Source organism: Leptodactylus fuscus, chromosome 4, assembly GCF_031893055.1.
Source record: "Leptodactylus fuscus isolate aLepFus1 chromosome 4, aLepFus1.hap2, whole genome shotgun sequence".
NCBI classification, from domain to species: domain Eukaryota; kingdom Metazoa; phylum Chordata; class Amphibia; order Anura; family Leptodactylidae; genus Leptodactylus; species Leptodactylus fuscus.
In genome coordinates this window covers 187336634-187624991 of record NC_134268.1, presented here as the reverse complement: position 1 = coordinate 187624991, position 288358 = coordinate 187336634, and the positions used below count along the sequence as shown (strand labels likewise).

Genomic DNA, 288358 nt, shown 5'->3' with positions numbered 1-288358 from the left:
TGGGGCACATATATGTGCGCGCATATATAGGTGCGCGCATATACAGGGTGGGGCACATATATATGTGCGCGCATATATAGCTGCGCGCATATATAGGTGCGCGCATATACAGGGTGGGGCGCATATATATGTGCACGCATGTACAGGGTGGGGCGCATATATAAGTGCGCGCATATATATGTGCGCGCATATATATGTGCGTGCATATACAGGGTGGGGCGCATATATATGTGTGCGCATATACAGGGTGGGGCGCATATATATGTGCGCGCATATACAAGGTGGGGCGCATATACAGGGTGGGGCGCATATACAGGGTGGGACGCATATATAGGTGCGTGCATATATAGGTGCGCACATATACAGGGTGGGGCACATATATATGTGCGCGCATATATATGTGCGCGCATATACAGGGTGGGGCACATATATGTGCGCGCATATATATGTGCGCATATATAAGTGCGCGAATATACAGGGTGGGGCACATATATATGTGCGCGCATATATAGGTGCGCGCATATACAGGGTGGGGCACATATATATGTGCGCACATATATAGGTGCACGCATATATAGGTGCGCGCATATATAGGTGCGTGCATATACTGGGTGGGGCACATATAGGTGCGCGCATATATAGGTGCGCGAATATACAGAGTGGGGCACATATATATGTGCGCGCATATATAGGTGTGCGCATATACAGGGTGGGGAACATATATATGAGCGTGCATATATATGTGCGCGCGTATATATGTGCGCGCATATACAGGGTGGGGCACATATATATGTGCGCTCATATATAGTTGCGCGCATATACAGGGTGGGGCACATATATATGTGCGCGTATATATAGGTGCGCGAATATATAGGTGCGCGCATATATGGGTGCGCACATATACAGGGTGGGGCACATATATATGTGCGCACATATATATGTGCGCGCCTATATAGGTGCGCGCATATATAGGTGCGCGCATATACAGGGTGGGGCACATATATATGTGCGCGCATATATAGGTGCGCACATATATAGGTGCGCACATATACAGGGTGGGGAACATATATATGTGCGCACATATATATGTGCGCGCATATATAGGTGCGTGCATATACAGGGTGGGGCACATATATATGTGCGCGCATATATAAGTGCGCGCATATACAGGGTGGGGCACATATATATGTGCGTGCATACATATGTGCGCGCATATATAGGTGCGCGCATATATAAGTGCGCACATATACAGGGTGGGTCACATATATAGGTGCGCGCATATATAGGTGCGCGCATATACAGGGTGGGGCACATATATATGTGCGCGCATATATATGTGCACGTATATACAGGGTGGGGCACATATATAGGTGCGCGCATATATAGGTGCGCGCATATATAGGTGCGCGCATATATAGGTGCGCACATATACAGGGTGGGTCACATATATATGTGCTCGCGTATATATGTGCGCGCATATATATGTGCGCGCATATACAGGGTGGGGCACATATATATGTGCGCGCATACATATGTGCACACATATATAGGTGCTCGCATATACAGGGTGCGGCACATATATATGTGCACGCATATATATGTGCGCGCATATACAGGGTGGGGCACATATATATGTGCGCGTATATATAGGTGCGCGCATATATAGGTGCGCGCATATACAGGGTGGGGCACTTATATATGTGCGCGCATATATATGTGTGCGCATTTATAGGTGCGCGCATATACAGGGTGGGGCACATATATATGTGCGCGCAAATATATGTGTGCGCATATATAGGTGCGCGCATATACAGGGTGGGCACATATATAGGTGCGCTCATATATAGGTGCGCGCATATATAGGTGCGCGCATATACAGTGTGGGGCACAAATATATGTGCGCGCATATATATGTGCGCGCATATATATGTGCGCGCATATACAGGGTGGGGCACATATATAGGTGCGCACATATACAGGGTGGGGCACATATATATGTGCGCGCATATATATGTGCGTGCATATACGGGGTGGGGCACATATATAGGTGCGCGCATATACAGGGTGGGGCACATATATATGTGCGCGCATATACAGGGTGGGGCACATATATAGGTGCACACATATACAGGGTGGGGCACATATATTTGTGCGCGCATATATATGTGCGTGCATATACAGGGTGGGGCACATATATAGGTGCGCGCATATACAGGGTGGGGCACATATATATGTGCGCGCATATATATGTGCGCGCATATATAGGTGCGCACATATATAGGTGCGCGCATATACTGGGTGGGGCACATATAGGTGCACGCATATATAGGTGCGCGCATATATAGGTGCGCGCATATACAGGGTGGGGCACATATATATGTGCGCGCATATATATGTGCGCGCATATATATGTGCGCGCATATACAGGGTGGGGCACATATATATGTGCGCGCATATATAGGTGCGCGCATATATAGGTGCGCGCATATATAGGTGCGCTCATATACAGGGTGGGGCACATATATATGTGCGCGCATATATAGGTGCGCGCATATATAGGGTGGGGCACATATATAGGGTGGGGCACATATAAATGTGCACGCATATATCGGTATGCGCATATATAGGTGCCCGCATATATAGGTGCGCGCATATACAGGGTGGGGCACATATATATGTGTGCGCATATATAGGTGCGCGCATATATAGGTGCGCGCATATATAGGTGCGCACATATACAGGGTGGGGAACATATATATGTGCGCACATATATATATGTGCGCGCATATATAGGTGCGCGCATATACAGGGTGGGGCACATATATATGTGCGCGCATATATAAGTGCGCGCATATACAGGGTGGGGCACATATATATGTGCGTGCATACATATGTGCGCGCATATATAGGTGCGCGCATATATAGGTACGCACATATACAGGGTGGGTCACATGTATAGGTGCGCGCATATATAGGTGCGCGCATATACAGGGTGGGGCACATATATATGTGCGCGCATACATATGTGCGCGCATATATAGGTGCGCGCATATACAGGGTGGGGCACATATATTTGTGCGCGCATATATATGTGCGTGCATATACAGGGTGGGGCACATATATATGTGCGCGCATATATAGGTGCACGCATATACAGGGTGGGGCACATATATATGTGCGCGCATATATAGGTGCGTGAATATACAGGGTGGGGCACATATATATGTGAGCGCATATATAGGTGCGCGCATATATTGGTGCGCGCATATATAGGTGTGCGCATATACAGGGTGGGGCACATATATATGTGCGTGCATATATAGGTGCGCGAATATACAGGATGGGGCACATATATAGGTGCGCGCATATATAGGTGCACGCATATATAGGTGCGCGCATATACAGGGTGGGGCACATATATATGTGCGCGCATATATATATGCGCGCATATATGGGTGCGCGCATATATAGGTGCTCGCATATACAGGGTGGGGCACATATATAGGTGTTCGCATATATAGGTGCGCTCATATATAGGTGCGCGCATATATAGGTGCGCGCATATACAGGGTGGGGCATAAATATATGTGCGCGCATATATATGTGCGCGCATATATATGTGCGCGCATATACAGGGTGGGGCACATATAAAGGTGCGCACATATATATATGCGCGTATATATAGGTGCTCGCATATACAGGGTGGGGCACATATATTGGTGCGCGCATATATAGGTGCGCTCATATATAGGTGCGCGCATATACAGGGTGGGGCATAAATATATGTGCGCGCATATATATGTGCGCGCATATATATGTGCGCGCATATACAGGGTGGGGCCACATATATAGGTGCGCACATATATAGGTGCGCGCATATATAGGTGCGTGCATATACAGGGTGGGGCACATATATTTGTGCGCGCATATTTATGTGCGTGCATATACAGGGTGGGGCACATATATAGGTGCGCGCATATACAGGGTGGGGCACATATATATGTGCGCGCATATATATGTGCGCGCATATACAGGGTGGGGCACATATATAGGTGCGCGCATATATAGATGCGCGCATATACAAGGTGGGGAGCATATATATGTGCACGCATATAAAGGGTGGGGCGCATATATATGTGCGCGCATATATATGTGCGTGCATATACAGGGTGGGGCGCATATATATGTGCGCGCATATACAGGGTGGGGCGCATATATAGGTGCGCGCATATATAGGTGCGCGCATATATAGGTGCGCGCATATACAGGGTGGGGCACATATATATGTGCGCGCAAATATATGTGCGCGCATATATAGGTGCGCGCATATACAGGGTGGGGCACATATATAGGTGCGCGCAAATATAGGTGCGTGCATATATAGGTGCGCGCGTATATAGGTGCGCGCATATACAGGGTGGGGCACATATATATGTGCGCGCATATACAGGGTGGGGCGCATATATAGGTGCGCACATATATAGGTGCGTGCATATATAGGTACGCGCATATATATGTGCGTGCATATACAGGGTGGGGCACATATATATGTGCGCGCATATATATGTGCGCGCATATACAGGGTGGGGCGCATATATATGTGCGCGCATATACAGGGTGGGGCGCATATATATGTGCGCGCATATACAGGGTGGGGCGCATATATATGTGCGCGCATATACAGGGTGGGGCGCATATACAGGGTGGGGCGCATATATAGGTGCGCGCATAAATAGGTGCGCGCATATACAGGGTGGGGCACATATATATGTGCGCGCATATACATGTGCGTGCATATATATGTACGCGCATATACAGGGTGGGGCACATATATGTGCGCGCATACATATGTGCGCGCATATACAGGGTGGGGCACATATATATGTGCGCGCATATATATGTGTGCGCATATATAGGTGCGCGCATATACAGGGTGGGGCACATATATGTGCGCGCATATATAGGTGCGCGCATATACAGGGTGGGGCACATATATATGTGCGCGCATATATAGCTGCGCGCATATATAGGTGCGCGCATATACAGGGTGGGGCGCATATATATGTGCACGCATGTACAGGGTGGGGCGCATATATAAGTGCGCGCATATATATGTGCGCGCATATATATGTGCGTGCATATACAGGGTGGGGCACATATATATGTGCGCGCATATACAGGGTGGGGCGCATATATATGTGCGCGCATATACAAGGTGGGGCGCATATACAGGGTGGGGCGCATATACAGGGTGGGACGCATATATAGGTGCGTGCATATATAGGTGCGCACATATACAGGGTGGGGCACATATATATGTGCGCGCATATACAGGGTGGGGCACATATATGTGCGCGCATATATATGTGCGCATATATAGGTGCGCGAATATACAGGGTGGGGCACATATATATGTGCGCGCATATATAGGTGCGCGCATATACAGGGTGGGGCACATATATATGTGCGCACATATATAGGTGCACGCATATATAGGTGCGCGCATATATAGGTGCGTGCATATACTGGGTGGGGCACATATAGGTGCGCGCATATATAGGTGCGCACATATATAGGTGCGCGAATATACAGGGTGGGGCACATATATATGTGTGCGCATATATAGGTGTGCGCATATACAGGGTGGGGAACATATATATGAGCGTGCATATATATGTGCGCGCGTATATATGTGCGCGCATATACAGGGTGGGGCACATATATATGTGCGCTCATATATAGTTGCGCGCATATACAGGGTGGGGCACATATATATGTGCGCGCATATATAGGTGCGCGCATATATAGGTGCGCGCATATATGGGTGCGCGCATATACAGGGTGGGGCACATATATATGTGCGCGCATATATATGTGCGCGCCTATATAGGTGCGCGCATATATAGGTGCGCGCATATACAGGGTGGGGCACATATATATGTGCGCGCATATATAGGTGCGCACATATATAGGTGCGCACATATACAGGGTGGGGAACATATATATGTGCGCACATATATATGTGCGCGCATATATAGGTGCGTGCATATACAGGGTGGGGCACATATATATGTGCGCGCATATATAAGTGCGCGCATATACAGGGTGGGGCACATATATATGTGCGTGCATACATATGTGCGCGCATATATAGGTGCGCGCATATATAAGTGCGCACATATACAGGGTGGGTCACATATATAGGTGCGCGCATATATAGGTGCGCGCATATACAGGGTGGGGCACATATATATGTGCGCGCATATATATGTGCACGTATATACAGGGTGGGGCACATATATAGGTGCGCGCATATATAGGTGCGCGCATATATAGGTGCGCGCATATATAGGTGCGCACATATACAGGGTGGGTCACATATATATGTGCTCGCGTATATATGTGCACGCATATATATATGCGCGCATATACAGGGTGGGGCACATATATATGTGCGCGCATACATATGTGCACACATATATAGGTGCTCGCATATACAGGGTGCGGCACATATATATGTGCACGCATATATATGTGCGCGCATATACAGGGTGGGGCACATATATATGTGCGCGCATATATAGGTGCGCGCATATACAGGGTGGGGCACTTATATATGTGCGCGCATATATATGTGTGCGCATTTATAGGTGCGCGCATATACAGGGTGGGGCACATATATATGTGCGCGCAAATATATATGTGCGCATATATAGGTGCGCGCATATACAGGGTGGGGCACATATATATGTGCGCGCATATACAGGGTGGGGCACATATATAGGTGCGCACATATACAGGGTGGGGCACATATATTTGTGCGCGCATATATATGTGCGTGCATATACAGGGTGGGGCACATATATAGGTGCGCGCATATACAGGGTGGGGCACATATATATGTGCGCGCATATATATGTGCGCGCATATATAGGTGCGCACATATATAGGTGAGCGCATATACTGGGTGGGGCACATATATGTGCGCGCATATATAGGTGCGCGCATATATAGGTGCGCGCATATACAGGGTGGGGCACATATAAAGGTGCGCACATATATATATGCGCGCATATATAGGTGCGCGTATATATAGGTGCTCGCATATACAGGGTGGGGCACATATATTGGTGCGCGCATATATAGGTGCGCTCATATATAGGTGCGCGCATATACAGGGTGGGGCATAAATATATGTGCGCGCATATATATGTGCGCGCATATATATGTGCGCGCATATACAGGGTGGGGCCACATATATAGGTGCGCGCATATATAGGTGCGCGCATATATAGGTGCGTGCATATACAGGGTGGGGCACATATATTTGTGCGCGCATATATATGTGCGTGCATATACAGGGTGGGGCACATATATAGGTGCGCGCATATACAGGGTGGGGCACATATATATGTGCGCGCATATATATGTGCGCGCATATACAGGGTGGGGCACATATATGTGCGCGCATATATATGTGCGCATATATAGGTGCGCGAATACACAGGGTGGGGCACATATATATGTGCACGCATATACAGGGTGGGGCACATTTATATGTGCGCGCATATATAGGTGCGCGCATATATAGGTGCGCGCATATACTGGGTGGGGCACATATAGGTGCGCGCATATATAGGTGCGCGCATATATAAATGTGCGCATATACAGGGTGGGGCACATATATATGTGCGCGCATATATAGGTGCGCGCATATATGGGTGCGCGCATATACAGGGTGGGGCACATATATATGTGCGCGCATATATCGGTGCGCGCATATATCGGTGCGCGCATATATAGGTGCGCGCATATACAGGGTGGGGCACATATATATGTGCGCGCATATATAGGTGCGCGCATATATAGGTGCGTGCATATATAGGTGCGCGCATATACAGGGTGGGGCACATATATATGTGCGCGCATATATAGGTGCGCGCATATATAGCTGCGCGCATATACAGGGTGGGGCACATATATATGTGCGCGCATACATATGTGCGCGCATATATAGGTGCGCGCATATACAGGGTGGGGCACATATAATTGTGCGCGCATATATATGTGCGTGCATATACAGGGTGGGGCACATATATATGTGCGCGCATATATAGGTGCGCGCATATACAGGGTGGGGCACATATATATGTGTGCACAAATATATGTGCGCGCATATATTGGTGCGCGCATATACAGGGTGGGGCACATATATAGCTGCGCGCATATATAGGTGCGTGAATATACAGGGTGGGGCACATATATATGTGAGCGCATATATAGGTGCGCGCATATATAGGTGTGCGCATATACAGGGTGGGGCACATATATATGTGCGCACATATATAGGTGCGCGAATATACAGGGTGGGGCACATATATAGGTGCGCACATATATAGGTGCGCTCATATATATGTGCGCGCATATATATGTGCGCGCATATACAGGGTGGGGCACATATATAGGTGCGCACATATATAGGTGCGCGCATATATAGGTGCGCGCATATACAGGGTGGGGCACATATATTTGTGAGCGCATATATATGTGCGTGCATATACAGGGTGGGGCACATATATAGGTGCACGCATATACAGGGTGGGGCACATATATGTGCGCGCATATATATGTGCGCATATATAGGTGCGCGAATATACAGGGTGGGGCACATATATATGTGCGCGCATATATAGGTGCGCACATATACAGGGTGGGGCACATATATATGTGCGTGCATATATAGGTGCGCACATATATAGGTGCGCACATATATAGGTGCGTGCATATACTGGGTGGGGCACATATAGGTGCGCGCATATATAGGTGCGCGCATATATAAATGTGCGCATATACAGGGTGGGGCACATATATATGTGTGCGCATATATATGTGCGCGCATATATATGTGCGCGCATATACAGGGTGGGGCACATATATATGTGCGCGCATATATAGGTGCGCGCATATATAGGTGCGCGCATATATAGGGACGCGCATATACAGGGTGGGGCACATATATATGTGCGCGCATATATAGTTGCGCGCATATATAGGTGCGCGCATATATGGGTGCACGCATATACAGGGTGGGGCACATATATATGTGCGCGCATATATAGGTGCGCGCATATATAGGTGCGCGCATATACAGGGTGGGGCACATATATATGTGCGCGCATATATAGGTGCGCGCATATATAGGTGCGCACATATACAGTGTGGGGAACATATATATGTGCGCACATATATATGTGTGCGCATATATTGGTGCGCGCATATACAGGGTGGGGCACATATATATGTGCGCGCATATATAAGTGCGCGCATATACAGGGTGGGGCACATATATATGTGCGTGTATACATATGTGCGCGCATATATAGGTGCGCACATATATAGGTGTGCGCATATACGGGGTGGGGCACATATATATGTGCGCGCATATATAGGTGCGCGCATATATAGGGGCGCGCATATATAGGGGCGCGCATATACAGGGTGGGACACATATATATGTGCGCGCATATATAGGTGCGCGCATATATGGTTGCGCGCATATACAGGGTGGGGCACATATATATGTGCGCGCATATATAGGTGCGCGCATATATAGGTGCGCGCATATATCGGTGCGCGCATATATCGGTGCGCGCATATATAGGTGCGCGCATATACAGGGTGGGGCACATATATATGTGCGCGCATATATAGGTGCGCGCATATATAGGTGCGCGCATATATAGGTGCGCGCATATACAGGGTGGGGCACATATATATGTGCGCGCATATATAGGTGCGCGCATATATAGGTGCGCGCATATACAGGGTGGGGCACATATATATGTGCGCGCATACATATGTGCACACATATATAGGTTCTCGCATATACAGGGTGCGGCACATATATATGTGCACGCATATATATGTGCGCGCATATACAGGGTGGGGCACATATATATGTGCGCGCATATATAGGTGCGCGCATATATAGGTGCGCGCATATACAGGGTGGGGCACTTATATATGTGCGCGCATTTATATCTGCGCGCATATATAGGTGCGCGCATATACAGGGTGGGGCACATATATATGTGCGCGCAAATATATGTGTGCGCATATATAGGTGCGCGCATATACAGGGTGGGGCACATATATAGGTGCGCACATATATAGGTGCGCTCATATATAGGTGTGCGCATATATAGGTGCTCGCATATACAGGGTGGGGCACATATATAGGTGTTCGCATATATAGGTGTGCTCATATATAGGTGCGCGCATATATAGGTGCGTGCATATACAGGGTGGGGCATAAATATATGTGCGCGCATATATATGTGCGCGCATATATATGTGCGCGCATATACAGGGTGGGGCACATATAAAGGTGCGCACATATATATATGCGCGCATATATAGGTGCGCGTATATATAGGTGCTCGCATATACAGGGTGGGGCACATATATTGGTGCGCGCATATATAGGTGCGCTCATATATATGTGCGCGCATATACAGGGTGGGGCCACATATATAGGTGCGCACATATATAGGTGCGCGCATATATAGGTGCGTGCATATACAGGGTGGGGCACATATATTTGTGCGCGCATATATATGTGCGTGCATATACAGGGTGGGGCACATATATAGGTGCGCGCATATACAGGGTGGGGCACATATATATGTGCGCGCATATATATGTGCGCGCATATACAGGGTGGGGCACATATATGTGCGCGCATATATATGTGCGCATATATAGGTGCGCGAATACACAGGGTGGGGCACATATATATGTGCGCGCATATACAGGGTGGGGCACATTTATATGTGCGCGCATATATAGGTGCGCGCATATATAGGTGCGCGCATATACTGGGTGGGGCATATATAGGTGCGCGCATATATAGGTGCGCGCATATATAAATGTGCGCATATACAGGGTGGGGCACATATATATGTGCGCGCATATATAGGTGCGCGCATATATGGGTGCGCGCATATACAGGGTGGGGCACATATATATGTGCGCGCATATATCGGTGCGCGCATATATCGGTGCGCGCATATATAGGTGCGCGCATATACAGGGTGGGGCACATATATATGTGCGCGCATATATAGGTGCGCGCATATATAGGTGCGTGCATATATAGGTGCGCGCATATACAGGGTGGGGCACATATATATGTGCGCGCATATATAGGTGCGCGCATATATAGCTGCGCGCATATACAGGGTGGGGCACATATATATGTGCGCGCATACATATGTGCGCGCATATATAGGTGCGCGCATATACAGGGTGGGGCACATATATTTGTGCGCGCATATATATGTGCGTGCATATACAGGGTGGGGCACATATATATGTGCGCGCATATATAGGTGCGCGCATATACAGGGTGGGGCACATATATATGTGCGCGCATATATAGGTGCGCGCATATACAGGGTGGGGCACATATATATGTGCGCACAAATATATGTGCGCGCATATATTGGTGCGCGCATATACAGGGTGGGGCACATATATAGCTGCGCGCATATATAGGTGCGTGAATATACAGGGTGGGGCACATATATATGTGAGCGCATATATAGGTGCGCGCATATATAGGTGCGCGCATATATAGGTGTGCGCATATACAGGGTGGGGCACATATATATGTGCGCGCATATATAGGTGCGCGAATATACAGGGTGGGGCACATATATAGGTGCGCACATATATAGGTGCGCTCATATATATGTGCGCGCATATATATGTGCGCGCATATACAGGGTGGGGCACATATATAGGTGCGCACATATATAGGTGCGCGCATATATAGGTGCGCGCATATACAGGGTGGGGCACATATATTTGTGCGCGCATATATATGTGCGTGCATATACAGGGTGGGGCACATATATAGGTGCACGCATATACAGGGTGGGGCACATATATGTGCGCGCATATATATGTGCGCATATATAGGTGCGGGAATATACAGGGTGGGGCACATATATATGTGCGCGCATGTCACGGAACAAAGGTATACGTCTTCCTCCGGAGGATATCTTGAATCAACAGGGACGCAAGAGGTCGGGAGACAACAGCAATTTATTGTAATCCACAAAGTTAGTAGCCGGTGGCGGTCACATCAACCGTAATAACAATAAGTCCACAGAAGTCACAATCCAATGATAACTTTGGCTCCTTGGTCCTGTAACTAAATCTTGGCTCCCTACAGAGCTGTGCACAGGCCGGCTAACTCATACTAACTCCAGCTACATCTATATACTAAACTGTTACTTCCTATACCTGGGGGTGGGAAGGGCTGAGTCACAGATCCTTCCCCCCTCACCTATACCAAGGAGAGCAGACTCCCTGTCTACTATGAACAATGCACAGTCCAACATCTTCTTGGAGACACTGATCAGATTATCTCCACCCATTGTCCTCACTGGTCCTCACTAGTTAGAGGTATTTGCATACAATGTGCTAACACACTAGACCCTAATCAGCCAACTACACATTGATGTATATAACAGGTTAGAGAATACATTCCACACCAAATATATATTACACATTGCCTATAGTATAGACTCTAACCATCCCGTGACAACCCCTCCCCCTCTCAAAACATGTGCATGACACAATTGGCCTACACAGGTAAATTGGGGAATGCACATCAGTCTCTATAGCTCATATTTCCTCCTGCCGGGATAACCCATCTGCGTTCTGCTGTTGGTTCCCTCGGCGGTACTGAATGGTAAAGTTGTAGGGTTGAAGGGCTGGCATCTGGCAGAAAATCCGGTGGATCCATGTTGGCGTCTCTCTGAGCTTGGCTTCGGGTCACTGCTCCCACAAAGTGGCACTGTAGATTTCCAACATCGTTGCCTAACAGAACATCGGCCGGCAGCCCGCTCATCACACCAATTGTGCATCGTTTTGGTCCATAACCATAGTCGAGTTCCACGGTAGCTTTAGGAATACGTCTTTGAGTACCCCCTGCCAACTTGATAGAAATGCCAGGGCCCTCCTCTAGGGCCTCGGGTCGCACAACTCGGGGGTCCGCTACCGTTAGGAAAGCTCCCGAGTCCCGGAATCCAACAACTGTTCGGCCATCCAGTAGGACCTCCTGCAAGTGCTTCCTCTGAAGGTTTGCGGGATGTGTGGCGGAAGGCTGAATCCCATAGACCCCTGGAGGTGGAACAGATGTGTCATTCATGGAGTCATCTGGAAATGGGGCCAAACTTTCTGTCCTAGGGGTGGTTCCCAGGTAGTGAATAGGCCGGGATGCCACGGTGGCCCGTGCCCCCATGTTAGCAGGGCAACTAGCTTGCAAATGTCCAGGCCGCCCGCACCCAAAACATCTGCGCTCTAGCATTCTTCCAGTGGGTCGTTGTCTAGGGACAGGGTTGTTCATAGCTGGAGGCCGATGGGCTGGGGCAGGGGTAGAGGGGGAATTGTAATCCTGAGGCCGGACACGAAAGGTGGGTGGCTGGCCGAAGGGTGTCTGGCGGACTGTGGTAGTTTTCCGCTCCTCTGCAAACAACCTCTTCCACTGCGGCTTGATGGTCAGGCCCTCATCTGCAAGAGAAGCAGCTTGCTCAACTGTGGCTGGGTTCCGTTCCAGCACCCACTCACGGATCTCAGCGGGGCACTGGGAAAAGAACTGTTCCTTAAGTATGACTTGGAGGATCTTATCGACTGTGACAGCCTCCTCTCCTTCTAGCCAGCGCTTGCATGCTTGCTTCAACTTGTGGGCGAACATGTGGAAGGAGCTTCCCCCATTGTAAGACAAAGAGCGGAACTGAACTCGGTAGGTCTCTGGAGTGACTGCATAATACTTCTGCACCGCTCTTTTAATGGCCTCATAGTCCCGCTGATCACTAGGGTCCATGGCTCTGAGAGCTTCTGCAGCCCCATCTCGTAGGTGTCCCACCAGATACCGGACCCAATCCTTCTCTGGGACTTCCATCAGGCGGCACTGGTGTTCGAAGTCCTGAAAATATCCATCAACATCCCCAGCCGCTTCCTCAAAGGTCTTGAAGTGTTTATGGGAGACATATGGTGGTTCTCTCACTGTTGGGCTGGGGGTCGACGTTTGATTATAATTCCGCGTAGTTATCTCAGCCATTCGCCTTTCATGCGCCATTCTTTCCTTTTCATGCGCCATTCTCTGTTCCTCCTTCTCCGTTTCCTGAGCCCTCTGTAATGCTCTACTCCTTTGCTCTGCAGTTGCTCCTAGCCCCAGCACTGCCAATTCCTCCTCATACAAAACAACCCATCTGCTCTTTTGGGTCTGTACCTGCCACTCCCGTATCTCTACTGTCTCCTGGGGGCAGCCCTCCTCATGGTCGCTTTGCAGGGTCATCTCCTCCAGTGCCTCGATCAGTTGCTCTTTCGTTCTTCCCTGATAACTCAGGTTTAGTTCCCGGGCCCTTACTTGTAGACTTGCCATAGTCCAGTTCCTGTATTCTGAGGTTGTGGCTCCATTAATCGCTGAGCTGCTGTAGTCCATCTCGCTGTCCGCTGTTGATCCCACCGCTGCCACCAGTTGTCACGGAACAAAGGTATACGTCTTCCTCCGGAGGATATCTTGAATCAACAGGGACGCAAGAGGTCGGGAGACAACAGCAATTTATTGTAATCCACAAAGTTAGTAGCCGGTGGCGGTCACATCAACCGTAATAACAATAAGTCCACAGAAGTCACAATCCAATGATAACTTTGGCTCCTTGGTCCTGTAACTAAATCTTGGCTCCCTACAGAGCTGTGCACAGGCCGGCTAACTCATACTAACTGCTAGCTATATGCATATACTAAAACTGTTACATCCTATATCTGTGGGTGGGAAGGGCTGAGTCACAGATCCTTCCCCCCTCACCTATACCAAGGAGAGCAGACTCCCTGTCTACTATGAACAATGCACAGTCCAACATCTTCTTGGAGACACTGATCAGATTATCTCCACCCATTGTCCTCACTGGTCCTCACTAGTTAGAGGTATTTGCATACAATGTGCTAACACACTAGACCCTAATCAGCCAACTACACATTGATGTATATAACAGGTTAGAGAATACATTCCACACCAAATATATATTACACATTGCCTATAGTATAGACTCTAACCATCCCGTGACAGCGCATATATAGGTGCGCACATATACAGGGTGGGGCACATATATATGTGCGTGCATATATAGGTGCGCGCATATATAGGTGTGCGCATATATAGGTTCGTGCATATACTGGGTGGGGCACATATAGGTGCGCGCATATATAGGTGCGCGCATATATAAATGTGCGCATATACAGGGTGGGGCACATATATATGTGTGCGCATATATATGTGCGCGCATATATATGTGCGCGCATATACAGGGTGGGGCACATATATATGTGCGCATATATAGGTGCACGCATATATAGGTGCGCGCATATATAGGGACGCGCATATACAGGGTGGGGCACATATATATGTGCGCGCATATATAGTTGCGCGCATATATAGGTGCGCGCATATATGGGTGCACGCATATACAATGTAGGGCACATATATATGTGCGCGCATATATCGGTGCACGCATATATAGTTGCGCGCATATATAGGTGCGCGCATATACAGGGTGGGGCACATATATATGTGCGCGCATATATAGGTGCGCGCATATATAGGTGCGCGCATATATAGGTGCGCGCATATACAGGGTGGGGCACATATATATGTGCGCGCATATATAGGTGCACGCATATATAGGTGCGCGCATATACAGGGTGGGGCACATATATATGTGCGCGCATATATAGGTGCGCGCATATATAGGTGCGCACATATACAGTGTGGGGAACATATATATGTGCGCACATATATATGTGCGCGCATATATTGGTGCGCGCATATACAGGGTGGGGCACATATATATGTGCGCGCATATATAAGTGCGAGCATATACAGGGTGGGGCACATATATATGTGCGTGTATACATATGTGCGCGCATATATAGGTGCGCACATATATAGGTGTGCGCATATACGGGGTGGGGCACATATATATGTGCGCGCATATATAGGTGCGCGCATATATAGGGGCGCACATATATAGGGGCGCGCATATACAGGGTGGGACACATATATATGTGCGCGCATATATAGGTGCGCGCATATATGGTTGCGCGCATATACAGGGTGGGGCACATATATATGTGCGCGCATATATAGGTGCGCGCATATATAGGTGCGCGCATATATCGGTGCGCGCATATATCGGTGCGCGCATATATAGGTGCGCGCATATACAGGGTGGGGCACATATATATGTGCGCGCATATATAGGTGCGCGCATATATAGGTGCGCGCATATATAGGTGCGCGCATATACAGGGTGGGGCACATATATATGTGCGCGCATATATAGGTGCGCGCATATATAGGTGTGCGCATATACAGGGTGGGGCACATATATATGTGCGCGCATACATATGTGCACACATATATAGGTTCTCGCATATACAGGGTGCGGCACATATATATGTGCACGCATATATATGTGCGCGCATATACAGGGTGGGGCACATATATATGTGCGCGCATATATAGGTGCGCGCATATATAGGTGTGCGCATATACAGGGTGGGGCACTTATATATGTGCGCGCATTTATATCTGCGCGCATATATAGGTGCGCGCATATACAGGGTGGGGCACATATATATGTGCGCGCAAATATATGTGTGCGCATATATAGGTGCGCGCATATACAGGGTGGGGCACATATATAGGTGCGCACATATATAGGTGCGCTCATATATAGGTGCGCGTATATATAGGTGCGCGCATATACAGGGTGGGGCACAAATATATGTGCGCGCATATATATGTGCGCGCATATATATGTGCGCGCATATACAGGGTGGGGCACATATATTTGTGCGCGCATATATATGTGCGTGCATATACAGGGTGGGGCACATATATAGGTGCACGCATATACAGGGTGGGGCACATATATGTGCGCGCATATATATGTGCGCATATATAGGTGCGCGAATATACAGGGTGGGGCACATATATATGTGCGCGCATATATAGGTGCGTGCATATACAGGGTGGGGCACATATATATGTGCGTGCATATATAGGTGCGCGCATATACAGGGTGGGGCACATATATTTGTGCGCGCATATATATGTGCGTGCATATACAGGGTGGGGCACATATATATGTGCGCGCATATATAGGTGCGCGCATATACAGGGTGGGGCACATATATATGTGCGCGCATATATAGGTGCGCGCATATACAGGGTGGGGCACATATATATGTGCGCACAAATATATGTGCGCGCATATATTGGTGCGCGCATATACAGGGTGGGGCACATATATAGCTGCGCGCATATATAGGTGCGTGAATATACAGGGTGGGGCACATATATATGTGAGCGCATATATAGGTGCGCGCATATATAGGTGTGCGCATATATAGGTGTGCGCATATACAGGGTGGGGCACATATATATGTGCGCGCATATATAGGTGCGCGAATATACAGGGTGGGGCACATATATAGGTGCGCACATATATAGGTGCGCTCATATATATGTGCGCGCATATATATGTGCGCGCATATACAGGGTGGGGCACATATATAGGTGCGCACATATATAGGTGCGCGCATATATAGGTGCGCGCATATACAGGGTGGGGCACATATATTTGTGCGCGCATATATATGTGCGTGCATATACAGGGTGGGGCACATATATAGGTGCACGCATATACAGGGTGGGGCACATATATGTGCGCGCATATATATGTGCGCATATATAGGTGCGGGAATATACAGGGTGGGGCACATATATATGTGTGCGCATATATAGGTGCGCACATATACAGGGTGGGGCACATATATATGTGCGTGCATATATAGGTGCGCGCATATATAGGTGTGCGCATATATAGGTTCGTGCATATACTGGGTGGGGCACATATAGGTGCGCGCATATATAGGTGCGCGCATATATAAATGTGCGCATATACAGGGTGGGGCACATATATATGTGTGCGCATATATATGTGCGCGCATATATATGTGCGCGCATATACAGGGTGGGGCACATATATATGTGCGCATATATAGGTGCGCGCATATATAGGTGCGCGCATATATAGGGACGCGCATATACAGGGTGGGGCACATATATATGTGCGCGCATATATAGTTGCGCGCATATATAGGTGCGCGCATATATGGGTGCACGCATATACAATGTAGGGCACATATATATGTGCGCGCATATATCGGTGCACGCATATATAGTTGCGCGCATATATAGGTGCGCGCATATACAGGGTGGGGCACATATATATGTGCGCGCATATATAGGTGCGCGCATATATAGGTGCGCGCATATATAGGTGCGCGCATATACAGGGTGGGGCACATATATATGTGCGCGCATATATAGGTGCACGCATATATAGGTGCGCGCATATACAGGGTGGGGCACATATATATGTGCGCGCATATATAGGTGCGCGCATATATAGGTGCGCACATATACAGTGTGGGGAACATATATATGTGCGCACATATATATGTGCGCGCATATATTGGTGCGCGCATATACAGGGTGGGGCACATATATATGTGCGCGCATATATAAGTGCGAGCATATACAGGGTGGGGCACATATATATGTGCGTGTATACATATGTGCGCGCATATATAGGTGCGCACATATATAGGTGTGCGCATATACGGGGTGGGGCACATATATATGTGCGCGCATATATAGGTGCGCGCATATATAGGGGCGCACATATATAGGGGCGCGCATATACAGGGTGGGACACATATATATGTGCGCGCATATATAGGTGCGCGCATATATGGTTGCGCGCATATACAGGGTGGGGCACATATATATGTGCGCGCATATATAGGTGCGCGCATATATAGGTGCGCGCATATATCGGTGCGCGCATATATCGGTGCGCGCATATATAGGTGCGCGCATATACAGGGTGGGGCACATATATATGTGCGCGCATATATAGGTGCGCGCATATATAGGTGCGCGCATATATAGGTGCGCGCATATACAGGGTGGGGCACATATATATGTGCGCGCATATATAGGTGCGCGCATATATAGGTGTGCGCATATACAGGGTGGGGCACATATATATGTGCGCGCATACATATGTGCACACATATATAGGTTCTCGCATATACAGGGTGCGGCACATATATATGTGCACGCATATATATGTGCGCGCATATACAGGGTGGGGCACATATATATGTGCGCGCATATATAGGTGCGCGCATATATAGGTGTGCGCATATACAGGGTGGGGCACTTATATATGTGCGCGCATTTATATCTGCGCGCATATATAGGTGCGCGCATATACAGGGTGGGGCACATATATATGTGCGCGCAAATATATGTGTGCGCATATATAGGTGCGCGCATATACAGGGTGGGGCACATATATAGGTGCGCACATATATAGGTGCGCTCATATATAGGTGCGCGTATATATAGGTGCGCGCATATACAGGGTGGGGCACAAATATATGTGCGCGCATATATATGTGCGCGCATATATATGTGCGCGCATATACAGGGTGGGGCACATATATTTGTGCGCGCATATATATGTGCGTGCATATACAGGGTGGGGCACATATATAGGTGCACGCATATACAGGGTGGGGCACATATATGTGCGCGCATATATATGTGCGCATATATAGGTGCGCGAATATACAGGGTGGGGCACATATATATGTGCGCGCATATATAGGTGCGTGCATATACAGGGTGGGGCACATATATATGTGCGTGCATATATAGGTGCGCGCATATATAGGTGCGCGCATATATAGGTGCGTGCATATACTGGGTGGGGCACATATAGGTGCGCGCATATATAGGTGCGCGCATATATAGGTGCGCGCATATATAAATGTGCGCATATACAGGGTGGGGCACATATATATGTGCGCGCATATATATGTGCGCGCATATATATGTGCGCGCATATACAGGGTGGGGCACATATATATGTGCACGCATATATAGGTGCGCGCATATATAGGTGCGCGCATATATAGGGGCGCGCATATACAGGGTGGGGCACATATATATGTGCGCGCATATATAGTTGCGCGCATATATAGGTGCGCGCATATATGGGTGCACGCATATACAGGGTGGGTCACATATATATGTGCGCGCAAATATCGGTGCGCGCATATATAGGTGCGCGCATATATAGGTGCGCGCATATACAGGGTGGGGCACATATATATGTTCGCGCATATATAGGTGCGCGCATATATAGGTGCGCGCATATATAGGTGCGCGCATATACAGGGTGGGGCACATATATATGTGCGCGCATATGTAGGTGCGCGCATATATAGGTGTGCGCATATACAGGGTGGGGCACATATATATGTGTGCGCATATATAGGTGCGCGCATATATAGGTGCGCACATATACAGTGTGGGGAACATATATATGTGCGCACATATATATGTGCGCGCATATATTGGTGCGCGCATATACAGGGTGGGGCACATATATATGTGCGCGCATATATAGGTGCGCGCATATACAGGGTGGGGCACATATATATGTGCGTGCATACATATGTGCGCGCATATATCGGTGCACACATATATAGGTGTGCGCATATACGGGGTGGGGCACATATATATGTGCGCGCATATATAGGTGCGCACATATATAGGGGCGCGCATATACAGGGTGGGACACATATATATGCGCGCGCATATATAGGTGCGCGCATATATAGGTGCGCGCATATACAGGGTGGGGCACATATATATGTGCGCGCATATATAGGTGCGCGCATATATCGGTGCGCACATATATCGGTGCGCGCATATATAGGTGCGCGCATATACAGGGTGGGGCACATATATATGTGCGCGCATATATAGGTGCGCGCATATACAGGGTGGGGCACATATATATGTGCGCGCATATATAGGTGCGCGCATATATAGGTGCGCGCAAATACAGGGTGGGGCACATATATATGTGCGCGCATATATAGGTGCGCGCATACATAGGTGCGCACATATACAGGGTGGGGAACATATATATGTGCGCACATATATATGTGCGCGCATATACAGGGTGGGGCACATATATATGTGCGCGCATATACAAGTGCGCGCATATACAGGGTGGGGCACATATATATGTGCGTGCATGCATATGTGCGCGCATATATAGGTGTGCACATATATAGGTGCGCACATATACAGGGTGGGTCACATATATAGGTGCGCGCATATATATACAGGGTGGGGCACATATATATGTGCTCGCATATATATGTGCACGTATATACAGGGTGGGGCACATATATAGGTGCGCGCATATATAGGTGCGCGCATATATAGGTGCGCACATATATAGGTGCGCGCATATACAGGTTGGGGCACATATATATGTGCACGCGTATATATGTGCGCGCATATATATGTGCGCGCATATACAGGGTGGGGCACATATATATGTGCGCGCATAAATATGTGCGCGCATATATTGGTGCGCGCATATACAGAGTGCGGCACATATATATGTGTGCGCATATTTATGTGCGCGCATATACAGGGTGGGGCACATATATATGTGCGCGCATATATAGGTGCGCGCATATATAGGTGCGCGCATATACAGGGTGGGGCACATATATATGTGCGCGCATATATATGTGCGCGCATATATAGGTGCGCGCATATACAGGGTGGGGCACATATATATGTGCGCGCAAATATATGTGCGCGCATATATAGGTGCGCGCATATACAGGGTGGGGCACATATATAGGTGCGCGCATATATAGGTGCGCTCATATATAGGTGTGCTCATATATAGGTGCGCGCATATACAGGGTGGGGCACATATATATGTGCGCGCATATATATGTGCGCGCATATACAGGGTGGGGCACATATATATGTGCGCGCATATATAGGTGCGCGCATATACAGGGTGGGGCACATATATATGTGCACGCATATATATGTGCGCGCATATACAGGGTGGGGCGCATATATTTGTGCGCGCATATATATGTGCGCGCATATATATGTGCGTGCACATATATATGTGCACGCATATACAGGGTGGGGCGCATATATATGTGCGCGCATATACAGGGTGGGGCGCATATATAGGTGCGCGCATATACAGGGTGGGGCGCATATATATGTGCGCGCATATACAGGGTGGGGCGCATATATATGTGCGCGCATATATATGTGCACACACACATATATGCACATATATGTGCGCGCATATACAGGGTGGGGCGCATATATATGTGCGCGCATATACAGGGTAGGGCGCATATATAGGTGCGCGCATATACAGGTTGGGGCGCATATATATGTGCTCGCATATACAGGGTGGGGCGCATATATAGGTGCGCGCATATACAGGGTGGGGCGCATATATAGGTGCGTGCATATATATGTGCGTGCATATATATGTGCACACACATATATGCACATATATGTGCGCGCATATACAGGGTGGGGCGCATATATATGTGCGCGCATATATATGTGCGCGCATATATATGTACGCGCATGTACAGGGTGGGGCGCATATAAATGTGCGCGCATATACAGGGTGGGGCGCATATATATGTGCACGCATATATATGTGCGCGCATATAGAGGGTGGGGCGCATATATATGTGCGCACATATACAGGGTGGGGCGCATATATACGTACACGCATATATATGTGCACGCATATACAGGGTGGGGCGCATATATATGCGCGCATATATATGTGCGCGCATATATATGTGCGCGCATATACAGGTTGGGGCGCATATATATGTGCACGCATATACAGGGTGGGGCGCATATATATGTGCGCGCATATATATGTGCGCGCATATACAGGGTGGGGCACATATATATGTGCACGCACATATATATGTGCATATATATATGTGCGCGCATATATATGTGCGCACACACACGCATATATATATGCACACACATATATATATATGCGCGCACATAAGTCTTAAAAAGTATTTGCCCCCTTCCCGAATCATTATTTATGAGTGTAAATGGATATACTTTCCTCCTGTATTTGTAGTGCAGAAGTCTCGCCCCTGGCCATTGGGGGTAGCTGGTTCCATAGATCCAAAAAGTCTTCAGTATGGCACCTGTGAACCGAGTAGGGTCCAGTATGTAGACAGTGGGGCTGAGCCACAGAACTACCATTGTAACAGCGGCAGCAGTTTTGCGAGTGAAGCCGCTGTTTTCTGATAAAACCCAAAACCAAAAGAAAACCAAAAACCAAAAGCAAACAAAACCAAAAACCAGAAAGAAACTAAAACCAAAACCAAACCAAAACAAACCAAACAAAACCAAAACAAAACCAAAACCAAAAAGAAACCAAAACCAAACCAAAACAAACCAAAACCCAAACCAAAAACCAAATACCAAAGCAAAAACAAAACCAAAAAGAAACCAAAAACAAAACCAAAACAAAACCAAAAACCAAAATCAAAGCAAAACCAAAAAGAAACCAAAAACAAAAACCAAAACAAAACCAAAAAGAAACCAAAACCAGAACAAAAGCAAAAACCAAAAGCAAAAACCAAATCCAAAAACCAAAACCAAACCAAAACCAAAACGAAACCAAAAACCAAAAAGAAACCAAAAAAACAAACCAAAACCAAAACCAAAAAGAAACCAAAAGCAAAAACCAAAACCAAACAAAAACAAAACAAAAACGACAAGCCCCATAAAAGAAGACAGATGGGGCACCTCCACACTACCATGTGTTATTCTCAGGTCCCCAGTAGGTGCAATTGTGTCTGTTAATCCAACCATTTAATTTGAATGTGGCCTCACAATCTTTGTGGGAAAGTGTGCATCTTCGTTACATCGTTCCAAGTACCACTCGCAATACTGTACTCTTTGGTCTGGATCATCGTCATTAAGAGCATGGACTAATCTTGGAATGTAACTTCTCCACTGACAACGTTTCATGATGCGATGAACTGATGATTTGAAATCCCTACCTCAGGACTAGCTTGCCGCAAAGACTTTCTTGGACTTCGTTGAAACGTTTCCAGTAATCTTTCTTCTTTTATGGGGCTTGTCGAGGTACGTGGTCTTCCGGAACGCTTCTTATGGACGTCCTGAACAGTTCCATCAGCTTCAAACTTATCTCTAATTCGAGTGATGGTAGTAGCATTTTAGAATAAATTTCCTTTCCTCAAAGTTCCAAAACACCGCTGTCCATGCTCGGCGACCATCAAACTTAACTGAACTTGAATTGTTTTGTAAAGAGGAATGGTCCAAAATCCCTTCATCCAGGATCCAGGAACTGATTAAAAGCTACAGGAAGCGACTAGAGGCTGTTATCTTTGCAAAAGGAGGATCTACTAAACATTAATGTCACTTTTCTGTTGAGGTGCCCATACTTTTGCACCCGGCAAATTTTGGTTTAATGCATATTGCACATTTTTGTTAGTACAATAAACCTCATTTCAATCCTGAAATATCACTGTGTCCATCAGTTATTAGATAGATCAGACTGAAATGGCTGCTGCAAACATCAAAATATTTAGAACAAAAAATGATTAAGATTAATAGGGGTGCCCAAACTTTTTCATAAGGATCTCCATAGTGGAGTTACTTAATTATTGCCTCCATGCACCTCACATACTGAACCGCTCCCATTGATTTCAATTGGAGCTGTCTTTTTGGTCAGTATTTTGAGGCGGATACGGCCTCAAAATCCTGTCCAGAAAAACCCGTATGAACTTACCCTAAATCCACCAAGCATCAACCATAGCTTGGCATCCCCTAAAGGAACACAGATCTAATTCCCCCCCCCCAATTTACCAAGCACCCCACATCTCTCCCCCACAGTTCACCATGCACCCCACATCTCTCCCCCACAGTACACCGTGCACCCCATATCTCTCCCCCACAGTACACCATGCACCCCACCTCTCCCCCACAGTCAATCGTGTACCCCACATCCAACCCCCACAGTTCACCATGCACCCGACATCTCCCCCCCCCACAGTACACCATGCACCCAACATCTCACCCCACAGTACACCATGCACCCCACCTCTCCCCCACAGTCAATCGTGTACCCCACATCCAACCCCCACAGTACACCATGCACCCCACATCTCTCCCCAGTTCAACATGCACCCCATATCTCTCCCCCACAGTACACCATGCACCCCACATCTCTCCTCCACAGTTCACCATGCACCCCACATCTCTCCCCCACAGTTCACCATGCACCCCACATCTCTCCCCCACAGTTTACCATACACCCCACATTTCTCCCCCACAGTTCACCATGCACCCCACATCTCTCCCCCACAGCACACCATGCACCCCACATCTCTCCTCCACAGTACACCATGCACCCCACATCTCTCCCCCACAGTTCATCATGCACCCCACATCCAACCTCCACAGTTCACCATGCACCCCAATTCTCTCCCCCCAAACTACACCCTGCGCCCACACCTCTCCCCCAAATCTTACATCTCTCTCCCTCTACACTACTTCCTGCAGTCCACCTACTGTATTTTCCCCCTCACTACACCCTGCACCTCGCAGGTCTCCATGTTGCTCCACTACACAGGATACAGTGGTAGGTCCTGCTTACAATTAAAGACCCGCCTATCCAGTCATGTGACCTTGTGACGTCAGAAGGTCCTTTCGGCGTCTAGTGTTTAGCCTTTACCTATATAGTACAGGGTGGCCATAAAATAACCTCAGGTGTTTGGAGTCGTGTGCAGGCTGACTCAATGGACGGAATTGCCTGAAAATTTGTATGTGTGCTAATCAAGGCATGGGGAAACGGACAGCATGAAAAATTTTTTATACCAAAACTCCCCACCAGGGGATAATGTGGCGCTGTACCATGAACGCGCAGCGCAAAACCCGTCTGTTGATACTTGGGGATGCCCCATTTGGACCACCAACTAGCATGACTGTTCATTGTAGCCGCCATCATGCATGGTGAGCATGGTATGTCGCCCTTGCACCGCATAGGGAAAAGGGCTAGGACTGCTGGGCCAGGTCTGGCTGCACGGTTGCCAGGTAAAGTTGTTTTTTCAAACCTAAGCCCGCCCCTGTTACTAAGAAATGTATCAAAATTAGTAGTTTATATATTTAGGGGCACGTGGCCAGGGCCCCATACCTTTAGTCTAGGATTAGGCTGAAAGTACTCCCGCCCACCCTGCCCCTACGGTTTTTCTATGTTGTTGGTTTTTTGTGTGCGTCTTTTCTTTTTCTGTTGTTTGTCTTCTTTTTTGCAGTTGTCACAGCAAGCGGGTGTATGATCCATGTCCCCGGAAGGAACACAAGTGGTTTACATGTCAGCTGTGGTCAACAGTTGCCACAACGGTGAAGATCAGAGTCAACAGGGACATGGAGGAAATGCATTATTGTTTGTTTGGTCAAATTCGGTTAAATATTTACTGTAAGTTGTGTTAAGATTAATTTAAAGGGGTTGTCCCATCACAAGGATCCTATCTATACTGCTTGTTAATGTGAATGTAAGACTTTTCCTAAATACACTGCTTCAGCAAAACTGCTTTGTTCGTCCACTATCTTACTTTATTCAATTCATTGTTGACACAGCCCTTGACTTAGCTGCTCATGAGTCAAGTGATGTATCTGCTGCTCTCAGGGGGGAGGGAGGAGGGGCTAAGTGCAGGGAGCGAGCCTGTGTATCTAGCTATTCCTGTGTCTACACCAGTGACCTAGCTTCCTGTTAGCAGATAGAGGAGAGGAGCTGCTTTCATTTCTTCTGTTCTCCCAGTTATCAGGCTAGCTAATTCAATTGTGTTCATTATGGCAGAGACAGGCAGTCTCTGTATGTAACACAGAATGGAGTTGCTGCTGCCTGTACTTCATAGTCCAATATGGGTGGGCGGAGCTACACACGAATTTGGGGGCAGAGCTAAACGGCAGGTTACATGTGAAACCCCGCCCACCAAATGATGCAAGAAACCAGGAAGAAAGAAGATTTTACAGCAGTAAAGACTGATGAGTATGTGACGTGGGAATACCCCTTTAAATAAAGCTGTGGCCAATCCCACTAACCAAAATATAACGGTGTCCGTGTTATTTGGGGTTTAGGGGGTGGCCTTACTTATTCATGGCTTTAGGTGTGTTATAGGTCCCAGCAGTCCATCCTATGCAGAACGTGCTCGATGCTTGCGTGTAACATCTCTGGTGAGATGCTGCGCACTTCCAACGTGATGTGGTCTTTGAGGTCAGGCAGGGTTTCGACATTCCCCCGATTAACACGCTCCTTCAAGTGTCCCCACAACCAGAAATCACAAGGAGTGAGATCTGGAGAGCACGGTGGCCACGCTGTAGGGAATGAGCGGCTCAAAATCCTGTCATTGGGAAAATGTGCACGAAGAGCGTTCTTCACAGGATTTGTGATGTGAGGAGGGGCTCCATCCTGCATGAAGGTGATCGTCTGAAGACACTGCCGCTGTTGGAGTTGGGGAACGACCACTGTTTCCAGCATTGTCCGGTACCTCACTGCTGTGACGGAACAGGTGGCAACCCCAGTTGGGCCCAAATCTTCGAAAAAGAACGGTCCGATCATGAACGATGAGGTGAACCCACACCAAATGGTCACCTTGGGCGAATGCAGCGGAACCAGTGGCGTAACTACCGCCATAGCAGCGGAGGCAGCTGCCACAGGGCCCGGGACATTAGGGGCCCGGTGACAGCCGCTACCACTGCTATCATTATACTCGGGGGTCTTTGCAGACCCCCGAGTATAATGATCGGCGGACCGCGAGAGGTAAAAAACATAAAAAACATGTTACTTACCTCTCCGAGATCCTGCCTGACGTCTTTTCTGACGTATCTGACGTCACATGAACCCGGGTCATGTGATGTCAGACGTCATTAAACAAGGACAGCAGAGGAGAAGGCAGCGGAGAAGACCACGTAGGAGCCGGAGACAGGTAAGTAACAGTGTTTTTTTATGTTTTTCTCCCCCTGGGTCTCCGATTATTATACTCTGTTTATGGGTGTCCATAGTGGGACATAATACTGTGTGCAGGGGCCTCTATGGGGGATAATACTGTGTGAAGGGGCCCCTATGGGGGATAATACTGTGTGCAGGGGCCACTATGGGGGATAATACTGTGTGAAGGGTCCCTATGGGGGATAATACTGTGTACTAGGGCCACTATGGGGGATAATACTGTGTGCAGGGGCCACTAAGGGACATAATACTGTGTGCAGGGGCCACTGTGGGGGATAATACTGTGTGCAGGGGCTACTATGGGGCATAATACTGTGTACTGGGGGAACTATGAGGGATAATACTGTGTGCAGGGGCCACTAAGGGACATAATACTGTGTGCAGGGGCCACTGTGGGGGATAATACTGTGTGCAGGAGCCACTATTGGGGATAATAGTGTGTGCAGGGGCCACTATGGGGGATAATACTGTGTGCAGGGACCACTATGGGGGATAATGCTGTGTGCAGGGGCCACTATGGGGGATAATACTGTGTGCAGGGGCCACTATGGGGGATAATACTGTGTGCAGGGGCCACTATGGGAGATAATACTGTGTTAAGGGGCCACTATGGGGCAAAATAGAACGCGCAGAAATGCGTAGGAGGGGGTCGGTCGGGGGGGGGGGGGCCATGTCAAAAGTTCGCCACGGGGCCCCGCCATTCCTAGTTACGCCACTGAGCGGAACCCCCTTGAGCGCACGCGGGTTTTTGGTGGCCCATATGCGACTGTGTGTTGACCGTTCTATTCAGGTAAAAATGCGCTTCGTCTCTCTACAGGATATTCCATGGCCAATTGGTATCCACTTCCACTCTGGCCAGAAACATTAATGCAAATGTCATGCGGGTGTCATTGTCATGAGGAAGCAGTTGGTGATGAAGGCTAATTTTGTATGGGTATGCCCGCAAGACTTTTCGCAGAACTTTCCACAAGGTACTGTATGGGAGACCCAATTGCCTGGAAACACTGCGTGCACTGCAGTTACCGCTATGACTACTGGTGCTCTGTTCCTCAACAGCTGCAGCAATATCCTCCATGACCTTGGTGCGTACAGGTCGTCGGCCGCGGCCTGGTTGCACACTCAGTAACCCAGTTGCCTCAAAATGTTTCATCATTTGTCTCAGTGACGTTACAGACATTGGTCCGGCACTTGTATGCAGGTCTTTCAAACGACAAAAAGCTCTCAAGACAGCTGTGGCGTTCCCAGCATTCTCATAAAACAACCTCACTAGACGCACATGATCTGGCAAAGAGAAAGGCATCGTGACCACTGAGTGAGACTGAGTAGAGAATAAGGGACATTTACTGTACAGCGCCACATTATCCCCTGGTGGGGAGTTTTGGTATTAAAATTTTTTTCATGCCGTCCGTTTCCCCATGCCTTGATTAGCACACATACAAATTTTCAGGCAATTCCGTCCATTGGGTCAGCCTGCACACGACTCCAAACACCTGAGGTTATTTTATGGTCACCCTGTACTTGCTTTTGTACAAAATCTGGACTGATTCTTATATTCTCGCTTAGAATTTGCTGATGCTGAACTTGAGAAGGGCCCTTCTCTACCCAATATGATACATTTTGCGATAAATTTGTCCACAAGCCAACATCTGTTACAGTAAACATATTATATTTGACATCACTATCTAAATTTGCAACATCTTGAATATGGTCTTTCTCATTAGTTGTCTGGAAAAATTTCTGAATATTCGTATTATTTTCTTGTGGCTCGTTTGTATATTCGTGTTCAGTAAGTTGCTCTTGAATTAGTTCCATATTTTCACTTTGAGTTGGTGCAACAGCCGTGTCCTCACATACAACGTGCTGCATTGCTTCCAATTGAGCAGTACTAGTTGGCACATACATGTAAGCAGTAATCGGCGTTAGTTTCTTTGCCTCATACTCTTGTAGCTTCTTTTTCTTGCGTTTGCAAGCGCCACTTTCAAATCTTTTACTCATTCTTAAATTAGCCGAACAAATACTTTATTGACGAGAGCGCGATCCTTCGTTGCTGCTCACTGCATCGAATACAAAGTAGAAGTGAGAGTGACTTACGTCAGCTTCCTGCTTTTGTATGTCGCGGGCAAGTTGTTGCTGCCCTCTGGTGGTAGCTCCGCCACAATCTTAACCAATACATTTACGTCATACTCGATCGAGTAGTTATTCGATCGAATACTACGGTATTCGAAATACTCATACTCGATCGAGTACCACTCGCTGTTCGAATGTAAAAGTTCGATGCAGAACCAGCATTGATTGGCCGAATGCTATACAGTCGGCCAATCAATGCTGGTTCTTCTCCTACCTTTAGAAGTCTTCTCTGTGCAGCTTCCCCGCGGCGTCTTCCGGCTCTTCATTCACTCTGCTAGGCATCGGGCCTGGGCAGAGCCGACTGCGCATGTCCGCTTGTAGTGCAGACATGCGCAGTCGGCTCTGTCCAGGCCCGATGCCTGGCAGAGTGAATTCAGAGCCGGAAGATGCCGCAGGGACGCTGCAAGGAGAAGACTTCTCGGAGGATCCAGCCCGACCCTCACTCTTGGACTTGGTAAGTATAATTTGATCGAACGTTGCCTACCCCTGAAACGAGCATTTTCCCCCCATAGACTATAATAGGGTTCGATATTCGATTCGAGTAGTAGAATATTGAGGGGCTACTCGAAACGAATATCGAACCTCGAACATTTTACTGTTCGCTCATCTCTATTTATTAGTCATATGCGTAGAATTTCTCCTTATTTTCGGCTGTGTTTTAGTGTTTTTAGAATAGTGTAATTTATATTTTGCTAACAATTTGAATGTAGGCCACTCTTGATCTTGAGGCCCTAGGCTGAAGCCTAGTTAGCCTATTGGTAAATCCGGCAATATATATATATATATATATATATATATATATTTATATTTATATATATATATATATATAGATACTGTAAATACCTCCCAACATTTGAAGAGCCAAGAGAGGGACAAAACTTAGCTCCGCCCACTTTTATGTTTTCTCTGCCCATTCTCGTTCATTTTTCATGTGCCCCCACACAGTATAATCTTCCTAGTCACCTGTAAATTGTATTCCCCCCTTCATCTCTCCCAGTTTCATGACCCCTTTATCTGCTCCCAGTTTCATGTCCCCCCTCCATCTCTGCCCCCAATTTCATGTCCCCCATCTCTACCCCCAGTCTCATGTCCCCCCCATCTCTGCTCCCAGATTCATGTCTCCCCCCTTCATCTGCCCCAGTGTCATGCCATTCTCCCCCCTTTCATCTGCCCCAGTGCCATTCTCCCCCCTTCATCTGCCCCAGTGTCATGCCATTCTCCCCCCCTCATATGCCCCAAGTTTCATAGGCCCCCCACATTACGTTCCCCTCAATGTTTAACACAAATACTTATACTCACCTTCCAACGCTCCCCCGCCGCTCTCTCCGCAATCTAACTCCACTCACATAGTTGTAGGCCCGATGTGATGTCATCACATCGCGCCTGCACATGCCGGAGCGCAGCGGTAAGGCAGGAGCTGAGCTGTGACAGCTCCTGCTTTACTCGCTTATATGTTCAACTCATCGGCGTCCTCATCAGCGCACTGTTGGCTTTCACGATCTGTGCACCCAGTGAAGAGCTATTGGTGCCGGTAACGTAGCTCTTCACCTTCAGAAGGGCGTTCCTGACAGTCAGTCAGGAACGCCCTTCCTCACAGCAGTGCCTATAGTGCTGTACTGTGAGAGTGGTGAGGAACGCCCGCCCCCCCCCCCCAAGAGAGGATGGGGGCGTTCTTCTGACGGTGAAGAGCTACGGTACCGGCACCGATAGCTCTTCTCCGGGGGCACAGATCGTGAAAGCCAACAGTGCGCTGAGTTCAGTGGTATATAAAACCGCATGTGACCCAAGTGATGAAATGTTCTCTTTAATCAAGCAGTTTTAACATCACTTGTATTCAAACTACCTGCTTTCTCCTAGGGCACAGGCGCACTGTATGACACACAAACAGGCAGTTTATTTACACGACAGGTGATGTCACCTTCAGTTTATTGCGCCGAAGGCGAGAACACATGATCGGCAGATGAGATGTCTTACCACAACAATTGAACTTCACACTCTTCTAGTTATGTAACCATCGAAGACAATAGGGATAAGAGCCAAAAGTAAAAATGGAGTGTTCTTAGTGTATACGGACAACACAAGCAGCCACTGCCATATGTTTTTAGTTGATGGACAACCCCTGTAATGGGATTTTTACGTGATATTTGCTGGATGTTGGATGGTTGCTGTCACGGGATGGTTAGAGTCTATACTATAGGCAATGTGTAATATATATTTCATGTGGAATGTATTCTCTAACCTGTTGTAAACATCAATGTGTAGTTGGCTGATTCGGGTCTAGTGTGTTAGCACATTGTATGCAAATACCTCTAACTAGTGAGGACCAGTGAGGACAATGGGTGGAGATAATCTGATCAGTGTCTCCAAGAAGATGTTGGACGGTGCATTGTCCACAGGAGACAGGGAGTCTGCTCTCCTTGGTATAGGTGAGGGGGGAAGGATCTGTGACTCAGCCCTTCCCACCCACAGATATAGGTGTAACAGTCTTAGTATATAGTATATAGCTAGCAGTTAGTATGTGTTAGCCGGCCTGTGCACAGCTCTGCAGAGAGCCAGAATTTAGTTACAGGACCAAGGAACCAAAGTTATCATTGGATTGTGACTTCTGTGGACTTATTGTTATTACGGTTGATGTGACCGCCGCCGGCTACTAACTTTGTGGATTACAATAAATTGCTGTTGTCTCCCGACCTCTTGCGTCCCTGTTGATTCAGGATATCCTCCGGAGGAAGACGTATACCTTTGCTCCGTGACAACTGGTTGGCAGTGGTGGGATCAACAGCGGACAGCGAGATGGACTACAGCAGCCCAGCGATTAATGGAGCCACAACCTCAGAATACAGGAACTGGACTATGGCAAGTCTACAAGTAAGGGCCCGGGAACTAAACCTGAGTTACCAGGGAAGAACGAAAGAGCAACTGATCGAGGCACTGGAGGAGATGACCCTGCAAAGTGACCATGAGGAGGGCTGCCCCCAGGAGACTGGAGAGATACGGGAGTGGCAGGTACAGACCCAAAAGAGCAGATGGGTTGTTTTGTATGAGGAGGAATTGGCAGTGCTGGGGCTAGGAGCAACTGCAGAGCAAAGGAGTAGAGCATTACAGAGGGCTCAGGAAACGGAGAAGGAGGAACAGAGAATGGCGCATGAAAAGGAAAGAATGGCGCATGAAATGCGAATGGCTGAGATAACTATGAGGAATTATAATCAAACGTCGACCCCCAGCCCAACAGTGAGAGAACCACCATATGTCTCCCATAAACACTTCAAGACCTTTGATGAAGCGGCTGGGGATGTTGATGGATATTTTCAGGACTTCGAACACCAGTGCCGCCTGATGGAAGTCCCAGAGAAGGATTGGGTCCGGTATCTGGTGGGGCACCTACGAGATGGGGCTGCGGAAGCTCTCAGAGCCATGGACCCTAGTGATCAGCGGGACTATGAGGCCATTAAAAGAGTGGTGCAGAAGTATTATGCAGTCACTCCAGAGACCTACCGAGTTCAGTTCCGCTCTTTGTCTTACAATGGGGGAAGCTCCTTCCACATGTTCGCCCACAAGTTGAAGCAAGCATGCAAGCGCTGGCTAGAAGGAGAGGAGGCTGTCACAGTCGATAAGATCCTCCAAGTCATACTTAAGGAACAGTTCTTTTCCCAGTGCCCCGCTGAGATCCGTGAGTGGGTGCTGGAACGGAACCCAGCCACAGTGGAGCAAGCTGCTTCCCTTGCAGATGAGGGCCTGACCATCAAGCCGCAGTGGAAGAGGTTGTTTGCAGAGGAGCGGAAAACTACCACAGTCCGCCAGACACCCTTCATCCAGCCACCCACCTTTCGTGCCCGGCCTCAGGATTACAATTCCCCCTCTACCCCTGCCCCAGCCCATCGGCCTCCAGCTATGAACAACCCTGTCCCTAGACAACGACCTACTGGAAGAATGCTAGAGCGCAGATGTTTTGGGTGCGGGCGGCCTGGACATTTGCAAGCTAGTTGCCCTGTTAACATGGGAGCACGGGCCACCGTGGCATCCCGGCCTATTCACTACCTGGGAACCACCCCTAGGACAGAAAGTTTGGCCCCATTTCCAGATGACTCCATGAATGACCCATCTGTTCCACCTCCAGGGGTCTATGGGATTCAGCCTTCCGCCACACATCCCGCAAACCTTCAGCGGAAGCACTTGCAGGAGGTCCTACTGGATGGCCGAACAGTTGTTGGATTCCGGGACTCGGGAGCTTTCCTAACGGTAGCGGACCCCCGAGTTGTGCGACCCGAGGCCCTAGAGGAGGGTCCTGGCATTTCTATCAAGTTGGCAGGGGGTACTCAAAGACGTATTCCTAAAGCTACCGTGGAACTCGACTATGGTTATGGACCAAAACGATGCACAATTGGTGTGATGAGCGGGCTGCCGGCCGATGTTCTGTTAGGCAACGATGTTGGAAATCTACAGTGCCACTTTGTGGGAGCAGTGACCCGAAGCCAAGCTCAGGGAGAAGCCAACATGGATCCACCGGATTTTCTGCCAGATGCCAGCCCTTCAACCCTACAACTTTACCATTCAGTACCGCCGAGGGAACCAACACCAGAACACAGATGGGTTATCCCGGCAGGAGGACATATGAGCTATAGAGACTGATGTGCATTCCCCAATTTACCTGTGTAGGCCAATTGTGTCATGCACATGTTTTGAGAGGGGGAGGGGTTGTCACGGGATGGTTAGAGTCTATACTATAGGCAATGTGTAATATATATTTCATGTGGAATGTATTCTCTAACCTGTTGTAAACATCAATGTGTAGTTGGCTGATTCGGGTCTAGTGTGTTAGCACATTGTATGCAAATACCTCTAACTAGTGAGGACCAGTGAGGACAATGGGTGGAGATAATCTGATCAGTGTCTCCAAGAAGATGTTGGACGGTGCATTGTCCACAGGAGACAGGGAGTCTGCTCTCCTTGGTATAGGTGAGGGGGGAAGGATCTGTGACTCAGCCCTTCCCACCCACAGATATAGGTGTAACAGTCTTAGTATATAGTATATAGCTAGCAGTTAGTATGTGTTAGCCGGCCTGTGCACAGCTCTGCAGAGAGCCAGAATTTAGTTACAGGACCAAGGAACCAAAGTTATCATTGGATTGTGACTTCTGTGGACTTATTGTTATTACGGTTGATGTGACCGCCGCCGGCTACTAACTTTGTGGATTACAATAAATTGCTGTTGTCTCCCGACCTCTTGCGTCCCTGTTGATTCAGGATATCCTCCGGAGGAAGACGTATACCTTTGCTCCGTGACAGTTGCCTAAACAGTGGTACTGCCTATTGAGCACTTGTGTCCGAATGGGAGGGGGCATGCCTGCTCAGCATTAAAGGAATTCCCTGAAGTTCCATAGAAGTAAATAGGAATTATGGAATAAGGATTGCTTTGTGGCATAGATAGGAGTTCCCCTTTAATATATCAGCCCATGACAGATATTTCAAAACTTAAAATAGGTTAAAGGGATTGTCAAAGGAGTTTATTTTTTCTTCCTTTCTTCAAATTGGACTGGGGGTTACAGACCGGTTCCAACCCCATGAATGAAACCAGTGCCCAGGTTGTTCCATGTCCTCTCCCATTTAGGACACTAGTTACCTGTACTATTAGCAGGGCCGCCGATAGGGCAGTACTACTGGTACTGGCGTCAGGGGCCCGGCCAAATTGAAAAATGGGGGGGGCCCGGTTTTGGCCCGCTACCGTGTGCCGGCCCCCTGGCGCCCGTAGCAGTCATTGTGTATGTCCTATTTCAACTCAGATCTGCATCCAGGGGACGCAGATCTGAGTTGAAGACATACGCGGCTGAAGCAAGGAGCTGTGTCAGCTCCTCGCTTCACCGCTGCGTGCCTCTCTCGCTGACACATATGCGGCTGAAGCGAGGAGCTGACCTGTGTCAGCTCCTCGCTTCGCTGCCGCCGCTGCTACTGGCTTGTAGACGCGATGTGATCACATCGCGTCTAAAAGCCAGTAGCCAGCGGTAGCAGCGAAGCGAGGAGCTGACACAGGTCAGCTCCTCGCTTCAGCCATCGCGTCTACAAGCCAGTAGCCGGCGGCGAAGCGAGGAGCTGACACAGGTCAGCTCCTTGCTTCGCCGCTGTGCGCCTCTCTCGCTGTCACATATGCGGCTGAAGCGAGGAGCTGACCTGTGTCAGCTCCTCGCTTCGCCGCCTCCGCTACTGGCTTGTAGACACGATGGGATGACGTCACATCGCGTCTATAACTGTGCGCCAGTGAGAGAGAGGCGCGCAGAGAGCTGCGAGGGAACGAAGGAGAAGGTAAGTCAGTCAGTGTAATGTGGAACGTGAAACTGGGGCAGAGAGAGGACGGCATGACAATGGGGGCAGAGATGGAGGGACATGAATATGGGGGCAGAGATGGAGGGGACATGAATATGGGGGCAGAGATGGAGAGGACGGCATGACAATGGGGGCAGAGATGGAGAGGACGGCATGACAATGGGGGCAGAGATGGAGGGGACATGAATATGGGGGCAGAGATGGAGAGGACGGCATGACAATGGGGGCAGAGATGGAGGGACATGAATATGGGAGCAGAGATGGAGGGGACAGGAATCTGGGGGCAGAGATGGAGGGCATGAATCTGGGGGTAGAGATGGGGGACATGAAACAGGACAGAGATGGAGGGGACATGAAACTGGGGGCAGAGATGGAGGGGGGGACATGAAACTGGTGGCAGAAATGGATGGGCGGACATGAATCTGGGGGCAGAGATTGGGTGGGAGACATGAAACTGGGGGCAGATGAAGGGTGTATATGAAGCTGGGGGAGAGATAGAGGGGGACATATAATGTACGGGTGACTGTAGGAGGATTATACTGTGTGCGGGCACATGAAAAATTAATGAGAATGGGTGGAGTCAACATAACAGTGGGTGGGGTTAAATTTGCCGCGGCGCGCAAAGCGCGCCGCACATTTTGTCCCTCTTTTGGTTCTTCAAAAGTTGGGAGGTATGGGTACAGGGGGCAGTGGAAAGATGTTAGAAGGTGGAGGGGGGGGGGATTGTTGGGACATCAGGTGTGCGGCACTGTGGAGAGGGAACGTCTGGGGCAATAATATATAATATGTAAGTTTTTAGCTGGAGAACTACAAAGCACACAATAGCTCCAAAGGTATATGTGCTTTGTATTAATAATGATGTAGGCTGTATGTTACTAGCACAGCAGCCTGTTTGGGGGTGAGACTTTCACTTTAAAGGAGTGTTCACATTGCGTTTTTGGCCTCCCTTGCTGGGATACGTTGGTAACCAGTCACAATCAGCTCCCCACTTATCCCTGCACGGAGAACTGCAGCCCCCCCTTTTTTTTAATGGCCAGTTCTTCGTGCAGGGATAAGTTGACAGCTGATTCTGACTGGTTACCAACGTATCCCGGCAAGGGAGGCCAAAAACGCAATGTGAATAAGCCCTGAGGATTTATTAAGAGGGCTCTTATATATGGTGTTGGCTCTCTATAGGCGCGGTCACACGTAGCAGATTATACCTGCAAATAGAATCTGATTAAGCCTTGTAATGCTGCTAAATAAAGGGAAATGTAATACAGAATGGGTATGTCGCAAATTAAAGTAGTTTTAAAATGGCGGGGGGGGGGGGGGGCAGACACTTAGGCTGTATGGGGCCCCAAAATTCCTGATGGCGGCCTTGACTATTAGAGATGTAAACCTTGGAGAGCCCTTCACAGGATTTTTCTCTTCGACAATTTTGGCACTTGCAGACTCTGACGCAGATGTAAACTCAGCCTTAGACTGCGCTGTACGCAGTGTGCGCTAGAGGGGGGTGTAGCTTGGAGGGACTTTCTGGACACTAAAGGTGATGACATGTCTAGTCTGACCATCGTCTACCCTGACCACCGGCGCCGACTTGATCTTTATACAGAGATGTTACGTTACAATCTGCTGCACTGAAGATAACCATTTAACATTATAACACATCTTGTTATTGAGCCCAGGAACATGAGAGGACGTAGAACTCTTTGTGTCCAAATACTTTATTGTGATTCATAGAGACCGAGCTTCCAGGCAGCCTCTGATATCAGACAGAAAAGGACGGTAAATCAGTTTCTTTGTAGAAGTTGGTCTAGATGGAAACTGACTCAGGTTATTGTATGAAGATTTCCTGTGAAAACACCGGTAACAGAAGTCAGAATCTTTTCTTATTACTTTATTCTCAGTATTTCAGAAGCCACAAGTCATGTTACACAATACGGATTATGAATGGCTTTAAATACAGTTTTTAATTCTTTAAATAGGCAAAAATTCTGCGCTGATGAATTTCTTAATATATCTTTATAACGCATGTTTAGGAGCTTCATGTATGCAGAAGACTCCCTCTAGTGGTGGCATCAGGATGCCAGCATATTATCTAGTACAGTATATATATCATTATGCAGGTGATTTGGATCCCTGTATCCAGAAACAAAGTTGTGACTGCTACAAAAGGAATGTTAAAAAATTCCAAAATTGCATAGAATTTGGACTATAAAACATTTACCCGTATATACTCGAGTATAAGCCGACCCAAATATAAGCCGAGGCCCCTAATTTTACCACAAAAAAACTGGAAAAACTTATTGACTCGAGTATAAGCCGAAGGGAAGAAATGCAGCAGCTACTGGAAAATTTCAAAAATTAAAATGGTCGGAGTTTTTGGGTGCAGTAGTTGCTGAGGAAGGGGAGGGGGTGTTTTGGTTGTCTGTCTGCCCCTTCCCTGAGCTTGAGGACTGTTTTTTCTTCCCCCACTTGTAATTCAGCCTGGATGAATATAGGGTATCTGCAGTGCTCCTATTGACCCCTTTCCGACGGAACAGGAGCACTGCAGATCCCCTATATTCAGTAGACCGGGCACTCTCAGACACAGGGATACCTAATGTGTAGGTGTTTCACAGTCATTTTCTACTTTTGCATGTATTCTAGGGAAAGGAGTGATTTACAACTTTTATTTTTTTATTTTTTTTAAAGCTTCTATTTTTCCCCCCACTATTTTATGGGAGATTCTATACATTGATATTGTGGCTGGTCATAGACCCCCCTCCTTAAAAAAAAAAATATTTTTTTTTTTTTTTTGCTGACTCGAGTATAAGCCGAGGGGGGCTTTTTCAGCACAAAAACTGTGCTGAAAAATTTGGCTTATACTCGAGTATATACGGTAACTTTAAGGGCAATGCCATGTGTATGGATCCAGTACAATGGCATAAAGCATCCTTGTAGGTTAGTATTGCAGATTTATAGTCACTCCATGCGCAGCTATACGGCATCTACTTAAAGTTTCATAATGCAGCATGTGATATAGCATGTACAACATTTCTGGGAGGATTATGCATCATGCAGCCGGGGATTGTCCCACCCACGTTGGCCATTGACAGTATCATTTTGAAGTTAATGTAAATTTATATATCTGCCTCAACCTGGCAAATATACAATAACAATTGCAGAAAGATGATGTGAGTTATACTTGAAAGGTATACCAGTTAATGACTGGAGTAGATTTCAATCCTGCTTTCACCACCTCCACCAAGTCCAGCTCTTTGCATCATATAATCGGCTTTGTTAAACTGATTCCAGCACAGATGGAATTTTGTCTCTAGCTCCCACTATTCCTGAGACATCAGTGTTGTTAGTTTTGGTGCCTGATATGCTATTTATTCTCTGTACTGTCAGGAGGTGGTGTCAGGCAGGAGCAGACAAGGTATGATTCAGAGCTCCAAACAAAGGTGGACAGTGTCAGAGCTCCTTGCATGCTCCTGTCTGACGCTGCTTACCTGACAGTACAGAGCCTAAATAGCAAATCGGACAACAAAACTAACAGCATTTATTACTCATGTGGGGGCTAGAGAAAAAATTCCAAATTTGCACAGAATCAGTGGAACTATACTTATTAGCTGGATTTGGTGGAGGAGGTGAAAGGTCTCTTAAAGGGATTCTATCATTCAGATGGCATTTTTTGTCCTTAACACGTCAGAATAGCCTTAATAGCTATAGAAAGGCTATTCGTCTCCTACCTTTAGATGTCTTCTCTGCGCCGCCGTTTTGTAGAAATCCCGGTTTTCTTCTGTATGCAAATGAGTTCTCTCGCAACACCTGGGGCGGGCCTTAGCGCTCAAACAGCACTGGGGGCATCCCCAATGCTGCAAGAGAACTCTCCAGCGCCGCCTCCATCTTCATCTGGAACATCCTCTTCATGCGTCTTCTTCTGGCGCAGGCAGTGAAACTTGTAGGCCTCGGGCAGAGCTGACTGCGCATGCCCGCGGCCACAAGAAAAATGGCCACTTACACAGTAAGTAAGTGGCCATTTTCTTGTGACCTGTGGTCATGCGCAGTCGGCTCTGCCCGAGGCCTACAAGTCTCAAGCCAACCCCTGGAAGAAGATGCATGAAGAGGATGTTCCAGATGAAGATGGAGGCGGCGCTGGAGAGTTCTCTCGTAGCATTGGGGATGCCCCCAGTGCTGTTTGAGCGGTGAGGACCGCCCCCAGTGCTGCAAGAGAACTAATTTGCATACTGACGGAAAATGGAATTTTAACCGAACGGCGGGGCGAAGAAGACATCTAAAGGTAGGAGACAAATAGCCTTTCTTAAGGCTATTTCGACGTGTTAGGTACAAAAAAATGCCATCTGAATGACAGGATCCATTTAATAATTCAAGCATAGGTATTGCCCATGCAGGAATGGATTAAAGGGGTTTTGGAGGACCTCAAAACCATGGCTGCTTACTTCTTCTCAGGAAGTGACCTCATGTCCGTTGGTCACATGGCAATGCCACAGCTCCATCCCATTAGAATGAATGGGACTGAGCTGCAGCATCGCCATGTGACCAATGGACATGATGTCACTTCCTGAGAAGAAAGCAGCCATGTTTTTGAGGTCCTTCACAACCCCTTTAAGACTGGTTACAGAGGGAAAGCCTTTATAAATTACCCCCAAAATTTCATATTTAGCCTAAGAATCATGCTGCAGCAGCCAGAATGTATGTCCACAAGCAATTTGTATGGTCTCCTGATTGACTTTAGTGGTTAATATCACTTGTAAAATCCTATTCTAGAAATAGCTATAGTATTAGGGTTGGCTCTAGGCTTATGTGGTCCCTTTGGAGAAAGAGTCACTCTTGCTCCCCTGTCTGTCCCACCCTTGAAAAAGTGTTTTGCCAGATGTCTATGTGCCAAAGTAATCCCTGTATACCATTATTTTATTATTTTACAATGATCTAAAGTTAAGGATAATAAAAACATGTCTTACTTGTTTTCTGTCCCTGCTCTCGGAGCACAGTGTTGATCCGGCTGCAGCATATGGTGAATGTCTAGGTGAGCATGCCACACGCTATCCCTACCCATTAGATAGTCCTTGTGCAGCAATTTCAGGGTTACTTCTTTCATAGGGATCTGATGATAAGCCATTACTCCTACCGGGCTCCTGACTTTCTTGATGACTTGGACGGTGTTAATATTTGGTGAAGGGACCTGGTAAGCAGTTACTACCGCCGGACTCTCAACTTTTTTGCTTATTTGGACGGTCTTAAGATTTGGTGAAGTAAAAGGAAATCCTTTTTCTCCTGTAAATGAAGCAAATGCAGCCAAAGTTCTACCTATAATTGTCAGCCACCTATGGGACACATATGGACAGTGACGTATGGGCGCACATAAGTGCCTATTAACCAGGTTTGATTTTCAGCCAGTATTTCTGACATTAATAAATCATGTGAGTATGGATGGGCTGGCTGTTGTATAATACATTTATAGGAATAAGCAACTGCAGATAACATGCAGCACCGCGGGAGACTGAATAAGGGATCCATTTACTAGCTCTCAGTCCTCAGAGGCAGTGGTGTAACGATCATGGTCGCAGGGAGTGTGACTGTGACCGGGCCCGCAGTTGTACGGGGTCTGTTGCCAGCTGGAAATGGCCGAGGGCCCGGACCACGGAGATCGGGGAAATTTCTGTTCCCTCACTATTATACGTATTGTTAATGAAAAGGGGCTGCAGGAAAAAACACGGTGGAAACAAATCATGGTTTTTCCCGTAGTGAATTTAACAGAAAGTCCACAGAGTTTTCTTTTGCAGACTTTCTGTTTCATTCAGGAGTGTAACTACCAAAGTAGCCGCAATGGCGGTGTGCACAGGGCCAGGACATTAGGGGGCCTGGCAGGTCCCCGATGTGTTTTTTTTTTTAATAGGCCCTTAAGTAAGTTAGGCTGTGGGCCCGCAAACCCCGCAAACACTGCTATCATTATACTTTGGGGTTTTCAGACCCTAGAGTATAAAGATCTGAGAGCCAGGAGAGATAAGACAACATAAAAACAATATTATTCACCTCACCTGCGCTCTGGCAGGCTTCAGGCCTGTTTGGTGAAGTCACAGACGTCACGTGGCCCAGGCCAATGTCACGACACCGGCCTGGGTCAGGTAACGTCTGGTCCAATATTGCAGAGATCTGCAGGGAATGTGCAGAGCCAGGGAGAGGTAAGTAACAGTGTTTTTTATGTTTGTATTCTCCCCTGGGTCTCCGATCATTATACTCTGGGGTCTTTCCAGACCCCAGAATAATTGTACATGGGTGGTCCAGAAAGGGCCATAATACTGTGTGCAAGGGCCACTACGGGGCATAATACTGTGTTCAGGGACTACTATGGGGCATAATACTGTGTGCAAGGTCCACTATGGGGCATAATACTGTGTGCAGGGGCCACTATGGGGCATAATACTGTGTGCAGGGGCCACTATGGGGCATAATAGTGTGTGTGTGTGTGTGTGTGTGTGTGTGTGTGTGTGTGTGTGTGTGTGTGTGTGTGTGTGTGTGTGGTCCACTATGGGGCATAATACTGTGTGCAACACATTGGTTTTGGAAATTGCAGCAATTCCACTGCAGGTATTTTTCTGCAATGTGTGGATGGGATTCGCTAGTCCACTTTGCAGAGATTATAAAATGCAGTAGTTTTTGTTTTGACATGTACACCAAGATGCTGCAGAATCATTATTTTAAGGAAAATATACATATTTACTAAACTAGACATGTCAGAAGACAGCACAGGTCCTCTTTAAGGATTTGCATTAGTTGAAGGGTTAATTAAATATCATTTACCTAGCCTCCTTGGCACACAGAGATTTCTGTACACGTGGCAAAGAATTCTGTACTTTGGAGTGAATCCAGGCTTTAGATTAAACAAATCCAAGCTGCCATGTCTAGTTAGCCTATATTATCTGTGTGCTGCTGAGTGCAATGACCAGGGAAGGAAGCTCCAGGAAAATAACACGGTTAACAATGACAAAACTGCAGGTAAATATGAAATGACACGATAACCAGGACGCTTCCTTTCCTGAGATGTAATATAGTGGCAGACATGACTGCTTGTCAGAGCTTAAAGGAAATGTGTCACCAGAAAATCACCTATTTTTTCAACTAAGTGTTATTCTTTCTGAGTTTACATATAACTTTTACATTTTTAATGACATTAGCTATACATTTAAAAAGGTATTGTATCCTGCAGTTTTCATTCTGACTACTAAGCCTAATAATAGACAGACAGTTGCCAATTCTGGATGAGTTTTCTTTGCAACATTCAACTCATTTACAACACAAACGGGAATTCAATAGACGACAGCACCTCTATAGATAACACTACTGACCCTTTATTGCATCTACTAGCTTATCTAACCAGCCCCCTTCCCCCATAACACACAGCATATCTGTAAAACTTTTTCATAAACCTTAGTAATGTGGCTCCAGGCTATTGCTGCATATGGCCGGAGGTGAATCTAGCCTATCTGCTGCCTGAAGCGAAATATAAAAATGTGCCCACCCTAAAAGGATACACAACCCAGTTATCTTTGGTTGCTTGATAGCTCCCCCCCCCCCCCCGTCCCTAATTAAAACTGTAGGGCATGCCTCCACGTTTGCAGATCAAAAAAAATCCCCTTATTTGGCCCCCATAAAATATAACACCTCCTTTTTTTAACCCCCCACAGGCTGAGGACCCACAATACAGAAATGCAGCTTTTTTGTTGCAGATTTTTGCTGCCTTTTTTTGAGCCAAAGCCAAGAGTGAATTGAGCAGGAGTGAGACGTATAAGAACTTCCTATATATTTTGCATTTCTTTTGTAGCCATTCTTGACTTTGCATCAAAAAACTACAACAAAATCTGCAACTAATAAAGCTGCGTTTCCACAACTTGGGGCCTCCACCTAAAGAATTTTCTGACTTAAAAGATAGGTCATCAATAGTAAAATCTCCAAGTCTCCGTATAAATGCACCTGCTCTGTGATAGGCTCAGGGTTCTGTTTAAAGCGCAGAGAGCATCATGAAGACCAAGGAACACATCAGGCAGGACCGAGATACTGTTGTGGAGAAGTTTAAAGCCGGATTTGGATACAAACAGATTTCCCAAGCTTTAAACATCCCAAGGGGCACTGTGCAAGCAACCATATTGAAATGGAAGGAGTATCAGACCACTGCAAATCTCCCAAGACCCGGCCATCCCTCTAAACTTTCATCTCCAGCAAGGAGAAGACTGATCAGAGATGCAGCCAAGAGGCCCATGATCACTCTGGATGACCTGCTGAGGTGGGAGAGTCTGTCCATAGGACAACAATCAGTTGTACACTGCACAAATCTGGCCTTTATGGAAGAGTGGCAAGAAGAAAGCCATTTCTCAAAGATGTCCATAGCTGAAAACTGCTGTTCACAAACACTCTCCACCCAACCTCACTGAGCTTCAGCTGTTTTGCAAGGAAGAATGGGCAAGAATTTCAGTCTCTCGATGTGAAAAACTGATAGAGACATACCCCAAGCGACTTGCAACTGTTTTCGCGGCAAAAGGTGGTGCTACAAAGTATTAACGCAAGGGGGCCGAGTAATTTTGCACCCCCACTTTTCAATTTTTTATTTGTTAAAAAAGTTTAAAACATCCAATAAATTTTGTTCCTCTTCACAATTGTGTCCCACTTGTTGATTCTTCCCCCCAAAATTAAAAATTGATATCTTTATGTTTGAAGCCTGAAATGTGGCAAAAGGTTGAAAAGTTCAAGGGGGCGAATACATTCGCAAGGCAGGCATTCAATGTATCATCTAATATATTATCATCTAATATGTATGGTGGTATCCAGACTCTTCCAAGATGGCGGATGGGTGAAAAGTAGGATCTAAAGCAGAGGTTCAAAAATGCAGGCCAAATGCACCCCTGAGGCTGTCATGTGTGGTCCATGGCCAGGGGTGGGATGTAGCTGGTCCACATTTGCAGCTGGATCGCATTGGGGAGAAATGAAGCCCTGAGCTGGTTCCGAAACTGATGGGGCAGGAAGTCCATGGCCCTTTCCACTGTACGAATTGTAGGCCACATTCTAGCATGAGTGCACTACTTACCTATCGACCCCTCACACTCCTTCCTCAGCACATGATACATGACAGGAATACCTCCCAAACAGGGGAAGAGCTTGGCCAAGTGGCCAAATGAGGTAAGTACTAATAATTATCTCTGTCTGAGGGCAGTGATGGGGCAGCCACTCTAAAGGGGACCACTAGTGAGGGCCATTTATCTAGATCTGTTCGTGGCCATTTTACTGTATGGGGCCAACATATAGTCATTTACTAAGCCGAGTTTGTAACCCCTGACAAATCATTACAACCTGGCATACACCCTATAAATGTGTGATGCTTATTGATACACTGAGCAAGGCGAAGGCTTCCCACAATCCAGTCCTTTTTTGGCATTAAATAGGGAAGATAACATGGATCTCAATACTCATGTACTCGAGCACAAACAGTAACACTCATGTCTGATCCAGATAAAGGAGATGACATGTATTTAACCCTTTGCCAAAACAAACATAGAAAAAGCCGAGCTCTGGCAGATCCTAATAGTGAAGAATGAAGTGATGCAATAAGATACTGAAGATAAGGCCAGCATTATAAGGGTCCTCCTATCTCTGGACTTGTCTAATACTCACTGGTAACAACTGAAGTTCTGTACAGTCACTCCACGCTTAATAGGCCAGGCCCAAACATTTAGTATATCATACACGGTAAGTCATGTTTTAGGTACAGTAAGGTTTTTTTTTTTGGTCCTCCATTGAGAAAATAGTGAGAAAATTTAAGCCATGAAAATCACTCAGTACTATAGGGGAATGTGAACCCTGCGTCTGACACATGTGCTATAATTTATGTGACTGGCATACATTATAGCGCATTTCGACGCTAGCTCATATCTGGTGTAGATTTGATTTTCTGCCACACAGACCTCCTGCTTCAATTATACCTATAGGGAAACCGCCCGTGTTTCCATAGGTATAATGGACATGCTGCGATTTCCAAAACCACAACTTTTTTCTGCAACGCTGGGATTTGCTAGGGACTGCGGATTTTGCCACGTGGGACCCCGGCCTAAATGTTAGTTTCATTCTCCCTTGTTGCTCACACAAATAAGGTTGAGATAATTTGCTCTGTAAGCAGTGCCATAACCTTACATTGAGGATGAATTCTGCATATTACATTTCTGGTGTTACACCCATTCTTACCGTAGCACCTATTCTATAATATTTTCTAACATATTTACTCCTACAGATCTACAATGTATATATTACCTGAGTTAAAAGCACTACTCTGTGACTTTAACCTTTGTTTTAAAGAATAGTATTCTTTCTCCAGACAATGAATATCCTTCTTGGGTAGCTCCTTAGTGACATCAGCAGGATCCTTGCCAGCACGAGTGTCAGACATTACTGTATTTCCCATTGTCTTATGTTCTCCTAACAAGAACTGTAAACCAGTGCTGTTGCAAGCGATGTCTGTTACCCTTCAATAAAACAAAGCCATTAATTATAGATATTGAAGCATATAATAATGCAGCGTATTCTCATAAATATCCGTATGTTATGTTACACATTGCAGGTGCCTTCTCTAACAATACTCAGTGACTGTACACATTGTGCTTTGTGAGGGTAACCTCCACGCAAGAGCACAAATAAAGCAAAATTGGAGCTATAATGTGCTTACTGAATCTTTAAATAGCACACTAAGGGCTCGTTCACATCTGCGGCCCGGTCTCCGTACTTAGGTTTCCGTTTCCTGCCTAAAACACAGGCAGGATACGGAAACCTGCAGGAGACTTTCTCACCCATTCATTTGAATGGGTGAGAAAGCTGTCCGGCCGTGCGCGGCAGTGAGCGTTTTGCGCTCTCCGCCGCGAAACCGGGTTTTATAATCCGGACACAGAGTCGGACATGCAGTACTCTGTGTCTGGATAAAAAAATCCGGTTTCGCGGCGGAGAGCCTAAAACGCTCACCGCCGCGCACGGCCGGACCCGGTCTATGGTTTCCGTCTTCTGCCATGCAGAAGACGGAAACCATAGAACGGAGACCCCAAACGCAGGTGTGAACCCAGCGTAACTGCAACAGATTGTAATATACATAAGCAAAAGCACTGATGCAAATATTTAAAACATAACATTTATTTATATTGTTTAAAAAATAGGTCCCTTAAACAAGGTCCTCATATTAAGATATTTTATTAAGATATATTTTGCTCCACGCACCAGTCTTTCAAGCCTCATCCCTTTTGGTAATTTTGCTATACTAAGAAAGCTGAATGAATATTAACTATTTTTATCTCTGTGATCAATATAAAATAAAAAAGAAGCAACTTTGCAAATAGTCTTCACTAAAAATATTCTAGAATTTGTTCTTACAGGTCTTTGCTGTTCTATGTGTCTCCAGGGTGACAGACTACAAACACAGTCTGTATCCTGCAGAGTAGGAGGGGGTATTAGGGAATAATGGATAGCAGTAGGTGCCGATATTGTTGATTTTAGAGGTTGGATTATAATGGGGAAAATGACTTGCCATTGGGCCTCCTTGCACCCTCAGGTCTCAGGCAACCACACATTTCACCATTATTATAATCCGTCCCTGGTCATGCTTTGGGTACAATAGGGTCGAGTTTTTTTCTGCATTGACTTAAATGGTGAAAATTTGTAGGCCATAAGAATCGCTGAGATAACAATGTAAGGACTCATTCACACAGAGTAAAGGCCAGCTTATTCTGAATGTAAAACACGTTCAGAATCAGCGGCGCATAAAGCAGTTTCCATTCACTTCTATGGGAGCCGGAATACGAGCACTCCCCATAGAAATGAATGGGCTGCTTTTTTCACTACGAGCACTCCCATTGAAGTGAATGGGAAGTGCCGGCGTGTACGGCTCGGCATGAGCAGAGATAGCCGTACACGCCAGCACGCCCCTAGAATGAATTTTACCTATGAGCCCTAGGCACCCCAGTCCAACACTGAACCCATGAATGCAGGGTCCGACTACACATAAGTCAATATGTAGCCTGTAACAATAGAGACAGTTTACCATCAGAACAGTATACATGAAATCCTTAAATATGTATACATTATATCTTTGGCAAAGTTGCTTTATTTTTTATTTTACAAGCAGTGTAGCAATAAAACTGGTCTATAGGTGTTACTACCCACATCAGATACTACCTTATGTAATGTAGTGTGGAGTGTAGCTGTTCCTTACATTGTTAGTGTAGGAATGGATGGAATGACAAAGGATATGATGTCATAATCCCCTATCTAGAACTCTGGCTTTCAAACTTTAAAGGCTATTGATGGCTTATCATATAGGCCAACAATATTAGATCTGAGAGAGTCTGACATCTGGGACTGCAGCAGATCAGCTGTACTGAGACAGACCTAAAACAGTATTATACATGATACAGTATATGTAATGGTGTGATACATTATGGTTGACGTAAAGAAGGACTTTACCCTGTACATGCACATAGCAGTTGGCTGAATGCTCATTAACCCCTTCCCGCCACAGGCATTTTTCAATTTTCGTTTGTTTTTGACTCCCCTCTTTCCAAACCCCATAACTTTTTTATTTCTCCACTCTCAGAGCCATATGAGGTCTTAATGTTTTTCTTCATGATGCCACCATTTATTATTCTGTATAATGTACTAGGAAGCTGGAAAAAAATTCAGAATGGGGTGGATTTGAAGAAAAAGTGCATTTGTGCGACTTTAAGGGCTTCGTTTTTACGGCATTCTCTGTGCAGCCAAAATGACATGTGACCCGTATTGTATGTTTCATTGCGATTATGAGGATACCAAATTTATATGATTTGATTTACATTTTAACCCCTTTACAAAAATCCAAAAATGTGTTAAAACATTTTTTTTCTAAAAGTCGCCGTATTCTGACACCCGTAACTTTTTTATACTTCCGTGTGCAGGGGTGCATCGGGCGTCTTTTTTTTGCGGGGCCGGGTATACTTTTCATTTTGGAGAATTGCTGTTGCTTTGATCATTTTTTTATTCAAATTTTTATCAGTGGCAAAACAGTGAAAAAATGGCGGTTTGGCACTTTTGACATTTTTTCCCGCTACAATGTTTACTGTATGGGAATAATATTTTTATAAATTTGTAGACTGGGCGTTTTCAGACACATAGATACCTAAGTTTCTGTTGGGGTTTTTACATTGACAGAGGGGGCACTGAATGCATTTGTCATTTATTGTCTGCTGCTCATTGTGTGACAAATATGAGCAACGGACATTGAATATTGGTAATGTGAACCCACTCTAAGATGTTCTACTTTGTCTCAGTTTCCATAGAACATTTTCCTAGTAGATTTGTGACCATTCTAGGTGGTCTCTGGCAAACTTAAAGGGATTCTACCATTAAACTACTTTTTTTTTCTAATTACCACATCGGAATAGCCTTAAGAAAGGCTATTCGTCTCCTACCTTTAGACGTGGTCTCCGCCGCGCCGTTCCGTAGAAATACCGGTTTTAACCGGTATGCAAATGAGCTCTCCACAGCAATGAGGGCGGGCCCCAGCGCTGAAAGGTCGATGAGTGCATCCCCATTGCTGCCCGAGAGCTCTTTCCTGCGCCGCCTCCTTCTTCTGCAGCAACTCCGCCTCTTCTGGCTTCTCTTGCTCTTGTAGTTCGATACAGGAGCATAGAGAGGCCACTGCCGGCCATTTTTGGGTAGCCGCTCTTGTAGTTCAATACAGGAGCCGGCCGGCGGCCATTTTGGGGTAGCCGCTCTTGCAGTTCAATACAGGAGCTGGCCGGCGGCCATTTTGGGGTGGCCTCTCTATGCTCCTGTATAGAACTACAAGAGCAAGAGAAGCCAGAAGAGGCGGAGTTGCTGCAGAAGAAGGAGGCGGCGCAGGAAAGAGCTCTGGGCAGCAATGGGGACGCGCTCATCAGTGTTTCAGCGCTGGGGCCCGCCCTCATTGCTGCGGAGAGCTCATTTGCATACTGGTTAAAACCGGTATTTTTACCGAACGGCACGGCGGAGACCACGTCTAAAGGTAGGAGACGAATAGCCTTTCTTAAGGCTATTCCGATGTGTTCATTAGAAAAAAAAGGTAGTTTAATGGTAGAATCCCTTTAAGCAAGCCACAATTTTTTATTTGACAGTGAAGGCTTCCTTCCTACATAATACTATGTTAAGAGGGTAAAGGATAGAGCTGCAATATGCTTCGGTTTTTTTGGCACTGTATGGGATTTGGTGGCTGTATACTGTGATATATGGCTGTCGCTAGGTTCACACCTGCGTTCGGGTCTCCGTTCTGTGGTTTCCGTCTTCTGCATGCAAGAAGACGGAAACCACAGACCGGGTCCGGCCGTGAGCGGCGGTGAGCGTGTTATGCTCTCCGCTGTGAAACCGTTTTTTTTTTTTTAAACCAGACACAGAGTACTGCATGTCCGACTCTGTGTCCGGATTAAAAAAACTGGTTTCGCGACGGAGAGCATAAAACGCTCACTGCCGTTCACGGCCGGACAGCTTTCAAACCCATTCAAATGAATGGGTGAGAAAGAGTCCTGCAGGTTTCCGTCTCCTGCTCTATTTTGTGCAGGAAACGGAAACCTGCAGAACGGAGATCGGGTGCAGATGTGAATGAGCCCTGTATTGTATTGTGGCCCAGCTATATGGATCTGTAATATAGCGACCGTAGAAATATGTGTGGTCTTAGTGAAGAACATCTGCTAAATACAATGCCATATAGAGTGCCTACCGCTAGGTACTGCAGAGTCACAGGGACTCCATGTCAGCTGTACAGCCACTTTACTCTGTCATCATAAAGCCTTAGAAAATAAAAAGTTACAGTAACCTTACATCACGCAATGATGTTTTATCCATAATTTGTCAATTTAGATATAATTAACCTTCACTTATGGATTAACGCCTTGTGTCATCCTGTTGGCCATAGTGCTGTAGTCAGCTGTCACTAGCTAATATGGAAGGATTAAAAGTGCTGAAGTGCAGTTTCATAACCTTTATTATAATTAAGCAATACTTATAATTAATGACTTATCCTTGTAACATATAAGTGTCCGGGCCAAGATTCAGCCTCATTATAATTCCGCTATATAATGACTTTCATTGCATGAGTGCGAGATATAATTACTATCATTAAAGAAAACTTTTCAGTATTATAGAACGGAAAATGTTGTGTTGCTTGGTAAATACCTTGCTTTACTTATCTTGTACGGATACCAAAGAAAGCAAAGTTTCTTCTCAATTCACATCCAAAGCTGAGTTCAGAATGTTGATGTTTCACTTTTGCGCAATGTATTGTGGCAGGTCGGGCGATAAGTTACACAGGTTGGTCTGGTTCAGACAAGGCAACTTGAGGTGGTTTCCAAGCAAAAGCAAAAAGTGGAAGTGAATAAGTCTGCATTAACACAACTGTCTAGTCTATGCTGAGTCCACCTTATTAGCTGCCATAATTTCCAACAAAAAATGCACCAAAATTTTGTGTCACATTTTAAGGGGGCATTCACACGTTGTAACGCGGTGCTGATTCTAGCACGATAACTTGCGTAAGACTCAGCACTGCAAGACAGAATCCCATTGACTTCAATGGGTTCCGTACGTTAAACGGAAGTCCATGGGATTCTGTTTTGCAGCGCTGATTCTTAAGCGAGTTATCGTGCCAGAATCAGCGCCGCGTTACAACGTGTGAATGCCCCCCTAAGCCCTGGCCTTTTTCTACTAAGTCCTACCTCATTTACAGACAAGGCAAAGAAAGTGTCTAAAACGGTTAATAAATGTGATGTAAGGGGCCGTTCACGCTTGCGTCTGTGTCCGCCCACATCCTGCATGTCAGACTTTGTGTCCGATCAAAGAGGCTGCATACGGACACTGGCGGTTTGCTTTTAAAACCCAAATAAATGGTTTTTAAAACTGACCACTGGTAAGCCATCAAGTTTCTCTGGGGAATAGAATGGAGACCCGGTGGGCAGACACAGGCGCAAGTGTGAACGTCCCCTAAGTCATACACGCCACTTCTTTGGCTCTTTGGATGGCCGTTATTTCTGAAAAAGTCAGGCTTGCAGGACTTTTTTGTCTGGCGATTTTTAAAGGATCTGCACCGAAAACTTGACGCAGATGTGAACCCAGCATAAGACGCAAGTGCAAATTTAGAGCAGGCATCTCTCATGAATTGGAGCACATACGGTTTTATACACCGCTGGAAAGCCGACCGAGCGCTGAATTCAGTGCACTGTTGGCTTTCACGATCAGTGCCCCAGGTCAAGAGCTATCGATACCGGTACTGTAGCTCTTCACAGTCAGAAGGGCGTTCCTGACAGTCTGTCAGGAACGTCCTTCACAGCAGTGCCTATAGCGCTGTACTGTGAGACCGGGGAGAAACGACCCCTCCAGTACTCGTCTATGGATGAGTACTATCAGGAGGCGAGGGAGGTATTCTTCCCCGGTCTTACAGCACAGCGCTATAGGCACTGCTGTGAAGGACAGTGTATGGACCTTGAAAAAACTTCTAGTTTTTTTTCTACGCGTTTTTTGCCAACTCCATGTGGATTTTCTGCCTCCCATTGACTGCATTGGTTTTTGCAGGTGGAAACCGCCTGAAGGAAGCTTTTTTTCCACTACAGGAAAATAAAGCTAGCAGGACCCATGGAACTCTATGGGGAGGCTTTTTTCCACGTGGATTCAGCGCCAAAATCTTATCAAAAAACTCAGTGTGAATGGAGCCTTAGGAGAACTGCAATGAAGAATCATAAGAGGAATATTAAGGAGAACTGCAGTACTTACACCACATCTTCCTCATGGTTCTTGGCTTTACATCTGAAGTCTAACTTGAAGCTTCTTGGACCCTTGAAAAATCTGTAATTGTGCCCCTACCTACCCTGTGTCATTTACAATACTGATGCATTTTATGTGGCAGAGGGACCTTTGGGTAGTGACTGCTACCTCTGCACCTTCTATAGCTACACCCCTGCTTTCTATAATAGAGATGTGTCCACCGCTGTAAACTAAACATACGCAAGAAAGGTGAGTAAAATAACCATAAGATAACTGCATGACACTATGATGACGTCACCATTATATCCCTGGCAGTTTGACACCATATCCAGGTATTTAGAAGGCATATTAACACCAGCTATTTGAAAGAAAACCAAATGGAGAAATTCAGTTTTATTTTTTGGAATCAGCATCATTGTATTCTTTTATACGCTTCCTTATAGTAGAACATCACTAGTACATATTATTTGATTCCTTTTCTAGACCTATATTCACTATAAGTGACCTATTATGTGTCCTAATATGCACATTTTAGAGTTTAAACACTGAACACTCCTATTCAATTGTAAAATATGAATTACATTCCATGGAAAAAGAAACAGACAGATGATTGGTTTCCAACGTTCTGAATGCAGGACCCCCTTTTCAGAAAGACTTTGATGTGCGACCCCTCATTACTATTCTTAGTTCCATTCCAAAAATAAAAATCAGTTAATTTGGCCTCTATTCTGCTTTTTCAGATGTATACTGTCTCTTTTCTGCTTCTTGTCCCTTCACATACCCCTCTGCTGCGCACTCAGCTCCATGTTGTCTCCATGTTCTCCACACACACAGCTCTGTTACCTCCACATTTTCTCCCTTCAGACACACAACTCTACTGCCCACGTTTCCTTTCTGCACACACAGCTCTGATACCTCCATACTTCCTCCCTATACCCACAGCTCTGCTACTTTCATATTTCTCTGTACATCCTATTACCTCTATGTTCCCTCCACACACTCAGTTCTGTTGCCTTAAAGTCCCCCACACAGTTAGGCTACCTTAACCTCCCCTCCACACTCAATCCTTCTACTTTCACCTTCTCCCCACACACAGATCTGCTATCTTCACCTTCCCCCCACTCAGCTTTGCTACCTCCATTCCCCCCCACATTCAACCTTGCTACATGCACCCCCCAGGGGATCATGACCAAAGGATTGGGAAACAATGTTATAGACAAAATATTCTTGAAATTAAAGAGAACCTTTAACAGGAAAAATGCTGAAAAATGCTGCAATCTGCAGCAGCACATTATAGAGCAGGAAGAGCTGAGCAGATTTTTACATAATTTTGTTGGAAAAGATTCAGTATAACCTGTCATTTATCTGTCTCTTTCTATGCTGAGAAGTCTATGAAGCGGTTCTATCAGTGACTGATAGCCTCCCCTCTACGACTGTGCATACAGAGATAGCTGTAGCATAGAAAGAAGAGATTTTAATAGATAAATTACAAGTTATACTGAATCTTATCTCTTACATCTCTATATTATTCTGCTCAGCTCTTCTTGCTCCATAACATGCTGCCTGCATATTGAACAACATTTTCCATGTGACAGTTTCCCTTTAAAGGACACCTTTTAGGAACAAAAACATTTAACCATATGTTTGCATAGATATTATAGGGACATCATTGTATTGCTCCATTGGGTGTGTTTTTTGTTTCCCATTTAGAACATCCACCTAACGTGTCCAGTGATGGTGGTCAGTGGTCAGCACCACAGCTCTTATGTACATGAACAGTAGAATGATTCCTACTATTATAAGGGTCAATCACTAAATATAAGTGCAGTGAGAACAACTTCTTCTCTCCAGAACTGGACACATTAGGAGGATAAGCGGAGAGGGAAGCAAAAGAACACCAGAGACATTGGTCTACTTTTGCTTGATTTACCAGTGACATGTGATATTTAATCCTGGGACAATCCTTTAATATCCTATTACATTGAGATATACTCCCTAAAGCCTACAGAGAAAATTTTGAGGGGTTTTCCAGTTTCGGCAAATAAATGTTATTGTTTGTGTAATAAAACAAACGGCTCCCGGAAAAAAGAAACAACCGGCTCCCATTGATATCAGTGAGAGCCGTCTTTTGCTAAATTTCTTTTAAATAAAGGTATTTTTCAGGTAAAGGTATTGATAAACCCGGTTAAGGTTGAGGCCCCACGTTGCGGACACTCAGCTTTTTTTGTTGCAGATTTTGTTGCGGTTTTTTGAGCCAAAACCAGGAGTGGATTGAGCAGAAGGAATAAGTATAAGAACTTCCTATATATTGCTCATTCCTTTTGAAGCCATTCTAGGCTTTGGCTCAAAAAACTGCAACAAAAAAAGCTGCGTTTCCACAACGTGGGGCCTCAGCCTAAAGATGATTTCTTAGGACAGGTCATCAATATCAAATTGGTGGTAGTTCAGTATCCAGCGCCCCCACCAGTCAGCTGTTCCCAGCAGCTGCTAACTGTAGTACTACCACAGAAAACAGAGGAGTTAGCAAAGCTTGGTTCGTTGTGTAGTGGCCTGTATGCTGCGGCTTAGCTCCCACTCACTTGCCTTGGCTCGACCACTATGCAGAGAACAGAGCTGTGCTTCTGTCTTCTTTTCCAGTGGTTGCTGGGTACAGCTGATCAGTGGGGGTTCTGTGTTGGTTCCCTGTTGATTATATATTGATGACTTATCCTAAGAATAAATAATCAATCAATAACTGAAACCTGGAAAATCCCTTTAATATGCTGCTATGTAATATTATTACCATAAATACTAGTCCGATCTGAAAAGCACATAGTGACTATATGTCTTGGCAAGAGATACAATAGTTCTCAGTAGTCTCATTTATTATATAGCAAACAAAACTATAAAAATGAAAGTTCATACACAACAGAGCCATGTGTACCAATCCCATACTGAAGTGCACAAGGGTCATATGGCTCGCTAGACTGGAGCTGGATGGACTTTGTATGTCACCGTACCAGCTCCAACAGGTACCATATGTACTGAGAAATGTTCCTGAAGCAGAGGTGCCCCTAAAGGAGAAAACCTCTGTACATACAGAATCCTATGCAACATGGCAAGTTTCATCCATGTCAGATTTGTATGGAATTAATGAAATTTGAGACACTATAGCGGTACAGTACCGCCTTGCATAGAGGCTTCACCTCTATACAAGACTGGTTACCGCTTTCTACAAAACCGACTTGTAACATATGTGTATGCATGAACCATAAATTTAATTCCTAATATAAGACCAGATGTCTCACCAACATGGTTGGAGGATGAGCTACGGTAGCAGTCAATCCTTCAATCGCTTCTTATTGCTTAGATCTATAACATATTGTATAAACCTTCCCTTTTCTATAAGAAAAAGAAAGTATTGTGCTCAACAAACAATCTTACCAACATTTATAAAAATGTATCATCTAAAACAATGACTAAAAATCTGAACTAAAAAAGTATACTTCCACCATATTACAAAATACTATGGTTAAAGGTTTCCCTCCCACAAATAGTAGTATCAACATAACACTAGGATATGCTATCATTTGCTGATCAGCGGGGGTCCCATTCTTGATTCTTAAAATGATGGGGCAACAATGGATTTTTTCTGTCCAACCATTGTGCAGGGAACCTCAACAATTTACGTGAATGGTTCAGTGTAGCCCTTTTCCTTAAAGGGTGGAGCAGAAAAAAAGACATAAGGATCTTGGTCCATTCATTATTGGAAACAGCAGGGTCCCCAGAGGTCAGATCCCCACTGATCATAATGTTATAGCGTATCCTGGCTATATAAAAGAACTGCCCCTTGAAGGGGTTGTCCCTCAATCACAATGTATTACCTATGCACAGGATCTCATTGCTGACTCCCACGTCCGCCATTTTGATGTAGTCACATTGTGTATATACGCTACCATTGTGACACATTCTCTGAGACTGATAGCAAAAAAACAAGTGCACTGCTCACCTATCGTTTTCCAGCCCAGTGTACATTAAATTTTGTGTAAGGAGCCATGTGCAACTCTCAAATGGGTCCATAAGACCCCCCTTTCTAATGATTATGACATATCCTGTGGAAAGGTGATACATTGTGATTATGGGGCAACTCACTAACTTGGGCAAGATAGCAAGTGCATTTGCCCAAAGTCCTCACTGCATAACTATCTGAGACGGTTCCTTAAAATTACTATAGTCTGCAGTGCACTTATGAGCTGCTTGGTAAATCAATGTGCTCCCATTAGTTCACTTAGACCAAAAAATTTATGTACTTGGCTTTAGAGCTTAATACCATGTCACTGTTTGGTCAATGTTTTACATCTTAGTCAAAACTAAGAGCGGATTGAAAACACAGAACAGGTGCAAATCTTTCCATTACACCTTATCTCTGTGTAGCCTCCTATTGCCGTACAAACCCTTAATGCAAAACATTGACCATAACAATGACGTGTGAATAAGGCCTTAGTGACCCATGCCCTTTACACAACGTAACAGACTTATTATTCATCAGTCCAAGATCAGCTATTCACACTAGAAAAGTAAGGTGCAGGCAGATATGAAAGAGTCCCAAGGAAGGTCACATTGCGCTTGGATGGATTTCCAAACATTGACTTTAATGGGTTACATATAAACCCAGCTTTCTGGCAGCTTCGGAGATGCGAGGATTTTTCTTCTGGGGGAAAGGATAGTAGACCAGTTTCTCTGTAGGAGAAGTTGGCTTAGAGTTCAGGAATGGGTATTGACTCCATGATGAAGGAATTGGGTTCTTGAGGGAAGATTTCCTGCGGAAAATGCTGATACATTGGTGGTCTCCATTCAGTTCCTTCATCTCCATTATCTTAGTACTGGGTGCTGGGACATCTATTGGCTGACTTTGTGAATTCAGGAGCCGTTCAAACAATATTGTTTTGTTAATGTCTTTGTCATGGTCCGGTAGGTTTGCTCTAGGAGTAGGGTGACTGCTCAGCTGCACCATACGGTGAATGTTCAGATGTGCGTGCCAAGTGCCATTCCTTTCCTTCAGATAGTTCTTGTCTGACAATTCTAGCGAGACCTCTTTAACAGGGATCTGGTCCTTAAAGGCTGTACATTTCCTGACTCTCTCATTAACTTGGACAGTGTTCACATCTGGTTCTCTTAAAATCAAGTCTTTGTCACCTGTAAAACAAGAAAACTTTTAGTTGTAATAAATGTCATTATTATTTTAATTTTTTCATGAATACTGTAAATAACAACCATAAAGGAACTAAAAGGACATATCTGCGGAAATCACACCTTACCATGATATTTCTGTTGAACCTGCCATGTTGCTCAACCCTTAGTGGGCTCTTAGTGTCGGAGGGTGTAACCGGGACATAATACTGTGTGGAGGGGCCACTATGGGGCATAATACTGTGTGCAGGGGCCACTATGGGGCATAATACTAGGTGGAGGGGCCACTATGGAACATAATACTAGGTGGAGGGGCCACTATGGGGCATAATACTGTGTGCAGGGGCCACTATGGGGCATAATACTAGGTGGAGGGGCCACTATGGGGCATAATACTGTGTGCAGGGGCCACTATGGGGCATAATACTGTGTGCAGTGGCCACTATTGGACATAATACCGTGTGCAGGGGCCACTATGGGGCATAATACTGTGTGCAGGGGCCACTATGGGGCATAATACTGTGTGCAGGGGCCACTATGGGGCATAATAATGTGTGCAGGGGCCACTACTGGACATAATACTATGTGCAGGGCCACTATTGGACATAATACTGTGTGCAGGGGCCACTATGGGGCATAATACGGTGTGCAGGGGCCACTATGGGGCATAATACTGTGCAGAGGGGCCACTATGGGACATCATACTGTGTGGAGGGACCCCTATGGGGCATAATAATGTGTGCAGGGGCCACTATGGGACATAATACTGTGTGCAGGGGCCACTAATGGACATTATACTGTGTGCAGAGACCACTATGCGACATTATACTGGGTGCAGAGACCACTATGCGACATAATACTGTGTGGAAGGGCCACTATGGGACATAATATTGGGTGGAAGGGCCACTGTGAGATATTATACTGTGTGCTGGGAGGCCAGACTTTGCTAGTTACGCCCCTGGGTGTAGGGATATAACCCATTGACAAGGGGTATTATTGTAACACCTAGTCATCAGTGTATTAGTACATTTCCAAGAGGACTTCGCTGTGAAGGAGATGCCAGTGCACTGCATGACTGGTGTTTCTTTCACTTCTATGGGGCTATAGAAGACCGGAATCCTGGCAGTGCCATAGGAGTGAATGAACACGTATCCCTTATATTTATCCTATGAATAGGGAATAAGGGTCTATGGTGGGACAACCCTTTTATTGTCTTTTGTTACTTGAACATTATCTCTGAATTCTCCTTGGCACATACAGGTCTCTATGAAGTAACTTTGTACACGTGGCAATGAGCTCTGTATTTTGGAGTGAATCCAGTATCTAGATTAAACAAATGGAAGCTGCCATGTCTCGGGTACTGTATGAATGCACTGCTGTTAACAATGACCAGGGAAGGTAACAGCAAAACAATGCTTTTATAATACACCAATGCAAACTAAAATATAAAATGGCACCATTATCTCACCATAAGCATGCATCTTATATACTGTGTAATGATCAGATCCTCTATATTGTCACCATGATTTAACACAAAAACTTGTGAAGTAAAGTGATCCCCACTAGATGGTATAGTGCACGCTGCTTTGGTGTTCAGGGATAACTGCACAGAGGAGGGCAGGGTCCAGGACTCACATCAGCAGAACATCACTACAATTGTCTGGAAACATGTAAGTGAGATTCCCTGGGTGGTTTCTTATATGTATATACAATACAATACATAATGTTATTTTTAGATGTGTACTACGTGCAGTCCCTCTGCATGGCACAGAAATTGTCTTCTTTCACATCCCTCCCTGTCCGCAATTCAGTTCTCTTGTCTCAGACTCTGGGTAAATATCATAGGATGCCAATTGGCTTTACAGACCGATTCTAGAGTGTGGGAGGAAACCGACAAAGCCAATAGGGAGTAGATACAAACACAATGCAAACACTGGGACAGGTTGGAATAAAACCTACAATAACCTTTGTCCATATGGTATGAAATAAAATGATACTAGATAGGTGACAATAATACATCTAAAGATATTTATATTGCTGATCATGATCCCCATCTAGGTGAGAATTTTTTTTTTTCCAAAATACCAAGTGTACAATGGACAGGGAAGTGTCCTGGCTTTTTTCCAGACCCATCCACTCTGCTCTCAAACAGTCTCTAACTATAGAGACAACTTCGTTAAGGCCCCATGTAGCCGCAGCCAAAAAGCGCAGAATTTCTACTTCCATTATACCTATATGGAAACCGCCAGCACTTCCGTAACTAACCTTAGGTGGCTTCAGGCCTCAAAAAGTAATATTTATTTTTTATTTCTTTTTTTGGCATATTAACTAGTGAGGGGGCCCGGGCCTCCTAAGGTGTCGGGCCTGTGACAGCTGCTACCACTGCTATCGTGGTAGTCACGCTACTGACAGAAAGCAACTTTCTTTATTGTGTTCAGATTTCTCTTTTTCGGTGTCAGGGATCTTTGTAGCTGCATAATAACCTGAACTTACAGTCCAGTGTCCCTTCATCTCCTATATTATGTTCACTTTGTCTTTTCACAGCTATTTGCATATTATACATTATACATACATTAAACTTGATTGCAGATTTTAAGTATAAATGTATGTTGCAGTTTTTTTTTTTTTTACATAGATTTTCATTGGAGGCAGAAAAAACAACAATGAAATCTGCAGATAACACTATGTAAAAACCTGATATGAAATCTACAAAAACACTTAACATATGAAGAGAAAAAATTAATTGTTTGTTTAACAGTGATCACATGTTGCTGAACAGTCCTGGGACTGCTTTGGCAGATTTTTTGTTTCATAATGTGCCAAATGTTTTCTATTGGCGAAAGGTCTAGACTGCAGGCAGTTCATCACCCGGACTCTTTCTACAAAGCCATGCTGTTGTGATGGATGCGGCATGTGGTTTAGCATTGTCTTGCTGAAATATGCAAGGCCTTCCCCAAAAGAGATGTCTGGATGGGAGTGTATGTTTTTTTTCTAAAACCTCTATATACCGCTCAGCATTGATATGACCTTTCAAGATGTGCAAGCTGCCATTCCATAGGCACTAATGCAATCCCATAACATCAGAGATACAGGCTTGTGAACTGTGCATTGATACCAAACTTGATGGTTCCTCTCCTTTTGAGTCCACAGGATAGGGTGTCCGTGGTTTCCATAAAGAATTTCACATTTTTATTCACACAACCAAATAAGAGTTTCCCAGTCCATTTTAAATGAGCCTTGGCCCAGAAAAAGATGGCGGTATTTCTAGATATGTGGCTTCTTCTTTGCTTTAACATGCATTTGTGGATTGGACAGTGAACTGTGTCCACAGAATGATTTCTGGAAATATTTATGGGCCCATGCAGTGATTTGCATTACTGATTCATGCCTGTTTTTAATGCAATGCTGTCTGAAGGCCGGTAGATCACAAGCATCTAATACTGACCACCGACCTTGTCCCTTGTGGACATGAAGTCTATGAATCTTTTCTTGATATTATGTGCTGTCGATTTTGAGATATTCAAAGTCTTTGCCGTTTTTACGGTGAGGAACCACCTCTGAGCGACTGTGTCTCTCTGCCATGGTGGAAAATGAAGAGAAATTCCTCATTTTACAATGGGTTCTGGGGATCTCTTAAGTAGAGATGACCTTCTCAGGCGTATGGAGACTTACAAAAGCCTTTTTTGCTCCACTGGGGGATTATCATTATCATTTTCCGACACTGTATTTGGCTGTGGACTACTTGCTACAGGATGCTGATGGAAGGCATTAGCATTCTCTCGCAGTTTTCTGCTGCTGTTTAGGCTCAGATGAATGGCCGCAGAATTCACTGTGGGTTAGGCTTTTTATTGTTGCAGATTTTCCTTGTTGTTTCAGTTTTTTTGAGCCAAAGCCAAGAATGTGGAATGGGAAATATATAAAGAATTACTTATACTTCTCCTTTCTGCTCCATTGACTCCTGGGTTTGGCTAAAAAAAAAAAAAAAAAAAAAAAAAGCAAACCCTACAACAGAAAAAAATCTGTGTTTCCGAAACGGGGGCCTTAATGAGACCTTTAAATATGACACATTTTCTTCAGCGATCCTAAACTTCTAAAAACCACTTTAAAAGACTTCTATATACAACTTATTATATTTCTGGTTGAGGTTATTTATATAAGATAAGACGAGACACGCCTGAAAGATATGGAGCTACAGGGAAACACTGATATTATAAGAATAAAACAAAGAGTTAAACAAAGAAGGGATAAAGTAGCTCAACTGTATTAAACACTTTGCCAAAACCAACTTCCAAGCTCCGGAGTGCTGACTGTTCCTCAGATACAGCGAGATAAATGAAATAATGGACCATTATATAGAAAACAAACAAGAGGCGGCAGTAAATGCGATTTCTTGCAGGATCGGTTATGATATTACTTCATAGAGCAGTGTGACACAATGTAAACATCACATGAGTTGTAGTGGGAGCTAAAAGCCCCATTACATCATTAATGGCTTCAGGAGAGGTTACATGATACTCGGCAAACCAAATATAAGTGTTTTCCACTTACACGTCTGTTTTGCTGTACTTTCTAAGTGTACACGATTACCATAACTTTACTCGTCACACTGACTTTGAATTATATGCTAAACGCATGTTTTATGTACAACATGTAGTATCGGACTGGATTTCCTTGGGCCCATCAGAGTAACTGATTCCAAGGGCCCACCTTCCATCTATACAGGTCATGTCATGTCTTTTTAATGGTACAACACATCCTTAAGGTCTGATAGAGTATTTGTAATGAATCTATAAGAAATAGACACTATTGTCAGGTAACTGACACCATACGTTCAAATAGGGTTTCCATTGGTTGGATTTTTGGGGCTCAACTTTATGTCAGAACATGGGCCCACCAGAGGATCCTCTAATACTCTGGTGGGTCATTCCAAACCTGACCATGTATATGCTAAAACGGTGAGGAGTATTTAACTCCTGACCGCTTTTCTTTAGCATTAATGCATTACTACATCGGTTATCATCCCCGTTATGCTAGGTTCACACTAGCATTCGGGTTTCCGTTCTGTGGTTTCCGACTTCTGCATACAGAAGACGGAAACCTGACAGATCGGGTCCGGCCGTGAGCGGTGATGAGCATTTCATGCTCTCTGCCGCGAAACCAGTTTTTTAAAATCGGACACAGAGTACTACATGTCCGACTCTGTGTCTGGTTCGACTCTCACCGCCGCTCCTGGCCGGACATCTTTCACACCCATTCAAATGAATGGGTATAAAAGAGTCCTGCAGGTTTCCGTCTCCTGCCTCTGTTTTGTGCAGGAAACGGAAACCTGCAGAACGGAGACCGGGCGCAGATGTGAACGAGCCCTTACCTGTACAACTTGTGTATAACCCAGCATATCAACCCAACCCTGCAGATAGATAGGTTAGGTTTTGTCCTTGTGAATCTGTGCCTCCACTGCTGAGATATCTCTGGTTTTGTCTTGTCAACATGCAAATGAGCTCTTTAGAGCAATGAGGGTGTTGCCATTGCTCCAATGACATAAGCGGCACCCTGATTAATCCAAAGAGCTTGTTTCTGTATTAACAATAACATCAATGGTTATTGCTTTCGGCCTCATACACCGACCATGAAAATACACAGTCTGTAAGCTGTGAGAAGCTGCAGCCTTATTACAATGCAGAGGCTATGAAGACAAACCTGCCCTTCCCCTCTCCACTCACTGTGTTCCACTCTTGAGCCTGCTGGATTCTAAAGATGGAATTTCCCTAGTAACAGTGAGTGAACAGCAAATTAGCAAGAAGGGAGACACCTAGTGGTAGGAACAGTGAATAAAGGATCCATCCAGGGGATGTGAATAACTTGTTATTAAGGGAATACCTTTTTAAATTCGGTGGATTTTATGTGTAAAACATGTGAAATATCTGTGTGCTGATCCTGAATGGGAGGAGCTCATAGAGGCTCTTACTAAAGTGTAGAAGTAGGTCACCAACCTTATGATTCGCTTTCAAGTGTAATTATAAGCTTATCTTTGCCTCTCATAGTTAACCCTTGTGACATGATACTGACTTTATCCAAAAACATTTTTTATTTTTTGGCATTTACTTAATTCGACTCCTTGATTTAAATAAATGCAAATTAGCATAAAAATATAAATCATTTATTTCACTTGTTCCTAATACTCTTTACTATTTTATCTTTTCTTACACCTCATTACCATATGCTTTATTAGGTAATTTGGACATCAGAGAAGGAGGACCGCCCTCTATGAGACCGCAATCTTTGAAAAAAGGTGGCCCTTGCACTAAAAGACCTAGCCAAATCCATGTTTATAGTTGAAAGGCCAGACTATAAGGCCCAAGCCACACGTTCTAAAATAAATCCATTTTTTGTTTCAGATTTTGCTGTTTTTTTTACCTAAAGCCAGGAGTGGATTTAGCAGAACCAGTGGCGTAACTAGGAAAGGCGGGGCCCCGTGGAAAACTTTTGACATAGTGGCCCCTGCACACAGTATTATGCCCCATAGTGGCCCCTGCACACAGTATTATGCCCCATAGTGGCCCCTGCACACAGTATAATGCCCCTTAGTGGCCACTGCACACAGTATTGTGCCCTATTGTGGAATGCCCATAAACAATTATTATACTCTGGGGTCTTTCAGACCCCAGAGTATAATAATCAGAAACCCAGGGGAGAATACAAACATAAAAAAACTGTTACTGTTACTTACCTCTCCTGGGCTCTGGTGCACTCCTCGGTGATGTCAACTATTTTCAATGGACCACACGTCACGTGAGCCGTGCCTGCATCGTGACACATAAGGACGCTGGTCCTTCTGACGTCTGTGACGTCACCAAGTGGGCCCGACACCTTCCGTAGCGTAGGAGAGTCAAGTAACAGTTTTACAGTATATGTTCCCTCTCCTAGCCCTCCGATCATTATACTCGGGAGTCTGAAAAGACACCCCCCCCCCCCCCCCCCCCGAGTATAATGATAATGTTTGTGGGGTTGGCAGTTTGGCGACCTCACTTACCAATCCTGGCACCTGTTCATGGCCGCCTCCACAGACGAAGAAGTGCTGGCGGCTGTGAGCAGAAGCCAGGACCTTGCAGCACTGGAGTCCTAGTTCAAATTCCACCAGGAACAACATCTGCAAGGAGTGTGTATGTGCTCCCTGTGTTTGCGTGGATTTCCTACCCATTCTACAAAGACATAATGATAGGATAAAAAAAAATGTACATTGAGATCCCTATATGGGGCTCACAATCCACATTAAAAAAAAAAAAAAAAAAATCTGCATCTGTAGCAGCTGCTGCCGGGACCCCTGATGTCCAGGGCCCTCTGGTAGTTGCTATCCAGGTAGTTACGCCCCTGGGCAGAAGGGAGTATAAGTGATTACTTTAAATTTCCCGTTCCTTTTGAAGCTGCTCTTGGCTTAGGATCAGAAATATCACAGCAAAACCTGAGGCAGTGGTGTAACAAGGAAATATGGGGTCCCAGAGCAAGCTTTTGCACAACCCTCATAGAGTACAAGGCCCCCTTTTCTGAACCTCAAATGGTATAACACCCCTTTGTCTGGCCCCACACACCTTCTTTACTTGCCCCCACATGGTATGTTGGCCCCTTACAAAGTATGTGCCCCCTTTACATGACTCCACACAATATACTGCCCCCATACTGGCTCCTACAGAGTGACTTTAGGCCAGTACCTACTGGATTACTTCAGCAGGTGACACTCAATATTCACTTTTCCATCCCTGCTCCTGCCCACGGCCTTCAGCTCCAGCCTCATGCTGCATATTATGTCCCGATGCAATGGTGTAATGGGCAGTGTCCCCAAAGGCTGAAGGTGAAGTGAAGGAGGCGTAGAGAGGAGAGGATAAGTGAATGTCGGCCTTTATCTACTGGAGTAATCCAGTAGGTAACAGCCTTTTGAAAATAGAGAAAAGGAATAGGCAGCTGGGCCCCCTTATATTATGGGCCCATAACAGCCTCTCCAGCTGCTATAGCATTAAATCCACCTCTGGCCTTAGGCTGAGGCCACACATTGCAGAAAAGCAGCATATTTGGCTATTGTGGAAATGCAGTGAAAAAAAAAATGCTGCATCTTATAGTCTCAGCAAACTTTGCAAAAACACTGCAATAAGTGCAACATTTTAATTGTGTCTGGAAAAACACTACATTTTCCCCATAAACATACATGGAGGGGAGGCAAAATGCATAATAGAGAGGAAAAGCAGTGATAAATACAAGTTTTTTTTATCTCCTGCGTTCTTTCTTAACCTAACACCATTACTGACCAACAGCGGCGGCAACTTTCCCTGGCCATAAGAATTGTTTGGCGTTTCCAAAGCCGGACCACAGCGATCAGCTGATCATCGAGACGGCTTTACTCCGAAAAGGGGTTGTCTTTACAAGACAACACCTTTAACTCATTCTGTTATGATGGTGGATAAAATAAATAGTTTTATTACAAATTCAGCTCTGCTACATCTGTAACTCATCCTGGATACGTTCAATGTAAACATATAACTCCAAGGTCTTCACTTAGGGGCCAAGTTATAGAAGGTACATTACAAAGTGCAAGCAAATATTCTGCACAGCTGAACTAACTTCATTTATTCAAGTGTGTACATATCTATTTCACAATCCTACATGGCGCTGTGTGTAGCAGCTGGAGGTCTTCTCAGTAACACAGTCCAAAAGTGCAGTAAGACTTGTTTCTAAAAATGTTCTAACATCAGGTGCAGAGTCAAGTGCACGGTGAGCTGTAAACTTGTATAACTTAGTCCTAGCGCTTTGTACTCTTCTTCGCCTAAGCAGTTCACACCACAGTCGCGTTACGGAGTAACAATTCTGATCTTACAACCCCACGTACCTGATTTGAACACAATGATGTGCGTCTGTAACTTTTGTTTCTGCTTCATGCCGTTGTACTGCTCCTCGAGACGATGAATATCCATTTTGCTCAGCTTCCTGATTCCGTCAGCAGGATCCTTGTCTGTATGAGTCACTGATAATATCTCGCACATATATTTATACGCCTTTGCCATTTGTTCCCACAAGGAGAACTGCTCCAAGCAGCCGCAGCAGCGCGCCATCTCACTGTCTCCCTTTAATAAAGCTCAGTGAAGTTCAAAACCAGCCGCCAATTAAGTTCGCAATGTAAAACTCCCAAAGCCGTCTGCTCGCTGCCTAGAACACCAGCCCTTTTCTACTGGTGCTGGATGATAATTTGCTACACGTATTTCAGGTTGTCCTGGATGTCTTGGTTCAAAGTAAATGATAAGTACTGCACACAGAGATTATTGACTTAAGGTAGAACAGAAATTGAAGCCAAGGGAAAGTAATGGGATATACTGCAGCCAGTAGGGAAGGCACACTGTATATATAAAGGAGCAGTAAGATAAACTAAAACTTCATAAAGTGAACAGCAACTACATTACTACATATAACATTCAAGATAAAATGCAAAAATTGACATAACTTCTCATAATAGTATAAATTTTCTTTATTTTCAATATTTGATCAATATATATTGGCCAGTTAACAGGGTTATTCGAGAAGTAATAAGCTTACCGATGAATATCCTGCAATGGGGAAGCTTTATTGCAAATGTACAACACGGAGCACCATTCATTACTTTTGCAGAGGGCTGCAGGGGAGGGTGGAATTTTCATTTCTGTCTCCGCTGCAGACACTCCAACTCTTGGTTACATGCTTGACGTCATGATACTGAATGGAGCTTTGGCCCATGTCTGTTAGGAGTGACATCACAGAGTCATAGTGGCTGCTGAAGGGGAGACTGAGGAAAGAGGAATATGGTCTCCCCAGCAGCCCACCACAAAAGTAATGAACAGGGAACTAGGGTGCATAGTAGTATTTGAGAAAGGTTCCTGGGAGGACCGATACATGGTGTACTGCTTTTTCCAATAAAAGGACATTTTGCCATTCATACAAGTTGTTGGCCGACCAAATTGTTATATATATATATATATATATATATATATATATATATATATATATATATATATATATATATACACACACACACATACATACATACATACATATACACACACACTAGCAGTAGGTCCTGGCTTTGCACGGGTATATTACATTTTATGTTTGTATAGTGGCCCCATAAGAATTGTACAATTTTGCACTGGTGTATTTTGTATGTTGTTTATGTGTATGTCCATAAGTGTCATGTGATTATGTGTATCTCATTTTGGATATCAGTAAAAAAACCTGTAATCAGTTGTTATGGATACCTGGAGTAAAGCTGTATCTAATCCTTTCCCGTGTAGTACTGTGTTTAGACGCAAGTATCTAATCCTTGTTGGTGTGGTACTGTGTGCAGATGCACATATCTAACCCTCCAGCGTGTGGTACTGTGTGCAGATGTGCATATCCAATCCTCCCCCGTGTGGTATTGTGGGCATTGTGTGAAGAGGCACTTATCTAATCCTCTGGCAAGTGAAACTGTGTGCAGACGTGCGTATCTAATCTTACGGCATGTGGTACTGTGTGCAGACGCGCGTATCTAATCCTCTGGCGTGTGGTACTGTGTGCTGAGATGCGTATGTAATTCTCTGACGTGTGGTATTGTGTGCAAAGGCATGTATCTAATCCTGCCCCATGTGGTACTGTGTGCAGATGCAGGTATCTAATCCTCACATATGTGGTATTGTGTGCAGTGGTGCATATCTAATCCTCTGGCATGTGGTACTGTGTGGAGAAGCACATATCTAATCCTCCCCCGTGTGGTATTGTGTTCAGTGGCGTGTATCTAATCCTCCGGTGTGTGGTATTGTGTGAAGATGCATGTATCTAATCCTCTGGCATGTAGAACTGTATGCAGATGCGCGTTTCTAATCCTCTGGCATGTGGTGCTGTGTGCAGATGAGCGTATCTAATCCTCCCCCATGTGGTACTGTGTGCTGAGACACATCTAATTCTCTGGCGTGTGGTACTGTGTGCAGATGCACCTATCTAATCCTCCCCTGTGTGGTATTGTGTGTAGACGCGCGTATCTAATCCTACGGCATGTGGTACTGTGTGCAGACGCGTGTATCTAATCCTACGGCATGTGGTACTGTGTGCAGACGTGCATCTCTTATGCTCTGGTGTGTGGAACTGTGTGCAGATGCGTGTATCCAATCCTTTGGCATGTGGTACTGTGTGCAGACGCATGTATCCATTCCCCCGGCGTGTGGTACTGTGTGCAGATGCATGTATCTAATCCTTCGGCATGTGGAACCATGTGCAGACGCACGTATCTAATCCTTCAGTGTGTGGAACTGTGTGCAGACGTATCTAATCCTCTGGTGTGTGGGACTGTGTGCAGACGCGTGTATCTAATCCTCTGGCGTGTGATACTGTGTGCTGATCTGTGTGTCTAATCCTCTGATGCGTGTATCTCAGTTTGAATATCAGTGTTGGGTTGTGCATGTGGAGTGACCGTGTGTATTGCAGTTGGAATATGAGTGAAAGTCTTGCAGGTTTGTATTGGCTAAGGGGGAGGGGGCATTGTGTTTGGAATGCTGTATCTCAGCAACGGTACGTCTGAGCGAGTTCGAGTCTCGTCTTAAACCTTCCCAGATACCTGAAGTATCTCTGTACCAAATTTGGTGAAGATCGGTACAGTCGTTTGGTTTGCATTAGAGAACAGACAGACAGAAATTCATTTTTATAATATAGAGAGATTTATATATATGAGTAATGGTAAAAATGGACCAAACACACATAAAAGTGCTCAGATATATTTATTCATTTCCATGAGAAGCCTTTAGACAAATTTTCTTAATCCTGGAAAACCCCTTTTACGTGTAATGGGAATACACTGGGGAGAGTTATTATTCCCCGGATTACCCCTTTAAAGCACCAGTCTAGTGAACTACAACTATCTATAGCCCTGTAATACTTCATAAAAAATACAATAAATTTGGGGGTAGTAGGTAAAAAAAAACAAAAACATAGCAGAACTGCCACTGTAGGACCACCAAATAGGACCACCACCAGCAGGGACCACTGCTGCTATTACAGAAGAACCACTATTTTAGTTTATACGAGTTGAATCCTAAATTGTTCAGTCTCATTAAAAACCAAATAATTTGGAATATTTGGCTCGAATACAGTTTGTCACGAACCAATTCGCTTACCGCTAGTGTTCCTAGTGAGCTAGGCTGCCAGCTATTGAAACTGTATGACTGGCTTTATTCTATTCTTTGTTAAAACTAGATAGCGAAATCTATCGGTTCTTGATTATGGGGCTGCCATCTTGCCTGGGCTTCTCCTCTGCTCTGTTAGTAGCATTTTAGTGATACACTTTAGCACTCTCATTGCCATGGCCAGCAATAGTCTGGATTGATGTTGGGCAAACCTTGTGAGATTTGGAACTGTGATTATTATACACTGGGACTGAAACAAAAGTTCAGGGGAACTGTATAAACATAAAAGTGATACACACCTTTCTTATGCTCCGATGGGATGTCCAGTGGAGTCCCTGTCTTCTTTGGACTTATTAAGACCTCCTGAATGCCGCCCTGGGAACCCCTGAGGTTTGGGATTGAGCCTCAGCAGTAACGTGGGTCACACCAATATTACTTGCATCTAAGCGTGATGACGTCGGCGTGCCACAGTGATTGGGCCTCAGCGGTCCCCAGGGACTTGCACTAGACACCATGATTGAAAAGGTGAGTCTGACTGTATTTTATCTTACCATACCTGGTCTGGGTCTCCATGTATTATACTTTGTAAAGAGACCACAGTTGGTTGTGGATAGCGAATCCCAAAAACTCAGATTTGGCTGAATTCACAATGCACAATGCTCATTACAAGTAGGTTTAGTCATCTCTAGTATGTTTTATAGAAGGATGTTTTCAGGAAAGCTCTGGTGAAAACCCCTTTAAATTACCCAAATACCCCATTGTATTGAGAGGCAGATATTTCTTTCTTGGTTATAAGTAAATCCAGATTTTTATTAGCAGTAAATGACATGGGGTGTGCACAAGAGCCTTCCTGGAAGGTGAACTGAGGCAAAGCAGCATCCTCATGGATATGGGAATCTATATGATTCACTTAACCTGATTTTCTTACAATAGGTGAGAAACCATACACAAGGAGTTTGAGGGTTACTGATAAGCATTTAGTTTATTATTACCCTATGAACACTCTTTTTATCTCTTATGTGTATCTCTTATCTATTCTGCCAGGAGTAACTGTGTGATAGCAAACAGCTGAGAAAAGCCAAAGTGTGCATAATATAGGTGATCCAGAAACATTGAACTGCAAATATAGGGCAAATATATACAGGCACAATGCAGCTAAAAATATCCTGGACACAGGAAAGGAGAAATTAGCACAGTCAGAGAAAGCTGCTCATTGTCTGTGAATAATATCCCATCTGTAATAACACAAGCAGCCAGAAATAGATACAAGCAAATTGAAGACTGTTCTGTGAGATATGCAGAATGTTCAGTCCAGTGCACAGAGAAAGCTGTTTGCAGAAATCTGTTCCTCCCCTCTCCATTCACTGTGTGAAGAGACCTGTCACTCCTCCTTCCACTGACTTTGAACCTGTCTTGCTCTTTTAGTGAATCTATGGACAGGACTTCCCTAATAACAGAGCATGAACTGTAAATTAGCTAGAAGGGGAGGCACCTAGTGGCAAAATCTTTAGATAGGCTTTTCAGGCAGAAGGCAGCCACCAATTTACACATTAGATTTTGGTCTAGAATCACATGGTCTATGAAATGCAAATACATTGAAATAAGTTGGTGATAATTTAATAGAAATTTTAGTGCTTTAATGTTGCTTCAGTAGGGAGCAGTGGTCGTGGGTAGCCTGATAAGGGGAGAAAGAAGTATTTTTCCTTGATGAGATACATTACAAAGTGTCTTATATTTGCTTAAACTAGGTATTTATGCAAAGTTTCTTGAAAAGTTAGTGATCATATAAGCTATAATTCTCTGAAATGTTACAGAAATGACTTTGTTATTATGGTAGATTTAACTAAAGGTCATAGGAAACAAATAGGTATTAACAGTTACTGTTTTTATGCCAGGTTGGCCGGTTTCCGATGCAGAAGCTTCACTACCTATTATTTTAATTGCCATGAAATGCTTCCTGAAGGCGTATTACAAAAGCAGTCACCTGCCTGCAAGCTGTACCTTGGATGATGACATTATAACAGAAGATCCAATGCTGAAGAGCAGGATGATTAAATTCGCCATGAGGTTATTATTGTTCTACCGCTATAATTTTATGTTGTTTTTAGTCACATGAATGCACCTATCCGAAACTTAATAAAATTCTGTAAAAATAAATGAATGTTTGCAGCAATATGGCATCACACTTATAAGTACTAATATGTTCCTTGACCAACACATTTTACTGCTTCCCACAATTCCTAGTAACATGAAGTAGCACATCTATGATGGTGTTGACATTATCAACCTATGACATTACTTAGTATATTATGAAAGAACAAGAACCCATAAATGTAAAAATTTATGGACCCAAATATAAAAGTAATAGGGAACGTTCCCGTATGTCCTTGCAGTGGACCTTACACCACCTCTACCAATTCAAGCTTTTAGCATCTGTTAATAGGTGCTGCTCAATTGATTCCAGCACAGTTGGAATTTTCTCTGTATCCTCAACATTCTCAAGCAACAAGTGCAGTTAGTTTTGGTGCCTGGTGTGCTCTTAGCTCTATAATGTCAGAAGGGTGGTGTCAGGCAGCAGGTGTGAGTCAGAGCTCCAATCAGAGGCAGTCAGTGTCGGAGCTCAGAATCACACCACTTGTCTTCTCCTGCCTGACACTACAATAGCATATCAGGCACCAAAACTAATGGCATTGATTGCTCAGGAAAGGTGGGGCTAGAGAAAAATTTCAATTGTGCCAGAATCAGTGCCTATAAACAGATACTAAGAACTGGATTAGGTGGAGGTTACTGGGTTACTGTCTACATACCGTATATACTTGAGTATAAGCTGAACTTTTCAGCCCAGTTTTTGTGTTGAAAAAGCCCCCCTCGGCTTATACTCGAGTCAGCAAAAATTTTTTTTTTTTTTTTTTTTTTGGAGGAGGGGTCTATGACCAGCCACAATATCAATGTATAGAATCTCCCATAAAATATTGCAAAAAAAAGTTCTAAATCCCTCTTTTCCTTAGAATACATACAAAAGTAGAAAATGACTGTGAAACACATGCACATTAGGTATCCCTGTGTTTGAAAGTGCCCAGTCTACTAAATATAGGGTATCTGAAGTGCTCCTGTTCCATTGGGAAGGGGTTAATAGGAGCACTGCAGATCCCCTATATTCAGCCAGACTGAATTCCAAGTGGGGGAAGAAAAAACAGTCCTCAAGCTCAGGGAAGGGGCAGACAGACAACCAAAACACCCCCTCCCCTTTCCCAGCACCCAGCATCTACTGCACCCAAAAACTCTGACCATTTTAATTTTTGAAATTTTCCAGTAGCTGATGCATTCCTCCCCCCCCCCTCCAGGCTTATACTCAAGCCAATAAGTTTTCCCAGTTTTTTGTGGTAAAATTAGGGGCCTCGGCTTATACGGTATTTGTCTATGAAGATGCGAGGAGGATAAAAAAAAGACACCACAATAATTGTTTCACTCTGCTTTTCTGATTACCTTTAACACTGCTAGGCTGTAGATAAGAGGCTATGAGTGACCAGAATGAGGCAATAAATCCATTGATCAGCTGGAAGTAGAATTTTACTCCACCCCTCCTTGCTCCATAGAGCTCTATGTATGAGGTTGAATATGAGACAAATCAGTCAGACTGGAGATAAGGAAGAGGAGAACAGCTTAATAAGTAGTGAAGGAAAGAGATCTCTTTAATAAGTTATATTACAAAGTTCTTCTATTTACCTGTGCTATTCATTTTTCATTTATGAAACGTTGCTTATAACAGGGTTATGTTTTAGGTCCATAGGTGTTTCTCATAAAATGAAAAAAGAATTTCTTGACTTATCATTAGGCGTCTGTTCACATATCCTTTTGTTTTGCTAAATCTTTTTTAACGAATCTGTAAAGGAGCCTCCTTGAAAGTCACAGTATTCATAAATCTGCAAACTGTAAATTTTTTGGTTTCAAAAACTGTATGCATGCACTCATGGAAAAAAAGAGTTTTTTTCTTCCTCTCTATTCTTGTTAGTATAGGAATCTACAATCACAAAGCAAATGTTTTTCTATGCTATTTATTAGGCTAGGTTCATGTGGCGCAGATTCTGCCGAAAATCGGTGGAGAGAAATGTCCTACACAGAAGACTTTTTGGATTCTGTATAAAAATGGAGGAAAATCAACTGACACCCGGTGGATCCTATTATGGTTTATGGGGCCCACAGGTAACTGCTATTTACTGATGGGCTCTCTGTTGTTCGGACCTATCCTTACTGTCCCAGTCATCTTAATCTTCTAGATTCTTTCTTACAGACTGACCCAGCGATGGTCAAGAATGGATGAATAGTTCATTTGTATACAGTCCACATGGGGGCCACCTGAACGTTATACCGAACACATTGACCAACGGTGAGCAGTGAAAGCACACGGACCCCATAGACTATAATGGTGTCCGTGTGTTTTCCTTGTGTTGTCCACACAAACATGTGGAGATAAAAGCACTTCATGAACTACTTTTCTTTCTGCATGACTCGTGCGGACACCGCGTAGAAAACACACGGACCCCATTATACTCTACGGGGTCTGTGTGCCTTCATAAGCTCATCGCTTGTCAATGCATTTGGTATGCATGGGGACCCCCCGAACGGAATACTGAACGCAGATATGAACCAGGCCTTAGTCATCAGTTGAGTTGGTTACCTTTGTATGTATTATGTCAACATTTGTTTCTAATATCTGCACATGCCTATCTGCATATCCCATGCCGTACTTCTTAGTTTTTTTTTTTTTTTTAGTTTTACCAACTTTTTGCACACAAGTGGCTCATTTCTATTCACAAATTGGGTTTTTAAGGCAGCATAAGGCTTTAAATTGTACGTCCCCAAATGGATTTTTCATACTGATGACCTACCCACAGGATAGATCATCAGTATGTGATCTGTGGAGGTCTGGCATCTGGACCCCACACAGATCAGCTGTTCCTGCAGCTTTCAGGCACCAGTGGACAAGAAGTGCATCTAGTCACTGGGTTCTGCCGGTGACCACTATTTTAGTGCTTCGCCTCTCTGTCATTCAGGTCCCCAACAGAGATCGGTTCAGATATAAACCTAGCCTCAGTAATTATTTTCTGACTCCAGATAAAATTTGCCTTCACTCCGAATTCACATCCCCAAAATAAAATGCTTCGAAAAGCTTATTTGTATATGGAATAAAAGATGAATTTCTCAGCAGTAAGACCGTACTTTAACCCTAGATATGTTCACTATGCCAATAGCCAACCTTACAACAGCATAGAAGTAAGAAGCAGTTTTGGTGGTGGTACCTCCCTTTACATAGCTTTTACATAGAGAATGTCATTGAAGAGTATTAATCTTCCCCAGTGAGCGTGCATGTGATTGTGTACACATGTACTGTGAATATTTATGAGCGGAGATCGTATATAACAACATGGTTCCCCTCCTTTCGCCTCGATTCAGTCCTAGCCCCAGGAGTAAGCAGACCCCGGTAGTCCAGGGCAATACGAGTGTATTATGTAACACTCCAGCTTATAGCCAGCAGGAATTACACTGACATATGAGAACCAGGAAGGAAACTCTGCACAGTACAGGAAATGAGGGCACATGGCTGACAGGGGATCCTGCTGTAGTCTGTGTGTTATTACAGAATAAACCATGTGACTAATCCCCCCCTGGTTCATGTCATCCTTTAACTAAAACAAACTGGAGCAGAACTGGTTAATGATTTACTGCATTGTAGCAGATCCACAGTGCAGGACAGCGGGACGGACAGAGGAATCTGCTAGAAGTGACTGTAAGGATCTTGTGCAATGGACTCTGCTGCATATTACCTGGGGTTTGACTTCAGCACTCAGCAGGTAATAGGCATCTTCAGTGTTGTAGACTGGTAAAGCAGACAGATGTAGCAGAGCGATACTGCATAGAAATGCACTGAATCATAAATGTAACTCTGGTCTCTCTGCATAGTATGTGTGTCATACTTAATAGTTTCCATGGCTGTGCATAAAGTACAGTGTTACGCTGCATCTGAAATCCGCAGTTGGTCAATTCTGCACTCTCACTGTGATTTTCACAATTCGCAGTGCATAGGGTCAAATGTGAACGTACCCTTACCCTCGATGCATACAGTTAAAGAGAACCTTTCATGTGTCCAAGCACCATAGGAAGACGTCATAGGAAGACGTCCTGGGCTGTTGCATGGGTTCTCCAGTCTGTACTGATGAAATACATGTGGCCTATTTTGCTTCTAACAACAGCATCGGCTGCCAAATATATCTGGGCCAGGGAATAAACCAGTTCTACCAGGCAGTTGTTCTAGTTGCCTCAGTGACCTGGCAGTATAGTATATAGCAATGTTATTTGTGTACGGGATGTGACAGCAGAACTTGTGTGTACATCTTTTATAATGTAAATCAATACATTATAGATACAGCAATGTTATCTTGACTTTCTGAAGTCAGATAACTTGTTGCAGTGTGATATCTTAACATCCCAAAGTGACATTCTGTGCCACAATGTTGTTAACGTGTTAAGTGAGAAAGTTAAGGACATATTCAGACATTGGAAAATTAAGAGGATTTCTCTCCAATTTCTGGCCCTCTGGCTGAGTAGAGCTTTGACTTTCTGCCGTGGCTTTCACTTGTTGAGCAGACCCCTCAGGAAGCTTATTTTTTTCACCATCCTGATGGAAATTTGGCACAAATTCCTCCGTGTGACCATACCCTAACTCTGCTACATATATTTGTGTACTGATGGTACCGTGTGTGAGACCTTAAGGCCTGGGCCCTATATGGTGCAAAAACTATGGTGTTTTACGGTCCCTGCAAACTGGATGGGATTCTATGGAATCCCATCAACACATTGCAGAAAAATACCTGTAGTGGAAATGCTGCGGATTCCAAAACCGTTGCAGATTTGGAAATCACTGCATGTCAATTACACCTACGGAAACGCTGGTGGTTTCCACATAGGTATAATTGAAGTTTCCACCTCGGTTTTTCTTGCAGTGCTTTTTGTTTTCGGCCCGCTATGTGTGAACTTAGCTTAAAAGGGGATCCAGGAAGGGTTTAAGTACTTCCCTCAGGTTCTATTCCATTTTGGTTCCAATCCAGGGTCACGAGATTGGAGTCTGCACATATTCATGTGAACAAATTGACTAGTACCCAGCTCACGAGTGGCTCCCTCCTCTTCACTGTTCACTGTAAGGGCTCGTTCACATCTGCACCCGGTCTCCGTTCTGCAGGTTTCCGTTTCCTGCACAAAACAGGACAGGAGACGGAAACCTGCAGGCATCTTTCAAACCCACTCATTTGAATGGGTTTGAAAAGTGTCCGGCCGTGAGCGCCGGTGAGCGTTTTATGCTCTCCACGGCGAAACCGTTTTTTTTAAACTGGACACAGAGTCGGACATGCAGTACTTTGTGTCCGGTTTAAAAAAAACGGTTTTGCCGTGGAGAGATAAAAACGCTCACCGGCGCTCACGGCCGGACTCGGCAAGATAGGTTTCTGTCTTCTGCATGGAGAAGACGGAAACCTGATAACGGAGTCCAGACGCTGGTGTGAACCAAGCGTTAGTTACCTGTATTATGGGGCTTGCATTACTATTATAATGATGTATTTACCCAACCTCAAAAATACAGGTAACTAATTGTGAACACGGAGGGGAAGGAGCGACTCCTGGGCTGAGTACAAGCTTTAGGTTTTCCCAAAAATAAACCATTTGGGTTATGTCACCCACTAAACACTATTAGCGCAAGTTCACACAGAGTTTTTTGGTCAGGGTTTTGCCATTGTCAAAACCAGACCAGAAAACGCGTGAGACGTTTCCTGAGGCGTTTTTTGCCATTTGAAGTGTTTTCTGAGGCTTTTTTTTTTTTCGGAGTTTCCTGATACGTTTCCTCTTGGGATGTGGTCATGAATTATATTTTAAAAAACCTCTTGGCGTTTCCTGATTCAGGTTCCGCTCCAGGTTTCTGACCAAAAAACGTGAGCAGGAAAAACCGGCTCACATTGAAGCTGTGAAAACGCTAGCAGAAAAAACTCAGAAGCATTTTGTATACTTTGAATGGTGAGGCGTTTTTTGGTTCAGGGTTTGGAGGCGGATTTCTGCCAAAACCCTGACCAAAAAACTCTGTGTGAACTTAGCCTCATACTCTGGGGTCTGAGGAGTCTAATAAGGGGAGGCCCAGGGAAGGCGAGGAAAAAATGAGAAGCGTTTATACTCACTTGGCCTCATCTGTCTTATTCAGGCCTCTTCTGGGCTCAGGCTGACATCACGTACCCCAGGTCATTGCTGAGGCCTGTGATTGGGCCTCAGTGGTCATGTAGGCCACATCAACGTAACAAACCTTAGTATTGTGATGTTGAAACACCCCATGTGACCGTTGAGGGCCAATAACAAGCCTCAGTAGTGACCCCGGGTGCCGTGATATAAGCCTGAGGCTGAAGAGACCTGACGAGAATGCACGGAAACTGCCTGACGCCACAAGCATGCCCAAAAGAGGTCAGGCAAGGGGAGTATAACTGTTTGTATATTCTCTGGTATCTTCTTCACCTCCCCTGGACCTCCACTTATTATACTGTGTGGGATCTGAGCGAGACACCAAAATATAAAAATAACTTTTCAAGTTCTATCTTTCTGACCTTTGTTAGGTTTGCCCACCTCTATTTGGAACTAGTCCAGAATCCTTCCTGGTTCATCTCTAGTAGAATCTGGGGAAGTAGGAATCTGGGAGGACCCCTTTAACCATACATACCCCTTGACAAAATCCTGTCTGCACCCCTATCTGTTTATGCTTGATATGACCCGGCACAGACTTGACTTCAATTTTATTGATGCAAAAACACAGAATTATAAATCAGATCACAATCCCATACATTGTATCATTTGTAACCACAGCTAAGGGCTTGTTCACATCTGCGCCCGGCACTCCATTATGCAGGTTTCCGTTTCCTGCATAAAACAGACCAGGAGACAGAAACCTGCAGGAGTCTCTCACCCATTCATTTGAATGGGTGAGAAAGCTGCCTGGCCGTGAGCGGCGGTGAGCGTTTTATGCGAAACTGGGTTTTTTAATCCGGACATGCAGTACTCTGTGCCCGGATTAAAAAAATCCGGTTTCGCGGCGGAGAGCATAAAACGCTCACCACCGCTCACGGCCGGATCCGGTCTGTGGTTTCCGTCTTCTGGCATGCAGAAGACTGAAAGCACAGAACGGAGAGTAGAACACAGGTGTGAACCTAGCGTAAGTATTATCTCTTTTCATTTATTAAACACTTATTATTTATTATATTCTGATGCGATTATTGTCATTCTTTTACCATCTTTCAGTTAACCTGTTAAACCAAACCCGTTTGCCTACACCCGATACTTAATTGTTATGTTTTTTATTTGGCTATTACTTTTGGCAGTGTCAGTGAATTCATCCATTGTGGGCTCCAATTGATTTCAATGGGATGAAATATTATATTATAGTCAATCTTATTATGTTGTAATGAAGAGCAAATCTAAGGTTCACAGGGAATTAAAGCAAGAAAAAACGCTAAAATCTTAATGACTAAATGTAAAGTGACGAGAAAGTGACTGATAATTTGCTCCTAAGTGCATGTGCTATTATGTATAATTATATATATATATATATATATATATATATATATATATATATATATATATATATATATATATATATATTATATGGCAATTAATATGGTGTTTTTGTTTCTATCCTACAGTTAAAGGTTATTGCTGTCAATGAACAACTGCTTGTTGTCTATGAAGACAATGTTCACTTTGATAAAGATCTTCCTGAATTTGGGTGAGTGGAGTTTCACTTGAATGCGAGCTGAGCTGCAATAATCTGACATACAAAAAACTGACCTGAGCTTTATTCTCCATGTTACTTCTGGCACCAGTGACTACTGGAAATAACTGATCAGGGGGGATGCCAGGTGTTAGAGCCTCTCTGATCTCATATTGATATCCTAACCCTATGGGTCCATTCACACAGAGGAATTTGGAGCCGATTTTGGCACACAAACTGTGTCAGAATCAGCGCTGAAAAAAAAAACAACCTCCCATTGACTTCAATAGGTTCCTTTTTCTGCTACCAGAAAAAGGAACCCATTGAAGTCAATGGGAGGCTTTTTTCAGCGCTGAAATTCCACACCAAATTCCTCACCATTTTCCTCCATGTGAATGGACCCTAACAGACAGTGGCTCACATTGGTAGGAGAGTGTCCACAGTGGGCAATATCTAAAGGTCTGCTTTCTGGATCTAGATTATTTTTGTGACTATACAGTATAGTATTGGAGGCACTAATATTAATGCTGAAGACTCATAATATTATATGAACATTGCTATATGTGAACGGTTACATACTCCATCTTTATCAGCTGTCAAACTGAAATGTTTGTATTTCCAGGACACAGGGTGGTGTTCATGTCCGGGGTGATAAGTTGACTGTAACATCTCCAGTCTTAATGTGGCTTAAGGTAAATTATTTTTAATATCGTTGCAGTCATATTGTAAAATATTACTGTGTATTACAAATACATTTATATTGATAGCAAGTGATTGGAAGTGTGACTGTAACATCCCCGCTTGTTTGGGTCTCTGCGACACCCTACACTCGCACGTGGCGAAGCAGGAGGCGTGTTCAGTTTGATTCCTTGCTTCAAGTTTTTTGTTGCTCTGTTTGAACCCTATCCTGTTTCCTCCCTTCTGTAGCCTTGCCTGTGTGATTGACAGCCTGTCCACCAATGAAGTATGGGGCAGGTCCTGAGCTTCCTAGATACAGGTCATTGTTGTTATCCAGGACGTCACCTTTCACTGCTGAGTCTTGTATTAGATGAGTCTTTACATTGCATTGTCTCTTTTGGGTCTTTCTTGTCTTTTTTAGCAGTTGGTGACTCTTGGACACAGAATGGTTCCACAGTATCAATGTCACAGGGTGTAACGATTCTGGTTATCAGATTTGGAGTCCAAATGGTGGGGCAAATGGTACAGTACTTAAATAATAATAAATGAAGGATAAGTACCTCAGAAGTAGAAGAAACCGTGGTCAGACGTTAGCAAGGTTCGGTACACAGGAGGAGCAGATCAATCGTAGTCAGGCGTTAGCAAGGTTCGGTACACAGGAGGAGCAGATCAATCGTAGTCAGGCGTTAGCAAGGTTCGGTACACAAGAGCAGCAAGGTAGTGGTGAGGTTCAGGGCAACAGGAAGCAGACAGCCAGAATAATCAGGCACAGAATGGAGTGAGCTGTGAGTTTATATAGGATGGGCTAAACTGTGATTGGCCACAGAACAGGTGATCTTAATAAACCAATTACTCCAACAGAAGAGACCAGACAAGGTGAAGCACAGCACAAAACAGGTTTCCAAATAGTGCAATGGTTAATTCTGCAGAACATAGCCAGGAAGTCATGGGTTCAAGACCCGGTGAATTCAGTTCGTGACACAGGGTCTTTTCTGTGTCCATTCTCCCCTTTCTGTCTTTTCTTATAAGGACAAATCTTGTGGTATAAGGAGCCCCTCATGTACTGTTTTTGGTACCAACTCCAATTTGTGCAATGGTTGCAGTGGAATCAATGTCCCCTACTATGTAGGTTGGTGTCTTCCCCTTGTGTCATGACTGATGGCACAATCTAAGTTTTTGTAGTTCTACTGACCTGAGGAAGTTCCTGACCTGTGTCATGGATTTTTTGGCTAGGAAGCTTGAATTCCTCATCAGGGTTCTCCATTTTTGATAGAATTTCCTGTATCGGGTCAGAATGAAGGAGCCAATCAACATGCAGGAGTAGACGGGTGACCGGCCAGCCTCTCCTGAGCTCTTCAGAATAGAAAAGTGCTCTGGAGACAGGCTGCTCATGTTGTGCTCTCTCCAGGATTCAGACGTCTCCACTTGTGTTGTTTCCAGCCCCAAACTTCTTAGAACTTTTGCAGATGGAGTAGTAGTGTTTTCCTCTGCCCTCTGCAGATATTTTTTTGGCTGGTGGGAAGTTCCTGCGCTGACTGTCCTTGGAGGTTGGTGCCCCGACTATGTTTTTCGCGTGAAACTCAGTCCATGTGTTAGCCAGATTTACCTCCTTGAACTTCATGCTGGAAGCGGGACTTCTAGTATCCTAGTTATTTTTGAGTCCCTGCCTCCCAGAGTGAACCTCATGAGATTCATTTCGGACCAAACATGTTCAGCACCAATCGGAAGTGCTATTATTATACACTTAGTTCACCGCAGAGTATAATAAGAACCAGGAGAAGAACAAAAATAGCAAACAGTTATAATCACTAATATCTGATAGCCATTGGTCCTGAGCTTGAGAATAGGTATTGCTGATCGCCATCCAGTGGCTGCAGTGATCAGAGAGTATATTGCACATACACAGCTCTCTATCCACTTCTATGGGACATCTGAGAATAGCTGAGGCTCCCTGTTTGGCTCCTTTCAGTAGTCCCAAGTGGTGACCAGTATTGCCCAGTATTGCCCAGTTGGGAATAGCCCTTTAATTACAGTAGGTTATTTTAATGTGAAAGCATTAGTGTATCAGGTATCACAACTTATTAAACTGCAAATAACATCTAAGATCTGTCTACAGAAGTCTATGGGTGGTCTCTAGGTTATGTAGATAAATACGGGCAAATGTAACAAATATACACACTATTGCAGAGATCTCAAGTTCGACATTTACTGACTATTTAGCTTCAAAGTTAACCCAAAGTGCATGCTTCAGTGTAAAAGGAACCCGTCATAAACTTTGTGCTATCCTATGGTCGACATGAAACAGCGTCAGACTCCCTCTATATTGTGAAACCCTGCAGTATTTTAGAGGAAACCATCTGTAGTTTGTGTGTAGGACGAGACCTGTCCATAAAGCAGTCCGGAGAAACTAGAAGGGAGCCACCTAGTGGACACTTTCCTATGCACAGTTTAAACAATGTTTTCTCTGAAACATCACAAACCCCTTTCTTTATAAAGGGAGAGACTGTCTCAATGGAAAAGGAACATACAATTGATGACCGGTTCTCTTTAAGAGTAACATAAAATTAATTTATTCTGTATGAGAGATAAAGTAAAACTGAATGATTTAATCTGTTAATTCCTCTGATTTATCAGTAGTTTTTAACAGGATAAGTCACCCATATCCTCTCTGATCAAGATGTCTCTCTGTCCCTCTGCTCAGGCTCTAGATCGTATCCTGGATAGAATGAAGTCTTCTGAATTTAACTTTTCCAAAGTCAAAGCCTTGTCTGGAACAGGACAGGTAAATACATGGGCTCCAATCTCTAACTGTGGAGGTGATAGCCATCCGGACTATTAGTGGGATACAGTCAACTATGCGTGACTGTATATCACATGACCATGGACTGTATATCACATGACCATGGACTGCGTATCACATGACCATGGACTGCGTATCACATGACCATGGACTGCGTATCACATGACCATGGACTGCGTATCACATGACCATGGACTGCGTATCACATGACCATGGACTGCGTATCACATGACCATGGACTGCGTATCACATGACCATGAACTGCGTATCACATGACCATGGACTGCGTATCACATGACCATGGACTGCATATCACATGACCATGGACTGCATATCACATGACCATGGACTGCATATCACATGACCATGGACTGCATATCACATGACCATGGACTGCATATCACATGACCACGGACTGCATATCACATGACCACGGACTGTATATCACATGACCATGGACTGATTTTTATCCACTGAAGTAAACAGAATGAATAACAGCAAGCAGAGATCTAGAAAACCTTGAAGAATTGGTACAGAAATTATATAGGAAAATTCTACAAACACTTTAACTAATGTATAACTGTTGTTTCACATAAGGCTTCATGCACATGATTGTATGTAGTCTGCGGGTCAGTGAAAATGTCACATGTAACATACAGATTGGTATCTGGATTTCATCTGTAGTTTCATTGACCCATCCATTCTATTGAATGGGCCGAGGTGCAAGTATAGGAATAGTTATAGACCTGCTCCATAATTTGCAGGTTACATGCGGTTCAGGCAAACAGTTGCAAAAACTACATCTGTGTGTATGGAACCATTGAAATGTATGAGCCCACATTTGTCCGCAATTGCGGGTAAAATTGCGGTCTTGTGCATGAGGCCTAATAATAAGCTTTCTGTCTCACTATAATATTTAGCCAAGCAAATAACTACTGCTAAATATACTAGAAAACTGCGAAAAACTTACTATTAGCTGTAGCAGCATGTCTCTCTCTCACTTGCCTCATCTTTCTCCTCCTTCCTCCGTCTATAAAAATTGTATGAGTTGCAGCCTCCGCTGGGCAGAGACGGATTAATTCAGGATTACATTCATCGAACAGTTTAGGGCGGTTTCATACATTAGTTATTACCATGTGGCTGTATTTATAGTGCTAGTATTAGGACAATTCATCATGCGCATATCTCTATAGGATACGCATCATTGTCAGTATAATGTGCTAGATTATACAGTCATCCTTCACACCTCCTGTGTTTAGTCCATTCTGGGAATACAACATACACTGGTTTCTCATATACATATCTTATTGCAGCAACATGGCAGTGTGTATTGGAAAACCGGTTCCAGGGAAGTATTAAATCATCTTCCGGCTGAGCACCCTCTGCACATTGCCCTGCAGGTAAGTGTATATGGCGTTGTAAGTGTTATTATGTATTTGTCTTAGTGCAGTAATAAAGTATTCCTTCTCCTAGACTTGTTTCTCTATCAGTGACAGCCCTATCTGGATGGACTCCAGTACAAGTGCTGAGTGCCAACATCTTGAGAAATCCATTGGCGGGGCACAAGTACTGGCCGATATTACTGGATCTAGAGCGTATGAGGTTAGTATTAAATAATGCATTAATTATTTCATCTGTGTGGTGTGGGGGATAATCTGTTACCTCATAGTGGCCTGCGGACCCCTTAAAGGGATTGTCCAGTTTCACCAAGTTATTGTTTGTTTGTATAATGAAAGGTTATACCATTGTCCAGTATACTTTCTGTATCAATTTTTTGTATCAAGATCTCTACTTGATGGCATTCAGTCCATGGTCATGTGATATACAGTCCATGGTCATGTGATATACAGTCCATGGTCATATGATATACAGTCTGTAGTCATGTGATATTCAGTCCATGGTCATGTGATGGACACTGCTCGTTACAGTCATAGAATAATAAGCAGACAATTGTCTTGTAATGAGCCATGCACATGACCATGGACTGATTTTTATCCACTGGATGAATGACAACAATTGATATATAAAATATATTGGGAAGTTGTATAACTTTTCATTATACACATAGAGTAACATTTATTTGGTGAAACTGGACAACCCCTTTAAGCAGTACTTCAGTGATGAGGCTCTGTAGTGTACTATCATTTGACATAATATAGCGGATACCTTACTTCTGCAATGAAGCTCTGTCACATTACCAGTATATATTTGCCAACCTCATACAGTATATAAACCTATATAATAGCATGGTACAAGCCATAGAATACTTGTACCTCATTCATAGCTCTTACCTGTACCAATCCACAAGTGACAGTGAGTCATGGGTAGAAAGATGTAGCCTCTTACATTTCATCTAAAAATCAGTAAAAACTAATATTTTGTAAGGCAGCAGTTGGCCCCCATTCACACATTATACAGTATGTCTACCCATGTGTCAAACAACTGCCAGTATTAATAACTGATGTCTGTGATGTCTTACTATTTCCTTATGCACTCCTGTAGTGCTCCATTAATTTCACCATTCATATCTATGTATACATCATAATTAAGGTTCTGTTCACATTTGTGGCAAGATTTCAGTTTTTGACAGATTCAAACAGGTGCAAAGTGAAGCCATTTGTCACTGGTGGGGGAAGAAAGCAAAGCGGCTTTCTGTCTTAGGTCTTTGAACATGTTACTGCAAGAAAAATCTTTCCATAGTTCTTGTAGTTGCAGATAGCAGGTATTACTCTTTCTGATTAGACCTATTGTATAGGTCGCCACCTAGTGGTTGTACTGAGATAATTATTGGTTCTCAGAAAGTTGGCTTTGATATTAATATTATTAAAGGGGTTTTCCAGGGAAAAAAAATGGAGGAAGTGAGCTCAAGACAAGATGAGATAAAAGAAGCAATGTTCACCTCACTCATCCCTGCCGCGCCCGTTCTCATGGTCTGGATGGACACTGGTCCCATCTGAACATACAGTAAATGGCCTCTCAGTCAATCACTGGGTGAGACAGGTCACTGCTGCAACCAGTAACTGGCTGAGCGGGCATTTTAAAAGAGGACCAATAAGTAGAGACCAGCAGGGAAAGCCGGCTCCAGGTTTTGGTAGGAATTTGGGTCTCTGCAGGTCCTCTGTCAAATATATTAAGAGGCCCAAACGGTGAGCGCTACATCTCATAAAGGATGTCATATCTGCTGTGAGTGAACAAAGAAAGTTTTGGTCTTTTTAACATTGCAGTGAATGGTGGTCGATGCAGACGGAGGGTGCAGGGTCTGTCATTCTGTCAGAACAACTTACTGATAAGTGTGAACCTCGCCTTACTCATACAATACTGTAATGACTGGTTGGATGTATACATCAGTACTATATACAACATTAATTGTACTCTCAATGCACTTTGTAACAAACCTTGTATCCCCCCTTCCCACATATTAAGGCTTCGTTCACATCTGCATCATGAAATCTCTGCTATAAATGTAAACCACAACATAGTGTTTGCCTCGTCTCATGGCAGACTCCAGCTTTACCCAGCAGACTTTGGCCTGTTAAGTTTTAGCAATTCATTTTACACTGGACATTTGTTGTATTGATTCCTCATTACATCTCCAGATATACAGAAGCACTGACAGCTGTGTAACCAGGGTGAGGTACTACAAGTCTCAGGACGGAACAAATATACAGTGACTAGATTAATAAACATTAATAGGATTAAACCTTTCATTGCTTATCGATTACGTATTTGTGGTCACTCACATAGCAGTGTTACAGAAGCACTATACATCACTTGAAGGAGACGGCAGCTATAGAGGAAACTTTAGGACACAAGGGGTTGATGATGGACCACAGCAGGCTGTCGGATGCCCTGGTTTGCTGCCTGCTAGTACCAGCCCTGCCAGAGCGGATTGATAATGGAATCCATTGTCAGTATGAGCAAGGTGGTGATGGGGAAGGAGATGTTATCTCTATGGGCAGAATACTCAGCATTTGTAAATGTATAGAGTTTAATCCCTACTCTTGGATTCAGTCTGAAGGTGATCTCATTCATCGAGCATCTGTATTATCTGCTAGTTTAGATACATTACAGATTATACACCGCACATTACATGAGTTTACTGTAACTGCAAAGTTTACATTGAATCACTTCCTATACATGTTCCTGAGCTTTTCAAGACAACTACTGTCCAGGGCTGCCAGAAGACACTAGTGGATAGGATTGCCATCATTTGATCACCTTGGGATTCCTCACCATATGATTCTGAGCTGTGCTTTCTTCATACTTGAGATGACCCCTTGGTGTTTGTCAGCATACTTCACCATGTCTCGGTCTGTCTATGCAGACGGTGGGTACATGTCCAGATGCTGGAAATCAGTGTCTTTGGCTCTTTGCTGCCTTGATTGCTACATTCTCCTGCTGGTGCCAGTCCATGAGGACACATCTCAATGTGCATCCACTTTCTTATTCTGCAAAACTTCAGGCATTCTTATTGGCTAGGTGTTATGAACCAAATGCAGTACACGACAGATAGTTAGCCCCGGGAAACCGAACTTCCTTGCACACCGAGGTAAAACAGCGCTGAGCGTCCAAAGCCTTACTAAACGAGGCAGAACCAGGCCCCAGAGGTCTGCACTGGAGCTCCTGACAGTGGAGATGGACCTGGTAGCCTTTGTGGCCCAGAACCGCATCCACCCATTGCACTACAAGTCACAGCAGGACCCAAAAACCCGAAAACCACTCACAAGAGCAGGTGTGGAAGCAGATGGAGCAGGCAGCAGAAGAGGATGCAGTGGCAGGAGTGCTCCAGGAGATGGCAGAAGTACTGTATAATTGTCATACTAGCCAGATCGGCACCAGGAGGTCATGCAGCACCAAAGGATGAGATGTAAGCGTAGTCAGACAAGCAGGGTCCATCACTGGAGGTCACGCAGTACAGAAACACAGGTCAAGAAGAAGCGGTCTAGGAGGCAAGCAGTGTCACAACAGAAGGCAAAAAGGTGGTACGAAATCAGCATGCAGGAATCGTATCAGACAACAGGACACCAAAGACGCAGGAGAGCTAACCTACAGGAAAAATGAATAGCCAGCGGTGATCCGGAGCCAGAGTCTAACTTAAATAGACTCTGTTTGCCGCATGACCTCCTGTCCCGGAAGTCCGCGGTCCGGTACAAGAGGAGGCTGGCAACCCCTGCATGCTATTGTAAAGGTTAGGGTCCTCCGCTCAAGAAGCCGGAAGTCGCGGGCCGGAGACCAGAATAGGAGAGGGCCAGCAACCTCCTTGCACCGCCGTGGAGGTTCCTGCCCGGCTCCTAACACTAGGCCAATGGTTTACCAGCTTGATGAAAATTTAGACTAGATTAATTGTCCAAGGCTAGATAGGGCACATCTGCCATGGACAATTGAAATCTAGTGTAAAATATCTCAAATTTCTGATTTTTTGACTTCCATTGGCGCAAATGTTGTGTTCCAGTAGCGTACACCACCCTGACCACTTTCAGAAAATGGCGGCATGGAGTTGGCAGGGCCATCCCAGAGATAGCATCATTTATGTCAGTTCTGTGGCATAAATGATGACTAAAATGTACACCAGCTACAAAGTGTCATGGATTTCAGTCTAGGCGCTCAGACCGGATATAGATAATTTATGACAAGGCGCACGTCTCGCCATAAATTAAGCGTCTATTCCAGCGGCCCAGGGAATATCAAGACCCATGTACAAGGCTTCAGTCTTGATAAATCTTCCCCGTTTGTATATAGCATACTATATTTATGTATTTCATTTTATGTAAAATAATCTCAGTCTTTTTTCAGTGTTAATGCATTTTTATTTATTTTGCCAGCGCTTTACAGGAAATCAGATTGCAAAGATTTATAAACAGAACCCAAAAGAATATTCCCAATGCGAGGTGAGTTGACTGCACGTTCACACAAATATTTCGTACAAGCCTTCAACATTATTTTCTATAGCGATGCTTAAGTTACTGGTAAACTAACCAAACCCATTCCCACAAATCAGTGATAAACATATTTCTGAATAACATTGCAGAGTAACGTACAATGAGACGTGCAGCGGAATAACACTGACTGTACATTCCCCAATAGGATAAATTAACTCCATTCCAAGATCCGGTTATTGTAAAATAATGAGTAAATATAATCAGCGGAGAAGATTTACAAACAGAACATGAAGTTTATGGTCACCCATAGGAATTAGTGGGGGGCTTATGTTAGGATAACTTTCTCATGTCTGTACAGAGTTGTCTGCTGGTGGTTGTTTGTATTTGCACCCATGTTCATAAATCAGCCCCTGGAGTAAATATACATTCATGTAGTTTACCCTCCCAGAAGGTTTCAGTTCTATGTAAGTAGAAACAGGGGGGCTTTGATTGACTTGCAAGTGCAAAACAATGCTAGAAAAAACATGAAAGCAGAATCAGATAGGATGCAGTAAAATTACATTAAAAGGGTTGTTCAGTTTCTAATGTTGATAGCCTATACTTAGGATAGGTCATCAATATTAGATCTGCATGGGTCCAACACTCAGGTCTCCCACAGATCACTGGTACCAGTACCTACAGTACCTACACTTGTTGCTACGCTTTCTACGACAAGTGAGCAGCGTGATTTGGGGTATGTAAATAATACTGCCAACTATGCTGTCTCGATACAAGTGATCTGCGGGGGTCCCATGTGTTGCATCCTCACAGATCTAATATTGATGGCCATCAGTGTTAGAAACCGTATAACCCCTTTAAGAGGCCATTCACACTAGGCTGTGACAGACACTTCTTTTCTAAAGAACGCTGAAAAAAGAAATATCCTGCTTAATCTTGCCATGGACTCTGTGAATGATTCAGCCACAGAACCTGCAGCACGAGTCTCACGCTGATCAGCCCTATTGTATCTAAGACTCGTCAGCTAAGCTGTGCTTCGGATTTCTTCCTCGAGCTCCATAGGATTTTGTTGACGTGGAAGAGCACTTCAGATTATTCTGTGATCACCCCATTACGTTAGGTTCACCCCAGCATTCCCTGTATGTTGTTCTCGTCCATCTGAAGAACCAATTAGGGCAGGGGTAGAGATCGTACGGCTCTCCAGCTGTTGCAAAACTACAACTCCCAGCATGCATACTGGCTCTGCTGTTCTGGGAACTCCCATGGAAGTGAATGGAGCATGATGGGAGTTGTAGTTTCACAGCAGCTGGAGAGCCAAAGATTCCCTACCCCTGAACTAGGGGAACCACTAAAATAATGGACTACATTGGGGTCTGTTGGGTGTCCATTGTTTTAAGTCTGAAAGTGTGAGAGGAAATGGCTGTATATGCAGGACTTTTTCATCCAACGATTTTAAGCGGACATTGCGTCAAGATTTTCCTACAGAGACACATAAATGTGTATGTAACCTTAGAGGGGCGACAACAGCGACAGAATTACAAAGGCACAAGTTAGTGATTTTAAAGGTAACCTTTTTAGAGTCCTCCAAGACTCTTTTACATAGGCCATCAATATGAAATTGGTGGGGTTCTGACACCTGTCACTGTGTACAAAGTGAATGAGAGCTAAGCAGCCATAAACCAGCATGTCCACCACATTTTATAGTCTGCTTCTGGCTCTGTACACTGTGCAGATATCAGCTGGTCAGTGGGGGTCCAACTTCCAGTAGCCAACTTCCAGTAGCCAGAAGGGGAGCCAGGTGGGTGTCAGGTCCCCACTGATTTCATATTGATGACTTATCCTAAGGATAGACCAACATACAGTATGTAGTCTTGGACAACCTCTTTAATAGGATTCATTCAAATGTGTAAAAGTTATTTGATCATAACTGGTAGCCCATTATAGAAACCAGCTGGCCATGGAAACCAGCCAATCGAAGGAGGAAAATCTGCGGAGGGCCAGAGAGAGCAGCAGTGCAGTACATACAGCAGTATGAGCTAGGGTTGAGTGATCGGAAAAGATCGGATCCCGATCGGCGATCGAGCAAATTTCACAATCGGGATTGGGATCAGCTGGAAAATGATCGGAAATCGGATTTTGAAATCTCAATATAGGCTCAACCCTAAAAGTGACTTTTCCCATAGAGAAGCATTGACTAGGGTTGAGCGATCAGGATCGGGAAAGATCGGATTCAGATCGGCGATCGAGCAAATTTCACAAACGGGATCGGCTGAGAAATGATCAGAAATCGGATTTTAAAATTGATCCTGAAATCTCAAGATTGGCTCAACCCTAGTCTGAACTACTATAGTTATTATATTATTTGCCGGATAAACCCTTTTAGGGCCACTAGTTGGGCTTCAGCCCTCTGATCTGCAGATGTGCAGAAGTTATAAACCTAGGCAGGGAGCCGTCAGTGATGACAGTGAGCTAAAGCAGTCCCAATGTCCTTCCCAAACAGGTGCTTTATTATACAGACTGTTCCATTAGGCCAGTCACCAGTTGTGTAATGGCTACCATACATGGTGTACTCTTCCTCTGAATTTGATGACATATCTTTTTTCCAGAGAATTTCCTTGGTCAGCAGTTTTGCAGCTTCACTATTTATTGGGGATTATGCAGCTATAGATTACAGTGATGGTAAGTGGTGCTCACTTTATCTCTGTATATACTTGTGTATACACACAGTATTGTATTTAAGGATAACCTAATACATGATGGGGGAAATCTGGGGGAAAGTAACTTGGGATTTTGCTGAAAAAATTTGACTTTTTTAAATCTTTTACGCCACCCTTGCTGCTTTACTTTAAAGAGGCATAGTATGGGCAGCACCATCATATTTATGATAATTTATGCCAGGTTATCTCTATATAAACAGTACAGCATCTGATGGAGCAAGCCATGTTAGTTTACTGTACAGGGATGGAGCATACAAAGGTAAAGTAGAAGGTCCCAATGTACTACAATGGCAGGCCTAGGAGACTGGAATCACATGGAGAACATGTTGAATTCAATAGGATGTTCTTTTTAAAAGACTCTGCTACAAAAAAAACATCAGAATTAATTTTTTTTTTTTTTGCAGAGTACCTGCGGAAATAACTGCAGGTCTCCCACTGCTTTCCCCAATAAGATTTGGGGAAATATCATCCTATATGCTTATTCTGTACACTGAGGCGGGTTAATGCCAACTAATATGCTGCAAGTACGCCAAGTGTGACCTCAGTCTTACCATTCCTTACAAAAACTGTAGGACCTCATGGACACGACCAAGTGTGCAGGCCATGGTTCTCCCAATGGAGGAATTTGATGCTCCATTCCATTCCAATGATCATAGTGCAAGTCCTATCGGAATGAAGTCAATGGGAGATAGTAGTCACATGGATGACATCGGATGTCATCCGAGTACATTCCACTATGAAATCACTTCCCACTTGGCCATGTGCATTGTAGTCCATTTATATGTAGTCATAAGACGTGTATTTTCTGTAAAGTTCTGCATTTATTGGTTCACAGTAACAGCTATAGTAATAACAATAATAACCTTTATAGGATCTGGAATGAATTTACTAGACATTAAAGAAAAGACATGGAATGAGACGTGTCTTAATGCTTGTGCTCCTGGACTCAAAGAGAAACTGGGCTCTCCTGTTCCTTCATCTTCAATACTGGTGAGTCTGTCTATTATACACAGGCAAAAAAAAAAAAATAATATTCCTATACAAAGATGGCTGTTCCATTTGCATGGTCGATAAAGGGTTAGGCCTCAACATTATATGACTATAGGTGAGTCCATGAAACGTATGAGGAAACTGTTGTGTCATACTGTATACAGTACACTCTCCTGCTGGACCCAATATGAAGAGTAACTTTCTTAGCTGCCTTACTTACAGGAATTTCCAGAATTTTGGTTGCTGATAAAATTGTCTGCACATAAAAGACAGTGGTAAAGACGAATGCAAATAAAATAAGCTCTGAAAGTTTCATCCTTGGCTCTCATTACGTATGTTCATAAATGGACTGCGAACACTTTATAGAAAGTAAGATAACAATAAGTATATGTCTAGGAAGATAGTGAGACGCTCTTAAAGACTTTGGCCACTTTGCTTCAAGATGGACAGGTAGACATTGTATGAGGCTAATCTATATAAAATCATTCTTCTTGTAGGGGACTGTGTCTTCATACTATGTTCAGCGCTATGGATTTAGCCCTCACTGCAGTGTTGTTGCGTTCACTGGTGATAATCCAGGTAAGGAGATGTAGGTATTTTTATTCTATACTTTTATACATTAAAGGGATTCTACCACTAAAACACTTTTTTTTCTAGTTACCACGTCGGAATAGCCTTTAAAAAGGCTATTCGTCTCTTACCTGTGGAAGTGCTCTCCGCCGCGCAGTTCGTTCAAAATACCGGTTTGTACCGGTATGCTAATTAGTTCTCTCGCAGCGATGGGGGCGTCCCCATCGCAGGAGCAGCGATGGGGGCGTCCCCATTGCAGCTCGAAAACCGACCGCAGCGCCGCCTCTCTGGTCTTCGGTGTCCTCCCCTTGCCTCTTTAGCGTCTGTCGGACGCCTGCGCAGTATGCTCTCTGTTCGGCAAAGATTGCCGAACGTACTGCGCATGCGCGAAAGTGCGGTGCCCGCACTATGGCTGGGACCGCACTTTCGCGCATGCGCAGTACGTTCGGCAATCTTCGCCGAACAGATAGCATACTGCGCAGGCGTCCAACAGACGCTGAAGAGGCAAGGGGAGGACACCGAAAACCAGAGAGGCGGCGCTGCGGTCGGTTTTCGAGCTGCAATGGGGATGCCCCCATCGCTGCTCCTGCGATGGGGACGCCCCCATCGCTGCGAGAGAACTAATTAGCATACTGGTACAAACCGGTATTTTGAACGAACGGCGCGGCGGAGAGCACTTCCACAGGTAAGAGACGAATAGCCTTTTTAAAGGCTATTCCGACGTGGTAACTAGAAAAAAAAGTGTTTTAGTGGTAGAATCCCTTTAAAGAAGACCTTTGACCACTCCAGTAACTCCAGTTATTAGCACCTGTTAACAGGTGCTACTCCATTGATTCTGGCGCAGTTGGAATTTTTTCTGTAACCCCCAGAATTTCTGACTAATCAATGCTGTTAGTTTTGGTGCCTAATATTTAGTCTCTGTATTGTGAGGAGGGCGGTGCCAGGCAGCAGCAGACAGGAATGTGATTCTGAGGTCTGACTGCCTCTGATTGGAGCTCTGAATCACACCCCCTGCCTGACACCGCCCACCTGACAGAACAGAGCTTAAATAGCACATCAGGCACCAAAACTAACTGCGCTTGTTACTTGAGAATGGTGAGGGCTAGAGAGAGAGTTCAAACTGTGCTGAAATCATGCATGTGCTGTAGTAGTAGTGCAGTTATACTGTACTTATGATATTGTCATGTTATAACCAGTGTGTTCTTTACACAGCATCATTAGCAGGAATGAGACTGGAGGAAAGCGATATCGCAGTAAGTGTTCTGGGGGATATTCATGTATGCGGAAGTTTGTAATATAGAAATAGATCAAGCAAAGAACAATCCTATCCTAAATCTTGTCATACATGTGATATATCTAATGGGCGTGTTTAGTCTGTCTCTTCTCTTTCTCTGGCTTGGATTGATTGACAGGTCCGTTCCTATATGCAGACAGCCTGAGACATGTCAGTTAAGGAGAACCAGGAGGGAGAAGCTGAAGAGTAGCTGCCCAGCAGATTCTTCTCCCCATGCTCCATACCAACTCTGTTGAAAGCCAAGTGGCTGATTTACCATAACTTATGTGCCAGGAAACTGATGCCATGGAAAAATGTACAACTGCTTGCACAAATGTGAATTTTTGTGCAAAATTGTGACTTTATAAGTTTTGTGCTCCACACACTAATTACCTCAAAGGGGATGTGGTTGGATGGGGCAATCGGCTCTGTCAAATTTATTGTCATTTACCCCAAATGAAACTGGCATATATTTCTATTCAAGTGCAAGGACCGTGTAGGATACACCTAATTTATGCTGGGCACTTCATCTAATACGCCAGTCTTAATAAACCAGCCCATTTGCTTTATTCTGAAATGCTGCAACATTTCAACGTAAAATATAGCCTTCCTTTTAATTATTAGTTACTAAAATCTATCGGTAATAAAATCCCAATTTACAGGTACGTCCTCTCCTTTCTTTCCTTTCCTCTTGGCTCATGTCTGGTGCATGATGACCAGCTTCTTAAAAAAAACCCATAATTTTGCAATACTCTTTCAAGAGATGTCTACCCTATGTCTCTATATGTGGCCACCCAGTGGTCGTTTTGTGGATTGCAGCCAGTAAAATGTTATGCCAGTGCGGTATGTCATGATATTGTGTACGAGATCTTAACCATATTCTAGGGATTAATTTCAAAAGTTTTAGACATAGTTTAAAATTTTCACTTGAAACTTCCAAGAACTTATTTATTTCTTTGCCTTTTTTCCTCCTTCTGGTTTTTCTTTTTTTTTTTCAGAAGAGACAGTTGGATGTAAAAGCTCTAATTAAAATCTAATAATAAACTATGAGAATCCCTGAAAACATGCTTTCTATCTTATAATGAAGCCAGTATTTAATGGATACGGAGCATAATGGTGACCTCCGCACTTGAGCCGTCACTATGTGCCACCAGCCTCCGCACATTTTTTTCTTCATTTTGCGGACATGCTTCCTTTTCTTGGTTTAATGTATTTCTTGGTAGGAGTGTACGTTTTTATGGCCTGATGGAAATCTGATTATAGCTAGAGGTTATATGTATTGACTTTTTAATGAGATTCATTATCATGAATGTTAAAACGGTATGTGCAGAACAGAAAAACAGAAGGATACATTATCTAACTCCTCACGCTATATCTGGGGGCTGCAGAGTGTAAGAGGTTAACTCTTTCTGCGCTAGTATTTATCAGATTCATGCTATGGACATCCTTTATAAACCTAACCTTCAAAAAAAAAATTATATTCTACAACTTTTCACTTTGCATCTTATTGACAGCTACAGTTATACATGTTCCTCTCCGATCCTCTGATGTCTGTTTTAGTAAATACTTGCTTTGTCCGTAATATAACAATTGTGAAGGATCTTTTCTTGGAATTCTTCATTGTGCTAGTCTGTCTGTTCTACATCTCCTCCTGGAAATATATGAATACATTGACCAGGCATTACCATTATCTTCCCCTTTACACTGTCTTAATCTGACCACTACTTATTGACAGTTTCTTATTGTGTATAGATATGCTTTCCTTGGCTCTAGAGATGATCGAGCCTCTCAAGATGTATTTTACTTTGGGTTTACTTGGGTCTTTCATTCATTTTGGGTCGAACATGTTTGGACAGAACCAGAAGTGAAATTATGATAGACACCAGAGAATATTAGGTGAAGCTCCAGGGGAGGTGTAAAAAAATAATTAAAAAATTATACTCACCTTCCCTCTCCTTTTTAAAGGCCTTTCTCATGGAGTCTGGCTCTCTTTCTTGTTCTCTTCAGTGAACTCATTTTGTTAAAAATCAAACAATTTGGAATATTCAGGTTGAACCCAGCTCTGACCTAAAGATGGGTGAATCTCTATGGATTAGTTTCATTTACAGTTCACTGGCTCAGGTCCAGGATTAATTTTGGGTTGAATAAGTTCAGCATGAATCACACCTTAACCTATCTATAAAACATAGTGTATAACACTGTCAGGGCTCCTAGGAACCTATCTATAAAACATAGTGTATAACACTGTCAGGGCTCCCAGTAACGTATCTATAAACCATCGTGTATAACACTGTCAGGGCTCCTAGGGACCTATCTATAAAACATAGTGTATAACACTGTCAGGGCTCCTAGGAACCTATCTATAAAACATAGTGTATAACACTGTCAGGGCTCCCAGTAACGTATCTATAAACCATCGTGTATAACACTGTCAGGGCTCCTAGGGACCTATCTATAAAACATAGTGTATAACACTGTCAGGGCTCCTAGGAACCTATCTATAAAACATAGTGTATAGCACTGTCAGGGCTCCCAGTAACCTATCTATAAAACATAGTGTATAACACTGTCAGGGCTCCCAGTAACGTATCTATAAAACATAGTGTATAACACTGTCAAGGCTCCTAGGAACCTATCTATAAAACATAGTGTATAACACTGTCAAGGCTCCTAGGAACCTATCTATAAAACATAGTGTATAACACTGTCAGGGGCACTAGTAACCTATCTATAAAACATAGTGTAGAACACTGCCAGAGCTCTTAGGAACCTATCTATAAAACATAGTGTATAACACTGTCAGGGCTCCTAGGAACCTATCTATAAAACATAGTGTATAACACTGTCAGGGCTCCCAGTAACATATCTATAAACCATCGTGTATAACACTGTCAGGGCTCCTAGGGACCTATCTATAAAACATAGTGTATAACACTGTCAGGGCTCCTAGGAACCTATCTATAAAACATAGTGTATAACACTGTCAGGGCTCCTAGGAACCTATCTATAAAACATAGTGTATAACACTGTCAGGGGCACTAGTAACCTATCTATAAAACATAGTGTAGAACACTGCCAGAGCTCTTAGGAACCTATCTATAAAACATAGTGTATAACACTGTCAGGGCTCCTAGGGACCTATCTATAAAACATAGTGTATAACACCGCCAGGGCTCCTAGGAACCTATCTATAACACATAGTGTAGAACACTGTCAAGGCTCCTAGGAACCTATCTATCCAATTTCTAAGTCTAAGGCAAAAGTTGAAGTTACATGAAAGTGACAGTATTTTACTCTGTGATATATTCAGACCATAGAGTATAATAACTGGAGTTCCTTTACATCTTTTTGGCTTCCTTGTGGCATCCAAAGCCCTCTCTCCGCCTCCTTGGTGAAATCATGCACCCAGGGTCACCTTTGAGGTCTGTGATTGGGCCTTTGCAGTGACATGGGGATGCTGAGCATTATGACACTCAGTGTCCTCATGTGACTGCTGGTGGCCCAATCACAGGCCTTAGTGGTGACCACGAGTGCATAATGTCACCAGTTGAGCATTGGATGCTGCGAGGTGGCCCTAAAGTATGAATATTTTTTTTATTTTTTTTTCACCTTCCCTGGGCCTCAACCTATTATAATTTGGGGTCTGAAAAGCACCTCAGCACCCGAAGGACAAGCCCCACCGCTATCTTCCCTAGCTGTGCTCCTGCTATATACTACTTTAACTCAAAATTTTTATGTCATATGTTCTATAAGTATTAGTATAGATTGTATCAGATCTTTTGGCCTTTCCTCGTCATTCATATACTTACATTTTTTTTCAATTTTACAGGTCAGCCTTGGCACCAGTGACACTCTATTCCTTTGGATAAAAGATCCAACTCCTACTTTGGAGGGGCACATATTTATCAATCCAGTGCAATCTCAAGACTATATGGCTTTATTATGGTAAGTGGGTTATTACGCACATTAATAAAATACTGTCATTTATATTACACGTGGCTTTATAATGCATTTAGAGAGCAGAAGAGAGGGAGCCATGATTTTAAAGTGACTCTCTGAGGTGGAGTGACATAAGTTTCGGCATTCCAGGTGAATGGGGTTAATAAGCTGACGGTCTCGCACCGCCGGAATCCACAGCAAGATTGCGCAAGACATTTAATTTATTCACTCTCCTGCTTCGATCGCTGTCTTCTATTGATAACAATGGGAAACAGATTCAGGTCGGAATTTCGTGCGGATTTTGAGTCATAGCAAGAATGAAGTGGAAGAAACAAAATTAACCCCTTCCAATACAATTTGATAATCATCTTCTCCTCACTGGTATACACTTTATATTCATTCTGCTCTTGCTGTATTGGTGTTCGCTCTCCTGGAGTAGATGGGCTGGCGTAGGAAAACACTCGCTCTTATACAGAAGAATTTAGCTTTAAGTTGGCCTCAACCAGCTCTTATCACATGCAAAGTAATGCACAGAAACAGTATAAAAATAAATTAACAAGAAAAAAGAAGTCCATGGCACTCAACAAGAAAGACGTCTTTATTTCCCATGTCACGTACTGCAGGTTACAGACCGGAGCACATTGTACAGCTAGTGGCCATTTCCCATCCTCAGACGCTTATCAAGACCCTATGGGAAGTAGCAATAAATCCTAAGCCATCTGGCTACTAACTAAACATAATAGCTTTCCTAGTTATCAGGTAGCTTGGAGGCTACTGATTTTCATTAAAGCAACACAGCAGTATATCTATTTTTACTGCGTATTTTTCAGGCCGGGCACCATGGGGAAAAAGTATGTAAATGAGCTCATACCAGCCAAACCAAAAACACCCATTGGCGGTCCCTTCAGGCAGCTATCAGTGGGGGCGCTGAGACCTGGACTCCCGTCACTTTGATGTTGATAGCCTATTCTCACAATAGACCATCAGTATACTATACCCATAAAACTCTTTAAAACTTGATTTTCTAACATCTGTGAATTTTTTTGCCAATATTTTTTCAGTGTTACTTCTGAAATTCTTAATGATGGCGTCCCCTTGTGTTTAGTGTATGAATAACAATATCTTCCTCCTGAACCTTAAAAGGAACCAGTCACTAGGGTGCTCTGAGCACTTTTTATACTAATAAAAAGAACCTTCTGCTGGTTTAGAGGCCGCAAACCTGCCGACCGGTTTCCTTAATGTCTCTACTCATTTTTGTTTTTCCGCCATTTTTGTAAAGTATCATTTGGCGCATTTTATCAATCCATTATATTTTATAATGTCATCATTATACAAGAATTACTGGAAAGTATTGTAAAGTCTTGTAAGATGTCTGATCGGTGTAGGTGCCAGGGATTGGAGTCCCCCGCACATATATTTCCACTCACTGTATTCCAGTTCTGAAGGTTATCCATTCACCTTACACACTGCACACACTCATATGACCCAGATAAAAGGGTACTCCTCTTCCACATTCTGTTCCAGCTCATCTGTCGCACCAGGCTATACAAGACTGCAGTGCCCCTTATACAGTCATGCATCCACATAAAGCTACTACCACGCACCACTTATGGTCTGATGAGACACCAGTATGGAGCTTCCACGTCCTGTGTCTATCTATGTGCGATGCCCCTTATTTGTATTCTACGGGCATAAGTGTGACCACCACTCCGTTTATAAGTGTAATTTGTGATACAAGTCCTTTATGTATTCATATTTAGAATAGCATAGTATACCATTGTGCTCTACATTTAAAGGGGTTGCCCAGGATTTGAAGAATGCTCATTACTCACCACTCTTAGGACCCTCCTTACTTCGTTGCTCTGGTACCAGCGCACACCAACTATGTCAGAGTAGCACCGGCACCAGAAAAGGAGCAGGCGGTATAAAGAGTGGTGAGCACTGAGCGCCTTACTTACCACTTGCTGCCAGGCCCCATTTGTAACCAGTAAGCACATCTTAACTGGTAACGGCTAAGGCCTGGTTGGGCCCATTGGGGGGAGTCCGCATGGGGACCCCCCGAACAGATTACCGAACGCATTGGCAAGCGGTGTACAGTGAAAGCACATGGACCTCATAGACTATAATGGGGTCCATGTGCTTTCTGCAAGGTCTCCGCACGAAACATGCGGACAGAAAAGTAGTTCACGATCTTTTTTCCTGTCTACATGATTCATGTGGAGACCGTGCAGAAAGTACACGGACCCCATTATAGTCTAGGGGTCTGTGTGCTTTCACTGCACACCGCTTGCCAATGCGTTTGGTAGTCCGTTCGGGGGGGGGGTCCCATGCAGACTCCCCAAATGGATTACCGAACGCAGATGTGAACCAGGCCTCAGAAGACTCTCTCCTGATGATGATGATTCAGGAGAGCAGTGTTTGGCCAGGGTCAGCAAGGCAGTGATGTTAACACTTACACTGTTCCTTGTGTACGCCCTGAATTAAACTATTATGCTTCAGTGTTCTAATATTCTAATAACCCTGTTTTCCCCTTCCCTTCTTTTAGTAACAGGGCCAGGGGGGAAAAAGGTGCTACGTCTTGGTGAGCTTCATACCTAACTGTGTTGCTGGTTTAATATGCTTGGCCTTAGTGACACACACCCTTTAAGCTAGGAATATGGTAAAATATTCAAAAACATTATGGACCTAATAAATCCCTTGACACTCAAGTGCCTACCCTGTGGGGGTCCCTGATGGTCTTTATGTATTTTCCTGCGGTGATGACACATCTGAAGGTCCGGCTCTGTGGACAGTCTCTAGAGTCAGTGGTCATGTGAATGGTATGGCCCATCACCGCTGCAGGAAAACCAAGGTTTTTTTTAATTTTTTTTTTACATTTCCTTCTGTTAGCTTACTTTGTATGAATCCTAGACTAGGTATTGTTCTGATATCCTTAGTATATGCCACGTGTGTTATGTTGATGTCTGACCCCCTTTAAGATATCTCACTATACGAAACATAATAGGACTCAGCCTATAAATATGATTCACGGCGATTATTAAACACGCCTATAACTAGACCTCAGAATGAATCCCTAATCCTGTTATAATCATCCGTATCCAGTAGATCATCCGTCATCGGCTAATCCTTTGTGTCACCCTCGCAATCTCACACTTACATCCTCTTGGTTTATCGGTCTCTGGAGACAAAGGCAATTTTGGATATATTTTGTTTTTGGAGCCAAAGAGAGGTCACTGCTTCATTACAAGGGATGAGAATGGGATGGTGAAACCTGCTTTATGCCACCTTAATGTTTTTTTCTTTGCTTTCTAGTTTTAAAAATGGCTCCCTGATGAGAGAGAAAATCAGAGACAAGTGTTCATCGGCCTCCTGGGAAGAGTTTTCTAACGTTTTGAGATCGACTCCACCTGGAAACAATGGCCATATAGGTATAATAGAAATACTGTGCACTCGCACTGGCCGGGAAATTAGCTGGTGGAATGGAAAAATATAATAGTGTGTGTATAAAGGGATGTGCACAAGAGCAATCAAACACCAGGGGATATATGTAACCAAACCGTATACAGGGGTATACATAGGAGAGGATTCTGTGTTGTAGTTTGTGTCAAATTTCTCAAATGTTGCACAATGTTTGATACATATGGTGCGTATTCTGAGATGTTACTCGACCTTCCTATGCCACCCCTCTACCTGTAGTAACAGCGACGATTTTTGCAACTTTTTAAAAAGTTGCATTTGATAAATCTGGCTTGACAGGCTAACCGTGAGCGGCAGACAAATGGAACGATTCAAACCCAAAAAGTCACAAAAATCTATCTTGCTACTTTTTCATGCTAGAATTCTGATGTGCAGAGCTTGATAAACTTGCCCTATGATGTTTTTATATGGATGTAAGACAGTAGCAGAATGTATCAGGCTTCAGATAATCCATTGAACATGATTACAAAATATTCGCAGATTGTTTCCTTGATTTTGGAAAGTCTGTACCTATGATTCTGATCTAGACACAGGAAGGAAGGTAGATTAAACTGGAAATTCCTTATTTTTTTATAGTACCTATAGATATCAGATTGCATTGCATATCTGTGTATATACAATATTGATTCTATAAATGAATATTTGTATAAAAGTATAATATCTGGACAATGTCTTGTATTGTCTTTATGTACCACTAGCTTCTGCCCGCGACTTTGTCTGCAGGTTGTTGTCGTTGATGATCCGCCTATATTTAGCAAATTGCTGCGTCGATGGTTTGCCTGCTCTGGCATTTTGGCTGCTTGCAAGCTGTACTTGCTGCTGACCTTGTTCCTCACATCGTGCCTGTGATTGTTCCTGCATCTCAGCAGCTTGCTGGGATGCCATATAATGAGTGTGTTGTTGGTGTTGATGATCCGCATGCTCTGGCGTTTGGACATAAGTCAAGCTGGCCAGCAGCTGACCTCATTCCTTGCGCTGTACCCGTGATTGTTCTGGTATGTCAGCAGCTCGCTGGGATGCGATATAATGAGCGTGCTGATAGTGTTGATAATCCGCATGCTCCGGCGTTTTGGCAGCTCTCAAGCTGGCCTGCTGCTGAACTTGTTTCTTGCACTGTGCCTGTGATTGTTTCGGCATCTCAGCACCTTGCTGGAACGTCATATAATGAGCGTGTTGTTGGTGTTGATGATCCGCCTGCTGTGGTGTTTCGGGAGCTCATTCCCCGAGCTGTGTTTGTGAGTGTTCCAGTATCTCAGCAGCTCACTGGGACGCCATATAATGAGTGTGTTGTTGGCGTTGATGATCCCCCTCAGTTCCGCTTGAGGAGAACTCTGTGACTTCTGGCTTCCTTCATAGCTCTCATTGTTTGCAATAAATTAGATTTTCTTTCTCCAGGTATGTTGAGAATTGGCAAACTGCCAATTTGGATTAAAGGTGTTTGCCCATGTCACTTTGTCATCAGTGCCTGAAGCAGATCAGATAATATGCTAATGCATGAACACTGAGGGTTAGCGTGTGTTTACAGAGAAAGATAACAGCCCTGGCTTTCTTAGAAGCTGAGATAAGAGCAGTATAATATAGTATGTGAACATAAATTCATAACAGTTGTGAAGCCATGTCATCTACCGGGATAAAAAGTAGCCTATATTTTAATTGAGGTTACAATCTATCTATGTGCCAAATTTCATTCAAATCGGTTTTTGCGTGATTGAGGAACAAACATCCAAACACAAAAACATCCAAACTTTCACATTTATAATATTAGTAGGAATACATACATAAGGTTTGTAAGATTCATAAGGCCTCATGCACACTGAGCATTCTGGACTGGATAATCTGGTTGTAACATCAGCTGGATGAAATTGAGGCATGACATGGGAATCATTGTATTATAGTGATCTATGATGCTGGGGGTCCCTGCCTCCTCGTGGCTGTGCTAGCTGTAGAATATAGAGTACGGGACAATATAGCTGTGAGGTAGCAGCATTATAGATCACTATGATGGAAGGAGTCTCATACCCTGACTAGGTTTGGACCAGGAAATCTGGGGCCATATTGTGGTATTTTCTCAGATGCCTATGATATGCAGTACCATTCTCAGCCTCCAGATGCTGCCGTAGAGTTGCTGTAGTGAACATCAATGGCAAATAAGTCAAAATATTTGCCAAGAGTTTTTTTTTATTTTTATTCTTAGGTTACTTACACTTCTTCATGAAACTTTCACTATCTATGATATTGATGGCACTAAAATGTTCTTTTTGTGTTTTAGGCTTTTACTTTGATGTAATGGAAATCACACCACAAGCTGTCGGTATTCACAGATTCAATGGTGAAAACCAAAAGGTTTGTTATATTGAGCAAGATGCTTAGGCTGAACTTCACACTGAGGAAATGACACATGAGGGTATGTTCACACAGGGCATAACTAAAAAAAAATCCATTCCTTACATCTGAATGGGGTTGGTTCTGTAGCATTTGCATGGATTTTTGCAAGCCCCATTTAAATAAGTGGGATAGTTCCAGAAAGTTCTGCAATACATCTGCTGTGTGTGAATATACCCTGAATACTATATAAGCTCTGCATTGTAAAATCTACTAAGGCCCCGTTACCACGGGGAGCGGATTAGCGGATTTTGGTCCCGAGAGTAACGCGGGAAGCGGCATCACAATAGAGCCAAAATGCGCCTACCATGACTGTCGCAGTTTCCAACAGTCGCGACTTCCCCCTCCGGAGTAGGCTCAAATGAATGGGGCTAGTCCGGAGGGTTCTGCTGTGAGGCGGATGCCGGGGCTGAATCAGCCGCGGAGTCTGCCTGAGGAAAGGGCCACTCACGAAAAAGTAAGCTGGCGGTCTACATAGACCTCCATTGTAAGGGGGCGGATTATGGCGCTGAATCCACGTCATAATCCGCCCCCTCTGTGCCTGTATGAACGGGGCCTAATAGACAGGGAACGGCTTTACAATGAATTTCTAGTATTGTGTTAAAGGGATTTTTACAGGATAGGTGTAAGATCATGAGATTGGGGGTGTGGAGTCTCCCTGTTTAAATAAAGTTGGCTTTGGAGCAACAGCAACACCCTCATTGCTCCAAAGAGCTCATTTGCAAATTGACAAAATATTTGGCAACAGAGCCAGTGATTCACAAGGGGAAAACACCATTTGATTCAGGTAACCATAACCTATCTGTGGGGATGGGCTAATATGCTGGGTTCTGGTGACAGATTCCCTTTAAAACACACCCTCACACATGCAGTATATACAGTATACTCCTTGCAGCCACACTGTGTAAATTTCCAAAAAAATCACATCTTATATATATTTTCAGACAGCTTAAAGGGATTCATTAATCTATCGATCTTGCATTATAGGTACCAGAGTTCCCAAAAGATGTGGAAATCCGAGCACTAATTGAGGGTCAGTTCATGGCCAAGCGGATCTATGCAGAAAGACTTGGGTATAAAATACGTAAGTACAACTTTTTTTCCAATGTTCACCAATATTTCTGTCCAACAATAAGATGATCACGGAGTCTCCTGCTGGAGTTGGATCACATGTAAAGTAATATGTTAGGGAAACTGTAAGTAAGTGTTCATTTCCCCTGTAGCGCCACCCCAGGAGAAAATTTCCTATTCCAATTTTCCAGTTTCCTATTAAATCCGTGTCTTGCCCATATAATACACAGACATGACGGCTCATCCAGAGAGACATTACCCATGAACCTGATCCTTATTGAGGTTATAGGAACAGCCCACCTGTTGCACAACGTATTTGACCAGCTCTACAATGGTTAATAACATTACTTTTCCATTATACAAGACTCCAATTGAGAAATAAGAAGAAATAATAATGAAGAGGCTTCATTTAGCTCAATTCACAATTGGATTGTTAAATCGAAGTATCTGGTCACGTAAATTACAAATGAATGGATTGAACATCAGACAGAGGATAGAGATAGAAAACACCATCAGAATGTAATGAATAAGTCAATAAGTAGCGGATGTAACACAGTATGTACATACAATAGAAGGAGATTACATTTCCTATTCGTTTATATGTAAAACACTCTGCTGACAAGTTCATTTGTTACATCTTGGCTGGGTTCTTGTCTTATTTCAACCCATAGTATCTGCATGTTACTATCTAGATTCTAGAAGGTCGTCTGACCTCCATCCTGTTTGGCGACATGGCCGCTGGGAACGAAGAGAGCCACGGATACTTGCCTTGCTCCTTTTAGATCTATAGGTCTGACTGCCTGAGGAACTGTATGGCGCCCCAAACTACTACTCCTTACAAATATGGGGGTCAGGGGTATGAGCCACCACCAGGCACTTTTTATGTTGGCTTGCATTGTTTGGAATACAGGGATATTGATTTCCCACATACTCCATCCCTAAAAGGAACACAATATATCTTCCAACAAGTTCTTAAGATAAAAACAATGTTGATCATGTGGTGGTGGAATTTAGTTATGCTCAATCTATGTATCTCATCTTATTGTCTGTGAGTATCCAGTTCTTAAGTAGCCTTCTGGGAGAAATACAAGGGAAATGACTCACAGCAATTATTTTATTTATAGAAACAGGACTTACAATGTAAAACTAGGTTCCATCAAATGAGAATGATGCCTTTATGGCATCTCCTCTGATCAGAATTGCCATATCATCTGTTACATTAATAAATTAAATTATATTATATACTGTAGTGCTACTAACCTGACCCAGCAAATTACTGAGTTGGACAACAAATAGACCACATGTATAAGATGAGGGGGAGAGGAAACAGAGGAACTCTGTGTGCATAAGTACAGTGCAGACCATGTATTCATAGAAGTCAAGGTTGAGATGTGTCTATGGCTGACTTAAGGATTTTCCAGGCTAAAATTATCAGATCAGTTGTAGTCCAACATCCACATTCCCCATTGATACTTGTTCTTGCCATACAGAGAATGGCTTCTTTTGAAGTGAAAGATCTGCAGTAACCTGGTCTGGCCATTACATAGAGAATGGAGCTGTCTGCTTCCTGCTACATTCTCTGTGTATCAGCTACTGAGAACAGCTGATCAGTGGGTTGAGTCTCATACACCCAGCAACCTGATTTTGATGACATATGCTTATGATACATGATCAATTTTTTAAAGTATGAAAACCTATTTAAGACGTTTTAACCAAAACATCAGTAGTATAAATGTTGTAAGTGTAAAAGAAGGAAAGGCATTCTGAATATTGTTTTCTGTTTTGCTGTCTTACACTATATATTTGCGCAGGTGTGTTCGTTGTTCTGATCCATCAGAGGATAGAGTAGCGGACACCTAAGTTCCCAATGGTCCAAATTGACTATAATGGAATGCATTGGGTGTCCATTCTTTTAAATTGAAACTGTTGGACAGAAAAGTCAGAAATGCAGCACTTTTTTGTCGGAAGTTTTTGACAAACACTGAGACGGAATCTCCAAACAGAGACTCCGAAGCTAATGTGAACATAGCCTAAACTGAGCGTGCTCATTGTTATGTTCAGAATTAGAGACGACATCCAAAGAGAGTTGGTCACCTACAGTATCTGCACTCCATTGGAATGAATGAGAGTTTTGTACATTTTCGCTCGAGTTTCCATAGCTCTCTTTTATTTTGAAACGAATAAACTCAGGTTTCATTTCTATCACGTCAGGCTGCCCTGGAGACATCTCTCTGACTCAGGGCTGCCAGATTAGATAGGAAGTCCTGTCTCATCAAATCTGATCTCAGTTATAACCAGTAAGTTCAACGTAACTCGATTGTGGTACCTGCAATATATTGTGTATCTGCAATTGTATGTAGATCCTCATGTAAAACTGGCAGCTATAGATACAAAGATTCTTCTTCAAATCACCTTTGTCTTTAAATCACATGCATGTAAAGATATCTTGCCGGGAAAGCAAGACAAATAAGACCTCATTTCCTTTCCCAGAATTCTTAGCAGGACATGCATGGTCCAGTGTATCCCTGATGAGAGACATTACCCCTTGTGACTGACAGGAAAGCAACAGGGAACACTCACATGGTACGGAAGTTTTGGATGACCACTAGGATTCTGGCACCAACCAATAATGTATCAAAGTCTTGGCGTTGTCCAAGATTTTACTATTGACCTATCTTTAGGATACATCAGCAATATCAGATTGGGGTGGGTCAGAATCCTAACCATCTTAGGCTAGGTTCACTTCTGTGTTTGGGTTTCTGTTCAGGGGGTCCGCTTGAGGACCCCCCTGAGTGGAAACATAATCCATTTAAAACCTGCCTTCTCCTGGATCAACACTAGAGGGGATTGTAGGGTTATAGGTTGGACTTGGTGGACTGATATCCCAACAACAATCGTGGAAATGAACAATCTTTCAGTATAGAAAGTTTGTGGTCATAGCTATTGGCAACCAAAGACAAAAGACTGTCACCACTAAGATTAGAGTAAATCTTTAAATTTCTTATATTTGCAAAAATATTTAATAATATATCAATTGTCTACAATTTTTAATGTGGTTCTGTTCATTGGAAAATCTCTTTAATTAAAATATACAAGACTTGAAAGCCTTTATGATGTCAGATTAAACCGTTATTACGAGGATTCAGTCTTTTTGATGCCGTTTTATGAGCCAATGCCAGAAATGAATCACAAAAAGAAGGAAATGTATAAAGGAAAGTCTGAAAGATCTGTTCTCTTTTCTATCTACTCCTGGCTTTGCCTCTTAAAAATGCATCAAATCTGACACAAACAATTCTATGTGATTTCATCCTCATCCAGATAACATAATTAACAGAAATAAAAGGGAAATCTATTGTAATGTTTTTGGAGGAAAGTACTAAGCGCTGAGGCTGCTCTTCACCAATATCTGCTACCTAGCTGGATCAGCCGCAGGGATTAGAAGTACAGCGTCTCTTCATAAGGCTGAAAGTTATCTGCAGGTATAAGGTGTGTAGCTTGGCCCTCATGGGTGCAATAAATCAAAATTGGGTAGGGAGCTCTGGATGGAAATTTAAGATCCAGGGGAACCTGTTCTGGAAATACACAAAGTTTGTACTTGAAAGAACAGATGAAACAGAGAAAACTTCATATGTACTGAAATTATATACTGGCTTTATGGTTATGACAACTGGAAAGGTGCCTTCGAACCGTCCCAGATCAGCTGGTTTTCATTGCAGCTCTCAGGGGGCAGTAAGTGTGGCTTTCAACTTTTACATGGAATCTGCAGCTATTGATATGATCCAAAACGCATAGTGCAAGACACTTTACACTGTGGAAATAAAGAAAAGTTACAGGTGTCAGAATATGGCGACTCCAAGAAATTTGTTTTTGCAAAGTTTTTTTAAAGGTGTTAATCACTGGCTGCAGCAGTGACCTCAGTGGTGTGGACACCTCACACTATAGACAGAGCCTGGCTGCAGCAGTGACCTCAGTGGTGTGGACACCTCACACTATAGACAGAGACTGGCTGCAGCAGTGACCTCATTGGTGTGGACACCTCACACTATAGACGGTGACTGTCTGCAGCAGTGACCTCAGTGGTGTGGACACCTCACACTATAGACAGTGACTGGCTGCAGCAGTGACCTCAGTGGTGTGGACACCTCACACTATAGACAGTGACTGGCTGCAGCAGTGACCTCAGTGGTGTGGACACCTCACACTATAGACAGAGACTGGCTGCAGCAGTGACCTCATTGGTGTGGACACCTCACACTATAGACGGTGACTGGCTGCAGCAGTGACCTCAGTGGTGTGGACACCTCACACTATAGACAGTGACTGGCTGCAGCAGTGACCTCAGTGGTGTGGACACCTCACACTATAGACAGTGACTGGCTGCAGCAGTGACCTCAGTCATGTGGACATCTCACACTATAGACTGTGACTGGCTGCAGCAGTGACCTCAGTGGTGTGGACACCTCACACTATAGACTGTGACTGGCTGCAGCAGTGACCTCAGTGGTGTGGACACCTCACACTATAGTCTGTGACTGGCTGCGGCAGTGACCTCAGTGGTGTGGACACCTCACACTATAGTCTGTGACTGGCTGCGGCAGTGACCTCAGTGGTGTGGACACCTCACACTATAGTCTGTGATTGGCTGCGGCAGTGACCTCAGTGGTGTGGACACCTCACACTATAGACAGTGACTGGCTGCAGCAGTGACCTCAGCGGTGTGGACACCTCACACTATAGACTGTGACTGGCTGCAGCAGTGACCTCAGTGGTGTGGACCCCTCACACTATAGACTGTGACTGGCTGCAGCAGTGACCTCAGCGGTGTGGACACCTCACACTATAGACGGTGACTGGCTACAGCAGTGACCTCGGTGGAGTGGACACCTCACACTATAGACTGTGACTGGCTGCAGCAGTGACCTCAGCGGTGTGGACACCTCACACTATAGACGGTGACTGGCTGCAGCAGTGATCTCGGTGGAGTGGACACCTCACACTATAGACTGTGACTGCCTGCAGCAGTGACCTCAGTGGTGTGGACAGCTCATACTATAGACAGTGACTGGCTGCGGCAGTGATCTCAGTGGTGTCGACACCTCACACTATAGACAGTGACTGGCTGCAGCAGTGACCTCAGAGGTGTGGACCCCTCACACTATAGACTGTGACTGGCTGCAGCAGTGACCTCAGAGGTGTCGACACCTCACACTATAGACTGTGACTGGCTGCAGCAGTGACCTCAGTGGTGTGGACCCCTCACACTATAGACTGTGACTGGCTGCAGCAGTGACCTCAGAGGTGTCGACACCTCACACTATAGACAGTGACTGGCTGCAGCAGTGACCTCAGCGGTGTGGACAGCTCATACTATAGACAGTGACTGGCTGCGGCAGTGACCTCAGTGGTGTGGACACCTCACACTATAGACGGTGACTGGCTGCAGCAGTGACCTCAGCGGTGTGGACAGCTCATACTATAGACAGTGACTGGCTGCGGCAGTGATCTCAGTGGTGTCGACACCTCACACTATAGACAGTGACTGGCTGCAGCAGTGACCTCAGAGGTGTCGACACCTCACACTATAGACAGTGTAATTGCTTGAATCTGCAAAACGGAGACTGGCAAGGAACCAGCAAGATGTCAGCACCAACCTTGTATTGGATTTGTAAAAGCAGTGCAAGCATCATTGAGAAGTCCATTAAAACATCCGTACATGTGAAGGTTGCAAAAAATATGTAAAACTGCTTATGTATTTTAAGCTCTATATCTGAGCACATATAGGATTTGAAACGCTTAAGATTTCTCTTGTATGGATATGGGATTCCAGTGACTTTCTGAACAGAGCTTGCACTGCTTTTATCCCATTTTTTGTGTATATTTTTCTCCTGCTGTTAACACGCACTAAACCAGAGGCGAGTCCTAAGCAGAAGAGTCTCAGACATAAGCGCTGTGGTGAGCTGTTTTATTTTCCCTTGTATTCGTAGTTAAGCATGATTCCTTTTGTTATATTTTACCATTATGAGCTTATTTGTCTTGGGGTTAGAGAACTCCTTCAAACTGAAGCTCAGACTATTGACCTAACATACAAATGTAGCAGAGTTAATATGAACTTCTGTAATTGGTTAAACTGCTCCTGCGTGATATCTTATCACAGAAGACAAAGAAAACAATGAAAAATCTTTCCGATAACTTCTCATTGGTTTTTGTTGTGTTCCGAGGTAAGATATCACACAGGAACAGGTTAACCAAGTGGAGAAGTTCAGGATAACTGTGTTCCACCTGTGTATTATTACAGAATGCAAACTTTAGAATAATTGTTACAATATATGAAGTAATTAAAAATGTATCTATTTCTTTCAAGAATTGCAACTTTTATTAATGGAAATGCAAGTTTTGTTATTGTAATACTAGACAGCAGTATTTCACAGATACACATAACTTTTGCATCCTTTGTGAATCTTTGTTGCTACCATGGTGCTACTGCTAATCTGTATTGCTGGGGATTGGCTCTGGGCAGAATCAGACTAGGTTCACATCTGCGTTGGAGTGTTATATAAGACTCCACCTTAGATTCCGGTTAAAATCGTCCTGCACGAAAATCGTCTACTTTTTAAGCGAACAGGGTTTCTGTCTTTTGAGTCCCCATGTGGACCCGAAGGATGGAATCCCAAACAATAGTGTGAACCTAGCATTAGTCTCCTTCTACCTCTGGCAGCTGAAAATATAATCCTTTCTTACATCCTCTGCAGAAGTAGCTTTTTCTTCTATACTATAGTCTTGCTCCTATATACTATATAGTCTTGCTCCTTTCCTGATAAACAGGGCAGAGCTGTTCCTATTGTCTTCTCTGAAGTGAATAAAGGATATACAGAGACTTGGCTATGAAGAGAGAACAAGCATGTATGTGCATCAGCACTCAACTGCACTTCCCCTTTTGCAGAGCCGGCTGTGAGAAGGAGCAAGGATCAGTAATTAAGGCCGTGGGCCCACAAACACCACAAACACCACTATCATTAGACTCTGGGGTCTTTTTAGACCCTGGAATATAATGCTCGGAGGCCCAGGGGAGGTGACAGAATTTAAAAAAACACTGTTACTTACCTCTCCTGCGCTACGGCAGGCTTCGGGCCTGTTTGGTGGTGTCACAACATCACGTGGCCCAGGCCAGCATCATTATGCATCGCAATGCTGGCGATATCTGGTCCAACATTGCAGAGATCTGCAGAGATCTGCAGAGAGGGTGCTGGAGCCAGGGAGAGGTAAGTAACATCCTTCCCTGGGTCTCCGTTCATTATACTCTGGGGTCTGAAAAGACACCAGAGTAAAATAATTGTTCATAGGTGGTCCACAATGGGGCACAATACTATATGCAGGGGCCACTGTGCGACATAATTCTGTGTGCAGGGGCCACTGTGGGATATAATACTATGTGCATGGGCCACTATAGAGCATAATACTATGTGCAGGGGCCACTGTGCGGCATAATACTGTGTGCAGGGGCCACTGTGCGGCATAATACTATGTGCAGGGGCCACTGTGCGGCATAATACTGTGTGCAGGGGCCACTGTGCGGCATAATACTATGTGCAGGGGGCATTATGGGGCATAATACTGTGAACAGTGGCCACTATGGGGTATAATACAGTGTGCAGGGGCCACTTTGGGGTATAATAGTATGTGCAGGAACGCTGTTTGTGCATGGGGATAGGGAGTCAGGGACCTGGGGGGGCTCCATGTCAAATGCTCATCTTGGGGCCCCACCATTCCTAGTTATACCACTGGGGGACTTGATCTAGCACCTCCTCTTAGAAGGTAGCTCCCTACAGATCACTGTCTAGTTTTCCTGAATCCTAGTGACTTAATGTGGGAATAAAGCCAAGTCAGAATATTTCCTCTAAAAGGCAGGGAGACCTATCCAGAGACAGATGTATCGAGTTATGTTATTGCCTCTCATAATTCATTGCTAATGTGAATGCACAAATCTTATGCACGTTATGATAATGCAGAAACCTCATATTTTCCATGTTAATATATACACCATATAATCATACCCAACCCACTAGTATACCATGTAATGTCACCTACCCATTAATATTACTTAGTGAAAAGAAATGACATTGCACCACAGACTAAATAGCTTGTTGCATGCTACAATTCTATGGCTGAGATGGAGAAATGAAGACACGGCCATACATTTTTGACAGTATGGTACGGTATGTTTTTTTCAGGAGATTCTCAGAATCTGTGTACTGTGTAATACAGTAGTGATCCTGGTGACATCTTCTTTGCAGTCTAAGGGAAGAACACTTCAGTTTATATTGAACATATAATGACTGTGTATAGATATTAGCTTACATTCAACTGCACAGCAAATGTAGATGACAGTCTTTTGTTTCCTAATATGACATGTAATATTCTGCTATTCAACAGCAGCCAATTCTAGGCATGTGACAGTAGAGGGCGATATACTCACAGCAATATTTCCTAATACCACATGGCATGCAGGAATAGAAAACCATTCTTTATGTAACATTATCTGATCATATATATATATATATATATATATATATATATATATATATATATATATATATACAGTATATAGTACAGACCAAAAGTTTGGACACACCTTCTCATTCAAAGAGTTTTCTGTATTTTCATGACTATGAAAATTGTAGGTTCACACTGAAGGCATCAAAACTATGAATTAATACATGTGGAATTATATACTTAACAAAAAAATGTGAAATAACAGAAAATCTGTTTCTAGGTTCTTCAAAGTAGCCACCTTTTGCTTTGATTTATACTGTGCACACTCTTGGCATTCTCTTGATGAGCTTCAAGAGGTAGTCACCTGAAATGGTTTTCACTTCACAGATGTGCCCTGTCAGGATTAATAAGTGAGATTTCTTGGCTTATAAATGGGGTTGGGACCATTAGTTGTGTTGTGCAGAGGTCAGGTGGATACACAGCTGATAGTCCTACTGAATAGACTGGTAGAATTTGTATTATGGAAGAAAAAAGCAGCTAAGTAAAGAAAAACGAGTGGCCATCATTACTTTAAGGAATGAAGGTCAGTCAAAAATTGGGAAAACTTTGAAAGTGTCCCCAAGTGCAGTTACAAAAACCATAAAGTGCTACAAAGAAACTGGCTCACATGAGGACCGCCCCAGGAAAGGAAGACCAAGAGTCACCTCTGCTGCGGAGGATAAGTTCATCCGAGTCACCAGCCTCAGAAATCGCAGGTTAGCAGCAGTTCAGATTAGAGACCAGGTCAATGCCACACAGAGTTCTAGCCGCAGACACATCTCTACAACAACTGTTAGGAGGATACTTTGTGCAGCAGGCCTTCATGGTAAAATAGCTGCTAGAAAACCACTGCTAAGGACAGGCAACAAGCAGAAGAGACTTTTTTGGGCTAAAGAACACAAGGAATGGACATTAGACCAGTGGAAATCTGTGCTTTGGTCTGATGAGTCCATATTTGAGATCTTTGGTTCCAACCACCGTGTCTTTGTGCGACGCAGAAAAGGTGAACGGATGGACTCTACATGCCTGGTTCCCACAATGAAGCATGGAGGAGGAGGTGTGATGGTGTGGGGGTGCTCTGCTGGTGACACTGTTGGGGATTTATTCAAAATTGAAGGCATACTGAACCAGCATGGCTACCTCAGCATCTTGCAGCGGAATGCTATTCCATCCGGTTTGCGTTTAGTTGGACCATCATTTATTTTTCAACAGGACAATGATCCCAAACACCTCCAGGCTGTGTAAGAACCAATTGACCAAGCAGGATAGTGATGGGGTGCTACGCTAGATGACCTGGCCTCCAAAGTCACCAGACCTGAACCCAATCGAGATGGTTTGGGGTGAGCTGGACCACAGAGTGAAGGCAAAAGGGACAACAAATGCTAAGCATCTCTGGGAACTCCTTCAAGACTGTTAAAAGACCATTTCTGGTGACTACCTCTTGAAGCTCATCAAGAGAATATCAAGAGTGTGCAAAGCAGGAATCAAAGCAAAAGGTGGCTACTTTGAAGAACCTAGAATATAAGACAGATTTTCAGTTGTTTCACACTTTTTTGTTAAGTATATAATTTCACATGTGCTAATTCATAGTTTTGATGCCTTCAGTGTGAATCTACAATTTTCATAGCCATGAAAATACAGAAAACTCTTTGAATGAGAAGGTGTGTCCAAATTTTTGGTCTGTATTGTATATAGTAATATATATACTGTGTATATATATATATATATATATATATATATATATATATATATACACACATATACACAGTATATATATATATATATACAGTGTTGTGCAATAAGTTTTAGGCAGATGTACAAAGTATGCCGAAAGCTGAAAATCATTTAAATAAAAGAAGTTCAAACTGTAAAGTAAATGAACAAAAGAGAAATCTAAATGCCATCAATATTTGATGTGATCACCCTTTCAAAGGAGGAGTCCTGGAAGTGATGATATGGCCCTGATCTCATCATCATCCAGTCCAGGGGTACTCACACTTTTTGACATGTGAGCTACTTTAGAAACTGACCAAGGGATAAGATCTACTACCCACTTCTTGTGGGCGGGGGTGGGGTGGGCCAGAGGCGGGGCTGGGGCCTGTGGGCGGGGCAGAGCATGAGAGCAGGAGACAGCTCTCCGGTGTCTGTTTGTTCACAAAGCAGGCTGAGAATCATCTCCGGACACTGGCAGGCGGGGCCGCCACAGCCCTGACTGCGAACGAGTGCAAGGCCCCAGCCTGCCAGTGTCCGGAGATGATTCTCAGCCTGCACTGTCAACAAGCAGACACCGATCCTGCGATCGACCCATACGTACTCCGGTAGATCGCGGTCGACGTATTGGGCACCCCTGATCCAGTCTGTCTGGGATTACATGAAGAGACAGAAGGATTGGAGCAAGCCTACATCCACAGAATATCTGTGCACAAGATGGCAGGAACAACCTCCTTGCCGAGTTCTTTCAAAAACTGTCTGCAAGTGTACCTAGAAGAACTGATGCTATTTTGAAGGCAAAGGAAGGTCACACCAATTAATGATGTAATTTACATTTCTCTTTTGTTCAATTACTTCATTTTTATTAAATGACAAAAATAAATTAATAACACTTCTATTTTTGAAAGCATTCTTACTCTGCAGCATTTTTTCCATACGTGCCTAAAACTTTTGCATCATACTGCCAATATCTATTTATCATTTATCTATATGTAGAGTTTATATATATATAAATTTATATACTGTATGTGTGTGTGAGTCACATATAGAGATACAAGCCTCTGGTCGTGACTTCGTCTGCTTGTTGTTGGAGTGTATGATCTGCCTATATTCAGCAAATTGCTGCCATCGATAGTTTGCTTGCTCTGGCATTTTGGCAGCTCTTAAGCTGTCCTGCTGCTGAACTTGTTCCTCGCACTGTGCCTGTGATTGTTCTGGCATCTCAGCAGATCGCTGGGACGCCATATAATGAGCGTGTTGTTGACGTTGATGATCCGCATGCTCCGGCGTTTCGGCAACTCTCAGCTCTGGCCTGCCGCTGAACTCGTTCCTCGCGCTGTGCCCGTGATTGTTGCGGCATCTCACCAGCTCACTAGGACGCCATATAATGAGTGTGTTGTTGGCATCTATGATCTCCCTCAGCTCCACTTGAGGAGAAGTCTGTGAATTCTAGCTTCCTTCATAGCTCTCGTTGTTTGTGACAAATTAGATTCTCTTTTTCCAGGCATGTTTAAAATTGGCAAACTGCCAATTTGGATTAAAGATGTTTTCCCCTGTCAGTTTTTCTGCACTGCCTGTAGCAGGTCAAATAATATGCAAATGCATGTACACTGAAGGTTAGCGTGTGTTTACACAGAGAGATAACAGACCTGGGACCTGAGATAAAGCTGCTGCAGGAGCAGTGTAATATAGTATGTGAACATAAATTCATAACAGTTGTGAAGCCATGTCATTTACCTGGATAAAAAGACTATATTTTAATTGAGGTTACAATCTATCTATGTGCCAAATTTTATTCAAATCCGTTCTGCCGTTTTTGCGTGATTGAGGAACAAACATCCAAACATCCAAACTTTCACATTTATAATATTAGTAGGATCAAATAGGATAGGATATATCATCATTGGGGACACTGTAAGATTAAAAATGACATCCAGCAAGGTCTGCGAGGCAGATTAATAGTGATTACCGGTGGGCAGGATTCATGTCCAGCATTATGATTGAGGCCTGTGTGCAGTTCATATTTCGGTAACTATAGCGGCTAGTATATGGCCATCTAACAATTAGCTGAGATTTCCCCATGTCCATGCACAGCAGTCACTCACACTTTATTATTTTATAGAAGATGTAACTACAAGGTAGACAGCCCTGGTGAGATAGAGATCTGCTGCAGTAATACAGAAGTGACCTAAGGTCTTCCATGATAAGAATGTCAACCATATTTAGATCACAGGCTGCACTGATACAAGGCGCTAACCGTCAATCCAAAAAAGAGCAGCAGTGTTTTTGGCCCACACACACGCGAGTCACTTGATGATTTTTGCTTAATCATATTCTAAAAAGGAGCAAAGATATGTCATATATGCAGAATGTTTTACATGTTTTCACTGATTCACTGGAGCAGAGATGGGAAGAATGGGGCAGATTTATTGGCAAAAAGAACTCCAAATCTGCAGATAATGAATAATGAAAATGTTAATCAGATTTTTCTCTATTTTCAGATTATTATGAATAAACATCGTATTATGTTTATTCATAGTACTCCGAAAATAGAGAAGAATATGATTAATATTAAATCCACCGGACCTTCGTCAGTATCACTAATCATAAGTCAATGGAGGTACTGGGGCAGCATAAGGCAGAAAAACCGATATCAGAAAGTCTGGCACTGCTATCAGTGACACAAGAGGTAGCAGGGGCGGCATCAGAGATAGCATTGCTTATATAGTGGTCAGACAATTTTGTAATAGAGGTTACTGTCATTACACAAACATACAACTTTATGAGCCATCACCAGTAGATTCCTTTAACGTGCAGATGTTGCCTGGACATATATATATATATAGTTAGTCTCAAACACCATCATATCATGTGGGGTAATGTGGGAGAGTGAACTGAGGAGGGTTTGTTTTAGGGATTCTATTTTATGATATGGAAGGGTTTACATTAAGAATTGTGATAGGCTTGTCTGAAAAGATGTGTCTTTAGTTTGCGCTTGAAGCTGTAGAAATTGGGAGTTAATCTGATTGTCCGGGTTAGAGCATTCCAGAGAAGTGGTGCAGCTCGGGAGAAGTCTTGTATACAAGCGTGGGAGGTTCTGATAATAGAGGATGTAAGACTTAGGTCAATGTGTGAACAAGGTTGGGCGGTAGACAGAGATGAGGGAGGAAATGTAGGGAGGTGCGGCATTATGAAGAACCTTGTGGATGAGGGTGATACGTTTATATTGTATTCTGTAATGAATAGGCGGCCAATTTAATGACTGACACAGACCGGAGGCATCGCTGTAGCATCTAGACTGATAAATGAGCCTCATAGCCCACATTTGGTCCAAGAAAATCCTGGAACAAACCATGAGCCTCAATATCGTCCCTCTATGATAGAGAAGTGGGGTAGAGGGAATGATGAATTTCCCCAATGGTTGCAATAATGGAAATGGAAAAATAAAGGCCCCCTGTGAGACCTCACAGTTGAACTAAAGCTCATTTACATGGCCATGGCCCTGGTTTTCAGCTCATGGAGCTCCTGCTTTCTGTAAATGGCAAATTCATCTCTGGATTTAAATACATTGATAAAAGAAACTTATCTAGCCCTTATCAGTTCTTAAAAACTGACAGCCTTATGCAGTGGACCATGGGAAGAATATGCAAATCTGTCTTCCATGATGTAATTAGGAAGTCAGGTGCCTCAGTGATGCAAACCAATAGAGGGTGCTCACTGGAATGTGCAAGCCTGTCTTCCCTGATGTAATTAGGAAGACAAAATCTCAGTGATTAGCCCAATAAAGGCTGCTCCCTTTAACATCATGCTCGACCCTTATTTTGCAGTGATGATGGGATTATTACCAGGTATAGTATCTCAACCGAGGACGGCCGTTTCGATGTTATTGCATCTCGTCAGCCTGATGTAGAGAAGACTAACCTGGTAGAGGTGAGAGGCTTAGACAGGGTAAGGGGGGTATTGTTCTCCCTAAGGAGTGACAATACCCCCCTTAGCCTTATGCAGTGTGAATGTAGAGAATATAGATGGCCAGGAGTCATCATCCCAACCTTTGATCAGGACTATAACCTAGGCAACCAGCTATAAACATTAAGAAGAGAAATTTAGCTGTACCTGATAGATAAAGCAATGTATAAGGCAAAACACTTCAGTGAGCTTCAGCTTCAAGTCTGAACATGATCCTTGAGATGGGGATACCCCTTTAATATATATTGCATCGCAATAAAAGATGCACAATTTTTATTGTCGCGTTGGCTGGACACTGAGAACTGTGAAAAGTCTCATCTGATGTGTTATACTTTTCTTACTTTTCTTTGTCCTTGTCAGATGCAGTTGATGGTAATATTTGTAAGGTTCCTTGTGCCAGACTACAGATTTGCATCCTGTCTATAGAAGCCCAAGTTGTCAATTTGTCTTTTCAACTTGTGGTGTCATCTAGAATGACAATTTTCACAGACCAAATATGAAAGACAGGAGCTTAATAAACTGAATTGTATAGTGTAACAACTCAGTATATCCCAATAGCTAGACTGTCTATATCTTGACTGTAATAAAAGCCCAAACAGAAGTGATAATTCTTATGGGTGAGGTCAGCCACACAGAATATCCCGATGAAACAATATCAAGGGGCTGAACGCCCACCTTTGGATGCAAGACATCATTGGACCAAACCATAATTTTATAAATCAAATCTGCTTTTATACATGCAAAGGATCCCAGTTTACTGTTTACCTACCTGGAATCTAACTGATGAGCTAAGGCCTGGTTCACATCTGCGTGCGGTATTCTTTTTGGGAAGTCTGCTTGGGAACCCCTCCGAACGGAATACCGAACGAATTAAAAAACGGTTAACTAAGAAACCACATGGACCCCATAGACTATAATGGGGTCCGTGTGTTTTCCATGCAGTGTCCGCACAAATCATTTGTATGGACACCATGCGGAAAACACACGCCAACACTTAAAGGGGTTGTCCCATCACAAGGATCCTATCTATACTGCTTGTTAATGCGGATTTAAGACTTTTCCTAAATACACTGCTTCAGCAAAACTGCTTTGTTTGTCCACTATCTTACTTTATTCAATTCATTGTTGATACAGCCCTTGACTTATCTGCTCAAAAGTCAAGTGATGTATCTGCTGCTCTCAGGGGGAGGGAGGAGGGGCTAAGTGCAGGGAGCGAGCCTGTGTATCTAGCTATTCCTGTGTCTACACCACGTGACCTAGGTCCTACTATCAGATATGGGAGAGGAGCTGCTTTCATTTCTTCTGTTCTCCCAGTTATCAGGCTAGCTAATTCAATTCTGTTCATTATGGCAGAGACAGGCAGTCTCTGTATGTAACACAGAATGGAGTTGCTGCTGCCTGTACTTCATAGTCCAATATGGGGGGCGGGGGCGGAGATACATGCTAATTTGGGGGTGGAGCTAAACGACAAGTTGCATGTGAAACCCCGCCCACCAAATGATGCAAGAAACCAGGAAGAAAGAAGATTTTACAGCAGTGAAGACTGGTAAGTATGCGACATGGGAATACCCCTTTAATATTGCTAGAAACAACTGTTGAGACTGCTAGAAGGAAGTAAAATAAGTTAAAGTATATAACACAACACTACATAATACTAAAAAAGAGAAATGACAGACTTTAATTCTATTTCACTGGAATTTGCTGTGTCATAATTTGTACCAAATTCATCAAAAGTTCTAAAATGTTTTATAAAATTGGTACTTCATTAAAGGGAACCTGAGTTTTCATGAAACTGAAATACGTTCAGAGTCTGGCTGGGCAGTCCATTCTATGACGGTATAAGCTTTCATACATGGTTTCAAATCCGTTTTTCTGCTGCTAATAATCATATTATGGCTACAGCACATTTTGCATTTGTCTCTGAGCCTGGGAGTGTATACAATAATGATAAGTCTGCTCCTCCCCTATCTATTATCTATTAGAACTTGTTTTGTTTGTTTACATGTAATTCTGCCAGGAGTAACTGTACAAGAGTAAAGAAATAACTGAGAAAAGCCCACGTGACCATAGTATAAGAGATCCAGGAACAACGGACTACAAAAATAGGACAGGTAGCTAACCCCCCCCCCCATCTAAGTACAGTTGTGAAAGCTGCTTGCCATAAATAATATCCTGTCTCTAATTACACAAGTTGATGCAAGTACATAGCAGACTTTTTTTTTTATTACATTGAAAACTATGAGCTTTGCAGAATGTTAAGTCCTTGCACAGAGCAAGCAATTTGTAGATGTTTGTATGCAGGCTGTGAGGAGAATCAACCCCACCCCTCTTCATTCACTGTATGAAGACAGAACATATCCCCTTCCTCCACTCACTATGGTCCCATTTTGCTTGTCTAATGGACGGACCTTGGCTGGTAACAGAGAGTGAGCTCCAAATTAGCTAGAAGGGAGACACCTAGTGGCAGTTTAGAGAGGTTTTCTGGCAGAAAGCAGTCACATTTGTAATTAAAATACATTACATTTTGGTCCAGAATCACATGCTTTATGAAATGAGACTAAGTTGTCTGAAAAGCCAGTGACTATTTAAGTCTATCGATAATTTTAAGCCACCTGTTTACTAGCGTGAGCAGCTTATTAAAAAGTATCAGTTCATGTGGCCCATTTATTAGGGTCTTAAGCCGCTTTTGTGGCCTAAAAAAGTCACAAACCGGTAGTTTGCAATTTTTTTTTAAAATGTCACTTGCAACAATATTTGTCACAAGTGTCATCACTTTCCTCATGGGGTGCATGGCAGGGATGTGAAGGGGGGTGTTTAACGTATCCATCACATTTATTATCATTTATACTCGTTTTCTGGAGTAAATGATGCCTGAATATTTGCCAGCAAAGGAGCTGACGTGGATTTCATTCAGACATAGGGGATAGAAAACGTATATATGGCAGCAGTTACTCACATCCAAAAATAATATTAATTAATTTTAATTAAATAGATCCTTTGAATCTATTACATCTTGGAGCCTCAGTATAATACGAAGAGACAATATAGGAAAGCTCTTGTGGTGATAGAGCCAGGCCCCTTAATCATTCATGGATTTAGGAATCACAATATTCGCTTTTCTTTCCTGACATGTTGGAAAAATGGTGTCACAGGCAATTGCCTTCACTGTTTAGTCAGCAAATAATCAAATATTTAAACAGTGTTAATTCCCAGGAAGGTGTAGAGAGACGTCCTCCGAACTTGTCAGCCACATCTGCCTGGAAATCTTACGATTTCCAGTCACAACTGTCTCCGATATTAGACAGAAGGCGGTGATTGTAGAACGGGGAGAGCACAGTCTTGTTGTAATCTTACTGTCATACTGGAAGGAATAAGCAACTGCTTCTCCTTCTCCATTGCAGTAAATGTATAACTCGGAGAGGTTGTCCAGGATATATTGTGTATTTTAAATTAGGTCGGAGGAGGTGAAAAAAAAATATGCACCTATCCCAAGTGCCCAGGTGTCCTCCCAGTGCAATCTTGTCCTGCTTGTAGCGGAAGTCCTCGAAGGCTGTGACATCCCGGGTCCCTTTCCTTAGAATTCAGCGCACTGTTGGCTTTACCGTTTTTGTGCCCCGGGGCAAGAGATATTGGTGCCCATACCGATATCTCTTCACTGTCAGAAGGGCGTTCCTGACAGTCTAGATGGGCTGTGAGGCATGGCCCTCCTGACAGTACTGTCCGTAGCTCTGTACTGTCAGTAAGGTGGTTCCTTACCGCCCAGCCATGACGCTAAGCTGTGAGGAACGCCCCTCCTGACACTACTCATCCATAGCTCTGTACTGTAAGAGAGGGCGTTCCATACCGCCCAGGAATGAGGAATACTGTGAGGAACGCCCCCCAGTATTAGTCTATGGATGAGTACTGTCAGGAGGAGGGGGGCGTTGCTCACAGCTCAGCATCATGGCTGGGTGGTAAGGAACACCCCCTCTGACAGTACAGAGCTACGGACAGTATTGTCAGGAGGGGCGATCTTCACACCCCAGATATAATAAAAACAGTAACTATAAGATAGCACAGAGAAGAAGAAAAACAGAAGTCCTAGGGGCAGAAGAAAGGGGAGAGGAATGGGGTTTGGGATGGTATTAATATTATTCAAGAGCCACTGGTAGGAAGGGAAGATGAAAAGAATCATTTATCACAAATATACCAAAATTTACATTTTTGCAAATATAAATAATGAAAAATGTTGCAGAGTTTTAAAGGGATTCTACCATTAAAACACATTTTTAACTGGTTGACACGTAGGAATATCCTTAAGAAAGGCTAACCTTCTCCTTCCTTAAGATGTCTTCTCCGCGCCGCCATTCCGTAGAAATCCCGGTTTTCGTCGGTATGTCGTCGGAAATGAGTTCTCTCACAGCACTGGGGGCGGGCCCCAGCGCTCAAACAGCAGTGAGGCCGTCCCCAATGCTGTAAGAGAACTCTCCAGCGATGCCTCATCTTCTTCAGGAACGTCCTCTTCACGCGTCTTCTTCAGGCGCAGGCAGTCAAACTTATAAGCCTCGGGCCTTGTGTAGAGCCGACTGTGCATGCCCGTGGCCACAAGAAAAATGGCCGCTTACACAGTAAGTAAGCGGCCACTTTCTTGTGGCAGGAACTTTCTATGATCTGGCCTTCTATACATGCAGTGTCCTTGGCTTATAACCTGTCCACAATAAGGAAGTCATGGCTGGGATTCTGACAAGTTTCAGACCATATAAAATTCCTGTATTTATGGCCATATCCATTGGCAACTGATGAAGACAAAAGACGGTTAGAGAAAATCTTTATCTCTTTTAAATTTTTTTATTTTTTAGTTATTTATATTTTGCGTCTTTATTGTTTGCATTATGAATTTTTTTTCAATTTTCCAATATACTTTCTGTATCAATTCCTCTTAGTTTTCTAGATCTCTGCTTGCTGTCATTCATTCTGGTTTCTTCCAGTGAATACACAGCCTCTGTGATATGAAGTCCATGGTTATGAGATGAACACAGCAAACAGAAATCTAGAAAAAACATGAGGAATTGATACAAAAAGTATATATAAAGTAAGGAATACTTTTCAGTATGTAAAATATAGCATTTATTTGCTGAAACTGAACAATCCATTTAACCCCTTCCAGTCATTCTTCAATTTTTGTTTTTTGACTTCCCACCTTCCAAATCTCATAATGTGTATTATTATTTTTACGTTCATGGAGCCATATGAGGGCTTAATGTTTGCAGGACAAATTGTACTGTGCAATAGTATCATTTATTATTCCATAGGATGTACTGGGAAGCTGCAATAAAAAATCAGAATGGGGTGGAATTGAAAACTACTTTTGCGCGACTTGCGCTTAGTGTTGTAGCTCAATCCTATTCATTTGACTGGGATTATGATGTAGCATGGTCATGGACCAATGAGCTTCTTGGCCTCTTCACGGACTCTTCATATAGCTGATGATGGGGTTGCTGAGAGTGACTGGAAATGTCTTATTGTGTAGACATGTGTGGCCATATCACTTTTGCAGATTTTACAGAAAAATAACTTTCAAGCTTTATGCAAATGAGGCAGTTGGTGCACTGGAGGCGGACCTTCAGCTCCTGGGGCACTGCTCTTGCCACTCAGACCCCTACCATTTTCTGCCTGTGTAACCCTGTGTAGTGACAGTTGCTCCACCCACTGCTATAACATCAACCAACCTACTTGAGCAGCAACAGCAGTGCACCAGGGAGCTGAAGCCCCACCCCCAGTGCACCATCTGTTACATTTGCATAAGACATCAAATGTATTTTTCTCCAAATCTACAAAAGTGACATACACAATAAAGGTATGTTGTTTATTACCATAATGTGCTATGTAATATGGTGATAGCAGTTGAATATTCTTGGGGAGGTGGTAGACTCCAAAGAAAGGAGTAACGCAAGTAACAAAAGATATTTGAAGTTTCCATAATAATGCTCCAGTGTCATACAAACAGACTAAAAATGGGAAAGATTCAGAACAAGCCGCAATGCTAACCAATAAGACACCGTTCTGCAAAATTGTTATTTCTATAGCTATATTTATATAGTAATGTATCCATCAGTAAGTCATTGTTGCATACAGTTAGGTTGGAGTCATTAACATGAATATTGGCTTCATGCACAAGTAGCGGAAGTTTAGCATAGAGGATAGAAGATAGTGACGTGTTCACAAGTTGGTTATTTTATCTGTATGCATCAGTGGCAACTGTTCCTAATGACAACCTCTGGTCTGAGAACAGAGGACGGGAAACCTTGTATCAGGTTCCTGCCTGTCTGATAGATGACAGCTGACCTCCACCGAAAACTGTTCTCTAAAATATGACAGCTAGAAATTACACAAGACTCTGCTGGAATCCTTGGAGATGTTATGTTATCAAACCAGTAACTGGCTCAACTAGCAAGGCAAGACCTACGTGTAATCTTAATATACATCAGTTATAGTACAGGGAAACCCACAGAGCATCATTTATAAACTGCCATGGCTGACGGCATGCAATACTTCATGCACATGACAGAAGTCAATCATTTTGTTCTTCGCAGATATTTTTGGTACACATAAAAGTATAAAATTATACATTTCTGCCCAGATATTCATCCCGGGGGTCAGTTGTTTCTGAGCATGTAGTTGAAGTGTCATAGCACCCTTTATTTGCCCTACAAGTGAACCTATAATGTGCTTTTCTGAAGCCCTATCCAGTAGCACTTGGTAGGGGAAAAAAGCAGAGTAAATCTTGACAGGACTCTTAGAATGGACAGTGAGAGTCCTGATTGCTCCGCCCGCACAGGATGATTGACAGGCTTCCCTGTATGGGCGTGTAGGGAGAAGGCTGTCAATTGCTTTCAATTACTCTTCCAATCTTTCCTAGGAGTCCTGTCAGATTTTAGTCTGCTTGTTGCTCGGAAATCTTACTCCAACCCTTTCAGAGCTCAGCTTCTATTGACATGACAGCAGAAAAGATCACTTTATTTTTTTTTTTTTTTGACTCATTTTCTTAATGGTAAAATGATCACGGCTGAGGCCACATGTTGTATAAAAGCTTCTTATCATATCATCGCTGGAGCCTAGCAGACAAGCCCAGCAAGGCATCAAGGTAGCACTGGTAGGCAAGTAGCAAAGGCCGCTGGTTGCAATATCATGGCATAGTCCAAACCTAAAACTAGATATTTAGGACACAACACAATATTGAGGTTTAGTTCACATCTGCATTGGAGTCTCTGTTGGAAACTATCGCAGTGTCCACGCTTGCACGGAGGACTTTTTCCTCCACCAGTATCAGTTTTAAAACAACGGACACCAGACAGACCCCATAGTAGCCAAAGGGTCTGTTGGACTCAGTGTGTTACTGCTATACTAGCAGTCTGACTCTCCACTGTTCTGGTAGTCCAACGGAGAGGTGACACTAGTGTGAACCCAGTGTGATTGTTGTCTTCTATATAAATTGCTGTCATAGGATATGTTAAAGGGAATTTTTAACCCTGAATGGGTTAAAAATCTAAAAATAAGCAATATTCACCTGCCATTCCCATTCCAACATTTTGTTGCTAATCACTGATCGGCTTATCACCATTTCCTGTGTAATAGATAAGATCAGGAACTAAAGACTAACATGGGGACCTGGACAACCTAGGGGATCAATGAGGTGAATAGTGCTTGTTTTATTTTTCAACACTTTTTGAGCCATTGCAAAATCTTTCCCCGCATGGTCCAGTCCTGCAACTTCGTTGTCTTCTGGCAGAAGTACCTGCCGCACATGACTACCTGTGATGTCCCTGGTTCCCTTTCTGAGGCCCAGGAGTATAACTTGAATTGGTGCAGAGAGTGCAGTTGCATCGGGGCCCAGGAGCCTTACGGGGGCCCATAAGCACTGGCATCAGTATTGAGATTGCAGCTTCCATCTGTCCCATAAGTCAAGGAGACCCACAGATTACCCTAACCACACTAAGGTGGACTAAACTCCTTAGCACCCGTAATCATCACGATCAAGCATTCGCTGTAAGGGTGAGGTAGGGGGCCCCGGACAAAAGATTGCACCAGGGCCCACAAGACTTTAGTTACACCACTGCTGAGGCCGTTCCTCGAAGGCAGCCGAGCTGCAGGACTGGACCTCACTGGAAGGACACTGGAGCACTAGGGACAAATGAGTATGATTTTTTTTTAATTTTTTTAAACCTTCCCCAGACTAGTTAAACAAATTGATTTGCCCAGACAACCTCTTTAGGACTTGCCTACAAAAAGCCAGTCTTAAGAAATTCTACCTACTGACTCCAGAGTAGATTTGGATATTACCTATCTAGAGATCCTATCACTGGACAGATATGTGTCTGTGCTATGTAGGCAGAGATTTAATAAGCGTCCCTTCCTTCATTACTTATTAAAACCTTAATCAGACCTTACTTATTAAATGAAGTCGCAGAAAGCTTTGGTAGAGAAGAAAAGGAAAAGGTCAAACAAATGAAGGATGGGTTGTAGATCTTGGCATATCCAATTCCATGGAGCGTTTTTCAGGGGCTTCCATTAAATATGTTGCAAATGACTATATAGATATGTAGTAAACAAGCTATGCATGCATACATCATGTATATATGGACCCCATGTGTCATGCTACATGCAGAGAGAGAGATACTGTAATTGGCTTATAAAAGTTTATGATGATGATAATGTATGCGGTTCCATGTAGTGATGTGTCTCGCAGACAAACAAAGCTTTATATTACAGCTTACATACTTATTATTTCTAGTTAGAGCGAAATTACTCGTCTTGTTAAAGAGATGCAAATGGTGTGAACTGAACCCGTGATGTGGATTTTTCTTCTGTCATTTCTGAAGACTAGTGGGGCGGAACAAATTGCAATTATAGATCATCTGCTTTGATTCCTGAATTGACTTGAGATATAAAGCGTTGCATTAGATCTATGTGTAATCCACAGAGCTGGAGATACACAGAACACCCTTGTCTATCCAGTTTTAATCGCTTCTTTGTAAATGGCACTTGAACTGACTCTTTCTATGTAGAAAGCCTGATTGAAGCCGTACACAGAGGACAGTATGAAGGACACCGGGCAACCGGCAATTACTAGAGCCGCAATATGTGCCATACCAAGGAATGTAAAGATGAAATAATGTCTTGAAAAATGTAGAATGTACCTTATAGCAAAGTAATTCCAGGTGTTGTTATCCATTGTGAAGTCTTCTTTATTACTCCATGTAAGATCATTTTGATCACTTACTGAATAAGTATGATAAACGTCTTCCGGTTTCTTCGGCCTACTACTTGTATCTTCTGGCACATTTATTGAAAGGTTGATGGATGGAATGTGGCATACTGGTTTGCGGCTCACTCATCTATAGTTGTGGAACTGTTTAGCAGCAAATAGTACTTTTTAACAGACAGGCAATGTCTGAGAGAATCCTAGAAGCATGAGAAATCTCACAGACTCCTGGCAAAGCTAGCAAGTCTCCCTCATATGCCATAGAATATTCCTTCCATGCGGAGCATGTAATACTGTGTGTGGGGCCACTGCAGAGCACGTAATTTTGTGTGGGGGCCACTGTGGAGCATGTAATTCTGTGTAGGGGTCACTGTGGAGCATGTAATACTGTGTGTGGGGCCACTGCGGAGCACATAATTCTGTGTAGGGGCCATTGCGGAGCATGTAATTCTGTGTAGGGGGTCACTATGGAGTATGTAATACTGTGTTGGAGCCATATTATACTGTAGAGCATATTGTACTGTCCCAGTATTGTTTACATGTCAGGTGCTCACGCATTGTATTTTTGGTAACTGCAGTTGTGGGTACTAAAGCTGTATCCCTTTCAAGTATCTGAGATATCATTGCAGTACCTGTAACTGCTACTATCAAGAATTTGCTCTAGAGAGGGGAACCTGGACAAAAGTTTGCACTGGGGGCCCACAAGACTTTACTTACACCACTGTATACATACACACTCAAGTTGGATGCTCTTTATATGGTTAGTGACTTTTCAGAAAAGTTAGTCTCATTTAATAGAGCAAGTGATTCTGGACAAAAAGTGCACTTTATTTTAAAAATGTTCCTGTTTTCTGCTTGAAAAACCTTTGTAAAATTTGCTGTTCACTCATTGTTGCTAGGGAACTTCCATCCTTAGTCAACACTGTGAAACAAGACTTTCCAAAGTGAGTGGAGAGGGAGGGGTATGTTCTCTCTTTATACAATGAATGGGGAGGCAATGATTTTTTCAAAATCCTACACACACATCTGCAAACAGCTTTCTATGTGCACTGGACTGAACATTCAGCACATCTCCCTGTTTAAAATGTAAAAAAATGTCTACTTATGTATTTGTATGTTCTTCTGGCTAGTTGTGTTATTAGTGTTATTACTGATGGGATATTAGTCATAGACTATAAGTAGCTTTCCTGTCTTTGCACATAGATTTCTGTTTCTGTGTCAGGGGTCTTTTAAGCTGTATCATGCCCTGTTTTTGCAGTTCAGTGTCCCTGATGTCCCTTATGTTCACTTAGGCTTTTCTCAGCTATTTGTTTGCTATTTTACAGTTACTCCTGGCAGAATTACATGTCGAACCAGTAGTAATAGTAATGGATAGGGGAGGGGGTTTTCCTTGGTGCACATGCTCCCAGCCTGAGAGTAAAATATAAAATGTGCTATAGCCATAATGGAGATGTTAGAAGCAAAATAAACCTATAGGACACCACTTGTGATGGCTTATACAGCCAGACTGCCATGCAAAACCATGCACATAAACTTTTCAAGAAAATTAAGGTAATCTTGTATAGTGCCTCAATATTCAGGCTCACACAGAGGGTAAGAAAGAAATAACAGACTTGGTTATATCTACTTCCAGCCAGTATGGTAACAAAATGGGAAGGCAAACAGAAACATATTTCCAATATTGGGCTATGTAATCCTGCCGGGAATCTTACACAAGGTGGTCCTGGGTTTTGGACCCTTCACTGACTTCATTATGCCCCAATAGACAAACTTTTTAACCAAGCCAATTAAAAACAAGAGGCAGACATCAAATTTGGTAAGTAGCCATTTTAATCTGTACGTACAAATGAAGCAAAGTTTACCTTGAAATCTTATCAAAGACCACTGAAAGAGTTAAGGTAAAGTTTTTTGCCATACGGTAGTTAACACGTTAAGTGTTTAGTTAAACTTTACTACAGCCGCACTTTTATCATCCAGGTTATTATAACTACTAAGGTTAGACACATTACGGCATGACGTAGGCAGAACCATTTGTCTGGATGACATTTCACAATATGTCAGTATTGACAAGTGGCTTTAATTGAAGGCGTCCGCTCTGGTTTCTGCTAAGACTTTATAAATTGTCATTGGGTGTCAGAGAATGGTAAGAGTGAACTGAAGTCAATAGAGATGTCTCACAGTTTATAGAGTTTATGTCAATTAAATGAAATTGGGAAAATACATCAGCTTAGTGTTAGAATGTAAAGTATTGTCTTAAACTTTGGAGCAAAAATTATGTGATAGGGCTGGTGAATACGGCCTATATCAAAATCATGAATAATTGAATATTATACCGCGATTACGATTAATGAACACTTATATTAGGACACTCCCATTTTTACATGCCACACCCCCACTTATAAGATACTCAGCAATCCTGATTGGCTAGGGTACAGTTAGTGACATATCCTATAGTCAATGATGTGAGACCGAATGGCATGTATGCAAATTAATTGTAATCGATGTGGGCAAATTCACATTGATTACCTGAGCTGAGTTACAATTTCATGATTAACTGCACCGCCCTATTATATGTGCATATGAGTTTATAGACAGTGGGGCAGATTTATGAAGACTCTCCAGTGCGCATCCCTGAAATCTACAGAAACCTATAGCTGGCTTAGATTTCACTGATCATTTATCGCCGTAAACTGGCTAAATGAGCAGGAAAGTGTTGAGGGTGGAGCAAATGTAAAAAAAAACTCCAAACAAACTCAAAACCTTGGTTTGCGCAAAAAAATTTGGAAATTATCCATGTCTTGTATCTTGGAGCAAGATGCATAAAAAAAACTCCCCCTGTGCTCTAAGATCCTCATTTGAATAAGGAATAAAGATACTTTTTCTATGCATTCCTGGGGCTCTGAAACTTAAGAAAGGTATGGTTTTTATTCTGCTAACAGCATCTACACCACTATTGGAGCGGGTTAAAATAGCTGGGGGCAATGATAGAGTTCCTTTTGTATGTTATTTAAAAAAAAAAAAACCTTTTTGCATCCCAGTAATGCTTCCTCACTACCAGATCCACTGTCTATAGCTGTGGACATCATATGGTGGGGAGTGCTGGGGACCTTCTGGCCGATAGAACAAACAGCTATAGGGGTCACACCAGGGGGGCTTCATTGGCACCCTCACTAAACTACTACCTCCTCTTCTTTCTGCAAAGCATTGATACCTCTCGGGCTGTGCACCTCTTCTAACATCCTCCCGGCTATGCTGTTTTGCATTTCATATGGGTACCATTTAATATCCCATATGATTTACTGGGAAACTGAGAAAATCGGAATGTTTGGGATTTAGATACATAATGCATTTGCACCATTTTCCCATGGGCTTTGTTCTAGCGGCTTTCCCTTTGCAGCCACAGTGACAGGTTACCTGTATCCTGCTTGCCGTTACGATCATGGTGTTGCCAAATTGATATAGTTTTTGATATGTTTTAACAGCTTAACAAAAACCCAAAACTTTAAACAATAAAAAAAAGAAAATCTAAAATTCTTGCTCCCATTCACCCTTTGGACTCTTTCTTATTGGAGTTGGCATACCATTTTTCTAATGTAATAAGAGGGCCATAAAAAGTTTCTTTTTTCCCCTCCCCCTTACAGTGGGTCTCTATGGGTGACCTATGCTGCTGGAAGCATCTGCCAGTGAATGAGTATATACAGTCCTATGAAAAAGTTTGGGCACCCCTATTAATCTTAATCATTTTTAGTTCTAAATATTTTGGTATTTGCAACAGCCATTTCAGTTTGATATATCTAATAACTGATGGACACAGTAATATTTCAGGATTGAAATGAGGTTTATTGTACTAACAGAAAATGCGCAATATGCATTAAACCAAAATTTGACCGGTGCAAAAGTATGGGCACCTCAACAGAAAAGTGACATTAATATTTAGTAGATCCTCCTTTTGCAAAGATAACAGCCTCTAGTCGCTTCCTGTAGCTTTTAATCAGTTCCTGGATCCTGGATAAAGGTATTTTGGACAAACAATTCAAGTTCAGTTAAGTTAGATGGTCGCCGAGCATGGACAGCCCGCTTCAAATCATCCCACAGATGTTCAATGATATTCAGGTCTGGGGACTGGGATGGCCATTCCAGAACATTGTAATTGTTCCTCTGCATGAATGCCTGAGGATTTGGAGCGGTGTTTTGGATCATTGTCTTGCTGAAATATCCATCCCCGGCGTAACTTCAACTTCGTCACTGATTCCTGAACATTATTCTCAAGAATCTGCTGATACTGAGTGGAATCCATGCGACCCTCAACTTTAACAAGATTCCCGATGCCGGCATTGTCCACACAGCCCCAAAGCATGATGGAACCTCCACCAAATTTTACAGTGGGTAGCATGTGTTTTTCTTGGAATGCTGTTTCTTTTTGGACGCCATGCATAACGCCTTTTTTTATAACCAAACAACTCAATTTTTGTTTCCAAAATGAAGCTGCCTTGTCCAAATGTGCTTTTTCATACCTCAGGCAACTCTATTTGTGGCGTACGTGCAGAAACAGCTTCTTTCTCATCACTCTCCCATACAGCTTCTATTTGTGCAAAGTGCGCTGTATAGTTGACCGATGCACAGTGACACCATCTGCAGCAAGATGATGCTGCAGCTCTTTGGAGGTGGTCTGTGGATTGTCCTTGACTGTTCTCACCATTCTTCTTCTCTGCCTTTCTGATATTTTTCTTGGCCTGCCACTTCTGGGCTTAACAAGAACTGTCCCTGTGGTCTTCCATTTCCTTACTATGTTCCTCACAGTGGAAACTGACAGGTTAAATCTCTGAGACAACTTTTTGTGTCCTTCCGCTGAACAACTATGTTGAACAATCTTTGTTTTCAGATCATTTGAGAGTTGTTTTGAGTAGCCCATGATGCCACTCTTCAGAGGAGATTCAAATAGGAGAACAACTTGCAATTGGCCACCTTAAATACCTTTTCTCATGATTGGATACACCTGGCTATGAAGTTCAAAGCTCACTGAGGTTACAAAACCAATTTTGTGCTTCAGTAAGTCAGTAAAAAGTAGTTAGGAGTATTCAAATCAATAAAATGATAAGGGTGCCCATACTTTTGCACCGGTCAAATTTTGGTTTAATGCATATTGCGCATTTTCTGTTAGTACAATAAACCTCATTTCAATCCTGAAATATTACTGTGTACATCAGTTATTAGATATATCAAACTGAAATGGCTGTTGCAAATACCAAAATATTTAGAACTAAAAATGATTAAGATTAATAGGGGTGCCCAAACTTTTTCATAGGACTGTATGCTTCACAATAGACTTGGACACTTCTTGTCATTGACCGATTGCTTCCATCTTATGCTTCAATAATTTGGTTTGCAAAACTCCCGACCATCGCGCGGTTTTCTGACAGCCGAGCACTAGAAATATATTTGCTGGATTAATTGGAAATCCAACCAATTCCTTTCTAGTTTATCAGTGTGATTGCTTTCTGAAACATAATTTCCCATTGTCACGTTATTGTCTTTTCTATTCATAGGATTGGCTACTAATGTACCATGTATATATCACTATATAGCGACTGACGTTGTCCCTGCTGGGTCTATTTTACATTCCAGGTATAGCTGAATTAACAAGATATTTAGCAATACTTGTCATCTCAAGAGATTAAGCCGATGATAAGGATTGAATCAAAGTATTAACACATACATACAATAACTGGGAGCCATTGACCTGTAACTAGTCAATTCTAAATTTTCAATTTCACATCAGCCAACGTCCCAGTCCCCTGGCGGAGCGGTGTAATATATCTCTCACGTAGCGGCCTCCAATTAAGCTGCCACTATTTCCATATGAAGTTTGACATGCACACATACTCGGAGCTAATCATATTAGATGGATCGGCCGCATTTTACAAATTCATTTACATCACCTTGAACATTTAGCACTAGCATTGTAAAGAAAGAAAAGAGGGAGAATGGTCTGACCTTGTCTTTCAAACAAATGTGTCGCTGGGCTGCTCTTTTCCCTGCTGGATTTCAGCTTTGCACTGGGTGTAGCTGACATGTTTCATTACTTTTGACAAATGGAGAATGCTTTTATCTGCTAGTTTAACTGTAGTGTGCCCTTTGTCGGGGAATGGTACAGGCGTACGACACATGAGTATTTCAGTAATGTGACAGATTTTAAATAGCACACAATGGTCGTACTCCTTATATAGTGTAATATGCATAAGATGATGCGTTTTAATGAGACTTAGTCTGTAATGAGGGACACCCTACTGTCATTCATTTGTTAGATTTTACGTAGCTTTATAAAAGTTAGTTACAGATGTAGCGAGGTTGAGCTTGAGTTAAATAAATAGTTTCGGCAATCTTTAACTTGACTTTTATGTTTGATAGATGTGGGTCCAACCACTGGGACCTGCACCTATCTCTAAAATGGACCCATGCCATGAAGACTGTCAGCTATGGTATAGCTTTATGGAGACAACGTAGCTCTATGCTATTCCCGTAACTCCTAAAGAAGTCAATGGAAGTAATAGAAACAATGTAGCTCAATGTTACATCTTTCCTTACCTTTCCTCTTGACTGGGCTTGTCACTAGATAAACACAAAAAAATCCTAGCTGTCAAAGCACTAAATCTTCTTAGCTGGTAGAAAACCACCATGATCACCCACTGGGCCAAAAAAGTTGTCCAGATTGCTAGATTGAAAGAATTCTTAGAACTATGGAATTCCAAGCAGTTCCAGGAAACCTGGAGCCCATGGCTTCAATTCTGTACAGACCTGATACTACAGAGATTTATAGATGTGCGGGATTCTTCAGTCCTTGATGTCATGTTCTAGCTTCCCCAGCACACCCCTCATACAGCCCCTAGGCATCCCCATGCCCTTCATGATGACTGAGATAGGTTTATCAATAACTGCTGTTCTTTTCCTCTTGTACAATAGAGAATTTGTTCCTTGCCTCTCTGCTGGTATTGTATATTGTATATGTTATAAATTATCCTTCAGACAGTATGATGTGAACTACAGATGTGCCATGGAAATCCTTACTGTATATACAGATATATAATTGCAAACATATGGAACTGTCAGAACCTGAAGACTTGTATAAAAAATGTGTTTTTTTTCTGGTGGGGTTTGATGCGGTGGTCTGGGGTTTTCTGGTGGTTTCCTTGCCATTGGGCCATCTGTTTGGGCATTGAGCATTGGCCTTCAGAATTTACTTGAGGTTTTTTGGATTAAACCTCAGGTGTTGGTTGTTACCATTATCCTATGGGACATTTCTGGGGCCTGTATAAGGAGGAGGGCTGGCTCACTAGTTGCCGGTTTTCATTGTTACCACCTAGAATTCGTGGCTCTGGGAGGAGGAGTGTTTTTTAGAATTAAAACTGACTAGGAAGTGGTGTGAGTGTTGCCTTGTCTGTGAGTCTGGTTTGTCCCTCCACACTTCTACTCTACCCTGTCCTTCAGTTCTGTTTGCCTGGCACTATCTGGTTATTTGTGAGGTTTGGGTTCCAGTTGGTTTTGCCCCAGTCCTGTTAACCCTTTCCTCACCTCTCCACTGTCCCTCTCCTCATTCTCTTGTTGGGTATTGTGTTGTGCTGCGTGTCTGTTGTCCAGCACATCCCATCCTGTTTGTTTTGTCTGCAGCTGCACCTTGGTTTCTGTAGGGGTGACCACCTTAATATCCCCAGTCCTTAGCTCTCTTGTAGCTCTCGCCCTATCTGTCGGCTTGGCCTTCGTGTTAGAGAGCCAGGAGTTGTCGGGGCCAAGGCTAGCTTGGGAACAGCTGACCACCACCCGCAGGCAGGGCCTAGCTAGCCGCCGTAGCATCAGGGAAAGTCTCCTTCCCCTGTTCCCTTAGCGGTGCAGTCTGCAGTCCAGATTCTGGGTCTGGGCATAGACACGAACATAACAGGAACAATATAATAAAAAGAGATTGGAAGGAAAACAGGATTTCCTGATATTCTGTCACAGCATGTCTATCCTAAATATGTTTGTGTTGCCACCCATTGGTTATATTGAGAATTGGGGCTAGGTCAAGGGTTTTGCTAGCATGTTCTTAAGGTTAAGACACCACGTAGTGGCCTACAGCGAAAAAGCCCTGTGTGAAAAACAGTGCCAGCAACACAGTTTTTCCCGCAGAGCTTTTCACAGAAAGTCTGTAGAGTTTTCACCAATTTTACCATAGGTATAATTGACATGCTGCGATTTCCAAAACCACTAGAATCCCATGCACTTTGCAGGAACTGTAAAACGCCATTATGTTTCCACTGTAGCTAAACCGAGGTGTTTGTGCCATGTGGGATCCCGGCCTAAGGTGTTTTCCATCCATATGTAGAGTTGCCTAAATGCAAACTTTTTTGGGGTTTGGATTATAGAATAATCCTGAAAAAGAGCCACCGTAGACAAGTATACAGATTATACTCCAAAGACAAAGATTCTCTGTAATGTATCTGTCCAGTATAAATTAGGATTTTTTTAAGATGACATGAAAGGAGGCGAATGAATACAAGTGATAAAGTGACTTGTGGTTTCTTTGCATTTACAGTATTTTTTCCTTTTATTATTTATATATTTTACAGTCCTCAGGTTTACTGGAATACATTATATAGCACATAGATGTAAGACATCATACAGTGTACACAATATATTTTTCTATATAGTACCTAAGGCATAAATCTTACGAGACAATAAATACGTTGCGGTAGCCGAGCTGTCACCAGACACCATTATTCTGACTGATTTACCTCTCACATCTTATTAATGTGTGTAGGGAATATGCCGCCAGATATGTACAACTATAGATTAACCTCTCGGCTATTTGAAACACTTAGTTGTATGAAAACAATATTTACTGTTGCCGAGCAATAGGTGCGAGTTATGAATTACATGGAGCGTTTATGGCGTGTCTTAAGACTAACAATCCTAGCGGTACCTTAAAGAGAGTCTAAGACGTTATAAAAGCCAATACCGTCATTTTATTGCATCGGAAGAGAGGATTTATAATTCAGCAAAGCTGGAGAATATCCAGTATTTCTCAGGATCACTGGCCCATGACTCTGTACTACTGTATAACACATTTAAAAGGGAATGCGAATCCAAAAATGACCTAAACTGGTTTTTATGTTGTAACGAATTTATGGTGTTTTTTTTTTTTATCTAATATTTTAAAAAATCCTTATTATGCTTACTTATTTATTTATTATGCTTACTTATATAGCGCCATCATATTCCGTCCATATTAGTCACTGTTCCATATAGGGCTCACAATCTACATTCCCTATCAGTATGTCTTTGGTGTGTGGGAGGAAATATTTTTGCACTTCATCAGAATTCTCTTGGAATGTCAAGAGTTCCAAAAAAAACCCCGCATTGGACTGTTAGACTATAAATGTAATTTCTTTATCAGAAAATTGCTGGCCAGGCTGACTACTTAGCTCTGACGATTTCAGCCTTTCCTGGATATTCTGAATTTAAGTGGTTTTTTTTAAAAAAAAATATATTGTAGATAGCAGTGTTGGGGTGAGCTTAGGGTGAAGTATTGGGCTTCCCAACTAGTTGAGTTTCCTTAGTGCCAAATGAACTAGTGTGATAAAAGACTAGATGGAATAGATGGTTTCCATAAATAGAAAAGGTTATTTAACTGTTTTATAATTAGTAAAAATAAAGAATGGCTCCAGGGGCGTAACTTGAGAGGATGCAGAGGGTGCAGTCACACCGGGGCCCAGGAGCCTTAGGGGGCCCATAAGCATTGGCATCAGTATGGAGATTGCAGCTCCCATCTGGCCCATAACCCAAGGAGACCCACAGATTACCCTAACCACATTAAGGTGGATTAAACTCCTTAGCTGCGATCGGACACGTGTATATGTGTCTAAATGAGCGGCGCGCTTACGCCGTGTGAAGGGGCCCTAATGCATTACATTTTGGCCCAAAATCACATGTTCTATGAAATGAGACTAAGTTGTCTGAAACGTTAGTGACCATTTAATACTTGTAAAAATGAGCTTCCGTTGTCGAATATAAGCGTTTTTGTCAATAAGCAAATGGAGCAATGACAACACCCTCATTGTTTCTAAGAGCTCATTTGGATATTGGAAAAAAACGGCAATATCACAGAAATGAAGGCTCTGATTCACAAAGGAAAAGCAATGTTTGATTCGGGTGACCCTGACCCTATCCACAATATTGATATAATAGTGACAACCCATTGAAGAGAGAATTGTCTAATGAAGACAACCCTTACTCTAAACATATCCACCCTAGTGAACATCTGATGTCTACTAGCCCTGACTTGGTAACTACAAGAAAATGTTGCATTATATGGCACATGATAAATGGATAGGCCAGGTCCTCCAGAGTGATTTCCTTGTCTAGTTTACAGCAGGGGCCATATGGGCCCCTTTAATAAATTACACACCCGGATGTTTCGCTTGCTACCGTTCTTCTTTTAACCAATCTCCTTTGCCCTATGTTATAGTAGACAGTAAGACATCTTGGATTATATCACAGCACAAACTTTTCCACGCACATTGGTAAATGTCTTCTTTTATTTAACATTACCTTGGATTTCGATGTAATTATTTCTTAAGTATATATAAGTATGTAACCAGTCTTATGGTATCATAGACTTCAATTACTTGATGGTATTTGAATAAAGTTTTCATAATGACAGGAAGGTCTGTCACATGCTGGTAATGGAAATGTACAACCCACAATAAACTCTAAGCATTTCTTACAAGGCAAAGAGTGTAATTCTGTTGTTCGATATAATGTGTGGTTAAAATTACATGCTGTGCAACAGCAGCCCCCATTACACTTGTGAACCTGTTTATTATATATGTGAATTTCAATTTACACTTCATATAAAAGAACATTATGTTCTTAAGTGGGCAGACATACAGCTGGAGGTAAATTCTAAAGGTTAGGATCTTATTGAAAGAATATAAATGGGTCTGGGAACTGATAATCCGGAGGATATTGAATACAAATTATAAATAGCAATGTATACAAGTCTCTGTATGGAGAAGTGATGTTACCTACTATTTCTAATACAATAAAATGTCTCTTATTTAACCTTGTTGAAAGTTTAATATTTTTTAGAGCCAGCGGTCTATCACTCTGAGTCCATGTGGTCCAAATAGTCTTCAAAAATGTCAATGGATAATGAAATCCTTTGTATGAAATTAGAGTTTTAAGTAAAGGTCTGAAGTGAAGGCAGCAACTTTGATGTCAATTTATGGCAAAAAATAACGTTATCTGCGGTTAAAGGAAAAAAAATTAAAGGGATTCTAGCATTAGAATCCCTTTTTTTAACTAATACCACGTAGCAATAGCCTTAAGAGAGGCTATACTTCCCCTGTTATAGCCAAAATATTGACTATATCCTGGATCAATCAGTCAGTCCAAATTAAATGAGCATGTTTGTGCACAAATCGCTAATAATGAGACAGACACAGAGTTCCGTATTAAACCAGCCATGCTCTTCGCCCACCTCAGCATTACTGGCTCTTTATTGAAAGTACACACACTTTAGAGACAAAGAAAGGAGGGGTCACTGCCCCCTTGGCATTCCTGAGTTGTCCAGCTTCTATTGGTTTCAGTCCTTTGATGTCCAGCCTTCCTTCGTCCACCCAGACGACCCCCCTTGCTGTAATTTGAAGACTTCTACCACGAGGCATGGCAAACAAGCTCCCTCTTGGAAATTCCTTTGTCTCAGAGTTGTAGGAAAAATTAGTATTTCCAAAACACATCATACATATAAAGTATATGAAACTTGATTCATGTTCTCAGACTTGACACCCCTACCTCTAGAATTCTCCGCGCCGCCGTTCCATAGATATCCTGTTTTTTTTCTCAAAATGTTCATGACTTTCCAGACAGCACAGGGGGCTTTCTCCCGTGCTCAAACAGCATTGAGGGTGTCCGCTGTGCTGCATGAAAACTTTCCATCTTCTACAGTCGCACCTCTCTGCCGCATCCTTTGCGTTGTCTTCTTCCGGCGATCCTGTCTTCAGCATCTAAATACCGCGCATGCGCAGCCGGCTCTGTCATTTGGCTACGGGCAGAGCTGACTGCGCATGTGTGTTCAGCCATTTTCTTGTGGCTGCTTAGACAAGCACAAAAAATAGCTGAACATGCATGCACTATAACTATCCATCCAAATGGCAAACTTTTTGCTACAGAGATCTTCCTTTCAAGGGCTTGTCTGACAGTTTAGGAAATTAATCTGACAGCAGGAAATGTTAGAAAATAGAAAACCAAACATGACTTACCTGTTAAATCCCGCACGGCTCCAGCGTCAATGCTCTGGGGGTCCCTGGCGGTCTTTGTTTATTCTTCTGCAGTGATTATATACCTGTAACTGCTGCATCCAACACTTACCTCAGCAGTGATGATATCATGCCAAACTGTTAGATAACCCCTTGAACCTAGACTTTTAGGATTTGCCGAGACCGTAGTTCTTTTCTCTACTGATTTCTTTCTAAATAGAACTCAAATAACATCAAATAAGTCAATTTGATTGTGATTTTTTTTTCTTTTGCACGTACGGTAAATAATTTGTAAAATATAAGCACCACTCCATTCAAATATAATGCTGTATGGGCAGGGGTGGAATTGTAATTTTGGGCTACACACAGTATAACACCATTTTTATTGGCGCCCAGACAGTATAATTCCCCTTTTACTGGCTTCCACACAGTATAACACTCCTTTTACTAACCCCACATTGTAATGGCTCTCACACCATATAATGTCCTTTACTGTCCCTCACATGGTATATCCCTCCTTTTTTGTCCCACATACAGTATAACACTACCTTTATTGGCTCACACACTGTAATGCCCCTTCACTGGCATCGACACAGTATAATGCCCCTTTTACTCACCCCCATACAGTATAACACCCCCTTTACTGGTCCTCACACTATATAATGTCTCATTAACTGGCCCTTACACCCTTTAGTGGGCCCTCATACAGTATAACTCCCACTTTTCTATCACCCAAATAGTATAAGAGCTATTTCAGATGTAGGTTCTTGGTCTGGATTTTGAATCCGCGTCAAAAACTCGCCTCCCATTGAATTCAATGGGAGCGGGTCATTTCCATTTTTCACCAGCAACCTGCCCTATCTTGACGCGGATTCCGTGTCAAGACAATCCCTCTGGACTAGGCCCATTCATTTGGGCCTAATCCACAGTGGAAAGCTGCGACTGTCGGAAGCCGCAACAGTCGCGGCTAGCCGCAGCAGGCGCATTTTGGTCCGGATTCTGGCGCGGATTCTTCCCGCGTCAAATTCCGGACCAAAAAACTATGTGTGAACTAACCCTTACACTTCCAGTACTGGGCCACACACTGTGTAATGCCCGATTTACTGGCATGTACGCAGTGTAACACCCCTTATACTGGCCCTCACACAGTATAACACAACGTTTACTGACCCTCACACACCCTTTAGTGGCCTTCACTCCTAACACCCCTTTACTGGCCCTTGCACAGTATAACATCCCCTTTTCTGTCCCCCATACAGTATATTGTCCCTTTTTTTGGCCCCCACACAGTGCATTGTTGCCTTTTTAGGCCTCCACACATTTATTGTCTGAGGACATGAATGATCCTCTTTAATAGGTGTAGGTTACTGCAACTGTTTTGTAACAATAATGTAATGTGACAGCATTGCAACAGCTATACAACTTACGTGAGAGATTTGTACTGATGGACTGTAGTCTACATTTGTGTGAGGGACATCATAAATAGTGGAGATAGGTAGATAGGCCTCTGGGTCAAAAAAATTGTCTCATTGGGTGTCATTGGATAACTATAACTATATACTCTTGACCATGGGAAGAATATGCAAATCTGTCTTCCACAATGTAATTAGGAAGTCAGCTGCTGCCTCAGTGTTGCAAACCAATAGAGGGCGCTCACTGGAATGTGCAAGCCTGTCTTCTCTGATGTAATTAGGAAGACAGAATTCCAGTGAAATAACCCAATAAAGGCTGCTCCCTTTAAGCATCATGCTCGACCTTCTAAGAGACCTTTGTTTTGTAATGACGCTGGGATTATTACCAGGTATAGTCTCTCAATCGAGGGCGGCCGTTTCGATGTATTTGAATCTCGTCAGCTCGATGTAGAGAGGACTATAACCTGGTAGAGGTGAGAGGTTTAGACAGGGTTACTCTTGAAGGATTCTCAGTCTCCCTGGCACTTTTTGTTGGAAATGTGTCATTTTGTGTTGGTGCTCCATTGTACACTGTATGAACTGGATTTATTTTTGCCACCAGTCTTTTTTTCTTCTACTTCTGACTTGTTTAATATTAAAAGCTTTTTATTGCAGTTTGTTCACTGAAGTCTAGAAAATTGCTTATTATGATGGCTTTGTGTTATCTATTTCCACTGGCTTGAAACATGTACCAATCAGAAATAATTTCACATTCATCTTCGTTTGGAATAATTAGTTGGCTATTTTACATGAAAAGGGACATTAACAACAAAAGATGTGTCCTTGCATGGCTTTTTCTGGTAATAGGGTTTCAATAAATTAAAACAATTTCTGAAGGTCAATTACATTTTGCTTGTAGCTGGGTATAAATGAAGCATTTCACTACCTCTGTGTACTGTACAAGCAAACTTATTCCATTTTAATAAAAGACAATTATTAAAAACAACATTTCATTATTCTAAGCCACCTATACAGATCTACAACACAATGTATTCAGTCATTTAGACATTAGCGGCACATGTAGTATCCTGGCCATACAGTGAATATGGATACAAAATGTGATGACAAATCTTGGTGTAAACCTGGTCTTTGCCAATCTTTTACCAGTGATCCAATCATCGAAAAACGTGTGAACCAGAAGTCACCCAAGGCAACATCTATGGCATCTCAATCAGCCTTCATCCACTTCTTTGTACTATTGAGAGGCAAGAACCAACAAAAGCTTCTTGGACCAGATGTAAAAACTCAGATTGGGCCCCCTGTGTAACTTCTCACACCCATCAATCAGCCCCATTGGTTTAATTTAGCAACATTTACATCTCCCTTTACTTCTCTATCTGGGCCTAGACGGCCATGAAGATTGTGCACACAAGCTTCTCACCATTCCCATTCTCTGTCCCTTTTCTCCACACAGTAACTGTGCCCCTTTTTATGACATAACCTCCCATATAGCATGCCTACTTTTTATTTTTGACAATGGAAGACTGGGAATCATACCTCTCTCTGTCTCACTCCAGTGTGCCAGAGGACAAGATTGATACATTTATGATGTACAAACTGCCAGACATGAAAGAGAATCAGAAAGGTGGTCATAGGAGTCTTAATATCGTGAGGGTAACCTGTGCCCCCCTGTTTTGAGGGACCAATCTCACCTGTGAACATTGCGAACTCTATAGTTACAACAGTGCCTATGAAGCTGGGTGCAACTGCATTGTCTACACCCTTTTAAGTTCCATATCAGGCAAGTACCCTAAAACAGCTATCTACAGATGGGTCTCTGGTTTGGTTGATATAAGCATGCTTTCTTTAACATAGGGCACTTCCTGAAGATAAGTCTTCATACTTCACCAAGTCTCTTCAATGTGAACCAGCAGCCCCCAAGGCTTCTCCCAACTAACAATTCTTTAGGAATAAAACCAAGAAATTTTCTTCATGGTCCATCAATAAGATCATGTGAGAGTACAAGGAATCATAGCTTCTGCATGACTGAAACATGATGCCTCCTAAAGATGGTTGATTTGTCCGCACGCGCCATGCGGAGAGAAAAGTACTGCAAGCATCACTTATCTCTCTGCATGATTCATGTGGAAACCGAGCAGAAACCACACAGACTCCATTATAGTCTATGGGGTCCATGTGGTTTCTTAGCTAACCACTTTTTAATGCATATAAGTTTCCATTTGGGGGGACCCCAAGCGGACTTCCCGAAGGGAATACCGAACGCAGATGTGAACCAGGCCTAAGATGGAAAAATCAGAAGGAAATAGTATTTTTATAGTTGGCATTCTGTTTCAGTAAAGTTTTTGTATTGAAGTCAAGACATTGCAGAATAGATTAGCTAAGAGCCAGGTATCAGAATTTAGGGTATTGAGTTTTTTTCCATGAAATCTCACAAATGAACTTTTACGCATGGGATTCCTAGGTTACTACCCCTGTGTCCAGGTAACCAGTGACCAGGTTACTACCCCTGTGTCCAACATCTGGCTCATTGATGGGCTATAGACACCAAGTCACTGCAACAATGTAGTCAGAGCATTGTTTGGGGAAGGAGGAGTAAAAATAAGAAGTAGACTGAATGGGCAGCAGGCAAGAATACACAATGAAGTATACAAGTTGGGTTTATGTTGAATGGAACAAGAACAAACATACCTTTGCAGGGGAACCATTAGAAAAGTCCTTATTGCTCAGACACTTAGTGTTGTCAGAAGGGTCCTTAAGTTGATTATCCAAGTAGAGTAATACAAAGGGAAAATGGTGGTGGAAAGTAGGACACAAGGCAGGATGAATGAGCTCCTGAAACATTACAGTTTTGATGTGAAATATGCTATATTGTATAGATTCACATCACAAGCCCTGCATTATTATTATCACTATTCATTGGTATGTTTTGTAAAAATGATATTATAATTTTTAGTAAACTCTTAGTCTTTTAATCTGGATCCCCTAAATATTGGCCATAACTGTAATAAGGATGCCTGGGATATATAGATGACGTTTTTCGACTGATTGCAACACAAATTAAATTATCCAAAAAGAAAAGTTGTTCCGTACTTCTGCATTCCAGTCTGGTCAATATTAGGGTCAGGAATTTTTTTCCTTTTTAGGGCAGATTGACTTTTTACCTTGCCCTAGAAAAACAGCGATAGGCAAAGTTCCAAAATTGATCGGAAAACCTCTCCCTTCCTTTAGTCCATGCCTTCTCCCTTCCCAGTTGGAAATTCACAGGCATGTCTTTTCTTAAATCTTTACTCCTTTCATAACACTATAAAGTATTACAGAAATTGTTTAATGCCAACTCTGACGGTTTCGAAAACTTTTCCCAAATCCAAAATAGCAGTCTGGTCGAGTTCTTTTTTATAAATTCTGTTTTTAAGAAAGGGGCAACCTTGTAGCTATTCATAAGGAAACAGTTATAAAAGAAGACGCGGCACAATTCACAAGGTAATTTAGATAACTATTTCCAGAGTCGTCCTTATTCCATTGCACGCATTAACCTTTCTATAATTATAACAAGGACGGCTTGTTTAGGTTATGCATTGATTTAAAAAGTGTTCCCATTTACATGTTCCTGAAAGCCTTACTTGGGTCTATGGGCGCTAATGTCGATATATTGGCGGCAGCTTTATGGAAACAATGCAATGGCATAGTACAATGTAAATCTTGTAAAGAGAAAACAGATAAGAGATGATTGTAACGCGGCCAGGAAATGAAAAGAGGTTTCTTTGCTGTAGATTAATTAAGTGTACTAGAGTGGAACATGCCGGAAAAAGGGCAAAGGGATTAGAAGGCAGAAACAGACAAATGCATTGCGTGGTTAAAGTACTGATATAGAGGTTGGGATTCAGTATGCAGCTACTAGTAGATTAGGCGGTTTTATCATTGTTAGAAACCATTGATTTAGCCAGAGAGCTAAAAAGTAGAGCTTTAAGGGGCATTTACAGGCTTATAGTGACACCTGCTCTGAGATATCCTGCCGGTGGTGACTAATATGTCGCAGGCAATATTTTATTCACAATGTTAATAATGCTTTACAATCTATTTTATTCTGTTAAAAATCAAATTTTGCTTAGTTCTTTTATATAATTTGATTAATATTGTTCAATTATAGTAAGACTATATTAGAGCATGGAAATAATTATATTGTAACCTACTGTATAGACATACAAGTGATTTCGTCTGCGTTTGGAAAAAAGACCTCTTAAAGGGGTTATGGCATGAAACATACTGTATGTATCCTCAGTTATAGGATAGAAAGTATATAGGTGATTGGTTGGGGTCTAAAGGCTAAGACCCCACCAATCCTGAGAACAAGGGTTGCTTTACCTCTGTTGTGAATTCAGCTTGAATGTAGCCGGGCTAAGTGTAGATGTGCCTATGCTGGACCAGACGGATCTCCGCTTTAAGAATTGTATATTATTACCCCTGTTTTACTGAATTCCATGTTTTTTATTTCGGCTGTAGTTGTCCCTTTGCAGAGATGTTGTATTAGGACTAGAGATGAGCGAACACTGTTCGGATCAGCCGATCCGAACAGCACGCTCCCATAGAAATGAAAGGAAGCACCTGTGACGCCGGCCGGCCGCCAACAAAGTCAGCGTCACAGGTGCTTCCATTCATTTCTATGGGAGCGTGCTGTTCGGATCAGCTGATCCAAACAGTGTTAGCTCATCTCTAATTAGGACCCTGCAGATCAGCATGGCCCATGGTTTCCCATGCAATTCACACATTTCCTCTGGGTGGCTGCAGATAGACACAAATGGGATAATTTTTTTTACATTTTCACAATTTTTTTTTTAATCCCAGGTAACAATCAGTGTTGCAAACAATCAGTCCAAGACAATGAATCTTAAAGAGGAACTTTCATGTCCTCATAGATGTGTGGCATTATATACTGCTAGTAAGCTGTCAGTGCGGTATGAGTCCTGGTGCTGGAGATATTGGTGACATTAATTTCGGCACCGATATCTCTCCATAGTCAAAGGGACGGGTCTTACAGCTCAGCATCATTACTGGGCTGTAAGGAACGCTCCCCAACTGTACCCTTCCATAGATTTGTACTGTGGGTCGGGAAGGGGGGTGGGGGTGGCGTTCCTCACAGCCCAGTGATAACGCTGAGCTATAAGGCCTGCCCTTCTGATAGTAGGGAGATATCAGTGTCAAAATTAACAGCACCGATATCTCCAGCATCGCGGCTCATACCAGGAATTCAGCACACTGTCGGCTTCCTAGTGGTGTATAATATTGCACATGTATGAGGATGTGAAAGGTTCTCTTTAAATACAATGGTAGGTATTGTGACATCAGTGTGCCCGGCTTAAGAGAAACTACTGGGAGAACAATTGAGGACATATGAACTGGAAGAGGATATGTCCTATGTGACCAAGGATGGTCACATGTTGGTACTAAAAAGACTTTGGACTCTAATAGAAGGAGGCTCAAATAAGATATTTAGCACATCACCTTGTTATAACTTATCCCAAAATCGTGTTGTTGTTTTTGAAAAGCTGTTTAATTCAGGATATACATATCTGGAGATGTCCAACCAAGAGGACAGATAGGGGAGGACACATCTGTAGATGGTTAAATCCCAACATGTCTATCTTCAGGTTGCTTCTGGGTTCCATAGGTCAGCTGTGACTTGTAATATATTGCTTAGTACAATTCTATAATATTGTCAGCCCCATATAGGGATCACAATGTACATTTTTCCTATCAGTATGTCTTTGGAGTATGGGAAGAAATTCACGCAAATACGGGGAGAACATACAAACTCCTTGCAGATGTTGTCCTTGGCAATATTCGAACCTAGGACTACACCACTGCAAGGCTGCAGTGCTAACCACTGAGCCACCATGTTGCCCCTAATTATATAATATTTTGGCTGGATCGTCTTTATAGGTGATGGTACATATTTCTGCTGCTGTCTTTGTCATCCGAATCGGGTTTTCAGGTGCTACAAAGCTGCAATATATGAATATAAAACCAGAAATATTTGAGCTTTCTTTATCCCCTAGAAATATATATCTCCTTTTTTTTATTTTTTCACATTTCTCGACTTTAAAAGAAGTAAAAGCTTTGCGATTGCAGATCAGATTTACTACACTCCAGCGTGAATCATCCGGACTGGGTAAAACATTTGCTCAATTTCATGCTCATTAATTTTGGTATGGCCTTGTATGTCTTCATTTCATTCCTGTTATAATTTACTTACAAAATGTAATATTGAATTTTTATGGCCAGTTTTTCACCCCCATCATTTTGATCATCTCATAAATCACAAAGAACTTCATATAATTTTATTATTGTTTTCATATATAGTTGGTTGTACTTTTCGGTGACATTCCGGATAACATGGTGGGTTTGCACGGCAGCTTTTGTCAAGTTTAAAAAGGAACGTCAGAAAATTTAGGGAATTTACATTGTAGGGACAATGAGTGATGACAAAGTCTTTAAAGCGCTGTGGAATATGTTGGCACATAATGACATCCATTCATCTATGACAGGTGCTGGCATATAGTGTTATCCACCAATCCGTCCATCTATATGCAAGCATGTTTAATAGAGAAAATATAGCAATGATAGAAAACATGAATAAATAAGTTATATATGGAAATTGCTCTTTCCTGCCTGATACAAACAGTAGGTGACTGGAGGGAACGAGGATATATATGTGGGGTTATACATTGAGGTGAACTTATTATTCCATCTCTGCCAATACTCTGGTGTACAGGGGTGACAAGGTGGTACATCTTTGGCACAATGCCCTTTCTTTCCTCTGTAGATGGGCCACATCCCTTGTTCCGCACCCCTCTTACATCTTTCTGCAAAACTAGGTGGACCAGGGTAGAGAGTGAGGTGGGCCATGGACTCCACCACCAGATATATCTATTATAACTCATCTGAAACCTGTTGTGAGTTAGGGCGGGTTCACATCTGCGCCCCGGTCTCTGCTTTTAGGTTTCCGTCTTCTGCCGACAGAAGACGGAAATCCGGCAGAAAGTGTCCGCCCGTGAGCGCCTGTGAGCGTTTTGTGGTCTCCGCGGCGAAACCATTTTTTTTTTTTAACTGGACACAAAGTCCTTCATGTCCGACTTTTTGTCCGGTTAAAAAATAATGGTTACGCTGCAGAGACCACAAAACGCTCACGGGCGGACACTTTGCAATCCCATTCAAATGAATGGGTTTGAAAAGTGACTGCCGAAAGTTCAGCATGCTACACTATCTTGTCCAGGAAACTGAAAATCACAAATCCGTGTGTGCCAGCCTCCTGCCAGTTACTAGTTCTGTCTTTCCAACCTACAAGACGCCCTGGTTCATTGTATTTACACTGATGTTTCCACACGCAGCAGCAGACCACTTATCCACACTTATCCTTATAGAATACATTGAAACGTCCATTGAAAATATATATAAAATATCTAGTAATATTTGTATCCCTATGTCGAATTATTGATCTGGTGCCACACAACAATAAAGCTACTTTATTTTGAATTACATCTACAATGGAGTACTGTGATATTTTGTATCTGCTTAAGTGACTGTAAAACGTCTTTCTCGAGCGCCCTGCAAAACAAAGAGGGAATTCGGGAATCATTTTTCTACTTTTAGGATAATTCTGGTGAATATTCAGACTGCCTGCCTAAGTTTACACTGTCTATTAGTAAATCAGGGGGTAAAAAGAAGCATTCTGCATGGCCACTATGACATACATGATGTTTGTCAGGAATCTAAATATCCGCCCTCCGCTTTTACACCCAGCAGTTGTCAGTCTCTTATGTGTATGGGCTGTTGAGGATGATTCTGCACTGCATCTGCATTTGTACATGGTTTTTCTTCAAGGTTGCTCTGCCTACTAGAGATGAGCGAACAGTGTTCTATCGAACACATGTTCGATCGGATATCAGGGTGTTCGCCATGTTCGAATCGAATCGAACACCACGTGGTAAAGTGCGCCAAAATTCGATTCCCCTCCCACCTTCCCTGGCGCCTTTTTTGCACCAATAACAGCGCAGGGGAGGTGGGACAGGAACTACGACACTGGGGGCATTGAAAAAAATTGGAAAAAGTCATTGGCTGCCGAAATCAGGTGACCTCCATTTTAGACGAATAGTGGATTTCAAATCCGGGTCATATGAGAATGTGAACTTTGTGACTATGAGACAGGGATAGCTGTACAGGCAGGGATAGCTAGGGATAACCTTTATTTAGGGGGGAATGTTATTAAAAATAACTTTTTGGGGCTCTATCGGGTGTGTAATTGTGATTTTTGTGAGATAAACTTTTTCCCATAGGGATGCATTGGCCAGCGCTGATTGGCCGAATTCCGTACTCTGGCCAATCAGTGCTGGCCAATGCATTCTATTAGCTTGATGAAGCAGAGTGTGCACAAGGGTTCAAGCGCACCCTCGGCTCTGATGTAGCAGAGCCGAGGCTGCACAAGGGTTCAAGCGCACCCTCGGCTCTGATGTAGGAGAGCCGAGGGTGCACTTGAACCCTTGTGCACCCTCAGCTCTGCTACATCAGAGCCGAGGGTGCGCTTGAACCCTTGTGCACACTCTGCTTCATCAAGCTAATAGAATGCATTGGCCAGCGCTGATTGGCCAATGTATTCTATTAGCCTGATGAAGTAGAGCTGAATGTGTGTGCTAAGCACACACATTCAGCTCTACTTCATCGGGCTAATAGAATGCATTGGCCAGCGCTGATTGGCCAGAGTACGGAACTCGACCAATCAGCGCTGGCTCTGCTGGAGGAGGCGGAGTCTAAGATCGCTCCACACCAGTCTCCATTCAGGTCCGACCTTAGACTCCGCCTCCTCCGGCAGAGCCAGCGCTGATTGGCCGAAGGCTGGCCAATGCATTCCTATGCGAATGCAGAGACTTAGCAGTGCTGAGTCAGTTTTGCTCAACTACACATCTGATGCACACTCGGCACTGCTACATCAGATGTAGCAATCTGATGTAGCAGAGCCGAGGGTGCACTAGAACCCCTGTGCAAACTCAGTTCATGCTAATAGAATGCATTGGCCAGCGCTGATTGGCCAATGCATTCTATTAGCCCGATGAAGTAGAGCTGAATGTGTGTGCTAAGCACACACATTCAGCACTGCTTCATCACGCCAATACAATGCATTAGCCAGTGCTGATTGGCCAGAGTACGGAATTCGGCCAATCAGCGCTGGCTCTGCTGGAGGAGGCGGAGTCTAAGATCGCTCCACACCAGTCTCCATTCAGGTCCGACCTTAGACTCCGCCTCCTCCAGCAGAGCCAGCGCTGATTGGCCGAATTCCGTACTCTGGCCAATCAGCACTGGCTAATGCATTGTATTGGCGTGATGAAGCAGTGCTGAATGTGTGTGCTTAGCACACACATTCAGCTCTACTTCATCGGGCTAATAGAATGCATTGGCCAGCGCTGATTGGCCGAATTCCGTACTCTGGCCAATCAGCACTGGCTAATGCATTGTATTGGCGTGATGAAGCAGTGCTGAATGAGTGTGCTTAGCACACACATTCAGCTCTACTTCATCGGGCTAATAGAATGCATTGGCCAATCAGCGCTGGCCAATGCATTCTATTAGCGTGAACTGAGTTTGCACAGGGGTTCTAGTGCACCCTCGGCTCTGCTACATCAGATTGCTACATCTGATGTAGCAGTGCCGAGTGTGCATCAGATGTGTAGTTGAGCAAAACTGACTCAGCACTGCTAAGTCTGCATTCGCATAGGAATGCATTGGCCAGCCTTCGGCCAATCAGCGCTGGCTCTGCCGGAGGAGGCGGAGTCTAAGGTCGGACCTGAATGGAGACTGGTGTGGAGCGATCTTAGACTCCGCCTCCTCCAGCAGAGCCAGCGCTGATTGGCCGAATTCCGTACTCTGGCCAATCAGCACTGGCTAATGCATTGTATTGGCGTGATGAAGCAGTGCTGAATGTGTGTGCTTAGCACACACATTCAGCTCTACTTCATCGGGCTAATAGAATGCATTGGCCAGCGCTGATTGGCCAGAGTACGGAATTCGGCCAATCAGCGCTGGCTCTGCTGGAGGAGGCGGAGTCTAAGATCGCTCCACACCAGTCTCCATTCAGGTCCGACCTTAGACTCCGCCTCCTCCAGCAGAGCCAGCGCTGATTGGCCGAATTCCGTACTCTGGCCAATCAGCACTGGCTAATGCATTGTATTGGCTTGATGAAGCAGTGCTGAATGTGTGTGCTTAGCACACACATTCAGCTCTACTTCATCGGGCTAATAGAATGCATTGGCCAATCAGCGCTGGCCAATGCATTCTATTAGCGTGAACTGAGTTTGCACAGGGGTTCTAGTGCACCCTCGGCTCTGCTACATCAGATTGCTACATCTGATGTAGCAGTGCCGAGTGTGCATCAGATGTGTAGTTGAGCAAAACTGACTCAGCACTGCTAAGTCTGCATTCGCATAGGAATGCATTGGCCAGCCTTCGGCCAATCAGCGCTGGCTCTGCCGGAGGAGGCGGAGTCTAAGGTCGGACCTGAATGGAGACTGGTGTGGAGCGATCTTAGACTCCGCCTCCTCCAGCAGAGCCAGCGCTGATTGGTCGAGTTCCGTACTCTGGCCAATCAGCACTGGCCAATGCATTTCTATGGGGAAAAGTTAGCTTGCGAAAATCGCAAACTGACAGGGATTTCCATGAAATAAAGTGACTTTTATGCCCCCAGACATGCTTCCCCTGCTGTCCCAGTGTCATTCCAGGGTGTTGGTATCATTTCCTGGGGTGTCATAGTGGACTTGGTGACCCTCCAGACACGAATTTGGGTTTCCCCCTTAACGAGTTTATGTTCCCCATAGACTATAATGGGGTTCGAAACCCATTCGAACACTCGAACAGTGAGCGGCTGTTCGAATCGAATTTCGAACCTCGAACATTTTAGTGTTCGCTCATCTCTACTGCCTACCAGTCAGACTATGGCTTTGTCTTTTCAGCTATTCGGAGGTTTCAGCCAGTTGGGGTTGTACTTCAGCATCTGATTAAGGGCTGAAGATGACAATACACTGTCTACCAATAAGTATTTGGACAGCTGTGGTAGAATAGAAAAACAACATTTCTTCATATCCAGTAGTTGGTAGACCCCAGCAGATGCTTCCTTATGGATGGTATTGAGCGACACAATATGCCCGGTGAAACTCCTGGTATATGTGAGCCATTGGTTGGGTGTGGTTTCTCAGTCTCTATCTCCCAGTTTCGGGGGTCTGCTGACTCGGGACACATCCCGACAATCACCTTTCACCTTCCACTTCGTAATCACATGGGCTACTGTCGATTTTGGGTAATTCAGTTCACTTGCTATTTCCCTTAAGGATTGACCATTTCTGTGGTACCCCACAATTACCCCTTTCTCGAAATCGAACAACTCTCCACTTCGTGGCCTATTGCATGCGACTACTGCCAATGCTGTTTCCTATTTAACGGTAGAAGGCGTGACGTACATCACAACCGCAGATATCTTCATTTGCATGGAGACAGTGTATAACCGCTTGGGAATTGCTTAAGCAGCAGTTCTATAACATGACTTATCCTGAGCATAGGCCAATAAAAAAAGAACTGGACAATCCCTTTTAAGACCCAAAACACTTATAGTATTAAGAGATCAAAAAGACAATTGTACGTAATCCTGAGATGTCAAATGGATAGAATTACTGAAAAAAGCTTTTTTTTTTATCTTTTCTAGTGCCACAAACCAGGATATTGGCAACAGGGGGCGCCTCGTGCAACCAGGATATTTTACAGGTACATTATGTATACTTTGCTGGATGCTTGCGCGTTATTGGGAATGAGTGTGAGTGTTTTACATAGTTACAGTCAGAGACGTGATAAACCATTCATGATGACATAAATCTTTAAAAATAATTCAAATGTATGTACATTATATTTATTCTCTATGTAAACTTATTTATGAAACAGTAGCTATAAAACATGGAGGATGCGGGGAAATTATTTGTTCTGTAAAGTACATAAAAAAGAGGCAAAAATATGGATATGTATCTGGAAATCTCAAGTGTATTACCGCAATGCCAATCACTTAGTGTTTTTTAGATGCTGCAGTCAAATTTACATTATATGTATACCGGTATATATATTTATATACAGTATATTAAGAGTGCATAAATTAAAAAAGAAGAGCATTTGGGTCTGAATGACACTTTAGCTACTTGACCCTGAGTGACACCATATGCCTAACTCCTCAGCCTGAATGCCATGTTCCTTGGATTAGTATATTGAAGACGACAGTGAAATGTTAGGCATAAACGTTAAATTCTATTTTGCCTAGAGTCAACCTGGACTCCCAGCCTGACCCTGAATTCTTAGTTACCTCAGTCCCTGCAGATATATTCAGCTCCTGACTTACAGAGTGGCATCATCATCAGCCACCTGGGCATCTTCTTAAGAAATAATTCTCATGCCAGTTCCCATGCTTGCAAACAGTGATAGTATTATGAGGATGCCTGGAGGGTCTTTGCTAACATTGCTTGGTAGTAATGCATTGCAGGAAATAGGGAGAAAGGACTTCATTCTTGCAGTGGATTAACCCCAATGAGAAGGTTCCTGGAAAGTTGTGATATTTTAAGACAAATCCCAGGCTTTAGTTCTTACCTTAATGGAGTTTTGCGAAGTTTTTCAATGTATCACCTATAATGGGGTCCAATAGTCTCTGTACAAGTGCACTGGGCTCCGGTCTTGTGTATTGCATTGCTGAAGAATAGCCTAGTGCTATTCTCATGATCGCCGCTGGGCACGGGATGAGTGTTAATAGTTAGAGATGAGCGAACACTAAAATGTTCGAGGTTCGAAATTCGATTCGAACAGCCGCTCAATGTTCGTGTGTTCGAACGGGTTTCGAACCCCATTATAGTCTATGGGGAACAGATACTCGTTAAGGGGGAAACCCAAATCCGTGTCTGGAGGGTCACCAAGTCCACTATGACACCCCAGGAAATGATGCCAACACCTCTGGAATGACACTGGGACAGCAGGGGAAGCATGCCTGGGGGCATCTAACACACCAAAGACCCTCTATTACCCCAACATCACTGCCTAACAACTACACACTTTCCACATTCAAAAAAACCTCTATCAAAGTGGGAAAATACCTGGAAACCTTCTTTACTCCCCAAATGGATGGACACAAACCCCAATTTAAGCTCAACAAACAGTAACAACCACCCCTTTAAATCACGTTCCCCATGACAACCACAAATGGAATAGGCAATGGGAATTCCAAAAGCCCTCACCCTTAACTGTCATTTTGAGTGTGTGTGTGTGTGTGTGTGTGTGTGTGTGTGATGTGGTAAGACCTTCCAAAATTCACTTTTCTAGCCCTTAACATGAGCCCTTCCAAACAAAGTTACATGACCTTAAGCTGAGCTACCAGCAGAGATTGAGGCCCTTGGCATGAGTAGAGCCTTGCACCAGCAGTGTTTTTGGCACTTAGGGTGAGTTGAGCCTTGTACCAGCGTGTGTCCCTTAACATCAGGCGGGCCCTAAGTTCTGCGCTTTGCACAAAAGTTCCACATTAACTAGGCTGAATGGTACAAAGATTAGTAGGCCCGAGAACCAGGAACAGGTCTTGCAATGGCTGTCGGATAACGCTTAAAGCACATTGTCCACCAGCCAGTCAGCCTCTACCTCCTCTTACCCAACAGTCTTGTCCTCCTTCCACCCAAAATTCCCAATCTTCTCAGAACAATAACCCCAACTGTCCCTGCTCCCCAGAGCTGTTCTCCCTTCCTTTGACTGTACCGCAACCTGCCCCTCCATTTCGCGATTCCACGGACCTAACAGACGAGTATCTGTGTCCAGATGCTCAAACACTAGAGTCTCCTCCATTCCATCTCCGGTCGATTTGGTGGCGGATGACCAGCAACCCACCCTCATCGACGACGATGAGACGCAGTTGCTGTCAGGGCAGCCAGTTGACATGCGCATTGTGCAGGAGGAGGAGGCGAGACAGGAGTTGGAAGAGGAGGTGGTGGACGACGAGGACACCGACCCCACCTGGACAAGGCAGATGTCAAGCTGGGAAAGTAGTGTGGATGTTGAGGCAGGTGCAGCACCAAAAAGGGTAGCTAGAGGCAGAGACATGTCCAGAGGCAGAGGTCAGCTGCTTTGCCGAAGCCAGGCCAGACCCGGAATGTCCGAAGATGTTCCCTTTTGTACCCAGCCCAGAAAAACTCCCCCATCGAGGGCACGTTTCTTGAAGGTGTAGAGTTTTTTCAAGGAATGCGCCGAGGACAGATATAGTGTCGTCTACACAATTTGCCTCTCGAAATCGAGTAGGGGCCCTGAGAAGAGCAACCTGTCCACCACTTCAATGCACCGTCATTTGGAATCCAAGCAATGGAATCAGTGGCAGGCAGCAACGGCAGGACAAACGTCGCCCGCCGTTCATGCCACTGCCTCTGCTCACAGTGCTGGCGATGCACTCCAGAGGACGAGCCAGGACATCACTTCATCTGCCTCCGCCACTTTGTTGACTTCTCCCTCATCCTCCCCTGTTTCTGTCTTATCTCCTTCTCCTGCACCATCAAAGGCACCATCAGGCGCTTCTTTACAACAACCCACCATCTCTCAGACATTGGAGCGCCGGCAGAAATACACTGCTAACCACCCACCCACGCAAGCCTAGAACGCCAACATCGCTAAACTGCTGGCCCAGGAGAGGTTGGCGTTCCGGCTTGTTGAAACTCCCGCCTTCCCGGACCTGATGGCAACTGTGGCACCTCACTATGCCGTCCCTAGCCGTCTCAACTTCTCCCGGTGTGGCGTCCCCGCCTTGCACCAGCACGTGTCACTCAACATCAGGTGGGCCCTTAGTTCCGCGCTTTGCTGCAAGGTCCACTTGACCACCGACACTTGGACAAGCGCCTGTGGTCAGGGATGCTGCAGTGCTTATCTTTAATGACAGGCAGGGTGAATGTGGTGGAGTCTGTTCCCCGGGTGCAAACTGGGGTGGCCTATCTCCTCTCCCAGGCCAAAATTCATGGCAGGAGTAGACTGAAACCCTACGACGCTGCAACCTCCACCACAGCTACTAGCGGCAAACGCTAAAACACTGGTGTGGGGAGACGTCAGCAGGCGGTGCTGAAGCTCATCAGCTTGGGGGACAGACAGCACAGTGCCTCCGAGGTCAGGGATGCCATCCTGGCTGAGATGGCATTTTTTTTTCCCTGCTACACCTGGGGCCTGGCATTTTTACGCCTGTGATAATGGCTGGAACCTGGTAGCGGCTCTGGAGCTTGCCAGCCTCCAACACGTTCCATGTTTGGCCCACGTCTAACCTAGTGGTGCAAAGTTTTTTAAAAACATACCCAAATGTACCGAAGCTACTGTTGAAAATGCGGCGCTTGTGCGCCCACTTTTGCAAGTGCACAGGAGTCGCTGCTAGCCTAAAAACACTCTAGCAAGGCCTACATCTGTCCAAACACAGGCTGTTGTCCGTCATTCACACACGCTGAAACCCTACAATACCATATCTTGAGCAGGGTGTGTGAGCTGCACAGACCTTTGATGGAGTTCCATCTACAAAACCCAAGGGTTCCTCAAAGTCAGCAACCAAAGTTTCTGCACCATGAGTTTCCAGGGGTGGCAGAGTTATGGCTAGGGGAAGAGGCATGGATAGGGATGATGTCTAGGGGCAAAAGCAGTGTGGATGTGGAGGCAAGCTAAGCAGGAAAAACTGGGGGTACAAGCTAAGGCATGGACTGGGGTGATGTCTAGGGGCAAAAGCAGTGTGGATGTGGAGGCAAGCTAAGCAGGAAAAACTGGGGGTACAAGCTAAGGCATGGACTGGGGTGATGTCTAGGGGCAAAAGCAGTGTGGATGTGGAGGCAAGCAAAGCAGGGAAAATGGTGGCTAGAGGCAAAGGGATGTCCATAGGCAGCAAGGGCAAAGATGCAAAACTCTCCCGTTTCAAGAATTTTCCTGACTTGTTTCCCCACAAAACATTCCTGGGAGGAGGGCTGAAACACCACCCTCCTCCTCCTCCGCTGTTAGATTTACCCCAGCTACGAGCTGAAAACGCTGCAACACTGGTGTGGGGAGACGTCAGCAGGCTGGGCTGAAGCTCATCAGCTTGGGAGACGGACAGCACACTGCCTCTGAGGTCAGGGATGCCATCCTGGATGAGATGGCAATTTGTTTATCCCCGCTGCCCCTGGGGCCAGGTTTTTTAGCTTGTTGGAGGGCTCTGGAGCTTGCCAGCCTCCAACACGTTCCATGCCTGGCCCACATGTTCAATGTAGTGGTGCAATGATTTTTAAAAACATACCCCAAATTAGCTGAGCTAAGGGTGAAAGTGCGGCACTTGGACACCCACTTTCCCAAGTCTACAGTACCTGGAGCTAGCCGCAATACACTCCAGCAAGGCCTACATCTGCCTGAAGCACCTACTGTTGTGCGAGGTCACCACACGCTCTAACCCTAGATACCGTATGTTCAGCAGGGTGTGTGAGCAGCAGAGACCTTTGATGGAGTACCAGCTACAAAACCCAAGGGTTCCTCAGAGTCAGCTCCCTCACTTTCTGCACCATGAGTTTCCATGGGTGGCAGACTTATGGCTAGAGGCACAGGCATGGATAGGGGTGATGTGTAGGGGCAAAAGCAGTGTGGATGTGGAGGCAAGCTAAGCAGCAAAAACTGGGGGTACAAGCAGCCGGTGACATCATCACTGACAAGCACAGCTGTCTGTCAGCTGACAGGCTGACTTTCACCAAAATGAACAGACAATGGATAGACTCATCATATACATGTCAGTTACATGACAAATTTAGTGCAATTTGCAAGTCCAAGATGGTTTGGAGATCTGCGGAGAGGAATCTCACCACCTCTTGCGGGTGCCATCATTTGGAAGGCAAGCCCTGGGCTCAGTGGGTGAGAGCAAGCGCAGGATAATCGTCGTTTGGCCTGGCGGCCACTGCCTCTTCCACTGTTGACAGGGCTGGCGCTGCAGTCCAGACCAGGAGCCAGGACACCTCCACATCTGCCTCTGACACTTTGGGGAGTTCACCCTTATCCTCACCTTTTCCTGCCATTTCTCCTTTTGCCCGCGCCATCATGCGCCTCTTCCCAGCAACTCCCCATCTCCCAAGCCTTTCATTTCATGCTAAAGTACAGCGCAACCCACCCACATGCCCAAGGCTTCAACGGCCTCATCTCAAGAAATCTGGCCCAGGAGATGTTGGAATCCCGGCTGGGGGACACTCTGCCCTTTTTGGGCAGAGTGTCTACTGCGCCACCGCACTGTGCCGTCCACACCAGCACTTTCCCCCAAACATGAGGCGGTCCCTAAATTCAGCGCTTAGCCCTAAAGTTCCATGTGACCAGTTACGAATGGACAAGTGCATGCGGACAGGGACGCTACCTTTCAATTTGGGCACAGTGGTTGAATGTAGTTGAGGCGTGGACCGGGTCGCAAAATGTGGTGGCCTGACTTGTCTCCCCACACAACATTCCTGGGAGGAGGGCTGAAACACCACCCTCCTCCGCTGTTAAATTGACCCCAGCTACGAGCTGGAAACGCTGCAACACTGGTGTGGGGAGACGTCAGCGGGCCGTGCTGAAGCTCATCAGCTTGGGGGCCAGACAGCACACTGCCTACAAAGTGAGTCATGCCATCCTCGATGAGACGGCAATGTGGTTTTTGCCACTGCACCTGGGCCCAGGCATGTTGTCATGTGTGATAATGGCCATAACCTGGGATTGGCTCTGTAGCTTGGCAGCCTGCAACATATTCCATGCCTGGGCCACGTTTTTAACTCATTGCTGCTAATCTTTTGAAAAAGGTACCCCAATGTTCCTGAGCTACTGGTGAAAGTGTGGCGCTTGTGCGGATAGTTTTTAAAGTGTATAGTTGCCGCTGCTAGCCTCTATGCACTCCTACAACGCCTGTACCTGCTGGAACAACGGCTGTTGTGCGACGTCTCCACACTGCTGGCACTAAACATATCATGTGTTGAGCAGAGTGTGTGAGCAGCACAGACCTTTGATGTAGTTCCAACTCCAAAACCCTCGGGTTCGTCAAAGTCAACTCCCTCAGTTGCTCAACCATGAGTGGCCATGGGTGGCAGACTTATGTGAAATCCCATCCCATCCATTGCACTGGACACGAAACATTAGCATGCGCTCAGCACAACTTCGGATATGGCAGATGCGTTAAGCAGGGTGCAGGGTACAACACAGACCAGGCCCGAGCACCAGGAACAGGTGTTAGAAATACTGCAGCATCTGCCATTTCCTTCCAATTTTGGGGTTTTGGACCCGCCACCGACTTGTCTGGACCTAAGTGGGGATCATGAGACACAGTTGCCATCAAGGCAAGCTGTGGTCATGTGCGGTTTGCAGTAAGGGGGCAGTGCGCAATTGGAAGAGGAGTTGGTGGATGACGAGGGCACCGACCCCATATGGACAGGGGTGATGTCTAGGGGCTAAAGCAGTGTAGATGTAGAGGGAAGCTAAATCAACAAAAAACCTGGGTAGAAGCAAAGGCATAAACTGGGGTGATGTTTAGGGGTGAAAGCAGAGTAGATGTGGAGGGAAGCTAAGCAGCAAAAACAGTGGGTAGAAGCAAAGGCATGCAAAACTCTACCCTGTTGGAAGACTTATTCCTAGGTCTGGAACACGTTAATGGCCCCCCTGGACAAATTACTGCCACTCAGGGGCCTAGTGTCACCAGGAGGGACAAGTATAGGCGCATGTTGTGGGAATACCTGGCCGACACCAGCTCTGTCCTCTCCGATCCCTCTGTGCTCTACAGCCTAAACTTATTTTCTCATCTTTTTTTCTGAACTGCACATCTCTTGCCTGCTTCCTTTGGGATCTTAGAAATGGTGGTCCACTTCCACAGATGGTAACTTCAATAGACAGTGTAACGGGAGTAGCTGAGGGATCGCTGTCTTAACCACTTTTTGGCACAAAATTAACTTCCAAAGCCAAATATGGTGCAAGTATATGATGCAAGGACACCTACACACCTATCTCTGACACATTGGGGAGTTCACCCTCATGCGCCCTTTTGGCCTGCACCATCATGCGCCTCTTCCCAGCCACTCCACATTTCCCAAGCTTTTCATTGCAGGCAGAAGTACAATACAACCCACCCCCATGCCCAAGCCTGTAACAGCCTCATCGATAAACTGCTGGCCCTGGAGATGTTGGTGTTTGTTTATGCTTCTGGAGACCCAGGCCTTCCGTCAGCAGATGGCAGCTGGGGCACCTCCCTATGCTGGGCCTAGCCGTTACTACTTCTCTTGGTGTGCTGTCTCTGCCTTGCGCCTGCATGTGTCCCATAACATCAGTCGGGCCCAGAGCTCTGCGCTTTGCTGCAAGGTCCACTTGACCACCGACACATGGACAAGCGCCTGTGGTCAGGGATGCTGCAGTGCTTATCTTTAATGACAGGCAGGGTGAATGTGGTGGAGTCTGTTCCCCGGGTGCAAACTGGGGTGGCCTATCTCCTCTCCCAGGCCAAAATTCATGGCAGGAGTAGACTGAAACCCTACGAAGCTGCAACCTCCACCCCAGCTACTAGCGGAAAACACTGTAACACTGGCATGGGGAGATGTCAGTAGGCCGTGCTGAAACTGATCAGCTTGGGGGACAGACAGCACAGTGCCTCCGAGGTCAGGGATGCCATCCTGGCTGAGATGGCATTTTTTTTTCCCTGCTACACCTGGGGCCTGGCATTTTTGCGCCTGTGATAATGGCTGGAACCTGGTAGCAGATCTGGAGCTTGCCAGACTCAAACACGGTCCACGCATGGCCCACGTTTTCCAACTTGTTGGTGCCATGTTTCTTTGAAACCTACACCATTGTGCCTGATATACAGGTCAAAGTGGGGCCATTTTCGTAAGTGAGAACTAGCCTCTGCTAGGCAGAAAACATTCAGAGCACACTCCTCTCATCTTCGCACCGTTGGCTGGCGGAGGAAGACGAGGGGGTTGGAGTGGCATCTGATGTCCCTATCCCACACGAGGCTAGAGGGTGCACTTCAGTGCATCCCATTGCTTCACCACAAATGGTGTGAAGGGGAGTGGAAAATGGAGGAAATGGAGAGTGACCCTTACAGTTGGGGCCAGCAAAGGCATGCCAAGTAACACACTGGCACACATGGCTGACTTCATCTTGGGTTGCTTTTCAACACATATTTCACATCATGAAGAACAAATAATACTGGATTTTTTCAAGCCTCGAACCCCGGTCTAGGTCTAATGTCTGTTCCTTTCTTATATTAGGGGAGAGGGAAAAAAAATGACTTCAGTGATACGTTTAGCGTACATAGACTGACTATTAATGTGTATCCCACTTAGTGTTGTTAGGGTTACACACCGTCACAACCTGGCTAAAGCTTCTATAGCTGTTAATAAAGTCAACATAACTTTACGGTATCCAAAAAGACAGCTGGTACCGACAGAGAGCAAGACAAATGTCACCCAAAGCTGTGAGCTCTGAACACCCACAGTGACTTTGGCGTCATCATCATTATAAGGGAGCGGGTGGTAATAAATAACTTGGCAGTGCCTAAAACCCAAAAAGCTTATACAACTATATTTACATTAAGATACACAAATGAAACTTTTCAGTAGCATGTCATGAGACAAGCTGATAAGCTCTTCCTTTGTGCAGTGCTATTTGAAAGTTAAACGCTGCCTTTATTTTAATTCTGGAGAAGGTGCAGACATTAGATTTAGAACATGTTGTCTTCATTGTCCAAATCCTCTATATAGGTAACGCGTTTTTCGGGCCGAGCTGTCTGGGAACGAGCTGGTGCAGCACTGACAACCTGGGTGAATATGGCAAGAGCCTGAGATGTAGGGTGAATGAATCCCCAAATTATTTGTGGAATTCCCAGTGAGACAATGGCACTGTATACCAGTATTAAAAATTGTGGGTGCACATAACCCCCATATATTCTTTGAATTCCCAGTGAGACAATGGCACTGTATAGCAGTAGCAAAAATTGTGGGTGCACGTCACCCCAATATATTCTTTGAATTCCCAGTCAGACAATGGCACTATATACCAGTAGCAAAAATTGTGGGTGTATATAGCCCCAATTCTATTGCTAGGGGACTTGCAGGGTATTTCTGAGGTGAAGGTGGGGGGGCACACCATTGGAACGGGGATTTGGGGTGTATATATGGGGTATACGGGAATACACTGTCAGTGTGTTCCATTCAGGATCCTGGGAAAGCTGGGTTGCGGCGATTGAGCCCGTCAGTGCCACGTTACACTGACAAGCTTCTCCCTGGAATTGAAGTGATATGTAACCCCAATATATTCTTTGAATTCCCAGTGAGACAATGGCACTATATGGCAGTAGCAAAAATAGTGGGTGTATATAGCCCCAATCCTATTGCTAGGGGACTTGCAGGGTATTTCTGGGGTGAAGGTGGGGGGGCACACCGTTGGAACGGGTATCGGGGGTATATATCGGGTATACGGGAATACACTGACAGTGTATTCCATTCAGGATCCTGGGAAAGCTGGGTTGCGGCGATTGAGCCCGTCAGTGCCACGTTACACTGACAAGCTTCTCCCTGGAATTTAGCTCTTATAAGAGCTGTTGGTTGTCTTCTCCTTCCTATCCTAGCCTGTCCCTGCCTACCCAGAATCTAACCCCTAGCTAACTGGACGGAAACCTCCGTCCTCGGTGAATTGCAAGCTCAGAATGACGCGAAGCTGGGCGGCGCTGTTCTTTTAAATTAGAGGTCACATGTTTTCGGCAGCCAATGGGTTTTGCCTACTTTTTTCAACGTCACCGGTGTCGTAGTTCCTGTCCCACCTACCCTGTGCTGTTATTGGAGCAAAAAAGGCGCCAGGGAAGGTGGGAGGGGAATCGAGTAATGGCGCACTTTACCACGCGGTGTTCGATTCGATTCGAACATGCCGAACAGCCTAATATCCGATCGAACATGAGTTCGATAGAACACTGTTCGCTCATCTCTATTAATAGTCTCCAAATTCTCATGAAGCTAATTCAGTACAATATTGTGACAAACCCTTGACACACACAACTCACAACACAACTACTGGTTAGCTGCACAGACCCATGTAACTTATCACTTTGTGACACAATATCATATACACTGACAAGCAAAAGGGTAACAATGTTTTGAACTTGTGACTTTCAAGCTCCATATTTCACTGTCCACTGCAGCTTCCAACATGAGATGACCATCATCTTATGGATAGCGATGAGCGAACACTAAAATGTTTGAGGTACGAAATCCGATTCGAACAGCCGCACACTGTTTGACTTTTCGAACGGGTTTCGAACCCCATTATAGTCTATGGGGGGAAATGCTCGTTTCAGGGGTAGGCAACATTCGATCAAATTCTACTTACCAAGTCCATGAGTGAGGGTCAGGCTGGATTCTTCTCCCTGCGCAGCGTCCCCGCGTCCTCTTCCAGCCTTGAATTCACTCTGCTAAGCATCAGGCCTAGGCAGAGCCGACTGCACATGCCCGCGCCCGCGCGGACATGCACAGTTGGCTCTGCCCAGACCCGATGCCTAAGCAGAGTGAATGCAGAGCCGGAAGAGGACGCGGGGACGCTGCGCAGGGAGAAGACTTCTAAAGGTAGGAGAAGAACCAGCGTTGATTGGCAATGTATAGCATTCTGCCAATCAACGCTGGTTCTGCATCGAATCTTAACTTCGAACAGCTAGTAGTATTCGATCGAGTACGAGTATTTCGAATACCGTAGTATTCGATCGAATACTACTCGCTCATCTCTACTTATGGACAATCATCTTGGCTATCTTAGTCACACATCTGACTTGCAAACGATAAGTTATGCAGATTCTTGTCATGCAACTGCATTGTTACTGTTTTGCTCCCTAAAGGGGCAAAAAAATTATTTTTAAAAAAGGTATGTTATTAACCCATTGATAGCGCTAAGTGCACCCAAATACCTTTAGCAGTGTTTTGAGTGATTTCTGGCTTTCTCTGGTGTCCTCTGCATTTGTTTACAGGTGTAGCTTCCTGCTGTCTTAGCCTACAACTACCAAGATGCATTGCAGTTCTCTCCGATTCCACTCTCACTTCCTCCCTCACAGCCCCCCCATTTCCTTAGCTAACCCACTGACTACAAGCCTTATCTAACTAACTCAGTCCCCCCAACCCCCTTTCCACCCCATCATACTTACCTGTCTTGTTGTCCTGGAGATGAATTTGGAGTGCTGCTGTCCCCCTCTTCTGCCCGCACCTGGGATCTGGAACTGGCACCTTCGCAATAGAACGCCGGCAGAAGCCACGCATGTGCAATAGAACACTGTTTCTTTTTGCTTCTGCAGGCATTCTATTGCGCAGGCGCTGGCTGGGGCTCACTTGTGAAGGACACGACGACCAGTGAGGAAGTGAGCATTGCTGAGTATGAGGGGGAAGGGAGAGAGAGAGTACTCATGGCTCCCATCTCTGGAAACAGTGAAACGGAATGTCACTAGGAAATCTGAAAACGTGCCTGGGGCGGTCACATGGTTGCCCCAGGCATGCTTCCCCTGCTGTCCCAGTTGCATTCCAGAGGTGTTGGCATCGTTTCCTGAGGTGTCATTGTGGACTTGGTGACTCCAATTGGTCAAATTTTGGTTTCCCTGAAACGAGCATGTTTTTCCCATAGACTATAATGGAATTCGATATTCGAACGAATAGTCAAATATTGAGGTCTACTCGAATTGAATTTTCGAAAATTTCACTACTTGCTCATCTATAATTGTAATTATACTGTTTTGAAAATCTAGTTATCTTGTGCCACGTATCTGGATAGGTCCAACTGAAAAGAAATGTTAGGATGGACAAGTGTAGGCACCAAATTTCTACGCATGTGTTATGGCATATACAGATGTAGCGGAGTTAACCCAAACATCTGCAATTGGTTAAACTGTTGCAGTGTGAGATCTTATCACAGAAGACAACCAAATAAAAAACAAAACAATGCAATGCAGTGACTTCATTGTCTTCTTCAATAAGATTGTATGCTGCAGCAGTTTAACGTTCCGTTAATCTATATTAAATAATCTGTATTTAGACAAACACTCGTTCAAACACAGCCACCTGTTCCGAATGGTGGAAAAAATAGTATGTTAAAGAGCTATGGGGCAGATTTATTATGCCACACATGATTTCTGGCATAAAAAGTATAAATTCTTTTTGCGCAAATCTGCGTTCTGCACAATAAAGTGCAAATTCATTATCATTTACACCAGACGTCTTGCGTAGATGATACGGGAACTGTACACATCTATGAACTGGGATATATTTCCCTTCAGGCGCCGTCCTCATAAATCTACCTCATATCTTTTCAGTTTTTATTTTATGAAACAGTCTTGGAGAGATGTGCATGTATATCTGTCTCTACATTGTAAACTGGGTTGTTCAGCGTCATATCAGCTCATTTGTTATATATGGTTTTATACAATACTGGATCACATTGTATGTTAGTATATATTATCAGTACAGTGTAGATACATACAACATGCAAGTTGGTTTCCACGGAAGAAAGGGGGTGAAACGTTCCACCAATTACTTTTCACAGTATATTCAAAAACATTGATCTGAGATTCTCACCTTCATGTGAATGGGATCTTATTTCATTGAGATACAGTATATCGACCCTTACACGACACGTAATGGAGATCAAATACCTACGCTTGCTTTAGGGTTACATTACAGGAGTATTGTCGATTACTTCTGTTGTTTAGTCCTGAATAACCCACCATATGTATTTAAGTGGCCACTTTAGTAACATACATAACAAACATTACTAGAAAGCGTACCTCACCCCATGCAAGGTCCCAATCCCCTTTAATGTCAACAGGAAGAACAGTACCAACATTACATAATATATAACCAGAATATTATCAGTAATTCGTTACCAGCCAAATGGAGGTTCTCAAAGCCACAAAATCTGATCTGACCCATTATGTTACCGTCAGTCAATAAGACCTGGGTTGTAGGCACCAGTTAACTGACTTGATAACTATGTACGTCCCTTTACCCCTTCCTGGGTTACCAGGACCTAGCCTGTTAAGAAGGCGCAGTTTGTAATCAGACAAAATTTGCTATTTGAACTACTCATTGAGAGTCCAGAATTTTATTGCCCTACTGTCCCACAAAACATCCATACATTGGGGGAGGGGGGGCAGTGCTTAGTTTTCTCTTTATCAGGATGGCTTTTGTCCACCGCAGGCAGAGTCTTATAAACCTTCACTTCAACTTTCTTAACTGGCTTCACTACCCTAGTTAGAGGGACCCCTCCCCTATTTCGGTATCTTCGGACGTCATCAGGCTGACCCTTCCCCTGGCTTCACCCCAAGGGCATATTCAGAAGCCTGTAATGCAGTACTACTATACAGACTGTATTATGGACACAAATCGTTTCCTGACTGCAGATATGAAGACCTGAAATAGCGACACCATAGATCCTGATGCTGGTAGTTTGGGTCCATGGATCCATGGTCGTAAAGTCTGCATGATACCACTGCGTTATGGCTGCAGGGATAAGCCAAAAGTCCAACCATGCTTCACATTTACTTTCAATTGGACAAATATTATTATATATATTCCAATATAAATGGAGATAAATGCACAATGTTGATCTACACCATGGTTAATTTTATGGGACATCTATCAATGAAAAACCTATGGCTGCCAGAGCCAAGAGTGATGGTGGAAACACCAGTCATCTGTAGCTAATAGATAGGGGTCCCAGAGGGCTGAGAACCCTAAAGTTACTCAATAATAAAAAATGTATCACTTGAGATCTTCCCTTGGCAAATATAAAGTGCTGTATCCCGGAAGGCATCTTAAAAAGAAATCACAAGACTTTCTTCTAGGAAACAGCACTTAGTTATACGCCGATCACGAGTACATGGTTACTATATTTGCCATTAGTAGAAAGCTGGGTCAGAAGCAATGCTGCCGGATGCTTTCCAAGAACCAGATGTAACTAAGGATAGAGGTGCATGTGATGGAAACCTTTTCACAGATTCAGGATTTGCAACATTGAATGGGTTAAAATCCAATAGAAATTGTGACATTGTTGAACTTCATAATCTGCGCCGCAGGTCACTTTTTGTGCCGAACAATGCTGCAACATGTGGATGGGATTTGGATGGGATGGGATCCCCTGTATACTCGACCTAAGAGGTTTCAATACAGGAAACTACAGTGGATTATATTCAGAGAAAGTTATTATTATTGGGACAACGTAAATGTGTTAAACATAATATAAGGATAATTGAGAATTATGAAAAAAAAGATAAAATGATAAAAAAAATAATCTAAAAAAATATAGTATATCAAACAATAGAGATAAAATAAGATTGAGATTATGGGATTATAAATAAGGAATAGATTGGTTCTATATTGAGTTTAATCCCAGTGATATAATATTGTGATGCAAACTGAAGTCCTCTCCATCTTTCTATTACACGTGTAGGTTTTGTCAGATATTTTCAATGCTCCGGTGCACACGATCGCCACCGCTAACTCTGCCTGTCTGGGTTGTGCGTATCGAGCAGCTCACGGTAAGGAGGCTCATTAAAAATTACTGACTTTCTTATTGCTATCTAATCCTTCTGCAGTCCGCAACCCTCTTGTTACGCTTGTCACACCAGCAGATTTCAATCTTATGTGCGGTGCTATATTTGTTTTCTTAGTATAAATATGTCTGCAAATGACAAAGCCCAAAATGAGCAGCATTGTCAGATCTGAAGAGAGAGCTTAAACTATGCAGGGAGAATGGTAATGAACTGATGTTGACTGAGAAATTAACATTGTAATGCAAAGTAATTGTTGGAATAAATTGGCATTTGTAAAATACTGGGTTGAAATGTATGGGAGATTCATTGTAAAAATGTGACTAATGGAACTATGTGATACATTTGTTTTCACATAACAAACAGTTATCAACTGATAGGTGATGAATGTAACATGGCGGGGAGACCGACCATTGTGAGCCCCACTGTTCATGAGAAAAGGGGTGCCCGAGTTCTCTTTTTTATGGGGTGGTAGTGCCCATGTGTGACCATTGCTTCACTTAATGCTGTAGGACTGGCAAAGCTGAATGGTGGTGCAATATTGCTCCATTCCTACAGAGGTGCAAGACCTCATTTAAAGGGGTTGCCCATGCTAAAATATTATTTTTTAAAAGCTGAGGGAGGTAAAAAAAAAAAAAAAAAAAAAAAACATACTCACCTGTCCGGGGTGCTCCAGTGTCCACCCAGTGAGGTCTGATCCTGCTGCTTGACTGTCTCCTTTTGCATAAGTCCTCGTCGTATGTGACATTCCCAGGTCCCTATCTTAGGCTGCTGAGGTTACTGATTGGTTGGTTGGTTACTGAGTGTTTGTCAAATTTGATCCTTAACCCCAAAGAAATACGCGAAGCCTTCAGCAATTATTACTCTACACTCTATAACCTATACCAAGATAATACATGACTGGGATATCACTTATGGCATTACAGTACCACCATGGGTACAACAGTTGTGCCATCTGAAATAACTAGGCCAGACACTAAAATCGATGGAATTGTGCGGCCACAACGGTTAATTTTATTAAATCTTTATGAACACAACAAAGTACATAATAACTTTTATTAACAGGTTTCTTTTACAAAAATTCTAAGAGAGGTCGGGCGAGGGCCCGTCAGAAGCAGCCCTCTACTAACAATTCTCCCAGCCGCATCGCGTCGACTCTGGAGCCGACAAATATGTCCCGGGTGCTGCATAATGTTATGCCATGTCCTTATATAACATTCCAACAAACACACAACAGGGTTACCATACCACCAGCAGTCTCCTTTTCCATGAAAGTTCTGCCTTGAAGCCTGCCCTGCCAGACCTTCTTACTGCCGGCTGTCTTGACAAGAGGAAGATGATGATAAGGCCCCCCAGACTCCAGACCACCAATGAGAACCATCTTCCATGTTGAATCCAGGTTGTCAGTGTACTGATGATATAAGCTGCTATTAGACCATCTTTATTTGTTGTTGATAGTATTTTAACCCCTCACATTGTTTTGCCCACCAAAACATGACCCCTTGTCCTTTCTGCCAGCCAGAAGTTAACCCCTGCAATACCCTAACTACTCACACCATCCCTTCATGTTGCTGAAACTCCCTGTCATGTTGGGGCATGCGCTAACTGCGTAGCTTTGTGCCGATGCTCTTACTATTGCTCAATCCAATGCAATGAGTATCCAATCCTTTCTAAAAAATAAATAAATAAATACATACATAAATAAATAAATCTTCCATTCACCACATTTACCAGTGATATAGTCCACATAGCTATTTCAACACACACACACACAAAAAAACAGGGTCAGAATATACCAATGAGTACTACAGTACATTCTACATACTCTCCCCTCAACTATGCAAAGTCATTAACACAGCAATACTGGAGAGCACTTTCCCAATGGAAATGGTCCAAGCTATAATCTCTACCATTCCTAAACTTCACAAGGACCCAACATATATCACCAATTATACACTAAGATAGTGGCTTCTAGATTGTTGGACATTCCCCCCAACCTTGCCAGTGCCAGAAGATTCATAGAGTTACTAGAATAAGTAGCAATTACACGGACATCTTCAATGCTCCCTTTGCTGGATGTAGAGAAGGCATTCAATAGATTAAATTGGATGTATACAGTCCAGGTTCTAGAGAAATTTGGATTTAGTGGGCCATTTCTTCAAGCAGTCAAAGCACTATGCTCAAATCGCTCAGCTAAAATACTCCCGAGTGGCTTATTATCTATACCATTCAGCATAACTAATGGACAAGACAAGAATGCCCCCCGTCCCCATTAATATATGTCTTAGATCTTCAACCCTTTGCACCATACATTAAATCACATCCCCAAATACAAGGCACCAGAGTCATGTGTATTATACCTACCATAGGTTTATACACAGACATGATAATTGTAATACAGAATCAGTAATATCTCTGAAGGCAGTACAGCAATCCATTAACCTTTACCATACTCTACCTTAGTATAAAGTTTGAAGCTCGGTCATTGCAACTCATACAACATAACAATACATTGGAAAATTCTGCTTAAAAAGAATGTCACCATGAAAAATATCTCTGAACTATAATATGTGGCTAAGTAGGTTGTACCAGCTTTCATAGTTACCCTCTATAGATAGGGTAGGGGATAACTTCACAAATGGTGGAGGTCTGGCTGCTTAAAACCCACCGATCCTGAGAAGGGGGTCTGGTTTCCCTGTCCTGATGGCGAGCCAGGCTGAGCATACCATTCCATTCATTCTCTATCTGAATGCCAGAGTTTAATGTCTCGGCTTGTTCAGGTCTCTGCGCCACCCTCCGCTCTCATGCTGCGGTGCAGGAGGTGATTTCAGTTTGATTCTTTGCTTTAGTGTTTTTCGTTGCACTGTGTGAACACTGCTCTATCTCTGTAATTGAATTTTCACCACACCTTTCTCCTGCACTTTGTTTCCCTCTGTTCATCAATTGGATAATTCTAGCTTTGTCTGTGTGATTGACAGCTTGTCTTCCAATCAAGCCTAGGATGGGTCTTTGGCTTCCTATATACATGAGATCAGCCCACACAGACTTGCTGGCTATTGACTTTGTCCCTGCTAAGCTCCACTGTCTGCTACTATTGTATTACTGACCTCTGACCTCTGGGTTACCCTTGTGACTATTTTCTTGGATTTTGATTCTGTACTGCATTGCTTGATGGTTACTGGACCCTTGGCTAGCTGACCTTCCATTGTTGTTGTGTGTCTTGTCTCCGTTCTTTGTTGTCACTTATATAGGAAGGGCCTGTCGACCAGTTGCCGCCTATTGCTTAGGATAGAACCGGCAAGCAGGAAGGGAAAGTGGGGGGGTTTCGGCTTAGGGCTCACTGTCTATTGTGCTCTCCACCCACAGTTCATCAGCAGCTACTGGGGAATTGCTCTTATTGCAATTCCTTTACACAGAGATAGTCAAATACAACACTCAGCTATCTCCAGTGCTTTGCATCATTAGAAAATGAATGGAGCAGCACGACACATACTCAACCCATACTCAAGGTCAGTAGAGGGGCTTAGTGGTCAGACCCCCACCGATTATGAAGTTATCCTTTACCCTATCGATAGGGGATGACTTCTGAAGTTGGTACAACCCCTTTAAGGCAACAGTCATTTCAAAGATGTAAGTATTGTCTCTGAACTCACTTTCAAACAGTCCGTTCTCTGTAATGTAATACTCGACACCCCCTGGACTTCAGCTGAGCTCACAGAAAATAGTAGAGAGGACTCCTTAATCCCTTATTAGCATACAGAGAGTGGGCTATTTGTGGGCATCCTTTAGGGTAGTGAAAGTGACTTCTCAGATAATAATTACACCATTGGAATACGAGATTTCAGATAATTTATGGTGTGCTGGGACTGTCTCTTTGATATATTTCATCCAAAAAAAGAAACAGTCTTCAGTGGCTGTTGATCTGAGGAAGGAGTTCTCACTCTGAAACGTGTAATCCTTGACATTTTATGTAATAAAGGATTTTTTACAGCACTCAGTACATGAGACTAGATTCCACTTCTCGAGAACTTCATAAGCCCTGTTTTTTTGACCAAAGCTTGTCCTCCTTGTTTTCCTGTGCATTTGGCCATGAGAAGCCATATACAAGCCCTGAGACTTGGATATGGATTTAAGGTTATTGTGACTTCTCACAACAACATATTCTGAACATCCAACCATGGTTTCCAACATGTTCAATACTGTCATGGAACCTCACCCCTGAAACTATTAAGACGCTCATCCATGCCCTCATAATCTCCCGCTTAGATTACTGCAACACCCTACTAACGCTGACATACAAAGCCATCCACAACCTGTCCCCTACATATATCTCCGACCTAATCTCATGCTACCTTCCCACGCGTAACCTCAGATCCTCCAATGACCTCCTACTCCGCTCTGCTCTCATCTGCTCCTCACACAACCATCTCCAAGATTTCTCCCGTGCATCCCCCATACTCTGGAACTCTTTACCAAGACACATAAGACTGACCCCCACAATCACAGGCTTCAAGAAGGCCCTGAAGACTCATCTATTCAGGAAGGCCTACAACCTCCAATAACACTACTGTCACCACACCGCCATCTGTACAGTCTCTCCCCTCTCCTTCTGTCTCTATCCCCCTTCTCCCATAGATTGTAAGCCCTCGCGGGCAGGGCCCTCTACCCCCCTGTGCCAGTCGGTCACTGTTAGTACTATATATCTATTTGTATATTCTGTGTACTGTATGTAAACCCTCAAATGCAAAGCGCCATGGAATTAATAGTGCTATATAAATAAACAATAATAATAATAACTTATTTTGGGGGTCCCAGCTATTGGTTCTCTATAGATCTAATATTGGTGACCTATCGGATGGATAACCCTTTGTGCCGTGTCTCTCTGCTGTTCTGTCCCCCATCCTTCTGACCGAACCCTTTAGTGAGGCCATTATGATACTCTTACACCACCAAATCTAACAATAAATCTACATTTGCTGCAGTTAAACTATTCGCACCATATATAGCCGAGACACCCCTGTGCCGCACTACAATCTTACATATCCAAGCATTAGTAGTTTGGCGCCATTCTTCATAGTGACAGTTTTCCTTGAAAGCTCAGTCTATGCTTTAGCAATGTGAAACTACAATAAATTAATAAAATGTATTCTATAGAAATTCCCAGGGCTTAGGCATTATTAATAATTCCCTACATAGCATTCTGATGCCTATATAGTTAACTGAGAGAATCCTGAACACTGTACAATGTTAATGGCTGCGACACAAGTGTCTATATTGATGGAACACATTATAATGGAGCTTCCATTGAATATATCTCATTGTCTTTCTGTCATTGTGCCCTTATAGATGGAATCGTTGTCATGATTTATATATCTATTGTGCTCTATGCTTGTTATTTTTCTAATTGTTTTTTAGAAGTCAGGAGTTTCAGCGCATTCATTTCCTGCCATTTTCTTACCTGGCTGGCTTTGTCTTCTGAATTCCAGATTTAATAATGGGCTTTGTGAAATAGTAATAAAATAATACTATGAATACAAGATGACGAAGCGCGAAACAATGTGTGTATTACACCCTGCTCTGAGTAACATTGTGATTTATTGTCCTTGGAGAAATAAGGTGACCTTGGCTTCTCTTGTCAATATTTGCTTCTCCTTGTTAATCAATCTTCACTTCTACAATATTTAATAACTGATCAAGTACAATGGACTGTTCCGGAGCGATCTATGATTCACAAACAAGGTTGAATGAAATCAGATTAATATGCAATTATTTCGCTTGATTGAACTTGGCATTATGGGAGCCGGGCATCAGATGTGACCTTTTCACAGTCAACAAGTATTGGAAGCTCAACAGTGACCATTACAAGATCCAGCAAAGCTTAAAGGGAGATATAAATTAAGGACAGTACCTTGTAGGGTTGTCAACACAGTTTACAATGATTTATTTCTTATTCAGGATCGCAGCTCTATTCCTTTATCCCTATGCATATGAGCAGAAAATGGCGTTAGAGGCGTGACTTTCCATCAATGGGCTTCACTATCTGCTGCTGCTAACTGCTGCTAGTTTACTGACATCTCTCTCCTCGGCCTCCACACACAGTACTCACTGTACTGTGCATGGTTGATGATGACAGGCTGATGATAGTCATCCATGCCCAGTACAGTGAGTGCTGTGTGCTGAGGTTGAGAAGGGGGATGTCAGTAAACTAGAAGCAGTTAGCAGCAGCAGATAGTGAAGCCCATTGATGTAAAGCCACTCCCCTAAAGCCCTTATCTGCTCATTTGCATAGGGATAAAAGGATGATTTTTATAAGAATGGAGCAGCAGTCCTAAATAAAAAATACATCATTGTAAACTGCTGACACCCCTACAAGGTACCGTGACTAGTTTATATATCAATTTTGTGCTGACAGACTCTTTTTAAAGGGAGTCTACCTCCACCAAGATCACTTCTAAATCTCTGATATACTGCTGTTGGAGTGAACACATATTTCTTGTGTCAAAGTGAAGTATTGCTACTGAAATATTCAACTTTTATTCCATATGCAAATGAACTTTTTGGTGCACTTATGGCTCAGCCACTCCAGCTATAGCACCCATTTTTTTTTAAGTTGCCATTCCCAAAACAAAGATTGCCAAGTGCCATGGATAGCAATTTGCGGCAGGCACAATAAAAATAGCTCTGCAGTGTGATAGCTCAGCACAAAGTGCAACAAGTGCAACAAACTTACTACTTTTCTTGGCACCAAGATTAACACTTTGACACAAAAATTTTTTTTTCACCTATGTCAGTAACCACCCATACGACAGTCTATACGTTGTTTAGAAGCCATCTTGGTGGTGGTAGATTACCTTTATACTATGATCTTCTCAAAGGGGTTGTCCACTTTTTACAGTATCTTTTTGTAATAAAAGTTCCAGAAAATGAACTGATTGTAAGTTGTCTTACAGCTACAGTCCGCGGGGAAAGTGGTCAAGTGTACTATCATAGTGAAAACAAGTTTTATATGGTGCGCGGTGCACATTGGAATGCATGGACTTCCCAACTTTTCCAGAATGGCAGATACTCATTGTAACTGATCTTCCCAATGGCCAATAAATGAGGATCAAAGTGGGATAATTCCCTCTAATAGCTCAGAATTTCCAAATTGTAAGTTAGATTTATTTTGACCAAGTCAGACAACTATCTCTAAAGCCAGCCATACCCATTTCTTGGCCAAATGGGCACTTTGTCCAACAGTCTCCTAAAAACAGATCGTCCATGCTGGATATTTTTAACCATCTGTCAGCCAAAAATACTAGTGTTTGACATGAATATTCGCTTTTGTTAATGTTGCTGGTGGAATGGTTTCTACAAAAGATCTCATCATTATATGGGTGACCACATAATGGCTATCCGAATCCCTAAGGGGTTAAAGCAGCATTCATACCTGAGTCTTACTCGCATGGGATAATCTTCCTTCTAAAATAATTGTGATTCATTTTTCTTTTTTGTGAAAATAACATTTTGCTTAAATCTCAGATCTATTAAGTATGACTAATCTTTGCAGAAGTGTTAAATAAATACATGTTACGCTGGGTTCACACCTGCGTTCAATGTTTCCGTACTATGGTTTCCGTCTTCTGCATGGCAGAAGACGGAAACCATAGATCGGGTCCGGTCGTGCGCGGCGGTGAGCGTTTTAGGCTCTCCGCCGCGAAACCGGATTTTTTTATCCGGACACAGAGTACTGCATGTCCGACTCTGTGTCCGGATTATAAAACCCGGTTTCGCGGCGGAGAGCGCAAAACGCTCACTGCCGCGCACGGCCGGACAGCTTTCTCACCCATTCAAATGAATGGGTGAGAAAGTCTCCTGCAGGCTTCCGTCTCCTGCCTCTGTTTTATGCAGGAAACGGAAACCTGCAATAAGGAAAGAAGAACGCAGATGTGAACGAGCCCTTATGCAGCAGTTTTCTGATATGTAAAATGCTAACAAATTGAATTCAATAAAAGCGCTCTGGCTATAGTAAAAACGACATGTCAATGAATGAGTGAAGAAGACTAGTGGAATAAACCAGGACCTTTGGAGTTACTCAGGGAGGAGCAAGTCCACCAATGGTTAGAGAAGAAACAGGCATGTCTGTAGTAGGAATGAGAAATTGCTTGAAGAAAGCCAGGTTATCTTTCTTCATAAACAGCATCCTAATTTCCAAGTAACCTTGCCTGCTATTCCCTCATTAATGGTGTCCTTCTAACGGCGGATCCTTTAATCATCCCGATTCCTGGTGTTATTTCCGACAGTCAGCAGCAGAACAGGTCAATATGGTCAGAGAATAATCATTTATCAGTAGTATCCAAATAACAAGGATATAAGGCACGGTGACATACATCTGCATAGGATTTCACATTTCTCCTCTTGAGTAATGCAGATTTTTTTTGACAAATACATTTATAATAGGGCTGTATGTTACTGCTGCCAAATGCTCACTTACCTACCTGAATGACACAAGTATCGCCATTTTGTACATAGCTATAGTTCTAGGTTTGGATACCAGAAAATACGGTGGTCCAATAATGGCCTCTGGAGGTCCTACAGAAGATGCAATAACTCAGTTTGCATGTACAATGATATAAATAAAGTATGCAATGTCATAGTGTGGCGGTGCACAAGAGGGAAGTGAAAAAATTTTAAAAAATTCATACCTTTCCCCAATGCTCTGGTGCCTCCCAGCACTGTATGGTCCTAACGGTCCATTGTTGTCTTCCAATGACCTCTGTGGCTTCCATATAAGGGTTCTGGGACATCACAGCCAGCAAGGAGTTTCTCCTCAAGAAAACACCCAAGCAGCTGGACCGGGCCGTGCTAAGGAGGACAGCGGACAGGATTTTTTTTCACCTCCCCCTTGTCTATTATATATATATGATGATAAATGTTTAGATACATAATGCTGTTATTAGGCTGGGCACGTATATGGCAGCATTATTCTAATCATAGGAAGTTATGTTATGAAGCCGACAGAGACTGCTGCTAGTAAACTATTAAATTACATGGAAAATGCTGTCAGCTGTAGGAAAGTACAAAGAGAAGACATCAAGAAATTCATGAAACATCAAACATTTACTCTTGACATTGCAAATGCTATTTTATACAATCTGTTTCTAATCGTGTTCATGTACATCGATATAAGGATAGTAGTGAGGACTGGTGTGGATTTGTATGATAATATTTAACTCATCAAGAGGATAGGTATGCAAAAAGAGAAAGACATGGCCCGCACATCCCAGTCTTATACATTGATCTTGTGCTTCTCAGCAAATTCTACGATACTGAACATGAGGTTCTTAGTATACATATTGATCAAGGTGTATAAGCCCACTAGCCACTTCACGGCGACCTCTTTATAGTGGGTCCCTACTCTACTGGTTATGAAGGATTCTTTGTATGCCATCTAGGCAGCACCTTTCACTGGCAAGGCAGCCATATTGTTATTCCAACCAGTTGTCATCCTATCCCTGGCTATGGAAAGGTAACGTTACAAAAATGACCTATTATACTAAAACTTTTAAAGACTGATATAATACATTCTCATGAGTCATGTGAAGTACTGAAATCAATTCCATGTACTGTATACTAGTCACAGCTCCAGCTTTGTCTGTTTTTGTATCTGGTCTCTGTACCATTAACTTGCATGGGGCCAATGTACAATGCCAGACACGGTGCACAGATGAACATGGAGTTGAGTTGGCATCCATTCATAGTGCTCTTGCTCTCCACCATTGTTCTTGAGATTGTTGTGATTTTAGTGCTTAGACAAAAACTATCATACAATGATCAGCCATAACATTAGAAACATCCCATATTATGCAAGTTGTAGTCTAATCAGATGGGATAATCTTCATTCTCCATTTGCATTATTGAGTTGTTGTTTTTTTTTTTTTAATCCATTTTTTTTAATCCTTTCAGGACTCGCATCACTGTCTTCTTCCTCAACTTTTGCAGAAGTTCTAAAAGCTCCTCAGCATCAGTTAGTAGTTACTCCAAGACCTGGAGCAGACAAGGTAGAGCAAGTATTTTACCTTTATTTGTTTTTTTTATATTACTCTAGTCCTTGACGTGCAAATTTATTCTAGTTAAATGAGTTCCCATCAGTTCTCTGTGTGATGTCCCTTATCTTCATCTGTATGGTTAATTTCCAGCCGCCCCAGTAGACGTTTTACTATGGACCCCATGGATACTTGATATGCCCATTGATGAACCTATAGTAATAAACCATATGAACAAAGATTCCCTTTTCACACCCATCTCTAAAACATTGGGGCAAATTTATTGTAGGCCTGTTTTAATAAACAGCCCAAATGGCAGAGAAAGAGAAATTTATGAAGAAGCTGCGGCCTCTTTATACATCAGTTAGATGTCCCTGTGACAGAATGGAAATCTACACCAGTTAACAACCAGTTTAGACTTCCAGTATATGCCAGAAAATTAGCTTGAATTATAATAAATTTGCTTTGCTGAAGCATCCCCACCCTGATCCCTGCCCTGTGTCCACTCACATTCACACAATTGCAACATTTGTACAAGGTGCGGATCAGGGTTTTTGGCGCACGTTTACTGAAAGAATGGTGTTACTAAACAAACAATAACCTGCGGAGCCCAACTGGGCTCTGAGCCGCAGAGCCACCCTGGTGTGAATTAAACCCCGCCGTTAGCGTCACTGCCGGACTACACCACCATCTGGGTAAACTCAGTTAGCAGCACAGAGACAGCCTCTGCAGCTCAGAGCTGCTGCTAAAGAAATAGGAAGTCTAGTCAGAACTCCTGAGCTAGACTGAGACTGTATAAGGGTGTGTGCTACCATTGCTACCTATAACAAACAGCTTGCTGACCAAAGGAAACTAAAAATATGATTCTATCTAAAGGTAATATTCTAACTAAGGCCAACTATAAAGCAACAGCTCTGGAACCATGCACACATAAACACACAGTTGCTGCAGGGACAACAGACCCAGGGCCGCCGATAGGCCAGTACTACTGCTACTGGCGTCAGGGGCCCGGCCAAATTTTAAAATGGGGGGGGCCCGGGCCCCCTGGCGCCGGCAGCAGTCATTGTATGTCCTGTTTCAACTCAGATCTGCGTCCTGAGAGGACGCAGATCTGAGTTGAGCACATACGCGGCTGAAGCGAGGAGCTGACACAGGTCAGCTCCTCGCTTCGCCGCTGCCGCCTGTCTCGCTGACACATATGCGGCTGAAGCGAGGAGCTGACACAGGTCAGCTCCTCACTTCGCCGCTGCCGCCTCTCTTGGTGACACATATGCGGCTGAGCCGGAACCCGGCTCAGCCGCATATGTGTCAGCGAGAGAGGCGGCAGCGGCGAAGTGAGGAGCTGACACAGGTCAGCTCCTCGCTTCAGCCGCATACATGTCAGCGTCAGCGAGAGAGGCGGCAGCGGCGAAGCGAGGAGCTGACACAGGTCAGCTCCTCGCTTCAGCCGCATATGTGTCAGCGAGAGAGACACCCAGCGGCGAAGCGTGGAGCTGACCCGTGTCAGCTCCTTCCTTCAGCCGCATGTGTCAGCGAGAGAGACGCGCAGAGAGCGGCAAGGGAGCGGAGGAGAAGGTAAGTTTAATGTGGAGGTGGAACGTGAATCTGGGGGCAGATGAAAGAGAGGACGGCATGACACTGGGGCAGATGAAGGAGGGGACGGCATGACACTGTGGGGACATGAATCTGGGGGCAGAGATGGAGAGGACATGAATCTGGGGGCAGAGATGGAGGGACATGAATCTGGGGGAAGAGATGGGGGACATGAATCTGGGGGCAGAGATGGAGGGGACATGAAACTGGGGGCAGAGATGTGGGGACATGAATCTAGGGGCAGAGATGGAAGGGGGACATGAAACTGGGGGCAGATGAAGGGTGTATATGAAACTGGGGGAGAGATAGAGGGGGGACATATAATTTACGGGTGACTGTAGGAGGATTATACTGTATGCGGGCACATGAAAAATTAATGAGTGGGCGGAGTCAACACAAAAGTGGGCGGGGCTAAATTTGCTGCGGCGCACTAAGCGCGCCACACATTTTGTCCCTCTTTTAGTTCTTCAAAAGTTGGGAGGTATGGAGATGAGACATGAATCTGGGGGCAGAGATGGAGGGACATGAATCTGTGGGCAGAAATGTGGGGACATGAATCTGGGGGCAGAGATGGAGGGGACATGAATCTGGGCGCAGATGAAGGGTGTATATGAAGCTAGGGGAGAGACGGAGGGGGACATATAATTTACGGGTGACTGTAGGAGGATTATACAGTGTGCGGGCAAATGGAAAATTAATGAGTGGGCGGAGTCAACATAACAGTGGGTGGGGCTAAATTTCCCGCAGCGCGCAAAGCAAAAATGGCAGGGGAGGGGCCCAGACACTTAGGCTGTATGGGGCCCCAAAATTCCTGATGGCGGCCCTGAACAGACCAGTCAGACATGCAGCTATCACACCACATAGATAATTCTGAGTTGAGGCTAGGGCAGCAGGCTGACTCACCTGCCTCATTAAATAGGGAAAGGGCAGTCTCAAGCAGCCAGCCCAACTGCCTAAGCCGAGCGCTCACTGGTCGACACCCTTGTCAGTCAAGCGACCAGTCATGCCTTGTCAGTCAGGCGACCAACCACGCCCACCTGGCTGCAAGGACTTAACCCCTGCTGTACTGGAGTGCCAGCAACAAGGAGGGAATGACAGTGTGTTACGGCGCCACAACAGAGGAACAGGCTGCGACCCGACCCCTTGGCCACATCTGCCGCACTGTCCTAACAAATGGACCTTCATTGTAGTATAATTTTAGGATTTATTATAACATTTCAAATATATACATTTTTTATTTTACTTCTTTTTACTTTTATTTTTTTAACTCTCGGGTACAGTAACATGGGATCACTGCAGTATTGACAGGCAGCCTATTAGGCCCTGTGTTTCACAGGTTCTAATAGGTAGCAGACCAAGGGGCCAATGTTAAGAAAAAATTTGTACCCAGCGATTATTTTGCAGGGAAAGCAGTAGGATGCACAGAGCCCCCTTTGTGTGTATATCACTTAGTAGCTGTGGTCAGTATTGAACATAGCATCTAAGGGATTAAATAACCATGTTAAGAGTTATCGCCAAACCTGGCCATTGCAGCAGGGTGTTAAATGTATCATATAGCTTATACCCACTGCTGATGGGGCATCTCCTGTGCCCACGCCATCACTGTAGTGTATATGTAAGACACATTGAAGGAACTACCTGCCCTCTGCATTGTACATGTGTGACGTATGTTGGAAAGAGGTTATAGATAGGGTTGAGTGATCGGAATCCCGATCTGCGATTGAGCAAATTTCACAATTGGGATCGGCTGGAAGATGATCGAAAATCAGATTTTGAAAACGATCCTGAAATCTCAAGATCGGCTCAACCCTACTCCATAAACATAAAGTAACTAGGGTTGAGTGATTGGGATTGGGAAAGATCGCATTCCAACCGGTGATCGAGCAAATTTCACGATCGCGATCGGGATTGGCTGGAAAATGATCGAAAATTGGATTTTAAAAACGATCCTGAAATCTCAAGATCGGCTCAACCCTTGTTATAGACACAAATAACATTTTGTGTTATTTTTGCAGAAATAATCAATTCATTTTTCAATTTTGTTAAATGTTATATAAAAATGTCTGAAATGTGTAACATTGGTAACAATCCTATACATCCCAGCTGTCTGACGCTTTGAGACTGGACTGCTGTGAACATTGTCAGGCTCTTTGGCTGGAGAACAGATATACATAGAAATAATCCACGGCTTTATACATAAACAGACAGTTACGTTTGTGAATCTGGAATTCTCCCTGTCATTACCACATCTAACTGATAAGGAGAAAGATTTCTCAGGCTGGTGGCTGTCACCAGTCTCAGGATGGGGTAAGAATTTATTAGCACTCGCTGGGACAGATCAAGGTGATGTGAGAGATGACAGAGAAGAACTCGCACTGATGCTCTAGATTACAGCGGGGGGACATTTACATGTGTGACATGTCTACTACTGCCGACTTTCTAATTGAATTCATATTGGAAAAGTATTTTTAATTGTATTTTGCACAATTTTTACAACATGTAAAATACACCTATCTCGTATGTACAATAGAGAAAAAACTGTTCTTAAAGAAATATCTCTCTATATTATAAAAATTTCTGTCTGTCTGTTCTTTATGCGCGACCAAACAACTGGACTGATCATCACCAAATTTGGTACAGAGATACTTCAGGTGTCCGGGAAGGTTTACGATGAAGCCTCAACTCGCTCGGATGTACCATTCCGGAGATACAGCTTTCCCAAAACAATGACCCCCCCCCCCATTAGCCAATACAAACCTGCAAGTCTTTCACTCATATTCCAATTGCAATACACTGTCACTCCACATGCACAATACAACACTGATATCCAAACTGAGATACACGCATCAGAGGATTAGATACATGTGTCAGCACACAGTACCACACTCCAGATGATTAGATACGTTCATCAGCACACACTACCACATAACGGAGGATTAGATACACGCATCAGCACACAGTACCACGCGTCAGAGGATTAGATACACGGCTCTGCATAGAGTACCACACATTAGAGTTTTACTCCAGGTTTCCATAGCAACCCAGCCATATTTCTTCACTGCTGTATGTAAGCTTTAAAGGGGCAGGGAACTGTGGATGACTCTGTTACACATGGTCACATTCGCACAGCTTTACTCCAGGTATCCTTAACAACTGATCGCAGGTTTTTTACTGATATCCAAACTGATACACATGATCACATGACACTTATAGACATACACAAACAACATACAAAATACACCAGTGCAAAACTGGGCTTTTCTTATGAGGCCACTACACAAACAAAAAATAAAATATACCCGTGCGAAGCCGTGTCCTCCTGCTAATATAATATATATTTAAAAACGTGCAAAATGTATAGTATCTCTATATTAGTATATTTCTGGACCACTGTGAAAAAAAATGTCCATTTCGAGATGTCACGTGTTTTCATAGTACTACACAGCCCTTCTATGTGAAATGTAATGTAAGTGAGCAGCCTTAGGTCTCATTCACATGTCACATTTAGCGGACATGTCATGTCGTGTGCTGTCCATGGTTCATCAAAAACTATTCGACTTACTTCATATACATTTCTATGTGTCAGGGTCTATGATACTCAGACAGCACACAGATGGCATCCATGTACTGTCCATGATTTTCATGCAGTCCGTGACTTACACAGACATGGTGCATCCACAAAATATGTGTGAATTACCCCTTAGGAGCTGACGAATTATATTAACTCTTTCCTGCACGTTTATCTCCAGGTTTACCAGCCTCTATTGGAGCGCTATGCTGAATGTGAGATTGCCGTGATCCAAGCGACCAAGATCCTGTGAAGTCTTGAGAATTACTGTATCAAATGCAAAATGGAAAGTGCAGAGAATAAAGTTCATTCAGAGTTTAGTGTTCAGGATGGTAATGGTGGAGAATACATTAGCCATATATTATTGTACATTCAGCCATTCCTCCTCAGATTGGGGATTTATATCAGTAGAATAAAGCTGTTGACTCTCCGCTGATGAAACCAGAAAGGTAAAAGCATTAGCTGTGTGTAGATAACACATAGAACGGAGTCACAATCCAAGATTTCTTAATTTGGACTTAATGGCCTGTGACCTAAGAGCTTGTGTCTATGTTGTCCATTCTTGTCCTCCGCTATCTTTCCAATTTCCAGTAACCACGTTTCTAAAATAGGCTGCATGGTGTATGACCCGGACCCTCCAGCTTACCAATCTACTGACATCTCAGAGATCTATCAATAGACATCTGAGACGTCAGGAGAAGGATGTGTTACAAAGGAGCCAGGTTTTACATTTGCTGACTATAGAGTCAGTGCAGCGCCACACCTCCCATGAGGCGACCTGAAGCGACCGCTTCAGGCGGCGCTTTGCCAGGGCCACGGGGAGGGCGGCATTTTTGCTGACCTAAGCCAGTCCAGGACAAGCTGTCCTGGACTGGCTTAGAGTCACCGTCACTGAGTGGTGGATTGGGGAGGCCGCTGGAGCAGCGCTGCTCCAGCGGCCGCCCCTCACGCAGAGAGCAGGTCCTCTCCCTGCCTGCTCTCTGCCTGCTAAAGACGCTCGCTCCGCTCGGCCCCGCCCCCTCAGTGCGGCTCCGCCCCCTTCCACTTCTTTCTTTCTGACGTCCGCCTCAGGTGGCAGAAAGCCATGGTTCACCCCTGAGTCAGTGCTATATAAAGATGGAGCTGATCCTATTGATCCTCCTAGTAAGCCATGCCGCTACAGTATCAATGTCATTGGACTTAAAGGGGTTTTTCCAACCTTACCAACTGATGACCTACTCTGAACCTCAGCAGGGTCCAACACCCGGGATCCTTACTGATCAGCTGTTTGGAGAGAGTGCAGTATTTGGGTGAGCACTGGTTACTCTCACCCCGCCATATACACATCTGTAGACAGATATTCGCTCTTGCTCTTTACGTTTTGCATTTGTAGTGGATGTACAATAGTTCGGTGGAGAAGCTTCTGGATATAGATGGCTGCAGAGTATTGACGATATTTTTATAGTAATTGGTGAGGGTCATGACATGTGGACCCCAAATGATAAGAACTTCTGTATGATCTCTGGTTTCTATAATGGAGAAACGTTCTAATATTTTATATGTTTAGTTTTTTTTTTTTAATAGACCTTTTGATAATTCTGTTAGTAAAGTTATATGAAGGCAAAGAAGAAGGTGTTGGACACTTTTATATTTAGCTTTTCATTATTTTAGTATTTCTTCTACTTGTGTGTTACAGGATGAATAAAATGGCTTCACTTGGTTCTTGGACCAAGTGAAATTTTTTCATTTACTCATGACTCCTGACTGACAGGGTGGCCGTGAATCTTGTATGGTCAGAGGTCTTACAATCACTATTGACAGTCCTGCACGTGTGAGTCCCCTGTAGGAAGGAGTCCACAATACTAGTGCAAGCTTTCTATTAGTCATGTAAGAACTATTGCTGTGCTTTCTCCTGTTCCGTAGCATATGAAAATAAACTATACGAATGGGAAATGGACATCTAAAGAAAAGCTTACCAACAACATGAAACGTTCCATAAGAGATACAAAAATACTCATATGAAACCAACATTAAGTCAGGGAAAATCTTGAATATTTTCCAGGAAGCAAACTGCTTGGGGATGTAATGTAGCTAATAACATGAGATTTCCAATAAGTTTGTGCTAGCCTTAGGGTGCAGATTCCTTATGATGTTATCAGCGTTGCAATCAATCAGACAAAGGCCGGGTCACTTAGAATGGCAGAGCCGAGTGACATGTACAGAGGTTGTTTATCCTGCTAATAAGAAGCTGCAAAAAACCTGAAAGACTCTGCAAAGTGTATTGATTCGAGATCCAGCTGCATTCTAAATATATATGTATTTAATCTTTATAGCAGCCACAGCCTTGTCTTTCTCATACAAAGCTCTAAATACTCCGAAACATCCACACTGAGGCTTATTTATCAATACAGTTCCGACACTTTTCTGTCTACATTTACACCAAAATACAGTATATGATGCATGGCATTTATAACATATTTCTGAATGGCATATATTATGTTTTAGTACAATTATCCTATTAATATTATAAATGTGAAAGTTTGTGTGTTTGGATGTTTGTTCCTCAATCACAGCCAAACGGCTGAATGGATTTTGGGGAAATTTCACACGCACACACATATTTGCCAGGAAAAGGTAGTAGGCTATTTAAAATGTGGATCACTCACCCCAAATCGCCACTGTGACCCTCCAAAGGCCCCTCCGGGCTCGGCTGTAGAAGCTGGCATTCTGCCAGCGCTGGTCTGTCCACGCACCTCCTATTGGTGCATGGCAGGTTGTGGGCGGGCTATAGAGCCAGGGCTGCGGCACCATAGGTTGGGGGCTGAATGTGGGTGTGCCGATTGAGCAAGGACACAGTAAACAAGATGGCGGCAGCCCACATCGTCCCGGAGCCGCAGCTATACTAGGCCACCTGCACACATCGCGGATGGAGGAGGCTGCTGCAACCGACACTCCACATACAGGTCAGTGCAGCAGGGGGAGTCCCAGGGGGGAGGGGGGTGTCCCCAGGGATCAATCACATTCCCCAGCTTCATGTCCCCCTCCTACATCAGCCCCAGTGTAGTAGCACTCACCTTCGCCATGCTCCCTCGTTGCCGCTCTCTCTGCTCGCTCAGTTCACATAGTTCTCTGGCTGCTGCCTGTGTGGCGTACATGCAGCAGAGCGGGGCCCGGCGTCATAGCAACCTGACGCCACACACAGGCAGCAGCCCGAGAACTATATGCACTGAGCGAGCAGAGAGAGCGGCAACGAGGGAGCGTGGCCAAGGTGAGTGCTACTACACTGGGGCCGATGTAGGAGGGGGACATGAAGCTGGGGGCAGAGATGGGGGGACAGGAAACTGGGGGCAGATGAAGGGGGGACAAGAAACTGGGGGCAGATGAAGGGGGGACAAGAAACTGGGGGCAGATGAAGGGGGGACAAGAAACTGGGGACACAGATGGGGGGACAACAAACTGGGGGCAGAGATGGGGGGACAACACATATAAGCAGTTCAACGCCACCGCCAACCCGCAGACGAAGTCGAGGATAACTGATAGTAATGCATAAATAAGAAAGGAAAAACATTTATATAATAGTTGAAAAATAGTACAGTCCTTGTGTATCCATACAGTATATTCACTATATTACAAAAACACAAACATTTTTGGTGTTATTATGGTGTTTTGGTGGAATTATTCATCAAAGAGTATAAATAAAATAATATCCACATCCTGGAAAAACGTGCTTGAGTGCCATGGGTGAGATTGTTGGTAACAGGTTTTTGAGATGCGCTCCTCACCAACAATAATGTCAGTCCATTTGCAGTACATCGCACATCTGTAATTTGATTTTTGGCACTTTTGCACAAGTATTCACAAGTTGTAGCCGTTGTAGAAATGTGTTTGCTTATGGGCTCGACTGGTAGCAATGAGCCAGAGTCTGATAAGTTCTGCCTATGGTTTACTTGGCTAGGTTATGATGTATCCTTGTAATAAATAACTTCTTCTATTAACAGACTTACTATTTATTTTCTAGACTCATTTCAGTGTTACTTTGTGACTTCCGAGTAGCGGGAATGAACATCTCCCCATACATTATCACCTGTTATATGAACAATGTTATACCAAAACCTGAACTGTATTGCAATACCTGATATAGAAGAGAACAGACGGCATAAACAAAGCAAATATTCAGTACTGACACATCTTGCCAACAAATTATACATCTAAAAAAATGTATAAATTATTTTATGTTTGCAACAATCTGGAATTATAATGATATTATGAAGTCCAATGATGGTCCAGAATGATGAAGTCCATACTATAATAATGAACGTGAAGACCTGGGCTGGATTCTTGTTTGTAAGTCTTATTGATTCTATGTGGTTGTTGAAGTTCAAACAATATAGATTAATAGACATTTATATATCTGTATTCATATAAGTGGAGTCCACTGCTGGACACATAGGCAATAGTAACATCGTGAATATTGATGTGACATAGAGGTGGAATCTCCAACAGACCCAACTAGCGCGCACATAGCCTACATTTTCAGAGCATAGGGTGTCCGGAAAGTAAGTACACAAAATGAAAGGGTGGACTGTAGCCGGTATATGAAGCGTTTTTTATTAAAGAACATGTACCGGAAATGCACCGTTGTGGCGCTGCATGTAGACTGAAATGTCAGTTTCCTATCTCTGACTCCGCCATGTGAAAGTAGAAACGAAGAAGAGAAAGCACTTTGATGGGAAATCAGTTTACTCACTGTTACTTATTACAAGAATTGCTCGAAGTGCTAGCCAACTGCCTCGATGCAAGCACTCCAATGCTGGGAGATGGATAGATGCATCCATTCACAGACTCCTGGCAAAGCCCTCACTGCAACGAACACAGCCTGGATGTGCTTTATGAGCTCTTCGCGGGTTGGTACAGGCGTTGCGTACACAATGGACTTGACATGTCCCCACAAGAAAAAATCAAGTGGGGTCAGATCTGGCGAGCAAGTGGGCCACAGCACAGGTCTGCTGTGTCCAATCCACTGATTTGGCCATCAGCTGTTGATTTGTTCACGGATGATGCCGCCAAAATGGGGAGGTGCTCCATCCTGCTTGAGCTACATCCTTGCCCTCATGTTCAAAGGCACGTCTTCTGCAACACAGTGTTAGGATTGGGTCCCACAGGGTTCTCGCTCAGTGCACAGCGCCACCTGCGCGTCAATCTAACTCTCGCTCTCGGCCTCGGATAGTGAGGTGCAGTGGCGGATCCAGGGTTTGCGCCCACTTTTATGTTGACTCCGCCCATTCTCATTAATTTTTCATGTGATTCCACACAGTATAATCCTCCTACAGTCACCTGTAAATTATATGCCCCCCCTCCATCTCTCCCCATTTTCATATACACCCTTCATCTACTCCTAATTTCATGTCCCCCCCCTCTATCTCTGTCCCCAGTTTCATGCCATTCTCCCCCTTTATCTGCCCACAGTTTCATGTCCCCCCCGTCTCTGCCACAGTGTCATGCCATTCTCCCCCCTTCATCTGCCCCAGTGTCATGCCATCCCCCCCTTCATCTGCCTCAGTGTCATGCCGTTCTCTCCCCCTTCATTTGCCCCAGTGTCATGCTGTTCTCCCCCCTCCATCTGCCTCACTGTCATGCCGTTCTCCCCCCTTCATTTGCCACAGTGTCATGCCGTTCTCCCCCCCTTCATCTGCCCCAGTGTCATGCCGTTCTCCCCCTCCATCTGCCCCAGTGTCATGCTGTTCTCCCCCCTCCATCTGCCCCAGTGTCATACTGTTCTCCCCCCCTCCATCTGTCCCAGTGTCATGCTGTTCTCTCCCCCTCCATCTGCCCCAGTGTCATGCCGTTCTCCCCCTTCATCTGCCCCAGTGTCATGCCGTTCTTCCCCCCTTCATCTGCCCCAGTGTCATGCCGTTCTTCCCCCCTTCATCTGCCCCAGTGTCATGCCGTTCTCCCCCCCTCCATCTGCCCCAGTGTCATGCTGTTCTCCCCCCCTCCATCTGCCCCAGTGTCATGCTGTTCTCCCCCCTCCATCTGCCCCAGTGTCATGCTGTTCTCTCCCCCTCTATCTGCCCCAGTGTCATGCCGTTCTCCCCCCTCCATCTGCCCCAGTGTCATGCTGTTCTCCCCCCCTCCATCTGCCCCAGTGTCATGCTGTTCTCCCCCCCTCCATCTGCCCCAGTGTCATGCTGTTCTCCCCCCCTCCATCTGCCCCAGTGTCATGCTGTTCTCCCCTCTCCATCTGCCCCAGTGTCATGCTGTTCCCCCCTCCCCTTCATTTGCCCCCCAGTTACTTTGGGTCCCCTCCATCTTTGTCCCCAGTTTCATGCCGTTCTCTCCCCACCCCCTTCATCTTCCCCAGTGTCATGCCGTTCCCCCCCTCCCCTTCATTTGCCCCCCAGTTTCATGGGCCCCCTTCATTATGTTCCACCTTAATATTTAATACAAACAAACACTTACACTCACCTTCCATCGTTCCCCCGACGCTCCTCTCTCCAGTCACATACGCGATGCAGAAGCTGTGAGATCAGCTCCTGCTTAGCTACGGCCCGGCTTGCGTGTGTAAGCGTGATGTGATGACGTCATCGCGCCTACACACGCAAGCCGGGCCGGAGCTTTAAAGCAGGAGCTGAACTCACAGCTCCTGCATCGCGTATGTATTCCAGCTCATCGGCGGACGGACGCCGATGAGCTGAAATCGTGACAGGCAAGTGTCGGGGGGCCCCCAGAGGCTCTGTGGGCCCTGGCACTTGCCTGACCGGGACCATTTTGTTAGGGCCGGGCCGCGGGGCCCCGCTAAGCGAGGGGCCCCGGGCGGTTGTCCGGCTCGCCCGGCCCTGGATCCGCCCCTGGTGAGGTGTCTGGAGTGTATGTCCAGCTTTTGGCCTACTGAGCATGCTCAGACCTACTGGAGCCGCTCGCAGGCTAAGTGCCATTTAGTTCCTACTGAGCATGAGCAGTGAGGTCATGACCACCGCCCCTATTGGGCGGGGACTTGCCTTTAAATAGTGTGAGCCGACGCCCGCCCGGGCTCACACTTTGAATCAGAAAGACTGAAGTTTGTTAAAGGACAGTAGGTCAGGGCTAGGCTCCGGTATCCAGGCAGGGGTTCAGACTAGGCCTGTAGTTAGTACCCAGTATGTCCTGAACTGCCAGCTCTATACCAGGGTTAGGAGCAGTAGACATTGTTCCAGCCCATAGCGTTGCAGCAGGTTTGGGCTCTCAGCCTCTTTACTGTCAAAACTTCCTTTGCTCTCCCGGCTGTTGCAGGAGCATGTTTAGTTGCTGACCTGGGGTGACTGTTAACCCTTGGCAGCCTTGCTGTGTTAGCTGTACTGTGCACCTGTCCAGTGAGGTTAACTGTCAGGGCTTTCTTGCAGCTTGTTCACATTAAGTATCGCATCACATATCTGCCAGTGCAGCTTAACTGGTGGAGGACTATTCAGACATACAGCCGCCCACCATTGGGTCTGTGGACCTCGCTGCAGTGTCTTGCAGACTAGAGGTTCTGTTGTTTCAAATTATTATTTTTAAAAATATACACAGAACTGTAACACACGGGCAAATCATCCTGCAGAAATACACTGTGCCTGTCTACCTGCAGCGCCGCCACAGGGCATTTCAGGTCACATGTTCATTAATAAAAAATGCTTCATATACCGGCTAATGTCCACGCTTTCATATGGTATACTTACTTTTCGGACACCCTATATATCTAATCATCCATCATCGATCCAAATATCTCAAAAGTCAAGATTTCTGGATTCTAATACAATGGTTCAAATTGGAGAGTGCTACAAGATTCTGCCTTTGTACTTTAAGGTGTATTTGTTCAAACTACAGTATTATGCTTATTAAAGTAACATTTCACATATACTGGTTATATATTGTGTCTAGAAAATACTTTTTTTTTTGAAAACCAAACCTGGACCTTGTTTAGATGAAACAAAACACTTTAAGCAAATAAACATCTTTGAATTCTGTGCACAATCCAACACCAAATTTTCAGGTGATTTTCAAAGTGAAGGGGAGATGGATCCCAAGTCAGATAAACCTTGATGATAAAAGAGATTAATACATTGTAGGATATGGCATTGTTATGCAATCATGTAAGGGAAATATTTATACCAGAAAGTTTTAGATGGGACTTACAATTAAACACGATGAGAAAGATGTCCAGGACCAATTGTTATACAATGCCATGCTTTTCATTATAAACATGAGAAAAAAATTGTAATTTAAATGCTTACATAGAAGAGTATAAATATAAGTCTGTACGCATCAAAACCATGTGCTTTGTCAGAGTGCTAGCCCTGTGTTTTACAGCTACAGCACTGACCTATTCATCTCAGTGACCCCATATATACACCCATGTGTTATCATGTGGCAGCCCGGGGCAAAGCTTAGGACAGGTCCTATATCTGTCAATTTTGCATCCCAGGCTCTCTAGATCCAGTGAATATGTCTGTGGAGGTACAGGAGGCACAAGGATGCCATGACATTTCACCACTGAGCAGCTACATGTACGTGGCCATTTGTATATAGCCTTAATTGAAATTGTTAAAGAGTTGTCATAAGTTATAGTAAATTGTTTGGGCCGAGATGTCCCAGTTTAGGCCTGCCTTGGTCTCAATCCCACTTCGCACACAAATTGGAGCGCAAAAGGAATAATGTGGTGTGTCTTTGGTACAAGAAAGGGCAGTGTGCCAAATATGCACCATATTGTTAGCATGGGGTCCCGCAGGTTTTCCTTCCGGCACACAGCGCCACCTGCGGGTCAATCCAGTTCTCACCCTCGGCGTCGGACGATGAGGTTTGTGGAGTCTAAGCCCAGCATTTGGCCTACTGAGCATGCTCGGACTTTTTGGAGACGCTCTGAGGCCAAGTCTCATTCTCACCCTACTGAGCATGCTCAGACTTTTTGGAGATGTTCTGAGGCTAAGTCCCATTCCACCCATACTGGACATGCCCATTGAGGTATGGCCAGTGCCCTGTGGGCGGGGACTTTCCTTTATATGGTGTGAGCCGACGCCCAACGGGTGCTCACACTTTCACTATTACTTTGAGACAGGGAGGTTCAGGGATAGGTTCCTGTCAATGCCAGGTTACCAGTGCAGGTATTCTAGTGTAGGATTCCTGGGTACTGCCAGTAGGGAACTGTATAGCCTGTTGGGTCTGTTCAGCAATATTGTAGCTCCAAAGCTGTTGTGGAGCCCTTTGTGATTCTGACCAGGGGTGACATTTAACCCTTGGCAGCCTTGGTTGCAGCCTATACTCAGGTGCAGTTCCCCAGTAAGATACTGGCGAACCAGTGTTGCCGCCTGTTCTCATTCAAGCTGCACAAAAAACACTTGCCCATTGAAGCCAACTGGTGTAAACCTCACTGCAGTCAATTCCCATTAAAGCTGCACAAAACACCTGCCCAGTGAAGTCAACTGGTGTAATCCTCCTGTGCAGCCGGTTCACAGTGGAGCTGCACGGATGCCTTCACTCAGTGAAGTTAACTAGTGAACGTGCATTGGTCCCTGTTCACACTTGAGCCGCGCGAACATACTGCTGCTTCGCTCAGGCAGACGGCTGCCCTTCTGGGGCTTCTGGACCTCGACTGCAGCCACTACCGCAGTCAAGAGGTTCTGTCAAAATAATTATATTTATATATATATATATATATATATATATATATATATATATATATATATATATATATACACAGAACTATATCACACATATACGCCTATCTACCCCAGAAAACGTACATAGTTGACATAATACATTCCTCCCAGTGAGTGAATAGATGTATTTTAGTGGAGTGTTTTCAATCAGTAAGAATCAATAAGTAGGGATTTAAAGAAAAATAACATATAATACCAGAGTATTAGTGAAACCAGCTGATAAGGTAGGGGTCATCTTAATAAAGACAATTATAATAAAGAGCTGTATCATCTTTTCTGGGAATATGAAAAATTTTATGAAAAATTAAGACCTAACTTCATAAATAATTATAAGCAAGAATTAAGTGCAGTGTTATAGAAGGCAAAAGAATAAAATCCTTGTAATTTATTATTTGCCTAAAATGTATAAGAATAATAGGGCCCTTGTAATGTCAAATGGTGTGTTAGCAAATTTTGTTTTCAGAGAAACTATTTTTCTTTACAAAGAAACCTTTTACAATCAAAAATTAGGTACCGAGATGGGGGTGAAATTCACCCCTAGTTTTCCAAACTTCCACATGCAGAACTAGGTGAAAGAATTTTTAAATACTCCTCAAATCCATATGCTGAGATTTTTTTGGTATATAAGTGCTGTATTGATAACTTTATAATTCTGTTGAAAGGAGGCCTGAAAGCATTAGGTGAATTTATTCTATATTTAATGATAACCTTATCATCTAAAATTTGCATATGAGAAAGATTGTAACAAAATATACAATTCTGATTTGTAGGGCTTCAAGGAAGGGAGGAAAAAAAACAAACATATTTTCATTATTAGTTCATTACCATTAGAGATGAGCAAACAGTAAAATGTTCGAGGTTCGATATTCGTTTCGAGTAGCCCCTCAATATTCGACTACTCGAATCGAATATCGAACCCTATTATAGTCTATGGGGGGAAAATGCTCATTTCAGGGGTAGGCAACATTCGATCAAATTATACATACCAAGTCCACGAGTGAGTGTCGGGCTGGATCCTCCAAGAAGTCTCTTCATTCACTCTGCCAGGCATCGGGCCTGGGCAGAGCCGACTGCGCATGCATGCACTACAAGCAGACATTCGCAGTCGGCACTGCACAGGCCCGATGCCTGGCAGAGTGAATTCAGAGCCGGAAGACGCTGCGGGGAAGCTGCACGGAGAAGACTTCTAAAGGTAGGAGAAGAACCAGCATTGATTGGCCGACTGCATAGCATTCGGCCAATCAATGCTGGTTCTGCATCGAACTTTTACATTCGAACAGCGAGTAGTACTCGATTGAGTACGAGTATTTCGAATACCGTAGTATTCGATCGAATACCTACTCGATCGAGTACTACTCGCTCATCTCTAATCACCATGTATTCTAAAGAATCATTGAGGACTCTTGAGGACAGTTTATTTCGTATTGCGTGGAATGATCCCAAGATTGGTAAATTGTTAGGACATAAATATTGTTAATAGAGATGAGCGAACAGTGTTCTATCGAACTCATGTTCGATCGGATATTAGGCTGTTCGGCATGTTCGAATCGAATCGAACACCGCGTGGTAAAGTGCGCCATTACTCGATTCCCCTCCCACCTTCCCTGGCGCCTTTTTTGCTCCAATAACAGCGCAGGGTAGGTGGGACAGGAACTACGACACCGGTGACGTTGAAAAAAGTAGGCAAAACCCATTGGCTGCCGAAAACATGTGACCTCTAATTTAAAAGAACAGCGCCGCCCAGCTTCGCGTCATTCTGAGCTTGCAATTCACCGAGGACGGAGGTTTCCGTCCAGCTAGCTAGGGCTTAGATTCTGGGTAGGCAGGGACAGGCTAGGATAGGAAGGAGAAGACAACCAACAGCTCTTATAAGAGCTAAATTCCAGGGAGAAGCTTGTCAGTGTAACGTGGCACTGACGGGCTCAATCGCCGCAACCCAGCTTTCCCAGGATCCTGAATGGAATACACTGTCAGTGTATTCCCGTATACCCGATATATACCCCCGATACCCGTTCCAACGGTGTGCCCCCCCACCTTCACCCCAGAAATACCCTGCAAGTCCCCTAGCAATAGAATTGGGGCTATATACACCCACTATTTTTGCTACTGCCATATAGTGCCATTGTCTCACTGGGAATTCAAAGAATATATTGGGCTTACATATGACTTCAATTCCAGGGAGAAGCTTGTCAGTGTAACGTGGCACTGACGGGCTCAATCGCCGCAACCCAGCTTTCCCAGGATCCTGAATGGAACACACTGACAGTGTATTCCCGTATACCCCATATATACACCCCAAATCCCCGTTCCAACGGTGTGCCCCCCCACCTTCACCTCAGAAATACCCTGCAAGTCCCCTAGCAATAGAATTGGGGCTATATACACCCACAATTTTTGCTACTGGTATACAGTGCCATTGTCTCACTGGGAATTCAAAGAATATATGGGGGTTATGTGCACCCACAATTTTTAATACTGCTATACAGTGCCATTGTCTGACTGGGAATTCAAAGAATATATGGGGGTTATGTGCACCCACAATTTTTAATACTGGTATACAGTGCCATTGTCTGACTGGGAATTCAAAGAATATATGGGGGTTACGTGCACCCACAATTTTTAATACTGGTATACAGTGCCATTGTCTGACTAGGAATTCAAAGAATATATGGGGGTTACGTGCACCCACAATTTTTAATACTGGTATACAGTGCCATTGTCTGACTGGGAATTCAAAGAATATATGGGGGTTATGTGCACCCACAATTTTTAATACTGGTATATAGTGCCATTGTCTGACTGGGAATTCAAAGAATATATGGGGGTTACGTGCACCCACAATTTTTAATACTGCTATACAGTTCCTTTGTCTCACTGGGAATTCAAAGAATATATGGGGGTTATGTGCACCCACAATTTTTAATACTGGTATACAGTGCCATTGTCTGACTGGGAATTCAAAGAATATATGGGGGTTATGTGCACCCACAATTTTTAATACTGGTATACAGTGCCATTGTCTGACTGGGAATTCAAAGAATATATGGGGGTTATGTGCACCCACAATTTTTACTACTGGTATACAGTGCCATTGTCTGACTGGGAATTCAAAGAATATATGGGGGTTACGTGCAACCACAATTTTTAATACTGGTATACAGTGCCATTGTCTGACTGGGAATTCAAAGAATATATGGGGGTTATGTGCACCCACAATTTTTAATACTGGTATATAGTGCCATTGTCTGACTGGGAATTCAAAGAATATATGGGGGTTACGTGCACCCACAATTTTTAATACTGCTATACAGTGCCATTGTCTGACTGGGAATTCAAAGAATATATGGGGGTTATGTGCACCCACAATTTTTACTACTGGTATACAGTGCCATTGTCTGACTGGGAATTCAAAGAATATATGGGGGTTACGTGCACCCACAATTTTTAATACTGCTATACAGTTCCTTTGTCTCACTGGGAATTCAAAGAATATATGGGGGTTATGTGCACCCACAATTTTTAATACTGGTATACAGTGCCATTGTCTGACTGGGAATTCAAAGAATATATGGGGGTTATGTGCACCCACAATTTTTAATACTGGTATACAGTGCCATTGTCTGACTGGGAATTCAAAGAATATATGGGGGTTATGTGCACCCACAATTTTTACTACTGGTATACAGTGCCATTGTCTGACTGGGAATTCAAAGAATATATGGGGGTTACGTGCACCCACAATTTTTAATACTGGTATACAGTGCCATTGTCTGACTGGGAATTCAAAGAATATATGGGGGTTATGTGCACCCACAATTTTTAATACTGGTATATAGTGCCATTGTCTGACTGGGAATTCAAAGAATATATGGGGGTTACGTGCACCCACAATTTTTAATACTGCTATACAGTGCCATTGTCTGACTGGGAATTCAAAGAATATATGGGGGTTACGTGCACCCACAATTTTTAATACTGCTATACAGTTCCTTTGTCTCACTGGGAATTCAAAGAATATATGGGGGTTATGTGCACCCACAATTTTTAATACTGCTATACAGTTCCTTTGTCTCACTGGGAATTCAAAGAATATATGGGGGTTATGTGCACCCACAATTTTTAATACTGGTATACAGTGCCATTGTCTGACTGGGAATTCAAAGAATATATGGGGGTTATGTGCACCCACAATTTTTAATACTGCTATACAGTGCCATTGTCTGACTGGGAATTCAAAGAATATATGGGGGTTACGTGCACCCACAATTTTTAATACTGGTATACAGTGCCATTGTCTGACTGGGAATTCAAAGAATATATGGGGGTTACGTGCACCCACAATTTTTAATACTGGTATACAGTGCCATTGTCTGACTGGGAATTCAAAGAATATATGGGGGTTATGTGCACCCACAATTTTTAATACTGGTATACAGTGCCATTGTCTGACTGGGAATTCAAAGAATATATGGGGGTTATGTGCACCCACAATTTTTACTACTGGTATACAGTGCCATTGTCTGACTGGGAATTCAAAGAATATATGGGGGTTACGTGCACCCACAATTTTTAATACTGGTATACAGTGCCATTGTCTGACTGGGAATTCAAAGAATATATGGGGGTTACGTGCACCCACAATTTTTAATACTGCTATACAGTGCCATTGTCTGACTGGGAATTCAAAGAATATATGGGGGTTATGTGCACCCACAATTTTTAATACTGGTATACAGTGCCATTGTCTGACTGGGAATTCAAAGAATATATGGGGGTTATGTGCACCCACAATTTTTAATACTGGTATATAGTGCCATTGTCTGACTGGGAATTCAAAGAATATATGGGGGTTACGTGCACCCACAATTTTTAATACTGCTATACAGTTCCTTTGTCTCACTGGGAATTCAAAGAATATATGGGGGTTATGTGCACCCACAATTTTTAATACTGCTATACAGTTCCTTTGTCTCACTGGGAATTCAAAGAATATATGGGGGTTATGTGCACCCACAATTTTTAATACTGGTATACAGTGCCATTGTCTGACTGGGAATTCAAAGAATATATGGGGGTTATGTGCACCCACAATTTTTACTACTGGTATACAGTGCCATTGTCTGACTGGGAATTCAAAGAATATATGGGGGTTACGTGCACCCACAATTTTTAATACTGGTATACAGTGCCATTGTCTGACTGGGAATTCAAAGAATATATGGGGGTTATGTGCACCCACAATTTTTAATACTGGTATATAGTGCCATTGTCTGACTGGGAATTCAAAGAATATATGGGGGTTACGTGCACCCACAATTTTTAATACTGCTATACAGTTCCTTTGTCTCACTGGGAATTCAAAGAATATATGGGGGTTATGTGCACCCACAATTTTTAATACTGCTATACAGTTCCTTTGTCTCACTGGGAATTCAAAGAATATATGGGGGTTATGTGCACCCACAATTTTTAATACTGGTATACAGTGCCATTGTCTGACTGGGAATTCAAAGAATATATGGGGGTTACGTGCACCCACAATTTTTAATACTGGTATACAGTGCCATTGTCTGACTGGGAATTCAAAGAATATATGGGGGTTATGTGCACCCACAATTTTTAATACTGGTATACAGTGCCATTGTCTGACTGGGAATTCAAAGAATATATGGGGGTTATGTGCACCCACAATTTTTACTACTGGTATACAGTGCCATTGTCTGACTGGGAATTCAAAGAATATATGGGGGTTACGTGCACCCACAATTTTTAATACTGGTATACAGTGCCATTGTCTGACTGGGAATTCAAAGAATATATGGGGGTTACGTGCACCCACAATTTTTAATACTGCTATACAGTGCCATTGTCTGACTGGGAATTCAAAGAATATATGGGGGTTATGTGCACCCACAATTTTTAATACTGGTATACAGTGCCATTGTCTCACTGGGAATTCCACAAATAATTTGGGGATTCATTCACCCTACATCTCAGGCTCTTGCCATATTCACCCAGGTTGTCAGTGCTGCACCAGCTCGTTCCCAGACAGCTCGGCCCGAAAAACGCGTTACCTATATAGAGGATTTGGACAATGAAGACAACATGTTCTAAATCTAATGTCTGCACCTTCTCCAGAATTAAAATAAAGGCAGCGTTTAACTTTCAAATAGCACTGCACAAAGGAAGAGCTTATCAGCTTGTCTCATGACATGCTACTGAAAAGTTTCATTTGTGTATCTTAATGTAAATATAGTTGTATAAGCTTTTTGGGTTTTAGGCACTGCCAAGTTATTTATTACCACCCACTCCCTTATAATGATGATGACGCCAAAGTCACTGTGGGTGTTCAGAGCTCACAGCTTTGGGTGACATTTGTCTTGCTCTCTGTCGGTACCAGCTGTCTTTTTGGATACCGTAAAGTTATGTTGACTTTATTAACAGCTATAGAAGCTTTAGCCAGGTTGTGACGGTGTGTAACCCTAACAACACTAAGTGGGATACACATTAATAGTCAGTCTATGTACGCTAAACGTATCACTGAAGTAATTTTTTTTCCCTCTCCCCTAATATAAGAAAGGAACAGACATTAGACCTAGACCGGGGTTCGAGGCTTGAAAAAATCCAGTATTATTTGTTCTTCATGATGTGAAATATGTGTTGAAAAGCAACCCAAGATGAAGTCAGCCATGTGTGCCAGTGTGTTACTTGGCATGCCTTTGCTGGCCCCAACTGTAAGGGTCACTCTCCATTTCCTCCATTTTCCACTCCCCTTCACACCATTTGTGGTGAAGCAATGGGATGCACTGAAGTGCACCCTCTAGCCTCGTGTGGGATAGGGACATCAGATGCCACTCCAACCCCCTCGTCTTCCTCCGCCAGCCAACGGTGCGAAGATGAGAGGAGTGTGCTCTGAATGTTTTCTGCCTAGCAGAGGCTAGTTCTCACTTACGAAAATGGCCCCACTTTGACCTGTATATCAGGCACAATGGTGTAGGTTTCAAAGAAACATGGCACCAACAAGTTGGAAAACGTGGGCCATGCGTGGACCGTGTTTGAGTCTGGCAAGCTCCAGATCTGCTACCAGGTTCCAGCCATTATCACAGGCGCAAAAATGCCAGGCCCCAGGTGTAGCAGGGAAAAAAAAATGCCATCTCAGCCAGGATGGCATCCCTGACCTCGGAGGCACTGTGCTGTCTGTCCCCCAAGCTGATCAGTTTCAGCACGGCCTACTGACATCTCCCCATGCCAGTGTTACAGTGTTTTCCGCTAGTAGCTGGGGTGGAGGTTGCAGCTTCGTAGGGTTTCAGTCTACTCCTGCCATGGCCTGGGAGAGGAGATAGGCCACCCCAGTTTGCACCCGGGGAACAGACTCCACCACATTCACCCTGCCTGTCATTAAAGATAAGCACTGCAGCATCCCTGACCACAGGCGCTTGTCCATGTGTCGGTGGTCAAGTGGACCTTGCAGCAAAGCGCAGAGCTCTGGGCCCGACTGATGTTATGGGACACATGCAGGCGCAAGGCAGAGACAGCACACCAAGAGAAGTAGTAACGGCTAGGCCCAGCATAGGGAGGTGCCCCAGCTGCCATCTGCTGACGGAAGGCCTGGGTCTCCAGAAGCATAAACAAACACCAACATCTCCAGGGCCAGCAGTTTATCGATGAGGCTGTTACAGGCTTGGGCATGGGGGTGGGTTGTATTGTACTTCTGCCTGCAATGAAAAGCTTGGGAAATGTGGAGTGGCTGGGAAGAGGCGCATGATGGTGCAGGCCAAAAGGGCGCATGAGGGTGAACTCCCCAATGTGTCAGAGATAGGTGTGTAGGTGTCCTTGCATCATATACTTGCACCATATTTGGCTTTGGAAGTTAATTTTGTGCCAAAAAGTGGTTAAGACAGCGATCCCTCAGCTACTCCCGTTACACTGTCTATTGAAGTTACCATCTGTGGAAGTGGACCACCATTTCTAAGATCCCAAAGGAAGCAGGCAAGAGATGTGCAGTTCAGAAAAAAAGATGAGAAAATAAGTTTAGGCTGTAGAGCACAGAGGGATCGGAGAGGACAGAGCTGGTGTCGGCCAGGTATTCCCACAACATGCGCCTATACTTGTCCCTCCTGGTGACACTAGGCCCCTGAGTGGCAGTAATTTGTCCAGGGGGGCCATTAACGTGTTCCAGACCTAGGAATAAGTCTTCCAACAGGGTAGAGTTTTGCATGCCTTTGCTTCTACCCACTGTTTTTGCTGCTTAGCTTCCCTCCACATCTACTCTGCTTTCACCCCTAAACATCACCCCAGTTTATGCCTTTGCTTCTACCCAGGTTTTTTGTTGATTTAGCTTCCCTCTACATCTACACTGCTTTAGCCCCTAGACATCACCCCTGTCCATGTGGGGTCGGTGGCCTCGTCATCCACCAACTCCTCTTCCAATTGCGCACTGCCCCCTTACTGCAAACCGCACATGACCACAGCTTGCCTTGATGGCAACTGTGTCTCATGATCCCCACTTAGGTCCAGACAAGTCGGTGGCGGGTCCAAAACCCCAAAATTGGAAGGAAATGGCAGATGCTGCAGTATTTCTAACACCTGTTCCTGGTGCTCGGGCCTGGTCTGTGTTGTACCCTGCACCCTGCTTAACGCATCTGCCATATCCGAAGTTGTGCTGAGCGCATGCTAATGTTTCGTGTCCAGTGCAATGGATGGGATGGGATTTCACATAAGTCTGCCACCCATGGCCACTCATGGTTGAGCAACTGAGGGAGTTGACTTTGACGAACCCGAGGGTTTTGGAGTTGGAACTACATCAAAGGTCTGTGCTGCTCACACACTCTGCTCAACACATGATATGTTTAGTGCCAGCAGTGTGGAGACGTCGCACAACAGCCGTTGTTCCAGCAGGTACAGGCGTTGTAGGAGTGCATAGAGGCTAGCAGCGGCAACTATACACTTTAAAAACTATCCGCACAAGCGCCACACTTTCACCAGTAGCTCAGGAACATTGGGGTACCTTTTTCAAAAGATTAGCAGCAATGAGTTAAAAACGTGGCCCAGGCATGGAATATGTTGCAGGCTGCCAAGCTACAGAGCCAATCCCAGGTTACGGCCATTATCACACATGACAACATGCCTGGGCCCAGGTGCAGTGGCAAAAACCACATTGCCGTCTCATCGAGGATGGCATGACTCACTTTGTAGGCAGTGTGCTGTCTGGCCCCCAAGCTGATGAGCTTCAGCACGGCCCGCTGACGTCTCCCCACACCAGTGTTGCAGCGTTTCCAGCTCGTAGCTGGGGTCAATTTAACAGCGGAGGAGGGTGGTGTTTCAGCCCTCCTCCCAGGAATGTTGTGTGGGGAGACAAGTCAGGCCACCACATTTTGCGACCCGGTCCACGCCTCAACTACATTCAACCACTGTGCCCAAATTGAAAGGTAGCGTCCCTGTCCGCATGCACTTGTCCATTCGTAACTGGTCACATGGAACTTTAGGGCTAAGCGCTGAATTTAGGGACCGCCTCATGTTTGGGGGAAAGTGCTGGTGTGGACGGCACAGTGCGGTGGCGCAGTAGACACTCTGCCCAAAAAGGGCAGAGTGTCCCCCAGCCGGGATTCCAACATCTCCTGGGCCAGATTTCTTGAGATGAGGCCGTTGAAGCCTTGGGCATGTGGGTGGGTTGCGCTGTACTTTAGCATGAAATGAAAGGCTTGGGAGATGGGGAGTTGCTGGGAAGAGGCGCATGATGGCGCGGGCAAAAGGAGAAATGGCAGGAAAAGGTGAGGATAAGGGTGAACTCCCCAAAGTGTCAGAGGCAGATGTGGAGGTGTCCTGGCTCCTGGTCTGGACTGCAGCGCCAGCCCTGTCAACAGTGGAAGAGGCAGTGGCCGCCAGGCCAAACGACGATTATCCTGCGCTTGCTCTCACCCCAGCCCAGGGCTTGCCTTCCAAATGATGGCACCCGCAAGAGGTGGTGAGATTCCTCTCCGCAGATCTCCAAACCATCTTGGACTTGCAAATTGCACTAAATTTGTCATGTAACTGACATGTATATGATGAGTCTATCCATTGTCTGTTCATTTTGGTGAAAGTCAGCCTGTCAGCTGACAGACAGCTGTACTTGTCAGTGATGATGTCACCGGCTGCTTGTACCCCCAGTTTTTGCTGCTTAGCTTGCCTCCACATCCACACTGCTTTTGCCCCTACACATCACCCCTATCCATGCCTGTGCCTCTAGCCATAAGTCTGCCACCCATGGAAACTCATGGTGCAGAAAGTGAGGGAGCTGACTCTGAGGAACCCTTGGGTTTTGTAGCTGGTACTCCATCAAAGGTCTCTGCTGCTCACACACCCTGCTGAACATACGGTATCTAGGGTTAGAGCGTGTGGTGACCTCGCACAACAGTAGGTGCTTCAGGCAGATGTAGGCCTTGCTGGAGTGTATTGCGGCTAGCTCCAGGTACTGTAGACTTGGGAAAGTGGGTGTCCAAGTGCCGCACTTTCACCCTTAGCTCAGCTAATTTGGGGTATGTTTTTAAAAATCATTGCACCACTACATTGAACATGTGGGCCAGGCATGGAACGTGTTGGAGGCTGGCAAGCTCCAGAGCCCTCCAACAAGCTAAAAAACCTGGCCCCAGGGGCAGCGGGGATAAACAAATTGCCATCTCATCCAGGATGGCATCCCTGACCTCAGAGGCAGTGTGCTGTCCGTCTCCCAAGCTGATGAGCTTCAGCCCAGCCTGCTGACGTCTCCCCACACCAGTGTTGCAGCGTTTTCAGCTCGTAGCTGGGGTAAATCTAACAGCGGAGGAGGAGGAGGGTGGTGTTTCAGCCCTCCTCCCAGGAATGTTTTGTGGGGAAACAAGTCAGGAAAATTCTTGAAACGGGAGAGTTTTGCATCTTTGCCCTTGCTGCCTATGGACATCCCTTTGCCTCTAGCCACCATTTTCCCTGCTTTGCTTGCCTCCACATCCACACTGCTTTTGCCCCTAGACATCACCCCAGTCCATGCCTTAGCTTGTACCCCCAGTTTTTCCTGCTTAGCTTGCCTCCACATCCACACTGCTTTTGCCCCTAGACATCACCCCAGTCCATGCCTTAGCTTGTACCCCCAGTTTTTCCTGCTTAGCTTGCCTCCACATCCACACTGCTTTTGCCCCTAGACATCACCCCAGTCCATGCCTTAGCTTGTACCCCCAGTTTTTCCTGCTTAGCTTGCCTCCACATCCACACTGCTTTTGCCCCTAGACATCACCCCAGTCCATGCCTTAGCTTGTACCCCCAGTTTTTCCTGCTTAGCTTGCCTCCACATCCACACTGCTTTTGCCCCTAGACATCACCCCAGTCCATGCCTTAGCTTGTACCCCCAGTTTTTCCTGCTTAGCTTGCCTCCACATCCACACTGCTTTTGCCCCTAGACATCACCCCAGTCCATGCCTTAGCTTGTACCCCCAGTTTTTCCTGCTTAGCTTGCCTCCACATCCACACTGCTTTTGCCCCTAGACATCACCCCAGTCCATGCCTTAGCTTGTACCCCCAGTTTTTCCTGCTTAGCTTGCCTCCACATCCACACTGCTTTTGCCCCTAGACATCACCCCAGTCCATGCCTTAGCTTGTATCCCCAGTTTTTCCTGCTTAGCTTGCCTCCACATCCACACTGCTTTTGCCCCTAGACATCACCCCAGTCCATGCCTTAGCTTGTACCCCCAGTTTTTCCTGCTTAGCTTGCCTCCACATCCACACTGCTTTTGCCCCTAGACATCATCCCTATCCATGCCTCTTCCCCTAGCCATAACTCTGCCACCCCTGGAAACTCATGGTGCAGAAACTTTGGTTGCTGACTTTGAGGAACCCTTGGGTTTTGTAGATGGAACTCCATCAAAGGTCTGTGCAGCTCACACACCCTGCTCAAGATATGGTATTGTAGGGTTTCAGCGTGTGTGAATGACGGACAACAGCCTGTGTTTGGACAGATGTAGGCCTTGCTAGAGTGTTTTTAGGCTAGCAGCGACTCCTGTGCACTTGCAAAAGTGGGCGCACAAGCGCCGCATTTTCAACAGTAGCTTCGGTACATTTGGGTATGTTTTTAAAAAACTTTGCACCACTAGGTTAGACGTGGGCCAAACATGGAACGTGTTGGAGGCTGGCAAGCTCCAGAGCCGCTACCAGGTTCCAGCCATTATCACAGGCGTAAAAATGCCAGGCCCCAGGTGTAGCAGGGAAAAAAAAATGCCATCTCAGCCAGGATGGCATCCCTGACCTCGGAGGCACTGTGCTGTCTGTCCCCCAAGCTGATGAGCTTCAGCACCGCCTGCTGACGTCTCCCCACACCAGTGTTTTAGCGTTTGCCGCTAGTAGCTGTGGTGGAGGTTGCAGCGTCGTAGGGTTTCAGTCTACTCCTGCCATGAATTTTGGCCTGGGAGAGGAGATAGGCCACCCCAGTTTGCACCCGAGGAACAGACTCCACCACATTCACCCTGCCTGTCATTAAAGATAAGCACTGCAGCATCCCTGACCACAGGCGCTTGTCCAAGTGTCGGTGGTCAAGTGGACCTTGCAGCAAAGCGCGGAACTAAGGGCCCACCTGATGTTGAGTGACACGTGCTGGTGCAAGGCGGGGACGCCACACCGGGAGAAGTTGAGACGGCTAGGGACGGCATAGTGAGGTGCCACAGTTGCCATCAGGTCCGGGAAGGCGGGAGTTTCAACAAGCCGGAACGCCAACCTCTCCTGGGCCAGCAGTTTAGCGATGTTGGCGTTCTAGGCTTGCGTGGGTGGGTGGTTAGCGGTGTATTTCTGCCGGCGCTCCAATGTCTGAGAGATGGTGGGTTGTTGTAAAGAAGCGCCTGATGGTGCCTTTGATGGTGCAGGAGAAGGAGATAAGACAGAAACAGGGGAGGATGAGGGAGAAGTCAACAAAGTGGCGGAGGCAGATGAAGTGATGTCCTGGCTCGTCCTCTGGAGTGCATCGCCAGCACTGTGAGCAGAGGCAGTGGCATGAACGGCGGGCGACGTTTGTCCTGCCGTTGCTGCCTGCCACTGATTCCATTGCTTGGATTCCAAATGACGGTGCATTGAAGTGGTGGACAGGTTGCTCTTCTCAGGGCCCCTACTCGATTTCGAGAGGCAAATTGTGTAGACGACACTATATCTGTCCTTGGCGCATTCCTTGAAAAAACTCTACACCTTCAAGAAACGTGCCCTCGATGGGGGAGTTTTTCTGGGCTGGGTACAAAAGGGAACATCTTCGGACATTCCGGGTCTGGCCTGGCTTCGGCAAAGCAGCTGACCTCTGCCTCTGGACATGTCTCTGCCTCTAGCTACCCTTTTTGGTGCTGCACCTGCCTCAACATCCACACTACTTTCCCAGCTTGACATCTGCCTTGTCCAGGTGGGGTCGGTGTCCTCGTCGTCCACCACCTCCTCTTCCAACTCCTGTCTCGCCTCCTCCTCCTGCACAATGCGCATGTCAACTGGCTGCCCTGACAGCAACTGCGTCTCATCGTCGTCGATGAGGGTGGGTTGCTGGTCATCCGCCACCAAATCGACCGGAGATGGAATGGAGGAGACTCTAGTGTTTGAGCATCTGGACACAGATACTCGTCTGTTAGGTCCGTGGAATCGCGAAATGGAGGGGCAGGTTGCGGTACAGTCAAAGGAAGGGAGAACAGCTCTGGGGAGCAGGGACAGTTGGGGTTATTGTTCTGAGAAGATTGGGAATTTTGGGTGGAAGGAGGACAAGACTGTTGGGTAAGAGGAGGTAGAGGCTGACTGGCTGGTGGACAATGTGCTTTAAGCGTTATCCGACAGCCATTGCAAGACCTGTTCCTGGTTCTCGGGCCTACTAATCTTTGTACCATTCAGCCTAGTTAATGTGGAACTTTTGTGCAAAGCGCAGAACTTAGGGCCCGCCTGATGTTAAGGGACACACGCTGGTACAAGGCTCAACTCACCCTAAGTGCCAAAAACACTGCTGGTGCAAGGCTCTACTCATGCCAAGGGCCTCAATCTCTGCTGGTAGCTCAGCTTAAGGTCATGTAACTTTGTTTGGAAGGGCTCATGTTAAGGGCTAGAAAAGTGAATTTTGGAAGGTCTTACCACATCACACACACACACACACACACACACACACACACTCAAAATGACAGTTAAGGGTGAGGGCTTTTGGAATTCCCATTGCCTATTCCATTTGTGGTTGTCATGGGGAACGTGATTTAAAGGGGTGGTTGTTACTGTTTGTTGAGCTTAAATTGGGGTTTGTGTCCATCCATTTGGGGAGTAAAGAAGGTTTCCAGGTATTTTCCCACTTTGATAGAGGTTTTTTTGAATGTGGAAAGTGTGTAGTTGTTAGGCAGTGATGTTGGGGTAATAGAGGGTCTTTGGTGTGTTAGATGCCCCCAGACATGCTTCCCCTGCTGTCCCAGTGTCATTCCAGAGGTGTTGGCATCATTTCCTGGGGTGTCATAGTGGACTTGGTGACCCTCCAGACACGGATTTGGGTTTCCCCCTTAACGAGTATCTGTTCCCCATAGACTATAATGGGGTTCGAAACCCGTTCGAACACACGAACATTGAGCGGCTGTTCGAATCGAATTTCGAACCTCGAACATTTTAGTGTTCGCTCATCTCTAATTGTTAAAAGAACATCTGCCATTAAAGATTTAGGAGGGTTGAGCCATGAAAGATACAGGATAGGGAATAAGTGAGAGATGGGTGAGATCATACTGTCAGGTCCTCCACCGATTGTGAGAAAGTGGCCCTGAAACTCCCCCCGATTCTCCACATGCATGAAGCCAGTGCACATGTCTGACAGCTACTCCCTTCACTTCTATGATTCTTCTGGGACCAAAATGTCCCCAAGTTCCATAGAAGTGAGTGGAGCACAAGTTGCTGAAGCAGAGACCAGCAGGGTACTTAGTAGGTACAGGATACGGACACACTGAAAGGAACAGGATATTAGCAAATGGTATCGACATTGATGTCTGTCATGTGATGGATCCATCACTGTGGTAATTTTTATTGTTCTACCCCTATGAGGAGACATAACTACAAATGTGTACATGTCAACACAGCCTGAATGATACCTGGAGAACCAACAGTCTTGTAGACATCCAAGAATTTTTTGTTGGCTTGTAAAGTGAGATATAAATGAAAGTTGATCCACCAGATCAAATAAAACTTGCCTTTATACAGACTTCAAGTTAAAACATGTTGCAATGTACAAAGTTATTTAAAATGTATTGACACATTTTCCAAAATGTCGTTTAATTTTCTGTTTTTTATATTGATAAAATAAAGCTGTTACATCCCTTTATTGTAAACCGCAGGCGGGCACCACAATCCGGGATGTCAGAGTTGTCATTCTAATTAAACTATTAAAACAATCCCCCACAGAGAGAAAACTGAGCTAGAAGAGCTTACTATGATCAGAAGGTGTTTTATGAGTAATGTTAACAATAGAATACAATGTAAGGTTATATACAAAGCGCCTATGGCAGCGATAGACAAAGGTTTCTATTTAATGTTGTCAAAGAAAATTAAAATGCACCAAAAAGTTTCACTATTTCCCCAATGACAGATTTAATGACATTTAAAGGGTCTCCTTTAATACCTACCTGTCCTTTATCAGTGACACAGTATCTTAAAGGAACGTTGCAAATTAGTTGCACTATGAGATGATACTAATATTATTCCACTATTTCTATCCTTTATATATGGACACCATATTGTAGTTGTAACATCTGCCTTTATGTATAATAAAAACATGTTTTCAACCTTGATGTGCCAAAGTGTCATTCAATATGAAGTTTTGTATCCATTGTGATACTTATCATTTTTACAATACAATCAGTGGCGTAACTACCACCATAGCAGCAGAGGCAGCTGCCACAGGGCCCAGGACATTAGGGGCCCGGTGACAGCTACCCCTGGCTGCTACCCCCACTCTTATCACAGACAAACTGTTTTAACTGTGATAAGAGCGGGGAAAGCTTGAAGGACCTTGTGTGATGTCATCACATGACTGGGTGGGTGTGTCTTTATAGCCCATGCAGTCCTGGAAAGAGAAGGAGAGGTGTGCTGCTAGGTAATGAAGGGGAGGGGGGGAGGGAGATGCAGGATGGAGAGTGTCTGTGTGTAAGTGTGTGTGAGTGTGTATGTGTGTGTGGTGTGGAGCAACAGTAACCTAGGGGCAGTGATGGTGGGGAGGACATGAAAATGTGGGCAGAGATGAGGGGTGCATGAAACTGGGGCAGATGGAGGGAGGGCATGAAATGTCATGTGACATCCGTGCATTATTAAAGATGGCCAACACCAGCAAAGACTGCAGCGGAGTCGGAGACAGGTAAGTAACTTTTTTTTCATGTCTGTATCTCCCCTCGGTCTCCGATTATTATACTCTGGGGTCTGAAAATACCCCAGAGTATAATAATTGTTCATGGGTGTTCATTATCGGCCATAATCCCGTGTGCAGGGGACACAATGGGGTGTAATACTGTGTGCAGGAGCCACTATGGGACATAATAGAGCGTGCAGGAATGCGGCGGGGGGGGGGGGGGGTCGGTCGGTTGAGGTCTTCGGTGTCGGTCAGGAAGGGGGGGGGGCCCATGTCAAAATTTCGCCACGGGGCCCCGCCATTCCTAGTTACGCCACTGAATACAATGCATGAAATTCAGTATGATACTAGCAAATGTAAGATATGAATGTTTAGTAGAGATGAGCGAGCGGTGAAATATTAAAGATTCGATATACGTTTCGAGTAGAGCCTCAATATTCGACTACTCGATTGAATATCGAATCCCATTATAGTCTATGGGAAAAAATGCTCATTTCAGGGGAAACCAAAACTCGACTAAAGGAGAGTTGCCAAGTCCATGAGTAGCAGGCGTAGAGTGTTTAGGAGGAGCGCTGTGCAGTTAAAGCGCACGGACCCCATTATAGTCTATGGGGTCCATGCACTTTAACTGCACAGCGCTTGCAGTTGCGCTGATAACAAGTAATCTCCCTCGTAACTTCAAGCTGCCAGCTCTCCTGACTAGCAAAGACGAGCCTGCGGCAAATCAACGCTGGTTCTGCAGCAGGCTCGTCCTTGCTAGTCAGGAGAGTTGGCAGCTTGCTGTTATGAGGGAGCTGACTTTTTCTCATAGGAATGAATTGACCAGCGTTGATTGGCCAGTGTACAGCATTCAGCTAATCAATGCTGGCTCTGCCGGAGGCTCGTCTGTGAGGAGGCGGAGTCTAAGATTGGGGACCACAGCAGTCTCCAGGAGTCCCCTTCTTCTTATATATTTAGAACTAGCTGGTACCTGCGACTTCGTCTGCGGTGATTGTAGAAGTGGGTGAATACAGGCGCGGGTAAGGTTTTCATACTGTGTATAAGGTATGGGATATAAAATGTAACTTTGTATCTTGTTTTTGCTGTAATTCTGAGAATATGTGAGACTTTTGTGTTGAATGTAATTTGTATTTCAGCTGCCTTTGGCTCATAAAACCGCAGCAAAATTTGCAACCAAAACGATGTGTTAACGCAACGTGGCGCTTCAGCCTTAGGCCTCCTGCACACAAATGGCATGGATATGGTTTTCACTGACCTATAGATTAAAAATAAATTAACAGGGCTGCAAATACAGACAGGTGTAGGAAAAGTATAGGACATATATGGGACCTGCTCTATATTTTATAGCTCAATTTGTCCCGGACATACAGCCACAAAAACAGGATCTATGTGTATGGGTCCATTGAAATGTGCAGGGCCATAGTGTTATCCACAATTGTAGATAAAAGTCTGGCCCTGTGCATGACAGTTTAGTAACTCCATGCGCCTCTTATTAATAGCAATTAACCCTATCATGTCCCTCACATTAACCCTTGTGTAAGAGTTAATGATATGTGAGAGACTTGGAGGTAATAATTAAGTATCTTCATTATTGAGGTCTTTTATTAGTACCGCCATATGTCTCACATATTAGTAACCTTTATATGGGGCACACGGGTTAATATGAGGGACATGATGGGGTTTATTCCTATTAATGTGAGGCACATGGAGTTACTAACACTAAACTAATAACCCCAAATGCCTGACATTAATGAGAATAGGAACTAAAGGAAGCAGCTTCCTCTCCTCCTCGGGGAACCATTGCAGGATGCAGACGGCAGGAGCTATCACTATAGCAGGCAGAGACCTGAGCGATTAAGCTCCACCCCCTGGGTTTCCTGCACCCCTCTCATTGGAGGGCAGTGAGAGAAGGGAAGTGTCCTTATGCCTCAGCTCTAGCAGAGCACTGAAGCGACGCTCCGACTTCATTTAACTCTTGCAGGTCCTGTGTTGCTGGTGTGCCAGTGAAATATGGCAGGAGTGCCACTCTTGGAACGTGTGCCAGGGGTTGCTGACCTCTGCTGGAGAGAGTAATATGAATTTTGTGGCTTGCTATGGTCCAAAGTGTGTGAGATTGCAGAGATAGTGATGTGAGTTTGGGTTTTTTGGGGGTCCTGGGAAAAACGTATGTGCGCTATTGTGACGAAAAGTAGTCTATTGCGCAATCCAGTGTAGTAACTATGTTTTTGGAAAATTTCAGCCAAATCGGTTTGTGGAAAATTTCAGCCAAATCGGTGGAGCGGGTTCTGCGTGATTGAGGAACAAACATCCAAAAACACAAACCCACAAACATCCAAACTCACAAACTTTCACCTTTATAATATTAATAGGATTACTATCACCCATGCATGACCATCTTCATGGTTTGAGCCTGTACTGATATGTGAATTATTGTTATGGTTCTGGGTATATATACAAAAATAATATTTTGAAACCGCAGAACCTCTTGGGCTGCAAAGGCACTGCAGCGAGGTCCACAGGCCCTATGGGCGGCTGTATGTCTGTGTGCAATAGTACAGCACAGTGTGAACTGGGAGCAACACAAGTTCACCAGTTAGACTCACTGAGTGAATGGCAGTGCAGCTCCCAATGTGAACAAGTAAAAACAAACAAAAGACAGCTGCCCAGGGTTAACACTCACCCCAGGTCAGCGACAAACATAATCCCCTACAGTAGCTAGGAGATCTCCTGCACACAGTTAGGAGCTTCCAACAGTGTTAGACAGGGCGAGCACAGCTAACTGGGGAACCACACCTGCTGCAGCTCCACAGGCTGGAACAATGTCTATTGCTCCAGGCCTTGGTGTAGAGCTGACAGTCATTCAGGGTTTACTGGTGTAACTAGTAGCGCCCTATACTGTAACCTGCCTAACCACTGGAGACTCTCCCTGGGACTACTGTCACGAGGACTGGTAATTTCAGATAAAGTGTGAGCGCCGGGCGGGCGTCGACTCACTCTTTTTAAATGGAAGTCCCCGCCCAATAGGGGCGGTGGCCATGACCTCACCGCTCATGCTCAGTCGGGGAGAACTGGCACTTAGGCTGTGAGCGGCTCCAAAAGGTCCGAGCATGCTCAGTTGGGGAGAAATGGCACTTAGACTCCAGTCGCCTCACTGCATGAGGCCGAGGGCAAGAGTCGGATTGACCCGCAGGTGGCGCTATGCGCCATGATGGAACCCTGCGAGACCCGATCCTAACAATTATTCATTCTTTCACTTTAGTTTGGCTCCACTGTACTTTGTATTTTGTTCCACTGTATTTGATTCCTTTTACTTTAATGGATTGTCATCTCATTTTGTTTTATTTTACTTTTTTTGGGCTCTTTTGACTCATTTTTTCTTTTTATACCTGTATACCTAGTCATATGCTGATACTCAAATATGGTTTGTATGTTTTATTTAAGATCTATTTGCACTTGAGAAAGGGCCCTAAGGCCCGAAACGCGTCGTGTATCAATAAAGTTGTTCTTCTGTATCCATCTGGGTGAGCGCTGTCATTTGCCTGTCCTTTCCAGAGTTTTGTCCATTTGCCCACTTGTCCTTACGTCCACGTGACAGACTCAAGCAGCTGCCCTCTATACCTACCATGGTCGACAAGCTCTTTCGGTTGTTGTGTCCCACACAACCTTATCAGGTGAGCAGTCACCTGTATTATTTACCATCCCTTCAAAACCAAGGATAATACACCAGGATCGGCTCAGTGCTGTGCCTTTTTTCTTTTCTGCCTGGATACAGTATTGACTCTATCCCATCTGACCTCTTGGTTGACCTCATGGGGAATGTCTTCTGTCTGCCCTCACCTCTGCTTGTGCACTAACCTTGCCTTTCCTTCCACTGTAAAGCAGTGTCATCTTTTGATCTGCCTGGATAAGCAAGCACTGAAGTACGACTACTCCTAGAGGTAGTAGCCTGGTGGTCATCTGGAGGATTTTCCAGATCCCCATAAAAATTAAAGGGTGAAATCCAGGGTAACATGCGTCTGCATAGACTGACTTCCTCTATAGAAAGAATATGCAAATCTGTCTCCCAAGATGTAAACAGGGAGACAGTGCCTCTGTTTGCTGCCCTCTATAGCAAGCACCCTGAACAACATGCCCGACTTCCCAGAAGTCTTTACTGCATAATGCGAGGTTATAACCAAATAAATTTCTCAGCTACGGATGGCACCGTTTCTGTCTGGTTGGATTTCATCAGCGCAGTCTAGAGAGAACTGATTTGGTAGAAGTGAGAGGCTGAGAGACCAGATTATGGGGATAATGTCACTCCTTATGGAGAGACCACCTTCTCAGGTGTGTGGAGACTTATACAGCCATAGTTGCTCCACTGCAAGGGATCATAGGAAGAATATGCAAATCTGTCTCCCAAGATGTAAAAAGGTGGTCTCTCCCTAAGGAGTGACATTATCCCCATAATCTGGTTCCTCTATAGACTGCAAACACGTGTATTGCAGTCGATAGTGCTGAAATAGTGATCAGTGCATCACTGGTTCAGGTCCCCTAGTGAGATATCACTAAAAACCATAGCAGACTTCCTATGCGTGTTACCTCAAGGCACAGTCTTCTACACGACTATACAGGCTCTCTGCAGCCAGGGAATAGCTGTTTTACCGCGATTCACCACAAATTAATTTTGTGGTGAGAAAATTAATTTAATTGTGTGAGAAAATTTGGCGAAGATCCCGAATCGAATTTTTGAAAAATTTGCTCATTTCTAATCATTGCACCTACAACTGACAATAGATGATGTCACAGCTTATCTACTCCTCATCTCAGGATATTTCTTTTTTTTTTTTAATGTAGATTGTGAGCCCCATATAGGGTTCACAATGTAAGTTTTTCCTTATCAGTATGTTTTTGGAGTATGGGAGGAAATCACGCAAACACAGGGAGAACATACAAACTCCTTGCAGATGTTACTCCTGGCGGGACTTGAACACAGGACTCCAGTGCTGCAAGGCTGCCGTACTAACAACTGAGCCACCTTGTTGCCCCGCATCTCAGGATATTTCTGCCTATGGCCATGACTGTGCATAATATCATTTAAGGGATTCTATCATTGGGAAACCCAATTCTCCACAAACAGCACGTCGGAATAACCTTCAGTCAGGCTATTCTTCTCCTATCTTTTTTTTTCAGCTTTGCGTCGCTGTTTTGGAAAATTTTTGTTTTTCTTCTTTATTTAAATGAGTCTTCAGAAAGCACAGAGGGCGCCCCCTGTGCTCAAAGAAGATGCTCTTCTGAAGATTCAGCACTCTCTTCTTGTAAATCAAAAAAGCAAAAAATAGACTGTCGCTCACCGTAAATCTTTGACCGGAGTCCTCAGGGTGCACGACAATATATCCTCTGGACTTGAGAGGTATACAGCTTTTGTGAAATTAACAAAGGGATTCCGCACTTCACCAGGAGAACCTTTAAAATTTTACTTAACGTATGCTATGACTAAGGGGTAGAACACCCCGAAACGCGTCGGCAGGTCTTAACCACTTTGTATGTTTTTTATTACTATCACTTTTTTGTACTATATCTTAATAATGCTGGATTATAAGTTACATTTTAAAGGATCTCCCGGTGAAGTGCAGACTCCCTTTGTTATTTTCACGGATTCTCTTCTTGTGCTGATGCCTGTCCTCGGTGTCAGCAAACGCCAAGTCTCTGTTCAGGATTCAAATCCAGCGCATGCTCAATCTGCTCTGCCATTTCGCTTTGGACAGAGCCAATGGTGCATGTCCAATCGGCCATTTTCATGTGGCATCTTACAAATGGGGAAACAGAACATCAGCAGAAATTCAGAAAATGGGGTGGTTACATTTTTATAAAGCAAGAAATTTTTAACTTAGGTGGGGGGGTATGGTGTTTAGTTTAGTGTTTAATTATCATTTGATCCCGGACAACCCCTTTATCACCAACCCCTGCCCCCCATTCCTGTGTTTTTTTTTCCTCTTTTGTTCTTTATTAGCCATGACATCACAGAGTAAAATCCGACATTTTACAAAGTATAGTTTTATTTTTCTAGAAATTGAAAATGTCTGACATTTAATACATCTGGCCCGTCTTTTAAATTGTGGATACTTGGCTTTTACACAGGATTACTTATTGATTGTGGCAGTGGAATTCCAGCTGTACTATCATCTTCATGAACTTTCTAAGATTTCTTAACATTATTTCTTACTTCTCAAAGTGACGGAGCCTTTTGGGATTGTTAGAAATGATCAATGTCTGCTCTCGGGCCCTGACATATCACATTGACTATATCTTTGTTCTATTTCAAGATTTTTGCTTAAAAAAGCTAGCAATAATTCAGAGGAAGATGATAATTATAAAAAGAAAAGAACATGTTGGGTGAACTCTTCCGTTATTCTGTCAAGATGACTTACAGAAATTTTTAAACATCTTCTTTCAAGGTGCACTTGGAATCCAAATCAACTTGACATCTTGCGATTCTCTTTGAAATTCTAAAATGAATTCAGTTTTGTTAAGACAGATAAGTGGAATAAGATGCGACACATTCACCAAGATATTGTATTCTAGAGTCTTTACATAGAAGAGTATTTCCTCTACATCTAACCTAACTTTACAATATAGAAAATAAATGTATATTACAGAATAATATCTTCCTAACAAAGCAGACCAGAGCCAGAGCAAATATTCCATATGTAATTTCAGGAAGGTGATCACACAATAAAACAAGGAGACATCTGTAGACATAAAAACAGACTCACTGGAAACCATTGTAAAATTAATGGGCCAATTGTTATTGTGTTTGTGATAATTGTGACCATTAGAAAGCATTGCGGAAAATCCCATCATATACATGTATGGCTGTACTGTTTCTGTTTTAGTATAATGAAAAAGTGACTTGTTTAATTGTTTTTTTTTCTAAAATATTTTTTTGTGGTTATTTTTTAGATTTCATGATAAAAATGCCAATAAGGTGAACTTTCCTATTTGCTGTGAATAAGTTGACAGCTTTATTATATAGACTGGAATAGTCAGTAGAGTCATTTCATTGTCTACTTAAAGACGACCTTTCATGTCCTTGGGCACATGCGGTTTTATATAACGCTAGAAAGCCGACAGTACGTTGAATTCAGCGCACTGTCGGCATTCCTGGTATGTGCCCCAGGGCTGGAGATATCCTTGTCATTATAATGGAAAAGATCTCAGTCCACTGTCAGAAGGGCGTTCCTGACAGTTTAGCTGGGCTGTGAGGAACTCCCCTCCTGACAGTACTCTTTCATAGCTATGTACTGTCAGAGAGGGTGTTCCTTACCACCCAGCGATGATGCTACGCTGTGAGGAACGCCCTTCCCTGACAGCACTCATCCATAGACTAATTCTGGCGGGTGTTCCTCACAGCTTAGGGTGGATTCACATCTGCGCTTGGTCTCTGATTTAGCCAATCTGGTGGGTTTCTGGACTGAACTTGTCCATAGATTAGTACTGGGAGGGGGGCATTCCTCACCACTCAGCATCATGGCTGGACAGTAAGGAATGTCCCCTCTGACAGTACAGAGCTATGGACAGTACTGTCAGGGGGGTGATCCTTACAGACCAGCTAGACTGTCAGGAACACCCTTCTGACAGTAAAGAGATATCGGTAATGACACTGATATCTCTTCTCCTGGGGCACATAAAAGAAAATCTGCCTAAGGACGTGAAAGGTCCTCTTTAACTCACATTGCAATTTTTTTGTTGTAGATTTTGCTGCATTTTTTTGAGCCAAACCCAGGAGTGGATTGAGCAGAAGGTAGAAGTATAAGAACTGATATTCTATATATCTCCCATTCCTCTTGTAGCCATTCTTGGTTTTGTAGGGCCTCAGCTTAAAGGGTTTTTCAGGGTAAAAATGTCAATGACCTATCTGAAGAACAGATAATCAATATTAGATTGGTTGGACGTCTAACACCAAATATCCCCACCAATTAGATTTTTCTCAGCATCTAATACATGGAGAAAGGAGCGGGAAGCAGAAAAGACTGTTCTCTGTGTAGTGGCTTCCCCAGGTTCTAGTATCAGAGAGGGGGGACTAGGCCGCAGTCACCCTCAACTGTATTTGTAACAAACATCTTAATTGTTCAATTATACACATTAAAGGTTTTTTTCTTTGTTTAGGACACATTAATTGCAACTTCCTTGAAATAAATATTGTTCCATACAGATAAATTCTTCTTAACCTTACTTGCACTTGTAGTTTGTTTGTGAAGCCATCTGTTCTGTGTGCAATGTTTTTCTCTCAGTAGACAGTATAGCTATGGATATCAAGCTAATATTATTATTGCAGAATGTTTTTAACAGATTCGCTATATAATGTGCAAATCGTATGGTTTTAAGTTTTTACAAAAGTTACAAGTCATGTAAAAATAAATTTGAATACATAATGGACAGATATTCCGACACCATAACATAACATGATATATGTGCTAATTCAGCTTTGTATAGTCGCCTTCATAGCTACTGGCAAAGAAGGAAACAATAAAAAGTTCCAAAAAAGACCACAAAAAGTTTAAATGTCAAATTCATACAAGATCTGTTAAGTGTTCTTCGACCTTTACACAAAGCAGCTCAGAGTCTTTGTTCTTGCCAAGGGAGGCGTCACCGACTATGAAGAATATTGTATAGGGCTACTAGACCAAGCCAGAAGTACATGTAAGCAAATGAGCATATATTCTTCCATCCACAAATTGAGCACATTTAGTAATAAACTGCTTTGTTATGAATTTTGCCCCAAAAATTATGTTTGGCCAAATTTCCAGCTGTTCACAGTCAGATAGCACACCTTATGCTAAGCAAGTGTAAAATGATTATCTTATAGAATGGGGCATTTGTGGGCATTCAATAAGTGTGTGGCAACTCTACGGAATCTTTACTGGGATAGTGGAGAAACTTTTAACTTTAAAGTGTTCCAAATACTTAGTGTTTTATGCAAAATATTTGGTTTCTCATTTGGCCATGCCAAGGTTTGGGGAAAGTGTCCCTATGGTAAGGCTCAAACCAGCGGCATAACTAGGAATGGCTGGCTCCCAAGGAGAACATTTGACATGGGTCTCATCCCTCCCCCGGACTCCAACCGATAGACCCAACTCCCCCCGCACACAAATTGCATTCCTATCTACACTATTATGCCCTATAGTGGCCCCAGCTCACAGTATTATGCCTCACAGTGGCCCCTGCACACATTATTATGCTGCATTGCGGACCACCCATGAACAATTATTATACTTGGGAGTCTTTTCAAACCCATAGTCCTCTGATCATTATACTCGGGGTCTGAGAAGACCACCATGAGTATAATGATAGCAGTGTTTGTGGGGTTCACGGGCCCATGACCTCACTTACCAATCCCCACTCCTGATCACAGCCACCTCTGTAGAAGGGGAAGCACAGGGAGCTGTGATCAGGAGCGAGGACCGGTAAATAAATAGCGCCTGTTACCTTTCTGAGTTATTCCAGCAGCTAATGGCCTATTGAAAAAACAAACAAAAAACATCAGGGGCCCACCATTCCCCTAATGTCATAGGCCCTGTGGCAGTGGCTGCCGCTGGTACCCCGGTAGTTACGCCATGGCATGACCATGTGCCTTGTCAGTGTATTATCCATCTTTTTAATGGATGGCACACTGACCCATTCTTTTCTGACCCCATACACACGACCATGTATTATTACAGGTTTACATACAGGGCCTTGGGCCCAAGGAAAGTTCCTATTCCTTTTGGTTTTGCACTCCAAGCTAATTTTTTGGGGGTGGACCTTCTTATTCGAGAGGAGAACAGAAGAGCCGCGCTCGCCCAGGTAAATCAACAAACTTTATTTGCACAACGCGTTTCGAGCCTATCTTGCTTGTTCTCAAGTGCATACAGATAACCTTCCCACAGTGGATGACGGGAAGGTTATCTGTATGCACTTGAGAAAGAGCAAGATAGGCTTGAAACATGTTGTGCAAATAAAGTTTGTTGATTTACCCGGGCAAGCGCGGTTCTTCTGTTCTCCTCTCGAGTGAGAAGGTTCACCCCCAATATTGTTGCCTTGACATTTCCCAGACGTATATCCAGCTGCTGCCCACGTTTACCTGTGCCATCCATTCCTAAGATAGACTATAGAGGTGGTTGTGTCTCACACAACCCCACCAGGTGAGCGACCATTTGTTTCTGCTTACCCTGACTTTTTGATTCAAAAAATACTACACCAAGGTCGGCTCGGTGCCTCTCTTCTTTTAAGCTCATTTATTGACATGTATGAGTCCTTGGACAACATATTAATCTCACCCATGTACCAACTCTCACAGAGCCGTGTACACATTCGTGTGTATATATAACTTGACTCCCCCAGGCTCACTATGATTGACAGTTCCCTATTTGTATATAGATAAGACAGCAATGCATTAGAGTTAAACATAGCCGACTAGTGGACCTGTCACGTCGTAATGCCCGCGGTCATGTCAGCACAATGGTGACAGGTTCACTTTACATAAATGTATTATTTTCCCATCTCTAACAATATCTAGTTATAACATTCAATTTGTTCACCCAAAAGAGCCATCACTACTAAATATTGCTTTGTGAAGATTATATTTTAACCTTGTTTGCCCTTGAGATTCGGCAGGCTGGCCATCTGTTCAATGCAACATATGCACAATAATCGCAACGGAGCTTTTCACACACAGAAGAATCTCAGAAATAGCATAGAAATTGCTCAGTGAATACTAGTCAGGGCTGTCAGTTATTTCCTTTGCAGGACGGATGGCTTCTTATTACATTAGTTTGCAGTTCATTGAGGGACTTTCTGAATCGATACACGCTGCAGCCCTGTATAGTTTCATATTTTTCACTCAGACGTAACCATCTAAGAGCAGTAACACTTCCATGTGCTTTGGTTAAATACAGAAAGATAATAAATGGTTCATAGAACATCTGAACAAACAGCAATACAGCCGGCTAGGACAGCGGCATCTTCTACTGCGCAACAGAAAAATAGAGGTCAGGGTTTATTTCACTATGAGAACGCACTCTTCTGCCTCTCGTACATGGTTAAATAAATATTCTATACTATTGTTATATTACGATATACTGATAGTTGTTGCATGCTTTTCTTTATTCGTACAAGGTCTATTTGTCCTTCAGGAAAAAAAAACCCATCTATGCCTTTCATGGGATGATTATTATAATACTATTCATTTGTAACCCATAATGCAATGCTTCAAATCAGCCCTGTCCCTAAATGGGGTTCACCATCTACTTCCCCTATACACACATACACATTACAGATACACTGATACAATTAGAACAACGGGATGTGAAGCTCGAACCACCTTGGAACGGTAATTTAGGTACCGTATATACTCGAGTATAAGCCGACCCGAATATAAGCCGAGGCCCCTAATTTTACCACAAAAAACTGGGAAAACCTATTGACTTGAGTATAAGCCAAGGGGGGGAAATGCAGCAGCTACTGGAAAATTTCAAAAATTAAAATGATCAGAGTTTTGGGTGCAGTAGTTGCTGGGTGCTGGGGAAGGGGAGGGGGTGTTTTGGTTATCTGTCTGCCCCTTCCCTGAGCTTGAGGGCCGGGATTTTTTTTCCCCCACTTGGAATTCAGTCTGGCTGAATATAGGGTATCTGTAGTGCTCCTATTAACCCCTTCCTGATGGAACAGGAGCACTGCAGATACCCTATATTCAGTAGACCGGGCACCTTCAGACACAGGGATACCTAATGTGTATGTGTTTCACAGTAATTTTCTACTTCTATATGTATTCTAGGGAAAGGAGGGATTTACAACTTTTATTTATTATATTTTTTTTAAAGCTTTTTTTTTTCTCACTATTTTATGGGAGATTCTATACATTACTATTGCGGCTGGTCATAGCCATCCCCCCCCCCCCCCCCCCCCGAAGGAAAATAAAAATAAAAATTTTGCTTGACTCGAGTATAAGCCGAGGGGGGCTCTTTCAGCACAAAAACTGTGCTGAAAATTTTGGCTTATACTCCAGGATATATGGTAAGTATGACCAGCATGAACAAAAAGGAGAGAGAAACCTTGGGCTGTTTTTACAGGGTCAGACACAATGTTACAAAAGGAAGAAGTTATCTACTCCAGCATGCCAGATAAAAAAAATAACTTCAAAAAAGTTTAAAAATTACAAACATGAGCACGGATCCAAAACATAATAAAAACAAAGGAGAAAAGCTTACGTATTTCGGGAGAATACAATAGATCCTTTATTCATAGCTTATGAATAAGGGAGCTACCTATAATCCTAACTGAGTCTGAGGTCACTCCAAGGTACTTACCATAGTCTACTGCAAGGCAAAATTGACTTGTCTCAAAACCCAGGATACAACCCCAAAAGAAAGTGCCAGAAAATAGGTGCATTCGCAACCAAGGGACCAAACCAAAAACCTCATGGTGGACAGATAGACTAATGCACAAATTATGGCCATAAATCAGAAGAGTAAAAGAATAGCCAAAACAAGAGCAGAGGAATATCAGAAGTCGTGGTCATGGTCAAGTTTAGGAGGTTCCAGACAAAGCCAAATCAGAAAAGCGGGAATAACCATGAAAGCAAGCAAAAATCAGTAAATTAAAGGGGCTCTATCAGCAAAATTATGCTGTATGAGCCCCACATATGTGTCAATAGCCTTTAAAAAGGCTATTCAGGCACCGCTAATCTAATTTTAAACCCCCCCCCCGTTTTCAAATAAAACTATAAAAACATATATGTAAATACCTTTGCATGCACGCTGGGCGGTCGTGCACGATCCGACGTCATCTTCGGTTCCGCCTTCCTCTTCTTTCTTCTTCCAACGAGGTCCTCCTGTCCTGGCTCTTCTCCGCCTTCATCTTCTGTTCTTCCGGCGGGTTGTGTTCAAATTGCGCGTGTGCGCAGTAGCGCTCCCTCCGGAGTGCTACTGCGCACGCGCCAACACCATTTTTGTTGTAGTTCTAAGTATCCCTTAGAACTACGTGAGCATGCGCTCACGAACTTCTTCACTCCGGAAGAAAAGAAGATGAAGGCGGAGAAGAGCCAGGACAAGAGGACGTCGCTGGAAGAAGAAAGAAAAGGAAGGCGGAACCGAAGATGACGTCGGATCGCCCAGCGTGCACGTTCAGGAATTATTAACATATATGTTTTTATAGTTTTATTTGAAAATGGGCAGGGGGTTTAAAATAAGATTGGCGGTGCCTGAATAGCTTTTTTAAAGGTTATTCACGCATATGTGGGGCTCATACAGCATCATTTTGCTGATAGCGCACCTTTAAAAAATCTGCAGTAAACAGGGTAATGCAAACACAGGCACCTGAGTAAGGAAAGTATCAGGGTAAAATACCCTGCCTCAGCCTTTGATTGGATGCTGAAGTACAACCCTGATTGACTCTACATATCAAATCTGAACAGACCCTGCCAAGGCTTGACAAATAGGCTTAGCAACCTACAGTCATGTGGCAAATGCCCTACAGAATCGCTCCAGCAGACTGAAGAAGAGAATGGTAACTGCTGGATGGAGAAGAGGGGGCAAGGATATGGTAGAAACCAGCAGGGTCCTTAAAAGTGTTGGAACTGCAGTAGTGTAGGATCGGTGATACGATTAATACTTTTTTTTTTTTTTTAATAATAAACCTCATTCTGTTTCATTACTACTAAATTTTGGCTTGACAGAAACCCTTTCAAGTTAGAACTAGTAATTCTGAGAAATGTCTTACTAGGCTCACTTAGCTAGCACCGATATTCTGGAAGGGAATCTGTCATCATTTTAGAAGTGTAGAATTTTTGAATTCTCATTACGGTATCATCTTATTATCTGTTTGAAATGTAGAGTCAAAGAATTTCTATTAATGTGTGGAATTTCCCATTTAAAGCCACACTGTATCCTAAATAGGAGACAAATGCTCAGTTTTGGCTGCTTGGCAGAGGTGTAACTTATATCTCCTGGACCCAATGTAAAAGTTGTAACTTCTCATGTGGGAGAGAGGTCTTTGAGCTTCCATAGACACCAGGGCCCGGGTATGCTGTTATCAGAGCTCTCCTCTTGCCTTCCTAGATTTTCAAGGTCTTGATCCATCAGCTGTCAACACTTCTGCTGTCACATGCCAAGGAGAGGTAGATACTTTGGTAAAAACTGTATTTATTCATTTTTTTGTGGTGTAGTTTTTTATCTTTTCCTGGAATTTCTGGACTTTGTCAACTCACTGATGGAGCTGAACAACGTGGTTCGGCAAAATCAATCTACTGAGCAAATGTATTAAATTTCGATTCTTGGAACTGCACACAGTATGGATGGCAAGAAGGTTATTTGTCTTGAGTGTTTATTTACACTGAGATTTCCTTCCATCTTCTTTGGCTGTCCTGGAGCAGCTGACAAAGTGTTGTTTTCTGACTTGAAGATCTTCTTGTTTTGTAATGAAGGTTCCAAGAACTTTGTATATTCAGGATTTCGGATGCTTGCAGCCATATATTAGCAGGGTAGTAGGGTATATATATATAATAGTAGGGTAATGCTACTTTCTGACATTCTGCTATTGGGAATCCAATACTTCTAGAGACATGCTGCAGCTCATCTAGAGGTTTTCGTATAATAGACATTTGTGACAAATCCAAACAACCCATGGGGACCCTGATCATTATTTTCCAAAGCTTGTGTAGTCATTAAAGATGTGTATCAAGATTTGAAATTATCCTCTATCAATAGAATAAGAGATAACTCCCTATCCCAGTGGTCAGAGCCCCACAATCCTTAGAAGGGCATCTTGTTCCCCCATGTTCATGGAGCTGTAGGCTGAGTACATACACTGCACGGTGCTCGGTTATCTATACACCCCCATAGAGAAGGAAAGGACACCTCCCCGGTCCCAAGAATGAGTAGACTGATCAGGAAATTACCCCTATCCTATTAATAGCAGATAACTTGGAAACTTAGAACAAACCCTTTAAATGAAGAGTTGGACATTCCTAAGTTTGGTGTTCTCAATTGAAGCCTATAGAAGTTGCAGAAACAACTAAGCATATACTTTTGTTTTTATAGCTCACATAGAAGATGCCGCCTATCAGACATTTATTGCATATTCTTTGAGAATGTCATGTCTGCCATAAACTCACACAATTTGATCAAAATCTGTGCAAGACACCTGATTGGTATGTTTTCTATACTGTAGTTATAGCAGTAATTCTCTTGGTGCTAACAGATCGCTATTGCAATTTGTTTTGTGTTTGCATTTCTATTTCAGCTATGGCAATGTTCATGTTATTTGGCAGTGCTGACTATGTTTCTGTGTTTGTCACATGCTGCATATAGGGGTATGGCCAACTCATTTTGGTCTGTGCACGCCACCCATCTGACCAAGGCTGATTTTAACGAGAGCATAATATGATGGCTCTACTCTTCCCTAAATCCATTTGGTGGTTAAGGTCAAGAGAAAGGAGCCTATTTGTAGTGTGCGGTAAGCATAATATGGCTGAATTACGCTTCCTCATTATACATTTGGAGGACAAGTAGTATAGGGTCCCATTTACAGAGGTCACCTTGTCACTTGCAGATAGTTGACATTCATGACCAAAATGGATCAATATAAGCATTTTCATGAGCTTATATATACAATAGGTAACAGAGTCCGACCCCCCAGAGGTGAACAGGTAAATTCCACCGGTGGAACTCTGAGTTAGGTGTGCCCTTCACGCACCGTGTCATGGGACTGATCACTCATTGTACTTCATACAGATACTTCTTGTACATCATTTCAACCAGTCTATGCATGAGCACAGTATACTTTACAGATTATTTAAGAAAATACCCGGTTTATTTTTATATATTTTAGACACACTGGGTGACTGAGATGATATCCAGGTGCAGAGTCAGATGAACCAGTATCATCCCTGTGCCCCGTCTTTTCAATCACTCTGCAGGGTCACCAATAATAACTAGAGGGTCCTATTTCAAGGCAAGAGCCAAAAAACAGGCCACTGATAGGACTGATCCAAGGCAAGACTAGGCAGCCAGCTACTACTGTATAATAAAGTTATGTTGGTGACTAGGGTTGAGCAATCGGGATTGGAAAAGATCGGATTCCGATCCCAATCTTTTTTGGCAGGATCGAGGTCTCACGTTAGTTCCCACAATGCTTGGCTACTGGCCAATGATTGTGGGAAAAGCAAACAAAGTTATCAGCTTTTCCCACAATGATTGGCCAGTAGCTAAGCATTGTGGGAACTAACGTGAGACCTCGATCCCGCCAAAAAAAGATCAGGATCGGAATCCAATCTTTTCCAATCCAGATCGCTCAATTCTATCAGTAACAGTCTAGAAATTAGTGAATGAGTCTCAGATAAGACTTGTATGTAGCTGTATAATGGATCCTCCATAAAGAATTTTACTAGTGGGCCATAGTCATTGCAGTCCAATACTGGTAGATTCCAGGAATTCTCAGCTTTCACACCAGACCTTGTCCCAACTCGGGCTCACATTCTTATTTGCCTTTCTGCATACTAGAGACAATTGCATAGGTAGCCAGTATGTTTTTAGAATATTGTAGGTGTCAAGGGGCAACATGGTGGCTCAGTGGTTAACACTACAGCCTTGCAGTGCTGGAGTCCTGGCTTCAAATCTTGCCAAGGACAACATCTGCACAGAGTTTGTATGTTCTCCCTGTTTTTGTGTGCATTTTTTTCCATACTCCAAAGACATACTGATAGGGAAAAACGTACACTGTGAGCTCTATATGGAGCTATATTGTAACTGTTGTTGGTCAGATTTGAACCCAGGACCTCAGCGTTGCTAACTACTGCGCTACCATGCTGCACCGCAGTCTCCCATCAAAATACAAATACCACACTGTGCGGTTCCTACGACTTCTACAAAACTGAATTTTCTAATTATCTAAGGACGTAGCAGCCATTTTATCCACATGTTGCACTTTTGTTGGAGATTTGTCACTGTAGCCGCGTTATTTGGTTTCTCACTGTGCGGTAGAATAGACTGTAAGGCAGTGCAGAACACTAATGGGCCGCACAGCAGCAAAGGAATTAAATCTCAAAAGCCTTCTTATGGATCTAATAACATCTATTATTGTTCTAGATTTTACGCCACTTGTATGATTTATGACTACTGAACATAAGAGGTACATTTTGTTGAAATGTCTGAAAAATAATATTTGAGGCAATGAAAATATGTCCTGCAATACAAAACCTTTCTAAATTCACACAAAGCTTCAATTTTTGGTAATTAACGGCATGGGTAATAAGGCGCCATTCCAAGACTTATAAGATTACTTATTGCTCAGTACTATTGAACAGGATAATGTATCTGCCAATGGGCTCTGTGATATATTACAGCCAAAAGAAAAACACCGCAGCCTATATAGCCACGACAAAAGAGTCCTAGGAACTTCTGTTAAAATATAGTGCAAATATACGAAGTATCACAAATAATGGGAGCAGCAGATTTATTCCCTTAGTAAAATAATTTGTCAAATATACTAAGAACTTTGTTTAAAAAGTTTTCAAGGAATACACCCTGAAATCCTATTCTTAAAGGGGCCGGCCATTTTTTATACAAACCTCCAATTTGCCATAAACCTTTATGTTTCATGCCATGACTTACCCCAACTATTCATTCCCATGCCCTGTTCTCCATAGAGAAGGCGTCTAAACATTGGACAAAATTCTCATTCGTCATGGTGGTCAATTGATTGACTCTTATGACGACCTTCTAAGTTGCCCCCAACTTAGTCGACTTCTGTGCATGTGCCGATGTAGAAGATTTTGCTACTTATGTCTACGCATGCGCTGAACTTGTTTAACATCAGTGATAAACTGGTTTTAGCCTAGTCTATAATTTTTTGTCCTAATTTTTTTTTTTTATATTGCGCCCCATAGGGTTATAATATACCTCTGCGGGGCATCTTAACATACAAGTTTAAATTTTTGCTTATTTCCTCAGTAACTGAGGCTAGCACATTTTTTTTAATGTAGATTGTGAGCCCCATATAGGGATCACAATGTACATTTTTTTTCCCTATCAGTATGTCTTTGAAGTATTGGAGGAAATCCACGCAAACACGGGGAGAACATACAAACTCCTTGCAGGTTCCTGGCAGGATTAGACCACCATGCTAACCACTGAGCCACCATGTTGCCCCTGGGGCTGGTACATTTACCCCATTTACAGATATAATGCAGCCTCCTAGAATACACTATAAAGCTGATATGGTTCCTTTAGGTGATCACATGTTGGGTTGGGGTAAAGTCTTGCTATTGTGTGCTGTTCCATCCTTCTCTTTGGGGACCCGCAGACTTTCTGCTCTTGCAGGTGCATGTCTTTGCAGAGTTAGGCCTAGTTCACATCTGTGCATGGGTTTATGTTCAGGCAGTCCACTTGGGGACCCCTCAAATGGAAATTTAGTCTACATAAAAAGTGGTTACCTTAGGAAACCCATTTAACCCATAGACTATAATGAGGTCCATGTGGTTTAAACTTGGTTTCTGCATGAACAATGTGGAGAGAAAAGTGCTGCTTGCAGGATTGGGCAATGGTCCGAAAACAGATGTGAACTAGGCCGAAATTGCCAATTTTCTAGATGTATGAAGTCAATGGACGGGCTGTAAAAGGTTAATTTGTATCCAATTTGAATTTAACTCTGTCAGCTTTTGGCACTCAACGTTGTCTTCTGACTACAGCTTGTTCACAATGTTAAAATATTCTTGCCATTATTCTATGTCTGATAGTCCTTGACTTTTGAGTTTCATAAAGAGAAATATTGTATCCCTGCTTCTGAGGAAAGATATTACCTGGGTTACAGCAGCATCGCTTCTTTCTATAGTCACAGAAGGAATGAAAGGACTTTTTTTTATGATAAGTATATATAGCTACATTCCCACCAGGCAATGTTGAGAGGTGAAGATTAAAAGGAGACATATCAGAGCAGATGGTGAATATCTTAACCTTGAATTGAAATTAGAAGCCAATCCAAAATCTAAATCACAATAATATTTGGTGACTTCGCCCTTTGGAGGAGGAGTCCTGGAAGTGATGATACGGCCCCCACAGAGCCCTGATTTCATCATCGTCCAGTCTGTCTGGGATTACATGGAGAGACAGAAGGATTGGAGCAAGCCTACATCCACAGAAGATCTGGGCTTAGTTCTCCAAGATGGCGGGAACAACCTCCCTGCTGAGTTCCTTAAAAAACTATCTGCAAATACCAAGAAGAACTGATGGAATGAAAAGGGGCAAAGGTCACACCAAATATTAGATGTCTCTTTCATTCACTTTAATAGACAATAGAGATGAGCGAACACTGAAATGTTCGAAATCCGATTCGAACAGCCGCACACTGTTCGACTGTTCGAACGGGTTTCGAACCCCATTATAGTCTATGGGGGGAAATGCTCGTTTCAGGGGTACGCAACATTCTATCAAATTCTACTTACCAAGTCCGTGCAGACATGCGCAGTCGGCTCTGCCCAGGCCCGATGCCTAAGCAGAGTGAATGCAGAGCTGGAAGAGGACGCGGGGAAGCTGCGCATGGAGAAGACTTCTAAAGGTAAGAGAAGAACCAGCGTTGATTGGCAATGTATAGCATTCTGCCAATCAACGCTGGTTTAGCATCGAATCTTAACTTCGAACAGCTAGTAGTATTCGATCGAGTACGAGTATTTCGAATACCGTAGTATTCGATCGAACAACTACTCGATCGAGTACTACTCGCTCATCTCTAATAGACAACAATAAACTAACATGTCTATTCTTGAAAGAGTTATTACATTTTTGTCCAGACCTCCCTCAATCTTTTGCGTATTAGTGTACTGTCCAAAAGTTTACCAAATAACAGTAACATACAATTGCCTAAATAAAAGTATACTATACTATACTTATGGTGCAGGGCTACACAAAGCCCAAGCAAATGCCAACATTCACTGCGGTGCTCAAATAATATCCACCCCCAGTGACTAAATCACCGATGTAAGTGTTATCTAATGGCAGTGCTATATAATATTACAATTTGTAGCGGTCACACGCTCCCCTATGTCACTCCGGAGTTGCCCTTTTCTGCAGTAACCACATCACATACTCCTCCTGCCAGCTCTGATAGTAAAGAGTCAAGAAGATAAATATCACATGCCATAGCTCAGACTCGTAATGTATAGTTTCTAGTTCTTCTGTCAAAACTGCTGTTTTCTATTCATTGTTGTGACAATTGTAGGACTTTTGCTATAAGAATTTTCTGGAATTGCTTCCTGCATTATGTTTTCTCCTTTGACAAATACCCCTTGAAAAATCCACTAGAATATACAGTATGCTGCAAACAGAAGAACAACAGGAAAACAACTACGGTAGGAAATAGGAATTCAACAACTTTCCATTTACTAACCGGGCAAATACTGATTATATAGTAAATTATTTCTAACTGTAGCCTTGGGCTTTACGCTAGGTTCACACTAGTGCCACGGTTTCTGTCATTCGGGTCCACTGAGGGACTCAAACGACAAAGAGCTGGACACACGGACACTGCGGACCCCATTGACTATAATGGAGTCCGCCAAGTGTCCGTTGTGTGTCTGCCATTTCAACACTGTAAGCAGTGGAGAGAGGAGGCTTCTGTGCAGGACTTTTTTCTCCACTGTTTTTCGCCAATTTCTGCGCAGATATGAAACCAGAAGAGTTGTTGAAGTTTCAGCAAACTTTATATAAATCAATAATACAAGTGAAGGCCGGATTCTTCAGCATGTTTCTTATTTTATAGCCACTTCTTGTCCTCTCTCTGCACTGATCATTCCCTCAAATCGTGTTGTGGATTTTTCTAATCATCCATTTTGTTGTTGGTCAGAAATGACAGACTGTGACTGCTTTGGTCAAAACTAATTGAATCTTTCACCAGAACATTCCCTAATGAACTATTAGCATAGTCATATTGCAAAGGTTCGCATGAATAAGACGCTCTCTTCTGTTTCCTGATCTAAGCCTCCATTGCTAAGATATTACCTCTTTCCTAGTATGGTAAAGAGCTATTTGGTGCATCACCATTGCTCTCATTGCACTAAAAAGCTCTACTTTTCGGTGCACAGTTCCTCTATCCCACCCTCTGGCTGGCTCTGTCAATTATAGCACAGAAGATTTTGCAGCAATGAGGCCATTTTGTGAAGAATTTCAAAAGGAAAAAAAAACTTCAATACTAAATATTAAATCTAATATCTCTATTTTCTTAGCTTGCCTTGTAATTGCTTCTGCAGAGATTCTAGAATGTTTTTGTTCCCCAGCTCCTCTGCTATGTAGTTATGGTCCCCTTTAATATGTGCACACTGTATGCAACTACAGAGTCACCAGTTGGACAGCAAGCTAAGGTCTTCTCCTGAGGTTGGAGTCTCTATCACAGCTCTGATCCTGCCCAATCAATGCATAGCCTTTAGCGTGACCTCCTCATTCTTCCTTGCAAGGTCATGGCGCTCTGATGCTTTACATTGAATGGGCAGTGTCAGAGTTCTGATGGAGATCCCATCTCCGTGAGAAGAACTTAGGTTGCTGCCTAGTTGGTCACTAATAGAGATGAGCGAGTAGTGTTCGATCGAGTAGGTGTTCGATCGAATACTACGGTATTCAAAATAATCGTACTTGATCAAACACTACTAGCTGTTCGAAGTTTAATGTTCGATGCAGAACCAGCGTTGATTGGCAGAATGCTATACATTCTGCCAATCAACACTGGTTCTTCTCTTACCTTTCTGACGTCTTCCCCGCGCTGCGTCCCCGCGTCTTCTTCCGGGTGGAATTCACTCTGCCTAGGCATCCGGCCTAGGCAGAGCCGACTGCGCATGCGTGGGCATGCACGCGCATACACGCGCACGTGCAGTGGGTTCTGCTCAGGCATCGAGCCTGGGCAGAGCCGCACGCGCATGTGCAGTCGGCTCTGCCTAGGCAGAGTGAATTCCACCCGGAAGAGGATGCGGGGACCCTGCGCTGGGAGAAGACTTCAAGCAGAATCCAGCCCGACCGTCACTCGTGGACTTGGTAAGTATGATTTTATCGAATGTTGCCTACCCCTGAAACGAGCATTTCCCCCCATAGACTATAATGGGGTTCGAAACCCGTTCGAACAGTCGAACAGTGTGCGGCTGTTCGAATCAGATTTCGAACCTCGGACACTTTAGTGTTCGCTCATCTCTGGTCACTAAGGCTATGGTCACAACTGTGTTTTGTTAGCATTCTAGGACTCCATCCCCCATTCTGCTTGAAAAATGTGGAGAGAAAAGTCCTGCAAGCTGCATTTTTTGGGCGGAAACCAGATGGAGACTGAATTATATGGTCTATGGACCACGGTTTTCCGCGAGTAATTGCTTGAGTTGATATTGAATTTCCATTCCATTTAGTTTCCAAGAACAGAAACCCCAATGCAAGAGTGTACCTAGCATAACTCTGTATTTCCATACAACAAGGGCATATTTTGAGAGCCATAACAAAGGAGGTTAGATAAAAAAGAAAAAAGTTGTAAATTTTCTGAAGCTTCAAGAACAAGAAGCAAGAAAATGGAGATGTCAGACATAGCAACAGATCTTCTATAAGTGTGAACATAGTCAAAAACTGCACAATGACCAACAAATGAGAAATGCTGTGAATTCCATAAGAGAAGAAATGCATCCTAAAGAATCTGCAAATTGTCACACAATACACCTTGGAGAAGATGGCAGTAAAATTCTGGCTCATAACGTTTAAAGCAGGCGAGAGATTTACATTAATAGGGGATTGTCAGATGTTCAAACCGAATACAGAAAAGCAAGAAGAACAAAAGAGATTATTGCTGGATAATTTAAAAGCCAAGAAGAAAGTCAACATGTGCTTCTTTGAGAGCAGCAAAGCTTTCAACTTTGTCGACCATGTAAAATTATGCTGTTTCCTCGGGAAATTATCAACAAGCCACAGTCAAGACACAAAATAAAAGATTTTCGACTTGAGAGAAGCAGAACTGAAGGGAAATTGTCAAGGGTCCAAAATGAGTGGAAAAAACATCAACAACCTTTGATCTGATGATGCTAATCATACAATAACACCTGCCTAAAACCCTTATAGAGTAGGTAGAGCACAGATTTAAAGGGATGTTCCAAGTAATTTCTTCTCCCTGAAGAAACCTAAAACAACAGACTATATATACTCAGCTCTCTGTCCATCTGGGAATGCACCGGAGATTCTTTGTTTGGGTTGACAGCCATTCTGCTCTTCCAGGTCATGAGTGCTATGGCCCTGTCTCTGCGCGTACCCCATGTGCACAGACCTTTCAAGAAATTTTCAACTCATCTATCTGTTCCAAGCCATTCTCCTACCCCAGTGGACTATTTAAGACACCTTTCCCCAAGGAGGATGCCTGAGCAAAAGGGTTCCTAGCTTGCTAGTTCATGTGAACGTGTGTTGCAGTTTTGCTACTGTGCTTACTGATTGCCAGTGTTTGACCTCAGGTTCCATATCTAACTCTGAATTTTCTCTACCCGCCTGGACTTTTGCCTGGTATAATATCTTGCACAAACACTGCCTGCCCTAACTTCACATTGTCATTTGGTTGCATCTCTACTAGAGATAGTAAAGACATCTTGCACCAAGCAGGGTTCAATCCACATGTTATAAATGTTTTGTTTTTGTTATGAAATCGAACAAATGGAGATTTGTCTTGGGTGAACCAAAATGGCCACACTGGTTTCTCTCCAGGGTCAGGGTAGGTGAAAAAACAAACAAACAAAAAACCCATGCACACTCACCTTCCATGATCTCTTTTGGACCACCTTGTGGCATTCGGAAGTCTCTTGGTGATATCAAGTGCCATGATGCCAGTGATTGGGCCACCAGTGGTCACTTGGGAACACAGAGTGTCATGAAGTCATGTGATTGGGCCTCAATGGTGACCAAGGGTGCATGACCTTTGGTCAGGTCAGGATGCAGAGAGGAGGCCCAAAACAGGAAAGGGAAGGTGAGTATAATTTTTTTTTTATTTTTTTAAACCTCCCCTGGGCCTCCTCCTATTATACTATATGGACTGAAGAGACCCCAGAGTATAATAATGTCACTTTCACTCTGACATAACTGTGTTTGCCTTAGAGAGCTAGAAATTGGAGAAATAAGTTCCTAGGAGCCCTAAGAATATCCTACACTATGTTTTAAGACAATTTAAGATGTGGACCATACTGAATCTGTTTGACTCAAAACAAATCTTAAACCCAAGCCACCAGAACCCAAAACTAAATGAATCCTGAGAGGTTTGCCCATCTCTAATCTCTACCTGTTCTCTCAGTACAACACACTTATGTCTCTTGGTCTGCCAGTCAGAGTCAATTGTCACTAATACAAGGACTACTCCTAGAGGTAGTGATCTGGCGGCAACCTGCATTGAAGTTCAGATCCCCTTATGTGGGTTAAAGAATGAAAACAGTGATAACTTAGACATGTTCCTCAGGAATAACTCAAAATCAAACCAGTTTAGTGGACTCAAACCAGTTTTAAGAACTATAGTTTCTCCTGATACCAATTCAGTAGAACATTGCAACATTTTTGGCTACAATTCACAATACAACCTCTTGGTGGTCGCACATAGAAACATATAGCAAATCACTTTGTGACACAATATCAAAAAAATCATGTTGTCTTGAGAAGCTATTCAACTCATGACATACAATACTGGAGATGTCTAGCCAAAAGGATAGATAAGAAAAGATACACCAATATATAGACAATCTTAAGGGTTTCTCGTGATAGCTAGAATATGCTAAAATATAAAAATGTATGTTTCAGGACAGTCATTTACGAAGCTACTCAGATGTGTAATATGAAGACTCCGGTCCCCATTGCTAAATCTGTATTAGGATCCCAAATATAATGTATTGACCAAGAGCAACATCTTTATAGAGTGTAAATGTTCTCCTCATGCTTGTGCGGATTTTCTTCCACATGCCAAAACATATACTGATAGGTAAATTGGCTCCCCTGTAAAAAATAGCTGTACTGACTCCTCTATTCCACAACGCTCCCTGTGCTTTGAGTCCCTTGTGTGACAAAAATGCATTACAAACGTTTGTCATTGACATTGTTTACAATACTGGTCTCCTCTTACTGGTAAGAGGCACCTTGTTGACCCCCTAAGGTTCTTTGGCCAAGGTGTGGGCAGGATTTACACCCCTGATATTGATTCAATTGACAATAAGCATAATAATCATTATATTAACATTGCTGTAACATTCTCAGGATACCATTAAAGACATATCAATTCCACAGCGCACCACTAGAGGGCAGAAGATTGCTTTAGTCCCTTGGAATTGAAACAAAGTAACAAAAAAGAAAAACAACAAAATTCCAGTTTTAAGGCGTTAAATGAAAGCAGCCTCTTCATTTACGTGAACGTGCCTTTCTTCAATAATATTTCACACGAGGACTAATTTGAATGTTTTTCCTCCGTCGTCTTGCTGTTGGATACCTTCCCTTCTGGTTTGGTTTTAATAACGCTTTAGTCAAATACTGGAGAGATTGAGCTTGGGAAGGAATCATTGGTATGCTGGTCACAATGTGTCGTAAATTAAGACTTTGTATTAATTCTGTTAAATGCATTGCAGAAACTTCCCCATGAAGCGAGTTACGTTTCTCTTTTTATTCTTTTGTGCTTTTGTAATTTACCAATTAAGAAGCACAAAGGATTATGTTCCCCATAATGAGCCCAATAACAGCTTCTTGTGGTCTGAGAGATGTTCATTAAACCACTTGAACTTCACTCACACATAAATGATTTCAGTGAGACCACTAGACAGTCTTCTCCCCTTGTTACATTCTTTCTTTCCAATTAACTCGATGTTAATTTTATTACTTTTCAACTTTTGCAGGCTCTAGAAATGTAATATTCACCGGTGTCGTCTTCTCCTTTAATTTACATTGTGACATCATGTATTTTTACATCCTGGAATGAGACGAAAAAGCAGCAAGAGGTGCAATAAATGTAATCAATAAAACTTGGGAAATAATAAAGATGTGCCGTTACAAACAAAAATGGCTCTAAAGAGACGGCGAGCACCGAGCAATATCAGAGAACAATCACACTGTAGACGCCTTTCCTGAGGCCACTTTGGAAGTCATATTATTTCTGTTCTGCTGTTCATGTTCTATGACTGACGGGATTATTGCACTTGTTTAACCAATATGTCACCTGGACTCACAAGCAACAAAGTTGGGTATAAAAGTCTTTCAGATGTTTCGATACTTTGTCCTGGCAGAACCCAGCATATTAAACCCGCTCCACAGATAGATGGGTTAAGGTCACCAGAACCAGCATATCACCCCAGCCATGCAGATAGATAGGTTAGTGTAACCAGAACCAGCATATCACCCCAGCCATGCAGATAGATAGGTTAGTGTAACCAGAACCAGCATATCACCCCAGCCATGCAGATAGATAGGTTAGGCTCTCCAGAACCAGAATATCACCCCAGCCCACAGGTAGATAGGTTAGGCTCTCCAGAACCAGAATATCACCCCAGCCCACAGGTAGATATGTTAGTGTCACCAGAACCAGCATATCACCCCAGCCCATACATATAATAATACAAGACTCTTACATGGTACAATACAAAATGCTAAAGTTGTTCCCGATTAAATATGAATTTACTTTGTTACTGTACATAAATCATAACATATCATCAATTGAAATCATTCAAAAACTCTCCTGTGTCTATATATTGCTTATACATTCTTGCTATGTCGCCCCCACATGTTCTTTTTCTTCTCTGTCTTTACGTGAAATGAATGTGTCCAGTGATGGTGGGAGACGGCTTATAGACTTCTGTAATTGTGTTAGGGCTTAGCCATGTTCTCAAACCTTAATAAAGATAGTTACTTAGTCACATGGTAGATGAGGTTGGATGAAGACACAGGTCCATCAAGACCAATCTATAACCCTACAGTGTTGATCCATCAGGATGATGCCAATTGCCCCATGTAAGAGGAAAAAAATCCTTCCTGACTGCAAATTTGGCAATCAGGAGAAAACCCTGAATCAGCTTGTCTTTACCAAAAATCGAAAAACCATCACCTGTAATATATTTCCATTCAAGAAAGGCATTCAGACACTATTTGAACTTGTTCTAAGAATTTACAAGATGCGTCAGTTCTAGCACTGTATTGCACTGGATCTGTGCCTCATCAGATGGGAAATGCTACCTACAGCGCTTTTCCATCAAGCTCTCTTAAAACTCCTGCAGCACCAGATGAATGCCGGGTGCTGCCTGAAGATGGATGTAGCAATACCCAGTGTTATGTAGAAGAGCACCCCAAACCACTTTCTCCAGAGTCCATCTATTTACAGCAGTGAATCTAGGAATTGCTGGCTTCACTACTGTACCCAGGCAGGGTTTGCTGTCTTGAGCTCAGCAGCTCCTCCTGTAGATGCTGCAGCCAGAACTCTCTATTCTATATCTAAAAGCAAAGCCAGCAATTGCTGTACTTGAGCAGAGGGGCTTCTGTCTGGATCCCTGTTTCAGTTCTTCAATTAAAAGAAGGGAGAAACCTTCATCTCCTGCCTGCTGTCTTAAAGCCCTGATCCCTTGCACTAGTGGCATCAGGAATCGATAATCATCCCTGCTTCCTTAACATGTGACCAGGCATCAGGGACAATGGCCGATCCCTACTGCCATTTAGTGTAAGGTATCAGGGTTTGGGGACAGTGGGTGGGAGATTAGGTTTGTGTTAATTAATGTTATTATATGGGGAGGCCCTAATGGGGAATTATACTATGTGGGGGTCACTCCCATCACACCACAGTATAAGGCTCCTTCATGCCCCCACCCACAGAATAAAGGTACTTTGTGCCCCCACCTACAGTCCAAAGCTCCTTAAAGGGGCTCTATCAGCAAAATTTTGCTGATAGAGCCCCTTTAATGCCCTCATCTCCACTATAAAGCTCCTTACTGCCCTCACCTATAGTATAAATCTCCTTAGTGCCCCCACCTACAGTATAAAGCTCCTTAGTGCCCCCACCTACAGTATAAAGCTCCTTATTGCCACCACCTACAGTATAAAGCTTCCTAGTGCCCCACCTACAGTATAAAGCTTCCTAGTGCCCCACCTACAGTATAAAGCTTCCTAGTGCCCCACCTACATTATAAAGCTCCTTACTGCTCCCACCTACAGTATAAAGCTGCTTAATGTCCCCACCTACAGTATAAAGCTCCTTAATGTCCCCACCTACAGTATAAAGCTCCTTAATGTCCCCACCTACAGTATAAAGCTCCATAGTGCCCCCACCTACAGTATAAAGCTCCATAGTGTCCCCACCTACAGTAAAAAGCTCCTTAGTGTCCCCGCCTACAGTATAACGCTCCTTACTGCTCCCACCTACAGTATAAAGCTCCTTAGTGTCCCCACCTACAGTATAAAGCTCCTTACTGCCCCCTCCTACAGTATAAAGCTCCATAGTGCCCCCACCTACAGTATAAAGCTCCTTAGTGTCCCCGCCTACAGTATAACGCTCCTTACTGCTCCCACCTACAGTATAAAGCTCCTTACTGCCCCCTCCTACAGTATAAAGCTCCTTACTGCCCCCTCCTACAGTATAAAGCTCCTTACTGCCCCCTCCTACAGTATAAAGCTCCATAGTGCCCCCACCTACAGTATAAAGCTCCTTAGTGTCCCCGCCTACAGTATAACGCTCCTTACTGCTCCCACCTACAGTATAAAGCTCCTTACTGCCCCCTCCTACAGTATAAAGCTCCTTACTGCCCCCTCCTACAGTATAAAGCTCCTTACTGCCCCCTCCTACAGTATAAAGCTCCTTACTGCCCCCACCTACAGCATAAAGCTCCTTACTGCCCCCACCTACAGTATCAAGCTCCTTACTGCCCCCACCTACAGTATAAAGCTCCTTAGTGCCCCCACCTACAGTATAAAGCTCCTTACTGCCCCCACCTACAGCATAAAGCTCCTTAGTGCCCCCACCTACAGTATAAAGCTCCTTACTGCCCCCACCTACAGTATTATTGACAAATGGAATTTCACATGTATGTATTGTCTTATATACCCCCCAGGTAGACAAGGAATGGCCATAGCTAACAACAGAATTTTTAGAGGTTTTGCCAAAATATGTACATTTATATTTCTTTATTACAAATATTCTACATAATAATTTTGGATTATTATATGCTTGTGAAAGTATATACTATTCTTGAAATATATGGTGAGCAATTTCCTTTAATATTCTGAGGAACATTTGTAAATACTATTGTATATCACTCACTGCATCACATGGAATATATACTATTAAACTGTCATCGACTGTAAGATTGGCACTGCAGGCTACGCAACAAATCTCTGCTAGTAAATAAACTATTTTATGAAATGTCACTTTCTGAGGTCCTGCTTGCCGCCTGCCGCAGCCGCTGCTTACCGCCACACATCTCTGAATGGTTTCTCAGCACGGTGGGAATGCATTTATTACTTATTTATTGTGTTATTTATGTATTTGATATAAATGATAATTGTAAGTAGAATGTGAAATACATTAAATACACCAAACTCAAAGTGGTGAATGGATTTACTCCACAAATTGAATTACTGTAGGGTATTCTGGGTAGGGAACCTTCAGCACTCCAGCTGTTGTAAAACTACAATTCCCAGCATGCATACTTGCTCTGCAGTTCTTGGAACTCCGATGGAAGTGAATGGAGCATGTTGGGAGTTGTAGTTTCACAGCAGCTCGAGAGCCAAAAGTTTCTGAACCCTGGTCTACATATACAGTATATAGAGCAGCTGTCAATCACTGGTCAGGAATAGGAGGGGGTGGACAGAGGTGGTCAGGGGAGAACGTCATCCACTATGTCATGGGGGTTTTATATCCTTCACAATATGGTGGCATGACTTTTTGCGTGACCTTCTCTTTTTATTCTATTACTTTAAAGAATAGATACTAATACAAGAGAAGCGTGAAGAGAAGATACATTCATGTACATAAGACTGTAATAGCCACTTGTCATACTAAACACATAACTATTCAGGATGCACTGTTTACATCTGCAATGGATTTCTGTGATTTTACCCCATTTTAGGAACAGAAAAATGGAATTCCTGATCCATAAACTAGCGGTAACAGTTCCAGAGGGACCCCGTTGATTATAATACGGTCTGGCGGGTAAGCATTATGTTACACAAATTAAAATCAATTTTTATTCCACTAATATACTATAGATATTTGTAGTTTTATTAAATTCTGAGATTTCTGCAGTGATGGTGTAACGTCTGTTTGGGTCTCTGCACCACCCTCCATCCACACGCTGCGGCGCAGGAGACGAGTTCAGTTTGATTCATTGCTTATTGTTTTTCGTTGCACTGTGTGAACACTGCTCTATCTCAGTAATTGAATTTCCACCACACCCATCTCCTGCACCTTGTTTCCCTCTATTCACCAAATGGTTAATTCTAGCCTTGCCTGTGTGATTGACAGTCTGTCTTCCAATCAAGCCTAGGGCGGGTCGTGGGTTTTCTATAGGCAGGTGTTAGGATGGGGTCCTAGCCTTTATATAGTGTGAGGCGACGCCCGCCCGGTGCTCAGACTTTAACTAAAATTGAGACAGGAGGTCAGGGTTAGGTTCCTGTGAATGTCAGGTTGTCAGGTCAGGGATCTAAACTAGGATTCCCTGGCTCTGCCAGTAGGAATCACCTAAGCCTATTGGAACTGTCCATTTACAGTATATTGTTGCTCCCAAGCTGTTTAGGAGCCCTTTGTGTTACTGACCAGGGGTGACGGTTAACCCCTGGCAGCCTTTCCTGTGTAGCAGGCTGAAGCTTGTACTAGTGCCTATTCCTCTGCTGTGATTTAATAGAGGTTTTGTGCAAGGCTTCATTCAGCTTCACCCAGCGGCTTTGCACAGGTGCACTCTCCCAGTGAGGTTAACTGGTGAGAGTGTGTTTGCAGTTAGTTCTCACCAGAACTGCACAAACACCACTGCCAGTGCAGTTAACTGGTGGTTAGCTTTTCAGGCACACGGCCGCCCCTCCCCCCGATGCTTGTGGACCTCACTGCAGTTTCTGCAGTCCAGCGGTTCTCATTGTTAAAATATTATTTTCATATATATATATATATATATATATATATATATATATATATATATATAGACAGAACCGTAACAGGCCATCAGTCCACATAGGCATGCTAGCTATTGTGTCCTTAGACCTTGTCCCTGCTAAGCTCCTCTATCTGCTACTATTGTATTACTGACCTCTGGCTTTCCCTATTTACTATTCTCTTGTATTTTGATTCTGTACTGCGTTGCTTAACTGTTACCGGACCGTTGGCTAGCTGACCTCCCTTTTGTGTTGTTTGTCTTGTCTGCGTTCTGTGTTGTCACATATATATGGGTAGGGCTTGTCGACCAGTTGTCCTCTGCCGCCTAGAGCAGTGAAGCAAGCAGGTAGAGGCAGTGGTGGGTTCAGCTTAGGGCTCACTGTACATTTTTCCCTATCAGTATGTCTTTTTTGAAGTATGGGATGGAGATCCATGCAAACACAGCAGAATTCAAACCTAGGACTCCAGCGCTGCAAGGCTGCAGTGCTAACCACTGAGCCACTGTGTGGCCCCCAGGGCTCACTGTCTTGTCGTGCCCCTCCCCACAGGGTTCACCAGCAGCTACTGGAGAATTGTTGCTCTAGCAATTCCCTTACAGATGGACACTTTATATACATGCAAAAGAATTTATATTTATTTTCCGACATCTTTGTACTTTTCAATACACTTCATTTGTCAACAAGCTTTCATATTCCCTTATTAAAATATGTTTTAGGCTGAGCTACAAGCCATGAATGTTCTGATGTCTTCACTTCTTCAGCAGATCTGTATCTTCACCCTCATAGGTCCACATAATCCATTGTCAATCATCTACCGAACAGAATCAGGCATATATATATATATATGTATATATATATATATCACACACGCACATATATTTTTTATATATATATATATATATATATATATATATATATATATATAATATTACACACACACAAAGTAATGTAATATAAGAATACCAGCCGTGTGTGTTTGGCTTGACATTTAGTTATTGGGGCATAATAGAGTCTTGCACATAAGAAAACTATCCTACTTTTCTTCTAAAATCCAAAGAATAATGTTCTATATGTTCTCATGATATCTAGACGGGTGATCTAAGGACAAGTACTGGGTACCAGGTGGTTTAATGATAGTTTAATGCAACAGTGAATTACGCCTTCTACAGAGGTTGATGCCTCTGGCAGAACACTGAATGACTTCACAGCTGACATGTTTGTTCTATTCCTCTCACTGCCTTCTACAGAAAATGCATCTTTTTCACTCAGAGAAATTGTATGTATCTAATAGGTCCTAGTTATAAATAAGCTCAAAAATTCTGACGATTTACAGACATGTAGACAAAACAAAATATAGGAGAAAGAATTTAAAAACATCCTGAAATGGGAAGCCTTGTCTCCGATAGAGAGATAATGGAAAAATCACGTGAAAAACATAAAAACAATGGAATGCAGAAATTAAATAAAATGTGTAAGATACGTGAGATGTGTTTAGTCTAAATGTTTCATGTACTACATGTTATTTTATCGATGGCCTTAATGATCTACATCACTGGAGAAGTCTCTCTAGTAAAGCCCTTTACAGGGTTATATTCAAGCAATGGGTTGTGTAAAAGAGAGTAGAATTTTTAGTTACGTATAATGGCTTGACTAAAACTGGAGGCTTCAAACACCAGAACAGACCCCAAATAAATCCATTGGTGTATTAGGGTGGGGGGACTTCAGGTACAACTAAAATTTCCTAATTTAGGAGCTGTGACTAGAGACTGGGCGAAATGATAGAGTAAAAGAGGATAACTCATAATAAAACTAGTTGAATTGCCTGCAAACAAAACTATTCCAAGGGAAACTGTCAGCATTGCAAACAATAAAACAACTAAAACAATTAGTTGGATTCTAATTGGTCGCCACACTGACAATTATTAAGAGATAAAAAAATGTTAGAATAGCTTTATATATAAGACTAATGTGGTATGGCAAGCACCTAAAGGTTGCAACTGATTGCAATCCAACTCACCAGTACATACCCCAATATAACATGCAGGTTACAAGATAGTCAGCATTTCAAGACAATACGGTTTCATGATATAGTATCACAAGTCATAGCTTGAGAGTACCTATATGTGGTCACCCAGTGGTTGTGTTGTGTATTGAAGACTCTAAAGGATTTTATTAGCACATTGCAATACTGTATAGAACTTTTTTTTTTTTTTAGATATAATAAAGAATTAGCCAAATTTGAGCTCAGTTTGTGGTCACATCTTTAAATGTTTGATCTTGTGGAGGATGTCAGCTTGTGTAACCTCCATTTTGGATTCCAGGGCTATGTGGTGCCCTGCCTGCAGCCATTTTACACTCCTCTTTGTTTAGAGAGCTCATCCCCCCTCAGCCTTTACTGGGATACAACTTCTCTCCAGTTTCTTATCCAATATCCATGTGCCAGAACTATTTTACAACTTTGCCACCAATCATGTTATGCTAATTATACTAGTCCAACCAGTTCTTTGTTCATTTTAGACAAGAGGCAACTTTCGTCCATTCCAGTTATATTGCACAAAAGTAAGTTTTGCTTTTACAAAGTTTTGCTACACCATACGTTTGTGGGCGCTAGTATTCATATTGCCTTACACACACCCACAGTCTAAAAACTGTGCTGATGGCCTATCAAAATGAGGAAAATAGTTTGCAATAATATACAAATTGTGCTATAAAAAGCACAAACCATCATCACTTATAGTATAATATTGTTACGCTGTTGCTGTGATAACAACGCTAACACTTTTAATAAATTGTAACAAGCCATCACCAACAATGTTCACAGGCAGAAATTACAATATGACGTTACTAGTACTCAACAATTATTATTTTTTCATCACATTTTATTGAGATCACATTAAAAGTTAAGTTTTAGGGAGTAAATTAGGATTTTTTTAATGCATTTTATATTACAATTTGTAAATATTGTGATGCATACATTTACCTCATTTAAAAGGAGTCTGTCACCAAAACACAGCATCTCAAACCCCGCCCCACAGATAGATAGGTTAGGGTTACTAGAATCAAACAATGTTTTCACCTTGTGAATTGCAGCCTCTGTGGACAAGATAATGCCGATTTTGTCGATATGCAAATTAGCCCTTTGGAGCAACGAGGGCATTGCATTGCTCTAAAGAAGTAAGCGTGAATGCAGTGGCATAACTAAAGTCTTATGGGCTCGGGTACAATCTATTGAACGGGGACCCCTACCTCATCCCTACAGCAAATACTTGATTGTGATGGTTACAGGCACTAAGGAGTTTAATCCACCTTAGTGTGGTTAGGGTAATCTGTGGGTCTCCTTAGATTATGGGCCAGATAGAAGCTGCAATCTCAATAATGATGTCAGTGCTTATGGGCCACCTAAAGCTCCTGGATTCCAGTATGACTGCACCCCCTCAAGTTACGCCCCTGCATGAGTTAATTGGCTCTTGGTATGGTGGTTTCAGGTAAACTTGTCTAGTGGTTAAACACAATGGACACATGGTCTTCCATTCCAGGAATTCATCATTGGCACAGTTCATAGGTAAACAGGTTTTGCCCACCATCCCATGAGCCATCACCAAGAATTTCAGCATGATAATTCTATTCCTATTTGCCAAGGTTCCTCCTCAACTTAGGGAAGTCAATGTGCCAGGCTAGAAATGTGGTTTCCTGAAAGTTGGTGCCCAACTTCAGTTGCCAAGAAGGTTGTGTAGCACATCCTCCAGTCTTAATTCCCTGCTAGCTGGGCACACACATGGATCCTTCCTATTACTTTCATAGTGTACACGTTATTCAGTTTGTCAGAATGCAACATGTTCTGAACTGCGGTAAACCTGCTGCTGCATAGACATACAAGCGCATTTTGCAAAATGACTTCATTGGTGTCTAACTAATGAACTACCAATGGCCACAGTTTCTATACATCACTACAGGAAGCTGAGCTCTGTGATATATAGGTTTATATGATTAATGGCAGATTTTTCAGTAAAAAAACTAAGTAAATCCTAACAGGACTCCTAGGAGAGACAGCAAGAGTCCTGCTCACCCTGCCCCCACACAGTGACGGACAGTCTTCTATGTACACACACTGATACTGGGAAAGCTGTCAATCACTGTGTGTGTGTTTGTGGGGGAGTCAATATATTAGTTTCTATACATTATGTAATGTAAAGTAAAATGACTGTCCCCGTTATCATCTCAACAACATTTTAAAGTAAAAAATTACAAAGTAAATTCAGTCTATGTTCTAGGTAGTATAAAAAAGGTGACATATTCCCTTTAAACACATCTGAAGAGAGACGAGGGCTTTATTCTTTTTTGTCTTTATTTCCTTCAGCACTTTAAAAAGAAAGTCACAGGAGGAAATGAAATTAATAAATATAACAATATGTGTCACAAGAGTAAGTAAGACTTTCTGAATCCGTGGGATATAAAATCGAGATCAAAGCAGCATGACTTCTCCATCTCACTCATGTTCTCTGGTGACAATTTATTAAGACTGCAAGAGCCAGAATGGAATAAAATAAAAATAAATAAAAAACAACCAATGTCATACTGTATAAACAACTCAAGCGTGGATACCAACAAAAGAACAATATATGGGCCCTTTTTTAAAAAAATAGGAACTCACTTACTAGAACCCAACATATCCAATGTGTTCCACAAATGGGTTATGGTTACTAGAGATGAGCGAACAGTAAAATGTTCGATATTCGATATTCGTTTCGAGTAGCCCCTCAATATTCGACTACTCAAATCGAATATCGAATCCTATTATAGTCTATGGGGAAAAAATGCTCGTTTCAGGGGTAGGCAACGTTCGATCAAATAGAACTTACCAAGTCCACGAGTGAGGGTCGGGCTAGATTCTCCGAGAAGTCGTTCAGCTGTGCAGCGTCCCCGCGGCGTCTTCCGGCTCTGAATTCACTTTTAGTCATGCATGGCGGCGATATTGCAAAAAGCAATGTTTTTTTTAGAATTAGCCTGTTTTGATGACTTGTAAGCATTACAAGCTTATTGTTATTTGGCACCAGTAGATTCTCCCCAGAGGAAAAAAGTAGAAGGACGTCTGCACTTTACAAAAAGTGGCCTTATTGTACAAGCACAAAACACAAATAGCATTTCAGGATTGTTATTTGGGAGAGATATTTGCAGCTGTCAGCCTAGTTGAAAAGTGATGAAGAATGAGCTTTTTAAAATAAAAGCAAAAAAAAAAAAAAAAAAAATTCCCTTTATGGGAGCAGAATGCCACATCAACATTGTGTTCATATTGGAAGAAGCAATGGTTGTTGTTTGTTTCATTTTCTTTGTATTATGCAAATGGAGTGGGAGTGGCTAGTGGCACTGGCAAATATAGACTTTAAAGAAAATGTTGGCACTATATTACGCTAGGTTCACATTAGCCTTCGGTTTTCGAGTTTCTGTCCTTTGGGTAAATTACATGTTATTATAGTGAAGGCACAAACAGAACCCTGAAACAACGTTTGTGTTTCACTATTTTCAAAAACGTCTTTATTCTGAGGAAGTACTGAAACACTGCAGCTACTGCAATGGATGTCAAGACCTGAAGTAGTGTTGCTGTTGCCATCCACATTATTAGCACTTGTATTTTCTCCTTCCAATTTTTTTACCTGTCCCCTGCATTGTTTTTTTCTACTCATTTTACTGGACACTTCTTAAATATTTCAATAATTGGCAACAATTCTGACATTGTGTGTATTTCTTGTTTTTATTTTTCTTGCAAAAATATTTCAAGAAACAGCAAAGCACTAAAAGGTTGCCATGGTCAATGAGTATTAGACTAAAACTGCATCAGTTAACTTGTGCCTTTCTTTAGCTGTTACAATGGCAGCAGTTTGTATGTAGAATCAGTGTTTTTTTGCCGTTAGTACAGCAGTTTGTATGTATTTTTATAAAAAATTAAACTCTAAACCAAAACAACCCTTATCAAAACATTTTTGATGTTCTTAATACAAAACAAGTGCATCATCTAAATGATCAGCCAAAATTACTGGACATCACAGGCGCCCTCTCTCTCCATGCTTCTGCTTTTACCAGGTAAAATAACCTACAATTTCAACAGAAATAGTTGACCCTACAGGGTATCATAGAGGGTTTTCATAATACCTTCATTGATAGGAGATCTGCAGGAATATATATAATTCTGTACTTATCACTTTATGAATAAATCTTCCACAATAAAATTTCATCTTCAGAAGAAGAACTGTCAGAATCAGAAATGGATTCAATTTTTTTCAGAGAGGAAGTCCCCATAGTAGGGTTTTTCGAAACCGGGGTAGGAGGGGAATAAATCCCACTTAGGTCATATATAGAGTGCCTTGCAAAAGTATTCGGACCCCTTGAACTTTTCAACCCTTTGCCACATTTCAGGCTTCATACATAAAGATATCAAATTTAAATTTTTTGGGGAACAATCTGCAACAAGTGGGACACAATTGTGAAGTGGAATGAAATTTATTGGATCTTTTAAACTTATTTAACAAATAAAACACTGAAATGTAGTCCATGCAAAATTATTTGGCCCCTTTACTTTCAGTGCAGCAAACTCACTCGGTTCCGTTCAGTGAGGATCTCTGAATGATCCAATGTTGTCCTAAATGACTGATGATGATAAATAGAATTCACCTGTGTGTAACCAAGTCTCCATTTAAATGCACCTCTCTGTGATAGGCTCAGGGTTCTGTTTAAAGCACAGAGAGCATCATGAAGACCAAGGAACACACCAGGTAGGTCCGAGAAACTGTTGTGGAGAAGTTTAAAACTGGATTTGGATACAAACAGATTTCCCAAGCTTTAAACATTCCAAGGGGCATTCATATTGAAATGGAAGGAGTATCAGACCACTGCAAATCTACCAAGACCCCGCCGTCCTTCTAAACTTTTATCTTTAACAAGAAGACTGATCAGAGATGCAGCCAAGAGGCCCATGATCACTCTGGATGAACTGCAGAGATCAACAGCTGAGGTGGGAGAGTCTGTCCATAGGATAACAATCAGTCGTACACTGCACAAATCTGGCCTTTATGGAAGAGTGGCAAGAAGAAAGCCATTTCTCAAAGATATCCATGAAAAGTCTTGTTTAAAGTTTGCCACAAGCCGCCTGGGAGACACCAAACGTGGAAGAAGGTGCTCTGGTCAGATGAAACCAAAATCCAACTTTGTGGCCGCAATGTAAAACAATATGTTTGTCGTAAAAGCAACACAGCTCATCACCCTGAACACACCATCCCCAGTGTCAAACATGGTGGTGGCAGCATCATGGTTTGGGCCTGCTTTTCTTCAGCAGGGACAGGGAAGATGGATAAAATTGATGGGAAGATGGATGGAGCCAAATACAGGACCATTCTGGAAGAAAACCTGTTGGAGTCTGCAAAAGACCTGAGACTGGGACGCAGATTTATCTTCCAACAAGAAAATAATCCAAAACATAAAGCAAAATCTACAATGGAATGGTTCACAAATAAACATATCCAGGTGTTAGAATGGCCAAGTCAAAGTCTAGACCTGAATCCAATCGAGAATCTATGGAAAGAGCTGAAAACTGCTGTTCACAAACGCTCGCCATCCAACCTCACTGAGCTCCAGCTGTTTTGCAAGGAAGAATGGGCAAGAATTTCAATCTCTCTGTGCAAAACTGATAGAGACAAACCCCAAGCGACTTGCAGCTGTAATCGCAGCAAAAGGTGACGCTACAAAGTATTAACACAAGGGGGCCGAATAATTTTGCACCCCCACTTTTCAGGGTTTTATTTGTTAAAAAGTTTAAAATATCCAATAAATTTCGTTCCACTTCACAATTGTGTCCCACTTGTTGATTCTTCCCCAAAAATGTAAAATTTGATACCTTTATGTTTGAAGCCCGAAATGTGGCAAAAAGTTGAAAAGTTCAAGGGGGCCGAATACTTTCTCAAGGCACTGTACATCTGTACAATCCAATTCAGGTACTAGATTTTACAGCAAAGAATACCGCCAAGGATCAGGCAATGTAACCGATCCAAAACAAGTCATAAATCTATCGTTACCTACCTTAATGTGGAACTAATAGTGTTGAGTAAAGGGTTGTCCTGTTTGTTTCGATCGCTTTCTATGGATCAAGGATTTTTCTTTACTTATAAGGAAATTACAGTGGCACAAATATCTTTATATTAACCAAAATCTTGGTGATCATGGTGCTTTGTGATCTTGGACCATAATGAACGTTCTTCCTCTAGTTGGCCATTCACTAGCCTATATCTTAAGAGCACAAATATGCCGTCCATGGGATGGGATCATCTGCCTTGGGCAGAAAGAGAGGCTCTGTGGAACCTAGGAAATTATCTATCCTTACTGTGTAAACCAATGTTCATTCTGCTTGATGTCATGAAACTTACATGTATGTAACGCACTTCCTTCACAATGTTTCTGAATATACCTGGAAAGTGAATATATAAAGGAGTAAAAGCAGAGTTAAAAGCCCATCAGAATGTAATATAAATGTACTTTTAAAAGGATACAGCTCATAATCCACCGGCTTGAATGAGGCCCTCACTTACTATTAATATAAGAATCTTTTCCATATATTTTTAAAGCCATATAAATTATGTGAACATTTCCAGTAATTTTGATAATATACAGACATAGGTCTATAGAAAGTATGTGATCTTTCCAAGAACTGCTTTGTGACTGTGTTTCTCTCTAACTTTCAATAAATATTTTGCTGTATACAAGTAGTTTGTTTTTTGTATAAACCCAGTAAATGGACGAGCACTTTTAAAACATTATTGTGCAAAGGAGAAGCTTTGAGTTTTTCCTTTGTGCTGCATGAAGATACATTTTATCTACGTTCTAACATAACTATTCAGTAGATCTGTGTTTCATTGTAGACCCCACCAACATACAGTTTGTCATGTCGCTCCTGAGCCCTCTCTATACACACATTCTCTTTTCTAGAATGGATTGCTGTGTGAACAAGAGGTCTCTCTCTGCAGAGACCATTGACGTCTACCATGTAACCTCAGATTCATCTGTTCTTCTGCCCTATCTCTCTGAAAATGCCTCATCTACCTCTCACACATATATACTCGAGTATAAGTCGAAGTTTTCATTACAGTTTTTGTGCTGAAAAGCCCCCTCGGCTTATACTCGAGTCAGCAAAAAAATTTTTTTTAGAAAGTAGAAAATTACTGTGAAACACAAACACATTAGGCATCCCTGTGTCTGAAAGTGCTCGGTCTACTGAATATAGGGTATCTGCAGTGCTCCTGTTCTGTCTGGAAGGGGTTAATAGGAGCACTGCAGATACCCTATAGTCAGCCAGGCTGAATTCCAAGTGGGAGGGGAAAAAAAGCAGTCCTCAAGCTCAGAGAAGGGGCAGACAGACAACCAAAACACCCCCTCCCCTTTCCCAGCACCCAGCAACTACTGCACCCAAAAACTCCGACCATTTTAATTTTTGAAATTTTCCAGTAGCTGCTGCATTTCCCCCCCCCCCCCCAGGCTTTTACTCGAGTCAATAAGTTTTCCCAGTTTTTTGTGGTAAAATTAGGGGGGGTCAGCTTATATTCGGGTCGGCTCATACTTGAGTATATACGGTAATCTGCTCTGTATGCCCCCCCCCCCCCCACATATAAGTGCCAATAGTCCCCCTTCCTCTCATAGTCATCATGACCCCATTATGTTCCCCTGTGTTATCATCAGCAAATGGTACAGTTTCCAGGACCTTTGGGGACATCATCCTCACATTGTAAGGTCTTGGGAGTTATATACTGTAGTACTATGAGCACTGCAATGTTTTTGCAGAATCAGGCAATGGCATAGGTACAGGTATTAGATATTGGTGACATCATTGGTGGTAGATTTTAATCACTACTTGATGACTATCTTGAATAAATAAAAAAAAAATAGAATTGTACAACAGTTGCTAGTGTGTCTGGGTATTCTGTCACTATGAAGTGTCCTGGGCTGTCTGCACTAAATGTTCCCGAACCCTTCCCCGGGTTTCTATGGTGGTCTCATGGATGGACACTAGGACTGCCATTCAAAAAAAGACGGGATAGGTTCGGAAATGTTCAGTACAAAGACCAAATGTCATCACAGTAAAGGACTACCCTGAGGACACTTATGGCAAGTTGTAAATTAAAACTCAACAAACATTGGTGGACCCCATTATAGTTTACAGGGTCAGTGGGTGTATGCAGGTAACTGCTTTTTAGCAGATGAGATCTCCATCTTTGGGGTCCCATTGTGGTGTGCACGTAGCATAAGAAACATGACAGCATTTTCTACAAAAACACTCATAGTTTGCCTATTACTATCCATTCAAACTTTAACTTTTTTTAATGGGTTTTCAGTGGCTTTTGTAGTTTTTGTAGAGTTTTCACTCGGCAGCAAGTTACTCGATTCAAGTTACGTTTGCTAAACCTGTACAAGATCATAAATATCCTCTCGTTGAGGACAAGTCTGTCACCATCTACAATAGTAGAACTCCAGTAACCCGTGAAGCTGTCCTCATTTAATGGGTACATTTCTCTGTACAGCAGGTATTTTTGGAGTCTTTCAAGAACTACATGGCAGCATGTAAAGCTGTGAGGTAAATTCTATGAGTCACACAAAGTGCAGCTGAGGTGATACATAGATTCTATTTATTATGGCAATTAAAGTAATTATTCTTCACAAAGGATGTTTACAGCACAGTGTGAATGTTGTCCTGCATGACAGATGCTCAGTTTTCTATGAATACATATGTGAGCAAATCCGAAATCACATAGTTTCAAGCACTATTATTATGTACTAGAAAAGCTATTGAAAATGAAGGCATGGCAATTGTTAAGGTGGAATGATGTATTTCGCCAATTAAAGCGAGATTTTCACTTTCTTATCCTGATCTGACCCGATATTCATTTTAGTTCAAAGATAGTCCATCACCAGAACCCAAAATATCATCCCAACCCCACGTTAGGTTCGATTCACCCAAATCTATTAGTGTTTCCCCTTGTAAATCGAGGACTCCATTGCCAATGGTCTTGGAAATTGGAAATTGTGCACCCAGTCATACATGTAATGTATAAGAAAATGTGATTTATCAGGCCAGGCCATATTTTCCATTGTTCCTTGGCCATGTTCTGATGCCCCCATGCCAATTGTCAGTGCTTTTGTTTATAGACTGGAGTCAACAAGGGCACTCTGAGCATCTGCGGCTATGTGGTCCTATACACAGCATACTATAATGAATGTTTCACTGTTTCTCTGTATGTCCTTCCTTGGAACACTTTTGGTAGGTACTAACCACTGCCTACTGGGAACACAATGCAAGAATATTACACTGGTCCATTACAATACATAATTTGGAAACACTAACTTTTCACTATATGCCCTAATACAATCCGTCTCTTGACACGTTCCAATGTAACAAGATAATCTCATGGTGTATGTGTGTTTTTATAGTATGTACCATCTGAAGAAGTCTCTCATGCTTACATATTGTGGATTTATGAATAGATAATTCTAAGCCCTGTCTTTGCTCTTCTCTAGTGATCCACATTCGGCAAGTAACAAATTACAAGCGAGTGCTCTGCGGTTGACCAGGTTAATGTGATGTGGCATCCACTGGATAAATAAGGAATTATTCATTTACAAAGACAGTCAATATATAGTAATTATAGAGTTATATAGAAAAGAACGTCTGAAGTGTTAACAAATAGCACCAACAACTAACAACTAAGGATCACAGAAGAGAGTAGGGTTACATGACTGTACCTGCAGCCAACTCCTGACACTACAGATACAGTCCTATGAAAAAGTTTGGGCACCCCTATTAATCTTAATCATTTTTTGTTCTAAATATTTTGGTGTTTGCAACAGCCATTTCAGTTTGATATATCTAATAACTGATGGACACAGTAATATTTCAGGATTGAAATGAGGTTTATTGTACTAACAGAAAATGTGCAATATGCATTAAACCAAAATTTGACTGGTGCAAAAGTATGGGCACCTCAACAGAAAAGTGACTGGTCTGGGGACTGGGATGGCCATTCCAGAACATTGTAATTGTTCCTCTGCATGAATGCCTGAGGATTTGGAGTGGTGTTTTGGATCATTGTCTTGCTGAAATATCCATCCCCGGCGTAACTTCAACTTCGTCACTGATTCTTGAACATTATTCTGAAGAATCTGCTGATACTGAGTGGAATCCATGCGACCCTCAACTTTAACAAGATTCCCGGTGCCGGCATTGGCCACACAGCCCCAAAGCATGATGGAACCTCCACCAAATTTTACAGTGGGTAGCATGTGTTTTTCTTGTAATGCTGTTTTTTTTGGACGCCATGCATAATGCCTTTTTGTATGACCAAACAACTCAATCTTTGTTTCATCAGTCCACAGGAACTTCTTCCAAAATGAAGCTGGCTTGTCCAAATGTGCCTCTGCATACCTCAGGCGACTCTGTTTGTGGTGTGCTTGCGGAAACGGCTTCTTTCTCATCACTCTCCCATACAGCTTCTCCTTGTGCAAAGTGCGCTGTATTTTTGACCGATGCACAGTGACACCATCTGCAGCAAGATGATGCTGCAGCTCTTTGGAGGTGGTCTGTGGATTGTCCTTGACTGTTCTCACCATTCTTCTTCTCTGCCTTTCTGATATTTTTCTTGGCCTGCCACTTCTGGACTTAACAAGAACTGTCCCTGTGGTCTTCCATTTCCTTACTATGTTCCTCACAGTGGAAACTGACAAGTTAAATCTCTGAGAACTTTTTGTATCCTTCCCCTGAACAACTATGTTGGACAATCTTTGTTTTCAGATCATTTGAGAGTTGTTTTGAGTAGCCCATGATGCCACTCTTCAGAGGAGATTCAAATAAGAGAACAACTTGCAATTGGCCACCTTAAATACCTTTTCTCATGATTGGATACACCTGGCTATGAAATTCAAAGCTCAGTGAGGTTACAAAACCAATTTTGTGCTTCAGTAAGTCAGTAAAAAGTAGTTAGGAGTATTCAAATCAATAAAATGATAAGGGTGCCCATACTTTTGCACCAGTCAAATTTTGGTTTAATGCATATTACACATTTTCTGTTAGTACAATAAACCTCATTTCAATCCTGAAATATTACTGTGTCCATCAGTTATTAGATATATCAAACTGAAATGGCTGCTGCAAACACCAAAATATTTAGAACTAAAAATGATTAAGATTAATAGGGGTGCCCAAACTTTTTCATAGGACTGTATAATACATTCATAGAAACTGCACAGACATATGGAAGTCACATACAAATAGATACATTAAATTCATTATATTGTGGACCACACAACACTGGATGAATAATTTACTTAAAAGTGTTAGAATACCTTAAAGGGGCTCGATCATTGGGAAAAGTCATTTTTAGCTAAGCACATACTTGCATAGCCTTTAGAAAGGCTATTCCACACACACCTTTTGTATGTAAATCGCCTCAGTAGTTTTTGAATATGTCCTTTTTATACTCATATGCTAATTATCCTCCAGAGAGCACTGGAAGTGTCTGTGTCTGCTATTCTCTATGTGTGTGAGAGCACAGAGACGAGTCAGTCATCAGCATAGCAGACTCTCTGCTCTCATACACATAGAGAATAGCAGAGGGTGCACACAGACACTTCACTTCACAATATACTTTTCTGTCCGCATGACTCGTGCGGAGATCTTGCAGAAAACACACGGACCCTATTATAGTCTTTGGGGATCCGTGTGCTTTCACTGCACAGAGTTTGCAAATGCATTTGGTAGTCCATTCGGGGGCTCCCCAAGCAGATTACCAAATGCAGATGTGAACCAAGGGTAAGGCCACAATTTTTTTCTGCAGTGTTTTTCATAGAAGGTCCACGCCTATATTATACCTATACAGAAAATGCCAATGTTTCCATAGGTATAATTGATACAAAATGATTTTCAGCAATGCAAGCGTTTATGAAAATGCAGCTTTTCCACTGTGAAGTTTTAGCCAGAATCACTTTGCAGGTACTGCATTTTCATAACGTGGGCCCAGCCATAAAGGGAATCTGTCAGGGCAAGTTGGGTCACTAGACCATGCACAGGCCCTTATGGACTAGGGTTCTAGTGTCCCTAATTATCCTGTAATAAAGCCATCCATGGCCGCAATAAAGTCAACAGATCCCTATGTCCCTATGCACTACTAGATCGGCTCATTACACCGTGGTTAGAGCAGGGTATGGGACTATAATATAGCCTGTGTAATACGGACATATCATGGTTACCTGAACCCGGTCTTTTAATAAAATCTACCCCTGTGAATCTTGTTTAAGAAAATAGATTACAATTGCGGTTGTATAATTCGTCAGGTAAGGAAATGAAGGACAACTTGCAATGGTTTCATAAATTGCTATCTACATGTAGACTATGATGAATCACCAGGTGAGAGGCAATGCTAGCATCTGTAATTTGTCAGCTTTTCTGCGTACAAAATCCCACACTAAAACATGTATTGTATATCATAGCCATAAAACATTAAAGGGATTGTTCAGAGGAAAAAATCTGACCAATGCATTCCCTGCACTAGATAATCTTACTTATGATAGGTGGCCAATGGCGGTCACTCTTTGCTATTATTTAGAACCCATAGGCTGGGTACCCACCAATTTCCTATCGAAAAGACAATGCAATATGGATATAATACAGTCCAATATCATTGCCTAGCATTGTGTTAGGATTGTGCAGTAACTGCGGCCATGATATGGCCTGTTCCTCTGCACAATCCAGGGTTGCAGGGGTTAATCTGCCTTGCAACAGCCGGGTGTGGTCGACTGGTTGATCTACATGTGTGTCGACCAATGGACACTTGGATTGGGCAGCTGGGCTATTTGCTGGTTACCACCCCTTGCCTATATAAGGGGGCTGGTCTGGACGACCGGCGCTCTAAGATCAAATTCAAATCCTATCCTGAATTGATGTGTGTGTGCTTGGGTTCCAGCCTGTCAACACTTAGTGGCCCTAGTTAGAAATATCCCCTGAGTCAGCAATGCCATTTATAGTTGGGCAGCATGCTGCCTTGTGTGTGTGCGAGTGCCGGTCAGTATTCACACTGACCAGTTGTTAGGCTATAGCTGCATTGGGGGTTGGGTGGCTGGAAGTACACAGGGTTTGTTGGTCTCTGGCTAGTTCAGGAATGCTGGCTAGCCAGTTAGTTTATTTGTGCAGCTGCTCTGACTGCACAGGGCTCTGTGAACGGTAACAGAGCACACCTGGTCCTTTTATTTAGCTGGCAGTGACAGTAACTGTTAGACAGCGCTCACACCAGGTTGTTTAGCAGTCAGTAGCTCAGAGGGCTGCGTAGGCTTTAGTTAGTTTTTTTTTTTTTTTTTTTAATAAACCCTGCTGACCATAACAGTATCTTAGAGCCAGAGCCCCACCGCAAAATGACTTCAAAAACGCATTTAATGAATCTTGTTGAGAGCCTGAATACACGCCTGGGAGCGGTGGAGCAACACTTGTAGCAATCTCCTCCAGCTGCCCCAATTAATTTTTCTGACCTGTCTCAAGGGTTAGTTCAGGCTATGGCTCAGTTGGTGGGTAGTCTGCCAACTCCTGCAGCGTCACCGTGTCCACTCCTGCCTCCGGAGCGGTATGCGGGTGAGCCGCAGGGATGTCGGGGATTCATTCACCAATGTAAAACATACATCACTGGGAGAGCCTTGGTCCGGGTCACCCCGTTAAAAGAACGGGATGCAGCGGACTTGGCTACACTAGCCGTGCTGTGTGAAGCACTACGCCTGGTGTTTCATGGCCCAGTGCCCCAGTCCACCTTTGCCTCTCAGCTCTTACGTTTAAAGCAAGGCCAGAGTTCGGTAGCGGACTTTGCTATCGAGTTTCGAACTTTGGCATCTGAGCTGGATTGGCCAGACAAGGTACTGGTGGCAATCTTTGGGGAAGGTTTGTCCTCAAATATAAAGGACGAACTAGCAGGCCGAAAGCCTTCTACCTCCCTCTCTGCCCTAATAAATTCAGCTACTCGTGTGGATGCACAGTTGTCTGATAGGAGAGTGGAGTGGGGGCTCGAGCGCAATCTTATGTCACAGAGGGGGGTCATAAAATCTACCACTGCCTCGCCTGCTGAGGAGTCCACAGAACCTATGGACACCTCCCGTGCTTCCACTCCTGGTGGCAGCAGGAGTAGGAAAATCAGGGGGGTAATTTGTTACCGTTGCAACAGGCCAGGGCATATTGCTCCTCAATGCTCGACCCCACTGGAAAAGAAGGCTAGCCAAGTGTCCATCGGGGGTGGGTTACTTGGTACACAAAAGTCCCATAATCGTGTCCATTTCCCAGTAGCCCTTAAGCTGGGTAATGGTTGGGTAAATACTAGAGCAATGATAGACTCTGGGGCCATGGGGAATTTCATGTCAGCCAAATTCACCCAGCAGAATGGTGTGCCCATGAGAGCTCTTAAGACCCCCCGTTAACATTACGGTGGTAGACGGGTCTCAGATTCAGCCGCAGATCCGATTTGAGATGCCACCGTTGCTTCTGCGGAGTGGAACCCTGCATACAGAGAAGCTCTCTTTCCAAATCTTGGAGGGCTTAAATGATGCAGTGATGCTAGGTCTCCCATGGTTATGCCGGCACTCACCAGTCATAGACTGGAGGCAAGGGGAGATTAATAAGTGGAGTCCTGAGTGCAAGGGAAGGTGTATGGAGGCTATACAATCTACCGTCACTCCAGTGAGACCTTCAAAGCAAGAGGTCTTACCGCCTCAATCTGCAGAGGTCTTTACTGTACACACTGCTGGGTCTCTGGTAAAACACAGACCTGGAGTATACTCCACTGACCTGTTGCCAAGGGCAACACCACTTCCACGCAGAAACAGGAGGCATAAATCTGCAAGAAAGTCTCATGGTCCCCTGCCATCTGGTGCCAGCCAGGGTTTGCGCCCACAAGAAATAAGTGGAGAAAAACCAAACCTTAAACAGAGTGTAGGCACAGTATGTGGTCAGGATAATAGGACTGGACTTTCTTACTCCCCTGACTTGCCAAGTCCTGTGGTAGAGTTACCAATTAATAAAGCTCCATGGCTTATACATTCGGCCATTAGCCAGGCCAAGGGCAGGAGCAGAGCAACAGCGGATAGCAGACATAGGTCAGGGACGGAACTGTCCCTAAGGGATCATGTCTGGCTCACTCCTCGCCATTTTCATCTCCAATCTGGAGACCCATGGCGTCGTTGCGCCGTGGAGGGGGGGTATTGTTAGGATTGTGCAGTAACTGCGGCCATGATATGGGCGTTACTGTCTGTTCCTCTGCACAATCCTGGGTTGCAGGGGTTAATCTGCCTTGCAACAGCCGGGCGTGGTCGATTGGTTGATCTACATGTGTGTTGAGCAATAGATGCTCGGATTGGACAGCTGGGCTATTTGCTGGTGACCGCCCCTTGCCTATATAAGGGGGCTGGTCTGGACGCCCGGCGCTCTAAGATCAAATTCAAATCCTATCCTGAATTGATGTGTGTGTGTGCGCTTGGGTTCCAGCCTGTCAACAGTGGCCCTAGTTAGAATAATCCCCTGAGTCAGCAAAGCCATTTATAGTTGGGCATCATGCTGCCTTGTGTGTGTGCGAGTGCCGGTCAGTATTCACACTGACCAGTTGTTAGGCTGTAGCTGCATTGGGGGTTGGGTGGCTGGAAGCACACAGGGTTTGTTGGTCTCTGGCTAGTCCAGGAGTTCTGGCTAGCCAGTTAGTTTATTTGTGCGGCTGCTCTGTCTGCACAGGGCTCTGTGAACGGTAACAGAGCACACCTGGTCCTTTTATTTAGCTGGCAGTGACAGTAACTGTTAGCTTTCACACCAGGTTGTTTAGCAGTCAGTAGCCCAGAGGGCTCCGTAGGGTTTTTTTTTTTTTTTTAAATAAACCCTGCTGACCATAAAACATTGTTTCCTGATCTTTTTCAGCAGCTTTTATACATTACTCATATCGTATTTATTTAAGATGCGCAGCCTCTATGGCTTTATCACAAATCTCATACCACAGATTCATTGCAATCTACTGAATCCTTTCATGGCAGCCATTTATATCCTGCCTTTATACACACCAGTGATGTGTTTTCATCAATGTATTATATTATATTAGCATTCTGTATTTTACAGTAGTGTGTTATTCTATATGTAAAGTATTTCTTCCTAAAACTGGAGAAGAAAAAAAAATCTGAGTTTGGTTATACAGTCTCTTATTCTCTGGGCTAAAGCCATAAAGGTCCATCAACACGGAGGAAAATGGTAAGGAATTTGGTGTGGAATTTCAGCGCTGAAAAAAAAGCCTTCCATTGACTTCAATGGGTTCCTTTTTCTGCAAGCTTTTTCTTTCTAGGTTAGATGGTGTGAAATATGCACAGAAAAAAAAATGAGGGTACTAATTTTAAGAAGACGACCTGGGCTAGGTTCGAACTTGTATCGTGCTGTCCATCATTTGTACCCGCCGTGGGACTTGAACAATGGAGACCCTGCTTACTAAAACAGCAGCTACCCGAGGACACTCGCGGAACCCATAGACCAGGGGTAGGGAACCTTCGGCTGTCCAGCTGCTGTGAAACTACAACTCCCAGCATGCTCCATTCACTTCCATGGGAGTTGCCAGAACAGCAGAGCCAGTATGCATGCTGGGAGTTGTAGTTTTGCAACAGCTGGAGAGCCGTACGTTCCCTACCCCTGCCATAGACTATAATCCTCTGTGGAGGGCTTTTTCTCTCTGCTGATTTTTGGCAGAATCTGCAACGGAGTTTCTTACGGAGACTCCAACGGAGATATGAACGAAGCCCTAAACAGTTCCCATGGCCTCCAAATTTTTAGGAAATGCTCATTCTAAGGTACACACAAGGTCAATTCTTCCAACCGATACATCTTATTGACATACTGTTACGGTTCTGTGTATACATATAAAAATAATAAACTTTAACTTCAGAACCGCTAGTCTGCAGACACTGCAGCGAGGTCCACAGGCCCAGATGGGCGGCTGTAAGTCTGAACAGCGTGCTACCAGTTAAACTGCACTGGCAGTCATGTGGTGCGGTACACAATGTGAACAAGCTGCAACAACACCCTGCCGGTTAACCTCACTGGACAGGTGCACATTACAGCTGAAACAGCAAGGCTGCCAAGGGTTAACCGTCACCCCAGTTCAGCAACAAAACATGCTCCTGCAGCAGCTAGGAGTACACAGGAAGTTTGACAGAATAAAGAAGCTAACTCAGAGACCACACCTGCTGTCAACGCCTCAGGCTGGAACAGAGCTCCTAGCCTAGTGTAGGGCTGACAGTTCAGGATTTATAGGTACTAACTACAGTGCAGATAGAGGCTAAAGAAACCCCACACAGAGGCCTAGTCTGAACACCTGCCTGGGTACTGGAGCCTAGCCCTGAACTACTGTCATTAGCAAACTTCAGTCAAAGTGTGAGCGCCGGGAGGGCGTCGGCTCACACTATTTAAAGGCATATCCCTGCCCAATAGGGGCGGTGGTCATGACCTCACCGCTCATGTTCAATAGGGAAGAAATGGCACTTAGCTTGTGAGCGGCTCCAAAAAGTCTGAGCATGCTCAGTAGGCCGAAAGCTGGACTTACACTCCATACACCTCACTATCCGAGGCCGAGGGCAAGAGTTAGATTGACCCGCAGGTGGCGCTGTGCGCTGAGAGAGAACCTTGTGGGACCCAATCCTAACACATACATCATTATCAGAAGATTGCAGCCCTCACACACTGTTGTTTCTCCGTTATCAGTTATAATCAGATTATTGTATATATACAGCACTGACTCACTGTTGTTCTCTGTTATTAATCATTATCAGAGGATTATATACACAGGATAAAGATATATAAACAAACATGGCCTCTTTTTACAGAAAATTGTTCTTCATCTGGCGTGGTCTCCAGAATATAAAGTTTTTTTTATTTTGTTACCACAAGTTCCAAAACAACTCAGCAACAGAAATTTTATCAACTCTTCAGAATTTTCTATATTTCTGTACACATTTGACCTAGTAAAATAAAAGTAGATAAAGAGAAATAAATCAAACAAATGAGTCAATAAAAATAGACTTTGTCATTTATATATAGAAGAAAATAATCCAATATGACACATCTATGAGTGGTGAAAGTATGGGAAGAATATGCAAATCTGACTTCCATGATGTAATTAGGATGCCATGCCTCAAGTATGCACACCAATAGAGGGCGCTGACTGAGAATGTGCAAGTCTGTCTTCCATGATGTAATTAGGAAGACAGAGTCTCAGTCAAGACATCCAATAGAGGGCGCTCCCTTTAACTTCATGCCGACCTTCTCAGAGGCCTTTGTTTGCAATGATGTTGGGATTATACCAGATACAGTCTTCTCAGCCAAGGACAGCTGTTTCGATGTATTTGCATCTCATCAGCTTGGCGCAGAGAGGACTGACCAGGCAGAGGTGAGAGGCTTAGACAGTGTTACACTATGTGTGGATGCTCTGTGGACACCTATGGCTGATAGGGGAAATGCACAGCAGACAATAGTTACAGCAAAGAAGAGACGAACTTACAGTCAGTTGCAGCACAGCTGGGTAGCGTTCGGCCGGTAGTAAAAGGCAGGTTGTGTAGCACTAGAGGTTTTCCTGATGAGAGACTGAATCAATCAGGGGGAGCTCATGTGCAGCTGAGGGGATAAGCTGAAGGGCAACAGCCGGGAGGAAGACAGGTATCTAGATGCAGGTATGGTAGGAAATGGCAGAACTCTGGAACAAGAGAACCACAGGACTCTTCACAATAGAGGCGGAGAGCTAGAGGCAGACGAGACAAAGATCTGACTGATACTCAAGCAGGGAGGAACACAGGTGCATTCATTAATATAGCCTCAAGAGCAGGCAAGATGGCCACCGAAGCTATAGCGGCCATCTTACAACGAGGCAGACTTGCCCACAGACAGGTGAAACGTAAAAACAGAACTGGATCCTTACACTACCCCCACCTTAGGAGTGGCCTCCGGACACCCTATGGGCAGGCTTACCGGGATGTCTTCGGTGGAACCTGGACACCAGACGGGGAGCATTTATATTATCAACAGGTTCCCAAGAATTTTCTTCAGGCGGGTACCCTTCCCACTTGACCAGATACTGTAATTGGTTCCTATGGATTCTAGAATCCAGAATCTCTTCCACCAAAAATTGTTCCTCACCATCAATCAATACTGAATCGGGTGGTTGGGCAGCGCGTCCCGGGAACGGATTAGGGATAGCAGCCTTCAATAGGGAAACATGGAATACTGGATGGATTTTCATGGTGTTGGGGAGCTTTAATCTAACGGCCACTGCACTGACGATGGCACTTATCTTAAATGGTCCTACAAATCTTTGCCCCAGCTTCGGGGAGGGTACTCTCAGTTTTAAATTTTTTGTAGAAAGCCAGACTAAGTCTCCAACTTTGAATATGGGTTCTGGTCTGCGGGACTGATCCGCTGATCTCTTATATCTCTCCTGAGCTGCAGTCAAGGTTTCCTTCAACACTTCCAAGTTTTGCTGAATGATTGCCACACGTTCCGTAACTGCCGGTATGGTGACATCACTTGGCAGCCTGGGAAAAACTTTGGGGTGGAACCCCAGATTGGCATAGAAGGGTGACACCTTTGTAGAAGCACTCTGGGAATTGTTATAGGAGAATTCTGCCAGAGGAAGGAGATCCAGCCAATCATCCTGCAAATGACTGATGAAACAACGCAGGTACTGTTCCAAAGTCTGATTGGTCCTCTCGGTCTGGCCGTTTGACTGCGGATGGTAGGCAGAGGACAAGCGGACTTTAATGTCTAATGCTGAACAAAATCCTTGCCAGAATCTCGCCATGAATTGCGCTCCTCGATCTGAAATGACTTCGTCGGGGACCCCGTGCAGCCGAAAGACATTTTGAATAATTAATTCCACAGTGTCTTTAGCAGTTGGTAGTCTGGGGTAAGGTATAAAGTGGGCAGCCTTCGTTAATCGATCAACCACAACTAGAATGGTATTCATACCCTTAGAGATAGGTAATTCGACAATAAAGTCCATAGATATGGATCCCCATGGACGAGAAGGCACTGGCAGAGGTTGTAGCAATCCAGTCGGAGCAGACCGAGGTGACTTACATCTGGCACAGATGACACAAGAACGGACATAGTCTTTAACATCCCTCTGATACCCCGGCCACCAGAAGAATCGTGAGAGGAACTCTTGAGTCTTCTGCACCCCTTTATGACCTGCCACCTTGGAGTCATGCATCAGTCTTAGTACTCTTAGTTTGGCAGACTTAGGCACGTAGAGGCATTGGCCTTGGAACCATACTCCATTTTTAAAGGTCAGATGAACGTCATTAACCGGCTGGGACAAGAGAGGATCAGTGACATAGGCTTCCTTAAAGGCGTTAATTAAGTCTTCATTCTGTATCACTCCCACCACATTGGCGTCGGGTACTATAGTCTCAAATGAGGGAGCCGAATCCGATTCGGTAGAGAACATCCGGGAAAGGGCGTCAGCCTTGCCATTACGGGAGCCCGGTCGATAGGAGATGATAAAATTAAATTGGTTTAGAAATAGGCTCCAGCGAACCTGTCGGGGAGAAAGACATCTTGCGGATCGGACAAACTCCAAATTACGGTGATCGGTGAGTACGACAATCTGCTGAGAAGCCCCCTGCAAATGATGCCTCCATTCTTTGAACGCGGAGATGATCGCCAACAGTTCCTTGTTTCCGACATCGTAATTCCTCTCAGCAGAAGATAACTTTCGGGAGAAGTATGCACAAGGGTGCAAGAGACCCTTCTCTCCTGTTCTCTGAGATAAGACAGCTCCCACGGCACTGTCTGAAGCGTCCACCTCTATTATAAATGCCAACTCCGGATCAGGATGTATTAATACTGGGGCGGATGTGAACCTTGACTTAAGGCGAGTAAATGCCTCCTGGGCTTGGGGTGTCCAACGGAACACTGTCCCCTTCTTGGTAAGTTGGGTAATGGGACTGACAATCTCTGAGAAGTGCTTAATAAAGCGCCGGTAAAAGTTGGCAAAGCCTATGAAACGTTGTACCTCTCGGGTATTCTTCGGGACCGGCCAATCCATGATTGCTTGGATCTTACTGATATCCATATACAATCCTTGTTGTGAGATTACATAGCCCAAAAACTGGATCTCAGTCTTGTGGAACTCGCATTTTTCGAGTTTAATGTAAAGTTGGTTTACTCGTAGGCGGTCCAGAACAATCTTCACATGTTCCTCATGTTCTTGTAGAGAGCTGGAAAAAATAAGGATATCGTCCAAATACACCACCATGAACTGATCCAAGAGATCCCGGAAGATGTCATTAACCAAATGTTGGAAAGCAGCTGGGGCATTGCATAGACCAAACGGCATGACCAGATATTCAAAGTGTCCGTACCGACACCGAAAGGCAGTTTTCCACTCGTCTCCTTTTCTAATCCGCAGTAAGTTGTATGCTCCTCGAAGATCTAATTTGGAAAAAATCTTGGCATGGCGAACTCGTTCCAGAAGTTCGGGGATTAGAGGAAGTGGATAACGGTTTTTAACAGTGATTTTGTTGAGTTCCCGATAATCTATGCAGGGTCTGAGGGACCCGTCCTTCTTTTTCACAAAAAAGATTGGAGCACCTGCTGGAGATGAGGAAGGACGAATAAACCCCTTTGCCAGGTTTTCATCAACGTAGTCCTTGAGGGCCTTTAACTCCGGCCCGGCTAGAGGATAGATGTGGCCAAACGGAATTGCTGCACCGGGCAAAAGCTCAATTGGACAGTCATATGGCCGGTGTGGTGGAAGTTTATCTGCATTCTTCTTGTCACTCACGCCCAAGAAGTCAGAATAGACTGATGAAAAAAGGTTAGAAGGATTGTCAGGAACCGATGTGACCGGGCAAATGGCTGACTTCTTCTTTGCAGGGAAGCGTAACTCTCTAGTTTCCCAGTTGATAGCTGGGTTCTGCTTTTTCAACCATGGGAGGCCTAGGATTACTGGAAAATGAGGAGAGGAGATAAGCATGAAGGATAGTTCTTCCTGATGATCAGGCGGCATGGATACCCTTAGGGGTCTGGTTTCCTGATCTATTGGCCCCGATACCAGGGGGGAACCATCCACAGTCTCCATAAGCACGGGTGAGGCCCTATGTTGGGTTGCGATACCATGTTCTTTAGCAAAGGCCAGATCCATGAAGTTGCCACTAGCTCCGGAATCCACCATTGCTGAGGTGGAAATCCAACGAGTGTTGGTCCAAATCTGAATGGGCAGGAGGCAATGGGTCTCCTTCTTCCTCTTCTCCAGGTGTGAAGCCACCGACGACAGGGTCTGAATAACTGCATTCAAAGGCTGTGACGCTTCTGAGGCTTCTGATTCACAGTCAGACAAATCTCCTTCGGCCACGGCTGCGACAGTCCTGCGAGGTCGATTCGGGCAATTTATGAGAAAATGACCGGACTCCCCACAATAGAGACATAGACCGTCACGCAGCCGGCGTTCCCTACGAGCATTACTCTCAGACCTCTGTACAACATCTAGTTGCATTGGCTCAGTCTCCTGTGGGGGCCTATTAGAAGGTTCCTTGGGAAATGCAGGAGAAAATGCTGGTGGGCTGTCCCTGCGATTCATCGCTGCCCATCTCTCTTGTCTTCGTTCGGATAAGCGGATATCAATCCGTATGCAATGGTGTACATACTCTTCAAACTTGGAGGGAGCCTCAGAACGGGCCAGTTCGTCCTTAATGGCGCTGGATAATCCTCTCCTGAACAACGGTAGTTGCGCCTCAGATTTCCAAGTCGTGTCCACTGCCCATCTCTTAAATTCCATGGCATACTCTGTGACCGTACGTCGGCCCTGTCGAAGCGCCAGTAAGTTGGTCTCTGCAGTGGCGCGACGATTAGGATCATCAAACATCAGGGCCATGCCATCAAGGAACTGAGTCAGACTATCTAGACAAGGATCAGCGGTCTCAATTAGCGGGTTTGCCCATGCTAGAGCCTTGTGTGTCAGAAGCATGATGATGCAGAGTACCTTGGCGCGATCATTTGGAAATTGACCGATATGTGCATCAAAATAGAGTTTACACTGGTTTACAAAGCCACGGTACTTGTCGCGGTCTCCACCAAACCTAAATGGTGGCAATTTTGGGGGGCTCAGTACTACGGGGGGAGCTGACTTCAAAGCCTCAACCGCGGTTGTCCGTGTATGCAAGTCCTGCATCGCTTTGCCAAGATCCTGCACATTTTTGTTAGCTTGTAACTCTAGAGAATTTATCTTGGACTTTAGCGACTGCAACTCTGTATACAAAGAAGTTGTGTATTGCTGTATTCTCTTAATACGGGTCTCCAAGTCCCCAGACTCAGCGGCCTCCATCTTGTGGGCTTGAGTATCCTGTTACACTATGTGTGGATGCTCTGTGGACACCTATGGCTGATAGGGGAAATGCACAGCAGACAATAGTTACAGCAAAGAAGAGACGAACTTACAGTCAGTTGCAGCATAGCTGGGTAGCGTTCGGCCGGTAGTAAAAGGCAGGTTGTGTAGCACTAGAGGTTTTCCTGATGAGAGACTGAATCAATCAGGGGGAGCTCATGTGCAGCTGAGGGGATAAGCTGAAGGGCAACAGCCGGGAGGAAGACAGGTATCTAGATGCAGGTATGGTAGGAAATGGCAGAACTCTGGAACAAGAGAACCACAGGACTCTTCACAATAGAGGCGGAGAGCTAGAGGCAGACGAGACAAAGATCTGACTGATACTCAAGCAGGGAGGAACACAGGTGCATTCATTAATATAGCCTCAAGAGCAGGCAAGATGGCCACCGAAGCTATAGCGGCCATCTTACAACGAGGCAGACTTGCCCACAGACAGGTGAAACGTAAAAACAGAACTGGATCCTTACAGACAGGGTGATTGAATGTCTTGACTGAGACTCTGTCTCTGTCTCCTAATTACATCATGGAAGATAGACTTGCACATTTTCAGTCAGCGCCTTCTATTGGTGTGCATACTTGAGTCACTGGCATCCTAATTACATCATGGAAGTCAGATTTGCATATTCTTCCCATGTTCCTTTGCACAGTGGAGCGCTCATGGCTTAATAAGACTCCACACACCTAAATGGTGGTCTCTCCCTATGGAGTGACGATATCCCCTCAACCCTGGTGAAAGTATGTGAATCTTTGATTTCAGTTTCTAGTGGGAACACTTTCAGCAGCAATAATTGCAACAAAATGGCAATTGTCCTCCACATCATTTTGGAAGAATTTTAGTCCATTTCTCAGTACAAACCAGCTTCTACTCTGTTATGTTGGTGGGCTTACGCCTAAGAATTGATCACTTCAACCGTTCAACAACATTTCTTTCGCATTAAGGTCAAAACTTTTATTTGGCCATTCCAAACTACTAACTTTATTCTTCTTTAATCACTGGTTTGTTGTGTGCTTGGTATAATTCAGAATTCATTGTTCCATTAATGATGGAAAACCATCATGGCTCAGATGCAGAAAAACAAGCCCAAACCATGATATTACTACCAGAAATGGGCAAACCTCCAGCGCCACACCTCCCATGAGGCGACCTGAAGCGAGCGCTTCAGGCGGCGCTATGCCAGGGCCTCAGGGAGGGCGGCATTTTTGCTAAAGTAAGCCAGTCCAGGACAAGCTGTCCTGGACTGGCTTAGCACGGAGCAGTGGTTTGGGGAGGCCACTGGAGCAGCGCTGCTCCAGCAGCCTCCCCGCACGCTCAGGCAAAGCGCAGGCAGTCTCCGGGCCTGCTCTCTGCCGGCGAACCGCGCCAAGCCCCGCCCCTCCATTAAGCCCCGCCCCATCCGCTAAGCCACGCCCCGCTCCACCCCCTCCCGGGGGGGGCGGCTTTCTGCACTTCGCCTCGGGCGGCGAAAGGGGCAGGTTCACCCCTGCAAACCTCATACGATTCTTTTCACAAATGTTCATGAGGTTCAGCTCTCCAGTTCAGTTGGGAAGTTTTATTATTATACTCTGGGGTCTCATCAAACTCCACAGTATAATAAGTGAAGGGCATCTCCTGGGTATCATTGCATCCATAACGTCCTTTTCCAGCCTCCATCTGATTTCCCTGAGATCACATGGGGCGTCGAGCATCATGATATCATGACAGATGCCAGGGGACCAACAGACTTGCAGAAGAGGTGAGGAAAGGGGAGTATGAGTTTTTGTTATTTTCCGTTACCTCCCCTTGCCTCCACTGGGTCTAAGGAGACCCTAGAATATAATATTGTTTTCTGGCTGATGAACCCCAAAAGTTTTGTGTTTTAAACTAATCCGTTTGCTTAGCCCTAACTATCACCATTTTTTAAATATGTTTTTCATGCTGGAACGCAAGGTTCTATTTTGGTCTCGTCCATCTGTAAAACATTGTTTTTCTGACTGCAATCTGGCTACACACACCATTGTTGTTCAGTGTCCTCTTAATGGTGAACTCATGAACATTAACATTATCTAATGTAACAAGGGGCTTTAGCTCTTAGAACTTACCTTGGGTTTCTTGGTGATCTTGTGGAATGACTTTGAATTTCCTCCTTTTGTAATCAGTCTGTCTTATTGTGGTTTGATGTTGAGTATCAGCAACCCTTCTTCTGAGGTCCTCAGAAATCTCCTTTGCATGTGCCATTTATACACTTCCCCAAACATCCTACTAAAATGTGAAATTTTGGGTGTTTGGATGTTTGTGAGTTTGGATGTTTGTTCCTCAATCACGCAAAAAGGGGTGAACGGATTAGCATGAAATTTGCCACAGACCTAGATATTCACTAGGAAGGAAACATAGGCTACTTTTTAGGTCCCACACTCACCCGGAATCCCGACCGCGACCTGCAAAAGTGCTCTCTGGCTCCGCTGCAGGACCTGACATGACGTCATCACAGGTCATTCAGCGGGCCTCCGATTGCAGGACCTGACATGACGTCATCACAGGTCATTCAGCGGGGCTCCGATTGCTTGGCTGCAGTCTGAGGTGGGCCGCAGGGGAAGCCTTTGTGTGTTTGGATGTTTGTTCCTCAATCACGCCGGAACAGCCGAATGGATTACACTCAAATTCCACACATACCTACAATGGCACCAGGCATGAAACATAGGTGCATGCTTACCCCCGTAGGCTGCCAGGTTTGGCCACCGTGAGTTCTGGAATCACGGTCCTTGTGAAGGACCTGATGATGAAGGACCTGATGATGACGTCACCGCTGATCGCCGATTGGAGCTAGCGGTAGGGGGGTGTAGCTATACAGGCTCCAGCCGGCCGCAGAGCCTATCTGCCTACAGAGGGGGCGGAGCTATTGAAGCTCCAGCCGGCCGCCAAGCGGTAGGAAGAACATGGCAGTGCCCCCAGTACACAGCATGCAGCCATCGGACGAGCCGATTGCCCGTCATGGAAAGATAAGTCGGCCGGGGCCCCGGGGGTGAGAAAAGGAATCGGGGACTGGGACACTTTCCCGAACTGCCCTCTTCCCTTAACACGCTGTGCATGGCCGCACAGTCACACGCACAGCACAGGCTGCAGACCCTTTGCACATGGGGACACTAGGCGTACGGGAGGTGGGGGGTTGAAGAGGGAGAGGTCAAGGATGAAGAGTTGGGAGGGGGGGTTCGTGGTCAGGGGGGAAAGGGTGCTAGAGTCACGGGAAGGGTGGAAAGGAGGCCCGTGGTCGTGGAGGTTTGGCAGGGGGGGCCGGGGTGACAGGACAGGGTCGCTGAACAGGGTCCAGGGTCATGGGGGGGGGGGGGGTAGGGGGCCGGGGTCCCGGAGTGGGGGGACCTATTCGCAGGGGAGGAGAGGCCAAGGGTCATGGAGGTTATGGAAAGGGAGCCGGGGTCGCGGAGTGGTGGAAAGGGGGCCGGGGTCGTTGGACAGGGGGCCGGGGTAAGGGGAGGTGGTGGGAAGTGGACCAGGTGGTGGCAGGGGATGCCAAGCAATGAGGGAGGGCCCGCGCTGCAGGTGGGGCACGCAACACGGGAACGCTGCCGTGGACGAAGTCGCGGGTACTGCTAGTATGTTATAAAGATCAGACTTTGATAGATCTCTGTTCTTTAAATAAAACAGATCACCCACTCACACCCGATTGTCATCCCATTAATTGAAAACACTGAATCATTGGTAAAGTTAGTACAATGATGTAGAAGGTGATGGTGTCTATACAATGAGAGATATTATACAATATTTAATTTAATGGCAATGTATGAAATGAGACATGAAGCTACAGCACTTATTTCAAGACTTCATTTTCCTATTGTCATGTTAAAGTTAGGTTTCTGCAAAACAGACTCTAGCGACAAAAGACAAAAAAAATTATCTAATTCGTAAATTGTACCTATTGTTCCCTTTGTTTTTAGCCTATATAATATCAATAGAATCTGTGCTCAAAACTTTTATAACATCTTTACAAAGGTCAGAGATTTTTTTTACACAGAGCTTAAATCCCTAGTTTCATTTTCTTGAAAGTTTGAGGTTTACTTTATAAAGTAATTGAAAGAGAATTTTATGAGGAAATCAAATACAGAAAGCACAGAATAGAAATAGCAGGACAAAAAAAAATCTTCTGCTTACTTTAGTTTTAAAAATAACCACAGACCAAGGTGTAATTTGAAGTGCCTGGCGCCAATACTAAGGCTGGGTTCACACCAGTGCTTGGTTTCCGGTCCCCATTCCGCTTAAAAAAAATTTGCTTTTTAAGTGATTGGTTTTTGTTTTTTTTTTGAGATCCCAAGCAGACCCGAAAAAGCCCCAAACCCAAATGCATAGTGTGAACCTAGCGTAAATCTGTAATGGAGGCGGAGTCTAAAATCGGATCACAATGGAGACTACTGTGGTCCGATCTTAGACTCCGCTTCCTCACAGACGACCCACCGGAAGAACCAGCGTTGATTGGCCAAATGCTGTACACTGGCCAATCAATGCTGGTCAATGCATTCCTATGAGAAAAAGTCAGCTCCCTCATAACCGCAAACTGCCAGCTCTCCTGACTAGCAAGGACGAGCCTGCTGCAGAACCAGCATTGATTTACCGAATGCTATACGCTGTATAGCATTTGGCCAATCAACGCTGGCTCTAAATTGAATATTTACTGTGAATAGCTAGTAGTATTCGATCGAGTACGAATATTTCGAATACCGTAATACTCTATCGAATACATACTTGATCGAATACTACTCGCTCATTTCTATTAATATTGTGTTTGCTTTTTATATAGACTACTTAGGATAGGATGAATGATTAAAAAGGACCTTTCACCACCTCCAACAAGTCCAGCACTTTCCATCAATTTATAGCTACTGCTCTGATGATTCTGGCGCAGTTGGAATTTTTTTTTTCTCTAGCCCCCACCATTTCTGAGCAATCAATGCTGTTAGTTTTGGTGCCTGATGTGCTATTTAGCCTCTGTACTGTCAGGAAAGCGGTGTCAGGCAGGAGCAGACCAAGAGGGTCATTCTGAGCTCTGACACTGGCTGCCTCTGATTGGAGCTCAAAATCACACCTCTGTAAGAAATTCTGAAAAAAAATATGCTTCATTACATGACTATATCTCACTCAGTATTACGAGTAAGGTGGTAAGTTTCCTTCAATGCAGTATTAAGTTTTAGGTTATATGCTTTATTTTAATCCAAGGACAAAAGACATAATAAATAATACATTTTGCCACTTAATATTTATTAGACTGAACAACAGGATGTAAATGTCATCCCTGAACCTTCTTAATACAGTAATGAGTGTAAGAAACTAATAAAAAGAAGTCAAGGTAAAAGAATAGAAAACACGTTATATGCCTTCTCCTTACATTTCGGTATTCTGTCGAAATTTTGACCAGTGCCTGCTGTTAGCCATGAATGTAAAACATTAGGCAATTATTTGTGTGTTAGGAATTCTAAAATGTTTCCTTTAAGGTCAAAAGCCAATGGAAATGCTGAGCACATTATTCACACTGTGGGGAAGGTGAGCTCAGTAAACACTGCGTATGTTAACCATAGAAGGGAAAATCTATTAAGTAACAGTGCTAAGATAATATATTCACTCAATACCAATGTGACCAGGTTACCCAGGGTAAGCATCGGGATGAGAAACTCTGATATATCCGGACTCTTATATCTTGTTTAATTGGAAAAAAGTTATTATACAGTAAATATACAACTTAGCCTATAGTCACACAACCATCTCCATTTCTTGGCCGTGAAAAACAATCCATTTTTAATATCTGTTCCGCATCTGTTTGTCCATTTTTTGTGTGTCAACTGATCCATTTTTAAAGAGAACCATTCATGTCCTCATCAATGTGCAATATTATATACCGCTATATAACACAGCCTAGTGTCATCACTGTGAGGTAAGGAACGCCCCCTCTACTGAACTCTAAGGCTGGGTTCATACAGGGATTTTTGGACCAGATTTTGATGTGGAGGCCACCTAAGAATACGGTCCAAAAAATGGCTAGCCGCGACTGGATGCCAGTGCAGTGCACCGGCATCCAGTTGTGGTATTCCCCTCCGGATTAGACCCAAATAAATGGGAGGGAGGTGTTGCGCCGCGGACGCTCTGGCGGATTCTGATGCGGAATCAGCGGTAAGAAAGGGCTAGCGGAAAAAAGAAGTGAACGGCTCCTATTGAAGTCAATGGGAGGTGGTTTTTTTGGACCATATTCTGAGGCAAAATCTAGTCCAAAAATCCCCGTATGAACCCAGCCTAACATAGCACAGAAGGGGCGTTGCTTACTGCCCCATGATGACACTGACCTGTGAGGAATACCCCTTTGACAGTACAAGGGTATGTTAGCGTACAGTGAGAGGGGGCATTTCTTACAACCCAGAGATGATGCTAGACTGTAAGGCCTGCCCTTCGGACAGTGGGGAGATATCGGTGTCGAATTTAATGGCACCGATGTCTCTAACAACATGGGACAAACCAGGAAATCCGACTACTTTCTCGTCGGCTTTCTAGTGATACACACCTGGACAAAATTGTTGGTCCCCCTCATTTAATGAAATAAAAACCCACAATGGTCACAGAAATAACTTGTCCAGGTCTGTTTCATGAATTTTATTTTATTTTTTTCTGTTGAAGCGAAAAGCAATGTCAGACTTTCATTTGTTCATTTTCATAGAATTTTTCTTTATTAATTTTGTGAGATTCAAGTTATTTCTATGACCATTGTGGATTTTTCTTTTATTAAACGAATAGTACAAAAACATTTTGTCCACGTGTATGTTTTATATGTGTATAAATCTACTTATGTATATATATGTGTGTATATATATACTGTGTATATATATATATATATATATATATATATATATATATATATATATTTAAAGAAATTCAGCTTACACTAAGAAGCATGTCTGTTTGGTTCATATCTTTAAGAGTCACACCAAGCTGCTCTTCTTGGGCTCTGGTGATCTTCCCTTACACCGCGCACGGTCGCTGCGAGTGCTCAGCCCAGGATTACAGCTGCTGTAAATGTCTTATAAAGCACACGTCATACAACAATAAAACTTCAGTAGTCACGTGGCTTTTTAAGATGCAAATGAAATTGTTTCACAGCAGCATCGTAAAAATTTCATGGCACATAAACTGTGAGCATTGCAATAAATCACCTTGCACTATTAAAGTCACTCCTCTTGTTCACAGGATAAATTCTTGACCTACCTGTATAATTAATGTTGAACACAGTTTGTTGTAATAAATATTCCCGCACACATTGACTCTACTGTAGATTCGCCATAGAAAATCAAATAGACATCCAGCGCACAATGCTATATGGTAGAATGGGAATTGTTGACTCATTATTGTTTATCTATAAAATTGATGACCGAGCTGAGATTCCGTGCGGCGGCTAATGTACAGTCATTGACCATGTACTTACTTAAAGGGATGTTCTAGTCCTTAAACAGAATGTATCACCAATTTTGTTTAAATATTTTTATTGTAACTTGATTTCCTAATCTGTTTTTTATTTTCTGACTGTAGATTTGGCTATTATTCTAATTTCTGTGCATGGTTATGAGGCCTGCCATCTTGCCCGAGCTTCTTCTATGCTTTAGAACAACATTTAATGTTAAAGTTAAGCTTTACTCCAGTCTTATGTGCCATAGGCAGCAATAGACTGGAGACATCTCATTGAGGTCTATGGGAGAGTTTTCTGCTGTTCGGGGAAGGTGAGGAGATATGTTGTTATTGCTAGTTTTCTGGCCTAGGGGTATGATATTATGGGGCACATTTAGGCTCCTTATTGTGCCAAATATGGTCCACAGCCACCACTCTGCGCCTAACTCTACTGTAGATTGTGAGCCCCACATAGAGCTCACAATGCAAACTTTTCTCTATCAGTATGTCTTTGGAATATGGGATGGAGATCCATGCAAACACGGGGAGAACATACAAACTCCTTACAGATGGTTTTATGCCCTTGGTGGGATTTGAACACCAGGACACCAGTGCTGCAAGGCTGCAGTACTAACCACTGAGACACCGTGTGTCCCCAACTTGCACCAGTTTTTTGCCATGTATTATAATGGTAATCTACACCAATTCCATTGAGAGACATGGATGTGCCGGCGCCTCTTCATAAATCAGTTGTGCCCTGCACCAGTCTGGCAAATGAAATGCCAGTCTTAATAAATCTGCCCTGCCCCCTTTAAGAAATGTATTGCAGTCATCTGAGTACAAATAAAATTGTCACTTTACTGATATTTTCTACAATATGGTGCAACAATATTATGCCTGGATTAATGTTAGGTTATGTTCACATCTGTGTGGCAGAAACTGCTGAACTTTTCTCATCGGATACCTGGCCGCCACTCAGCTTACCGAATTATTATTGTTTATTTATATAGCACCATTAATTCCATGGTGCTTTACATTTGGGGGTTACATACGATCACAAAATGTACAGGTAGATATAATACTAACAATGACCGACTGGCACAGTGGGGTAGAGGGCCCTGCCCGCAAGGGCTTACAATCTATGAATTATATTCTATGGGGTCAGCGGTGGCCACGAGTAACCACAGTTTTAGTGGTCCGGCTCTCCATCATTCCAGTCCAGACAGAGACCCATGTGCAGATGTGAACCTAGCCATTGGCTAAGGCCCCACGTACTGTCCCACAGCAAAAAAGCGCTGTGGAAAAAACTGCGGTGGCAAACCATCATGGTTTTTCCAGGAGAGCTTTTCACAGAAAGTTCGCAGAGGTTTCAACAGTTTTGGAGAATTTTAGCGCAAAGTGGGGATGGAATTCACTAGAACCCCAAACCCCCCTTTGTTGCGGCTGTAAAAAACAGCGTTTTTTTTTCCTGTGGAGTTGTATAGCCCTGGTCTTATATGGGTTTCTCTATGTTCAAAATCTAGAATTCTCAGGAGTGACCAGAATTGTAAGGGGGAACTTCAGCAAGCCCCAAAAGAGGGGAAACAGGGACAATAAATTAGGTGGTCCACCTACAGTTCTGTTGAAAAGCTTGAAGTCTAGGTGTTGTGTTTCCAATAGAAGTGCAAATAAAAAACCCATATTGTGGTCCTATGAAAAGATTCTTATTTCTTTATGGCAACTCTTCTTTCATAGAAGTTCTGAACACCTCTGAACACCCGATCAGGCCTCAGCAGCCATTACACATCATATACTTATACTCCTGAAAACTCGCACAGTGTTTCTGCCATTGTATAAGAATAAGTCCTACAGTTATTACATGTCACAAGAGATAGTTAATACACACAATGATATCCCACAGGGCTTATAAACATAACAGTGGAAAGGGATGATGAAGAATATAATGTGACGGTACATAGACAATAAACACTGTGGGGGGATTTCTGAAGACTGGAAGCGGTCAGGGCAGTGAAAACACCATTTGCAACACTTTTCTTGCCAGACATCTGGTGTAGAGAACTAATAGATTTGCTTGTCTATGTCATGAAATATTGTCATTGCCCAAAGTGATGTCAATGTATGGGAAAAATACACACAGGATGGAGAACATGAACATAGCTAATAGGCTATGAACCATAATGATGTCACAAGAGTGGTTACATCATACAAGGGCCATGCACACAGTGATGTCACAGAATAGGAAACGTGAATATAGCTAATGGACTATAGACCACCGTAGTATCACAGCACAGGCATAAATGATACAATATGTATTACTAGCTGGTAACCGCGACTTCGTCTGCGGTGATTGTAGAAGTGGGAAAATACAGGTAGAGGTAAGGTTTTAGTAGTGTGCTAAAGCTATGAGATAAGAAATGTACTGTTGTATCTTGTTTTTGGTGTAATTTAGAGAACACGAGACGTTTGTGTATAGATGAACCTAGACAGGACTATAAGGCGCTCATGGGTAATGCGCCTTATAGCGCTGTGCGCCTTCTAGTCAGCAAAATACGGTAGTTGTAGCATGTTTGGGGAAATGCTATTGGTTTGATCAGTTTGTATTGATATTCGTCTGATAATGTAAACAGTGGGCAAACGTTGGTTAGGGGGTGTGGAGTATGTTTGGCGCTACGGCGGTAAGCGTCCAGGTGAAATATTTGTATAGCCTTGTACAGCGGGCAATTTGGGACATAGGGATACGTAACATGTATGTGTTTCACAGTATTGAAGAACTTTTATATGTGTTATGGGTAAATGTTTTTTGTTTTGCATGTATTAGACCATCTAGGGGTCTTGAACAGCAGGTGGTCTGATGAGCAATAGAATGCATGACAATGCTAATGCACTGCAATGCATTGCCAAACAATCCTAATTTCTTTTGCAGGCTGCATATAGCAGGTTGCCAAAGAAAAGGGTTGTTGAAGAGGAGGGGCTGTGCTGCCAGTGCTATTGCAGGCTATGTAGCATAGCCTGCAGAAACCTGGACAGAGTCAGATGAGTGGGAGACCTGGCGGCTGCCATAGCAACCTGACGCCTGACGCCTAGCTCAGTGTAGGCGGCGGAGAACAGCAAGAGGATGTCTACGCGCAGCGGGGGACAGATCGGAGGCGGCGTACAGGTAAGGGTTGGGCGCCAGAGAAGGTAATGTCGCCGCTTGGTGTGGGCACAAAGAGGGGACATTACGGCGGCTTCTAAAGTGTGCAAGCACTATGGCGGGCGTCCGGCTCCCGGGCGCCTGCCACAGCGAAGCGGCCGGCATGCGCTGTACTACAACAGCGTATGTCGGCCAAGACTGCAGTGTGTGCATGCTATGTGAGCGGTAGCAGCGATATAGGCTGCAAACGTTGTGGAAGCACTGTGGCGGGCGTCCGGCTTCCGGGCGCTTGCCATAGCGAAACTGCCGGCATGCGCTGTACTATAAAGGGGTTATGTCAGCAAGGACTACAGTGGCTGAAATGTATGTGATCGGTAGCAGTGAAATAGCCGGCGGCTATGGCGGGCGCTTGCCATAGCCACACCGGCGGCCTAGGCCGTAGCGCCGTACTATAAAGTGGTTATGTCAGCAAGGCCTACAGTGCCTGAAAAGTATGCGATCGGTAGCAGTGAAATAGCCGGCGGCTATGGCGGGCGCTTGCCATAGCCACACAGGCGGCCTAGGCCATAGTCCTACGGCATATGTGGGGATGGGGTGCAGTAAGGTTTTAAGCCACTGTGATGTGTTTTTCGGAGCAATAGATGGAGAAGGCAGTAAGGGAGATTGGTGACCTTATTATGGAGCGTAAGGTGTCCGTGCTGTGTGGAAGGATAGAGCGGAATATAGAGGGCCGAAGTAGAGGCAATGTAAGCATGCTATTGCAACTTACCAGTGGCGTTGGCGTGGAGAGGTAGAGAAGGTGGATGGATCGTGAAGACGGGAACAGCAGTGAGGTGAGGGTGCCGTCGGGGAGTGTGGCAGGCTGGAGAGAGTAGTTCGGGTGCTGATGCCTACGGTGGAGGGGCAAAATGGTGGCGTGCTGGAAAGACGGTCGGGAGGTGGCTAACATGCGGTGTCGCGGATCGTCAGAGCAGTGGGGGTCGGCAAAGATGGCTGCCTCGGAGTGTTGAAGAGGTAGGCTCCTGGAATATCGTTAAGGTGAGGGTGAAAGTGGTAAAGTATGTGTAAATGTGAGTGTGTGGGGTTAGGGGCTAGGCTATAGAGGGTAATATGAATTTTGTGGCTTGCTATGGTCCAAAGTGTGTGAGATTGCAGAGATAGTGGTGTGAGTTTGGGTTTTGTGGAGGTCCTGGGAAAAACGTATGTGCGCTACTGTGACGAAAAGTAGCCTATTGCGCAATCGGGTGTAGTGACTGTTTGTGGAACATTTCAGCCAAATCGGTGGAGCGCGTTTTGCGTGATTGACTAACAAACATCCGAACCTCCAAACCCACAAACATCCAAACTCACAAACTTTCACATTTATAATATTAATAGGATAATTTATACAAAAGTGAAAATTGTGATGTCATAGCTGAAAGCTAAAGGTCACAGTGATGTCACATCACAGGAAAATTAAACAAAGCATATATAATGTATTGTCACAGCTAAAGACTAAGGAACTGGTCTGTAGTTAATGTCTTTTTCTCCATTACGTGACCGTCATCGGAGCAGAAGAACCAGGATGCGCGGAGGACACCAGAGCAATGGGGACAGGTGAGTATGGATTTTTTTTTCCCCTGCCCACGGCTAATTTAAATGTTACAAAGGTTCTCCATTTTTGCCAGGACAATCCCTTAAACTAAGACAACCTGTAAGGTTAAAGCCCCACGTTGCGGAAACAAAGCTTTTTTTGTTGCAGATTTTGCTGCGGGTTTTTGAGCCAAAGCCTGGAATGGCCACAAAAGGAATGGGAAATATATAGGAAGTTTTTCTCCTTCTGTTCAATACATTCCTGGCTTTGGCTAAAGAAACCACAACAAAATCTGCAACAAAAAAAGCTGCGTTTCCTCAACGTGGGCCCCAACCTAAAGGTGTGTTTTTGTGTTTATATGCCAACTCTCCTCTTACTTCTCTATTTGATATAGAACTATAACATTATATTATTGTTTTCTTCTTTTAAATAGGTTTCTAGAAATTTTGGAAAGTGCTAATAGATATAGAATGAATATTTGCTGAGTACACTGTAAGCACATTTACTGTTCCTGTGCATAAATCCTCTGTGAAAAATGTGATAGAATAAATGTTAATAAATCAAATCATCATTTTATGGTCAAGGTCTTCTCTTATTATAAGTCAATTTTTTGCTTCCTTATGGGATACAAGAGCCAAATCCATATTCATTTGTTGTTCGGATGAAACATATAAATAAAGACTGTATATGGTTTAACCAATGGGGAGGAATTAATGAGGCAATGAATATTGAAAGACCCGTATAATGTATTACTTACTAATCTCTGCATCGCTCAAGCAGGTAATGTGTGAGATGGTGAGACCAACCTTGTAAGGAGTTCAGTCCTCTGTACATGAATAGGATGTATCAGTCTTCACGTCTGTTCCACACTACATCACTACATTTACCATTGCCTTGCAAAACTTGTGCTTCATGTCAAAACAATGAACACCTCAGTGGAACCAGCCAGACCCTATTACAAGTAAGTGGGGTCTGCCAAGCATCACTACTGTCCATTGTATGGCAGATCTGACATGAGGTTGCATTTTCCAGCCTCAACACAATATACGTTACTCACTGACCACTGTTCCTGCCCACCTTCACTTTGGCCTCTAGGAGATGCTCCATATTACCTTGCAACACTAAAGAACTCCAAGACATCAAATTTTTTATGTTATCCTTTATCCAGCACCCTCCTGGAGGTCGAAGCGGAGTTGGGCTTGGGCAGTGATCAGTGAGCAAAATATTGACCATTACATTTGGAATAAGTAACGTTCTTAAGTGTCATTGTGGGCCAGTAAAGGAGACAATATTCAGTGTTAGAGCCAATAAAGGGGGTAACATACAGGGAACCTGGCATGCTGCACTATTTTGTCCTGACATGCAGATGGACGGAAATAAACATGTCTGAAAATTTTGATTGGGGCACACCAGACTTAGTTTTGCTTGGACCCCCTATATCCTAGGACCATCCCTGATTGTGCGAGTAATTAGCACAATGATACAAGGTCAGTGCACATTTGCACACTACGCATATTGGCCTTTGAATGAGATTTCTTATCTATTTCTCAAAGTAATGCCCTTATGTTTTGCTTTTTGTCTCATGTTTCCCAGTGCTGTAATCTGTGGGGAAACCTGGCAGTAAGAGGTAAATTTCCATGTAGAACCATCACAGGGAAAATTAAGCATTATTCAATACCATCCAAAAAGTCTTCCAAAGGTCTTCACTCTCCATTCTGGCCAAGTGATATGGATCCTTGCAGGAAATTCCCCCATTTAGGTGCCTTCAATATTTACATTTTATTTTGATCTTTATAACATTTGCTCCTATGCTACTTTTTCATGACCCTTGGGATATGTCCCCATGCCCTTGTTTTATAACAATAGAATTGAGTCTGACAGCTAAGCTCCGTCTCCAAGACCCCATTACTTTTGTATGGTCTGCCTCTATAGTGCGTAAAGTTCTGGGATAGATCTTCATGGATACATACCATAGAGAGAGTAATATCATTCAGGGGCATAACTTGAGGGGGTTCAGAGGGTGCAGTTGCACCAGGAGCCTTAGGGGGGCCATAAGTACTGGCATCAGTATTGAGATTGCAGCGTCCATCTGCCCATAAACCAAGGAGAACCACAGATTACCCTAACCACACTAAGGTAGATTAAACTCCTTAATACCCATAACCATCACTATCAAGAATTCACTGTAGGAATGAGATAGGGGGCCCCGGACAAAAGATTGTACTGGAGTCCAAAAGACTTTAGTTACACCATTGAAGTCATTGCTATAGAGGCCAATATAGAAGGAAGTCGTAGTGTAGACCAAGTTGGCCATAGCTCTGTTCCTCATGAATGGGCTCCTTCTTTCCATATGTAATGCTATCACGCCAGAGGGTGATGCTACCAATTTCACTTATAGCCATTGTACTGGTATAAACTACCATTATATGGGTTGAACCCTTTCACATTTTTGCTATGGGCTCCATCCGCTGTATTTATACCCCAGGTTAGTGCAAAATGTGAGAATTTCCCTGGCTTCACTTACAATACAGAAATATAGACTAGTTCCATCTTCTGTCTGATACACTTTGACTGATATACACTACAAATAAATAATTTCAGGATAAAGACACACACACTGAAGCTAAAGCATAAAGTATTTGTACAAGTCATATTTCTGGGCCATTGATCAAATAAATGATTAAACCAACCTGAAAGTCCAGGAAACGTGTCATTGGGTTACAAACAACTTAATAAGCACTCCGCTCCCTGAAATACAAAAGTGATACCTTGCCTTATGTTGTGATTTACCATCACAATATGTTCTGTACAAACAGAATAATCAATACCTTTAATAGCTACCGCAGACTTGAGAGGCTGTAAAATAGGAAATATTCTCAGATGGCAGAGTTGTCTTTTTGAATGAGAGTCTCACCTCGTACCTTAACAGATTACCAATGTAGAGAAATAAGATCGAGCTCCTATAAGATTAGAACGGATTGTAATATTGTAATATCCCATCATTTACATTTGTTTCTTTTTTTAGTGTCTGTCTCTACTAGGAATTGGTTTTGATTTGTGTTTTTTTAAGTACATTTATCCAAAATCTTCTATAAACAGGGACAGTCTTACATTGGATACCGTGACCACAATGGCTCAGCGCTGGCGGGACATGTAAAAAGTAAGGCAAGCCATCTGTTGTGACATTAAACATGGTGTGTCCTCTGATACATGCCCCACACAGCGTCAAACTATTACAAAAGGGATTGTCAATGTATATAGAAATAGACATGTCCTTACAAATATTCTCTGTCCACATTCATTTTCCTACTGTCTCGTGTCATATGGAGAGATGGTGAATAAATTCTGCTATGGATGATATATAGGTAATTTATCAAATAACTCGCATGCGCAGTAGCGCTCCCTCCGGCATGCTACTGCGCAAGCTCCAGCTCCATTTTACCGTACAGAACATTGTGAGCTGGCGCTGGAGCATGTGCAGTAGCGCACTGGAGGGAGCGCTATTGTGCATGGGCGGTATTTCAATAGAAACCGCCGATGATGGAGGCGGAGAAGAAGCAGGAGGAGGGGGGGCTTGGAGGCACAAGGAAGAGTGGTGGGCAAACAGAAGCTATGACACTTAGGGGTGCACGGAACGCCCACCCAGGGGTGAACCTAGAGTTTGTGCCGCCTGACGTCAGAAAGCCACCCCCCCCAGGAGGAGGGAGGGGGTGGGACCGAGTGGAGGGGGCGGGGCAGAGCGAGCATCATTAGCAGGCAGAGAGCAGGCAGGGAGAGGACCTGCTCTCTGCTAAGCGTGAGGGGCAGCCGCTGGACCAGCGCTGCTTCCACAGGGCCGCCCCAATCCACCGCTCGCTTCCCGTGCTGGGCTGCCGAGATGGTGACGTTAAGCCAGTCCAGAACAGCTTGTCCTGGACTGGCTTAGGTCAGCAAAAATGCCGCCCTCCCCCGGGGGCCCCGACATAGCGCGCCATAGCCCACCGTGCACGATCAAGCTCTTTTGCATATCGATTTCCGAGGTAGGAAACAAAAACGGGGGGTCTTTTTACAAACTAATAGCAGCACCTGAACAGTCTTTTTAAAGGCTATTCAGGCATATCTTTAGCTCATAACATGTATATCTATCTAGTGATAGAGCCCCTTTAAGGAGTCTCTTTCATGTTGCTCATGCACTTAGTGCAAGTAGGTGCTTTAGGTGCTCTATTTAGGAACAAGGAGTGTGATCAGGGAGCTGAAATACTACTGATCTACATTTATCCTTTAGCACACCATACTAATGCATTTGAGTAGTGCAACTGAGACAACAGGGGGATAGTACCATTAGGATAAGACTTGGCGCCCCCTTGAGTATTATTATGATGGGGTAATTGGCTCTCTTCAAAGAGAACAGGCTTGGGCAGTGACATGAGAGCATATAGGATGATCCTGTACCCTAAGTGTTTCTTTGAGAGCCCCCTGTTTGTTTATTTTGGCTTTTTAGTAACAATACACAAGGTTTATTTCATTACTGATACATGGTATAATAGCCCTTTTTGTAGATACATAATAAAAGTCATTTCTTGCAGTACTGTATACCTTTTTTTTGGATTTCTCCAATTTTTACATAACTGGAGATGGACTTGCAACCTTTTTACCTTATCTGCTGTCAGTAAGCTAACTGCCATTCCAACTTTGTAAGTAAGTCCTCCTTGGTGGAGAACTTGTAAATAGTAGCTCCCTATAGATCAATGATTGGTTTTACTGACGTGTAATAATGTGGGAATAAGGTCAGAGGCAGAATATCTCAATCCAAAATGAAGAGGGTCTGTAGTCGGCTATTTGAAGGTTACTGCATCACATCGATGTACTGTCTGGCGGTGTGAGAGGTCATCGACGTGGGTCACAAAGGATACGGTATGTCATGATGGAGATGTTGCTTCCGTAAGGGACCTTCTTTCTAAAAGGTCTCCTTAATGAGACATAGTACCTTTCCACCTGTGATGTCTTGCCTTTCTGGCAAACTAGTCGCTAGTGATAAATTACCTAATATCTGTAGGTTTTGGGAAGCAGGCAGCGTTCCCTAACATCCAGTATGTCTTGTATTATTCATGTCATCTGCAATCCCATGTGTTAAAGGCAGTGATAAGGAAATACTCAAACAGCACTTTTCATTTACCTGTATAATGTTGCTGGTTTCAACCTACAAGTGTTCTGTGCTATTGTCTTTAGCGATAGGCAAGAGTCTCTTACTAGATAGTTCCAGTTGTGAATTAACAGATAAATTTGCAGGAGGAACAGCAGAGGAAATGCATAATGCTGAAATGAAACATGCTTCTGTATTTGTTATTGCCAACACCTGTTACTCTGATCCATCATAGGTGTTTTCTTCCATCAGAAAAGTAAAAAACAAAATGGAAGAAAGCTTCTGTCATGAAGAGTGAATGCAGATGGACACCAGACAATGGGGGCGCCATCTGCATTCTAGAGTTAATGTCCATTGTTCCCATCTTATCATGTGAACCTCCATTTATACATACACATTACGGATTCCATCATATTTGACAGAGATAACCGAGGGAACTAACCAACACCACTATATGTCAATGTTGTTGTCCATCGTGCGATGGATCTGGCCTATGAAGGAACAGAATAACCGAAATTTACAACCCATATGTGAACTCGGCCTGGGATATAATTCTGGGAAAAATAAAGATAAATATAAGCTACAACCAAATTTGAATGCAAAGAATCAATCTGTGATCCATAAACACTAAAGTCAATGATAAATTGTGTTTCTCATGCATGTGATGTATGTACGGAAAATTGAACTACGATGCAAATTTTAAAGTCTATAACGTCAAAAAATGGCTTCAAAATCCGTATGTAAGTGTATGAAAATCCAAACATAATCCGCATCAGTTGCTGAAGATTCCATAAGGATTTCCATGTACTGTATATACATGTAGATTTCTTTGCATATCAATCCTATTTATGTGATCGTACCCTATACAGGACATGGAGCAGAAAGCGGATGGCATACACTGTATAGTGGTGAAGCGGATGGCGAACACTGTATAGTGGTGAAGCAGATGGCGTACACTGTATAGTGCTGAAGCGGATGGCGTACACTGTATAGTGGTGAAGCAGATGTACACTGTACAGTGACATCGATTGATGTCAATAAGAGCTGAGCTGTAGTAATGCTGCTGGGCCAATAGACAAGATAAGGCGCTATCCATGCACTATATAGTACAAGGACCAGATGTACTCTTGAACAACCGATCAATGTGGGGGCCATAAAATAAAAAAAAATCGGGGCAACCCTTTTCCCAAAATTTTAATGTTGTTTTCTTTGGCTTGTAAAAAAGACTGTCGTGAATGTGTGTTAGGTGTTTTTTATTTATATTTTTCAGTCCTATAGAGAAGACTATGGATAAATGCATCAAAAAAGGGCTCTGACTAGGGTTGAGCCAATCTTGAGATTTCAGGATCGATTTTAAAATCCAATTTCCGATCAGTTTCCAGCCGATCCCGATCATAAAATTTGCTCGATTGCCGATCGGAATACGATCTTTTCCGATCCCGAGCACTCAACCCTAGTCAATGCTTCTCTATGGGAAAAGTTTTAGGGTTGAGACGATCTTTAGATTTTAAAATCCGATTTCGGATCATCTTCCAGCCAATCTCAATTGTGACATTTGCTCGATCGGGATCTGATCTTTTCGGATCCCGATCGCTGAACCCTAGCTCTGACCCAAATGGTGCACTAAGAATAAAGAAAAATGGCAGAACCACACATGCCTGTTTGCAGTATGTTTTAGATTGCCATGAGAACTGCTGCAAAAAACACATTTTCCTAAAATAAAACTATACGCTATGAAAAACCTTTAATCGTAAACTTGAAAATGACTCTGCTCAGTAACAATTGCTTACATATAGATGGATGGTGCCAGAAATGTGACCTTCCTATAGACGAATTTTCCCTGCAAGCCATTTCCTTGTTAGTCTTCTTCTGTATGTAATATAGCCATTATTATTCATTCAATATAAATCAAGAGGAGGACTAAATGCAGTTTATCTATCTCTTTATGAGATTCTCCATGTGCCTCACACCATGATAGCGAATAAACAGCATTTTGTTCACCTCCATTCTCAGTTAGCAGAATAGATGGGATATTAGGTGAAGGATAACAGTCGTCGCTGCAGAAGGTTTACTGCATTCAGATGCAGAAATGATTCCATGTGGGATACCTTGGGGAGCTGCGCCGAGAACTGGAATCTTTAATATCTTTTTAAAGTGTCATTACAAATGGTCTGTAAGGAAAATGTGTCATTTGGTAGATGACACAATGATATGCGGCAAGGTTGGCATTTCAGTGGCGGTAAACAAAATGATTAATGATATAAACTGTGATAGAAATGACAACAAGAGAAACCGGAGAAATACAGCAGGAAATGTGCTTTTAAGTCATCCTTCCAAGGGTGTGCAAAAGAATACATGTATGTTAGAATTACGCAGTGTCTTAGTGTGTAGTATTGTGACTATTCATGCAAACCACTATTCTATATAGAGCATTATTGTGACTGTCGCAAACAAGTGGTGCTAGGAAAGTGATGCACTGCTATATACTGTACTGTATATACTCTGTTGGTTCCAATTGGATTAGTTGGTGTAAGGATTGGAGTCAGGGTCAGGCAGCGCAAAGTGACACAGCTGGGAAAGCAACACTGTGCAACTAATGACAAAAGGGGTCGCAGGCCCTGCAGCTATAACTATGCTGTAATATCTGAGATGAGGCAGACCAATGCACTTCCTAATTGAAGTGCGCCTACCACGACTCCTTACGCTTCTATCCCGGCGGCTAGGATAAGGGGAGAGGAGGCCCTGAAAGTCCTAGGGACTGGAGTCACGGGGTCACACCTAAACAGAAAGCACAGTGTAACTGCAATGCAAAACAAAAGACTAAACAGCATGGAACCAGGGAGGACCACAAGTTCCAGCAAGACACAGAAGAGAAGGCGAGGTCAAACGAGCAAGAGGTCAAGCCAGGAGATATAATAAAGGCACCAAATCAAAAGACAAGGGATAGTCAAAAATACAAGCCGGGTCTAAAAACCAGGAAACATATAGAATACAAACAGACAGGGAATCAGACTGAGCAGGAGGACCAGGAAACACAAAGTGAATGGCTGGCAAGGATCCATGCCTGGGTGGGGATTAAATAACAGCAGAGAACACACCTGATGGCTAATGGCATGGAGACTGAAAGCAAGGAAAAGATTAACCCTTAATGACCTAAGCACACCCAATAGAACTCCTAACACGTCTCCCAGGGAGACGCCGCGCAGCAAGGAGACCGCGGCGACTCCGTATCCTGACAGTTGGCCCATTATAGTCCATGGTTGACTATGCAAGTTCTGGAAAAAAAGAAAGGCTACAAGACACAATATGGCTGTTAGGATTGTGCAGTAACTGCGGCCATGATATGGGTGTCACTGTCTGTTCCTCTGCACAGTCCAGGGTTGCAAGGGTTAATCTGCCTTGCAACAGCCCGGCGTGGTCGACTGTTTGACCGACATAGGTGTCGACCAATGGACGCTC

At 43.7% G+C, this 288358-nt stretch overlaps 2 protein-coding genes and 1 non-coding gene across 3 annotated transcripts; 2 read left to right on the top strand and 1 right to left on the bottom strand.

Annotated features, from left to right (window-relative positions):
- Positions 1–57712: 57712 nt before the first annotated feature.
- On the bottom strand, positions 57713–67607 carry C4H9orf152 (chromosome 4 C9orf152 homolog). The gene is made up of 2 exons (XM_075269847.1): positions 67339–67607; positions 57713–58469 (listed from the first exon to the last, which is right to left on the bottom strand). Exons 1-2 carry the CDS (start codon positions 67559–67561, stop codon positions 57925–57927), a joined length of 768 nt encoding a protein of 255 aa, XP_075125948.1. The 5' UTR covers positions 67562–67607; the 3' UTR covers positions 57713–57924.
- Positions 67608–76220: 8613 nt separating this feature from the next.
- XYLB (xylulokinase) lies at positions 76221–185742 on the top strand. The gene is made up of 19 exons (XM_075269846.1): positions 76221–76485; positions 80359–80441; positions 81049–81118; positions 83806–83886; positions 85218–85304; positions 85378–85506; positions 89727–89792; positions 92387–92459; positions 93369–93487; positions 93985–94066; positions 95270–95310; positions 99160–99275; positions 102582–102697; positions 105016–105089; positions 106116–106212; positions 155088–155146; positions 169850–169937; positions 179895–179989; positions 185317–185742. The coding sequence occupies exons 1-19, from the start codon at positions 76438–76440 to the stop codon at positions 185386–185388; spliced, it is 1596 nt and encodes a 531-aa protein (XP_075125947.1). The 5' UTR covers positions 76221–76437; the 3' UTR covers positions 185389–185742.
- Positions 181227–181352, top strand: LOC142201735 (small nucleolar RNA SNORA17). Its single transcript, XR_012715630.1, has one exon. It is a non-coding gene; the product is annotated as a small nucleolar RNA SNORA17 (small nucleolar RNA).
- Positions 185743–288358: the final 102616 nt, after the last annotated feature.

Excerpts from the sequence above, each read along its gene's own strand:
- C4H9orf152 (XM_075269847.1), bottom strand. The coding sequence starts at position 67,561 with ATGGCGCGCTGCTGCGGCTGCTTGGAGCAGTTCTCCTTGTGGGAACAA. Across the intron at positions 58,470-67,338 it reads CATCATTGTGTTCAAATCAG|GTGACAAAGACTTGATTTTA; the intron begins GTACGTGGGGTT and ends CTTGTTTTACAG.
- XYLB (XM_075269846.1), top strand. The coding sequence starts at position 76,438 with ATGGACTCTGCTGCATATTACCTGGGGTTTGACTTCAGCACTCAGCAG. Across the intron at positions 81,119-83,805 it reads CAGTCTTAATGTGGCTTAAG|GCTCTAGATCGTATCCTGGA; the intron begins GTAAATTATTTT and ends CCCTCTGCTCAG. Across the intron at positions 85,305-85,377 it reads CTCTGCACATTGCCCTGCAG|ACTTGTTTCTCTATCAGTGA; the intron begins GTAAGTGTATAT and ends TCCTTCTCCTAG.